The sequence below is a fragment of the Ambystoma mexicanum genome, chromosome 11 (assembly GCF_040938575.1).
Source record: "Ambystoma mexicanum isolate Mex_15411 chromosome 11, UKY_AmexF1_1, whole genome shotgun sequence".
Classification (NCBI taxonomy): domain Eukaryota; kingdom Metazoa; phylum Chordata; class Amphibia; order Caudata; family Ambystomatidae; genus Ambystoma; species Ambystoma mexicanum.
Genome location: NC_090934.1, coordinates 200,675,435 through 200,963,792, shown reverse-complemented (window position 1 = coordinate 200,963,792; position 288,358 = coordinate 200,675,435).

Genomic DNA, 288,358 nt, shown 5'->3' with positions numbered 1-288,358 from the left:
AAATGTATGTCTAGGGGTGTAACCCACCAAATCACAATGGACCAAATAATCTAGGGTCCTATAGTTTGTAGAGCCAATCAGACGTCATAGTTATAGTGACGTCTATCACAAGTGATGTAGAGGGATAGGCTTAGACGGCCACCCGATAAGAGTTATCCAATCCGCATGCTCTATTGTCATATACAGATATAGCCGCTATACTTAAGTTACCTTTCCCAACAAATAGAAATGCATGACGACGTTTGAGTGTTACATGTCAACTGATGACAAGAATTCGCTATAAATGTTGTTGTCTGAATGAAGAATTTGGGAGTTGAAGCGAGACAGGCGATCACACCATTGATGATCAGCAATTGTTTCCCCGTTTTTTGTACTTATCATTAAACAGACTTATCTTTGCAAACTATTGAGTCCTCATTATTGAGTCGTGTTGGAGTAAGTGAATCCTGCACCCCCATTTCTCACATGGTGCAGCTATCTTGTCTTACAAGTACTGGAGGGTGAGCCCTGATCTATGGGTCCGTCAGCGGATTCCCCACCCTCCTGTACACTTGGTAGCGTGAGGATGGTTTCGGCCATTGATTATTAATTACATAATTCTAAGACACCTATAGACCGACGACACGAAGTAACTCTAGGCCTTCGGCAATATCACGAGTCCTTTCCCCATTCCGGCTGAGTAGACTGAGAAGCTTGCCATGGACAATGATAGAGTAACTTCGAAAAAATCTGCAGTGGGTCTGAAGGAACCTGCCTTTCCAAGCATAACCCTTCTCATTCCCACAGGCAGCCAATCGGATGAAAAGACCGCAAGAGGCTGAAGAGGAAGGGGCAGTGATCCTGAAGCTCCAGAGAGGAAACGATGTGAGCGGTTGGTGAAACAATAAACTTGTTACTTTGGCAAAAGTTTTGTAGACATTAGAACAAGTAAGGGAAAGGTAACGGAGGGTGGCGGAAATAAAATAGTCAGAAGTAGAGAAGACTGTATATATATAACGGGTTAATGACTCGAGTATAAGAGATAAAAAAGTGATTAACGGGATAGACATCTGAGATAAAAAAGTGATTACCGGGATAGACACCCGAGATAAAAAGTAGTTACCGGGGGGACACCCGAGAGAAAATGAATGGTTACCGGGGGGACACCCGAGAGAAAAATAAATGGTTACTGGGAGGACACCCGAGAGAAAAAGTAAGGATTCGCCTTGTTCCTGCGCTTTAATACAGTGGTCAGAAGAGAAGTGAACCCAGAGCCCACACAATAGGGGACAATTAGACTATGTTGACGTTTAAAGACGGCATCAAAGGGGTTTGTCTAAACCCCATGGCGGGATATTGATTAGAAGGCAGGTATATGTATGACCAGCTGGTGTCCGTCTAGTCTGTCAAGGGTCTGTCATATGTGTTCTGTTGTATGTCGAATGTAAAAAGAACTGTATCATTGATTGTTTGAAGTGAAATTTGGTTTTACGTGATTCTGTAACTGAGAGGGAATCGCCAGTGAATTGATGTTTTTGAGTAAATTGAGAGTATCAAATTGTGGCGGGAAAAGATTGGATTGGAGCTTGTGTACGTGGTGCTCGCTCATGTTGGTGAACGTGGTGACACTGCATAAGTATTGTTGGTAACACTATTGAGGATGGAGGAGGTTACCCCCTTACACATCTGTGTAAGCAGTTACCCAAGCATGCACCTAAGCTTAAAAAGTACAGCACGAGTGGGTTAAGGGTACTGCCCACAAAATGTTTATGCCATGGCCACAGAATGGTCTTTATCTAAATCCGTCTTACAACATATGACAACTTATCTACATGCCACATACACAGGCAAGAAACTAGAGAAACGTCTTGCTTTTCTAGAACTGTGGAAAGTTGAGAACCATGCAGAACAGGAAGTAACTGTGGACAGCCAAAGGAGGAAGAGCCTCCTGCGGATTGGATATTAAACATAGGCACAGAGGGGGGTGAGATGCCTACTGCGCCACCTGCCCCACCTGAGCCAGTAATCGAGGGAAGTAAGTCAGAGGGACTCTACTCGTTAAGAGAACTAAAGTCAGTCATGGGGTATAGCAACCCCGCATACGAGTCACCTACGTACAGTACTGACGAAATCAAAGAGAAAGAGGAGGAAACTAATCTTACTGCCGCAATCCCGAGGGACAAGGAGAGATGCGATGATGAAAGGAAGGGCCAGGCACAAAGTTGTGCACCTCTCATTAAGGAGAGAGAAGGAAAGAAATGGAAAGGAAGTGAAGACAGAACAGATGAGATAGCATTTGCAAGGGACGAATGGATGGGAGGTCAGATATTGCTGAAGCTTGATGGTAAGGGAAGTGATGATGTAAGGCTGAGAGAGAAGTCTGGTGAGGCACAAAGAAGGGAAAAGGAGAAGGAAAAGGAAATGAGGGACAAGAGAATAAGAAAGAAAGATAGGCTGAGGCGAGAACAACTATATCGCGAAGAGCAAGAGAAACAGCTTGATCGCAAACAGAAGGCAGCCTATGACCAGTACAGACAGAATAAGCAAAGGTTGGAAGAAGAGCAAAGGGTATGTGAGAAGAGAGTGAAGAGAAGAGGAAGAAATTAGAAGGGCAAAGGAACGTAGAAACAAAAGGAATAAGGAAGTAGATAAGGCTAGAGAAGAAGCAAGGAAGCGCAAGGAAACAGATGAGGAAATGGAACGTAAGCACAGACAGAGGGCGCAGGATCAAGAATATTTGGAGCGGGAAGTTAAAAAACCCAATCCTATTGTAGAATGGGAAGACATCGAAGAATTCTTCCCAGCGAATGAGTCAGTACCAGGTACGAGAGGGACAAATATTGAAGATGACTTCGACACCAGAAGAATCGGAGAAACGATCGATAAAGTATACGATGAAATAGGGCTGGAACAGATATCCCATGGGGGAAGGGAAGATGAGCGCTTGGAGATATATGACACTGTGGATGTCACCCAAAGTAGTGGGAGCAGGGGACTGTCCCTAGACAGGCTGGAGATCGGTCAGAACGAAGAAGAAGTTGCAAGGAGTTGCGTAAATTGGGAACAATTAGAATCTGACTCCGGTGGGGAGACGGAGGACGAGGCACACGAAGAGGGGAGACGGCTCCCAAGGGACCAAGGGGTACGATTGTCAGATGCTAGCAAGTCCGCAACTAGGACACCAAAGTCCGCCGCACAGTTCAGCCGACATAAGGGATCACTCCACGGTCAGAAGGGGTGTCAACACTCACCTATGTAGACAGATTGAGGACATTGCCAGGTAGACAGTGATGCGGGAATGCTACCCCAGTGATAGATAGGAGAGCTAGGGGGAAAGAGAAGGAAGACTGTGCATTTCGATTCCCGCTGCTAGAAAAGGGGGGAGCAAGACCACAATATATTCCATGGCCACACGTGGACCGAGAGAACCTGAAAAATAAGCTTCCAATGCTGACTTCGGGAGCCGGGAAATGGATACACAAGTTAGAGAAAATGACAGGGGGTGTCACCTTAGCTATAGTGGACATTAAGGGGCTCCTGATCGCCATACTTGGTGAACGGACAGATGATGTATGGAAGTGAGCGGGGTGCCCTAGAGTAACCATAACTAACACTTCCCATGACGGAGCACCATTTAATAATTGTAGAGAGCAGTATGGAAAGCGCTACGAGTGCTGTACCCAGACACTTCCAATATGGGAACTATAATGACTCAGACAATGAAAGAGTCAGAGTTTCCGTTGATTGATATCCAGAATTTTCAAGACGCGTGGGTGCTCGAAACGCATGAATCTTGGACGAAATCTATCCCTGTATTCTACCATATATTGTGCCAAGGGTTGCCAGAACCGGTGCAGAAACAGCTCAAGAAATTGGTAGGAATAGAAGCCAAGCCATGGGCCGAGATACAGTTGACAATCGCACACTACTGTAGATTGTTGCAAGAAAAGAACCGAAAAAAGGAGGCAACTCGTAAAGGTGAGGAAGCGAAGCTAGTGCAAAAGAAACTCTTAAAGTATGCTCTCGAGGGAGCCATGCTGACAAACCCAGCTGAGCCAAGCACGCAACAACTGTTACGCTCACCAGGTTCCCACAGGGGAGTAGATCGAACCCGGACAGCTGCGGCCTCCACCAGCGTGAAGCGTAGGGCAAAGATGACCGTCCGGACGGACCCCCTCAGTCTTGTAAGCTTGACTCGTAGAAATATTCTCCTGTAGATGGAGAAAGGTATTTAGCCCCGTGGGTGTGAATGCAGCCACCCTCCCTGCTTCTGTACTCCCCACTTGCCACCTCCGATATTCCCGGTCAGTGTCCTCACCTTATGTTTTTGATTGGAGAGCTCTCCATCCTGCGTGGCATGCAGGGGCGCGTAGATACCAGTTACTTCACTGGTTTTAGGTGTTGGGGTTCTGGACGATTATTGAGTCTGGCGTTTTCCAAGTTTTTAAAGAGTTCAAAATGTCCAAAGTTCACTCTTGCACTCCCCTGTTGATTTGCGGCGGCAAATTCTGTCTGGAGGTTGCTGGCGGCGTTCAGGTAAGAGTCTGTATTACCCAAACTATTCTGTAAAGGTGCGTGAGATTAGCTCACTGTCTTTTCCTTTTTTCCTCGATGCGGTGTATTGAAGAATAAAGCCTCCGGTGACAATCAGGTAAGTGTTGTAATATAAGTGATTGTCTTTTTAGTCTCTTTAGGCTCACCTTGCTTTTTCTTGTCTTTTCCCCAGGTGTTGATAATCACCGAAAAAGTGACGGAGGTAGCGCCGAGTCGGAGATGCTGTGGGCTGGTGAAAATGGAGCGGCGCTGCAGCTGGGATGCGACGCGTGCCGGAAGAATGTCCCTTCAGGCTCGGAGTGATGCAGGATCCGAAATCAGGTGAGGATTCAGATTAAAGTCTGTAATCTAACCTCTTCTTCTATTTTCCTTTCTCTCCTAGGGGCTCCGTGTTCGAGGTGGGTGTGGCAGAAGGCTAGATGCAGGTATGCAGACACAGTGAGCGTTACGCTGCTAAATGCAGAATAACGCGAAGCGTGTGTTGAAGATCGGGTGTGGTTTAAATAGCTTTGAAAGTAGTCCCAGGTAAGAAGTCCCTAGAACCACACCCGAGTGAAAAGTAGTCCTTGTGGAAAAATAGTCCCTCCAGGTCTCACGTTGGCCTGGATGCATGTGCAGCATGGTCTGCCTGAGGTAAGTGATGACTATGAGCCTGGCGCCTTAGGCGCCAGGACTGATTTCTACTATGAGCCTGGCGCCTAAGGGGCATCTGAGGTTTAAACAGATGTCCGGATGCCTGCTTCCGGGGTGGATGGGCTTGGTCCAGCTGCCCGGGGGTAGGCATCATGACAACAAGTGACTAACCCATTGCAGAGTAACCAGGGTAACGTGGGATCTTACCCGAAGGGTTTAGAGGAAGAGGCTGGCAGAGTAATCAGGGAGGTTTTCAGAACAACCAAGGAGGATTTCAAAATGTGCAGATGGGCAGTCCAGCTATGCCAGATGGACAGATGGCCCGAACACCGCCAGTGTGTTGGCTGTGTGGAATGACTGGACACATGGCGCGCATTTGTCGGTGCCAAGGCATGTGGCAAAATGCACAAGGGATGGGAACAGGCATGGTAAATCACCCTGCCATCCCACAACAAGGTGGTGCACAGAGTCACACAGTACAGCAGCAGGCGCCAGGCTTGCAGCAAGGTACTCCACATGGGGTTCAATCCTCGAATATGGGGAATTTGCCACATGGACAGTCTCAACAGGTACCACCGCAAATGTCGCAGGGCACAAACTCTGGAGGGGGAGTCAACCCTGGTAATGGGGGAAGTCCACAAGTAAACAGTGGACCAAACCTATACATACAATAGGACAGCTCACGGGAAACTCTGATGTGCTCTATCCTATTAGTGACACAAGACCCTAACAGGGAACCTAGGGTAAATGTTGTTATAGGGGGGAAAGAATATTCTTTCTTAGTTGACATGGGTGCAACGTGCTCGTGCATATGAGAAGGCACGTTTTCCTTGTCCGGCCAGGCCATAGACACTCAGAGTTTTACAGGAGCTCACAGTAGATTTCCCTTCACGGACAGTCTCTGTGGGGGAATGTGAGATGAATGTGCCCTTGTTATATTCACGCCAGACCCCAGTGGACATTTTGGGTCGAGATCTAATGACAAAGTTGAATATGACTATATCGTTCACAGAGGAGGGCATAGTATGCTCCTCTCCAGGAATGCATTATTCTAACGTGTGTAAAATGGTCAGAACATACTCCGGATGCATAACCATGAGAGCTATGCCATTAGAACCGGAAGTCTTCGCATACAGGGTGCGTGTGCTTATGGCGGGATTGCCAGGCCTCGCCGATAGAACTATGAGAACCCCCGATGAGTTTCTATTCAGACCAAGAATACCAATAAATGAAGAAGAGGGACAAATATTTCCCTTATCAATACATAGTGTAGCAGTACGAGGAAAAGTAGCATTGGTCGAAGGGTACGATGATGAAGGCAGACAATGGTGCGCGATTATCGCCATTGAAGAAGGGTACTGAGTGACCGATGTCAGCGATGATGATCTGTTCGAAAGAACACCCTGACTCAGAAGAGACTAGGGTGGAAGTAAGTCTCATATTTTGGGTCAAAATGATCAAGCGGGAGGTACCTCAGAGAATGATGTTGGCATTGATAATCCAGAGTACTTTGAAAAGGACATGGCCCAAGTGCCTATCTAAGTATGGACTACAGGGCCCTATGATGTAAACTGAAATCAGGAGCAATTCTACCAAAAGCGTGACAATATCCCATGTCCAGAGAAGCGGATGAAGGGATTGCAAAGACAATTTCCGCCATGATGGAGCAGGGCATCCTAGTAACGTCAGAATCACCCTGTAACACAGTGATTTTTCCTGTCAAGAAAACGAAGGGAGGGTCCTGGCGTTTGATCCAAGATTTAAGAGCATTAAACGATATTGTCAAAGCTGAGTTCCCTATAGTCCCTAATCCATCTATGATCTTATGTAACATACCGATCGAGGCAAAATACTTCACGATGATTGATTTGAAAAATGCTTTTTTCTCAATCCCGCTGCACCGTGACTCACAAGATCTGACGTCCTTCACGTTAAGACAAATGCGCCTTAAAAGTATGAGGTTGCCGCAGGGGTAATGTGAGTCCCCATCCATTTTCAACAGAGTCTTGCAAATCCATTTAGGTAACATTACAGTAGACAGTGTTGTTTTAAAGTATGTGGATGACATTCTGATCTGCAGCACCACTGAAGAACAATGCAGGCGCGATTCCATCCAGCTCCTGACTATATTGACTGATAAAGGATATAAGGTTGACAAAGAAAAGTTACAATATTGTCAACAAGAGGTGCTGTACATAGGCCAGCTAATCTCACATGAGGGGAAAAAGGTAACCCCGGAAAGGACTGCAGCTATCATGAACACAGCTAAGCGGCTCACGATAAAACAAATGCAGAGCTTCCTGGGCCTGTGCAACTATGTTAGAGCATGGGTTTTCCATTACAGCTCATATACGATGCCCTTGCTCCAGGCCCTGAAGATGGCCCGAGCGACAGAAGGAAAAATTTAATGTACTGAAGCGATGGAAGAAGGGTTCACAGAACTCAAGAGAGCAATTTGCGCAGCTCCAGTTCTCGGGATTCCTAATTATGCAGAGGAATTCTACCTGTTCTCGACACAAATGGCAATGTTCTGACAGCAGTACTCGCTCAAAAAACCTCAATGGGGTGCAAATCCCTGGCGTATTATAGTGGGAATCTGGACCCAGTAATGAGAGGCCAGTTCCCATGCGAACAATGCTTAGATGCTGCAGCATTCGCCATAGAGAAGGCGACAACCATTGTAATGGGATGGTCCATGACGTTATACGCCAAGCACTCAATATTTTCCATATTAGAGAAAGCAAAAGGTACACTGACATCTCAAAGAGCCTCTGCCTACGAGGTGATCATATCGAATCCATCGATCAAAATAGTTTGATGTAAAACAGTGAATCCAGCTACGTTGATAGTCACTGAAGGCAAGCCAATAAATGATTGTGCAAACTAAGAAGAATTCTATGATGAGATCCCCAGGGTGAAGGAAAATGCCCTGGTGGGAGGTGAGATCGTTTTCATTGAGGGTTCTTTGAGAATCGACCAAGAAGATGGGCAAAGATATACGGGCGTTGCCGTAATAAAACACATGGCAAACGGAGAATTTAAAGTACTCGTTAGTGCACGAATACCATCTCATTATTCAGCACAGGCTGCAGAATTATTGGCATTGATACTCGCCGTTGAGAAGCATGCAGACCAGGAAGTAACGGTGTACAGTGACTCGGCCTATGTGACGTCTACAGTGCACCCAGGACTAGCACGCTGGAAAAGGAGGGGCTATCTCTGAGCAGACGGCACGCCAGTGCAGCATGCAGCCTTATTGGACAGGCTGATCAAGGCACTACAGCTCCCAGTGGGCATTGCGGTCCTGAAATGCGCCACCCATACTCACAGATTTTGTGTCGCGTGGAAATCATGAAGCAGACATGAAAAACAAGCGTATGGCATCCAAGAGTGAAACAATCATGAACGTGGAGGTGGCACATACCCATGAACGAATGATGGTAGTACAAGCCACACCAGAAGCCTATAGCAATATGGGGCAGACTCAGCTAATGGAGCTGCAAGGGAGGCACCTCAGGAGGAGAAGAATTTGTGGAAACATTGAGGGTGTTCTTTAAACCCCTCTGATGGGTTGTGGAGGCAAGACAGCACTGGTAAACCATTAATGCCTGTCACCCTACTAAAAATAACATTGGAGAAATTACACTACCCTATTCATATGTCAAAAGAAAATCTCGCTACAACGCTCGCAGAAGACTGGTTTACACCGAATTTAGTGGAGCATGTTGTATTCTTCATGGTGAACTGCATTATCTGCCAGCAATTCACTGCTGGGCATACATTAAAAGTAATTAGAGTAGTTATCCCCAGCCCAATGGGCCATTCCAGAACTTGCATATCGATTACGTCGACATGATTCAAGTGTGCAATGGGTACAGGTATTTAATTGTGGTGGTGTGTCCATTCTCCAGATGGATAGAAGCAGGTCCATGTACACACCCAGACTCTACCTGTGCTGCTAAATTTCTGGTGAGGGAAGTGTTCCCTAGAGGGGGGGTGTGCGAAGTATTGAGATCAGATGACAGGGCTCACTTTGTCAACACAGTCTTCGAGCAGATCAGCTTGTTGCTTGGTATAAAGCACAAGTTCTCATCGGCATATCATCCGGAGGGGAATGGCATATGTGAGAGGCTCAACGGCTTGTTAAAGGAGAGAATAGCCAAGCTGAAACTCACATTAAAAAAGGAATGGCTGCGCTGTCTACCACTGGCATTGTATGCACTACAGAACCAACCAGGCTCCGACCATCACCTCACGCCGCACAAGATAGTCACGGGAAGAAGGATGAAGACCCCTTTTACCCCCCAAGATAGAGCTAGATGTGATGCTCAGCCAACTAGAGAGGTCTTGGGGACAGAGATGCAGGATTATTTGAATGGCATGACATCCAGCATCTCTCTCATTACAGGCCAACTGCTGCGAAGGCAAAAAGGGCACAACGCAACACAAAACACAGCAGGAGGTGCTGAAACAGAACCAATTGAAAATGTATGTGTGCCTCTCATCTTCCCTGGTGATGCTGTTTTAATTAAGAATTATACAAGCAAAAGGTGGGACGAACCAAGATTTATTGGCCCTTTCATTGTGGAGGACTGCACTCGTTCTGCTGTCAAAGTCCAGGGCAGAAGGGCATGGCTCTTCCTAAATGACATTAAACCATGTATAGGAGAGAGCCCTCCAGCTGCATCTAACCGCAAAGAAATCACAGACAATGGGGAAGAACCTCAGCACGTGCAGACAAGATCCATGGCGAGGAAGAAGGAAGCATGAGCAGAAAATCAAAGCAAAAGAACTCTGGTTTGAAAGTGAGGCTTCAAAACTGGACATTTAAGCTGGAAAAAGAGAGAAAGGTGATAAAGGATAACAAAACGAACACTCTGTGCATCACAAGTTGCAGGGTAAAGAGAAGTGCATCCAAAGTCACAACAATGTTGATAACACAAACTTTCTAATCAAATCACCCAAGCAGTGAGAAGAACTAAGACTCTTACATACTACAGACAAGGCTTTTCTGAGAACGTAACACAGTATCCTGAAACAACCAGAGTCAAGACTTTGTTTACAGAATTTATGGTATCTCCCAGCAGAAATCTCACGTGGGATGTTCTCACTTATTTCCAGTTACTGGTACTATCATATCCATCCCTTGTAGGGAGAGTAACCAGTTTCAAAGACTTTATTCTAGATCCTGCTAACAAGAAAGTAATCTGGCAACTACTGACTGTCATCGCAGAAGCCTTCGCCGAATTACCCGAGCACAGTGAAGAGGACACAAATGCTTCCACCACCGGTAGACATTGATGAACTCACCTTCACGCTGTTTTTTCAAATAATCGAGAAGTGACGGCACTTGTCGGAAGGACCACAGACACACGCACTTTTAACAGAGACCCAAGAATTTAGCAAAATTGAATCAGCTATGGACTAAACTAAATTACCTAGTGGCAATCCATGCAACAGGAAAGTGCAGAGACTGGTCGAGTCAAAAGAAAGGCCTGTGATCTTGAAAACAGAGAAAAAAAGAGAAGGACAGATGTCGTTGTCACCAGAAGACAGCAGATATGCCTACCATGTCTTCTTTCACCTCATTGAGAACTTTCCAGAGCTAGTGGGAAGACCAACTGACATTAACGTAGTCACATTTCTTGGAGAACCAGTAAAGAATACTCAGCTAAACATGCTCTTGCATGCTATTATAGCACAGATCAAGAACACTAATGTCCATCGACTTCTGATGGGATACCAGTGAGACTTTCCACCGTGGGACAGATCATGGAGACAGAGAGACAGTGTTTTATCTTTCCACCGTGGGACAGATCGAGAGGAGCGGAAACAAGATTTTTTCATGTTTACTTTTATTTTTATTTTTACAACATTTTATTTTTGTGTGATTTTTAGCAGTTCCATCTTTTCATTCCTTTGTATTGAACAGGTTCAGCATGTCCTCAGGACCAAAGCAAATTCGAGGAGTGCACTGGGATTTTACTTATTGTAATTATGCATAATGAATGTGACGGGCCAAAGATGCTAGCCTAACCTTTTTCCATAGTCTAGCGAAAGAACTGTACTTCAAACCCAGAGACTACCGTCATCACCCGCAAGAGGGGGGACACTTGAGAAGCACTCGTCACTTTAGTAATTCACATACTCTTGAGCAGCAAAATCGGAGTAAGAAAAAGCATCAAAACGCTAACAATAGACTTATTTTGAAATGAGGGCCCAGAACAGTAACCTGGTTTTACCGCCAACAGAGGGGCGCCCCTGCTTCCCTGGAAGGAAATGCTGCCAGCTATCTTATAGATCTATTATGTGTGTATGCATAGTAATTATCATTGTATTTCTGTCACCGACCATCAGAACTGCAGTCTTTATTGGTGCAAGAAGCACCCCAATTTCAGTGCATCCACCGGACAATGAACGCCTGGGTCGCACGAAAGCACCCAGACCCTATATAGTTATTACAGTTCCAAGAAAACCTGATGGTTAAGTTAACTAACTAAAATTAAATGTAATTAACAGCGATTCATACACACTAGAGGTAACCAATGAAGAGAAAAGCTAGAGACAGGGTCAGCACGGAATGTATGAAAATGTAGCACTGACCACTGAACGCACGCACACATAGGATGCACACGAACCAGGGCAAGTGTCAATGGGCCTCATTACGACCCTGGTGCTAATGGGTTAACGGCGCCGTAAAAAGCTGCGACGCCGTTAACCCATTAGCGCCTGATTACGAGGTCCCTTTGAGGGACCCGACCTTAACGGCTGGTCTAGACCAGCCGTTAAAGTAGGCACCCGCAAAGGTACCTTGGTGCTAAGTACGGTACCGCAATTTGCGGTACCGTACTTAGCGCCTTCCCCAGTCCCATAGAGCCCTATGGGGCAAAATGGGAATGGGGAAGGGCCATGGTTCAATGGGGAATTACCGCCCCGCCAACCTTGGAATGGGGTGGTAATTCCCCATTGAACCATGGCGGACCCGTTACAACACCGGCACCAACCATGGTGCTAATAGCGCCATGGTTTAGCGCTGGTGTTGTAATGAGGGCCAATGGCTACAGAACCTCATACAAGGGCAACAGAGAACTGCCTGCCGAACAACCATTCCCAGAAAATAGTGGAAGTAACCAAGAATCGCCAAGTGAGAAACCAAAGAGAGAGGGCATAGCAAAATCCCTCAAAAGAACAGAAGTAACCACAAAGGAACTCACAGAGAAAACAAAATTGCTGATAGATTATTTGTTCCCGTTCATAGATAGAGCAAAGAAACTGCACGAGGAGCTGAACAATAGAACTACAGAGACTATAACAACAAGCATGCCAGCTCTGGCGATAGGAACAAGCACCAGGCCCACGACACAGCCACTCGTTGGGGAGTTGGAGAGTCAATGGTGGTTAGAGAACATCTACGAAAGATTGCAAAAGAAAAGGAAAAGAAATGCAAAACCTTCTCCTACAACAGCGATGCAAGTAATGAAGCCTGCTCCTCCAACGAGCATGCTTGAAAATCCTCCAGCAAGAAAAAGTCACATAGATGCATTTAGAGACGTAGTTATAGCTAACTACAAAAAGACATTGAGAATCAAGAGAAACCCACATGAAGACAACAATGAACTAAGCGATTACCTAGACAGTACAGCACATCTAGGAAATAACATTTGGTACCAACACATGAAAGAGGTTGGAAGAAGAAAAGCCGAAGGAGAATGCTACGTCTGTGCACTCCTACCGTACAGCATGGGAAAATCCAAGATCTTCGTGGCTGTAGAAATGTATGTCCCGACAGCACACTGTCTGTCACATGTAGCAATGTGCAACATCAGAGCACAATTCATGAGGAGAGATGCCTCACTGATATGGGCAACAGAAACAGCATACCCTGATGAAGATGACTATGTTGAAGACATCAAGACAAGAAACAGAGCTCACACCAGGAATCTCGTGATTAGGTATGCAAAGCCAGAAGCACAAGGAGCAGGAACAAGATGGGAGATAAATCCGAGACTGAACGTCCAAGGAAAACCCCCAAAAGAAGCGCAAATATGGAAGAACAGAGGCCAATTGCAGATCTGGGGAACGGTGCTATCCCCAGACGGATGGGAAGCAGGAGTAGTGATATGCCGAGCATGGATGGTCCTCGGAGCCTGCAAGGAAGCAATAGAAAACTCACAAAAATTGTGCAAACCTCTATGGCCAAAATTGGTGAAATTTCTAACATGGGTCAAAGATAGAGGGGGGCCCCTACATATAGTGCTGCTGGAAAGCCTGAAATTATGCTTTAGAAATAATGGCACGGGAAAGATGGGAGAGAATCAGAACTGCGGATGGATCTTTGAAGCTCCAGGCATGACTGACGGAACCGCAGTAATTATGGATCATTACTGGGCGTGCGGATCCAGAGCATACATAAGATTGCCGAAAAACTGGGGAGGCATATGCACAATAGTGAACGTCCATGTTCCTGCACTAGTGATTCCGAAAAGTGACCTGAACATTGACAGTTTCCCAAAAGCAGATGCTCACGCAAGAAAGAGGAGATCTGTGAAACTGGTATCCCGAATGAAGAGAGAGAACTATTTTTCTGCCAAATCAGAAGAAGCATTTCATGCAATCCCATACAAGTTCTAGCTGTTTAGCCTCACCTCAACAGTATTCACAACAATGCTCTTGCCACACATCCAAATAGGAGTGAATGCTAAATGGTTGCAGATAACCAGATGGGAGTTATTGTAGACCATCAACACTACCATAAAAGGATTCAACGCAATCAAAGAAGAACTGAGAGCAATCTGATTGATGACCCCCCAGAACAGATATGCACTTGATATGATCACAGCAATGGATTGAGGTGTTTGCACAAAAATCGGAGAATCGTGTTGCACGTTTATACCTTCACATGATGAAGAAAACGGAACCTTGACAGAAGCCATAAGTATGCTGGCAGATCTGCAGAATCAGATGATCAAGGAAACTGACCAAGTCGATGATGACAGCTGGTTTGGAACACTGTTTCTATGGGTCCCACAGTGGATGGCAGACATATTCAAAATTCTGGGAGCACTACTTGTAATGATACTACTAGGATTCTGTGTTATCAAGATAATCATAAAACAATACCAGAAAACTACAAAGAGAGCCATTGGAATGCAAATTATGGTCGAACCAGGATGGAAGCCCAGAGACCTGACTGATGAAGAAATAAGAGACTTTGTGGAAGACAGTGAGTTTGCGCCAGAAGGAGCAAAGTTTGCATACCCCAGAAAACAAAGAAGGTATGAAGGGAAATGGATTTACTGCAGCCCAAATGGGCAATGCCAGCTAATGACTTGGAACAAAGACGAACAAGTGAAAGCAACAGGAAGTTTGAAAGGAGTGATAAAAATATGGACTCCAAAGATGCTCACATTCACACCATCATGTACAAACCCAGATGACGAAGAATTGGATATGGAAGAACCAAGAAAGAATAATTTAAAGGAAGAAGAAAAAGTGGTTGATAAACCGACCAGAGGGGGGTGTGTAGAGGAGGTCCCAAGATTGGCCTGCACTCCAACCACCTATGTCGAAATGCCAGAAGCATACTCGCCAAGGTATGTGACGTATGAGGAGAAAATGAACCAACAGAGAGCTGCGCTGGGACCTTGCCCAGTGTACATCAGAAGAGCTACACCTGTGGAAGCGCCCATAACTAGACAGCCATGTGCTGCACGATACCCTCTTAGACAGCCATACCAGCAGCTGAGACGAAATGAGGAGTACCTGCAGACGGTCCACAAAGAGACCCAATGAGCCTTAATGGAAGGCCAGTGGAAATGACACAAGGGCCTGAACAGACTCGCAGATGAATGAAAACGACTACCAAGGATAGCACGCCAGTGCGAACAGCTATGAAGATAGATGTGATGGATACGGGAGAAGAGACAATGTTGAAACGTAAGGAAACGTTGCTATGAGGCAAGATGGAAGTAGCCAACCATTAAACGCATGTAAATAGGCCTGGAACGCAAGAAGCTAAGAAAATGATACTGCTTGCAGTGCTTAGTAGAAGAATAGAGCGGCAAGAGCCAACCACATATCTACCTCAATAAGGCACTCTATACAAGTGCGACTCCATTTTGTAATGCAGAAATATGCCCAGGCGGTCAGAGGCCTAACAGGCCAAAGTTTCATATCCCAGCCAAAGCCAGGAGAAAGACCGGATTCAAAACTCAGTAAGGAGCAGCTCAATGCCAGGGAATTCAAGGTCAACTCCAGGAAGGGAGGAGAGCTGCAAAGCTGGAGAAACGAAACTTCAGAGCATTCCAGCCAGCCAGTGAAGGTCGTGATAAGGAGGCCCTAGGCAGGTGGCGAGGCTATGGAAGAATCAAATGCACGAGTAAGAGGGAACATGAAGCAGATTCATGGTGAACAGACACATGACCAGCCAAGGGCAAAGAGGTACCAACGTCTGATGTCACCCAGAACCCGAGGATTCCATAACTTTTCCTGATAAGAGCTACAGTTTCGAGCACATCCTCAGCCAACTAATTGACACATAGCCCTAAAGGTACTGATTAATGCAAGGGAGGCAGGGTGAATCGTGGGGCACTCCTCATCTGGGTGTCCATTCTGCATGCTTCTAATTAAAGTGGAGATTTATGTCTAGGGGTGTAACCCACCCAATCACAATGGACCAAATAATCTAGGGTCCTATAGTTTGTAGAGCCAATCAGACATCATAGTTATAGTGATGTCTATCACAAGTGATGTAGAGGGATGGGCTTAGACGCCCACCCGATAAGAGTTATCCAATCCGCATGCTCTATTACCATATACAGATACAGCCCCTATACTTAAGTTACCTTTCCCAACCAATAGAAATGCATGACAAACTTTGAGTGTTACACGTCAATTGATGACGAGAATTCGCTATAAATGTTGTTGTCTGAATGAAGAATTTGGGAGTTGAAGCGAGACAGGCGATCACACCATTGATGATCACCAATTGTTTCCTTGTTTTTTGTAATTGTCATTAAACGGTCTTCCCTTTGCCAAACTATTGAGTCCTCATTATTGAGTCATGTTGGAGTAAGTGAATCCTGCACCCCCATTTCTCACATGGTGCAGCTATCTTGTTTTACAAATACTGGAGGCAGAGCCCTGATCTATGGGCCCGTCAGCGGATTCCCCGCCCTCCTGTAAACTCTGATCATGATAGCCAAGATATCAGACGCCATTAAGACACTACCCGATGGCAAGGCACCAGTCTCAGATGGCCTAAACAAAGAGTTTGCAGTACTCCTTGCACCTAAATTAAACGCCGTATGGATGGAAGCACAAGAAAAAGGGGAATTCCCAGAAACCACTATGAAAGCAATCATCACTCTGCTACTTAAACCAGGAAAACCTCAGAGGAATGTGGGTCCTACAGGCCACTATCATTATAAATACGGACGCCAAGATCTTTGACAAGATCCTGGCCTCCCGGTTGACACCACTCATGCCATACATGGTCCATGAAGACCAGGCAGGCTTTGTAACAGGCAGGTCAACGGCGACAAACATCTGGCACTGTCACAAAATTTTAGCAGCGGTCCCGAATGAACTGCAAGGTGTGGCTATAACTCTAGATATGCAGAAGGCTTTCGATACGCTATATTGACCCTTCTAGTTCGGTGTCCTTAAAAACTATGGGTTCGGCGACAAATTTATAATGTGGATCAAGGTTCTCTATACACGTCCTTATGCTAGAATAACTATTAACGGCACCCTATCAGAGGTCTTAGAACTTCTGGGATGCACACGTCAGGGTTGTTCATTGTCCCCGCTATTATTCGCTCTAGTAATAGAGCCATAGAGCCATTGGCGGACCTACTCAGGACTAGATATGGGAGAATGGGAATACAACTAGAAGGAAAGGTCAAGATAGTCACATTGTATGCTGACAACATTTTGATATACTTGAGTGTTCCTCAATGCAATCTTGGTAAGATCCTGGCGGCGGTCAAAACATTTGGAGAATACTCAGGCTTGAAACTGAATAAATCCAAATCGGAAGTCTTCCCCCTAACAGGCGCAATGATCTTCTATGGAGCCCCGTGAATATTAAATTCTTGGGGGTGCAGGTGGCTAGAATGGCACAGTTGTCCCGAACACTGAATTATGCAGCTATGGCCGATGCCCTTTGTGTCAAGATGGAACGTTGTAAGTCCCTAACAGTATCAATGATGGGTAAGATCGCTCTGGTCAAGATGATTGTTCTGCCTAAACTCTTCTACTTGTTCAGTACCGTCCCGGTATGGCCGGGCAGAACACTTTTTTCAAAACTAAAGAGCGCAAGCACCTCGTTGATTTGGAATGGACATTCAAGATTAAACTGGCGGATATTGACGGATCAATATCCACAAGGAGGATTAGCGGTACCAGACTTCGAGGTTTATTATTTAGCAGCTCAAGCGCACTATGCGTCACAATGGGCAGATGACTACCTCAACGCCAAGTCACCCGCGAACACCATCCTCACCCCAAAGTCTACGGAACAGCTCTATAGACTAGCAGAGGCATGCTCCAAACGCTATAACACGATAGACCCAGCACGGGCAAAATAGCTGAAACACAGGGATCAAAATGCACAATTTGCAATCCATTTAATAAAAAACTCCCCTTGGGCATTATTCAAACAGAGTGATTTCTGTTCGCCACAAGCAACGTGTTCTTTTACTTGAACCACACCCTGCACAGCTCCTGCAGCTCCCCTCTGAAAGCAGTTTGGTGGCTGCATTGTGTGTGATAGTTTCAATGTTAATGGGATATTTATTTATTAATGCAATGCTTGTCGGATACCTGTATATTTATTTACAGATATCCGACAAACAATGCATACATAAATAAATAATCCGATTCCATGTATCTGACAAATATTGCATAAATAAATACCGGGTCGTGGTGGAGGACTGCAATTTCCTCTTTTAACCCCTGGCACGGGGTCACTGTAGGAAGTAACCGGTTGGTGACAGTCCTTTTGCTTCACCAACAATATTGTTTGGGGTCAAGTGCATCTTCAGCTTGTGCCCTATTTTTTCTGTTGAATGCATCTTTAAATTGTCTTCCAAAAGCCAACACTTTTGAAAAGCTACACTTTTAAAATAATATAAGTTTTGTGTTAACAGGACCCTGCTCCTCCTCCTCTTCGTAACTAGATCTTTCCTAAGAAGTGCTTTTTTAAATGTCAATTTTTTACCTGTTCCTAATTCTAACCCCCTATAGGTTATATTCTCTCTTTTATGCTGCTTTGTGATTTTTAGATCATGTTTCCACCTGGGCCCTTGGGGCCTTTTACCGGTCTCACTTGTCCATCTCATTTTTGGAGGTCGACCTTTGAACATACTTACCACCTGGAACCCCCGTGAATCGAGAAGGGAGAGATGCACAGCTGGACAACTCCAGAGGGACCAGGGCCCCAAAAGCTCAAAGATTGGTATTACTATCAGTGAATCATACTTCATCGCAAGAGGAGTGGCAGCAGATTGATCCTACATAAAGGTAAATCTGGCCTCATTTCAAGTGGGGGTGAGCGGCACAATGACACTAGGTCTGTGGCAGTGCTATAGTCTTGCTTCAGATTTACCAATTTCATAATACATGTTTCTTAACTTTTAAGCATGAACCCAATCAATCACTCACACACCCAATAGAAACTGCAATAGCAAACACAATAGAAACTGCCCTTCAAAGAATATAGGAATCTACAGAACAAGCATTGGAAAAGCCAATAGGTTTTGTCTGTCATATGTTATGTTATTTGATATTTGTATAGATCTACTACCATTATTATGGCTTTGAAGCACTGTGAGGGATGAAGGCCCTTTGGAAGACCGTACTCTGTACAAATATCAACATTAAAAGAGCATTACATGCATGCAAATAGTAATTAGAATTTGGTGGCCATTCAATTACTAGCAGAGATGACTACTTAAAAACATTATACAAATCAAGCAGCGCATTGTGTTCAGACGCAAAGCTAAGTGCTATGTCTGTGACTATGCGACAGCTCAACCACATTTTTTGTGGGACTCAGGTCTAGTCTACGGTTTGCAGTTCAAGAGGCGGAATGGACATTAGAAATGGCCGATCAACCCCTAGAGCAACTGTCTACAGTTGAGGGCTTTGCAATACTTTATATGCAGAACATATGCACACTGAATAACATGCAGTCACATGCATATTTCATGCACAATTGTCAGATATGTCAAAGATATATTTAATGTATGTTCACTTGCTTGTACTTTGGGGTTATTGCAGAACACATGTTTTATACTGGAAAAGAAACGTGATGGTAATACATAACCACATATAGAGTAAAATTCCACCTCATCCTCCATGACATCACCAATCTCCAAGACACTCGGTGCTCCAGAGAAAAAAACACTTGCCACCATCCCCCCACCTGAGTCCCTGAATATCCATTTCCCTGCCCGGAGGAGTCCTGTGCCCTGACCTTGGGCTAGTGGGATTCTAGGGAAATATTCTGCTCCTGCTGGGACCCTGCAATTCAGAGACGTCATTTGGGGTGGCCAGGGGTCGCAACTGCAACCCCTCGGCCACAGGTGCAACCCCTGGGACTCCCTTGCGAGCACAACTTTAAATGTAAAAAAAAAATAACGGGTGTTCCTGGTGTAGCGGGACCTCCCGCGGTGCGTGGGGCTACCACACCAGGTTTAGTGGGTCCCCGGCCCAGTCCTCACCCACCCGGGTGAAGGCTGGGCTGGGGAGCCACTCATTAGGGGTTGGAGCTGACCTTGACATGTGGCACATGTCACATGCCACATGCCACATTCAACTCCAACCCCTTCTCCATCTGCTTCCTTACAGTTCACATACAGGAACCAGGAAGCTCTCGGAGCTTCCTAGTTGCTGTTTGTGAGCAGCACACGGATGAGCCGGGCGGGCCTGGAAGGACGGACTGAAGCTGCAGAAAAAAGGTAAGAAGGCTTTTTTTTTTATAATATGATGTGTGTTTTGTATGTGTGAAGTGCGTGTCAGATGTATGTATGTGAATGGTGGGTGAATGAGAAGTGATGTGACGTGAGTTTTTGAATGTTATGGGTGTGTGCCTGTGTAGACAATGTAATGAGTGGATGTAAGAGAATGTGTGTGTGGGTGACTGGTGGGTGAATGAGTATGAATGTGATGTGTGTTTTTGAATGTTCTTGGTGGGTGGAAGGGCGTGTGCCTGGGTAGAGAATGCAATGAGTGGATGTAAGAGAATGTGTGTGTGGGTGACTGGTGGGTGAATGAGTATGAATGTGATGGTGTGTTTTTGAATGTTCTGGGTGGGTGGGCGTGTGCCTGTGTAGAAAATGTGATGGGTGGAGGTAAGAAAAGGTGTATAATTGAGTGATTGGTGGATGAATGAGTATAAATGTGATGTTTTTTTAATGTTCTGGGTGGGTGGGTAGGAGTATGCCGGTGTAGATAATGCAATGAGTGGATGTAAGGGAAGGTGTGAGAGACTGGTGGGTGAATGAGAAGTGATGTGTGTTTTTGAATGTTGTACCGATTGGGGCGTTCTCGCCCCCCTTCCTCCCCGCTCTCCTCACCTGACGAGATGATCTCCAGGTCCTCCGGGACAAAGTTCCTCCGGGTGCGGTAATCTCTCTCCTTCTTTAGCGGTAAAGACCTGCCGCGAAGGGAAGCCACAGTGACCGCTAGATGTACATAGCAGTCCTGGGACCCGCTTCCGCAGACAGGCGGTTAAGAAAGGGAAAAAGCCGGAAGGCGTAAAAAACCCTTTCGTCTGGATCAAAGCCTCGTAGAGGATGTAGTGGAGGTTCCGAGGGCAGGTGTGGTCCGGAGAAGAAAACTTCCGACAGCCAGGCGGGCGGAGATTCCGAGAGGGAGGATGATAGAAGTCAATGCAGGAGATTCCACAAAGAGAAAGGGGCGAGGAAAGGTAGGATTATGCTGGAGCAGGATCCCGGCCAGAGAGAGAGAGAGAGAGAAGATACTACTCGGGAACGGTAGGCAGCGAAGGAAAAAAGCTAAGGAAAAAGTACGAGAGAAAGAGTGAGGGAGCCAACCCAGCAGGGCGAGAAAAGAGTAGAGGCAGGGAGCGGCACAGAAAAAAGGCTGAAGAGGAAAAAACGTAGCGTCTTACCCAAAGGAAAGCAAGGCAATCTAAGGGGGTTGCAACGCAACGGCACGCCGGAAGTACACGGCATATATACTTCCGGGTAGCCGTTGGAAGCAACAAATAGACCTGTAAGGGGAGCTAAAGCCGCCTCCTACCATGGCGCAGACGCCAATGCGGAAGTAAGCCCCATCCGACGCGGCGGATGACAGTATGCCCCCCTCCAGTGCAAAGGCAACCAGGTTTACCAGGGTGAAGCCTATGAAAACAACTCACCAAGCAGGGTGCATAGACATGAAAGGCAGGTTCCCAAGAGTCCTCTGACTCGGAGTACCCCTTCCATGAAACCAAATACTCCAAACATCCCCGGTAATACCGTGAATCTCGGATCTGTGAAACCTCATATTCGTCCTGTCTGCGAGTCTGAGTGGGGGATTGATTGGGAATCCTCCTTCGGAGGTCATCAGGGACATAAGGCTTGAGAAGAGAAGAGTGGAAGACCGGGTGAATGCGTTGGAGGTAAGGAGGAAGGTCAAGCCTGTAAGCAACAGAATTGATCTTAGAGCGAATGGTAAAAGGACCCAAGAAACGAGGTGACAGTTTAGAAGGATGAACCCATCTGGGCAGATATTTGGTAGAAAGCCACACTTTATCGCCTCGCCCCCAAATAGGACAGTCCTTGCGGTGCCTGTCTGCTTGGTTCTTGTTTTGTCTTCTACTTTCCTCCAGGCATATTCTAGCAGAACGATGAGTATCGCGAAGAGATTGAAGAATAGCTTCGGCTGTGGGAGAAATGGTAGGCCCAGGAAGAGAAGGAAGAAAAGATCTGGGGTGAAACCCGTAGGTACAAAAGAATGGAGAGTAACCTGTGGCAGAGTGCCTAGAATTGTTGTAAGTGAATTCAGCAGTAGGTAGTAACGAGTCCCAGTTGTCTTGGTATTTGTTGCTGTAGCATCATAGATACGGTTCTAAAGTGGCGTTTAGCCGTTCAGTCTGGCCGTTTGACTGAGGGTGAAACCCCGAGGATAGTGCTCTTTCGATACCTAACCGAAGACAAAGGGCTTTCCAAAATTAGAGATATATTGACTTCCTCTATCCGAGATGATCTTCGCAGGAAGACCGTGGAGTCGAAATATATCCTTGGCAAAGGTCTCAGCCATCTCGGTAGCAGTGGGAAGTCCGGGTAACGGGGAGAAATTAGCCATCTTGGTGAAAGTATCGACTGCAACCATGATACAGGTGCAACCATTGGACACCGGTAAATCAACTATAAAGTCCATCGATATGAGGCTCCATGGAGGATTGGGTATCTCACTTTGGGTGAGTAGTCCTAATGGTTTACCTGAGGGGTATTTGGCAGTGGCACAAATTGGACAGGCTTTGGGATACTCCTTGACATCTTTTCTGAGACCAGTCCAAAAGAATGATCTAGAAACAAGATCAGTAGTGTTCTGTTCTCCTCTGTGTCCTGCAGTTGGCAGATCGTGACACCAACTGATAACCCTACACCGCCATACTCCGGAGGGAATGTACAATCGAGCTCCATGAAAAAACAGACCCTCCTTCTCGGTGTAGGCACCGTCTTGTTGCCGTAATAATCGAGGTCTTTCGATAGCGAGAGCAGTCCTTATTTCTTGAAAAAAGGTTGCAGTAACCCCCAATATCCTGTTTCTTTGAAATATAGGCTCCCGATGGGAAGTCTCTTCTTCTTTAACCGTCATCTTTCTGGACAAAGCATCGGCAACTTTATTGTTAGCACCAGGGAGGTAAGTAATGAGAAAGTTGTATTGAGCAAAGAAGTACGCCCATCGTACTTGTCTTGAGTTAACACACTCCATATTTTGTAGAACTCGTAAATTCTTATGATCAGTGCGTATGAGAAACTGGTGGCGGCACCCAGAAGCAGATGTCCCCAGTCTTCGCATGCCTGTTTGATGGCAAGTAACTCTTTTTCTAACACTGAATAATTAAGTTGACTGGGTGACAGTGTTTTGGAAAGGTAAGCTACAGGATGTTCCAAACCATCATTCTCTTGAAGCAGAACAGCTCCTATGGCTGAGGCAGATGCATCAGTCTCAACTATAAACTGTAGCTCCTGATCAGGATGTCGAAGAATGGGAGCCGAACAAAACATCTGTTTGAGCAAATTGAAGCTGCATTCTGCCTCCGGTGACCAACAAAAGGCTCCTGCACTCTTCTTTAGAAGACTTGTGATGGGTAATACAATCTCTGAGAAATTTTGAATGAATCTCCTGTAATAATTTGCTAATCCCAGAAACCTTTGAACCTCCTTTATCTTTGTGGGTGAGGCCCATTCTATGATTGCTGATACCTTGCCTGGATCCATGGAGATACCATCCTTGGAGAGGATGTAACCCAAATAGGGTACTGAAGACACAGCAAACCTGCATTTTTCAGGTTTGACAAGGAGCTGGTAGTGACATAGACGTTCCAGAGCTTGCTGAACATGGTGGGTGTGGTCCGCTATGTCAGATGAGAACACCAAAATGTCATCAAGGTATACGATAACGGAAACTGAAAGCAGATCCGAAAAAACCCGGTCCATGAACCGCTGAAAAACCGCTGGAGCGTTGACTAGCCCAAAGGCCATGACTCGATACTCGTACAACCCGAATGGGGTACGGAAAGCTGTCTTCCATTCATCGCCCTTGGCGATGCGTAGCAAGTGATAGGCGTTCTGGAGATCGAGCTTGGTGAACACCTGGGCGCCTTGCACCGCTTCGATAATTTCAGTAATCAAAGGCATGGGATAGCGGTCACGTATGGTGACCTTATTGAGGCCACTATAGTCGATGCAGGGCCATAGTTCGTTGGAATCCCTTTTTTTGATGAAAAATAAGGATGCACCTGCCGGGGATCTCGAAGGTCTGATGAGACCGTTATGTATGTTCCTTTCCAAGTAGTCCTTAAGAACCTGCTTCTCTGCTTGCGTTAATGAAAACATGCGCCCAAAGGGAACCAAAGCGTTTGGCTCTAAATCAATAGTGCAGTCTTCTGGCCTATGAGGAGGCAAAGTAGCAGGAATCTTCTTCAGGAACACTTCTTGATAGGGAGCGCAGAACTGCGGCAAGGCATGTATGCCTACAAGATCGCTGGGGATAGTCTCAATACTAAGGTTGTCTTCTTTAGCTGTGGCTGGGAAACAATACAGTCTGCAGAAGGGAGAGCTGAAACTGAGCTGATTGTTCATCCAGTCTATCTGAGGATTATGTCTTCTAAGCCAGGTGACTCCAAGGATGATGGGGAAATGTGCAACTCGGATTATGTCGAACTTGATGGACTCTGAATGTTGGAAAATGGTGATCGTGAGTACTTCAGTAGTATGTGTGATGAGTCCCGACGACAGGGTGGAGCCGTCCACTCCTTACACCTTTTGATTTTGATTGTGGGCCATTCGGTGAAGACCTATCTCCTCTACCCACAAAGTGTCCACAAAGTTTCCTGCTGCTCCACAGTCCAGGAGGGCTAAGGATTCTATGGATCTAACGGGTAGCTTGATGAGCACAGGAATAACCATCAATCTGGAGTCTTCTTTTGTGTTAGGAGCTGTAACTGAGAGTGAAACATAGGGACTGAGTGAGTCACAAGGTGTACTCCGGTACCAAGTCCCTACTGGTACCGAGGATGACCGTTTCCCTGCCGCTTAGTTGGGACTTTCTGACAGTCCTTGATGAGATGCTGCTCCGATCCACAGTATGCGCACAGTCCCTTCTTCCTCCTTCGTCTCCTCTCAGCTGCCGACAATGGACCTCTGGCGGAACCGATTTGCATTGGTTCGTCATTGGAGTGGGAGGAAGAGGGTGTTGACGTAGGTGCAGCCCTGGACTCGGGAACATTGGTAACGATACAGTGTCTGCGACGTTCCATACGCCGCTCTTGTAACCAGTATTCTATTTGTAGAACTGAGGAAAGCAAATCAGGGAAAGTGGGAGGTCTCGCAGATCTGGCAAGCTCGTCTTTAATCTCTTCCCGCAGACCTCTTCTAAATATGGCATATTGGGCCTGCTCTGGCCAGCCAGCGCCTGCAGCCAAAGTCTTGAAGTGTGTTATGTATGATAGAACGTCAGCAGCCTCTTGCCGTACATCCAGTAGATCTTCACAGGCGGTAAACGTTAATTCTGGCCGCTCAAACGTGTCTGAAACCCCGTGAAGTCAAGCAGGATAGGATTAGCATTGGTGACCAGAGGTGTAGCCCATGACAGCGCGTTACCTGTCATATTAGAGATCAAAAACCCCACCTTGGATTGGTCCGTGGCAAACGACCGGGGTCTAAAGGTAAAGTACACAATGCACGCTTCCAAAAACTCCTTAACTTTTTTGGATGAACCATCGAATTTCCCAGAGGGAAGAGGCATAGCCGGTAATTCCGCCGGATGACCCTCTCGTGCAGTAGCCATCTGTTTAAGGATGGCGTTTTCGGCTTTGACAGTCTGTATTTCTTGTGATAGGCCTTGCACAGCCTTCCACAATTCTTGAATCTGTTCTTCTGCAGACATCTTGTATGGGCGTTGCAATCTGTCCCGATTGGGGCGTTCTCGCCCCCTTCCTCCCCGCTCTCCTCACCTGACGAGATGATCTCCAGGTCCTCCGGGACAAAGTTCCTCCGGGTGTGGTAATCTCTCTCCTTCTTTAGCGGTAAAGACCTGCCGCGAAGGGAAGCCACAGTGACCGCTAGATGTACATAGCAGTCCTGGGACCCCGCTTCCGCAGACAGGCGGTTAAGAAAGGGAAAAAGCCGGAAGGCGTAAAAAACCCTTTCGTCTGGATCGAAGCCTCGTAGAGGATGTAGTGGAGGTTCCGAGGGCAGCTGTGGTCCGGAGAAGAAAACTTCCGACAGCCAGGCGGGCGGAGATTCCGAGAGGGAGGATGATAGAAGTCAATGCAGGAGATTCCACAAAGAGAAAGGGGCGAGGAAAGGTAGGATTACGCTGGAGCAGGATCCCGGCCAGAGAGAGAGAGAGAGAAGAGACTACTCGGGAACGGTAGGCAGCGAAGGAACAAGTACGAGAGAAAGAGTGAGGGAGCCAACCCAGCAGGGCGAGAAAAGAGTAGAGGCAGGGAGCGGCACAGAAAAAAGGCCAAAGAGGAAAAAACGTAGCGTCTTACCCAAAGGAAAGCAAGGCAATCTAAGGGGGTTGCAATGCAACAGCACGCCGGAAGTACACGGCATATATACTTCCGGGTAGCCGTTGGAAGCAACAACTAGACCTGTAAGCGGAGCTAAAGCCGCATCCTACCATGGCGCAGACGCCAATGCGGAAGTAAGCCCCATCCGACGCGGCGGATGACAAATGTTCTGGGTGTGTGGGTGTGTGCCTGTGTAGAGAATGCAATAAGTGGATGGGTGTGTGCCTGTGTAGAGAATGCAATGAGTGCATGTAGGAGAATGTGTGTTTGAGTGACTGGTGGGTGAATGAGTATGAATGTGATGGTGTGTTTTTGAAAGTTCTTTGTGTGCCTGTGTAGAGAATGCAATGAGTGCATGTAAGAGAAGATGTGAGTGACTGGTGGGTGAATGAGCATACATGTGGTAGTGTGTGTTTGAATATTCTGGGTGGGGTTTGGTGTGTACCTGTGTGGTGAATCCAGTGCGAGTAAGTGCAAGAGGAGATGTATGGGTGAGTGACTGGTGGGTGAAAGAGGATGTATGTGTGTCTAAGGCTCTGGAAGACTGGGGATCACTGGAGCATTATTACCACATCCTTTATTGACTTTACATGCTTTACTGGTATTGTTGGGCAAAGGTAAGTTCATGTGTGCCATTCCCTGGCTAGACTGGCATTTTGGTGCAGTCAGTCTAGCCATTGCTTACTGTGGCATGACATTTATTATTCGGCATCTTTAAAAAAGCAAGCATGATAAGTAGTGTTACCTCGATAGACTGATGCTTTAGCGTAGCGACCTGTATATTCTTCACTGTATCATGACCTTTTATTAACTGAGCATCTATGATGAATCAAGCAAGATAAGTGTTCTTATAGGTCTAGACTGGCTTCCATTGGAACCAGTTTGGAAAGGTTTTCCTATTTTGACATTTCACTTTTAATGGCCAAACCAACCGGAGTATGTACTTACAGGAGTACTGGCATATATTGGAAGAGCCAGTTTTGTGCCCAGTGCTGTCTTAAAGCGGACATAAGTATGGTTTTATATGGGAATGCTAGCATATGTTGGTGGAGTCAGCATGGAAATGTATAGGAACCGCCAGCAATATTAATGTCAGAAAATCAGGCTGTGAGATCAAAGCCCAGCTGTAATGTTTTGGATGCATTTATTTGATCTCAAAACCATTTTTGGCACAAAATGTTAAGTGTTTACATTTATTGGATAAGCAAGACAGTAATACAGACAGGTTTAGTGTTCTACAATGGGGGGGGTACATCTGGGTACCAACCTCTTGATTATTGAGGTAAGATTCCCATATAGGTGCACATGTGGTTACAACAATTAGACACATCAATCTGAATTGAGTGCTACCCAGGACTACGCTTGGTCCATGGGTGTTTACAAGACAGTATACACGACAATATACATAAACATAGTAAGAGGGTCAAACGGTTGTGTCACAGATTATCGACAAAGTAGTGTTTCGGCCAACAGTGTCATTTTTTGAGCACGGTAATGTGGTGGCCTTCATCAGGATAGACGTGAAGTATAGTTCTGTCCGTGTGTATTATCGTCAACTGTGAGTTTGGCGGTATGGCTGTGCTTAAGAGTCCCTCGTGACATCATGGAGGAGACTGTGGTGTGTTCAATACACTGGAGAGAGTCGACCTGGGGTTCCTGGATCCAAAAAGTTCAACAGGAGCCAAAATGCCTATTAGTGGCACTTCCTGGTATCATGTTTGGTGGTGCTGTGGACAAGGCGCTCTCGCTGCGATCACGGCGTAGATTGGGAACAGCCAGCATACATATGTTTTTTATAATGCATATATAGCAGGGACCGACATGATAATGCATTGGGAAATGCCCTGTGCACTTTTGATGACTTGCATCTATTGTACTTTTTTCATGATTTACCCTACACCCTACAAAACCAATTGTTGGCCTTTTAGCCACATTGTTGGCCTTCTACCCATATTTTCCCAGAAAGTGTGCTGTGTAATGCAGCATTTTAACCCATTATTCAAAACATTTACTCTGGGGAGGGAGAAGAATTCCCCCAGTGCACCCACAACCCATTTTCATTCGTTTGGGCTCCCTCACTGTGCTCAATCGCAATCACTTACTTGTGGCAAATATTTACACCTTCCAAAAAAATAACTCACCAGCCACCACTGGTGGCCGGTATATATGTGGACCAGCAACCACCCCCTTCTCTCTGTTACATTAAAGACTTACAGGGTAATTCATAGAATTTCGCAGAAAAGTGTCGCAAGCGGCTGGCGCAGAGTGTCCGCGTGCGATTGACTGCGCCAGGCACGTGCGCTAAAACCGATTTCCGCGCACAGCGTATTCATGGATTTTAGGCTCCCAAACCAGCCGTGGCGCAGAGTATCGCAGCGACCCTGCAGCAGCGCCAGTAACGCCCCCAAGAACGCCCTCGCGCAAGGAAAAGCCATCAAAATCGCAAAATCATCGCAAAGGGCTGCGCTAACCCTGGACCAGTTTACAGGGCTGCCAAACAAGGAACGCAAAGCGGGTAACGTGCATATCAGGGGTACGCGTGAAGTTATGCACGCAATTAGCCAGGGTACGTGTATTACAGGGGTACGCGGGAAGTTTAACACGCGATTGGCCAGGGTACGTGTATTACAGGGGTATGCGGGAAGTTTAACATGCGATTAGCCAGGGTACGTGTATTACAGGGGTACGCGGGAAGTTTAACACGCGATTAGCCAGGGTACGTGTATTACAGGGGTACGCGGGAAGTTTAACACGCGATTGGCCAGGGTACGTGTATTACAGGGGTATGCGGGAAGTTTTACATGCGATTAGCCAGGGTACGTGTATTACAGGGGTACGCGGGAAGTTGAACACGAGATTGCCCAGGGTACGTGTATTACAGGGGTAGGCGGGAAGTTTCACACGCGATTAGCCAGGGCACGTGTATCACAGGGGTACGCGGGAATTATCACATGCGATTTGGCTGTGTACGTGTATTACAGGGGTACACGGGAAGTTTTACACGCGATTCGGCTAGGTACGTGTATTACAGGGATGCGATTTGGCCAGGTACGTGTATTACAGGGGTGCGCAGGAATTATCACACGCGATTTGGCTGGGTACGTGTATTACAGGGGTGCGTGGGAATCATCACACGCGATTTGGCTGGGTACGTGTATTACAGGGGTGCGTGGGAAGTCACACGCGATTAGGCTGGGTGGGTCCTCACAGGTGTTCCCTGTACACCCTCCACGGCCCCTGCAGGCAACCTACAAAACAGGGGACTACCCTGCACACCTGCTCATGTCCCCCTGCACCCCCACCCCCCAGCAGTGCAGGGGCAGCCTCCACCAGGCCCCCACCCATGCCTCCCACCACCCCCAACCCCCAGCAGTGCAGGGGCAGCCTCCACCAGGCCCCCACCCATGTCTCCCACCACCCCCACCCCCCCGCCACCAGGGGCACCCTCCACCAGGCCCCCACCCATGTCTCCCACCACCCCCACCCCCCCCGCCACCAGGGGCAGCCTCCACCAGGCCCCCACTCATGTCTCCCACCACCCCCAGCCCCCACCATCCAGGGGCACCCTCCACCAGGCCCCCACTCATGTCTCCCACCACCCCCACCATCCCGCCACCAGGGGCAGCCTCCACCAGGCCCCCACCCATGCCTCCCACCACCCCCACCCCCCTGCCACCAGGGGCAGCCTCCACCAGGCCCCCACTCATGTCTCCCACCACCCCCACCCTCCCGCCACCAGGGGCAGCCTCCACCAGGCCCCCACCCATGTCTCCCACCACCCCCACACCCCCGCCACCAGGGGCAGCCTCCACCAGGCCCCCACCCATGCCTCCCACCACCCCCAACCCCCAGCAGTGCAGGGGCAGCCTCCACCAGGCCCCCACCCATGCCTCCCACCACCCCCAACCCCCAGCAGTGCAGGGGCAGCCTCCACCAGGCCCCCACCCATGTCTCCCACCACCCCCACCCTCCCGCCACCAGGGGCAGCCTCCACCAGGCCCCCACCCATGTCTCCCACCACCCCCACCCCCCCTGCCACCAGGGGCAGCCTCCACCAGGCCCCCACCCATGCCTCCCACCACCCCCAACCCCCAGCAGTGCAGGGGCAGCCTCCACCAGGCCCCCACCCATGTCTCCCACCACCCCCACCCTCCCGCCACCAGGGGCAGCCTCCACCAGGCCCCCACCCATGCCTCCCACCACCCCCAACCCCCAGCAGTGCAGGGGCAGCCTCCACCACGCCCCCACCCATGTCTCCCACCACCCCCACCCTCCCCCCACCAGGGGCAGCCTCCACCAGGCCCCCACCCATGCCTCCCACCACCCCCAAACCCCAGCAGTGCAGGGGCAGCCTCCACCAGGCCCCCACCCATGTCTCCCACCACCCCCACCCCCCCGCCACCAGGGGCACCCTCCACCAGGCCCCCACCCATGTCTCCCACCACCCCCACCCCCCCCCCGCCACCAGGGGCAGCCTCCACCAGGCCCCCACCCATGTCTCCCACCACCCCCACCAGTGCAGGGGCACCCTCCACCAGGCCCCCACCCATGTCTCCCAACACCCCCACCCACCAGCACTGTGGGGCACGTGGCCAGCAGGCAGTCAGGCAGCAGCAGGTGGGAGCGTGCTCAGGGCTCTGGGGGGCAGTAATTTGGCCTCCTGGCCAGGAGCGTGGTCTCTCGTGTGTGAACGCGTGGACAGCCTGATAGGGAGTGAAATCCCACACGTCAGCAAAGGCCCTTAGCGCGTAAACCCGTCAACAGCATATGCGCGCCTATAGTCACCTGCACGTGCAGGATATTGTTGCGTGACACGTCCCAGTGTCAAAGCTTGTGATTGGTGAAAATGGATCTACACGCAGAAGTGACAAAGCGTGTGATTGGTGAAAATGGATCTACACGCAGAAGTGACAAAGCGTGTGATTGGTGAAAATGGATCTACACGCAGAAGTGACAAAGCATGTGATTGGTGAAAATGGATCTACACGCAGGAGTGACAAAGCGTGTGATTGGTGAACGTACACGCCGCGTAAGTGACGCTGTACGTGTGGGCCAGTATATAAGGTACATGTAGAACACCATTTCCTTGTACGTGCTTTTCGTGGAGAGCGAGTGGGTGAATTCTGTACTTCTTGTCGTTTCACACGCGATTTACTTCACGGCGTTTCCAGTTCGTATTCCCTGTTACCTCTGACAGCTTTTTCTCTTTTTTCTCTTTTACTGGCTTACCTGGGCCTGTTCCCTCAAACAGTGTCCCCTTCTACTGTTGTCCTGTCTTCTCAGACAGCGTACACATCTTCTTTTGGCGGGGGTTAGCCAGCCAAACGCGCTCATTTTTCACGCTCTTTTACCTGGCAGACGGTGAGTCACGCACGTATCCAACTTCTGTGCTTGCCCCGTGTGTAGCCTACCCCTTCAGAGGTCATTCTAGGCTGCGTGTGACACGCATACGTTCATTCTTGTGTTACTGGGTGCCACAGCGTAGTGCAGGTTTTTCTTTCTGCACACGTGGTCTAGGAGGGGTTGCGTGCACGTCATCTCCCTTTTTTGGGCCTCCTGTGCGTTGCGTGACCCGTCATCTTTCCCCAGGGGTTACAATCAGCCGTGCTAGAGCACTAGGGTACAATTACCATCTGGTACCCAACCCCTTTGACCCCCAATTGCCCAGGACAATTGTCTACAGCCACTCCCATACGCACGTTAATATCAGTGCCATGGCTGGGAGGCGAGGATTCCGTAAGGGTGGCAAAGGTGGAAGAGCCACAAGTGGTGGCTGTGGTGGATCCGGTAGGGGACGTGGTCGTAACTTGCAGGGTGAGCCTGTCCCCCCATGTGTGGAGGACCAGTCAAGGGCACCCATCACCCCCCCCTCCCCCCCTCCCCCCCTCCCGTTGAGGCTGAAGTGGCTGACACCATCCATGCTCAGCCCTTGTTGGACCAGCCCATTGTGGCACCAGACCTGGCTGACTCCATGGCTGACTTCCAGGTCAGCAGGGCTACGACACGTGCGCTGGTGCACGTTGATGCCATCATGCCACGTGGATCTGGGGCAGCAAGGTCATCTGCTGCACCAAGGAGGCAGGGCGGAGAGGCTGCAGGGGCAGCTGCGGCTCCATCCACCCCAGCCCTCACACACCCAGCCAGGACAGTGTCGGTCCTAGTCCATGCTGCTGACATTCCCCCTGACACCATCACACTAGAGCCAATGCCTGCACCAACTCCCATGCTGAGTGTGCAATCCCACACTCCTGATACAGAGTCCACCAGGGCTCCTGCCCCTAGTGTCCAGAGCGGCGCAGGACACTCAGGATCACCACCACCTTCCAAGCGGAAGAGGAAGAGTGCTCGTCCGGCACAGGCTGATGCCCCAGACACGGCTACACAGTCCGGCCCGTCCAGGAAGCCCAGCTTCACGGATGACGAACTGAATGCACTTGTCGAGTATGTGTCCGGACATGACAACGAGATGGTCATTGTTGCAGGATCCAAGACCACACCTGCACAACGCCAGGCACACTGGCAGACCGTTGCGGACATCGTAAGTGCCCTTGGAATCGTGAGGCGCACAGCCAATGATTGCCATAAGCGCTGGAATGACCTAAAGCGCAGGGCAAAGAGTAAGCTGGCCTCAAGTCATGCCGCAACTCTAGTGACTGGAGGTGGGTCTCCAGTAGTAGACATGGAACTCACTCCACATGAGTCAGTCGCTGGGACCTACGTCACGGAGGAACAGATCCAAGGCGTGGGAGATCTGGCTGATTACGAGGCATTGTCCGGTGAGTGCACATGCATGTGTGTGTCATCCATGTGCATGGTGTGTGTGTGAGGGCTTCTGTTCGGGTGCCAGGTGAGAGTGTGTGCGCCTGAGTCGTATGGGTCAGCCATGTGCTTCATGCAATCCTTCCTGCGCAGCTGCATTTGGCCATAGCAGTATCCCTTCTGCCAACAGTAGACATCTAGCACAACTGCACGCCAGTTGCCCTTGAAGTGTCACCTTGACACAACATATTTGCTTCTTTTTCACTGTTCATTCAGTCAGTTTGTTTGCATTCCACCACTTTCACTAGGCATGTCGCTGTCCACTAGTCACATGTCTGACATGGGTATGGTAAAGTGGAGTGACTTTGTTACCTGGATATCATTTGTACACACATGTCCCTGTGCAATTTGACCATTTCAGACTGGCAGCTCCAGGTGAAAAATCTGACCTGTTAGAATTAGAAAAGCTATTACATGCGGGAACTGGACTGAATGAATAGGTGCTGCCCTCCTCTCCATCTTCACTCAATAGCAATGGTACATGCCATCTGTGTGATGGCATGTGTGTTTCACCTGCCAATCACAGGCCAATGTGTGATGCCACTGCCAGGCAGCATGCAGAAAATGTGTTCATCTTCCATCTTGGTGTCATCAGTGTGTGCCATTTGCCTGCACTTCATACGCAGTGAGGGTGCATGCATGGGAGGGTTTTAGTCATGTGGGACATGTGTCAATCAAGTACTGGTTCTCTTGCTTCTCAGCCCTCAATGTGTGCCATGGTGCTAATGCCTGTTTCCATTTCTTTGTTTACATGTCTTTGCAGGGGAAGACGCACCTGATACTGCTGGGGTTGTGGAGATGGTGCAGACCCAGGAGGTGTCCCAGGGCCGACCAACCACCAGTGAGGGACGTGGTGTGGTGGTGGGGGAGAACCCACAAGTGCTGCAGGTCGTGCTCTCAAGGGGTGTCTCTGGCTGCACCTCCCCCGAGCTGTACTCAGGTGTTGATTCGGATGAGACCTACGTGCCGTCGCAGGTGAGTGTTCCAGGGAGGGATTCTGTTCTGTCTCACCCACCTGCACCAGGGTCAGTACCCTCCATGGGGATGTCAGTGTTGGCAGCTACGCCTTCGGTGGTTACGGATGCAGGGTCACACTCCGCGACATCTGATCCTGTTCCTGGGCCAGCAGATCAGAGGGGGAATGCAGTCCTGCAGCCTCATGCAGTGCCGGCACAGCAAGGCGCAGTTCGCCTTGCCCCAGACAGGTGTGGTGCCCGCCGACGTGGTGGCCGTACGCCACCCGGCAATACCGCATGGGAGCAATCCATTTACGGTATGGCTACCCAACAGGCTGCATCATCCGAGATGATGGCTCAGGCCATGGATAGGGTGGCCACTTCCATTGTCCCCCCAGAAAGGCTGATGGAGCGACTAGAGCAGGCAACCGACTCCATCTGCCAGTCACACAGGGAGGACATGTTGGGGTCCAACAGGGACAGGCGGGCGGCACTGGCGACTCTGCAGGAGGCCATCTCCATTGAGTCCCAGGGCCACAGGGAAGCCCTGAGGCAGGAGCTCCTACACCTCAGGACGACTCTTGTTGAGCTTGAGGCTTCAACACACCAAAGGACAGAACAGCAGCTGGAGCGTCTCACCCGTACGCTCTCAGCTGAGATGCAGGCAACGAGGGCGGAGGTCCGGGCATCCCGTGAGTTGTTGCATGGGGACCTCCGCACACTCATCCTCCAGAACCAGACCTACCACACCCGCATGCTTGCAGCCATGGAGGAGCAGACTAAGGCCTTGCGTGGGCTGCCTCCCATAGTGCAACCACCTCCGGATGCAGCTGCACAGGGTGATAATAGCGACAGCAGTGATACTCCCACAATAGGGTAGCCGTCTGGGCCATGAGCCCATGGAGGTGTTTTATCTTCCCAGGATCCACGCAGGTGGGTTCTGGTGTGCATCCTGTCCTCGGACCTCCTGGGTGGCCTCCCCAACCCCCCCGGGCCCATCAATGGCCATTTTTGATTGTTTCTTATTTTTATTTTTATTTTGATTTCTTTTATTCCCAATTTTTTTGGGACGATCTGTTGGCTTCGATCTGTTGGCTTCGATCTGTTGGCTTCGATCTGTTGGCTTCCGTGGTTCCTGTGGGCATACGCTGCATTGTGGCTGGGCACATGCAGGCTTGTAATGTATTTGGTTCAGATGCTTGGGTTTGAGTCACACACACCCCTCCTGCTTCCCGTTTCCATGGGCTTGCAAAGGGTGTGCCCAAGTGACAGTGAATTACACAGTGACGTTGGACTCCCATGAGCTGTGTGGCCAGTCTGTAGTCAATACTGTGTATACATTCATAGTGCATATTGCTGTTGTGTTGTACACTGCATGTTGCATTGATGTGTAACTCTTCTTCTGTGTCTACCTCCCAATTTGCAGGTCCCTTCCTCATGTCCACACAAGGACCTCTAGTCTGGAGATGGGGACCATGTTGGCAGCAGTGCACCTACAACTCTACATGGCGACAACACTGCACAGTTGGTAGTGGTGGGAGTGCAGGCATTTCCAGGTGGTGAGACTACTAATATGTAACATTTGTGATGTAATGTTAATGGTACTACGTGCTCAAGTATGTTGTTGGTCCGGCATTGCTGTGAGCATTTCAGGTGTTGCAGGTTTCTAATAGTGCCACTGTACATAGTGAGACTGATGTCATGTTGTGGGGATTACTTTGTTTACCTGCAATTAGCATGACATGGCACGGTGTGTCGTGTGGCGGTGCTGGGGTTGGGTTGGCTGACATGGCACTGTCCTCTTGTTGCATTTTGCAAGTGGGTATTCATTTTAGCTGCTTCAATGTGTAACTTCACAAAACTGCATTGGTGGTGTCTGTGTGGGTAGGGATGCACACATTGTGACACTTCCAGGTGAACAATCTCAGGCTGACATGGTATTCCCGGTTCATTCTCCAGACATTCAGGATCAGTGTCAGGTTGAGTCATCATTGATTGTCAGATGGAATGTGCCAGGGCAGTGTGCACTCCACAGGGGTGTGATTTCTATGTGAAGTAATTAGCCACTAGCTGTGTACGGGCTGCCTCCCCCCGTGCCATTTACCCTCCCATGCGCAGCGGCTGTGCATGTGGTTGGGGATGTGGGGCCACCACCATGTCCACGGCCAGGCCCCGGCGTGTTGCAACGTTGTGCAGGACACATGCTGCCACTATGATCCTGCACACTACTGGGGGAGCGTATAACAGCTGCCCGCAAGAACGGTCAAGGGAGCGAAAGCGTGACTTTAGCACTCCGAATGTGCGCTCCACTATGCCCCTGGTTGTAATGTGGGCTGTGTTATATCTTACCTGGGGTGGCGTGGTGGGGTTCCGAATTGGCGTCATCATGTGGGGGCTGAGAGGGTAGGCACTGTCCCCTGTGGAGGTGGTGATTGGTATCATTGGTGGGGTTGTGACCTTGCTCAGTATCCAACATGCATGCATGTGCAGTGGCATACATACTCACCAAGCAGCCATGTATCGCCATGCCGCCCAGCATCTATGTCCCGGCATAGGGTGGACATTCGGTAAATGAAGCTGTCGTGGGTGGACCCGGGATAGTTGGCATATACTGAGGTGATGATTCCCTTGGCATTACATACTACCTGCACGTTGATGGAATGCCAGTGCTTGCGGTTCCTATAGATGTGCTCTGATGCCCTGGGGGGACGTAGAGCCACATGGGTGCAGTCGATGGCACCTAGCACTTTGGGGAATCGTGCCTCTCCGTAAAAATCCAGGGCGGCAGCATGCCTTTCTGCAGGTGTTCTGGGCAGGTATATGTGCCTGCGGACTGATGGGCGTGCAGTCATGATGTTCAAGACCTGGTGTAGGCAGCGTGACTGGGTGGCCTGTGACACCCCACCCACTATGGCACTTGTCCGCTGAAATGATCCAGTGGCTAAGAAGTGCAGTACATTGAGGACCTTCTCCAGGGGGCTGAGTGCTTGGGAGCACAGGGTGGGTGATGTGAGGTCATCCTCCCACTCACTCACCAGGTCCAGTATGATGTGTGGTGGAAACCTGTACCTCCCATACACCTGGTCATCAGGCATCCCGAAAAGGCTGGTTCTGGGTGTGAATATTCTGGCCCTGACTATCCTCCTCCTCCTCCTTTGGTAGCCCACTGCCACTGCTGCTAGGAACGGTATGTTCATCCTGGCGTCTGAGCTTGTTATTGTTAAAGTCCGCAATTTTATGCTTTGCGCGTGTTCTAGGCGAGCGTGTGACCCGCGCACCCCTGGAATCCAGTTCCCAGTCCAATAGCGTGTGGAAATTCACACGCACCACGGGATACAGGTTCGCTGACGTACTTGCGTGTGTAAGTGGCTGCGCACCCATTAAATACACGTACATAGGCCAATCGCGCGATGACACTCTGACGTGCAGTATTTCCACGTGTGTTCCGTCATCACGTGCTGAGTGGGGAACGCCCGTGCGGGTCACGTCAGACGCGCTTACGCGCTGAGGGACTCTGGTCCAATAGAATCGCGTATGCGTGCTGACGCGCTTACGCGCTAAGGGCCTTTCCTCGGATTTCACGCTGACGTGCAGGATTTTCACGTGCCAAATCACTCCGTATCAAGCTGGCCACCCGAAAACACACGGAACACCACGCTCCTGCCCAGAAGGCCGAGTTACTGCCCCCCAGTGCCCCGAGCAGCCTCCCACGTGCTATCTGCTGCTGCCTGCCTGCCTGCCTGCCTGCTGCCACCGTGCCCTGCCATTTGGTGCCTGCACATCAGCCATCTGCAGGGGTCCAGTTGCTGTGTCCACCCCTGCTGGAACTGAAGACTCCCAACTGGGATTACATCGCTCAACAGCCCAGCCCCAGGACCCAGTTGCCCACCCACACCTGCCTCTGGGGTTGCCATGTCGGGCACTTCCACATCTGGCACCAGTGGCAACCCCAGGCCAGAGGGGCAGAGGGGCACCAGCTTCACTGCCACCGAAGTTGGTGTCCTGGTGGAGCATGTCCTGGGGCAGTATGATGCCCTCTTTGGATCGTCCCGCGCCAGCAAGGAAGGACGGGAGAGGATCTGGGCCGACTGTGTGGTTGCCATCAACGCGGAGGGGGTGGCAACCCGCAACGTCCAGAAGATCAAGAAGCGCTGGGAGGACTTGAGGTCCAGGACCCTTGTGAAGGCCCGGCGCCTCGTGGAGGGGGGCCGGGGCCGCATGAGTTCCATCCAGAAGAGGGTCCTGGAACGCGTACGCCCAGCGCTCCACGCCCAGGTCCTTGAGAGGGAGGCCCGTCCGGAGTTGAGCGGTATGTGTCCAAGCATTACTGTGTGAGACAGGGCATGTTGCGGTGTGCTGGTTCTATGATACTTGCCTGTATGTGTGCCATGGGCCATGTATGCATGTATGTGTGCAGGGACATCATGGTAATGCATGTGCGACCAGTGATGTGTGACCCACATGGTTGTTGCATGTGTTGAAATGCGGCATGGGGAGCCCTATGCAGATTTTGGACATGAGAGCATGCCAGTCTCTGTACCTGGACATGGATGGGGGTGAAGGATGGGTGCTGATGCCAGGTACATATATGGTAGCCATGTCTGTGTGCCTGACCTGCGTGTCTGTGACTTGTGCATGCCATGGATGCATGACACATGTGTGTGACAATGCACAGATTCAGTGACGCACCCAACTTACCCTTGTTTCGCCTGTGTTCGGTGTGTTTGGGGCCAGATGGATGTGACTGAGGTGAAGTGTGTGCATGTGATATGCATGAGCCATGATGCATGTGAGTTACATATCATTGAATGTTTCTAGAGTCCATTGGACATGCATGGAAATGTCCATGGCATGCACCGTGCCTGTTACTGTGTGTGTTTTGCCTGGACTGACCCATGTGTTGTGGAGGGACATGATGGAAGTGTACTTTGACAGTGGTGCTCATCTGCTATTGCTTCCTGTCTAGGGGACCATTGTACAGTAGCCTGATGCTTGTGTCCTTTGTCTCCCTCTACGCAGCGGCTAGTGCAGAAGAGGGCAGAGACGGCGCTGTGGAGCAAGGCGGCGGGGATGCCCCCACGGCTGCAGCGGAAGGGGTGGGTGAGCCCCCACAGGGGCCTGCTACGGCGGGAGACGGTGAGGAGCCATCCAGGTTGGTGGTTTGCACAGAGGAGGAGGAGGCCGACACTGGTGCACACATGGGGCCTGGTGGGAGCATCCCTGCTGGTGCAAGTGGTGCAGTCCAGGGCCAGGGGCAGGAGGCAGCACAGGTCACCGTGGAGGGGCCTGTGCATGTCACTGTCCCTGACCCTGTGAGTGCACCACCATGCACCAGCAGGGATGCCCCGTCCCAGGCCCGTCCGCAGGTAGAGGGGATGTCCATGTCACCTGACTCCCCTCCACCTGCGGACGTGGTAACCCCTGGCTGCGTGGAGAAGGTCCTGATTGGGGTCGCGATGCGCACGGCTGTGATTCGTGATGACGTGCGTGCTTCCCGGGAGGAGCACGCACGTCATCACGAAGTGCACCGTGCCGACGTGGCCCAATTGGGATCGGCCATGTTCAGGGGTTTCCTGCATGTGTTGGCCAATCTGACGGCCCTCTCCTCCTCTGTGCAGGCTATCCACCGGTCGTTCTCCTTGCCGTCTTCCGGCCCAGATGCCACCAGGGCCCCCTGTGGACCTGCCCCGACCAATGCAGCCAGCTCGGTGGGGATCCCATCCCTGCCACAGTTGGGAGTCAGAGGTCCAGCAGGGGTGGACAACACAGCAAGTGGACCCCAGCAGATGGAAGATGTGACGGCATCATCGGGCAGGGCACGTGCACGACGGCGTCGGTGGTTTCCATCAGCCTGGATGCCGTCGTGCTGGCAGAGGCAGTGGCGTCGGAGGCAGCAGCGGGCTCGACGTGGGAGGCATCATGGCTCGGGGCCATCAAGATCAGAGGGGCAGGCATCGGCCGGAGGGCAGGGCAACCCTGGGATGGTGGTGTGTTCCGTGTGGGAGGAGTTTGGCCAGCGGATAGGTGCGGAGCGGCAGCGGGCGGAAGAGGAGCGGCTCGCCATGGTCAGGGCGGAGTTCTCCATGCGTCGGGCATTGAGGCGGGCTGAGTGCCTCGAGGAAGCTCGCAGGGAGTTTGAGGTGGACATGGGGTTGTCCCTGCGAGACCTCGGGGCCAGGACAGAGTCCCGCCTCCAGGACATCGACATGGAGTTCGATGATGCCCTGGCCAGCAACATCACCAAGTGAGCCGCAGGACTTGCCCGCTGCCTTTGTATATATTTATTTAGTTAGTTAGTGCTAGGTTTCCTTTATTTATTTTTATTATTTTGGACCGCTCGGACAATGGCCACTTTTTTGTACATATATTTTTCATTAGTTAGTGGTAGGTTTCATTTTTGGTGTTGGGCTCATGGACCCTGGAACATTCCTGTATATAGTTTGTTTTTTTGGGAGATACATTTTTTTAATTTCTTATTGTTTTCACCATGACGTAATGGTTTTTCATTAATTTCCTATGACATGATATTGCTTTGGACAAATTCTTTTTAATTTTTTATTCCTTTGTTTTTTTGTTTATCACTTTTGTTCTCGGACATGGACCATTTATTTACTTAGCCACATCGTTGTATTTTTGAAAAGTTCACTTATTTTTGGTATTTAATACATTTTTTATATTTTCTTACACTTGTGTTATTTTCTCATTGGTTTGTTACATGTCATGATATGGGCTTTGACATTCACTTGCACCCATTGTGTATGTGTGTGTGACGGACATGTGTTCTTTTGCATACTTGGCATTGGGGTTGTGTCATGTGATTGCATTCACTATGTGGGTGGATGCAATCCTTGCCTGGGTGTTTGTGCTGGGTATGCTGGCCATTACTGCCATGATTGTGTATCGTCAGGACCTGGGGCCAGGGGCACATGTGTGGGGGCCTGCTGGCAGGTTCACCACAGTGCTGGGGGGTGGGGGTGGTGGGAGACATGGGTGGGGGCCTGGTGGAGGCTGCCCCTGCAGTGCTGGAGGGTGGGGGTGGTGGGAGACATGAGTGGGGGCCTGGTGGAGGGTGCCCCTGGTGACTGGGGGGGTGGGGGTGGTGGGTGACATGAGTGGGGGCCTGGTGGAGGGTGCCCCTGGTGACTGGGGGGGTGGGGGTGGTGGGTGACATGAGTGGGGGCCTGGTGGAGGGTGCCCCTGATGGCGGGGGGGTGGGGGTGGTGGGTGACATGAGTGGGGGCCTGGTGGAGGGTGCCCCTGGATGGTGGGGGGTGGGGGTGGTGGGAGACATGGTTGGGGGCCTGGTGGAGGGTGCCCCTGGTGACTGGGGGGGTGGGGGTGGTGGGTGACATGAGTGGGGGCCTGGTGGAGGGTGCCCCTGATGGCGGGGGTTGGGGGTGGTGGGTGACATGAGTGGGGGCCTGGTGGAGGGTGCCCCTGGATGGTGGGGGGTGGGGGTGGTGGGAGACATGGTTGGGGGCCTGGTGGAGGGTGCCCCTGGTGGCGGGGGGTGGGGGTGGTGGGAGGCATGGGTGGGGGCCTGGTGGAGGCTGCCCCTGCACTGCTGGGGGGTGGGGGTGGTGGGAGACATGAGTGGGGGCCTGGTGGAGGGTGCCCCTGGTGGCGGGGGGGTGGGGGTGGTGGGTGACATGAGTGGGGGTCTGGTGGAGGGTGCCCCTGGATGGTGGGGGGTGGGGGTGGTGGGAAACATGGTTGGGGGCCTGGTGGAGGGTGCCCCTGGATGGTGGGGGGTGGGGGTGGTGGGAGACATGGTTGGGGGCCTGGTGGAGGGTGCCCCTGGTGACTGGGGGGGTGGGGGTGGTGGGAGACATGAGTGGGGGCCTGGTGGAGGGTACCCCTGGTGACTGGGGGGGTGGGGGTGGTGAGAGACATGAGCAGGTGTGCAGGGTAGTCCCCTGTTTTGTGGGCTGCCTGCAGGGGCCGTCGAGGGTGACAGGACCCAACCAGCCTAATCGCGTGTGTAACTTCGCACGCACCCCTGTAATACACGTACCAAGCCAAATCGCGTGTGATAATTCCCGCGCACCCCTGAAATACACGCGCACAGGCTATTCGCGTGTGGAAATTCCCGCGCACCCCTGAAATACACGTACCCTGCTGTAATCGCGTGTGGGACTTCCCGCGCACCCCTGTAATACACGCGCCCAGCCTATTCGCGTGTGGAAATTCCCGCGCACCCCTGAAATACACGCGCCCAGGCTATTCGCGTGTGGAACTTCCCGCGCACCCCTGAAATACACGCGCCCAGCCTATTCGCGTGTGGAACTTCACGCGCACCCCTGAAATACACGCGGCCAGGCTATTCGCGTGTGGAACTTTCCGTGCACCCCTGAAATACACGTACCCTGCTGTAATCGCGTGTGGGACTTCCCGCGCACCCCTGAAATACACGCGGCCAGGCTATTCGCGTGTGGAACTTCGCGCGCACCCCTGAAATACACGCGGCCAGGCTATTCGCGTGTGGAACTTCCCGCGCACCCCTGAAATACACGTACCCTGCTGTAATCGCGTGTGGGACTTCCCGCGCACCCCTGAAATACACGCGGCCAGGCTGTTCGCGTGTGGAACTTCCCGCGCACCCCTGAAATACACGCGGCCAGGCTATTCGCGTGTGGAACTTCCCGCGCACCCCTGAAATACACGTACCCTGCTGTAATCGCGTGTGGGACTTCCCGCGCACCCCTGAAATACACGCGTCCAGGCTATTCGCGTGTGGAACTTCCCGCGCACCCCTGAAATACACGCGGCCAGGCTATTCGCGTGTGGAACTTCCCGTGCACCCCTGAAATACACGTACCCTGCTGTAATCGCGTGCGGGACTTCCCGCGCACCCCTGAAATACACGCGGCCAGGCTATTCGCGTGTGGAACTTCCCGCGCACCCCTGAAATACACGTACCCTGCTGTAATCGCGTGTGGGACTTCCCGCGCACCCCTGAAATACACGCAGCCAGGCTATTCGCGTGTGGAAATTCCTGCGCACCCCTGAAATGCACGTACCCTGCTGTAATCGCGTGTGGACCTTCCCGCGCACCCCTGAAATCCACATATACGGCCAAATCGCGTGTGAGACTTCCCGCGCACACGTATTTTTTTTCAGCGTGTCCGTGTTTGTGGGTACCCCTTTGCACGTCATTTGTCCTGGAGGGCCACAGTATAGGACATTCATCATGGCAGTATATGGGTGCTATTTGTTGGCGCACCTTTTGGCGCACATTTCTTACAGCCGCTGAGACGCTACCGCCTGCTTTCTTGTGGCGGTCGTGTTTGTGCCTGTGCGCTGGTTTGAGCGTGCGCTTTTTTGACCTATTCTATTCCATGAATACGTGTTGTAGGCGAGCGTGTGGGCGTTCTGCGCACTTTTACCCTGTGCTTCCCCCGTGACGCCCACATTTTGGCCAGTTGTTCCCCATTCCGAGTGTTACGCCCCGTGTTCCGCCTACTTTTGTTGCGTGCGCCGCGCTATGTGCGATTTTCGCTGTGGACTGTGCGATTTTCGCTGTGACCTGGCGCATGCCGTTAGATGGCCTGTGCGCCAACGTGCGCCGCGCACTTTCTTATCGCACGTCCGATGGTTTTCTCGCGCACGGCCTTCCATGAATCGATGTGCGCTGCTTTTCGTGCGATTTTCGCTATTCCACTGCGATTTTCGCTATTCCACTGCGAATCGCACGTTTTTGGCCACTTGCGCCGCGCTAATTATTCCATGAATCGGCCTGCAAAGCTTTGATTGAAAAACATATTTACTTCTTTCGCTTGCAGTAGTGCATGCCCCTACAGCGGCATAAACATCATGGACATTGCGCACACGTGTTGGTCTGGACCTGCCCGTGGTGTGGCATGTCCTGTGCTTTGTTAAGGTGCTTGGGTGGTTGGTTGGGGGCCCACAGCATGGTTCACAGGGGAGTTGCCAAATTTTGTGCTATGCCATTGGCACCACTGGGTCTGACAAAGGGGTAGTGTGCAGTGCATGCCTTAAAGTCTGCCAGTGAGTCCCCGGGTGAGAAGCAATTTGCGGTTGTTATCAATTTTAAATAACTGTGTGGTGCTATGAAGGTATGTGTGCAGCAATGATATTACATTATTTGGTGTTTTTTTTAAAGTCCTCTGGCACCCAGTATTACGCTTAGATAATACAAAACTATGGGGGGTCTTGGGTACATTGAAAGAACCTTTCCCAGGTATTATACTCCAGCAAAGATAACATTATCAGGTGCACTCCTCTCTGTGCACGCAGACCAGACTATTAGGTTTCTTCTATCGTAGTGGTAGCTAAATCATATATACCTTTATAACCAGGGAATTTTGTTGATACTAAATCCTGGTCAATGATTTAATTTTCAGGCCTTGCTCGTGCAGTATTTTTCTCCTGGTTAAACAGCACTGCACGCCTTCCTGGTCAGTGCTTTTGTGGCTTGTTTAACAAAGCAACGGCACAGATAGCATGTACTTCAGTGTCCATTCGCCTATGGATGTTTCATACACTAGCTGTAGCCTACGTTACAGATTTCGGTTACCATGTTCGAAATACTGCATTATGTATGTTTTGCATATAGACCCCACATCGAATCTGGAAAATGGCATTCCCCAAATGTGTAATCATGGACAAATCATGCCTCCCTCTGTGCCTCGGTTCTTATATCTGGCTGAACTGAGAGCACTTGGAAACACAGATGCTAGATGCACCTACAAAATCTGAAGGTCATTTGCCATCACTTCCTGTGATGTCACTTGGGAGGGCGGGGTAAAATTACATTCCTTCCTCTGATGCCATCGGGGGTTCAAGGGTCATGTGATGTCACTTCTGCTACCCCAGGCATTTTGGTGAAATGACGCCCCTGCAGCAATTCCTTTTTCACCACCACAAGCTAACGCTACACCACAAGCACAATGACAATACAAAATCCACATGCACAATTGGGAGTCACATCCGCTGCACATTGCAACGCACGCCCCCACACATTAGGTGGACCCTCAGGTATACTCAGTCGACAAATCACAGTTTCATATGAAGTATGTATAAATGGCAATATGTCAGTGGAAATGACAAGGTAATACACTATCCTGAAATATAATTCTGAAACATATCGTATGAAAACCATCTCTAACCTACAAATCAAAGTCTTACATATAAATGAAGATATATGGGTGAAGAGCTCATCAGTGTAAAGCATAGCGTATAAGATACTAACCTCAATGTTTGTGTTGTATAGGACCTGCCAGTGCTATTTTTCATCAGTCTTCTGGAACTTTAAGCCTACATTTTGCATGTAAATGAGTTCCTGTTGCAGTTAAAGTAAGACAAATACATGCTCTTGCATCTGTTCCTTGCACTTAAGAACAAGTACTAACAAATACTATCATTACACTTTTGTGTAGGTAATAGGTGGCAGTGCTTGGGAAACGTCTGTTCCTTATATCTCAAATAAAGCCTCAGATGCCCCATTCAACCACTCAAGGACATTCATTTACAGGTACACCTCATATGGGGATACAGACCTTCCTGATAAATCCCTGTATCTAATAGGATAGGAAAAGAGAAGAACTATCTTTGTATCTACAATGAGCAATTACAAAACTACTAAAAATAACCTGGGATCCTGTCCCATAGCTAAACGCGAAGTTGAACAGTTCACGTGGGAGTATTCTACAGTTGGTAAATTACCATAGTTTATTCACCCTGTGTGAAGTATGTTCAACCTGGGCAGGAGTTATTCCTCTTAAAAAAGAGTGAGTAATACGACCCTAGAATTTCTTTTGTTCATTCTTTCTTGTAATTTTACTTTTTTTGTGGTCTTACAATAAAAATATAAGCATCATTGTATTTCTACAATAAGTAAAAAACATAACCAACACGTGTCATCTAGACACTATGCATTCACGAGTGTTGTTTGTACTCTGTATCTCAAAGGTAACTCAGAGATATCAGCAAAATTTCTGGTCGACCGGTTTCAATGACGTTTTTATTAGAGTCATCTTCTTCAGAACCAATTTCTTTTCCGCAATGCAGCCATCAGATGCGGTGGGGCATCCAACCCAACCTGGGGAATGAAATCAAAAATGACCAGTTTTTAGCCGAATTTTGTGCTGAAAACTGATTTCAAAAATGCGCTTTATGCTGATGTTGATATAGATGTTCAAAGACATTTGTATGTTTTTGCCCTCCTCCAACATTTGGGCTCACATCAGAAGGATAGACTCCCTCCATAATCTCCTTTCAAAATAACAAAGATGAACTCATTATTATTCTTGCCCAAAGGTACCCAATTTCTACTGTTAAGCCCATCCACTAAACAGAAAAAAGAACAAAATGAAAAAAACAGTACAAAATGAAAAAAGAAAAAAGAAAAAAATCAGGTATGTGCCACTGGATACCACCCTGGCATGGATCCCTTAAAAAAAAAGAAAAAAAAATCTTCTTTAACTATGTCCTCACTTCGTTGATTGAGCTTTGCCTTGTCTCAGGTGCTCTTTGGAAATCCGAGCGATGCACCCAATATCTAACCCCTTCATACGGACGGCGAGAGGAGTACAGAATACCACCTAATTTGGACCTTCAAACCTGGGGCTGATCAGTTCAGCAGCTAATAATGGTCCAGTTGTAATATGGCCAATGCTATGTATAAAATCATGGTTTCTCTTTCTACAGGGGTGGCCACTATTCCCCCCCCCCCCTTTACTGCACGTCACTACTACCCCTGTGTGCCTCTGTCTCGTCCCCTGGTCAATTATTTATGACCCATCAACATATATTATGTCTCTATCCGTCAATGCATGAGCCGTTCATCAGAGTGAGAACATAAATTAAACTCCTGTATATAATCCGGAGTTGCTAAAACATGGGGTGTGCAAATAGCTTCTTTAAGTCCTCAAATTGACTAGTCATTTCTTCAGTCTATTCTAATTTGCTTTTAAGTCCTATGTCCTTCCCTGAGACTTTGTAACAGTGGCCTTGTGTAAACTGCGTAGTCTAGGATCCATGCCCTACAATAATTACAGAAGCCCAAAAAACTGCTACATTTCCTTCACAGTACTGGGTCTAGGGGTTGCACGTACTGCCGCCACCCTATCTGGTAATATTTTCTTTCCGTTTGCAAAAAGATTTTTTTCCTGCTCGCAAAAATGAGTTGTCCCAAGTATAGTACCTCTTGTTTGCAGTATTGTAACTTTTCATCTGCCTTGTACCCTTTGTGAGCCAGCAATTGCAATAATGCAACAGAATCCCTCCTGCACCGTTGTTCTTTTTCCCTACATACCAACCGATCATCCACGCACTGGATGATTTTGCTAGGCACCTGACTTCAATGTAATCTGTACTGGTGTCACATCTATCAGTCACTCAACTTCATATAGATTAACAGTCCATAATTGTGCTGGCACATATAGCATGCCCTCCTCAAAAAATAAAGACTGGGTTGTTAGGCAGAATTATATGCAGTACCCTTTGGGAACACTACACACAATTAAGACTACAAGTGACAGTACAATTTCACCTTTGGAACAAGCCTGTACTACACAGTTATAGTGGTAGCAGTAGCTTGACCCACAAACATAACATTTCCCAAATGTTTTGATGAATGGCGGCTTGTTCTGACCTCCATCTGGTTTGGGTCCAGATGGTACACTAGCCTGATTTGGTTTCCCTTGTGGTTTACCCTTATGTTGTTGTTTGTGGCCCTCTTTTGGAGTGGAGGTATTAGAATTCTCTTCGTTGTCTTTCTTTGGCTTTTTCCCCTCATCCTTTTTCTGTGTAGCCCCAGAATCCTTGTGAGTAGCCCTGTTGGCAACCCACAAGTCAGCAGCCTTAGCTAACTTCTTTGGATCTATCTCTTTAGAATCAGCCAAGCGCAGACTGAGCTCAGGAGATCAGACATCAAAAATAGACTCCAACATTACAAGATTTCTCATTCCTTCATAAGTGTTTACTCTGTAACCCTTAATACAACCATCTAAGTTTTTCAAACACTCATATACCCAGGTAGCCCAAGGTGTACCATCATGCTTTTTGAGTGTCCCTAACCTCTTTAGGTACTGGGAAGGGGTCTTCCCAAATCTAGCAATTAAAGCTAGCTTCACACACTCATAATCCATCCTATCTACCTCCCCCAACTCCATCACAACATCAGATACAACAGTGGGTAGCCTAGAGAAGAGCCAGGAAAGCAATTGATTCCCTGTGAGACCTTGAATACCATTGTTATATTCAAACATTGCCAACCAATCTAAAATATCAAGCTGAACCTCATACATACCCACAATTTCTTTAAGCATACAGGGTCTGTTAGGACTGGAAGACCTAGAAGACTATGGGAGAGAAGCATTTTCAAGAGACAATCTTTTCATTTCAAGTTCATGATTCAACTCCATTTGTCTGAGGTTAAGTTCTTGGTGTTTTTGTTCAGTTTGAGCATTTAAACTTTTGAATTCCAGATCAAGCCTCATTTACTCTAGAGCAATGAATTCAGGACTGAGTGTAGGACCTGTGGGGGTCCCAGTGGATAAGGGCTGAGGTTGTTGAGCATGCAAGGGGCCAGGGAGGCCTACATTAATGGACACATCTTCCGCTTCCAACTCATCATTAATAGACATAGTATCTTCCTCAATACGTTCCACATTTGCTAGAGTCAGGTATTTCATACCCACTCCCTAGACTTTGGTTCGTTAACAATTTTTAAACAAATTCAAACTTTTTGCCTTTGGCAGAGAGTTTCCTTTCTTTACACATGTTTCTTAAACAATCAACAGTGTAATTCAGGAGGGTCTGCTGACTGTGGCTTTCCATATCAGACATGATTAATGTTGCTATTTAGTGATGTTAGCCTTGTGGTTAACTGATCCAAGGTAATAGCAGCACTCTAAGTGTAATTACTATACTTGATCCTCCCCGCTGTACACCAGTGTTAGGCAGAATTATATGCAGTACCCTTCGGGAACACTACACACAATTAAGACTGCAAGTGACAGTACATTTTCACCTTTGGTACAAGCCTGTACCTCACAGTTATAGTGGTAGCAGTAGCAGAGCAGCCAGACTTATCTCAAGAGTAAGTGAGCAGTACCAATAGTTACACAAAGGACAGCAATTACTATGATTCAGGCAAACACTGACTCAAGGTTTCTAAGTAAAAGAATATATATTTATTTACTGAACAGTTGTATAACATTTCACTATTCTAAGCAAGTAAAAATCAACAATCATAAATACACCACACCACTTCCCTTAAATTCCAGAGAAGTTAAGCTCACAAAATGAAGTGGGAGCAAAATGGCACTCCAGCAATTTAAAAGGGAGGGAAAGACAAAGTTATTAGAAATTAGGCAAAACCAACAGGTAAGTACTCAGAGCAATTGAACAAGAGAGACTAAAGTGAGGAGATCAGCTAGAAAAGGCTTAGGGCCAAAGTCAATGGGTCAAAAGTCTTTTGCTCAAGATCACACAGTACAAGGTAGTTTGCGGTAAAGTTCGTGGCACAGATTCCGGATGAGGTTGGTTGGTAGAAAAGTTAGTTCAAAGAGAATAGACGGACAAGCCCTCGGTTTGGAGAAAGATTTCAAAAACGTTCACTGCGGTTGAACGAAACGGACAACCGGATTTGCACAGTATCTTAAAACGGAGAGGGAGCTGTAGCTGAGGTGGGCGTTCCTGGTGGTTCCTGCAGGCTCACGGATCCTGAAGCGACTGTTGGACTGACACGAAGTAGGAAGACTGGAGGGTCCTGTGCCATCCAGGGAAGAAACCACCAGCAGAGCAAAACAACGAATGAAAGGTGCGCTCCTTAAAACCCAAGCAGGGCCCGACCTTCCTGGCTATCCTGCCCACTGTAGCTCTGTACAGCAAATTCGACCAGAGGAGGGGTCCTGGCTTGTAGTTTGGGAGAACTGGTTGGTCCCACCAGCTCAAGGGATGAAGTTTCCTGGAGGATCTTCTCTGTCGTCAGATTCTGGCGATTCAGACCTGTAGCAGGGCTTCACTGGGTGGTTCAGTTGTGGTAGGGGTCCACTTCTACCAGTACCTTGTTGGTTCCTTCGTTCCAGTGGCGACTCTGCTCTTCCAGTCCCAGAGACCTGCTTTTTATGCAGTTTTCCCCCATTCATACAGCCTGGCTGTCAATCACACAGCAGGGTGGCTGGCCTGTCAAGGAGAGTCCCCTTAGTCAATCAGACAAGAGTGTGACTTGGGTTATTAAGGGAACCCATGGCAGAGGTCCGAGGATCCCTCCCTCACATCCTGCCTACCTAGACTATCGGGAGCCTTAAGGAGGGCTTCTGTGCAGAAGCCCGCAAAAAGAAAGCGAACAAAGGAGTCATCCCCGGTTTGGCGCATAGAGAAAAACACAAGAAAGACTTTACCAAAAAGAAATGGCGAATAAACCAAGCAGGAACCAAAATAATATGTATTTGGTCAAGCGGGTTTATGTTTGAGGCTAATATAATAGCCTAAAACATTACCACGTTTATATAAGATAATCGCGATTGCAAAGTTAGGGTAGATACCACTGCCACCACCCAAGTCTTAATGTAAAGGGAGCGAAACAAGGCTCCAAGAGGCAAAGCCAAAAAGGGATAAGAGGTATCCCTTTCCAATACTCCACGTAAGATGGGGTGTGCTGGGTCTGTGGTTGAAAGTGACTATATAAAGTTAATGGCAACTTTACCTGTTTCTGGGGGACAGTAGTCAGCCCCAGAAAAATGGAGTCAGTGGGAAGTCTCAACGAAAACCCTGTGTCACTGCACTGAAGGTGCTGTGTAACTGTAACGCTCACCTGGTATCCACAGGGATGTCACTCAGCCGGTTCTAGGCTCTTACGACCTCGAACCCTTCCCTGGAGGCTTTTCGACTGGCGACTGGGCCTGAAACACAGGATTGGTAGAGTTTAACTCCCTATTGTCTCTGTGTGCTTGAACCCCTTCCTCCCCGGGGTCCAACCCTTCCCTTTGATCCAGAGCTCACCTCGTTTTCTTGGATGGTGTGCTCTCCATCCTGCTTTCAGCGCAGGGGCGCGTTGATTAATGCAGGCTTGTTGGTGCCTAGTTACTTCACTGGCAAGAGTCCGACTGGTAAGTATAATGAGTCTTTGAACAGTTCTCTAACTTCGTTCCTTTCCTTCTTAGAGGATGGCCAGCGTCCGGGCATGGCGGCATGCTGCTGAGATGAGTGGCGCTGAAGGTGAGTGAGAGCGCGATGCGCGATGCACCCTTTTTGTATTTGTATTGAACTGAGTTCTTTTTCTGTGTCTTTTAGGTGCCGTGACGTTGTCAGCGTGGATGCCGGTTATGAAGAACAAATGCGGTGAGTAAGGGCGGTATGCAGCGCCTCTAGATGTTTCCACGCTAACCTGGAGTGTCTTTTCCCCCTGGCAGATGGATGAGAAGTTCCGGAGACACAATTCCCCCAGCGCGGCTGGGATTCAGGTAAGCGTTTGAAGCTCGTTCTGTATTTAAATAAAAATAAGCGAAGAGCTGTAAAATGCTTACTAATGCCTTTTCTTTGTTCTTTTCCTCTTCATTAGGAAGCGGCGTGCCGGGATGGGAATGACACCACCGAAGATGCCCGCAGAACAGAAGGAGCGTTGAATGATGGGCAGAAGGGCTGCAGGGTAAAGCTGTTCCTAATGGTGTTCTTGTTCTTGCAGGAGCTGAGCGCAGACGAAAGATGCAGGCCCACTGGAGACCGATCCGAACACAGTGAGTGGTGAGATGCAGAAAATGCAAAGCATGCTTCTTAGCCTGGGTGTGGCTTAAATAGTCTCTGGGTATCCCAGGTGCCTCTGGGCTGAACCACACCCAAAAGACTAGACCGCACATCCAGTTCTGGGAACCGAAATATGTGGGGGCATCCATCTTGTCCCCATCAATGCATTACAAGTCCAATCCCCGATGCTATCCTATGGGAGTGAGTGAGTCTGGCACCACAAGCGCCAAGTCTGACTCCAAGTGAGTCTTTGGAGGGATGGAGAGGCCCTTGAGGGCCATGTAGGTGATTGTGGCCTGGCTCCAGCCTGACATCTTGGAGGGCTGGGGACAAGAGGGGCAGGAATCATGGCAGTAACACATACAAAAAGTGGTGCACATGGAGTAGGTGAGGCTCCAGTGCCCAAGATCACACAGAAAGTAGAAATACACATATCAAAACACATGTAAGAGTGGGAAAAAAGGCTCACACTCTTACTAGGTGAAATAAATAAATCCTAGACATCCAGCAAAGCTGCTGAGGGACTCATTAGGTAAGGGAAATCAACCATTTATGAGAATTCTCCCTAACATGGGTCACCATTGCCATCAGGGGTACTGTACCTTCCTATACTGCACCATGATATCACAGGCTATGCAGATCTCCCCATTTTGCTTACTGTCCTCAAATAACTCCTCATCAGTCATTTCCTTTAATTATACTGTCGGATCTACACAATACTGTAGCCACACGCATCCAATCTGTTCTGTTCCAATCAGGACTACTCTTTTGTCTGACATTACTAGTCCTTGTAAATCTAATGACAATATTGTCCCTTCCAACATCTCGGGTGGCACCATGGGTGAGAAACTAAAATCTGTGGGCACTCGCCAACATTTTGTCACGATTTGAAGCACTGCTTTTGATAATACCTTGATACCATAGAAACATATCTGGGACCACAGGAACCCAAAGGAATACTGACTCCCTTGCCATTACTTGCCAATGCTCGAGCTACACACATCGCTGGAGTGGAACACACTACCCCTTGATCTGTGAATGATATAATTGTATTTAGTTTACTGAGCAGATTCCTACCCAACAAGTTCACTGGGGAACGCTCTGAATATAACAAGGGGGCTCGTATTACCTTCCCTCCCACTTTTATATCCAGCTCCTCAGTGTATGGAACCGTAGAAATAACCCCAGATAATCCTGCATGTCAAGAGTTTTATCTGATAATGGAAAGTTCCCCTCCATAATGCATGATTTAGTTGCACCTGACTCTATCAAAAATATAAGTTGCCCGTTTCCTATTTCCTCCTCTATCAAGGGTTCCTCTTCGGGGTGTGTAGTTATCAATAGGATTGGACATGCGAGTGCCCTGTGGGCTGTCCTAATCATAATATGTATTTGTCCTGGAGAATGAGAAAGGCTGCCCTCGCCATTGTATCCTGATCCCCCTGCCATTCTGTGTTCCCTCTCCCTGCTGTAGTTGTCGCCCATGTTGCCCTTGCCAGTTAGCCCCATAAGGGAACTGATTTTGACCCCCTCGCCCAAATTGCTGTTGTCCCATTCCTTTAGGCCCTTGGAATCCCTGCCCTGGAGGTGATGACATATAATTAAATCCCATCCCAGATCTGTTCCTGCATTCCCTTGCAAAATGCCCCCATCTCCCGCAATACCAGCACTGTGATGTTCCCAATCCTCCTCCCTGGGCACTATCCCCCAAACCCTCCTGCTTTTGCTCCCATAGTACTGCAATTGTGGCATTCACAGCTTATTGAGAGTCTCCTGTCCTTTCCCCCTGAGCCGGTGCTGTCAATGGTGCTTGGACGCCAACCTTATTTAGTTTCTTTTCTACTAATTTTACCTCGTCCATTTGCCGCTTCTGGGCTGTCTCCCTGTCCCGATCCTTGATTCTCTTACAATGGTGGACTATTATATTTAGTATCTCTGCCCACCCTTTGGCTTTCATTCCCACAATTTTATCTAGTGCCTTCTGGACCTCTTTTGGTAATCCCCTCTTTACGATAAAATAGAAAAATGGTATGAATGGTACCGAATGGTACTGAATGGTCCCATTGCCCTCAAGTCTCAACTCTCCACAATTCCTGTAACTTAAGAATAAACCTAACTGGGTCCTCATCATCAACCATTGTGCACTGCATTAAAGAATGTAAGTCAGGGGCATCTGGGAACATCCTTTGTAGGGCATCCCATACCCTTGTCTCATTAAAAGCTGCTCCATCATGCTCATTATCTGCAAGACTTACCCTAGAGTAACCAGCCCTACCCCATATGTCCCCAGCCTGGCCACCCCCTATAGCGACCAGTAAACTCTTAAAATCTCCTAGTGCTAAGGCTACACCTGCTGTTTGCTTTTCAAATTCATAGATCCATTTACTAGCTCTGGCTAGAAGCTAAGGGGAGAGCTTTAATCAAATAATGTTTGTCCATTTGAGGCCATGGCACATACTGCGTTATCCCTACTCCTTTATGTTTAAGAGGCATCTTCATATCTAGTTTGTTTTCTACTGCTTTTTTCTTCTGATCTTGTACTACCACCATTAAATCTGGTCTATTTCTTGGTCTGCTCCTCCTCACTGCCTCCTATGGCAGGAGCGGGTTTCTCGCACTTCCTCTCCTTGATCTCCTTCTTGCCCTGCCTCTTCATTATTTCTGCCACCTTGATCTTCCCAGTCATTTTCCCTTGCTTGTTCTACTTCTTGTCCCAGGACCGTCTATACCCTCCCCCCATCATCATTTTCAACACAAACATTTCTTATTGCCCCAGGGTTGAATCTAACCAAAACACCTCCTGACTTCAATCCCCTATTTTCTGCACCGGTGCCCTTATTTCTAGTGATGGGTTATATGGAGGTGCAAAAAGTTCTTGAGTCTCCCCCAAACCCTCTAGTTGCTAATCTTGATAATCCTGTCGACACTCTCTCTACCACTGGAGGCTTATAGACTAGGGTTTGTATACCCTACTGCATGTTTAGGCATTACAGGGTTTATCCCCTTACATTGGATCTCTTTTTCACCTTCCTGATTTTCCATATCCTCAGATAATTGCCAGAGATCTAGAATCTCTTTTTGTTTGTTGGGATTTGTTTACATTGCTGCTAAAAAGATGGAAATATTTTCTAGCATGTATCCTTTATGGGACCCCTGCTCTGGCCAGGAGCAGGACACCCCCGTCCTTTGTTTCTGATATCCATTGTTTATTTATTCTGTCACAATCCAGTGGCATAAGCCTATACATGTGTTTTATTGGAGTTTCTTGCTCCATAATGTCGCAGCGTCTCTAATGCTTCACTTACACCTTACTGCTATGCTGCACACACAGCAAATTTTTAGTCAAAATACAGATCAATGCACTTTCCCCCCACCCCCTTTCTACTTTTTCCACTTTGATTTTACACACACACACACACACACACACACACCGACTCATCCACCTTCTTTCCTTTTTTACCACAAAAGACAGCAAGAGAAAATATACAAAAATAATTGATTAAAATCAAGGCCCATTCCTTATACCGATTCACTACTGTTTTTCCTTATATCCTTTGTAATACCACTTTCCCAAAATGTTTTAATATGCTGAGGATCCTATTGCTTTTATCATCATAAAAGAATAATGTGTGGTACTACCTTCTCATCCTATTATGGCTGAGGATCCCTTACTTCCCGGTCCTTATAAAGTGGGGCTCCCTTTCCTCTCAGTCTTTATACGCTGAGGTTCCCTTTCATCTCAGTCTTTTATACGCTGAGGCTCCCTTTCCTCTCAGTCTTTATACTCTGAGGTTCCCTTTCATCTAAGTCTTTTATACGCTGAGGCTAATTCTTTACATTATAAAAAGTAAAAAAACAGAAATATGTGACAATTTCAGTACACAACCCACCACTTATCCAATCTACTCCTTAACACATCACCTGAAATCCTATCCAATCTATTCCTTATCACCAAAAATCGTATTCCATAATACATCACCAAAAGTCCTATTCCCTAATACATCACCACAAGTCCTATTCCATAGTACATCACCAAAAAGTCTGATTCCATTGACCTTGTACATCATTCACATCACCATACTATCATTCACATCACAATACTATCATTCATTCATACATACATACATGTTCCCATGTTGTTATCACTTGCAAGAGTATACTCACATGCGCATTGTTCACCTGAGTTTTCCTCAATTACGAAGTGCCCATGCTGACCTGTCTTTCTGGAGCCACGATCAGCTTCAGTGAGAGGAGAGGATTTCTTTTAAAATGGCTTCGACTAAAACAATCAGGAAACACATGTTTTTTGATTTTGGGGACGGTCACTATAGATGGACGTGGTTGACAGGCCTGGGTCTTTGCAAAGTACGGGGGCAAGAAACTAAGGTCACGTTGGGTCATCACCAGTGAAAGGTAGCCCATTTTACAGGGATACCCCTAATAATGCTCACACCAGAGTAAATGCACCCATCTAGGGAATTAAGGCCAAGAGTCATATATTGCAAGGATAACAAGTTTAATCTCTACAGAAATGAGGATGGGTAAATAACTCTGCTCCCTGAACAGTGTATTCTGTCCCTAACCGTTCCATTCTCCTCCAGACTGGTGCCAGGCAGGGGTCCTTCTGCCCTAGAAGGGATGCTGCAGTCTTCCATCATGGCCGGATTTCCATTTAGGATATACTACTTAACATACTGATAGCCTATGCAAGAATACATTGTACCTTCTGTTTATCATATTTTGCTACATTATGAACATTTATATATAAACACATGTTCCCGTCATGCTCTCCATACTTCACTCATTATATTCATATTTTAATCTGGTCCAGTAATTCCCCTTAAAACCTTATTTTCTCATAATTATGCATTGTGTGCATGAGCCTTAGCCTGCCTGGGCTCTTTGACAGACAGCAAACAGCTGCTGAGTTACATGCTGGCCTGCCAGAGCTAGCGAACACCACAGCAATGCCTGGAGTCTATGTCTAGCACAGGCTGCAATCCTTTTGGCACAGAGCCTACTTCTTTTGTGTGTTGACAAACACTAAATAGAATTAACATGTTTACAAATGTATTCAGCCAATAGTTATTTTCACCTTATATTTAAATAACAATCCCTGTCCATGTCTGTGTGTGTGATTATATTTGCATGAAAAAAAGCTCTTTCAGTGGTCTAGGGCTTAGAAACAGTCAACAGAATTCTTACTTAATTGTAAAGCTCTGAAGAGGCGGGTGGGGGGGTGGGGCAGGAGGGACCCAGATCGTTCCCAACAGGAGAAATGGCATGTGAGGAGCGACACACAGCTTACATGTGTTGTTTGGTTATTTGCCCACGCATTGATTGTCCATGGTCATACTAATCCCTCACCATTCCTGCCCCTCCCCACCCAAAACACCTTCTCATGGGAACTTTTAAAGCTCGCTTTAATCTAGCCTGCCATAAAACTTTGCACTCCAAATGTCTGCCATTGCTTTCTCAAAGTAGTCTTCCGAGAGTTAATGACTTAATTAGGACTGTAAACTCGCTATTGGAGTAATAAATATGTCTTAACCAGGTCTCTCTTCAGCAACTCGATTTAAAAGCACTATGCGTGTCTTTCTCTGAAATCCTGTTTGAAGCAAGCATTGGCAAAGCCAACATTATTGGCTTGTGTATAAGTATTAGGCATTTGCCAGGCACTACTACTAGATGTCAATGTACCCACACCATTTTATGCCTGCTACCATCAATGGCCAGTTAATATCATTGCGGCTGTTCCTGTAACGTGCCTTTCCCATGCCTACACAGAAGCCCAACCTGTTGACATTGCAAATGCTGTTTGATGTTGTGTTTGCCTTCATCAGTGGAGGTAATTTTGTTTTTAAATGATGTTGTTTGCGGTACTATTATACAATGTAACTGTGTGCAATTTCTTGACATTGGAAGAATGCAGGCCTATGGCAGCCTTGTCGGAGACTGAACACATATCTCTGGGGTGAGTAATTAACTGGCTGTGCTAGTTTACTGAGGTAATAGTTGTTTTGTAATAATGCTCTTAATTCTGTACTCTGGCCTCTAAGCATGGGACCAGGCACAGGAATCAAACTCGTGCTGCTCCAAGCTGTTTCAAAGACAAGCACATTGCCCCTGAACAATTCTCCAGAACCAGGAGAGTAAGCAAAAGTACCACGAGTACAGAGTGGCGGCTCGTGCATTAAAGTAGATTACTCCATACCTGATCAAAGCTATGAAAGCTGACATTATTACCTTGATTAAAGGGTTGGTGCTAAGCCCTTTGATTAAGTCAATAACATAACCAGCATGCCCACAATCAGTCAGAAAAAAACTTTATTTTGGCGCAACCATCCAATAAAAATGTGATATAAAAACAAATAACCTTAAAGTTGGATATTCATATTTCATTGTGACAAATATGCATACATGCCATAATACATATAATATAAAAATACCTATACAAGGTGGGTTGTCAGTACTTTTTCCCTAATATAAAGTGTTTAGTGCAACATGTGCAACCTCTTAACATAGTAACAACTATAATAACAGCAAAATGTGCAACCCTTAACATAGTAACAGCCATAATAACAGTAAAATGTGCAACCCCTTCACATAGTAACAGCCATAATAACAGCAAAATGTGCAACCCCTTCACATAGTAACAGCCATAATAGCAGCACATGTGCAACCCCTTAACATAGTAACAGCCATACTAACAGCCATAATAACAGCACATGTGCAACCCCTTAACATAGTAACAGCCAGCTTAAAACACAAAGGTGCAGGCCTACATTCATGCAAGTGAGCTTACCCCAAACTGGGCATTTTTACTCTCTTCTAAATGATTGTATATATGTTTTGTTAAGTTGATGTATACACCATGCACTGCTGCCATTTCCGTGATATCTGGGCACTCTATTTGGAACACAATAATAAAAAGTGCATCATTGTTTACAAATTGGAAGGAAAAATGGACTAACACATTCAGAAAGACTTTTGCCTCCCAATGGACATAAAAAAAGAAGTTCTACCCAAGCAATTTCATTGCATTATGGTAATCAACATCAGTGGCAATATGGTCTCCAAGGGCTTAACAATAGGAAGATAAGGGCAATTAATGTTTTGTTAGAGAGAGATGCAGAGAAATGTAAAAAGAAAATGTATAGCTTTTTTAGAAGTGCAGGCCATGGCATGATTTTCTTGTGCTACATCGCCACTGCCTTTGAAAGTAGGCCCTGGGAATGCATATTTAGTGCATTGCAACATAATATGTGTCAAACCCAATAGTAAAGAATCCACACATGTGTGTGTGTCTGTGTGTTGCAACAGTAAAATGATTGCTTACGTTCAGGCTTAAGTACTAGTTCTTAATTTGTAAAGCAGTCAACACGGGCTTATGCATGTAACACAGAGAATCTTCCCCATGAATGGTGAAACATGGTAAGGAAAGGTATGATTGTCTTGAATCTGTGAAATGTGAGAGCATAGGGAGAAGAGATGAAAATAGACAGCGACTGCTTTGTAGCAACTCAGTTTGGAGATCTACTATCTGCTGCAGATCAAAGCGTGCAAGAATGCCTCTATGCGGAATCCGGGCAGGAGTCTCTCTGTTCAGAATACTAGTAGAAGTATCTCTTGCAAATAAAGATGAACAAAGTAGCTGCTATTAAGTTGGGGGTGAGTAGTACTCATGTTGTGGGCACTGCATTAGTTTAATGTCTAGATGATTGATGAAGATGGTTGCCCTGTCTCAAGCTTCTCAGATACTCATGTTGTGGGCACTGCATCACTTTAATGTCTAGATGATGAAGAGGATTGTCCTGTCTCAAGCTTCTCAGAAACTCATGTTGTGGGCACCGCATCAGTTTAATGTCTACATGATGATTGTCCTGTCTAAAGCTTCTCAGATACTCATGTTGTGGGCACCACATCAGTTTAATGTCTACATTACGATTGTCCTGTCTCAAGCTTCTCGGATACTCATGTTGTGGGCACAGCATCAGTTTAATGATAGATGATGAGGGGGAAGGATTGTCCTGTCTCAAGCTTCTCAGGTACTCATGTTGTGGGCATCGCATCACTTTAATGTCTAGATGATGAAGAGAATTGTCCTGTCTGAAGCTTCTCAGATATTCATGTTGTGGGCACTGCATCAGTTTAATGTCTACATGATGATTGTCCTGTCTCAAGCTTCTCAGATACTCATGTTGTGGGCACCGCATCAGTTTAATGTCTAGATGATGAAGAGGATTGTCCTGTCTCAAGCTTTTCAGATACTCATGTTGTGTGCACCGCATCAGTTTAAAGTCTAGATGATGAAGAGGATTGTCCTGTCTCAAGCTTCTCAGATACTCATGTTGTGGGCACCGGATCAGTTTAATGTCTACATGATGATTGTCCTGTCTCAAGCTTCTCTGATACTCATGTTGTGGGCACCACATTAGTTTAATGTCTACATGATGATTGTCCTGTCTCTAGCTTCTCAGATACTAATGTTGTGGGCACTGCATCAGTTTAATGTCTAGATGATGAAGAGGAAGGATTGTCCTGTCACAAGCTTCTCAGATACTCATGTTGCAGGCACCACACCAGTTTAATGTCTACATGATGATTGTCCTGTCTCAAGCTACTCTGATACTCATGTTGTGGGCACAGCATCAGCTTAATGTCTAGATGATGAAGATGATTGTCCTCTCTCAAACTTCTCAGATACTCATGTTGTGAGCGGCGCATCAGTTTAATGTCTAGATGATGAAGAGGATTGTCCTGTCTCAAGTTTCTCAGATACTCATGTTGTGGGCACTGCATCAGTTTAATGTCTACATGATGATTGTCCTTTCTCAAGTGTCTCAGATACTCATATTGTGGGCACCGCATCACTTTAATGTCTACATGATGATTGTCCTGTCTCAAGCTTCTCAGCTACTTCATTTTGTGGGCACCACATCAGTTTAATGCCTAGATGATGAAGATGATTGTCCTGTCTCAAGCTTCTCAGATACTCATGTTTTGGGCAGCGCATCAGTTTAATGTCTAGATGATGAAGATGATTGTCCTGTCTCAAGCTTCTCAGACACTAAAAATGGTCAAGAGACCTTGTTCAAAATTATGGAGCAGTTCTACATAAAAGGTCGGGTACAGTTCAGCGCACATTCCACTTTGTAGAAATGTGGCTATAATTAGGATTCTATTTGTTAGGAACCAACTGAGGAGGGTCTATAATGGTTGAGCATCCAATATTCCCCCATGTGAGCATGCTGAAGGACTGGCACTATTCTAAATGACTTTGTAAGGTCTATCCTGCTGGCAATCAATGAAAGTGTCAACACAGATGCAAAAACGGTTTACTCTAGAACAATGATTCATTTTCAAAACCCAGGCCTATGTTTTTTTCTGAATGTGACGCATGTTCCCTTCAAAGATACATTTGTGTCAGCACTAATAGTCATTACAGATTCAGAAATCCATCTAACATTACCCACAGCAACATTTACATCTATGTAGATATTACTTACCTCTGTTCCTCACCAGAGACTTCTAACACGTCCTGCTTCCAGCCGTCTGTACCAAAGAAGGCAATTACAGGGATGGTGCCAGGCTCAGAGACAGGTCTCATGGTGCCAGAAGCTCAAACCAAGTGTTTCCGGGGTGAGCCGCTTAAAGACAGACGTGCTGGCTGAAAGCGGCATCCATAGCTCGTACCGGAAGGTTTTGTATGCAAATTCAGCGATCCAACACTGAAGCCCTTCCTTCATCCCCTTCAGTCATCATGAATAAGAAAACATCAGAGATTTATAATCTCATTCCCTTCCTGTATGTTGATACTGCCCTTTTTTATCAAGTCAGTACTTTCGTCATTCCTAGAGAACTTGTGTTTCCTCCTGCCATGTGTGTCTATCGTCACACCCTATGAACCCTCCAAGATAACATCCTTAGGTACAAGGCCTGGTCTTCACAACTATCGAGTAAGTGCCCTTTGGTAAATAGAATTTCAGGGCTTCAACAGAAGAGAGGGTTGTTCTCTCTTATAAATAGATATTACAACCTGTTCCTTATCTTTTCAGATGAAGGGACGATCCAACCGATCGCCATACCAGTTGTACCTCATGATTTCTCTTACGCTGTGGATTTGCCATCCTGCTTCTTGGCTGCAACATCTTGCCATAACTTCTGTGACCTCGTGGAGCTTCATTGATTGTCTCTACAGCCGGCCTTCCACAACATGGCCACCATGCACAAGGCTGTGTGCTGACGCACATCATCTGCTATTATTTGACTACTTGCCTGATTGGTCAGGTTGAGCTACATCTCACTTCCTGGCCCCGGAGCAGGCAGGCGACACCCGCCACCTCAAAGGGCCACCTTTAAGGGCTGAGGCTTTCCCTGTCTGGGCCTGTCTGGGACTGGAAGGTGCCCGCACCCTGTTCACCTCTCTGACACATGACCATAATCCCGCCTCAATGCCTGTATGTACGCTGAACTGGTAAGACCCTCTCTCTCACCCTCCTCGTCCACCCTCCCCGACTCCATTTATCTGAGTGTGTCACAGGGCGCATTTCGACTTCTCCTTCTGAATCCCTGTCTAAGTGCCCCCCCTGGGTGCACCCTCACATGCCCTCCATCTCACAGTCTGCTACTTCTCAACTTTCTGCCTCATTCATTTCTCGTCCTTGCCACAGTGCATATCCTCCCCCTCTGAGGTCCCAAATGCCATTGCATGGATAACATATCATATGTGTCACCACCATCTGTCTTACCTAGCGCTCCCCATCAATGACGATCTTTCATACTGGCCCGCTCATCGCAACAGACAATGCCGCTCACCGCATCGCTGTACATACTGGCTGCAATTGACCATGTTTTGCCTTTTTTCTATGTCTGCACTGCTAGACTTTCTAACGGAACTGTATTCTGGGTTCCTCTGTCTCACTTTGCATTCACCCTTCACTTTCCCTATCTCAGTCTGCACCCTCCATTGAGACCAGAAAATGTGAATCTGTATGTCTCTGCAACTGCTGCCTCTTGGAAACTGGGCTTCTCCCTCTCTTTTGGGAAAGTCATATCTCTATATTTGTGCAAATGCTGATTCTGTTCAATTTGGCTGTACTGCCCCACTCTGCATTAGCCTCTTACCTGCCTAGTCTCAGGCTGCAATCCGTCACTGAGGCCATCAAAATGTAATCTATATGCTTCCTGATAAATGCTTGCTGTGCTTAATTGTTAGGCTTATTTGCCTCCTTTTGAAAGTCGAATCTACATGTTTTGAAACTTCTGGCTGTCCTTAATAGTTAGGCCTTCTACCCTTAATGTTTGATTTCAATTCTATGTGTTTTGAAACTAACTACTGGCTGATCTTAAAAGTTAGGCCTTCTACCCTTAATGTTGAATGTCAAATCTGTGTGCTCTGTGTATTCGGCTGATTCGTGCAATAGCTAGTCTTTTTCCAATTATTGGAAGTTAAATGTGTGTTTTATGAAACTACTGGATGTGCCTCCATATGTGCCTTCTCCCTCTCTTGGAGAGTCATATCTGCGTGTGCTTGTAATTGTAGCTTTATCTTGGTTCTTTTTACCTCTGTCCCCTTATTTCGCTGTCTGCTGTGGTGCTTTCTGATGATTGCTGTAACCTAGACCTTTTCCCTCCTGAATACTTGATTTATTGCTCATTTGATTGCTTCTGTGCCTGTCTGCTGCTAGGCCGCCTGGTGAGTTCCTCGTGCACTGTGAAGTCTCTCTCTATCTGTCTCTCTCTCCCCCGCCCCCATGGTACTTTACATGTCCCCTATCTACACTAACTGCTATTCTGTCACCTATCCCATCTCTCTCTCTAAGCCTGGAAAGAAAATATTTAAGAAAGCATTCCTTGTCTCCAACCCAGGCCTGCCCATCGCTGACACCTATGTCACTGCTTCCTCCAGGCAGACTATCACTGACGTCCTCTTTGTCGTCTCCTCTCTGGACCAATGGAGTCCCCATATGGTCTCAATCCTCTCTCCTTTCTCTTCTTCCCGCTTTAATGGTGGAACCAGATGGGAAGTACTCTTGGCACACTTCTCATCCTCTAGGTGTATCATTAATGTATATCTGAAGGCACTGTCATGGCCCAGGGCTCTCAGCCTAATCGCCTCCTACTTGATTGGCTTACACCGTCTCTCATCAACTTCCTTCCTTCTCCTGCCATTCCTCATTCTGCCACCGCCATGGCCCCTTCGCCTCCACTGACGGTGGTACCTAATCCCTGCACCCATCGTCAGAAAACCTTCAAAGGGGGGGCAACCAGCTTCACTTAGCTACTCTAAATGCTTGTTCTGCCATTAAACACTCTTCTGAAATCTGTCTCTTTTTTGAAGACTTTGCCCTTGACGTTTTTTGGCATCACTGAGATATAGTTCAATGCCAGCTCTGTCATTGCTCTTGACACTCTTCTCCCTGGGGGCTACAAGATCGATCCTCTCCAAGTCCAGACCCAACCGGTCTGGAGGCAGAGTGGCACTGATCTTCACTGAATTGCTCCCTGCTACTATCATACCCACTCAACCCTACTCTTCCTTTGATTGCCTCGTCTGCAGGCTAGATGTTTCTCTGGCCCTCTTGTTTACTCTTGCCACAGTCTACAAGCCCCCTGGCCTGGTCTCCCTCTTCTTTTCTGAATGGGTCAATATCATCTCTTGTAATAAAAAGGTCCCTCGAGACACAACGAGGGGCAAACTAGGGAACACTTTTTCCAATACAATTGTTAGATATCAATATACCTATACCATACGTTATGGTTTTTTTTATCAAAGGTTTATATATTTTCAAACAATAGATATAAGAATGAATATATTATTCCAATTTTCAATATTATAGGTAGTCAGACCCACGCCCTTCATCAGGTAAAGATATCGGGACTTTTCTAAAAATAAACAGATAAAAATAATTCCGTTTAGATAAGTCCACCAATGATTTGTATTACGTTTTCCTATTTTTACTTAGTCAAAGATAAATTAGTTCTTTATACTCACGGGCACTAACCTTGGAATTAGTGGAGAGCCGGGTATGAAGGCTCTTCTCATTTGTCAGAGAAATTCTTATGCCAATTCTTTGGGTAAAACACTACATTACTGTATTGTTTGTTGATAAACAATTAGGTCTCCAGTGGGACATGTCGCGGGTCCTACTGAAAGACCAATGTACTTTAGTACTTATGAGGTGCTTGATCAGTTAGGTCAAATTAACTCACCTAACTGGTTTTCTGCTGTATTTTATATGAGCTGCTAGTTCTATTGGACCAGTCGGGTTGCAGAATACATTGTATCTGTTATGCACGATAGGTCAGTCACACACCCACACAACACCCTGCATGACACTCCGATACAAAATACTGTCAGGCCCCCCGGTTCACAGCCCAACCCTCCTCACGTCCCATCACCTAGGGTGCAGGGGAGATGCCATCACCGATGGTTACGGATCACACGCAGAGGACGGTGTGGTTTGTTTCCCCGTCTCCAATGGCAACTGCCATGGAGATTGCGATCGGGCTGGAACAGCCGATCGCGATCGCTTCCTGGTTTCACATCAACTTCCCGATCACGTGCACGGAGCCCCACTCACGTGATCGGGAGGCGGCTCGCATAAAAACCGGGAGCTTTGAATCACTCGCCGCTTCACAGCTGTTCTCTAACACTGTTCGGCGTTCTTGACTCTCGTTTTTGACCTCATCGGATTTCGACCTCAGGCTTACTCTCACGGATTTGATTAACTCTTGCTCCTTGGATACGATTGCACGGATACTGGTACTTTGGACCCTTTTTGCGCTTAACGGACTGCTTTTGGATTGCGCACTTGCTACAACCTGGATTTCGACCCTTGGAAGGTTACGACCTTCCTTCTGTTCAGTCTTGGAAATCATTACGGGTTACTGGTGGTCAGCTCGTACCTACCTCCAGGTACTTGACTGTTTGAATCATCGGCGCTCCCTTGCACCAATTCCTCAGGCTCCCTTCCATCGAACATAGGTAAGAAAGTATTCTTTATTCACTCTTCACTAAAGCACTGTCTTTGCCTGTATTAACCCCTACTTCCTTCCAACAGCCTCTGGAGTCCTCGGCGCCACCTGATTCTACAACCAACAACCACCTGTGGCCTCAAAGCTCGCACAGGGAGTGTTTATCTTTCTCTCCCTGTGGGTGATTTGTGGACAGAGGCTCAATACTCTTCACTACGCGGCAAGTCTCGACAGACTGTGAAGCCGTTGCGTTGTGTTGAGTATGGAGCCTGTAGCCGAGGACCCCGTGGCTGCATTGGTACAGGCACTCACAGTTTTGAGGGCAGACATGACAGCCGCCAACGCGGCTATACATCAGAGGTTAGATTTAATCCAAAGTGTACAACACCCGTTACCCGCTGATGTAGAGTTCGGGGAAACCGCTGCCCAACCCCCAGTTGTCCAACCTATTGCTCCCCCTGTAGCGCCACAAATTCCTGTACTCATGCCTACACCTTTTCCCTTGGCCGCTCCAGAAAGATTCCACGGAGACCCCAGAAAGTTCCGCACTTTTGTGAATCAATGCAAGCTACATTTTCTTTGTAGACCTCAGGCCTTTCCCGACTCCACCACAAAGGCAGCTTTCACCTTGTCCCATTTGGCCGGCACTGCGGCAGCATGGGCCAATCCCCTACTGGAAAACAATAGCCCTATCCTATATGTTTTCGAGTTATTGGTCACAGAAATGTCTCATGTATTCGACACACGTCATAAAGCCCAATCCCGGGATCTTGAATTGTTGGATCTAACTCAAGGAAAGGGGTCACTCATAGAGTACATTGCCCGATTTAACCAACTGGCTGCTGAAACATCTTGGCCTGAACCCAAAAGGGCAGTTGTGTTTTACCGGGGGCTTAATAGTACCATGAAGGATGCTATGTCCGTCGTTCCTTCTTTGCCCACATCTCACACTGACTTAGTGGATCTCGCCCTACAGATCGATGCAAGGCGTTCCGAACGGAAGTTCGAAACAGGGTTCCCTACTCCTAGTTTATCCTCCCCCTCCTCTAATACCGGGGGTGAACCTATGCAAATAGGCGGTATTCGTAGCCCGATCACACAACTAGAAAGGGACGGCAGAAGAACCGACCATGCCTGCTTCTACTGTGGCTTGAGTGGGCATTTTATAAAGTCCTGTCCCAGACGCCCCAAGTTAAAAAATCTGGTTTTTCGGAATGCTCGACCCTAGATCCGGGGGCCGGATCGAGCAGTCCTTCAACTCCCTCGGACAAGTTCCCCACATTTGGCAGGATCAGGCCGGTGATGGTAAAGGCTACGTTAAAACCCACACCCGACATCATTCATGTTGTTTCAATCTATATCGACTCTGGTGCCACTGGCAATTATGTCGATATAAACCTGGCCGGGTCATTGAATCTGCCCCTGATTACCAAACAACGTCCGGAACCAGTACAGGCGGTGGATGGCACAGCACTGATTTCTGGCCCAATTCAACAACAAACTGCCCCGATCACCCTAACTATACAGAAAATACATCAGGAAGTCTTATCCTTTGATTTAATTACGATGCCCCAATTCGGGATTATACTAGGGCTCCCATGGTTACATCAACACAACCCTTTAATCGACTGGAAGTCTGGGCAGGTTCACTTTGAATCGGAAATCTGCCAGAATTTTTGCCTCACCGCACCTGACGACACCGAATCTCCTTCACGTGCCTTGGGGGCCGTCGCACAACTTACTCTACACGAGGAAGCGTCCACGTCCTTGGAGTCTCACATGGTGGGGGTGGTGGCGACAAGTATCCCTATGGAATATAAGGACTTTCATGAGGTCTTTGACAGGGGTTCTTCGGAGGTATTACCACCACATCGTTCTTACGATTGCCCTATTGATTTCATCCCTGACTCCAGCATTCCCTCAGGACGTATTTACTCCCTGTCCCCCTCAGAGGAACAGGCATTGAAAGAATACATTCAAGCGGCTCTAAAGGTTGGCCATATACGTCCTTCCACCTCTCCGGCAGCTAGCCCTATTTTTTTTGTCCCCAAAAAGGAGGGCGACTTACGTCCTTGTGTGGACTACCGACGCTTGAATGCTATCACCATAAAGAACCGGTATCCGATTCCCCTGATTACACCATTATTGGACAGGTTGAGTCACGCCAACATCTTCACGAAACTCGATCTCCGCGGAGCTTATAATTTAATCAGAATTCGCCCCGGAGACGAGTGGAAAACGGCTTTTTGCACTCGTTACGGACTGTTTGAGTACGTAGTCATGCCCTTCGGGCTTTGTAACGCCCCTGCTATGTTTCAGCGTTTCATGAATGAGATTTTTCATGATTTGTTAGACATCTCTGTAGCGGTATATCTCGATGACATCCTAATATTTTCACAGGACCTGAAAGAACATGTACTACATGTCCGCGAGGTATTGTCTCGGCTTCGCCGTTTTTCACTCTATGCAAAGCCAGAAAAATGTCAGTTCCATACTGGAAGTGTGGAATTCTTGGGATTCCACATTACCCCTGGGGGTCTAGCAATGAACCAATCCAAGGTTCGTGCAGTTTTGGACTGGCCAAAGCCCTGTAACGTTAAAGCATTACAATCGTTCCTTGGGTTTTCAAATTTTTACAGGCGCTTTATCCAGGATTTCTCGTCTCTTGTATCACCTCTTACTGCCTTGACCAGCCCCAAGTTACCTTTTATCTGGTTAGAACAACACCAAAAGGCTTTTGATGCACTAAAAGCTGCATTTACTACCGCTCCTGTACTGAAGCATCCCGACCCGGAACTCCCCTTCATTGTAGAGGCTGATGCATCCTCCTTTGCTCTTGGAGCGGTGTTATCCCAACATTGTCCTTGTTCGGGTCGGCTACACCCGGTGGCGTTTCATTCTCGAAAGTTTACTCCTACAGAAACGCACTATACGGTCACGGAGAAGGAATTGTTGGCCATCAAGGATGCCTTTCAGGTCTGGCGGCATCACCTGCTGGGAGCAAGACATGCAGTCACGGTGTACACAGACCATCGTAACATCCAAGATTTAGCCTCACTCAAGTGCGTCAATAGTCGGCAGGTGCGGTGGCATTTATTCTTTGCAGCCTTTGACTTCCAGACACCGGTCGGGTCTGTCCCACGGGAAGGCGGACGCTTTGTCTCGTTCTCCTGGTGGGTTATCCTTGCCTGTTTTCCCTAAAAAACTGCTAGATCAGCATGTCATTTGCCTCTGTACTCCTCCTTTACCGCTTCTAGAGTCCATTCGCGCATGGGTTTCGTTACATCCCGAACAGACCTCTGAGTGGGATCCGGTGTTACATGATGGGCTGCCATTCATACAAAACAAATTATGGTTACCGACGGCCGACACTCGTAATCTTGCACTAGAATGGTCCCACGATAGTGCCATTAATGGTCATCCCGGGCAGAAGCGCACGCTGGACCTCCTCAGGCGATGGTGTTGGTGGCCCTCCATGAAGCGCGATGTTGAGGGGTATGTCAACACGTGCGCCGTGTGTGCCCAATGCAAACATCGCCGGGGACGTCCGGTGGGACTCTTACTTCCCTTGCCTATACCTCCTAGGCCCTGGCACACAGTGTCGATGGATTTTGTGACAGATCTACCTCGAACCAAGGGCTTCGACACCATTTGGGTAGTGGTCGATTCTTTCTCTAAAATGGCCCGTTTTGTTCCCTGGTCTGGCGTCCCATCAGCACCGGCTCTGGCCGACCTTTTCTTTAGATCAATCTTCTGTCTTTTCGGGTTACCCACTATCATAATCTCAGACACGGGACCCCAGTTCACTTCTCGGTTCTGGCGGGCGCTCACAGGCCTCTTGGGCATTGATTCCCGTTTTTCCTCGTCATATCACCCGGAGACAGACGGCCAGACGGAGAGGGTGAACCAGGCCATGAGCAATATTTACGTTGCCTCATTCTACAGCACCAACAGTCCTGGCTGAGTGTACTACATCTCGCTGAGTTCTCGTATAATAATGCTCTGCATTCTTCTACTGGCTTTTCTCCCTTTTTTGTCTTATATGGACAACACCCCCGCACCTTACCTGTTCCTGACCTTGCACTTTCCGTTAACCCTGCTGCTGTTTCCTGTGCACGTGACCTATCGGCCGTTCATGCCCGGACTCTCGCTCACCTTCGTGAGTCCCAAGTCTCTGCTAAATCTGCGGCTGACCGGCGGAGGGCCGTGGCACCTTCCTATGTTGTGGGGGACAGGGTGTGGCTTTCCTCTCGTCACCTCCGGCTGCCCGGTTGTCGCAAATTGCTACCCCGTTTTGTGGGTCCATACAGGATATCTGCTGTGATCAACCCTGTGGCTTATCGCCTTTCAGTTCCCGCCTCCTGGCGCCTTCACCCTGTATTCCATACATCTCTGCTAAAGCCTTGTCCTGCCCCTACTCGCCTTAGGTCCACGCCTAGCCCTGTGTCTGTTGGTAGCTCTGTGGAATATGAGGTGTCGGGTATACTGGGTTCTCGCACAGGGAGTGTTTATCTTTCTCTCCCTGTGGGTGATTTGTGGACAGAGGCTCAATACTCTCCACTACGCGGCAAGTCTCGACAGTATCCTTAATGGCTGTAAATAGACGTATGCTGTTACATTTGCAGTAAATGTAGACAGTGTTGCTGCATCCCGTTACGGATGTGATAGATGTCTATTTGTTAGTACCTTAAAGAATGGAACACTCGTCATGTTCCTACATCTCTTTTCTGAGTTGCTGAGGAAACGCTGCAGCGTCGTCCTCAGTGGCATTCAAGAGTTCGAGGTCAACAATGGATGTTCCCTCAGCTGTTGCGTCCTCCTTGTAGAAATATATACGGTTCTATCAGTTACGGAAGCTTGCGTGAGCCAATCTTGACGCAATTAATTGCATTATCTATACCTTAATAGATTGTTATATCTGAATTTACCTATGTAGCATCTCTTCCCCTCAACCCTCTATCTCCACTGCCAAGCAATTGCCATCTCAACCCTTTATGAGGCACGGTGTCTGTTTATGCCCCAAAATTGAAGCCAAAGGCTATTTGTTTTTGGGGTTTTAAATATTGTGAACCTAGCTAGTAACATTGGATTTCTGCACATGTTATACTGGGAAGCATATGATGTAAGGTTGGGGGCGAGCCCGCAGGCAACTGAGCGCTAGTTGCATGAGGTACAATTGATAAACATGAGGGTAGCAGGTATCAATGAAATCTCAAGTTGCAATGTCAGAGTGTTGTGGTGGGATAAAGGAGTCAAGGAAGTGTCATAGCAGGTGGAGGAATAGCCAGGTGAAAATCCACATCTTAAATTGTTTCCTGGAGGATTTCTAAGAAGGTTCTGTTCTGAGAGCAAGTGGTAGGGAGTTCCAGAGGAGGGGGCAGTGACAGGGAAGCTTTATCCACTGGTTCTTGCTCTTTTGAATCAGGGAGTGACCAGCTTGTGTCTGTTGCAGGAGTGTGGGGTCTGATATGTTTAGTCTGAGCCAGTCTTTGTGAGAGGTAGGAAGGTGCACTTTTGATGGGTGGGGGCCAGGGTCTTGAATTTAATACAGTCTCAAATTGGAAGCCAGTGGACGTTTTTCCAGCAGGCAGTGATGTGATCATATTTTGATAGGTTAAGTGCAACCCTGAGGGCATTTTTCTGGATAACTTGAAATTTGTCCAGGTTTCGGTCAGTGGTGCCAGCGAGAAGAATGTTGCAATAATCCAGTTCCGTGCCAATGATGGCTCGTGCAATAGCATGGCGTTTGTCAGGTTTACTCCCTGGCAATGGTGGTGAAGTGAGATTTGGTGGAGGTATTTGGCTTGCAACATCATACTGCTTTGCTGGCTCACTTCGTAGCACAAATACATGCAAGGTCCGGGGTGAACCACGAGTTCTTGTGGGTGGTAGATTCAAGCTTGCGCAGTTTGAGGGGAGTAAGTGTGTCAACTTCTTAGGTTATTAAATCATTATAGGAGTTGACAAGGATGGTGGGATCCATGATGGTGGTGGCTGGGCAGGTGCTATTGGATAGTAGACAGAAGAAAGCAGTCTTTGGTGATGTTACGTGTGCATCATGACAAGGTGGGAGGGAGTGGAGAGGTGGTGTGCTGGTGTGAGGTGGGGATGGAGAATAAGATAATGTGGTGGTGCATAGGTGACAGCTAGGCACTAGATGAACCAGGAAGGGGTTAACTGAAGTCACACTGCAAGAAAATTGTGTGAGGTGTGAGTGTGTGCGCGGGTGGCTGACAAGATTACTGCATCCCATAAATGTGAGATGTTCGATTATACCCTGTATTAATAGAGTGCATTACTTCATCTCACCCTTGAATAGCTTCTGGCAAGGGTGCATTCTGGTGCCATTTCTGTTTAATGTTTACATTCACGATATCAGTTCATCTTTGACATGCACCTCCCTCATTTGGGACTAATCCCTATACTTTATATGGCGTAAGCTTATGATTTAAGTATTTGCGATCAGACTCCTTCAGCTCTCCTTGGATGCCTTAAGCAGGCACTTATTTGAACTAGATCTTAATGTGAATGTGGATAAAACTAAAATCATGATACTGAAGGCTAGGCACCCACCTGGGGGGAAAGGGAACATTTCTCACTGGTGTCTGGAGAATTGCAGATTTGAGATTGTGCACCAGTTTAGATACCTTGGGTTGACGTTCTATGATAAAGCGAATAAGAATGAAACATGTAAAGCTTTACATACTTCCGCTGACGTGGTGGCAACTACAGGCGATCTTCCCAGTTCTCCATTGCCCTCCTTGCGGCTTTATCAGCTGAACATAGTGATCTTTGGTGCTGAAATCATGTCGGGTGGGGCTGACTGGGACAAAAGGAGGCATTAATATTGAGGAAAGCTTCAGCTTTACTTCGGGGAGTAACAATAGGCCTAATCTGGCATGAGCTCGGGATAGTCTCAATCAAGGCCCGAATCCATTGGAAGTTTCTCCAATTAAATTCTAAACCACTAAGCCATCCATCAGTTGGTCTTTTTTTGAAGCTTTATGAACACATGGGGGCCTCCTCTTGGAAAGTGCTGGGATCCTGGGTAATACATTGCAATAATTAACTTGTTGTAGTAGATTCCAATAAAGGGGAGTTGTTATCCCATCGGGATAACGTTAAAAGAAAATTATATGAAGACGATTGGATCCTTAATGGGGAGCAAATTATGAACTATCACCATTTTTATCATTTTAGATTAGAAACGCAAGCTTTTAATGTGTTCTAGGCTATTTATTAAAGCATCCCTCACGTTGCTAGATTATTTTTTTTAAGATTTAACTTCAACCTTTTTTTTTACCAATGAAGGTAGAAGAAACTTTAACACATCTACCAGTTGGTTGTGTACCCCTGATGACTTTGCGTTTGTACATATTTAGAAGAGTTGTTCACCATGCAACTACGTTAATGACCGTCCAATTTTGGCATCGTATTTTAAATGCACAGCAAATTTCACTACGTATATTTATTTATTTATTTGCATTTATAAAGCACACACAAACAGCTTAGAGGCATAGTGGTGCTGTTGCAAAGAATTGAATTAGTTACATTAGCACATACATGTAGGTAGTTATGCAGGAAGTGTTACATGGAGGGTGATAACGTATTGCTGTTTTAACTTTTATTATTCGGGTTCTAAATTGTTAATTGTAACTGCTGCATTTGTGTGATGTATATGGCGTGCGAAAGGTGTATCTGAAACCATAACACAATAAATAAATATATGCATGAGTACCTCACTTCAACCTGCACTAACACTGAGGAGTACTACATTGCACCCTGCATTAACTGTGAGTGGGTATGTCCTCTCAACCCCGGAGTAGCAGTGAGGAGTAGCTCATTCCATCCTGCATTAACAGTGAGAGGTACTTTCTCTCAACTCTGCAGTAGTAATGAGGAGTACCACATTCTACTCTACATTAACAGTGTGTGGGTACTTCTTTAAAATCGCAGTAGCAGTGAGGAGTACCTCACTTCACCCTGCATTAACAGTTATGGGTACTTACTCTCATCTTTGCATTAGGAGTTCCAAGTACCTGTTTCCACCCTGCATTCATGGTGATAGGTACTTCCTCTCAACTCTGCAGTAGGAGTGAGGGATACTGCATTCTACTCAACATTAATGGTGTGGGGTGCTTCGCTAAAAGTCCAGTAGCAGTGCAGAGTATCGCACTTCAGCCAGCATGAAAAGTGATGAGTACTGCATACCACCCTGCATTAACAGTGAAGAGTACTGCACACCACCATGCATTAACAGTTATGGGTACTTACTCTCATCTTTGCATTGGGAGTTCCAAGTACCTGTTTCCACCCTGCATTCATGGTGAGAGGTACTTCCTCTCAACTCTGCAGTAGGAGTGAGGGATACTACATTCTACTCTACATTAATGGTGTGGGGTGCTTCTCTAAAAGTCCAGTAGCAGTGCAGAGTATCGCACTTCAGCCAGCATGAAAAGTGATGAGTACTGCATACCACCCCGCATTAACAGTGAAGAGTACTGCATACCACCTGCATTAACAGTTATGGGTACTTACTCTCATCTTTGCAGTAGGAGTTCCAAGTACCTGTTTCCACCCTGCATTCATGGTGAGAGGTACTTCCTCTTAACTCTGCAGTAGGAGTGAGGGATACCGCATTCTACTCTACATTAATGGTGTGGGGTGCTTCTCTAAAAGTCTAGTAGCAGTGAGGAGTACCGCACTTCACCCTGCATTAACAGTAATGAGTACTGCATACCACCCGGCATTAACAGTGATGGGTACTTTCTCTCAACTCTGCAGTAGGAGTTTGGAGTACCTCTTTCCACCCTGCATTAACAGTGACGGATGCATCCTCTCAACCCTGGAGTAGCAGTGAGGAGTACCACATTACACCCTGTGTTAACAGTGAGTTATAAGTCATCCCGCACTGCAATATTTGTGAGGGGTTCTTCAACACACACTTCAGCAATGGGGCTGCTTCAACTCACAGTTGGATAACAGCCAGGGCTCAAATCAAGGGTACATGCGGGTGGACAGAGCCCCCCACTTTTTTCAGGGGTCCCCTCACTTTCTTTGGAGGGCACCTTTGCTAATTTCTAGTGATGCCACATTCAACTGGTATGTTAATGAGTCCCACCGCTTTATGTTTAGGACTTGACACCTGATAACAGGAGGGGGCTTCAACTCAAACTACAATAACGCTGAGGGAGTACAGTTTACTCTTACTAACAGTGCGAGTATCAATGTGGTATGATGTCTCATTTGTCCCAGGCACGGCTCATGACACATGGCAGGCAGCATTTCAGATGGATTTCTATGTAATCCGCCTGCTTTTATCTGGTGTTGAAAGCCGGCAAACTCCATAGGAATCCACAGCATTTGTGCCGGCATGAAAATACATCCAGGCGCAAAGGCTGTACTATTAGAATGGCGGAGACGAAGGGTGCGGCGGACACGTAAGTTATGTTCTGCCGCATCCTCTCTGCCATACAAATGAATGAGAATGAGCCATGATGGGAATCTAGTGCATAGAAGCCTTTCGCAAGGATATTACATTATTAGATTCCCATTATGGTCTCATTGAAAATTAGCTCCATTATGTTGGCCACCATAATGTTTGTTTGTTTGTTTGTTTGTTTATTTGATATAGCGCAGAACCAAACCCGAAGGGGTAGCTGGGCGCAAACAGTACAAGATTACTTAAGAACTTAGTTACAGGAGAAATACAATTTATGCAGTTCGCAGTTAAATCAAGAAAAGTGCAGTTTATACAGTTCACGATAGATCAAAGGTAAGTATAGAAGGAAAGCAGAAGGAAAAGAAGAAAAAATGCGGAACTACGGTTCAGTCTAGTTGATCGGATGTCATTCAGCTGGTTGCAGACGTCTAGTGTCTATGTGGGAGGGGAAGGTCAAGCTAAGTGTCATTGGCATGGATCCAAGTGAGGACTTTTCGCCTGAAACTAGAGTAAGGTTGGTCCATTCTGAGATCCAAAGGGAGTTTGTTCCAAGTTTGCGCAGCTATGATTGGGAAACTAGAGCCGCCGGCTGTACTCTTTTTGTATCTAGGCATCACTAAGGTGAAGGCGTTGGTCAGTCTAGTGGGACGGTTTGAGGTTCTCCTGTGGATTCTATTGGCCAGATAAGGGGGGGCAATGTTGTTAAGACATTTGGAGGTGAGGGAGAGTATTTTGAGGGTGATCCTGTCTTTGATTTTTAGCCAATGGATATTTTTCCTAAAGGTGGAGATGTGGGCTCTGTTAGGAATATTTAAAGCTACTCTGATAGCGTTATTTTGGAGAGTTTGTAGTTTGTCAAGGATATACTTGTTAGAGCCTGCATAGAGGGCATTGCAGTAATCCAGCTATGGATATGATGAGAGCATTGGCTAATGTGATGCAGCAAGTCTCAGTTAGAAAAGGTCTACATGCTCGGATCAATTTGCAAGTATATGCCGTGGAGGATGCTAGAGAGTTCGTTTGTTTTTTGAAGGTGAGCGTTGAGTCAAGATAAACCCCGAGGGTTTTGACTTCAGGCATCACTTTGATGACGTTATTGTCGATGTTAAATGAGGCATAGTTAGGGTCAAGTTTTTTGATAGCCAACGCTGAGCCAATGATCAGTAGCTCAGTCTTGTCGTCGTACAGGCAGAGGCCATGGGATGCCATCCAAGCCTGAATGAGGAGATATATCTTATTTACTAAGTCCGTGTCTTCCAAGAAGTTACCCGAAAGGGGGATTAGAATCTGAGTGTCATCTGCGTAATTAGTGTAGACAACACCCAGTCTGTCCAGCTTATCAAACAGGGGCTTAGTAAAGATATTATACATCGTCGGAGAAACACATGATCCTTGGGGGACACCGCATGAAACTTGTATGGGATCAGCGGCTGCTGAGGGGGAGAAGACTCTCATTGTCCGGTTTGCAAGGAAGGATTGTACCCAGGTTATGGCATCACTTGAGAAATGAGCGGCTGAGCTTAGGTGATTGCATAAGACTGCATGATCTACCAAGTCGAAGGCCGCAGATAGGTCAAGGAGGAGTAGCATCGCTGTTTTACCATTGTCCTTCAACTCGTCAATTTGGGTCTTGAGGTCAATCAAGGCTGTTTCAGTGCCATGAAGGGGACGGAAGCCAGATTGCTGTGATCCTAGTAAATTGTTAGTTTCTAAGTAGTCCTGGATTTGCAGGTATGCTACTCTGTCTATAATTTTAAGTAAGAAAGGGACAGTAGTGATGGGTCTGTAGTTAGTTGGTATAGCAGGGTCAAGTGTTTGTTTTTTTAGCAAGGGAAGCACCCAGGATTGTTTGAGGTTGTTAGGTACTAGATTAGACTTAAAGGATGCATTAATGAGTTTCGAAATGAAGGGTGCTAGGTCTCGAGCTGCATCTTTTATAATTTGGGCCTGACAGTTGTCACCTTTACAGTTGGAGGGTTTTAGAGATAGTATGATTTTTTCTGTCTCCAATATGGATATTTTTCTGAAGCTAAATGGGTGAGGGGTGTTAGATTGGTTTGGGAGGAGCTGAGGTTGCAATATGGGTTCTGTAGGCAGGAGCAAGGAAGCTTTTTTGTTAGCAATTTTAGATTGGAGCAGGCTGATTTTACCCGCCAGGGCATTTTGTATATTAGTGCACCAGGGCTTGTTTTTAGGAATGTTGTCAGGTGGGGTTATGGGTGTTTCCATTTCACGGAGGATGGAAAATAGCTCCTTAGTGTCTGATTTGGCTTTGGAGATTCTGTCATTGAAGGTGTTTCTTTTAGTGCTTATGATTTCCTTTTAATACTGTTTGGCGAGGGTGGCTAATTTGGTTTTATTCTCCTCAGTGGGTGAGTGTTGCCAGATAGACTGCAACTTTCTTTTTTGGATTCTAAGGTCTTTCAGGTATGGCGTGAACCAGTTGTTAAGGTGACCGAGTTGTTTGCTTTTGCGCAGCTTGGTAGGGGCAATCGAGTCAAGTGCCTTGATCATAGAGCTGTTATAAGCTTCTACAAGCAACGTAGGGTCTGTGATGTTGTCTAAGTTATTGAGAGTAGGGAGAAGGTGGGGTAGGAGTTGTTCTGATGTGATGTCTTTTTTACTTCTGGTGGGAAGTGGCGGGGCCATGAGTATAGGTTTGGGCCGGATAAGGTCTAGTGAGGCATTGAATACAATTAAGTGGTGGTCAGTCCAGGATTGTGGTATTATGTTGGTAATACTGATGTTACAGTTCCGATCAGCAACCCAGTCTAGGGTTCTACCTTTGGCATGAGTAGGAGAGGAGACTTTTTGAGATAGGGCGTAGTCATTCAGGAGTGAGGCGACAGATAGGGCATGTTTGTCGTTGCTGTCATTAAAGCCCAGGTTAAAGTCTCCCAGTAATAGTATTTGAGCATGGTCTTTAGTATTGTTGGTTATGATACTGGTTATGTCGTCTTCAAAGGTTCCCAATGGTCCAGGAGGTCTGTAGATAACATGCAAGGTGAGAGTCCGGTTGCAAGAGAGGTGCAATTTGGCAGTAAGGAGTTCACAAGATGAGAATATCAGGGTAGTAGCTAGTTTGATAGGTAAGGTAGCTTTATGAATGATGGCTAGGCCGCCACCTTTAGTGTTAGGTCTATCGACTCTTAGTAGTTGGTAGCCGTCTGGTATAGCTAGCATGATGGCAGGGCCAGCCGCGTCATGGAGCCATGTTTCGGTTATGACTAATAGGTCTAAGTTTTCATTAGTTAGGGTGTCCGAGATCTCAGTAGCATGGGCGACCATGGATCTTGCATTAATGAGAGATCCAATTATTGATAAGGTACTAGTTGGTAGAGTCGAGGGGGGTTGTTTATTTTTAGTGGGGGCAACTCTTTGCGACGGTGGCTGGTTAGTAGATATAGGAACAGGGCAAGGGGTGGTAGGTTTGGGGTATTGCGAACGTTTGTTTGCTAGATCGATATATCCTCTGTGATTGTGGTAGGAAGATGGTTCATGAAGACAGGACAGTCTTGCCCTCAGTCTCATATTTCTGTCTTTAGCAGGGTGTGAGTCCGCGGTTGCAAATGCCATGGTGGTAAGGAGGCTCAGGGCAATGTGTAGAGATTGGTAATGGGTGATTTTCATTCTGGTAGTGGACAGGGATGAGAGGGTGGGCAAGTCCAGGTTCAAACTAAGGGCGTGGACTAGGTTGCAAGCAAGGGCGTGTAGCTGGTGGTTCGGTAATCTGCCCTTTCAATGCATTACTGAGAATATAAAATACAAGAGACTCACAGAGCGGATGCTTCTCTCTAGATGGTAGAAGCTGTTAGTTCTGAGCTGGAGTTTTGCCAGAACCCCGTTATACCAGACTGACTTGTGAGAATGGGCCTGCTGAGGCGTGCAGCTCAAGACATAGGGTCTGGAAGGGTTGAGGTCCGCGGTCAAACTTAGACCTGGGTGAAGAGTTGTCCCAAATGTTAGTTACTCACATCTGAATAAAACAGTTTTCAGATACGGGCCTCATATATAGGGACTGTGTCAGGACCTTTCAGATTTTTCAGTTGAAATGAGCCCGAGGCACTGGGGGGCCCGGAGCCTCATGTTCGCAGTCTGAATGCACATTTGAGGCTGCCTTTTGCCGGCACCCTCGGGCCGTCGCCTCCTTCTTATCATATAATTGCCTTTTTGCTCTGGTTTCCCGACATCAGCACCCTGCTGTCTAAGAGTGATTAATAGCTTTTCAGCAAACATTTCATGTTTTAGCTCCCTGCTAGCTGCTTCCCATGATAATCTACAACTATTCTTTTGACTTAATTATTATATAGTGCTCTGAGACCTATGGAGTGTAGAACTGTATTAGAAATTAATTAAAATTATTATTATTATTATGAGCACCTCACTGGTGTCCTGGAATGTTTTCCCAGTTGTAAGGTGGGAGGGGGGCCTCCAAACCCCATGTTGAAATCTGTCCCCACTAGCACTGACAAATCTTCAGCCAGCCCTGTTTGTCTGGTGAGGCCACAGCTTCTGCTAATGGGAGGTAGATGAATATGTAATCCACAGCTTCTGCCCCTCTCCCACACCAATTCTGCAATGGTGAGAGAGGTTACTCATTGAGACAACCGTTCCGCCCTTATCCCCTGCAGGTGCAGCAGGAATTGGAGAAAATGAAGGATGGCTGTGCAAAATGTAAACAAGGAGTGCCTCACAAATGGACAAAATACACTAAAATACTAACGTGGGTAGAGGATCAAGCAGGCCCACTACACACAGTACCCTTGAAGAATGCCACCCAATGCTTAAGAAATACGGGCACAGTAAAAATAGGAGAACACATTTTTGATGTGCCAGGAATGGAAGTAGGTACAGCAGTATTAATGGACAATTATTGGGCTTATGGTTCCGGAGTGCACATGCAGCCCTCACCAGCTTGAGAAGGATTGTGCTCCCTAGTGGTAAAAGTGCACTGTCCCTAGTAGTGCTGCAGAGTGAGATGCAGATTGGTGATGTGCCCCAGATGAACGCACACCTTAGAAGAGGTCCCTCACCCTTAAATGCACAAAGAGATATAACTATTTCTGGGGGAGAGCCTAAGAATGTGTGTGTTTGAGGCCTTAACCAGAGGAGGAAGTGTTGGGAAGCAGATGAATATGTCCTCCATAACTTCTGCCTCTTCCCCGCAACAATACCACAAGGGTGAGAGACGTTACTCACTGAGACAACCATTCCACCCTTATCCCCTGCAGATACAACAGGACTTGGGGACAATGTGAGGTGGAGATGGGAAAAATATTCAAATGTCCCAGAAACATCACATGCATTTGAAATGAAGCAAACATACACTCCACCTGAAGAACACGCACAATAGGTAATATATGCATTTAGACATGAAGATATTAACATAGCATCCACAGACATGAAGAACACTAACATGACGGCTGTATAAGGTGAATGCCACATGAATGACAAATGAATTTAGCTTGCTAACACAGAAACAAGAGTGTAAATGGGCAGCCATCTTCTTAGAAATGGAAGACACAGCCTGGTTTTGAATGAGCAAAGGCCTCATGACCTCTGGAACACTCAAAAGGCTGAATCTGGTGCCAAGGTTAGAGTGAAATAAGAGAGGGTTAGAATGGGGGTCATTACAAAGTTGGCAGTAACGGGTTAACGGCGCCGTAAAGGTGCCGGTTCCGTTAACCCCTTACCACCGCATTACGAGGTCCTTTAGCAGGTCCCGCTAAGGCCGGCTGGTTTTACCAGGCGCCCTTAGTGGGAGCCGCTAAAGGACCAGCATGGTACCAACGGGCCCGTTTTTAACGGGCCCGTTGTTACCATGGTCCCCATTCACATTGAGCCCTATGGGGGCTCAAATGGGAATGGGGATGGGTTCCCTGAAGGGGGAAATACCGGGTCCTCCAAGGTTGGAATGGCCCGGTAATTCCCCATTCAGGGAACCCGGACACGGTATGCGGTAAGGGGTTAGCCATGGCACTAGTAGTGCCATGGCTACCTCCAACCTCGTAATGACACTCAATGTCATAACAGAAGCACGAGATAGCAATTCCCAAGACGCAAGCACTATATGCCCAGATTAATTAAGGTTTTATAAGATGTGATGAATCTGCCACTGTTGTCACTGACTCTTGACGGAAGCTTCACCATTATGGCCCGGGAAAGGCAGATGCTACCTGACTCTGACCCTGGGGTTGGCTATCTGAATGAGGACCACATGGGTGCAGACCAACTCCAGGGAGGGAGGGAATCCATAGTGGTGAAATAACTTGAAAACCTCCTCATACACCTCTATAACAAACCTGTATAGCCTATTGCAGCATAGAGGAAGACATCCCAGGTTTATTCAGTCAAATAACCTGTTTGCCTTCCGCTCCCCATGTAAGTACTGAGATGAGCGGGAGTAATGAAGATGACCAGAGTTGTGAAGCCAACGCTAGACTCTAGTCTTTGGAAACGTTCAACTTCTGCCTGGAAGTTAAAAACCGACACAGCTGATGGCAATGGGAAGCATGGCAGAGTAGAAGACTGTCAGTTATCCTTGAGAGCGCTGAAGAGGGTGTGAAAAAGCAGAAGAGTGTGAATTGCATCCAGGAAGTGAGGACAGACAGTGCAAGGAGGCAGCTGCCTGCCAACCTTTTGGCCAACGGACTGTACGAGAAACCACAGAGAAGCCATGAACACCGCCAGAGATGCCTGGTAAGCCCAGGGACACCAAATGAGTTAGCGGGCAGATGAGAGTAGATTTTGGGTCACGTTGAAAACGCAAGAGGAACTCATTGAAATTAACGAATGAGCAGATGTATATGAGAATATTATGAAAAGAGGGTTGGTGACCAATATCCAGAATGAGATGATAACATGTATATGAATCTTGGTGAAACCAAAACGAAAGTACACATCTTTACAAAAGGAACTGATGCAAATAATGACAAGGTTGAAAAGGGGTTGGAGAACCAACCTTTAAAAAGAAGAGACGTGAATGTTGGAAAGGATTCAGTGTCCCAACTGGGGAAAGCTTTTGTGAACTGGATAAAAGAAAGAGTAAATAAAGAGGGAGAAAGCCCTAACAAGCTAATGCACCAAATAAATATGGAGTCTGAAACTCATACTCAAGAGAAACATATAAGGAGCAAAGTGATACCCTGGCAGAAAAGTAAACCAGGGCCGAGAAACACAGTGATGTCCTGGCAAAAGAGTGAATCAGGAAGTAAAGTGGTATCCTGGCAGGAGAGTAAACCAGGAGTAAGGAGTAAGGTGACGTCCTGGCAGGGAATGAACCACGAGTAAGAAGTGGAGTGACATCCCGGCCCAAGATTAAACCAGGAGTGAAAAGAGAAGCAATATCCTGACTATAGAGTAGGCCAGGAGAGAGAAGTGAAACTTTTTGAGGAGAAGAGAAATTGCGTTGTATACTGGTAAGGGAACAAAGCAGGAGAGAAGAGGCATGAAAGCGAGCTGAAGTGGCAACCACAACAGGGAAGATCTAAACTCCTTTCAGGGACTGAATGGAAAGTCTCAAATATTCTAATAAGAACAAATGTCAAAAAGTGAGGGACTGAAAAGAAAAGGAAATTGCATATATATAAAAGGGCATACAAGGAAAGACATACCCAGAAGTAAAGCCTAATTGAGACCAAGTATAAATAAACCAAAAGAACTGGAAGAGAATATTCATTTGCCCGATGTTAAAGTGTTGAGTGCTGAGAGGGAATGTTATAATGGAGATGAAGTATCTTTTCATAAGCCTATGGAATTGCAAAGAAATAATGAGTTTCAAGGGACCAATCATTTTCCCATGAACATTGAACAAACAATCTGTGAAAATCACAATACGCCGTGGATTCCTAGGGAAGGGAGGATCCCTTTTCTCTATCAAAACCTTTCTATCATTTTTTCTGTTATGCACCTTGAAACCTTATTTTGAGAACATTTGAATCAAGCTACAAGTATGTAGCTTACCAGAACCTCCCTGTACACATTGTATTAAGTTCAGAGTGAAAGGGCCAGATGAGAATTTTTGGACACAGGACAGAGGACCTCTTTTGCTAAATAAACTGACACAGAGGTTCATTCGTTTTGTTGAGGCAGGGAAAACTCTCCTAGAATTAGTATCAGAAAGGATTTCCCCAATCCTTCTTATTCTTAAAGTATCAAAATTGTATTCAAACTTAATTCTGTGTCTGATTCTTACTCTTGATCCCTTACAAAGAGTACAACCAGTCTCTGTTAGCCAGGTGCAGTAAAAATGTTAGCCAAAAGACTCCATGAAGAATAACTCAAGAGTGTCCCTGGTGGCCATATCAAAAATGACGCACACCTTAATATTACCTAAAACCTCAAAAAATAGGAGGTCATTCAATTGTATACACATTCCTTTAGCATGAGACCCATAACTGGAGAACACTGACTGTCCATTAGAAGCCAACATAGAGAACACACCTGCAGTACTCCCTAAATGCACACGTAGTCGTGAGGTGCCACACAAGGCCAAGTACAAAGGGATTTCCCCGTCTCATAGCCTGAGAATGAGGGATGCTAACTTTTTATTTGAAGAAAGAACAGTCCATGAGCCTCTCTCCCCCTACTCTGCGCCTGGCTCATATCTTGACGGCCTGTCAAGTGTCCAAGGTTGGTTAGCAGAGAGCCAACCTATCAAAATCCTTAGTGTTGTGCCACCCATTATTAGTATGCCAACCAACCACTTGTTGTAGAGATGATGTATTTTTTACCCTTATCAATTTAAGGGTGGTTCCAGGTGGAGCCATCAGATACTTGTAACCCAATGCAATGTTTAACCCCTATGTAATTTATATGTTGCCAAACACATTAACCTACCCCTGTTCTCCATAGGTTTTGTAAACTGAGATTATGTCATGAAAATCATTGATGACAAATTTGTAGTATTTAAGTCATTGGGCTTCATTACAAATTAGCCGGTCTGGATTTAACGGTGCCAGTAAAACCGTACCGGCACTGTTTCCGGACCGGCTAACTACGAGTTCTACAGGCGGGTGGTGTTATTCCCACCAGGTCTGACCTGGCGAGAGTAACACCACACGCCTGCCAAGGGAAGTGGAAACACTGGCACCTTTAATTACGGAACCAGTGTTTCCATGGTCCCCATCCCCATGGAGTCTCATAGGACTCCATGGGAATGGGGAATAATGATATTCCACCTCTGGAATTATCCGTCCACCGGGGCTGTCAAATGACCCGGTAAATCTGGCAAGCTCGGAGGCAGTAATTCATTCCGAGTCCTGCGGCAGCCTGCCGGTTTTTACGCTGGACTCAGAATGAGGCCCATTGTTTTTTATGAACATGTTTAGAACACAAAGGATTTGAATGCTTGGATGCTGTCCCATCTTTGTTTCCTCCAATCACTGATCAATCCACTCAACTCTACTTCTCTACCTCCAGAGCGCCCCCTCCTTGGCTCGCTTAACCCATTTCAGAAATCTCAGTTACACCCACACCCTACATGTAACATTATAGGTGTGTCCCCTCCGTACAGTGCTCAGTTAGTCCTCAGGTAGGTTTTCACAAAAGAAAGGATAGCAGCTTTAATCCTCATTTATTTGACTATAATCATCTTTTTTTAATGTATGTGTGTCTTCATTTATGTGTTATCTTAATTGTCTTGTGGGTCATACATTTGTATACATCTGTTTTTGTATACATCTTTTTTCTAAAATTCTGTATTGGTTGTTCATCCATCTTTTATACATATCTGTGAGCATTCAATTGTTATTTGTTAAATAAATGTTTTCCCTTCTTTAAATGCTTTCATTTTTTTGCTATGTTGAATGATTTCTTAGAATAAAGTATATTATCTCACGTAAAAAGTTATTCTGCATATGTAGTGCATAGACCCCTCGCCAGGCTTGGTGAGATCTCTTCTGCTCTGGATCTGGTCTCATCTTTTCCTGAGAAATTGCTCTCCGCAGGCTGAATGCCTTCACTTCTATTTCTCTGAATCTGGGCTCTTCCAGTGTCTGGGATATAGACGATTAGACTTTTGGTGTTATTTTCTAATTCTCTGGGTTTTGTCTCGGCTTTGTCTGAGATATAGCTCTCAATGGGCTCTAAGCATCCTCTTCTAGATATGCTCTCTGCTTTTTATGAAATACAGCCCTCGGTAGTCCCATTGCTTTTTCCTTTCCTTCTCTGGTTCTAGGTTCTTCCAGCATTTGTGATATATCCCTCAGAATGCTTTTGGTGTCCACCTCTGCTTCTCTGGATTTGTTTGGGATATAGCCCACAACAGGCTCTTAGTGTTCTCCTCTCCTACTCTGGATCTGGTCTCTGCTTTATATGAGATTCAGCCCACAGCAGGCTCTTAGTTTTCTCCTCTCCTTCTATGGATCTGGTCTCTGCTTTATCCGGGATTCAGCCCACAGCAGAACCTTAGTGTTCTCCTCTCCGTCTCTGCATCTGCTCTCAGATCTGTCTGGGATATAGCCTTCAGAATGCTTTCAGTGTCCTCTCCTTCTCTGGACCTGGTCTCAGCTTTATCTGAGATTGAGCCATCAGCAGGCTCTTAGGGTTCTCCTCTACTCTTCTGGTCTCAGATTTGTCTGGGATGTAGGCCTCAGCTGGCTGATTGTCTTCTCCTTCTCTGGAACTGGGGTCTGCCAGCATCTGCGATTAAGCCCTCAGCAGGCTCTTAGTGTTCTCCTTTCCTTCTGTGAATCAGGTCTTAGCTTTGTTTGAAGTATAGCCCTCAGCAGACTCTTGGTGTCCCTCCTCCCTTCTCTCGATCTGATCTCAACTTTGTCCTTTTTATAGCCCTCATCTAGCTCTTAGTGTTCGCTTTGCCTTCTCTGAATCTGGTCTTAGCGTTCTCTGAGATAAAGCTCTGAGCAGGTTCATGGTGTCTTCCATCTCTAAATCTGGTCTCAGATTTGTCTGAGAAACATCAATCGGCAGGCCCATTTCCTTCTCTTCTATTACTCTCGTTCTAGGCTCTTTCAGCATTTGAGATAAAGCTTCAGCAGGTTTCTGATGGTCTCTTCTCCTTCTCTGGATCAGATCTCAGCTTTTTATTGGATGATTGGGGTTAGGCAAGCTCTAGAGTGCTTGACTTGAATACTGGTTCAAACCTTTGAATGAAATGTTTAAATTTCCTCAAGCCATTCAAGCCTCCATAGTGATGGATGGCGAGTTGCACCAGGTTGAGCCGGTAAATGTCCTTTTCGTCTCAAATTGATTCGAGATATTGAAGCCATATGTCAGAACGGCTCAAACTCAGTTAAACAATTTTCAAATGCATGTGTGTTTTAAGAAAGGATGTGGTAGATGCTCAATACCTTATTTTGGCGCAAGTGATGAGATGTGCCAGCGCATCACTTATACCCAACAAATTACACACTATTTTCTAAAAGGGTGCCTGAAAGTGCGCATCACAGATACACACTCAGAGGACTTTTGTTACCCCTTTTGCATATTTGCACAAATAAGTGGGGATTTCTCTGCCTTTAAAAGTGCATCCTGAATTCCCAAACAGAATGCTCTCTGAAATGCACAGAAAATAGTCACATTCCCCTGTGCCTTTTGGAACTAGGCACACTAGGTTGTAAAATGCATTACATGGTCATTGCTAGACCTCTCGTGGCTCTAACTGAGTATGTCATGTTTTACTGTCTTTCTGTGGACAAATAACACCTGTTACTTATGGACATGGAGGAGAAGGAGGAGGTGAATCTCAGAGCTACAGAAATCTGAGAAAAAGACGCGGCTACACTCCCACCTGTGTACATGGTCTTGCAAAGAGATCTGAAATCTTAAAATATCCGTATGTGGCAGCCGCAGCACGAACTCCACCACCACCTTCACAGCCAGAAGAGCGTGGGAAGACATGGCTTCCTTATCAGGCGAGACAGTCCAAGGTGTGAAAGCTTTTCATACTGCAGGAGATACATTGGCAGCAACTAGCAGCCTGCACTCTGTGCAATTAGAGTATGTGCTGGGGAAAGTCTGAGTCAAGCTGAGAAGCATATCTTTGCAGTGCCATATGACTCCATTCACAGACCTCTACTGCAAACCTTTCACTGCCCGTAGACAGTCACCGTAATATCATCAGTTCATAATGTTGGCACATACAATGCTGTTGCTATTGTGCCATAGGTCTGGTGAATGCAGTGGTGGCGATGACTGAAATAGTTATTAATGCCACTAGCATTTGTGCTATTACAGGACTATTCTTGCAACCAGAATAATAGCCAGAGTGCTACATTTCAACAGGGCAGACAGTACACTTGTATTTTTTCAGTTCTCCTTGTGAAACAAGTACTGCAAACCTGAATATGTTTTGGACACTTCAGTGCCTCCCACATAAGTGCAGGACAGACAGAAGCACATGACTTGAGTATCAAGTGCATTTATTTTCTGTGGTGCTTGTTCATGTTTTGCAGCATTACTTGCTTTCTTGTATTTTCCCAAACTTGGAATCATATATTTATTTATTCGTATTTGTTTAAAGCGCACCGCAGCCCCCGTGGGTATTGTGGCACTGTTACATATATGCATATCTGGTTACAAAAGAAGGCTTAGTAGTTACATTGGTATTTGCATTACAGTTCATCTTGGAGTTACAAAGTACAGGCAGGCGGTATATGTTTGCAATACGGTTCATCTTGGGGTCCCAACAAGCATGGTGGGTAGCAGCTAGTGGGTTAGCAGGGCGCTGTGGTGTAGAGAGGGTTATATAAATAGTGTGGTTTTGAGGGATTTGTGAAAGGCGAGTAAGGAAGGTTCCGCTCATAGTGCGTTGAGGAGGGCATTCCAAAGTTTCGGTGCTATGTGGGGGAAGACAATGCTGCTGGCTTTGGCTATTTTTTGGAGGGTACGCAGAGTTGGTTGGCAAGGTGGCTTTTTGTGGGGCGGGCAGAGGTGTGTTTGGAAATCGTTTCTGATAGGTATGATGGGACTGAGAGATTGACGCATTTATGTGTGAGGGTGAGGATTTTGAAATTGATCCTTTATTTGACTGGGAGCCAATGGGCTTTGCGTCTGGCCTGAGATATGTGGTATTTTCTGGGAATGTGAAGAGCTGCGCCGAGTGTGTTGTTTTGCGTTATTTGTAGTCTGTTGATGTTTTTTGTTGAGGTTCCTGCCAGAAGGGCATTGCAGTAATAGTCTGGCTCCTATTGTGGCTCTGGCTATGGATAAGCAATTTTGGGTGGTTAGGAAGGGTTTTATAGCAGTTATGAGTTTAGTTGTGTGGGCTGAGGTGGAAGATATGGCGCTGACCTGTCTAGTCATTGAGAGTGTAGAGTCTAAGTAGACACCAAGGGTCTTTACAGATGTAGAGACTGGTATTTTAGTGTGGTACATGGTGAAGTGGGTGTATTTAGTGCTGAGTTCAGAGAGGATTTCGTTGGGGCCCATGATGATGATGATCTAAGTTTTATCCCTGTTTAGGCAGAGACCGTTGATTGCCATCCATGTTTGGATGGTGGCATATATCTGGAGGAGGGCTTCTAGATCATGTTCATAGGCTCCTGTGAGGGGGAAGAGGACTTGGGTCTCGTCGGCATAGTTTGTGTATGCTATGCCAAGCGCATCTAACAGGTCAAAGAGGGGTTTGGTGAACAGGTTGTAGAGGGTAGGTGCAGTACATGAGCCCTGGGGGACTCCACAATTAATGGTGGTGGGGGCTGCTGTCACGACCCTTGAACCAAAACCCAATTGGCATGCCCACATGCCAGGCAGGGTCAGGACTCGGGGTTCCAATTGGGCCTCAGGAGCCTTGCACTACCTTCCAGGACTCTCTTGTAGTCAGTGCTGGCGCCTTTGGCGCCAGGCTCATGTTCAGAATGGGAAACATCCTTGAAGGGACTACTTTTCTTTGGGGCCTGCAGCCAACATGGAGGCACCCACACAGTCTAGTTCCTAGAACCAGACTGTGTGGTACAGTGTTTTCGGGTGTGGTAGCCGGGGACTACTTTTCTAGAGGGCTATTTAAACCACACCCAAGTTACAGAACACGCTTCACGTTATTCTGCAGCAAAGCAGCGTGATGCTCACCGTGTCCAGTGTCCCGATACCGGTGATCCTTGAAACAACGGACCTGCAGAGGAGACAAAGAACATCATTTTCAGACTCTACTTACCTGCGAACTCCATTCCGCCTCTGCCCGACGCTTGTCCATGCTTCTGCTGCTCGCGGTCATCCATACAGCCATCAGCATCTTCGAGACACCGGAAATGCACCAGAATGAAGCAACCTGGAGGGAGAGAGAGAAATACAACGTTAAAACAAGTTACTTACAGCTCAAGCCTCAGTCACCACGAGAACCTCACCTGGTTGGGCATCTCTAGGCCGGCATCATTCCGGAACACCTCGCACACCAGAAAAAACCATTGCGACCTGAAAAGGTAGAAAGAGTACAGGTTAGCAAGTAAAAGACAAAATAGCGCCGTACTTAGCGCGTTTTCAACCAAATCGTAGTACGCTCTTGCGTCCTCCGTTCCGGTAGGAGCTCGATCCAAGCTACGCACTTGCTGAACCTCCGCTCACCTAAGGGGGGTCAAGAAAAGAGATTAACCACAAGAAAGGAAGGCAAGGACATATAAAGACTGCTACAATAAGACCTACCTTTACCGACACTTGAATGGGCTCGCACCAGTGAAGTAACTCGGTCGCTCAAGCCCGCAGAAGACTACGCACCCCTGCAAAGAAGGCAGGACGGTGAGCACGCCAGACATCACAACAGGGTGAGGAGAGGGCCATCGGGTCGAACCCAGGGCAGGTGGGAGGAGACTGTACCTGATCTTAAATCCAGTCCTCCTTTGCTTTCAGGCCCGACTTCCATCGAAGGCACCACCCGGGATCGGGAAGGGGTCCAGGGCGAATCCAGAAACCAGGGCTGAGTGGCATCCCCGTGGATATCAGTTGAGCGTAACAGCTGCATGGGCCTGGTCAGAGTAGACCTTCATGGCCCTTCCTTATGAGAAGGAGGTAATCCAGGAGGTGGTTTTGTCAGAGAAGTGGCCAGCGTTGGATAGGTGGGAGGTGAGGATGTCGTGGTCAACAAGATCAAACGCAGTGGAGAGATCAAGGAGGACCAGGAGGGCAGGTTTGCCAGTATCCATAATTTTGGTGATTTGGTTCTTAAGATCTAAGAGGGCGGTTTCTGTGCCATGTCCTTTGCAGAAGCCTGATTGTCTTCTGCCTAGGATGGCATTGGATTCCAGAAATTGCTGGATTTGGGTGTGGGCGGCTTTATCCAAGATTGTGAGGAGGAATGGAACGGTAGTGATGGGGCGTTAGTTGTTGGAGCAGGCTTTTTTTTATAAGTGGGTGAACCCAGGCTTCTTTTAGGCTTTGTGGTACAATTCCAGTGAAGAAGGAGGCATTAATGAATGCTGTGATGTTGGGGGTGAGTGAGTCTGTGCATTCTTTGATGATGGTAGGGGGACAGATGGCCCATTTACAGGTGGAAGGTTTGATGTGTTTGGGAATGTTAGTCACTTCTGTCTTGGTGATGTCTCTGAAGACGAAGAGGGTTATTTGAGAGAGTGGATTAGATAGGGGGTGAATGAGGAGTGTCGAGATTGGGAAGGGCTTTACGCTGTGCTATTATTTTTTCCTGGACCGTTTTGACTTTGTTGATGAGGGCATCCTGAATGCGGGAACACCAGGCTATGTCTTTGGCGATTTCATCCAGGGTAGTAGCAGGGGAGGTGAGATCTTTGAAGATAGTGTAGATTTACCTGGATTTGGAATGAGCTTTGGAGATTCTTTGGTTGAATGATTCTGATTTTGCTAGGAATATGGCTTTGTTACGCGTGGATGAGGTCTCTTTGAATTCATTTAGGGAGGATTGGTTGGGCGATGATTGCCATTTGGCTTGTGCTTCACGCTTTTTGGTGCATAGGGCAGAAAGTTCTTCTGTAAACCAGGAGTTAGAGTGCATTGATTTTTTTTTTAAAATCTTCTAGAGGTGCTATGGATTCAATGGCTTGGGTGAGCACGCAGGCATATGTGTTGGCCAGAGAGATGGGGTCATTGTTAAATGGGGGTTTGAGTTCAGGGGTATCAAGAAGCAGAGCTAGGTTGGTTTTGGTTAGTTTTTTAGAGCTCCTGACATTGGCGGGTGGGGCATACGAAAGTATCTTGCGTTTAGGAGTGGTAGGAATTGCAATTGGATGAGGTGGTGGTCTGTCCATGGGAGGGCTGAGATGTTGGTGAAAGATGCACAGTTGTGGTCCGCGATCCAATCGATGGATCGGCCTTTGCAGTGAGTAGGTGCAGTGATTTTGTGTTCGAACGCAGTGTGGGTGAGTTCTTTGGCTAGGGAGGCGGCTGCTTTGTCTTTAGGGTCATGCAGGCCTAAGTTAAGGCCACCAAGTAGGATCGTTTTGGTAGAACTTTTTAAGTTATTGCCTACGATTTGGAGTATGTGTTTTTGAAAGTCTTGAAGTGGGCCAGGAGGTCTGTAGGTGATTACGATGTTTATGGTGCAGTTAGGTGAGATGGAGAGTTTAGCAATGAGGAGGTCGGCATTGTTTTCCCACTGTTGGTTGCAAAGTCTAATCGATAGAGTATCTTTGAATATGAGGGCTACCCCTCCACCTTTGGATGTTTTTTGGTCTTGTCTCAAGATAGTGTATCCTTGGGAAAGGGCAAGGGAGATGGGGAGGGGCCTGATGCGTCATGAAGTCAGGTTTCAGAGATGGCTAGTAAGTCGAGTTTAAGGGCAGTAATGAGGCCGTAGATCTCCAATGCGTGTGCTGGAAGGGTCACGGCGTTGATAAGCACACCTTTCAGTTCTGTGTGGGTGGATGTTTGGCGTGAGTGCTGAGGTTAGGGCTTGCGGGTATGGTCATTGAGCGAATGTGTGGATGTGAAGGGGATGGGGTTGGGCATGGAGCAGTGGGTGTGGGTTTTGGGCAGCTTGTGTTGTGATGGATGAATGCGTATAGTTGGGGTGCGAGAGCTAAATCTGGTATTTCTGAAGACGATAGTGGCCGGAGTGCTACGGCGAGTGGTGTGTAGCTTGGTACGGGATCTGAGTCTGCAGAGCCTAGGGTAGAGGAGGTTGTGGTCATAGAGCTTGATGGTGTGGGGGCTGGGCTGGGTGTTCTGTAAAGGGCATGAGGTGGCATGATTGAGGTCTAGTGGTGGTACGAGATCAGTGTGCATGATTGACATGCTGCAGATGAACCAGTGGACAAGTGTGATGAGAGAGATGGCCAGGTGGGTGAAGTGAGGTGAGGTGCGCTGGGGTGGTGGTGTTGATAGGCGGGACATGGGAGGATACATTTGTAGGAGTAGTGTATATAGTGCTGACATAGGTCTCTCTGCGCTGGTTCTATGCACTTTGATCGGAATGGGGCCAAGCTGGATAATTGGCAGAGCTTCGGAAGTATAATGATGTGTTGTGTATTATCACCTCACATTCTTTTCAATATCTGATATCGTTAGCTACTATTCTACCCAGACGAGGCAATATTACCATTGAATTCACACGTGGATGGATGCATTTTCCATAAATCTCGACCATGTCAATGACTGAATAATGCAAGGGGCCCATTTCTAGCTTGTGGCGTATGGCATGCTGGGGATGAACATTGCAAACATGCAAGACCTAGTTGAATAGAATTAACTGCATTGATGCCTGAGGAGGATTTCAGGACACTGTTGAAAATCCACGAATTGCAACCATTTGCTATCACAGGCAATCAAATGGTTGTTCATTTGATTCCAGTGTACATTCACTAAATTAACTCCAATTACCCTTGTTAGCTTCTTTTGCAACTGTTTTCACCAGTAGTTTGATCCCACATACAGTAACACAATTAAGCAGCTTATGCCACTCTTTGTGCCCCTTTTGCACATTTGGAGAGCCACTCATGAAATATAAGGGGTGTAGTCCCTCTGTCTCTTAACAAAGTCACCGGATTTCTCCTATCCTCTTGACCAACAGCCAGCCAGTCACCTACAAGAGAGTCGGGTGGTACTGGAGCATGTGCCTCTCTATGACATGCTCCACTACGGTAGAGTTCAGCTCCCCACCGAGTGATGGTCATCGGACAATACAAACAGGACATGCCCCATTGACACATTTGGTTCTTACTTGGCTGCCCAAATAGTGGTGCATCCATAAGGCTACCAACATCAACAACAAGAGGTTGCAGAGGTAGTACTGCTGGGTGAACAAAGCACTGCTGGAGGATGGTGCTACTGGTGGAGTATGAACAGAGAACAGATGTGCATTGACAGGCTGAGAGGGCAGGGATGCTGACATATGCCTCTGTTGATCTCTTCCAATGAATTAACTGGGGCCTCCAAGACCACCATAGGCTCTAGCACTGCACCAGTTTCTTCTACCACCTCTCCGAAAAGTACTCCATACCGTGACCCCAATGAAGGCCCTACATTGACCTCCACTGACTTCCTCTTCCATTGAAGGGGTAACACCTCCACTTTCAGTACTGCCCCCTTCACTTCCTCTAATTCCTCCTCCTGTGGCAGTGGTAAAGCCTCAATTATCTGCCTTTTCTACTATCCTCTTCTTGAGACATCGCTTAATAGCTCGCCCACCTCAGGCAGCACTTGCTCTGAGACCTACCCGTCCTCTGTATCTCCAAATATGAGTCCTTGCCCTGCTTCAATATTTCAATCCCTGTTAGGACGGACTAACGCTAGACCAAGCCAACATAACAAAAGACAGACTGGGCACACACATAGATTCCCGCCAGGTTCTCTGACACACAAAAGAAGGTGACTAAACCACAGGAAGGAATCTCTGGTGCCCACGAAAATGCAAAGATTATGTGTTTATTAAACAAGTGGGAGGACATAATGGAACTTTTATTCTTTTCTATTTATGGGGGAGGGAAAAATGTTTGGGGGAAACAAACAGAATAAGTCAAATAAGACCAGGTAGGAGAAATACAAAGCCAAATGAGGAAGGGAATCCAAAAGGGATACTTTTTTGTGGTTTTTTTGTGCATTTTATTAGAAGTATTGCAATGGAGGAGATGGACGAAAACGTATTTTAGAATTGTTGTATGGGAAAGTAAGGCTATAAAGGAAAGACAACAAAGGGAGTCTTATAATAACACAAAATGACAATAGAGATCAAAATGCGGTAAATCCTAGTACACAGGGAAAAAACAACAATGGTGTGTCCAGAATGTATTTATTCCTTATGTTATTTATATACAGGAAGAAACAATGCTCTTTTGTTCACAAAGGTATGTACAATTCGACTGAACATTCTGACTAGGTTGTGGAAGGGAGCGAATGGAAAATAGGTTCTATTTACTCCTCTCAACAAATGTCCTCTAAAACACAAGCTGTGGCCCTGCCCTGTACCCTCTCGTGCTATTACAACCAAACCCCCACAGAGGAAGTGAGGGAGAGCAGCTCCTTTTAATGCCTCTGGACCTGCATCCTTTAGAGAAAGTGTCACTTGTGCATGAACCCGTGGGTGGTCTCGGGCAGTGTTTGGGCTTCCAGCAAGTGCCACATGGTCTTTCCCCTTTCTGTAATGGCTTGCCAGGTGACAGAAGAACAATGGTCTGGAGGATTGCCCAGCGCAAATGCCAGAGGTTTAAGATTCATTCTAAACCTTCCAGGCATCATCCCTTTGTTTTTGCAGATTTCATGTATGATATGATACAAGTCATTTATAACGCGCCTGTACTCAAGTGTTTCTAGGCGAGATCATATAGATCAGGAGATGTGGCCCCTTATCTTTTTTTCCAAGTGCTCAAGACCAGACATAGGGCTTCTTAATGTAAGGCCTGTATGTGCTGCTCACTGATTTTCCCTGCTGTCTTGGCCACTGATTAGTGCTGCTGAACTCACAGATTGGTACAGAAGGCACAAAAACGAATCATTTTCAAAACGGAAATTGACTATAGCAAACGCAGTTGTAGACCCTGCTGCCTGCTCCTCTGGTCCCCACCGCAGAACCTATCCATGTCACCCTGAGCATAATGGTGACATTTCTGTAGGATACATTCAATGACAATATCGGTATCCAAATACCTAGGCCGGTCCCCTCCTTGGGGATGCACCTGCAACTGCTGTGCTCATTCTACTTCAAGAATGTATGTTTTCTCTCTGACCAGTGTTAGGAAAGACTGGGGTGGTTCTACCAAAGCTGCATCTGAGAAAACGACTGTCGCCCAGAGGAAGAGAGTGACAAATCCATAGAGTGAGCATAGAGTGAAAGAGAAATATCAGAGAGAGTGAGAGAGGGTGCTAGATCGTCAAATGATGTTCTAGCTATAGCTAGTACGATATATATGTCTGCAGTCCAATGCCCACAACACCATATGCTCCAACCTGATGCAGTACAAACTATTTGCAACTGGTTGACTATACCACTGGGATTCCAGTCCTTCCATCTATCTAGGAGTACAGTGACCTGTAACTGTTGCATTCGTTTGCTTTGCATAAGTATGCTTGTGTTGCACACTTGACACACCTACTTAGGCTGCTCATCAGAAATGTGTTTGGGTGTCACACATACCTTGATTAAGCTTCAAATGCTTGTAAACATCTCATAAAGAATTTCAATGACTGCAGAACTGGTGAGAGGGCCTGAGATGAATGGGTGCAGGCAGTGCTCTTGGGGAGACAAGCCTCATTTCTCTCTGACAGGGACTCTAAGGGTGGCCTGGCTGTCAGTCTCCTGTGCTGCTGCTTGTTAGCCGGCCTTGCAAAGACACAGCACCAAAGGCTCCAGAGGGTGTTCTTTCTGGCTGGCAGATTTGATCAGGAAGTGATGGCTTTGAACCTTGATGCTTAAGCTGAATTTCTCTACATTTTCTGGTGGAGTAGTGTAAGGAACTCCTGGTGAAAACAGTAAAGACAGACACAATTGATCACAATTCAAGGTTGTTTATTCAAACAATATGCAGGTTGCAAAATCACCTAATCTAAACCTAAATCTAAGATGGGAGCAAGCTTCAACCATCAAATGAATAATAAGGCAGTCCTTGTGGTGTCTGGTCAAAGTAAAAGGGCCTAGACTAAAAAAAAACTATTGCCAGCCCTTACAACTAATATAGAAAGAGTGTGGGAAAGAGTTTTCAATAAAGAAAGAAGGGTTCTCAAATAATATGTCAGGATGGGCTTGAGCGAGGGGTCTCCTTTCCCCACGTTTTTAGCACAGGATAGCGTGGCAGTACACTGTGCAGCACATGCTAGAGCTTTCCCAGCACGAGCCGAAAGTTCCTTTGCAAGTATTAGGTTCTTCCTTGGGCAAGTGTCCTCTCTATAAAGTCTCTTGCCTCTTGGGACCTGATGGGTTCCAAAAATAACAAAACAAAAGTTCCTTTCAAATGTTCGGTGGATGATGCCTTCACCCCTGGGTCCTCCTCTTCCGGGCGCAAATCCAACAACTTGTTTCTAACAGTATCTGGACCTTTGAGGTTTACGTATCTTGTAGTTCTGAGGGTCTGATAAAACAAATGGTGTCCTTTCTCGATTACACTCAGAGTGGTACTTTGTCACCCTGGTTTCCCTCTCTGAGCTTAGACCCATCTTGGATGTCAGCCTCCCTCTGCCGGGTTCACTCTGGCTTGGATTCCAAAAGATAGCTCTGTAAACAATCAACTCTGTTACATTCACGATTGTTAATGTCCTTTTAACCAGTTCATGGTGAGCTTCCCTTTCTTGGGTTGTCAACACTACTGTTCATTGAGGCATCAGACTCTGTCCCTTTTATACACAAATTTGGGGCGTGGCTCTTCACCCCTGGGTCCCCCTCTTCCAGGCGCAAAGCCCTCTCAAATCTCATCCTACCTCTGCCTGGTTCACTATGGCTTTTCACACAATTTTAAGGTGATGGTTCTTCACCCCTGGAGTCGCCTCTTCCGGGTTCAGACCCCTCTCGATGGCATCCCTCTGCAGGTTCACTCTTGCCAATCTTCTCTCTCAACATGCAGGATTCGTTCCTTTAGCTTTCAATTACTTGCCGGTCAAAGACTATCGACTGTACAGCGGATGTTACTCAACCTCTGTAGGACCACTTTGACATTCTTCTTGTGGTGCTCGCACAGACTTCTGGTTCTTGTAGTTTCAATGCAAAACAAAGGGGGATCAGCCAGAGTCTTTCACACAAGCACCCACATGGCGCCGGAACACTCTACAGCTGATCTTGTAGGTTTTATTTGCGTCTTGTAGTTTCACCACTGGGTCTCCCTCTGTCGGCTGGGAACCTTCTTAAAGTTCTTCAAGGTTCTCCCTGTGCCGGGGTTGCACCCTGCTTCCCAAAAGTCAAAATTGTAACAAAAAGGTTTTGAGACTAATAGTCCCAGAATGCAATGGACTGATTTTGCTCCCACTTCATTGCTGATCGAAATGGCACTTCTTTTCATTGGGAGCTGTAGGTCTCTCCCCTGCCTTGCCCCTCAGAAACCTGTGTTCATCTTCCTGGCCAGGGGAGGAGTCTAACTGTTGCAACTGCCAGGCAAACCCAGCTGCCCCTGGTCTTGCCTTCTGGAGGGACAGTTTCCTCCTCCACATTGCAATCTCCTCTCCGGTAGCAGGGCCAGTGTTTGGGCGGTTTCCTCCTTCTCCTTCTCCTTCTTCTCCATCTCCTTCTCCTTGCCCATTGATTCCTATAGGTAATCCTCCTGGCTCCCATCTGCCTTTACCTCGTCCCTGTCCTTGTGGATTTCAATAGGGGAATGGGATTATGGGATTTGTAGTGTTGTGAAGAGGTGCAATTCTTATTGGATTTTAGAGGTAATTTGGAGTTCCCCTGTTGTTTTCTCTGTCTTTTCCATAAGGGAACGTGCTGGGGGGATGGGACTTTGGTGACAACATCCCATAAATACTGCAGAGATATCGGGTAGGGGTGCATTGGAAAAAATTGGATACTGCATCTCGCCCAAGGACACTTCTCTCGCAGTCTCCATTGACCCCCTGCCCAGGTGATCCTTCCCCACTCCTCCACCCCCAGGGTTGGGATCCAAGAAGGATGGTCCTCCCCTGGCCAGCCGAACAAAGGATCCCTGGGAATAACCTGGGAGAAACACCTTAGGTTTCTCACAGTAGTCACAGTTTGGCTGATATTCTTATTCTGTGTAACTCTGTCACTGTTGAGGGCCGTGAGATAGTGGGTCTCAAATAAAGAATTCGCCTTAAAAACCCACCATGGTTCCATCCTTTAAAATGGAGGGTGTGGGGTGTGTGTAATAAACATAACCTATATACAATCAATCAATGTGTATTTCAGAACAGCAGTTTCATAAAAACATAGTGAACATTCACAAAACGTTAGCAAAAACAGATGCTTAAAAAAAGACTGTTCCATTAAGATTCATTAAAACTCATTGTGGTTGACATTCTAGATCATACTGAAACATAGACTGCAGGTTTTTCAAACGACTAGATACTCACTTATAAAAACACATCCATGATTCATAGAAAAAATGATACTTAAGAAACAAGCCATTCTACTAACATTCTTTGAAGCATGGATCCCACACCATATTAAAAGATAATTGGCATACATGGATTGCTCCATAAAGTGCAAGTGACTAGGTGTTCAAGTATCCAAAACCGCCCCACTTGGTCTGAGGGTATATGTCAGGACAGGCAGTTGAACTTGTCGTGTAGAGGACGAATTCTTCCTGCCAATGTACCCCTCAGGTGTACACACAAACATACTGAGTAATGTATTAACCGGAAGAGGTGTCGGACACTCCCGGGACACCACTGACTGAAAAACAAAGGTGCAGTATCAGAAACAGATCGTGTACACCACAAGTGGCTTATAAATGGAATACTCTGTGGGCTAACCTGAATGTGGATTTTGGGCACTTCCGGAACACCTCTGGTGGTGTGTGGTGGCACGGATAACAGGGGCGTCCCTTTTGGTAGCAACCCGAAGATGGAGTTCCCCTTAAATGACCAGGAGTTGGATTAGCCCTATGTTATGTTATGTTATGTTGTGGGATTTGTAATGCGCACCTGGTACCCGAAGGCTGATGGGCGCAGACTGACAAACACAAAACAAAACTACACATGCAGCAGAACTATTAGCTGTCAATTATTACAACTAGCAGAGCTCTAGACGAAAAGCAATGTTTTTAGCTTATTTTTAAAGAGTTCTGTTGAAACCAACGTTCTTATTGAAGTTGGGAGGGCATTCCAGGCGGTAGGTGCCGCTACTTCAAATTACCCCTGCCTTCTTTTGTTGGTCTTATGCCGAGGTACATTGAGTATATTTGAGTTATCTGATCTAAGTGACCTTCCCTCGTCTTTCACGATTATGGCTTCCTTCAAATATGATGGCATTTGACCTACAATGCATTTTTGAGTGATGAGAAGAAGCCTAAACCGAATTCTTTCTCCAACCGGTAACCAGTGAAGGCTCCTTCTGGCCTCAGAGACATAATCTCTTTTACTTAGGCTCTTCACTACTCTCACTGCCCCATTTTCGATTACCTGAAGACGATGGATCTCAGTCTGGGGGATACCCACCAAAAGACTGCATCCATAGTCTAATTTTGAGCCAATAATGGCTCTAGCCAGTGTTTCTGAATTTTTTTCAGAAATGAACGGGCAAAGATGGCGGAAAAGTTTAAGGAAATAGGAGGCTGACAAAACAAGGCTATTCACCTGCGCCTTCATGTTTAGATGTCTATCCAGACATACGCCCAGAGTCTTAACCTTGGACAAGTTTTAATAACACAAAGGTTGACGTTCTTATATTCCGCTCCTAATTTATTCAATTTGCTTGGAGAGCCTACGAGAAGTTCAGTTGTAGCACTGTTCAGGGCCAGACCATTAGACACCATCCAATTTTGAATTTTTGAACAAATTACATTAATGAAAGCTTCACCTTTTTGTTATATTCCTGAGATAGGTAGGATGCATTGCGTGTCATCCGCGTAGTTGGCAAACACGACCCCTTCCAGCATCTGGAAGAAGGGGATCATGAAGATGTTATAGAAACACTGAGAATCGCATGCTCCCTGTGGGACTCCATACAATAGTAGCATGGGATCAGCTTCTGCCAATTCGCTGGCAACTCTAATTTGCCTATCCTTTAGAAAGGATGATATCCATTGAATGGCCTCTTCAGAAAAAGACACATTTTCTCTTAACCTGATGGACAAGATCAAATGGTCCACCAGGTGAAAGGCCGCGGAAAGTTCTAAAATCATCAATAAGGCAATCTGACCTTTATCCATACCAAGAATGAGATGGAATTTGAGGGCAAGAAGCGCTGTTTCCGTGCCATGATTGGCACGGAACCGTGATTGATAGTTATGCAGAATGTTATTCTGTTCTAGAAATAAAGAAATCTGATTATACGCCACCCGATCTAGTATTATAAGGAGAAAAGCGGTATTGGTAATAGGCCTGTAATTCGAAGAGGTAAGCGGGCATAGGTTGGACTTTTTTAATAGAGGTGTGATCCATGCATTTTTCAGATTAGCAGGCACTACCTTGGACTCTAATGATGCATTAACAAATTTTGGAAGAGCTGGTATTAAGGTGGGTAGGCATTCCTTAATTATGATGGCATAACATGGATCACCTTTACAACTTGTGCTCTTAAATTGACTAATGGTTTTTGCCAATGCCTCTTCAGATATGGGCAAGAATCTGAATGAGGGTTGGTCTTTATCTTTAACTGGGGGATGTGTGATCTTCTCCTGCTGATCTGATATGTTCAGGGAACATTTTTTGATCTCTATGGTTTCTTTGATTTTGTCTAATTTGTTAGACATAGCTGATTGAATTTCTGTGCACCAAGCCTTGTTTTTAATAATCGGGGCTGGTGTGGGTCCTGGCGTGTGTGTTTGTTCTTTTAATATTTTAAACAGCTCCTTGCAGTCTGATTTGGCATTGGTGATCCTCTCGTTCAATGCCTCCTTTTTAGCTGTTATAACCTCTTTTTTAAAGTTAGCAGCACTACTTTTATACACTTTTAGGTTACTGGAGGATTTATCATTTCTCCATGCATGATAGAGTTTGTTTTTCATGGCTTTTAGTTCTGATAGCTCCTTAGAGAACCAGTTATTATTATGATCAGTTCTCTTCATTTTATTTTTAATAGGAGCAAGCTTGTCGGTCACTGTTTTAAGTGAGTTTGTAAACATATCCGACATAGCGTCTAGATCCCCTATTTTGCCTATGTCGGTATTCAAGGATTGAGCCCAGGGATGTAACGCCTCTTTGTTCAGATTTTTTCTGATTCCTACTGGTAATGGATGATTTAGGATGAGAAAGTTTGGTCCTAAAGGATTCCACTTTAGATTGGAAACCAATACTAAAGTGGCCTGACCACGGACAGGGTTGTACATCTACATTGGTTACAGGAACATTAAGAGTGGATATCCAATCCAATGTGTGACCCTTAATGTGTGTAGCAGTTCTAACATGATGGACAAAGCCTAAGGCGTCAAGGGTATTCTCCATTGTCTTTGCTGTTGTGTCCGAGTCGCTACCCAGCCAAAGGTTGAAATATCCTAACAAAACCAATTTGGTATTAAGTTTCAGAAAGGAGAGTAGTAGACTGTTTAGAGAGGTGGGAAAACTGGGGTCCGCTGTAGGGGCTCTATAAAGTAGAAGAACATTCAGAGTAGTTTCTGCGCTGATGGCAATTTTAATAAGTAGTATTTCTGAACCTGGAATGGAATCAATTTTGGTTTCCCACGTTTTCAAAGAACATTTGATAATAAACGCTATCGCCCCCCCGACCCCTATTCTGAGTTCTATCTTGTCTGATCATATAGTAACCTTCAGGAATGGCAAGTGACAATGTAGGGTCTGCAGCTTCATGGCTCCACGTTTCCGTCAGGGCACAAATATCAAGATCATATTCTTCTATGATCGAAGCCACCTCTGTGGCATGTTTTAGAAGTGACCTAGTATTAAGTAGCAGGTATTTAAGAGAGCATAGCGGGGTACTGGAGTTAGGACTGATCTCATAATTATCTGTTGTTTTTGTTGAGCCTATATTGATTTGGTTGTCTTTGGTAGAGATAGGCATCCTACTCACAGCTAAAGGGGCGTTAGGTGTCTCCATGCTCATATGAGTGTTCCCTTGCGTAATACGTGCTGGATCCTCTCTGATGTCTATGTTAGGTGCATCCGGCGAGGCAACTGGCAGAATGGTGGGAAATATTTGAGGTGTCTTAACAACCTCTGTCTGTAAGGTTGCCATGGCCTGAGACCCTGAGACTTACAAGAATCAGAGGCAGGCATAGATGTAGTACTCTGATGGTGACCTTGGGGTATGTTGAATTGAATAAGGTTGTCTGGCGTCCTAACATATTCACTAGAAGGTTTCTCTGAGACCAAAGGACGAAAAGGGGCAGTGCTAAGCACTTCCGTTTGAGTGGTTTGTGTGATCATTTGTGATTGTGTATTAAGATATCCCCGTGAGTCTATCTTTTCTCTTGCATCCCTAATAGCTTCCAACGCTTCATTAATCCCCATATTGGGTACTCACAGTGTACTGCAAAGAGGGTAGCCCTTCTCCCTACTCCCGTAGTGAACCGGAGCAAACCGGCTTCTAAGCGCCGGCGCTGACGCACATGAAGTGGTCTCAAATAGTACAAAGAACTACAAAAACTCTGGGGATTGTAGTTTCTTAATATCAAACACTCCTGCAACGGGCGAAGCATGCAATTCAGCTCACTAGCACCGCTGATTCTAATACGACTTTACCAATGTGGTCAAACAATTCGAATTTAGCCAAGATTCTGCACTAAAAGTATATTAAACAATTCTGCAGTTAAGATAAGTTAAAACTAAGTATAAAGAACTAAAAGCTAGCGAACAGCAATAAGTCATAACTTCCACTTTCACTATTAAAATAAATCTGACTTTTCAACTAGCGAGTTTAAAAAACAATCAATATATGTCTATAACCAGACAGTGCAGTTAACAACATACTTAAAATGAAATACGGAAAAGAACAACTGAGACTGTTGGAGTTCTTACCATAGGAGGCTATCTGAAGTAACAGGAGAAGAAAATTAAGCAGGTGTTGAACGAAGAGTCTTTGTCCAAGTAATGCTCCCCTGAACCGACGGCACGAGGATGCCTAAGTAGTACAAAAAACAGTGCTCCTACAGAAGTCTATAGTCTGAGCACTTATCAGAGAAAACGGTAATCCAAATCATGATAGACGTGGAAAGTGGGAAATCCTGGGACAGAAAACGGTGTCGGCAACTTGCGGGCGTTGAAGTACAATTCAAGAGACAAAGCAATCCAGGAAGCAATCCGTGTCGGCGTGAATCTGGCAGACATGGTACAAAACGTGAGGCAAAGCCAGTTGGTGACAACAGTTCTGACCCGAATTACCAGATGTTCAAAAACAGAACCAGGGACAAGGCAAGAGCAATCCGGTTAGCAAGCAAAGGTCCAAAAAACCTAGAGGTCGTAGAAATAAAGCACTAGATACATGAATGAGCCACTGATGAAGCAAAATTCAGAAGCACCGGAGCAAAGTAGAGGCAGTGCTTGAATGGAGAAATCACCTGACCCGAGAAATGCACAAGCCAGGGGTACCAGGGTCTCCATGATAACCCCCAACAAGCATGAAAAGACCTGCCGCGACCGCCACGCATGGGAAATCTGCCTTAGCAAAATCGGGAGTGCAGATGGCTCTTGCGATTAGATCTTAGCAGAAACTGGGAAGAAACATTTGTGGGCAATACAGTTTGTCTATGAATGCCACTGTATCATAACAGGTGGGTGGATTTCAATGGTTTCCTGACATCAATATATACAGCAGCCACACACAAGAATGAAAACACAAATGAGCATTATTATGTAAAGACGTATTTTGTGGCATTGTGATAACAAGATATTCAATGGACTTAGTAATAACACATACAAGATAACAATGAATGGATGTAACTGGACAATACTATACCATTTGTTCATCATTTTCTTTTTCTTAAGAAACAAGTAATAAATAAGATTGGAGATTTGTAAATCAAGTCAATCACATTAAATAAAACATTACTCCTAATCAACGCCTCCCTCAGTTACATCAATAAGCAGCAGCTGGTCTTAGGTGCATCAGCCCATAGTGGGTAGAGCAAAGCTGGGCAACATGGAGTACATTGAGTTTCTCTTAGCACAGGGATCAGGGTTCTTTCCCTGATAATGTTGTACACTGGGCAAAAGAACATTAAACACAAGAGATCTATTTCTGGAACTTGGCATAGCGGGCATTGTTTTCCCCCAATGTAGTCTGAGCACCGTGAGGTGATTGCTCTCAAAAAGAGGCAATTGAATCTTGCTCGGGTAATTATAGTTCTTTCTTTCAGGTCATTTGCCCATACCAGATATTTTTTGATAAAACCCGGTGTAAATTTAACATGTTTGTGGTTAGATGATTCTAATAAGTCCATTGATTCCCGTCTTGCCTTAATAAGTGATATCACTTGCGCTTTTAATTGCCTTACTATGTGCACATTCAGCACAGTTGGTGCAGTTAAGTATTGGTGTGCATTTATTTTCACAAAGAATGCTTTTACATACCGCAGCCATGGGATCTTAAATGCTCCATTTTTAGCTAGTAGTTCTTTATAGAAAAAAAAACATAATTTATTCAGTGTTAGCCTTTAACATTCTTCAAGAACAAATTGTTCTGCCCTGGCTTTTGGTTGCTACAGATTCCTAACCAGTGTATATCATCCTCTAAAAATGATGTGCCCAACACCATATGAACATCATAATTTGGTGCAGACTGGCAAAAAATACATTTAAACAAAAAAAGTATATTCTCTACCACTTGCAAATCATTTATGTTCTCATACCCCGTAGAGGGGCCCCATATTTGGCCACTAATCCCACTTTACTGAGATGCACTGTTTAAATTAAATCTAGAGGGTAGGTCTTACCCCCCCCCCCCCACTAGAGCTGCTTAAATCAATTAATTTGCTTAACAATGAGCAATTTCCTGGTCAATGTTGTTGAAACACTTTTCCCCAAGCAATCAAATTCCTTAACCAGCAGAATTAGGCTTGTATTGCTTCACATTGATGGCATCTTGGTTTGGGGTTTTTACGCGTGGCACACCATGACTGGCAGTTTGCCTGTATATCCCTGAAGATGTAAGTTATTCATAGAAATGTGCATGCCGTGATTAACCCTTCTAGCCCCTTTGATGTTCCACGATATCATAGTTATTAGTTACACTTTATTAATTGGCCTAATCAATCAAAATCGGAACTTCACATTCCTCAGGCGTAGGTTTAGTAAATGATGATGTGGACTGTGAAGCCAATTGGATCGTACGGGATGTATTAGTTTCTACCATTAACCAGTCTATTTCCTCAAGTGAGGTCAGACAGACAAAACGGTTCCTGTTTGGTAAGGTTGCTCCTCGTGGGGAAGGGCTGTGAGCCAGATTTGTTGAGAGTTTGATGTTTCCTGAGGGGCTCATTTTTTACACTTGAGCTGAGATTGACCTTGCTTTATGGAACTTGCTTCCTTTTGAATCAACCTACCAGACTGATGTACATATTTTCCATACGTTTCCCTCTGCAGTAAATATATGTCAGGAGGGTAAAAGCATGATAATGGTAGGATCCTGAGCCGAGATTGTAATGCCTTAACCCCTAGGTTAGAATTAATAATGTATTGCGTAGATTGTTGGTTGGCAAAAGTGAAAACTATACAGTGTCCTTAAAACACGTTGTGGTTGTTCCCACCCAGGCAATCCTTCTGGCCATCTTTATATAGTGTGCATGTATAGATTGGTGGCTGTAGGTTGGAATTTATCTAGTGGACCGTCTTGTTTATCAAAGAGCTGGTAGCTTCCATCTAGTCGGCTCATAAAACAAGGTACATATGTGATGACCGTGACCTAGGATAGCGCGGCCGGGGAAGATTCAGGGGCAGCAGATTGGATGGCATAGAGACAATCAGAATAATGCAATGGCTGGTCTGCGAAGTTCGATCCCCATGCACTCGCGTTTCAGGTGAAACTCTGCATTTGTCTCAACCGGTCGTTTGGAATGCTCCTGCCCAGAGGTTAGGATTTAAAGTTACTCATAAAATCCATGATTGATTGCATTTTTCCCATAAGGGACAAAACAGCTAAAGGTGTTCTTTTCATAAATGTGGTGATCATTTCTTGGAGTGTAGGGTCATTGCACACATTAATATCACATTGATATCAGTTTGCTCCTTGTGTACACATATGTTATCGAGAATGTTTTGAAGAAATAAACAGTTTTAGAAAAATGTGAGGAAAAGAATGTCGAGCCTGTTTTAGTCCTGCAGCAAAAAAGCAGAAATGCAAACAGTCATGCAGAATTTGACCGTTATAAATTGAAATGCCTGCACCTGAAAGGCAGATTTCATTATTACTAGCAGAACAATCTTTTTGCTAACCATTTTTATAAAGTAGGCTGTGTTGCCTTGTGAGCCAGCAGACAAGCAAAATTCCTTCAGGTTTTGGGGATAGCCTTATTGAATATGTTTGAGAACCACATCCATGTGTTTAATTTCAATTACGATTATTTGTATATGAAGGGCTGTCGCAAGACATGGACAGTCTGTGAGGAAGCCTATGGCCCGTGCCCACTCTCGAGGGTCAGAAAAAAAAGTTTGTTGTGCTTTTTTCTGGACATCTGGGGAAGATCCTGAAAACTTCAGGAATCGTGAATTCTTCCCTGAAAAAGATGTAGTGATCAGAGGAAGCCTGCAACAGACAGGTTACCTCATGCTGACTCCCTAGAACATTGTACCGGGCCTTGCAAATACTTAACATTCTTTGTTATGACCAACGTCACTTCAATGGGCTGCCTCTTTGCCTCTGGCAACACCCTAATCATTGTTCATGTTGGATAATAAACACTGATGGGGCCTTTGCTTCTGGAGACCCACATAAAGCTCCAGTTAGATGTTCAACTCTGTGCCTTTTTTCGAGACAAGCCGAGTCAGACAGTACATCTTCAACTGCCTCTATTATTCTATTATTTTAATGATGTGTGCTTATTTGACACAAACTTAAAAGGGGTTTGCTCTTTTGCGGAACTTCAATGTTTCTTGGCATGATCAATAACAATCAGTAGGATGCTTGAGTTAAACTGACTTCAAGTAAGATGATCATTTCACACATTGGGCCTCATTACGGTTCCAGTGGTAACCGTGCCAATGGTACTGGCGGGTTGCCACCGGACCCGTAAATATTTACCGGAACCTGACTTCCCAGTGCCACTGGGAGAGTACAAACCTGGCGGTCCAGAAAGTCTGGCTCTGGTAAATTGTAAGTCCCCATTCCCATAGGACTCTATGGGACTCTGTGGGAGTGGGGACCAAGGAAGCACCGGTTCTGTTTCTAATGGTGCCGGTGCTTCTGTGACCGGTCTGCCTACCGTGGCCGCTGTGCCCGTCAGGGTCAGACCCGTCGGGCACGGTTGCTCCGGCATGCAGACCTGTAATATGCCAGTCTAGAAACAAGGGTGCCAGTAAACTTACTGGCAGCCTTGTTTCCAGACCAGCAGGGTCAGAATAAGACCCATTATCTTTTTTTCTTTTTAAGTTTCAAAAGATTTTTATTGTAAGCAGTCAACATGCAAGACAATCAATAGTCATTAATAATAAACAAAAGCAACTGTCCACTATTATACATCAAGTATCAATAGGATTGTTAAGAAAATGAACATGACTTATATTTATGCCATAATGAACAATGGTCAAGCCTGCGGATTTGTAAATAAGTTCACTTAAAAGGACATAGTCCAATCAACAATGTAGGAACAGGAACCCCCAGTCAACACTACAGATCACCTCATACAGACCACAGCAAAAACTTAGGGGTTCTGTTCCTACATAGTTGATTGGACTATGTCCTTTTAAGTGAACTTATTTACAAATCCGCTGGCTTGACCATTGTTCATTACTGCTAGTTGCTTCCCCTTCTCGCCAGCGAAGTAGGGGACACCCATCTACTGTATTGTTGTATTTATGCCAAACATGTATCAATGGATGAGTCTAGATAGCTTCAAAAAGGTTTTAAGATTGAGAGGGAAGTGGGTGACAAACCAATGACGAACAAAACATATAAATAACATGACAAACAGGACATAACCCAAACATAGGGTTAGGAGGGGACGGGGATGAGGGACACATAGTAATAGCATCAATGATAGTCTACATTAGAACGAAAATCAAGAAAAGGTTGCCATTTCAATGTATGTTTGCAAAGTAAAGCAGGGGAGGAAGTAATACAGTTTTCCATCCTATGAATATTACAAATATTATTCCACCAGAAATTAAAATGAATGCTCTGTACTTTTTTCCAATTGGTGGTAATAGTTTGGAGTGCTACCATGAGACACAAATCAAAGAGCAATCTAGAATGAATATTGGTTATTGCTGATTGTAAAAGGGAGCTTCCGAAAATAAGAAAATCAAAACAAAAATCTTTTTGGCTTTTAAAAATTAGCTTAATTGTTCGACATACCGAAATCCAAAAGGGCTTACCATGGTTACATTCTATGAACATGTGTTTAAAAGAACCAGGGGCTTGGGAGCAGCTCCAGCAAAGGTCGTTAGGTAGAAGGCTGCATTTGAAAAGGGATATAGGGGTGGCAAAAGATCTATGGTGGAAGAAAAACAGGGTTTGGATTAGGCTGGCTGATGAGGTAATTTTCAAGCTGCATTTCCATTGTAGAGGCCAGTCAAATTGATGGTTTGGCAGTAAACAATCCTCTTCCCAGTCATTTTGTAGTACACTAGCTATTGAAGTAGACCTCATGGATTTATAGAAGAAGGAAGCAGTATTTTTAGGCTTCAGTATGGGAAACTGTCTTAGCATATCAGGCATTCTGGCGTTATGGTAAGTAGTTCATAAATTGCAAACAGAGCAGCAATAATGACCAAATATCGTTTCATGGCAGAGTCAGGCAACTGGTATTTTGTAGCAAAATCTCTAAAAGCAATGGAAGCATTTTGTGAAAAAAATTGGTTACAATATTTAATGTTTCTAGATAGTGATGGCTTCCACAAAATTAATTTGCCTTTTACCTTAATGAGGGAGTTAAGCCAGATAAGAACAGAGGGAGGGAGTTAAGCCAGATAAGAACAGAGGTAAAAGTAGACATTTTGGTCAGAGATGGAAACATATATAATTTGAGATAGAATGCAGATTGGCGAATACAGGAATATTTTATCAATTTATTCTTGTTCTTAATGAGATAAATATCTGATAAGGGAATTGGGGAAACCATAGCTCTTTCCAGAAGTACCCAATTAGGTAAGTATTCTAGTTCATCTTGTACAAACCACATCTGTACTTGCTTAATAACAAAGGCCATGTGATATTTTCTAAAATACGGAAAGTTGACACCACCCATAGAACAAGATTTTTTTTAATTTACTAAGTGAAATTCTGTGTCTTCCTTTGACCCATAGAAATCCAATTAGGCAGGAATCTAGGGATATAAAAAAGAAAAGGTGAAAGGGAATAGGTAACATAAATAGAAGATCTAGAATGGCGGGGGAGATCATCAATTTAATGGATTCCAACTGACCCCACCAGGAGAGATATAGAGGTGACCATGAAGTTACAAGTTCCTTAACTCTGGTAAGTATGCTATCAATATTGTTTTTTTGTATATCACCAACAGAGGTGGAAATATTGATGACAAGATATTTGAGGCCTTGAGGGCACCATTTCATTCCTAAGGATAGCATGTGAAGTGGTGTACAATACGTGTTAAGGGTAAGGATCTCAGATTCATCAATATTAAGTTTATAACCAGATGCTTTAGCAAAGATAGAAATCACCTGTAATAGATGTGGGCCACTTTGCTCTGGGTGTTTCAGAAATAGAAGAATATCACCCGCATAAACTGCAGTTTTAATACAAAGGTGCTTATATCGGACTCCTAATACATTATCATTTTGTCTTATAGTCTTTAAGAAGGGTTCAAGGGCCAGAATAAAGAGAATTGGGGAGAGATGGCAAACTTGACGTGTTCCTCTAGAGAGACAATAAAAGCAGATAGTTGACCATTAACAAAAATTGCAGATTTTGGCATTGAGTAAAGAATGCTGGGCCAAAACCATGCCATTTAAGGGTTCTAAATACAAAATCCCACTCAACTCTGTCAAAAGCCTTTTCGGCATCTAGGGCGACTGCAGTATGGTGATCTTTGGATTATTGTATTACATCTATAATGTTTAGGAAGAGTCTAATATTGGAGGAGGACACTCTGCCCTTGACATATACAACCTGATCTTGTTTGAGGAGATTGGGAAGAAAAGGGAGAAGTCTGTTGGCTAGTATTTTTGCACAAATCTTACAGTCAGTGTTAATCAGGGAAATTGGCCAATACCTTTGAGGGAGTTCAGGGTCTTTATAGGGGTTGGGAAAGACAATAATCATAGCTTCATGGAAAGAACCTTGTGCTTTTCCTTCTGATAGGAAGTGAGAATAAAGATCGCTAAATTTAGGAACTAATAGATTAGAAAAATGGGAGTAGAAATATGTAGGAAAGCCATCAGGACCTGGAGCTTTGCCTTTTTTAAGATTATTGATGGCGTGAAAAATTTCAGCAGGGGTAATTGGAACATTAAGAGATTCAAGCTCAATCGGGGATAAGAGTTCCTGGGTAGGTTGTGCAGAAAATTGTCAATGGAGGGATTATTAGGAGGGGCTTCAGAGGCATATAGCTTAGAGTAGAAAAGATTCAGAGAATATCCGTATCTGAATGCTCTCTATTTCCTAGATGATCTTGCAGGGTTACAAATCTAGATCTTTCTTTTTTGAATTTAAGGTAGGAAGCTAAAGATTTGCCTGTTTTATTGGAAAGTTGATAGATTTTTTAATTATATTTGAGCATATTTGCAAAGGAGTATTGAGTTACAATTTTATTATATTGAAATCTTAACTTTAGAATTTATTTAAGAATTAAGCGGGAGCCAGTACTGGTAAATCGAATCTCTTGCGGTTTTCAATTGTTTAAGAATAGATTCAGACTCCTGCTTACGTTTTTTCTTTTTATTGGCAGCAAAAGATATAATATGACCTCTAAGAACAGCCTTATAATAATCCCAGTTGTCTGAAGTGGAAGTGTCTTGATTTATGTTCACGGTAAAATAATTACTATGCTGCTGGGTAATAAAGGGTGCGAATAAGACATCATTCAGCAGACTAGTGTAAAGTTGCCATCTATTTGAGGGCTAAGAGTTACAGGGAGATTTTATTTGGATATGAATGGGAGCATGATCAGATATCGTAATAGACTCTATTTGGGCTTTTAGGAGAAGGCTAGCCATGGAGTTGGGAATGAAAATGTAATCTAATCTTGAAAAGAATTTATGGGGTACGGAATAAAATGTAAAATCAGAATCAGTGGGGTGAAGTAGACGCCCTGTATCACTAAGGCCCAGTTCTGATATAAAATCAATGAATTGTTTATGAGATGTAGTATCAGTGAAACGAATGGTAGACTTCCTATCTACAAAGGGGTCTATGACTTGATTACAGTCACCACAATCAATCGAATTATAAGGATTTATCTGGAGCATGTGAATTCTAAGAGAACTCCAAAAGTTAGGATCAGGAGATGTTGGGCCATAAATGTTGAGAATGGAATATTCTATAGAGTTTATTAGTAGTTTGAGCAGAACCCATCATCCCTTATCATCAGATTCATTAAATAGTATGTTACATTTGAGAGATTTGTTGATTAAGGTTATGACGCTGTAGAATACCTGACCAACTCAATGCCATTTAAGTTTGGCTGCTTCCTCATTGGAAAGATGTGACTCTTGGATGCAGGCAATTGAAGGTTTCAATCTATTCAGATAACATAGGATTTTTTGTCTCTTAATTGAATTATGTAATCCTTTAATCTTCCAAGAAACTATATTTAGAGGCATGAGTGTGGAGAAATGTATATATAAATCATTGGGTATATATAAGAAGAGACAATGTAAAAGTTGCAGCTATTAAAATACCAATAGAATAAAAATGTATAGTAAATTGATATGAAATGTAACAATGTATCCAGTACAACAAATTATGGCACAAAGGGAGAGAAACATGAGGAGGGGGGTACAAACAAAGGGAAAAGTATAGTCTTTAGCAACAATGAAACATATTTAAAAGTCGAGTAAAAAAGGTGGCTATAAAAAGACAGCCACACCAGACCATGCTGTAGTAAAAGCAAAAAGTGTGGTGGGGGCAGGGGAGCCAAAGAGAAAAAAAAAATAAGAAATAGGCCCACCTAAACCTCACTCCGGTGGAGATAGCAGAAAGTGGATTACATAGTTTTCATGTGGTAGGAGGTAGTGCATCCATGTCGTTTCTTTTCTGAGATTGGATACATCTACGTAGATCCGTTGAATTCTGAAAAGATGAAGTTTGCCCATTTAGTGTAACTTCAAGAGAGGCAGGGTGTATGATGCCATATCTAGCATTTAATTGCCTTGAAGCTGGTCTGAAGGCAAGGAGCGCCTTTCTTCTTGCTGCTGTTCCTTTGGCAACATCTTGTGTTATTAAGATTCTTTTTTCCTTCCCATGTCAAGTTTTTGATTTGCTTAACTTTTTCTATAATAAGAGCTACATGAGTGAAATCAAGGAGAGCAAGTATCATGGGCCTGGATAGGTTATTGGAGCTCTGTGAGGATCTAAGAGGTCCGATTTGGTGTGCTCTTTGGATATTTAGTTGTACTGAGGCCGAGAGGCTAAGGACTCTAGGTTGAAACATATATAGAAAGGCAGTGGGTGTCACAAGTGTAGGCGGAGAGCACATGGCAGAGGCTATCTCTCCCTGTATGCAAGTAGATTAAGGGAGATTACGGAGGCAATGCTAGCATATAAAAGTTTAAAGGTACATACCAAGCTGTTAGTTGAAACAGGAACAGCAGGAGCAGGCTGTAAACAAAGAGACAGAGAAAAGGCAAAGACAAGCAAGTACACTGGGCAACTTGGATTGATCAGATATAAGGGTGTACTGGAATATGATAAGGGGTCTCCAGCGATTAAGGAAAGCACTTGGGATAGGTACCAGCAGATTACTCTTAACAACAGTCATACAGCAAGGTCATGACTTAGGCATGCCGAGGAAACTGTTGTACTCAATGCAAGGGTAAAACTGAAAGACCATATACTGAGGCAGGTACGACTTCAACGAACTAGATGAAGGCAACAGAAGTCTTCCCTTATCTGATCTGAACGGAGACCAACCCAGGGTCACACTGTAAAATGAATTCAAGTGGAGACACCACAGTGGACCAAGATGTATACAAGTAGAAAGCAGTGTTGAAAGAAATAAGCAGGTACAGGACAGGATAGGATATCAGAAGTTGGAACGGGCAGGAAGCAAGGCAAGGAGCCCAGAGGAACAGGGCAGAAGGCTGCGGAGTGCAGCAAAGCTGTCAGACGGGAGCCCAGAGGAACAGGGTGGAAGGTAGCGGAGTGCGGCAGAGCCGTAAGGCGGGAGCCCAGAGGAGCACGGCGGAAGGCAACAGAGTGCAGCAGTGCCGTCAGGTGAGAGCCCACAGGAGCAGGGCAGAAGGTACAGGTGGGAGCCCAAAAGGAGCAGGGCATAAGGCAGCAGATTCTCGCAGAGCCGCCAGGTGGGAGCCCATAGGAGCAGGGCGGAAGACAGCGGAGTGCGGCAGAGCCGTCAGGTGGGAGCCCAGAGGAGCAGGGCAGAAGGCTGAAGAGTGTGGCAGAGCCGCCAGGTGGGAGCCCAGAGGATCATGGCAGAAGCAGCAGAATGTGACAGAGCCGCCAGGTGGGCGCCCAGAGGAGCAGGGCAGAAGGCAGCGGAGTGTGGCAGAGCCACCAAGTGGGAGACCAGAGGAGCTGGGTGGAAGGCAGCGGAGTGTGGCAGAGCCACCAGGTGGGAGCCCAGAGGAGCAGAGCAGAAGGCTGCAGCAGACTGGAGAGGGAGCCGAAAGCATCAACAGCAACAGGAATCCAAGGCCAAAAGAGGGTTTCCAGGAAAGGTCAAAAACTGGTAACAGGAGCACCAGCACGAACTCCCAGTGGAAGCAACTGACTGACTGACAACTGCTTCTGTTCAAAGTGAGCTTATAAAGGCCATCCCAGCCAGCAGGCCAGCAGGGTGGAGCTGATTGCAGACTCTGGCAGCTGTGTTCAATTAAGCCCAGCCCCGGCCTCAGTAGCCTGCAGCAGTAGCAGCAGTGGTTTCTAATCAAGTGCTCTGCAGCTCTCTGCAGCCTAGTCTGCAGTAACTTGGAACAGGTGAATGCAATCAGGCCATCTGCAGCTCTTAGTAGCTTGCTGCAAACAAATGTATTTAGTATGCCTCTTCCAGCCCTCTGCCTTTTGGACAGCATAACTGTCCCAGAATGCATCTGCTGGTTTAATCCAAAAGCTGGAATGGAATATGCAATTAGATTAGTCCAAAACTGCAGCGGTAAAACAAGGAAATAAAGGAAGAGGCGCATGTAGCGGTGCTGGGTGGCAGGCGAGCAGGATCGAGACAGTATGCCCCCCTCACAGGACCCCTCCTGGTGCCCCAAAAGAAGGCATAGTCCATTTTGTCTCTCAAACAGTAGAAAGAGTAAGGGGTGAAACCTAAAGCCGAAATCAATGCGCAGGTAAAGGTTTAATACTCCTTCAATGTAGTACTTTGATCAGAAAATGTAAAGAGATGATTGTTCTTCACAACCCTAGCAAATGACTCGCAAGGTACATCAGTACGTAAGGTGGGTGTGCAGGAAAACAGGATTGTAGACTCAGGGGTCGATTCATGGAATTAATGTGCGCCGAAAATTCCCGCGCAGAGGTGCCAAAAAGTGCGAATCGCAGGAAAAGTGCGAAAATCGCAGTGCAAGTGCGAAAATCGCAGGAAAACCAGCGCACAGCGATTCATGGAAGTCCATGAGCGAGAAAAACATTGGATGTGCGCTAAAAATGTGCGCCGCGCACGCCGGCGCACAGGTCATCCAACAGTGTGCGCCACGGCCACTGCGAAATCGCACATAGCGCGGCGCACATCACAAAAGTAGGCGGAACACGGGGCGTAACACTCGGAATGGGGAACAACGCGTGAAAATATGGGCGTCACGGGGGAAGTACAGGAGGCAAGTGCGCGGAACGCCCACACGCTCGCCTACAACCCGTATTCATGGAATCGAATAGGGCAAACCAGCGCACGGTCAAAGACGCGCACAGGGCCAAACAATTACGCCACAAGAAAGCAGGCGGTAGCGCCCCTACGACAGAAAAAAATGTGCGCCAAAATGTGCACTAACAAAAAGCACCCATATACAGCCATGATGAATGGGCCATAGAGTGGCCCTCTAGGACAAATGAGGTGCAAAGGGGCACCGACAAACACGGACACCCGCTGTGTGAAAAATAGCGTGTGCACGTGTTCCTGGGTGCGCGGGAAGTTCCACACGCGATTAGCCTGGGTACGTGTACTTCGGGGTGCACAGGAAGATTAGCCTGGGTACGTGTACTATGGGGTGCGCGGGAAGTTCCACATGCGATTGGCCTGGGTAGGTGGGGGTGCGTGGGAAGTTCCACACACGATTGGCCTGGGTACGTGTACTACGGGGTGCGCGGGAAGTTCCACACGCGATTGGCCTGGCTAGGTGGGAGTGCGCGGGATGTTCCACACGCGATTGGCCTGGGTACGTGTACTTCGGGGTGCACGGGAAGTTCCACACGCGATTGGCCTGGGTACCTGTATTCCGATGAGCGTGGAAGATTCACACGCGATTTCTGCAGGGTACGTGTATTTCGGTGGTGCCGGGGAATGCTACACGTGATTTGGCCATGTGGGTCCCCCCAGGTGTTCCCTCTACACCCTCCACGGCCCCTGCAGGCAGCCCACACCACAGGGTACTACCCTGCACCCCTGCTCATGTCCCACAGGCAACCCATCCACCATGGCCATGCCCACCAGCCAACCCACATGTCCCCTTGCACTACTGATCACCAACACATGTCTCCCACCACCCCCACCCCCCAGCCACCAGGGGCAGCCTCCACCAGGTGCCCACTTATGTCCCCTATTACCCCCACCCCACAGCAGTGCAGGGGCAGCCTCAACCAGGCCCCCACTCATGTCTCCCACCACCCCCACCCCCCAGCAGTGCAGGGGCAGCCCCCACCAGGCCCCCACTCATGTCCCCTATTACCCCCACCCCCCAGCCACCAGGGGCAGCCTCCACCAGGCCCCCACTCATGTCTCCCACCGCCCCCACCCCCCAGCAGTGCAGGGGCAGCCTCCACCAGGCCCCCACTCATGTCTACCACCACCCCCACCCCTCAGCCACCAGGGGCAGCCTCCACCAGGCCCCCACTCATGTCTCCCACCACCCCCACCCCCCAGCAGTGCAGGGGCAGCCTCCACCAGGCCCCCACTCATGTCTACCACCACCCCCACCCCCCAGCCACCAGGGGCAGCCTCCACCAGGCCCCCACTCATGTCTCCCATCACCCCCACCCCCCAGCAGTGCAGGGGCAGCCTCCACCAGGCCCCCACTCATGTCTACCACCACCTCCACCCCCCAGCCACCAGGGGCAGCCTCCACCAGGCCCCCACTCACGTCTACCACCACCCCAACCCCCCAGCCACCAGGGGCAGCCTCCACCAGGCCCCCACTAATGTCTCCCACCACCCCCAACCCCAGCAGTGCAGGGGCAGCCTCCACCTGGCCCCCACTCATGTCTACCACCACCCCCACCCCCCAGCCACCAGGGGCAGCCTCCACCAGGCCCCCACTCATGTCCCCTATTACCCCCACCCCCCAGCAGTGCCGGGGCAGCCTCCACCAGGCCCCCACTCATGTCTCCCACCACCCCCATCCCACAGCCACCAGGGGCAGCCTCCACCAGGCCCCCACTAATGTCTCCCACCACCCCCACCCCCCCAGAAGTGCAGGGGCAGCCTCCACCAGCCCCCCACTCATGTCTGCCACCACCCCCACCCCCAGCCACCAGGGGCAGCCTCCACCAGGCCCCCACTCATGTCTCCCACCACCCCCACCCCTCAGCAGTGCAGGGGCAGCCTCCACCAGGCCCCCACTCATGTCCCCTATTACCCCCACCCCCCAGCAGTGCAGGGGCAGCCTCCACCAGGCACCCACTCATGTCTACCACCACCCCCACCGCCAAGCCACCAGGGGCAGCCTCCACCAGGCCCCCACTCATGTCCCCTATTACCCCCACCCCTCAGCAGTGCAGGGGCAGCCTCCACCAGGCCCCCACTCATGTCTACCACCACCCTGACCCCCCAGCCACCAGGGGCAGCATCCACCAGGCCCCCACTCATGTCTCCCACCACCCCCACCCCCCAGCAGTGCAGGGGCAGCCTCCACCAGGCCCCCACTCATGTCCCCCTGCACCCCCACCCCCCAGCAGTGCAGGGGCAGCCTCCACTAGGCCCCCACTCATGTCTCCCACCACCTTCTACCCCCCAGAAGTCAGGGGCACCCTCCACCAGGCCCCCACTCATGTCCAACTCATGTCTTCCACCACTCTCACCCCGTAGCCACCAGGGGCAGCCTCCACCAGGCCCCCACTCATGTCTCCCACCACCCCCACCCCCCAGCAGTGCAGGGGCACCCTCCACCAGGCCCCCACTCATGTCTCCCACCACCCCCACCCCCCAGCAGTGCAGGGGCAGCCTCCACCAGGCCCCCACCCATGTCTACCACTCCCCCCACCCCCCAGCCACCAGGGGCAGCCTCCACCAGGCCACCACTCATGAGTCCCACCACCCCACCCCCCAGCAGTGCAGGGGCAGCCTCCACCAGGCCCCCACTCATGTCTACCACCACCCCCACCCCCAGCAGTGCAGGGGCAGCATCCACCAGGCCCCCACTCATGTCTCCCACCACCCCCACCCCCCAGCCACCAGGGGCAGCCTCCACCAGGCCCCCACTCATGTCCCCTTTTACCCCCACCCCCCAGCAGTGCAGGGGCAGCCTCCACCAGGCCCCCACTCATGTCTACCACCACCCCCACCCCCCAGCCACCAGGGGCAGCATCCACCAGGCCCCACTCATGTCTCCCACCAACCCCACCCCCCAGCAGTGCAGGGGCAGCCTCCACCAGGCCCCCACTCATGTCCCCCTGCACCCCCACCCCCCAGCAGTGCAGGGGCAGCCTCCACCAGGCCCCCACTCATGTCTCCCACCACCCCCTACCCCCCAGCAGTCAGGGGCACCCTCCACCAGGCCCCCACTCATGTCCAACTCATGTCTCCCACCACCCTCACCCCCCAGCCACCAGGGGCAGCCTCCACCAGGCCCCCACTCATGTCTCCCACCACCCCCACCCCCCAGCAGTGCAGGGGCACCCTCCACCAGGCCCCCACTCATGTCTCCCACCACCCCACCCCCCAGCAGTGCAGGGGTAGCCTCCACCAGGCCCCCACCCATGTCTACCACCACCCTCACCCCCCAGCCAGCAGGGGCAGCCTCCACCAGGCCCCCACTCATGTCTCCCACCACCCCACCCCCCAGCAGTGCAGGGGCAGCCTCCACCAGGCCCCCACTCATGTCTACCACCACCCCCACCCCCAGCCACCAGGGGCAGCATCCACCAGGCCCCCACTCATGTCTTCCACCAACCCCACCCCCCAGCAGTGCAGGGGCAGTCTCCACCAGGTCCCCACTCATGTTCCCCTGCACCCCAACCCCCCAGCAGTGCAGGGGCAGCCTCCACCAGGCCCCCACTGATGTCTACCACCACCCCCACCCCCCAGCCACCAGGGGCAGCATCCACCAGGCCCCCACTCATGTCCCCCTGCACCCCACCCCCCAACAGTGCAGGGGCACCCTCCACCAGCCCCCCACTCATGTCTCCCACCACCCCCTACCCCCCAGCAGTCAGAGGCACCCTCCACCAGGCCCCCACTCATGTCCAACTCATGTCTCCCACCACCCCCACCCCCCGGCCACCAGGGGCAGACTCCACCAGGACCCCACTCATGTCTCCCACCACCCCCACCCCCCAGCAGTGCAGGGGCACCCTCCACCAGGCCCCCACTCATGTCTACCACCACCCCCACCCCCAGCCACCAGGGGCAGCCTCCACCAGGCCCCCACTCATGTCCCCTATTACCCCCACCCCCCAGCAATGCAGGGGCAGCCTCCACCAGGCCCCCACTCATGTCTACCACCACCCCCACCCCCAGCCACCAGGGGCAGCATCCACCAGGCCCCCACTCATGTCTCCCACCACCCCCACCCCCCAGCAGTGCAGGGGCAGCCTCCACCAGGCCCCCACCCATGTCTACCACTCCCCCCACCCCCCAGCCACCAGGGAAGCCTCCACCAGGCCCCCACTCATGTGTCCCACCACCCCACCCCCCAGCCACCAGGGGCAGCATCCACCAGGCCCCCACTCATGTCTCCCACCACCCCCACCCCCCAGCAGTGCAGGGGCAGCCTCCACCAGGACCCCACTCATGTCCCCCTGCACACCCACCCCCCAGCAGTGCAGGGGCAGCCTCCACCAGGCCCCCACTCATGTCTCCCACCACCCCCTACCCCCCAGCAGTCAGGGGCACTATCCACCAGGCACCCACTCATGTCCAACTCATGTCTCCCACCACCCTCACCCCCCAGCCACCAGGGGCAGACTCCACCAGGACCCCACTCATGTCTCCCACCACCCCCACCCCCCAGCAGTGCAGGGGCACCCTCCACCAGGCCCCCACTCATGTCTCCCACCACCCCCACCCCCCAGCAGTGCAGGGGCAGCCTCCACCAGGCCCCCACCCATGTCTACCACCACCCCCACCCCCCAGCCACCAGGGGCAGCCTCCACCAGGCCCCCACTCATGTGTCCCACCACCCCACCCCCAGCAGTGCAGTGGCAGCCTCCACCAGGCCCCCACTCATGTCTACCACCACCCCCACCCCCCAGCCACCAGGGGCAGCATCCACCAGGCCCCCACTCATGTCTTCCACCACCCCCTACCCCCCAGCAGTCAGGGGCACCCTCCACCAGGCCCCCACTCATGTCCAACTCATGTCTCCCACCACCCTCACCCCCCAGCCACCAGGGGCAGCCTCCACCAGGCCCCCACTCATGTCTCCCACCACCCCCACCCCCCAGCAGTGCAGGGGCACCCTCCACCAGGCCCCCACTCATGTCTCCCACCACTCCCACCCCCCAGCAGTGCAGGGGCAGCCTCCACCAGGCCCCCACCCATGCCTACCCCCACCCCACCCCCCAGCCACCAGGGGCAGCCTCCACCAGGCCCCCACTCATGTCTCCCACCACCCCACCCCCCAGCAGTGCAGGGGCACCCTCCACCAGGCCCCCACTCATGTCTACCACCACCCCCACCCCCCGGCCACCAGGGGCAGCATCCACCAGGCCCCCACTCATGTCTCCCACCACCCCCACCCCCCAGCAGTGCAGGGGCAGCCTCCACCAGGCCCCCACTCATGTCCCCCTGAACCCCCACCCCCCAGCAGTGCAGGGGCATCCTCCACCAGGCCCCCACTCATGTCTACCACCACCCCACCCCCCAGCCACCAGGGTCAGCATCCACCAGGCCCCCATTCATGTCTAACACCACCCCCACCCCCCAGCAGTGCAGGGGCAGCCTCCACCAGGCCCCCACTCATGTCCCCCTGCACCCCCACCCCCCAGCAGTGCAGGGGCAGCCTCCACCAGGCCCCCACTCATGTCTCCCACCACCCCTACCCCCCAGCAGTCAGGGGCACCCTCCACCAGGCCCCCACTCATGTCCAACCCATGTCTCCCACCACCCTCACCCCCCAGCCACCAGGGGCAGCCTCCACCAGGCCCCCACTCATGTCTAACACCCCCCACCCCCCAGCAGTGCAGGGGCAGCCTCCACCAGGCCCCCACTCATGTCTACCACCACCCCCACCCCCCAGCCACCAGGGGCAGCCTCCACCAGGCCCCCGCTCATGTCTACCACCAACCCCACCCACCAGCCACCAGGGGCAGCCTCCACCAGGCCCCCACTCATGTCCCCTATTACCCCCACCCCCCAGCAGTGCAGGGACAGCATCCACCAGGCCCCACTCATGTCTCCCACCACCCCCACCCCCAGCAGTGCAGGGTCAGCCTCCACCAGGCCCCCACTCATGTCCCCCTGCACCCCCACCCCCCAGCAGTGCAGGGGCAGCCTCCACCAGGCCCCCACTCATGTCTCCCACCACCCCCTACACCCCGCAGTCAGGGGCACCCTCCACCAGGCCCCCACTCATGTCCAAATCATGTCTCCCACCACCCTCACCCCCCAGCCACCAGGGGCAGCCTCCACCAGGCCCCCACTCATGTCTCCCACCACCCCCACCCCCCAGCAGTGCAGGGGCAGCCTCCACCGGGCCCCCACCCATGTCTACCACTCCCCCCACCCCCCAGCCACCAGGGGCAGCCTCCACCAGGCCCCCACTCATGTGTCCCACCACCCCACCCCCCAGCAGTGCAGGGGCAGCCTCCACCAGGCCCCCACTCATGTCTACCACCACCCCCACCCCCCAGCCACCAGGGGCAGCATCCACCAGGCCCCCACTCATGTCTCCCACCACCCCCACCCCCCAGCAGTGCAGGGGCAGTCTCCACCAGGCCCGCACTCATGTCCCCCTGCACCCCAACCCACCAGAAGTGCAGGGGCAGCCTCCACCAGGCCCCCACTCATGACTACCACCCCCCCCACCCCCCAGCCACCAGTGGCAGCATCCACCAGGCCCCCACTCATGTCTCCCACCACCCCCAACCCCCAGCAGTGCAGGGGCAGCCTCCACCAGGCCCCCACTCATGTCCCCCTGCACACCCACCCCCCAGCAGTGCAGGGGCAGCCTCCACCAGGCCCCCACTCATGTCTCCCACCACCCCCTACCCCCCAGCAGTCAGGGGCACCCTCCACCAGGCACCCACTCATGTCCAACTCATGTCTCCCACCACCCTCACCCCCCAGCCACCAGGGGCAGACTCCACCAGGACCCCACTCATGTCTCCCACCACCCCCACCCCCCAGCAGTGCAGGGGCACCCTCCACCAGGCCCCCACTCATGTCTCCCACCACCCCCACCCCCCAGCAGTGCAGGGGCAGCCTCCACCAGGCCCCCACCCATGTCTACCACCACCCCCACCCCCCAGCCACCAGGGGCAGCCTCCACCAGGCCCCCACTCATGTGTCCCACCACCCCACCCCCCAGCAGTGCAGGGGCAGCCTCCACCAGGCCCCCATTCATGTCTACCACCACCCCCACCCCCCAGCCACCAGGGGCAGCATCCACCAGGCCCCCACTCATGTTTTCCACCACCCCCTACCCCCCAGCAGTCAGGGGCACCCTCCACCAGGCCCCCACTCATGTCCAACTCATGTCTCCCAATACCCTCACCCCCCAGCCACCAGGGGCAGCCTCCACCAGGCCCCACTCATGTCTCCCACCACCCCCCCCCCCCAGCAGTGCAGGGGCACCCTCCACCAGGCCCCCACTCATGTCACCCACCACTCCCACCCCCCAGCAGTGCAGGGGCAGCCTCCACCAGGCCCCCACCCATGCCTACCAACACCCCACCCCACAGCCACCAGGGGCAGCCTCCACCAGGCCCCCACTCATGTCTCCCACCACCCCACCCCCAGCCACCAGGGGCAGCATCCACCAGGCCCCCACTCATGTCTCCCACCACCCCCACCCCCCAGCAGTGCAGGGGCAGCCTCCACCAGGCCCCCACTCATGTCCCCCTGAACCCCCACCCCCCAGCAGTGCAGGGGCATCCTCCACCAGGCCCCCACTCATGTCTACCACCACCCCCACCCCCCAGCCACCAGGGTCAGCATCCACCAGGCCCCCATTCATGTCTCCCACCACCCCCACCCCCCAGCAGTGCAGGGGCAGCCTCCACCAGGCCCCCACTCATGTCCCCCTGCACCCCCACCCCCCAGCAGTGCAGGGGCAGCCTCCACCAGGCCCCCACTCATGTCTCCCACCACCCCTACCCCCCAGCAGTCAGGGGCACCCTCCACCAGGCCCCCACTCATGTCCAACCCATGTCTCCCACCACCCTCACCCCCCAGCCACCAGGGGCAGCCTCCACCAGGCCCCCACTCATGTCTAACACCCCCCCACCCCCCAGCAGTGCAGGGGCAGCCTCCACCAGGCCCCCACTCATGTCTACCACCACCCCCACCCCCCAGCCACCAGGGGCAGCCTCCACCAGGCCCCCGCTCATGTCTACCACCACCCCCACCCCCCAGCCACCAGGGGCAGCCTCCACCAGGCCCCCACTCATGTCCCCTATTACCCCCACCCCCAGCAGTGCAGGGGCAGCCTCCACCAGGCCCCCACTCATGTCTACCACCACCCCCACCCCCAACCACCAGGGGCAGCATCCACCAGGCCCCCACTCATGTCTCCCACCACCCCCACCCCCCAGCAGTGCAGGGGTAGCCTCCACCAGGCCCCCACTCATGTCTCCCACCACCCCCTAAACTCCGCAGTCAGGGGCACCCTCCACCAGGCCCCCACTCATGTCCAAATCATGTCTCCCACCACCCTCACCCCCCAGCCACCAGGGGCAGCCTCCACCAGGCCCCCACTCATGTCTCCCACCACCCCCACCCCCCAGCAGTGCAGGGGCACCCTCCACCAGGCCCCCACTCATGTCTCCCACCACCCCCACCCCAGCATTGCAGGGGCAGCCTCCACCAGGCCCCCACCCATGTCTACCACCACCACCACCCCCCAGCCACCAGGGGCAGCCTCCACCAGGCCCCCACTCATGTCTCCCACCACCCCACCCCCCAGCAGTGCAGGGGGAGCCTCCACTAGGCCCCCACTCATGTCTACCACCACCCCCACCCCCCAGCCACCAGGGGCAGCATCCACCAGGCCCCCACTCATGTCTCCCACCACCCCACCACCCAGCAGTGCAGGGGCAGTCTCCACCAGGCCCCCACTCATGTCCCCCTGCACCCCCACCCCCTAGCAGTGCAGGTGCAGCCTCCACCAGGCCCCCACTCATGTCTCCCACCACTCCTACCCCCCAGCAGTCAGGGGCACCCTCCACCAGGCCCCCACTCATGTCCAACCCATGTCTCCCACCACCCTCACCCCCCAGCCACCAGGGGCAGCCTCCACCAGGGCCCCACTCATGTCTCCCACCACCCCCACCTCCCAGCAGTGCAGGGGCAGCCTCCACCAGGCCCCCACTCATGTCTACCACCACCCCCACCCCCCAGCCACCAGGGGCAGCCTCCACCAGGCCCCCGCTCATGTCTACCACCACCCCCACCCCCCAGCCACCAGGGGCAGCCTCCACCAGGCCCCCACTCATGTCCCCTATTTCCCCCACCCCCCAGCAGTGCAGGGGCAGCCTCCACCAGGCCCCCACTCATGTCTACCACCACCCCCACCCCCAGCCACCAGGGGCAGCATCCACCAGGCCCCCACTCATGTCTCCCACCACCCCCACCCCCCAGCAGTGCAGGGTCAGCCTCCACCAGGCCCCCACTCATGTCCCCCTGCACCCCCACCCCCCAGCAGTGCAGGGGCAGCCTCCACCAGGCCCCCACTCATGTCTCCCACCACCCCCTACCCCCCGCAGTCAGGGGCACCCTCCACCAGGCCCCTACTCATGTACAAATCATGTCTCCCACCACCCTCACCCCCCAGCCACCAGGGGCAGCCTCCACCAGGCCCCCACTCATGTCTCCCACCACCCCCACCCCCCAGCAGTGCAGGGGCACCCTCCACCAGGCCCCCACCCATATCTACCACCACCCCCACCCCCCAGCCACCAGGGGCAGCCTCCACCAGGCCCCCACTCATGTCTCCCACCACCCCACCCCCCAGAAGTGCAGGGGCAGCCTCCACCAGGCCCCCACTCATGTCTACCACCACCCCCACCCCCCAGCCACCAGGGGCAGCATCCACCAGGCCCCCACTCATGTCTCCCACCACCCCCACCAACCAGCAGTGCAGGGGCAGTCTCCACCAGGCCCCCACTCATGTCCCCCTGCACCCCACCCCCCAGCAGTGCAGGGGCAGCCTCCACCAGGCCCCCACTCATGTCTCCCACCACCCCCTACCCCCCAGCAGTCAGAGGCACCCTCCACCAGGCCCCCACTCATGTCCAACTCATGTCTCCCACCACCCCCACCCCCCGGCCACCAGGGGCAGCCTCCACCAGGCCCCCACTCATGTCTCCCACCACCCCCACCCCCCCAGCAGTTCAGGGGCAGCCTCCACCAGGCCCCCACTCATGTCCCCTATTACCCCCAGCCCCCAGCAGTGCAGGGGCAGCCTCCACCAGGCCCCCACTCATGTCTACCACCACCCCCACCCCCAGCCACCAGGGGCAGCCTCCACCAGGCCCCCACTCATGTCCCCTATTACCCCCACCCCCAGCAGTGCAGGGGCAGCCTCCACCAGGCCCCCACTCATGTCTACCACCACCCACACCCCCAGCCACCAGGGGCAGCATCCACCAGGCCCCCACTCATGTCTCCCACCACCCCCACCCCCCAGCAGTGCAGGGGCACCCTCCACCAGGCCCCCACTCATGTCTCCCACCACCCCCACCCCCCAGCAGTGCAGGGGCAGCCTCCACCAGGCCCCCACCCATGTCTACCACCCCCCCCACCCCCCAGCCACCAGGGGCAGCCTCCACCAGGCCCCCACTCATGTGTCCCACCACCCCACCCCCCAGCAGTGCAGGGGCACCCTCCACCAGGCCCCCACTCATGTCTCCCACCACTCCCACCCCCCAGCAGTGCAGGGGCAGCCTCCACCAGGCCCCCACCCATGCCTACCCACACCCCACCCCCCAGCCACCAGGGGCAGCCTCCACCAGGCCCCCACTCATGTCTCCCACCCCCCCCACCCCCCAGCAGTGCAGGGGCAGCCTCCACCAGGCCCCCACTCATGTCTACCACCACCCCCACCCCCCAGCCACCAGGGGCAGCATCCACCAGGCCCCCACTCATGTCTCCCACCACCCCCACCCCCCAGCAGTGCAGGGGCAGCCTCCACCAGGCCCCCACTCATGTCCCCCTGAACCCCCACCCCCCAGCAGTGCAGGGGCATCCTCCACCAGGCCCCCACCCATGTCTACCACCACCCCCACCCCCCAGCCACCAGGGTCAGCATCCACCAGGCCCCCATTCATGTCTCCCACCACCCCCACCCCCCAGCAGTGCAGGGGCAGCCTCCACCAGGCCCCCACTCATGTCCCCCTGCACCCCCACCCCCCAGCAGTGCAGGGGCAGCCTCCACCAGGCCCCCACTCATGTCTCCCACCACCCCTACCCCCCAGCAGTCAGGGGCACCCTCCACCAGGCCCCCACTCATGTCCAACCCATGTCTCCCACCACCCACACCCCCCAGCCACCAGGGGCAGCCTCCACCAGGCCCCCACTCATGTCTAACACCCCCCCACCCCCCAGCAGTGCAGGGGCAGCCTCCACCAGGCCCCCACTCATGTCTACCACCACCCCCACCCCCCAGCCACCAGGGGCAGCCTCCACCAGGCCCCTGCTCATGTCTACCACCACCCCTACCCTCCAGCCACCAGGGGCAGCCTCCACCAGGCCCCCACTCATGTCAACTATTACCCCCACCCCCCAGCAGTGCAGGGGCAGCCTCCACCAGGCCACCACTCATGTCTACCACCACCCCCACCCCCAGCCACCAGGGGCAGCATCCACCAGGCCCCCACTCATGTCTCCCACCACCCCCACCCCCCAGCAGTGCAGGGGCAGCCTCCACCAGGCCCCCACTCATGTCCCCTATTACCCCCAGCCCCCAGCAGTGCAGGGGCAGCCTCCACCAGGCCCCCACTCATGTCTACCACCACCCCCACCCCCAGCCACCAGGGGCAGCCTCCACCAGGACCCCACTCATGTCCCCTATTACCCCCACCCCCAGCAGTGCAGGGGCAGCCTCCACCAGGCCCCCACTCATGTCTACCACCACCCCCACCCCCAGCCACCAGGGGCAGCATCCACCAGGCCCCCACTCATGTCTCCCACCACCCCCACCCCCCAGCAGTGCAGGGGCACCCTCCACCAGGCCCCCACTCATGTCTCCCACCACCCCCACCCCCCAGCAGTGCAGGGGCAGCCTCCACCAGGCCCCCACCCATGTCTACCACCACCCCCACCCCCCAGCCACCAGGGGCAGCCTCCACCAGGCCCCCACTCATGTGTCCCACCACCCCACCCCCCAGCAGTGCAGGGGCAGCCTCCACCAGGCCCCCACTCATGTCTACCACCACCCCCACCCCCCAGCCACCAGGGGCAGCATCCACCAGGCCCCCACTCATGTCTTCCACCACCCCCTACCCCCCAGCAGTCAGGGGCACCCTCCACCAGGCCCCCACTCATGTCCAACTCATGTCTCCCACCACCCTCACCCCCCAGCCACCAGGGGCAGCCTCCACCAGGCCCCCACTCATGTCTCCCACCACCCCCACCCCCCAGCAGTGCAGGGGCACCCTCCACCAGGCCCCCACTCATGTCTCCCACCCCCCAGCAGTGCAGGGGCAGCCTCCACCAGGCCCCCACCCATGCCTACCCACACCCCACCCCCCAGCCACCAGGGGCAGCCTCCACCAGGCCCCCACTCTTGTCTCCCACCACCCCACCCCCCAGCAGTGCAGGGGCAGCCTCCACCAGGCCCCCACTCATGTCTACCACCACCCCCACCCCCCAGCCACCAGGGGCAGCATCCACCAGGCCCCCACTCATGTCTCCCACCACCCCCACCCCCCAGCAGTGCAGGGGCAGCCTCCACCAGGCCCCCACTCATGTCCCCCTGAACCCCCACCCCCCAGCAGTGCAGGGGCATCCTCCACCAGGCCCCCACTCATGTCTACCACCACCCCCACCCCCCAGCCACCAGGGTCAGCATCCACCAGGCCCCCATTCATGTCTCCCACCACCCCCACCCCCCAGCAGTGCAGGGGCAGCCTCCACCAGGCCCCCACTCATGTCCCCCTGCACCCCCACCCCCCAGCAGTGCAGGGGCAGCCTCCACCAGGCCCCCACTCATGTCTCCCACCACCCCTACCCCCCAGCAGTCAGGGGCACCCTCCACCAGGCCCCCACTCATGTCCAACCCATGTCTCCCACCACCCACACCCCCCAGCCACCAGGGGCAGCCTCCACCAGGCCCCCACTCATGTCTAACACCCCCCCACCCCCCAGCAGTGCAGGGGCAGCCTCCACCAGGCCCCCACTCATGTCTACCACCACCCCCACCCCCCAGCCACCAGGGGCAGCCTCCACCAGGCCCCCGCTCATGTCTACCACCACCCCTACCCCCCAGCCACCAGGGACAGCCTCCACCAGGCCCCCACTCATGTCAACTATTACCCCCACCCCCCAGCAGTGCAGGGGCAGCCTCCACCAGGCCACCACTCATGTCTACCACCACCCCCACCCCCAGCCACCAGGGGCAGCATCCACCAGGCCCCCACTCATGTCTCCCACCACCCCCACCCCCCAGCAGTGCAGGGGCAGCCTCCACCAGGCCCCCACTCATGTCTCCCACCACCCCCTACACCCCGCAGTCAGGGGCACCCTCCACCAGGCCCCCACTCATGTCCAAATCATGTCTCCCACCACCCTCACCCCCCAGCCACCAGGGGCAGCCTCCACCAGGCCCCCACTCATGTCTCCCACCACCCCCACCCCCCAGCAGTGCAGGGGCACCCTCCACCAGGCCCCCACTCATGTCTCCCACCACCCCCACCCCAGCAGTGCAGGGGCAGCCTCCACCAGGCCCCCACCCATGTCTACCACCACCACCACCCCCCAGCCACCAGGGGCAGCCTCCACCAGGCCCCCACTCATGTCTCCCACCACCCCACCCCCCAGCAGTGCAGGGGGAGCCTCCACCAGGCCCCCACTCATGTCTACCACCACCCCCACCCCCCAGCCACCAGGGGCAGCATCCACCAGGCCCCCACTCATGTCTCCCACCACCCCACCACCCAGCAGTGCAGGGGCAGTCTCCACCAGGCCCCCACTCATGTCCCCCTGCACCCCCACCCCCCAGCTGTGCAGGTGCAGCCTCCACCAGGCCCCCACTCATGTCTCCCACCACCCCTACCCCCCAGCAGTCAGGGGCACCCTCCACCAGGCCCCCACTCATGTCCAACCCATGTCTCCCACCACCCTCACCCCCCAGCCACCAGGGGCAGCCTCCACCAGGGCCCCACTCATGTCTCCCACCACCCCCACCCCCCAGCAGTGCAGGGGCAGCCTCCACCAGGCCCCCACTCATGTCTCCCACCACCCCTACCCCCCAGCAGTCAGGGGCACCCTCCACCAGGTCCCCACTCATGTCCAACCCATGTCTCCCACCACCCACACCCCCCAGCCACCAGGGGCAGCCTCCACCAGGCCCCCACTCATGTCTACCACCACCCCCACCCCCCAGCCACCAGGGGCAGCCTCCACCAGGCCCCCGCTCATGTCTACCACCACCCCTACCCCCCAGCCACCAGGGGCAGCCTCCACCAGGCCCCCACTCATGTCAACTATTACCCCCACCCCCCAGCAGTGCAGGGGCAGCCTCCACCAGGCCACCACTCATGTCTACCACCACCCCCGCCCCCAGCCACCAGGGGCAGCATCCACCAGGCCCCCACTCATGTCTCCCACCACCCCCACCCCCCAGCAGTGCAGGGGCAGCCTCCACCAGGCCCCCACTCATGTCTCCCACCACCCCCTACACCCCGCAGTCAGGGGCACCCTCCACCAGGCCCCCACTCATGTCCAAATCATGTCTCCCACCACCCTCACCCCCCAGCCACCAGGGGCAGCCTCCACCAGGCCCCCACTCATGTCTCCCACCACCCCCACCCCCCAGCAGTGCAGGGGCACCCTCCACCAGGCCCCCACTCATGTCTCCCACCACCCCCACCCCAGCAGTGCAGGGGCAGCCTCCACCAGGCCCCCACCCATGTCTACCACCACCACCACCCCCCAGCCACCAGGGGCAGCCTCCACCAGGCCCCCACTCATGTCTCCCACCACCCCACCCCCCAGCAGTGCAGGGGGAGCCTCCACCAGGCCCCCACTCATGTCTACCACCACCCCCACCCCCCAGCCACCAGGGGCAGCATCCACCAGGCCCCCACTCATGTCTCCCACCACCCCACCACCCAGCAGTGCAGGGGCAGTCTCCACCAGGCCCCCACTCATGTCCCCCTGCACCCCCACCCCCCAGCAGTGCAGGTGCAGCCTCCACCAGGCCCCCACTCATGTCTCCCACCACCCCTACCCCCCAGCAGTCAGGGGCACCCTCCACCAGGCCCCCACTCATGTCCAACCCACGTCTCCGACCACCCTCACCCCCCAGCCACCAGGGGCAGCCTCCACCAGGGCCCCACTCATGTCTCCCACCACCCCCACCTCCCAGCAGTGCAGGGGCAGCCTCCACCAGGCCCCCACTCATGTCTCCCACCACCCTCACCCCCCTGCCACCAGGGGCAGCCTCCACCAGGCCCCCACTCATGTCTCCCACCACCCCACCCCCCAGCAGTGCAGGGGCACCCTCCACCAGGCCCCCACTCATGTCTACCACCACCCCCACCCCCCAGCCACCAGGGGCAGCATCCACCAGGCCCCCACTCATGTCCCCCTGAACCCCCACCCCCCAGCAGTGCAGGGGCATCCTCCACCAGGCCCCCACTCATGTCTACCACCACCCCCACCCCCCAGCCACCAGGGTCAGCATCCACCAGGCCCCCATTCATGTCTCCCACCACCCCCACCCCCCAGCAGTGCAGGGGCAGCCTCCACCAGGCCCCCACTCATGTCCCCCTGCACCCCCACCCCCCAGCAGTGCAGGGGCAGCCTCCACCAGGCCCCCACTCATGTCTCCCACCACCCCTACCCCCCAGCAGTCAGGGGCACCCTCCACCAGGCCCCCACTCATGTCCAACCCATGTCTCCCACCACCCTCACCCCCCAGCCACCAGGGGCAGCCTCCACCAGGCCCCCACTCATGTCTAACACCCCCCTACCCCCCAGCAGTGCAGGGGCAGCCTCCACCAGGCCCCCACTCATGTCTAACACCACCCCCACCCCCCAGCCACCAGGGGCAGCCTCCACCAGGCCCCCGCTCATGTCTACCACCACCCCCACCCCCCAGCCACCAGGGGCAGCCTCCACCAGGCCCCCACTCATGTCCCCTATTACCCCCAGCCCCCAGCAGTGCAGGGGCAGCCTCCACCAGGCCCCCACTCATGTCTACCACCACCCCCACCCCCAGCCACCAGGGGCAGCATCCACCAGGCCCCCACTCATGTCTCCCACCACCCCCTACACCCCGCAGTCAGGGGCACCCTCCACCAGGCCCCCACTCATGTCCAAATCATGTCTCCCACCACCCTCACCCCCCAGCCACCAGGGGCAGCCTCCACCAGGCCCCCACTCATGTCTCCCACCACCCCCACCCCCCAGCAGTGCAGGGGCACCCTCCACCAGGCCCCCACTCATGTCTCCCACCACCCCACCCCAGCAGTGCAGGGGCAGCCTCCACCAGGCCCCCACCCATGTCTACCACCACCACCACCCCCCAGCCACCAGGGGCAGCCTCCACCAGGCCCCCACTCATGTCTCCCACCACCCCACCCCCCAGGAGTGCAGGGGGAGCCTCCACCAGGCCCCCACTCATGTCTACCACCACCCCCACCCCCCAGCCACCAGGGGCAGCATCCACCGGGCCCCCACTCATGTCTCCCACCACCCCACCACCCAGCAGTGCAGGGGCAGTCTCCACCAGGCCCCCACTCATGTCCCCCTGCACCCCCACCCCCCAGCAGTGCAGGGGCAGCCTCCACCAGGCCCCCACTCATGTCTCCCACCACCCCCTACACCCCGCAGTCAGGGGCACCCTCCACCAGGCCCCCACTCATGTCCAAATCATGTCTCCCACCACCCTCACCCCCCAGCCACCAGGGGCAGCCTCCACCAGGCCCCCACTCATGTCTCCCACCACCCCCACCCCCCAGCAGTGCAGGGGCACCCTCCACCAGGCCCCCACTCATGTCTCCCACCACCCCACCCCAGCAGTGCAGGGGCAGCCTCCACCAGGCCCCCACCCATGTCTACCACCACCACCACCCCCCAGCCACCAGGGGCAGCCTCCACCAGGCCCCCACTCATGTCTCCCACCACCCCACCCCCCAGGAGTGCAGGGGGAGCCTCCACCAGGCCCCCACTCATGTCTACCACCACCCCCACCCCCCAGCCACCAGGGGCAGCATCCACCGGGCCCCCACTCATGTCTCCCACCACCCCACCACCCAGCAGTGCAGGGGCAGTCTCCACCAGGCCCCCACTCATGTCCCCCTGCACCCCCACCCCCCAGCAGTGCAGGTGCAGCCTCCACCAGGCCCCCACTCATGTCTCCCACCACCCCTACCCCCCAGCAGTCAGGGGCACCCTCCACCAGGCCCCCACTCATGTCCAACCCATGTCTCCCACCACCCTCACCCCCCAGCCACCAGGGGCAGCCTCCACCAGGGCCCCACTCATGTCTCCCACCACCCCCACCTCCCAGCAGTGCAGGGGCAGCCTCCACCAGGCCCCCACTCATGTCTACCACCACCCCCACCCCCCAGCCACCAGGGGCAGCCTCCACCAGGGCCCCGCTCATGTCTACCACCACCCCAACCCCCCAGCCACCAGGGGCAGCCTCCACCAGGCCCCCACTCATGTCCCCTATTTCCCCCACCCCCCAGCAGTGCAGGGGCAGCCTCCACCAGGCCCCCACTCATGTCTACCACCACCCCCACCCCCAGCCACCAGGGGCAGCATCCACCAGGCCCCCACTCATGTCTCCCACCACCCTCACCCCCCAGCAGTGCAGGGTCAGCCTCCACCAGGCCCCCACTCATGTCCCCCTCCACCCCCACCCCCCAGCAGTGCAGTTGCAGCCTCCACCAGGCCCCCACTCATGTCTCCCACCACCCCCTACCCCCCGCAGTCAGGGGCACCCTCCACCAGGCCCCTACTCATGTACAAATCATGTCTCCCACCACCCTCACCCCCCAGCCACCAGGGGCAGCCTCCACCAGGCCCCCACTCATGTCTCCCACCACCCCCACCCCCCAGCAGTGCAGGGGCACCCTCCACCAGGCCCCCACCCATGTCTACCACCACCCCCAGCCACCAGGGGCAGCCTCCACCAGGCCCCCACTCATGTCTCCCATCACCCCACCCGCCAGCAGTGAAGGGGCAGCCTCCACCAGGCCCCCACTCATGTCTACCACCACCCCCACCCCCCAGCCACCAGGGGCAGCATCCACCAGGCCCCCACTCATGTCTCCCACCACCCCCACCACCCAGCAGTGCAGGGGCAGTCTCCACCAGGCCCCCACTCATGTCCCCCTGCACCCCAACCCCCCAGCAGTGCAGGGGCAGCCTCCACCAGGCCCCCACTCATGTCTCCCACCACCCCCTACCCCCCAGCGGTCAGAGGCACCCTCCACCAGGCCCCCACTCATGTCCAACTCATGTCTACCACCACCCCCACCCCCCGGCCACCAGGGGCAGCCTCCACCAGGCCCCCACTCATGTCTCCCACCACCCCCACCCCCCCAGCAGTGCAGGGGCAGCCTCCACCAGGCCCCCACTCATGTCCCCTATTACCCCCAGCCCCCATCAGTGCAGGGGCAGCCTCCACCAGGCCCCCACTCATGTCTACCACCACCCCCACCCCCAGCCACCAGGGGCAGCCTCCACCAGGCCCCCACTCATGTCCCCTATTACCCCCACCCCCAGCAGTGCAGGGGCAGCCTCCACCAGGCCCCCACTCATGTCTACCACCACCCCCACCCCCAGCCACCAGGGGCAGCATCCACCAGGCCCCCACCCATGTCTCCCACCACCCCCACCCCCCAGCAGTGCAGGCGCAGCCTCCACCAGGCCCCCACTCATGTCCCCCTGCACCCCAACCCCCCAGCAGTGCAGGGGCAGCCTCCACCAGGCCCCCACTCATGTCTTCCACCACCCCCTACCCCCAGCAGTCAGGGGCACCCTCCACCAGGCCCCCACTCATGTCCAACTCATGTCTCCCACCACCCTCACCCCCCAGCCACCAGGGGCAGCCTCCACCAGGCCCCCACTCATGTCTATCACCACCCCCACCCCCCAACAGTGCAGGGGCACCCTCCACCAGGCCCCCACTCATGTCTCCCACCACTCCCACCCCCCAGCAGTGCAGGGGCAGCCTCCACCAGGCCCCCACCCATGTCTACCACCACCCGACCCCCCAGCCACCAGGGGCAGCCTCCACCAGGCCCCCACTCATGTCTCCTACCACCCCCACCCCCCAGCAGTGCAGGGGCAGCCTCCACCAGGCCCCCACTCATGTCTACCACCACCCCCACCCCCCAGCCACCAGGGGCAGCATCCACCAGGACCCCACTCATGTCTCCCACCACCCCCACCGCCCAGCAGTGCAGGGGCACCCTCCACCAGGCCCCCACTCATGTCCCCCTGCACCCCCACCCCCCAGCAGTGCAGGGGCAGCCTCCACCAGGCCCCCACTCATGTCTACCCCCACCCCCACCCCCCAGCCACCAGGGGCAGCATCCACCAGGCCCCCACTCATGTCTCCCACCACCCCCTCCCTCCAGCAGTGCAGGGGCAGCCTCCACCAGGCCCCCACTCATGTCCCCCTGCACCCCCACCCCCCACCAGTGCAGGGGCAGCCTCCACCAGGCCCCCACTCATGTCTCCCACCACCCCCTACCCCCCAGCAGTCAGGGGCACCCTCCACCAGGCCCCCACTCATGTCCAACCCATGTCTCCCACCACCCTCACCCCCCAGCCACCAGGGGCAGCCTCCACCAGGCCCCCACTCATGTCTCCCACCACCCCCACCCCCCAGCCGTGCAGGGGCAGCCTCCACCAGGCCCCCACTCATGTCTACCACCACCCCCACCCCCCAGCCACCAGGGGCAGCCTCCACCAGGCCCCCGCTCATGTCTACCACCACCCCCACCCCCAGCCACCAGGGGCAGCCTCCACCAGGCCCCCACTCATGTCCCCTATTACCCCCACCCCCCAGCAGTGCAGGGGCAGCCTCCACCAGGCCCCCACTCATGTCTACCACAACCCCCACCCCCAGCCACCAGGGGCAGCATCCACCAGGCCCCCACTCATGTCTCCCACCACCCCCACCCCCCAGCAGTGCAGGGGCAGCCTCCACCAGGCCCCCACTCATGTCCCCCTGCACCCCCACTCCCCAGCAGTGCAGAGGCAGCCTCCACCAGGCCCCCACTCATGTCTCCCACCACCCCTACCCCCCAGCAGTCAGGGGCACCCTCCACCAGGCCCCCACTCATGTCCAACTCATGTCTCCCACCACCCCCACCCCCCAGCAGTGCAGGGGCAGCCTCCACCAGGCCCCCACTCATGTCCCCCTGCACCCCCACTCCCCAGCAGTGCAGAGGCAGCCTCCACCAGGCCCCCACTCATGTCTCCCACCACCCCCACCCCCCAGCAGTGCAGGGGCACCCTCCACCAGGCCCCCACTCATGTCTCCCACCACCCCCACCCCCCAGCAGTGCAGGGGCAGCCTCCACCAGGCCCCCACTCATGTCTACCACCACCCCCACCCCCAGCCACCAGGGGCAGCATCCACCAGGCCCCCACTCATGTCTCCCATCACCCCCACCCCCCAGCAGTGCAGGGGCAGTCTCCACCAGGCCCCCACTCATGTCCCCCTGCACCCCAACCCCCCAGCAGTGCAGGGGCAGCCTCCACCAGGCCCCCACTCATGTCTACCACCACCCCACCCCCCAGCCACCTGGGCAGCATCCACCAGGACCCCACTCATGTCTCCCACCACCCCCACCCCCCAGCAGTGCAGGGGCAGCCTCCACCAGGCACCCACTCATGTCCACCTGCACCCCCACCCCCCAGCAGTGCAGGGGCAGCCTCCACCAGGCCCCCACTCATGTCTCCCACCACCCCCTACCTCCCAGCAGTCAGTGGCACCCTCCAACAGGCCCCCACTCATGTCCAACTCATGTCTCCCACCACCCCCACCCCCCCAGCCACCAGGGGCAGCCTCCACCAGGCCCCCACTCATGTCTCCCACCACCCCCACCCCCCAGCAGTGCAGGGGCAGCCTCCACCAAGACCCCACTCATGTCCCCTATTACCCCCACCCCCAGCAGTGCAGGGGCAGCCTCCACCAGGCCCCCACTCATGTCTACCACCACCCCCACCCCCAGCCACCAGGGGCAGCATCCACCAGGCCCCCACTCATGTCTCCCACCACCCCCACCCCTCAGCAGTGCAGGCGCAGCCTCCACCAGGCCCCCACTCATGTCCCCCTGCACCCCCACCCCCCAGCAGTGCAGGGGCAGCCTCCACCAGGCCCCCACTCATGTCTCCCACCACCCCCTACCCCCCAGCAGTCAGGGGCACCCTCCACCAGGCCCCCACTCATGTCCAACTCATGTCTCCCACCACCCTCACCCCCCAGCCACCGGGGTCAGCCTCCACCAGGCCCCCACTCATGTCTCCCACCACCCCCACCCCCCACCAGTGCAGGGGCACCCTCCACCAGGCCCCCACTCATGTCTCCTACCACCCCCACCCCCCAGCAGTGCAGGGGAGGCCTCCACCAGGCCCCCACCCATGTCCATCACCACCCCCACCCCCCAGCCACCAGGGGCAGCCTCCGCCAGGCTCCCACTCATGTCTCCCACACCCCCACCCCCCAGCAGTGCAGGGGCAGCCTCCACCAGACCCCCGCTCATGTCTACCACCACCCCTACCCCCCAGCCACCAGGGGCAGCATCCACCAGGCCCCCACTCATGTCTCCCACCACCTCCACCTCCCAGCAGTGCAGGGGCAGCCTCCACCAGGCCCCCACTCATGCCCCCTATTACCCCCACCCCCCAGCAGTGCAGGGGCAGCCTCCACCAGGCCCCCACTCATGTCTACCACAACCCCCACCCCCAGCCACCAGGGGCAGCATCCACCAGGCCCCCACTCATGTCTCCCACCACCCCCACCCCCCAGCAGTGCAGGGGCAGCCTCCACCAGGCCCCCACTCATGTCCCCCTGCACCCCCACCCCCCAGCAGTGCAGATGCAGCCTCCACCAGGCCCCCACTCATGTCTCCCACCACCCCCTACCCCCCAGCAGTCAGGGGCACCCTCCACCAGGCCCCCACTCATGTCCAACTCATGTCTCCCACCACCCTCACCCCCAGCCACCAGGGGCAGCCTCCACCAGGCCCCACTCATGTCTCCCACCACCCCCACCCCTCAGCAGTGCAGGGGCACGCTCCACCAGGCCCCCACTCATGTCTCCCACCACCCCACCCCCCAGCAGTGCAGGGGCAGCCTCCACCAGGCCCCCACCCATGTCTACCACCACCCCCACCCCCCAGCCACCAGTGGCAGCATCCAACAGGCCCCCACTCATGTCTCCCACCACCCCCACCCCCCAGCAGTTCAGGGGCAGTCTCCACCAGGCCCACACTCATGTCCCCCTGCACCCCAACCCCCCAGCAGTGCAGGGGCAGCCGCCACCAAGCCCCCACTCATGTCTACCACCACCCCCTACCCTCAGCAGTCAGTGGCACCCTCCACCAGGCCCCCACTCATGTCAAACTCATGTCTCCCACCACCCCCACCCCCCAGCCACCAGGGGCAGCCTCTACCAGGCCCCCACTCATGTCTCCCACCACCCCCACCCCCCAGCAGTGCAGGGGCAGCCTCCACCAGGCCCCCACTCATGTCCCCTATTACCCCCACCCCTCAGCAGTGCAGGGGCACGCTCCACCAGGCCCCCACTCATGTCTCCCACCACCCCAACCCCCCAGCAGTGCAGGGGCAGCATCCACCAGGCCCCCACTCATGTCTCCCACCACCCCCACCCCCCAGCAGTGCAGGGGCAGCCTCCACCAGGCCCCCACTCATGTCCCCCTGCACCCCCACCCCCCAGCAGTGCAGGGGCAGCCTCCACCAGGCCCCCACTCATGTCTCCCACCACCCCCTACCCTCAGCAGTCAGTGGCACCCTCCACCAGGCCCCCACTCATGTCAAACTCATGTCTCCCACCACCCCCACCCCCCAGCCACCAGGGGCAGCCTCTACCAGGCACCCACTCATGTCTCCCACCACCCCCACCCCCCAGCAGTGCAGGGGCAGCCTCCACCAGACCCCCACTCATGTCCCCTATTACCCCCACCCCCCAGCAGTGCAGGGGCAGCCTCCACCAGGCCCCCACTCATGTCTACCACCACCCCCACCACCCAGCCACCAGGGGCAGCCTCCACCAGGCCCCCACTCATGTCCCCTATTACCCCCACCCCCCAGCAGTGCAGGGGCAGCCTCCAGCAGGCCCCCACTCATGTCTACCACCACCCCCACCCCCAGCCACCAGGGGCAGCATCCTCCAGGCCCCCACTCATGTCTCCCACCACCCCCACCCCTCAGCAGTGCAGGCGCAGCCTCCAACAGGCCCCCACTCATGTCCCCCTGCACCCACACCCCCCAGCAGTGCAGGGGCAGCCTCCACCAGGCCCCCACTCATGTCTCCCACCACCCCCTACCCCCCAGCAGTCAGGGGCACCCTCCACCAGGCCCCCACTCATGTCCAACTCATGTCTCCCACCACCCTCACCCCCCAGCCACCAGGGGCAGCCTCCACCAGGCCCCCACTCATGTCTCCCACCACCCCACCCCCCACCAGTGCAGGGGCACCCTCCACCAGGCCCCCACTCATGTCTCCTACCACCCCCACCCCCCAGCAGTGCAGGGGAGGCCTCCACCAGGCCCCCACCCATGTCTACCACCACCCCACCCCCCAGCCACCAGGGGCAGCCTCCACCAGGCCCCCACTCATGTCTCCCACCACCCCCACCCCCCAGCAGTGCGGGGGCAGCCTCCACCAGGCCCCCACTCATGTCTACCACCACCCCCACCCCCCAGCCACCAGGGGCAGCATCCACCAGGCCCCCACTCATGTCTCCCACAACCCCCACCCCCCAGCAGTGCAGGGGCAGCCTCCACCAGGCCCCCACTCATGTCTCCCTGCACCCCCACCCCCCAGCAGTGCAGGGGCAGCCTCCACCAGGCCCCCACTCATGTCTCCCACCACCCCCTACCCCCAGCAGTCAGTGGCACCCTCCACCAGGCCCCCACTCATGTCTCCCACCACCCCCACCCCCCAGCCACCAGGGGCAGCCTCCACCAGGGCCCCACTCATGTCTCCCACCACCCCCACCTCCCAGCAGTGCAGGGGCAGCCTCCACCAGGCCCCCACTCATGTCTACCACCACCCCCACCCCCCAGCCACCAGGGTCAGCCTCCACCAGGCCCCCGCTCATGTCTACCACCACCCCCACCCCCCAGCCACCAGGGGCAGCCTCCACCAGGCCCCCACTCATGTCCCCTATTTCCCCCACCCCCCAGCAGTGCAGGGGCAGCCTCCACCAGGCCCCCACTCATGTCTACCACCACCCCCACCCCCAGCCACCAGGGGCAGCATCCACCAGGCCCCCACTCATGTCTCCCACCACCCCCACCCCCCAGCAGTGCAGGGTCAGCCTCCACCAGGCCCCCACTCATGTCCCCCTGCACCCCCACCCCCCAGCAGTGCAGGGGCAGCCTCCACCAGGCCCCCACTCATGTCTCCCACCACCCCCTACCCCCCGCAGTCAGGGGCACCCTCCACCAGGCCCCTACTCATGTACAAATCATGTCTCCCACCACCCTCACCCCCCAGCCACCAGGGGCAGCCTCCACCAGGCCCCCACTCATGTCTCCCACCACCCCCACCCCCCAGCAGTGCAGGGGCACCCTCCACCAGGCCCCCACCCATATCTACCACCACCCCCACCCCCCAGCCACCAGGGGCAGCCTCCACCAGGCCCCCACTCATGTCTCCCACCACCCCACCCCCCAGAAGTGCAGGGGCAGCCTCCACCAGGCCCCCACTCATGTCTACCACCACCCCCACCCCCCAGCCACCAGGGGCAGCATCCACCAGGCCCCCACTCATGTCTCCCACCACCCCCACCAACCAGCAGTGCAGGGGCAGTCTCCACCAGGCCCCCACTCATGTCCCCCTGCACCCCACCCCCCAGCAGTGCAGGGGCAGCCTCCACCAGGCCCCCACTCATGTCTCCCACCACCCCCTACCCCCCAGCAGTCAGAGGCACCCTCCACCAGGCCCCCACTCATGTCCAACTCATGTCTCCCACCACCCCCACCCCCCGGCCACCAGGGGCAGCCTCCACCAGGCCCCCACTCATGTCTCCCACCACCCCCACCCCCCCAGCAGTTCAGGGGCAGCCTCCACCAGGCCCCCACTCATGTCCCCTATTACCCCCAGCCCCCAGCAGTGCAGGGGCAGCCTCCACCAGGCCCCCACTCATGTCTACCACCACCCCCACCCCCAGCCACCAGGGGCAGCCTCCACCAGGCCCCCACTCATGTCCCCTATTACCCCCACCCCCAGCAGTGCAGGGGCAGCCTCCACCAGGCCCCCACTCATGTCTACCACCACCCACACCCCCAGCCACCAGGGGCAGCATCCACCAGGCCCCCACTCATGTCTCCCACCACCCCCACCCCCCAGCAGTGCAGGGGCACCCTCCACCAGGCCCCCACTCATGTCTCCCACCACCCCCACCCCCCAGCAGTGCAGGGGCAGCCTCCACCAGGCCCCCACCCATGTCTACCACCCCCCCCACCCCCCAGCCACCAGGGGCAGCCTCCACCAGGCCCCCACTCATGTGTCCCACCACCCCACCCCCCAGCAGTGCAGGGGCACCCTCCACCAGGCCCCCACTCATGTCTCCCACCACTCCCACCCCCCAGCAGTGCAGGGGCAGCCTCCACCAGGCCCCCACCCATGCCTACCCACACCCCACCCCCCAGCCACCAGGGGCAGCCTCCACCAGGCCCCCACTCATGTCTCCCACCCCCCCACCCCCCAGCAGTGCAGGGGCAGCCTCCACCAGGCCCCCACTCATGTCTACCACCACCCCCACCCCCCAGCCACCAGGGGCAGCATCCACCAGGCCCCCACTCATGTCTCCCACCACCCCCACCCCCCAGCAGTGCAGGGGCAGCCTCCACCAGGCCCCCACTCATGTCCCCCTGAACCCCCACCCCCCAGCAGTGCAGGGGCATCCTCCACCAGGCCCCCACCCATGTCTACCACCACCCCCACCCCCCAGCCACCAGGGTCAGCATCCACCAGGCCCCCATTCATGTCTCCCACCACCCCCACCCCCCAGCAGTGCAGGGGCAGCCTCCACCAGGCCCCCACTCATGTCCCCCTGCACCCCCACCCCCCAGCAGTGCAGGGGCAGCCTCCACCAGGCCCCCACTCATGTCTCCCACCACCCCTACCCCCCAGCAGTCAGGGGCACCCTCCACCAGGCCCCCACTCATGTCCAACCCATGTCTCCCACCACCCACACCCCCCAGCCACCAGGGGCAGCCTCCACCAGGCCCCCACTCATGTCTAACACCCCCCCACCCCCCAGCAGTGCAGGGGCAGCCTCCACCAGGCCCCCACTCATGTCTACCACCACCCCCACCCCCCAGCCACCAGGGGCAGCCTCCACCAGGCCCCTGCTCATGTCTACCACCACCCCTACCCTCCAGCCACCAGGGGCAGCCTCCACCAGGCCCCCACTCATGTCAACTATTACCCCCACCCCCCAGCAGTGCAGGGGCAGCCTCCACCAGGCCACCACTCATGTCTACCACCACCCCCACCCCCAGCCACCAGGGGCAGCATCCACCAGGCCCCCACTCATGTCTCCCACCACCCCCACCCCCCAGCAGTGCAGGGGCAGCCTCCACCAGGCCCCCACTCATGTCCCCTATTACCCCCAGCCCCCAGCAGTGCAGGGGCAGCCTCCACCAGGCCCCCACTCATGTCTACCACCACCCCCACCCCCAGCCACCAGGGGCAGCCTCCACCAGGACCCCACTCATGTCCCCTATTACCCCCACCCCCAGCAGTGCAGGGGCAGCCTCCACCAGGCCCCCACTCATGTCTACCACCACCCCCACCCCCAGCCACCAGGGGCAGCATCCACCAGGCCCCCACTCATGTCTCCCACCACCCCCACCCCCCAGCAGTGCAGGGGCACCCTCCACCAGGCCCCCACTCATGTCTCCCACCACCCCCACCCCCCAGCAGTGCAGGGGCAGCCTCCACCAGGCCCCCACCCATGTCTACCACCACCCCCACCCCCACCCCCCAGCCACCAGGGGCAGCCTCCACCAGGCCCCCACTCATGTGTCCCATAACCCCACCCCCCAGCAGTGCAGGGGCAGCCTCCACCAGGCCCCCACTCATGTCTACCACCACCCCCACCCCCCAGCCACCAGGGGCAGCATCCACCAGGCCCCCACTCATGTCTTCCACCACCCCCTACCCCCCAGCAGTCAGGGGCACCCTCCACCAGGCCCCCACTCATGTCCAACTCATGTCTCCCACCACCCTCACCCCCCAGCCACCAGGGGCAGCCTCCACCAGGCCCCCACTCATGTCTCCCACCACCCCCACCCCCCAGCAGTGCAGGGGCACCCTCCACCAGGCCCCCACTCATGTCTCCCACCCCCCAGCAGTGCAGGGGCAGCCTCCACCAGGCCCCCACCCATGCCTACCCACACCCCACCCCCCAGCCACCAGGGGCAGCCTCCACCAGGCCCCCACTCATGTCTCCCACCACCCCACCCCCCAGCAGTGCAGGGGCAGCCTCCACCAGGCCCCCACTCATGTCTACCACCACCCCCACCCCCCAGCCACCAGGGGCAGCATCCACCAGGCCCCCACTCATGTCTCCCACCACCCCCACCCCCCAGCAGTGCAGGGGCAGCCTCCACCAGGCCCCCACTCATGTCCCCCTGAACCCCCACCCCCCAGCAGTGCAGGGGCATCCTCCACCAGGCCCCCACTCATGTCTACCACCACCCCCACCCCCCAGCCACCAGGGTCAGCATCCACCAGGCCCCCATTCATGTCTCCCACCACCCCCACCCCCCAGCAGTGCAGGGGCAGCCTCCACCAGGCCCCCACTCATGTCCCCCTGCACCCCCACCCCCCAGCAGTGCAGGGGCAGCCTCCACCAGGCCCCCACTCATGTCTCCCACCACCCCTACCCCCCAGCAGTCAGGGGCACCCTCCACCAGGCCCCCACTCATGTCCAACCCATGTCTCCCACCACCCACACCCCCCAGCCACCAGGGGCAGCCTCCACCAGGCCCCCACTCATGTCTAACACCCCCCCACCCCCCAGCAGTGCAGGGGCAGCCTCCACCAGGCCCCCACTCATGTCTACCACCACCCCCACCCCCCAGCCACCAGGGGCAGCCTCCACCAGGCCCCCGCTCATGTCTACCACCACCCCTACCCCCCAGCCACCAGGGACAGCCTCCACCAGGCCCCCACTCATGTCAACTATTACCCCCACCCCCCAGCAGTGCAGGGGCAGCCTCCACCAGGCCACCACTCATGTCTACCACCACCCCCACCCCCAGCCACCAGGGGCAGCATCCACCAGGCCCCCACTCATGTCTCCCACCACCCCCACCCCCCAGCAGTGCAGGGGCAGCCTCCACCAGGCCCCCACTCATGTCTCCCACCACCCCCTACACCCCGCAGTCAGGGGCACCCTCCACCAGGCCCCCACTCATGTCCAAATCATGTCTCCCACCACCCTCACCCCCCAGCCACCAGGGGCAGCCTCCACCAGGCCCCCACTCATGTCTCCCACCACCCCCACCCCCCAGCAGTGCAGGGGCACCCTCCACCAGGCCCCCACTCATGTCTCCCACCACCCCCACCCCAGCAGTGCAGGGGCAGCCTCCACCAGGCCCCCACCCATGTCTACCACCACCACCACCCCCCAGCCACCAGGGGCAGCCTCCACCAGGCCCCCACTCATGTCTCCCACCACCCCACCCCCCAGCAGTGCAGGGGGAGCCTCCACCAGGCCCCCACTCATGTCTACCACCACCCCCACCCCCCAGCCACCAGGGGCAGCATCCACCAGGCCCCCACTCATGTCTCCCACCACCCCACCACCCAGCAGTGCAGGGGCAGTCTCCACCAGGCCCCCACTCATGTCCCCCTGCACCCCCACCCCCCAGCAGTGCAGGTGCAGCCTCCACCAGGCCCCCACTCATGTCTCCCACCACCCCTACCCCCCAGCAGTCAGGGGCACCCTCCACCAGGCCCCACTCATGTCCAACCCATGTCTCCCACCACCCTCACCCCCCAGCCACCAGGGGCAGCCTCCACCAGGGCCCCACTCATGTCTCCCACCACCCCCACCCCCAGCAGTGCAGGGGCAGCCTCCACCAGGCCCCCACTCATGTCTCCCACCACCCCTACCCCCCAGCAGTCAGGGGCACCCTCCACCAGGTCCCCACTCATGTCCAACCCATGTCTCCCACCACCCACACCCCCCAGCCACCAGGGGCAGCCTCCACCAGGCCCCCACTCATGTCTAACACCCCCCCACCCCCCAGCAGTGCAGGGGCAGCCTCCACCAGGCCCACACTCATGTCTACCACCACCCCCACCCCCCAGCCACCAGGGGCAGCCTCCACCAGGCCCCCGCTCATGTCTACCACCACCCCTACCCCCCAGCCACCAGGGGCAGCCTCCACCAGGCCCCCACTCATGTCAACTATTACCCCCACCCCCCAGCAGTGCAGGGGCAGCCTCCACCAGGCCACCACTCATGTCTACCACCACCCCCCCCCCAGCCACCAGGGCAGCATCCACCAGGCCCCCACTCATGTCTCCCACCACCCCCACCCCCCAGCAGTGCAGGGGCAGCCTCCACCAGGCCCCCACTCATGTCTCCCACCACCCCCTACACCCCGCAGTCAGGGGCACCCTCCACCAGGCCCCCACTCATGTCCAAATCATGTCTCCCACCACCCTCACCCCCCAGCCACCAGGGGCAGCCTCCACCAGGCCCCCACTCATGTCTCCCACCACCCCCACCCCCCAGCAGTGCAGGGCACCCTCCACCAGGCCCCCACTCATGTCTCCCACCACCCCCACCCCAGCAGTGCAGGGGCAGCCTCCACCAGGCCCCCACCCATGTCTACCACCACCACCACCCCCCAGCCACCAGGGGCAGCCTCCACCAGGCCCCCACTCCATGTCTCCCCACCACCCACCCCCCAGCAGTGCAGGGGGAGCCTCCACCAGGCCCCCACTCATGTCTACCACCACCCCCACCCCCCAGCCACCAGGGGCAGCATCCACCAGGCCCCCACTCATGTCTCCCACCACCCCACCACCCAGCAGTGCAGGGGCAGTCTCCACCAGGCCCCCACTCATGTCCCCCTGCACCCCCACCCCCCAGCAGTGCAGGTGCAGCCTCCACCAGGCCCCCACTCATGTCTCCCACCACCCCTACCCCCCAGCAGTCAGGGGCACCCTCCACCAGGCCCCCACTCATGTCCAACCCACGTCTCCGACCACCCTCACCCCCCAGCCACCAGGGGCAGCCTCCACCAGGGCCCCACTCATGTCTCCCACCACCCCCACCTCCCAGCAGTGCAGGGGCAGCCTCCACCAGGCCCCCACTCATGTCTCCCACCACCCTCACCCCCCTGCCACCAGGGGCAGCCTCCACCAGGCCCCCACTCATGTCTCCCACCACCCCACCCCCCAGCAGTGCAGGGGCACCCTCCACCAGGCCCCCACTCATGTCTACCACCACCCCCACCCCCCAGCCACCAGGGGCAGCATCCACCAGGCCCCCACTCATGTCCCCCTGAACCCCCACCCCCCAGCAGTGCAGGGGCATCCTCCACCAGGCCCCCACTCATGTCTACCACCACCCCCCACCCCCCAGCCACCAGGGTCAGCATCCACCAGGCCCTCATTCATGTCTCCCACCACCCCCACCCCCCAGCAGTGCAGGGGCAGCCTCCACCAGGCCCCCACTCATGTCCCCCTGCACCCCCACCCCCCAGCAGTGCAGGGGCAGCCTCCACCAGGCCCCCACTCATGTCTCCCACCACCCCTACCCCCCAGCAGTCAGGGGCACCCTCCACCAGGCCCCCACTCATGTCCAACCCATGTCTCCCACCACCCTCACCCCCCAGCCACCAGGGGCAGCCTCCACCAGGCCCCCACTCATGTCTAACACCCCCCTACCCCCCAGCAGTGCAGGGGCAGCCTCCACCAGGCCCCCACTCATGTCTAACACCACCCCCACCCCCCAGCCACCAGGGGCAGCCTCCACCAGGCCCCCGCTCATGTCTACCACCACCCCCACCCCCCAGCCACCAGGGGCAGCCTCCACCAGGCCCCCACTCATGTCCCCTATTACCCCCAGCCCCCAGCAGTGCAGGGGCAGCCTCCACCAGGCCCCCACTCATGTCTACCACCACCCCCACCCCCAGCCACCAGGGGCAGCATCCACCAGGCCCCCACTCATGTCTCCCACCACCCCCTACACCCCGCAGTCAGGGGCACCCTCCACCAGGCCCCCACTCATGTCCAAATCATGTCTCCCACCACCCTCACCCCCCAGCCACCAGGGGCAGCCTCCACCAGGCCCCCACTCATGTCTCCCACCACCCCCACCCCCCAGCAGTGCAGGGGCACCCTCCACCAGGCCCCCACTCATGTCTCCCACCACCCCACCCCAGCAGTGCAGGGGCAGCCTCCACCAGGCCCCCACCCATGTCTACCACCACCACCACCCCCCAGCCACCAGGGGCAGCCTCCACCAGGCCCCCACTCATGTCTCCCACCACCCCACCCCCCAGGAGTGCAGGGGGAGCCTCCACCAGGCCCCCACTCATGTCTACCACCACCCCCACCCCCCAGCCACCAGGGGCAGCATCCACCGGGCCCCCACTCATGTCTCCCACCACCCCACCACCCAGCAGTGCAGGGGCAGTCTCCACCAGGCCCCCACTCATGTCCCCCTGCACCCCCACCCCCCAGCAGTGCAGGGGCAGCCTCCACCAGGCCCCCACTCATGTCTCCCACCACCCCCTACACCCCGCAGTCAGGGGCACCCTCCACCAGGCCCCCACTCATGTCCAAATCATGTCTCCCACCACCCTCACCCCCCAGCCACCAGGGGCAGCCTCCACCAGGCCCCCACTCATGTCTCCCACCACCCCCACCCCCCAGCAGTGCAGGGGCACCCTCCACCAGGCCCCCACTCATGTCTCCCACCACCCCACCCCAGCAGTGCAGGGGCAGCCTCCACCAGGCCCCCACCCATGTCTACCACCACCACCACCCCCCAGCCACCAGGGGCAGCCTCCACCAGGCCCCCACTCATGTCTCCCACCACCCCACCCCCCAGGAGTGCAGGGGGAGCCTCCACCAGGCCCCCACTCATGTCTACCACCACCCCCACCCCCCAGCCACCAGGGGCAGCATCCACCGGGCCCCCACTCATGTCTCCCACCACCCCACCACCCAGCAGTGCAGGGGCAGTCTCCACCAGGCCCCCACTCATGTCCCCCTGCACCCCCACCCCCCAGCAGTGCAGGTGCAGCCTCCACCAGGCCCCCACTCATGTCTCCCACCACCCCTACCCCCCAGCAGTCAGGGGCACCCTCCACCAGGCCCCCACTCATGTCCAACCCATGTCTCCCACCACCCTCACCCCCCAGCCACCAGGGGCAGCCTCCACCAGGGCCCCACTCATGTCTCCCACCACCCCCACCTCCCAGCAGTGCAGGGGCAGCCTCCACCAGGCCCCCACTCATGTCTACCACCACCCCCACCCCCCAGCCACCAGGGGCAGCCTCCACCAGGGCCCCGCTCATGTCTACCACCACCCCAACCCCCCAGCCACCAGGGGCAGCCTCCACCAGGCCCCCACTCATGTCCCCTATTTCCCCCACCCCCCAGCAGTGCAGGGGCAGCCTCCACCAGGCCCCCACTCATGTCTACCACCACCCCCACCCCCAGCCACCAGGGGCAGCATCCACCAGGCCCCCACTCATGTCTCCCACCACCCCCACCCCCCAGCAGTGCAGGGTCAGCCTCCACCAGGCCCCCACTCATGTCCCCCTGCACCCCCACCCCCCAGCAGTGCAGTTGCAGCCTCCACCAGGCCCCCACTCATGTCTCCCACCACCCCCTACCCCCCGCAGTCAGGGGCACCCTCCACCAGGCCCCTACTCATGTACAAATCATGTCTCCCACCACCCTCACCCCCCAGCCACCAGGGGCAGCCTCCACCAGGCCCCCACTCATGTCTCCCACCACCCCCACCCCCCAGCAGTGCAGGGGCACCCTCCACCAGGCCCCCACCCATGTCTACCACCACCCCCAGCCACCAGGGGCAGCCTCCACCAGGCCCCCACTCATGTCTCCCATCACCCCACCCGCCAGCAGTGAAGGGGCAGCCTCCACCAGGCCCCCACTCATGTCTACCACCACCCCCACCCCCCAGCCACCAGGGGCAGCATCCACCAGGCCCCCACTCATGTCTCCCACCACCCCCACCACCCAGCAGTGCAGGGGCAGTCTCCACCAGGCCCCCACTCATGTCCCCCTGCACCCCAACCCCCCAGCAGTGCAGGGGCAGCCTCCACCAGGCCCCCACTCATGTCTCCCACCACCCCCTACCCCCCAGCGGTCAGAGGCACCCTCCACCAGGCCCCCACTCATGTCCAACTCATGTCTACCACCACCCCCACCCCCCGGCCACCAGGGGCAGCCTCCACCAGGCCCCCACTCATGTCTCCCACCACCCCCACCCCCCCAGCAGTGCAGGGGCAGCCTCCACCAGGCCCCCACTCATGTCCCCTATTACCCCCAGCCCCCATCAGTGCAGGGGCAGCCTCCACCAGGCCCCCACTCATGTCTACCACCACCCCCACCCCCAGCCACCAGGGGCAGCCTCCACCAGGCCCCCACTCATGTCCCCTATTACCCCCACCCCCAGCAGTGCAGGGGCAGCCTCCACCAGGCCCCCACTCATGTCTACCACCACCCCCACCCCCAGCCACCAGGGGCAGCATCCACCAGGCCCCCACCCATGTCTCCCACCACCCCCACCCCCCAGCAGTGCAGGCGCAGCCTCCACCAGGCCCCCACTCATGTCCCCCTGCACCCCAACCCCCCAGCAGTGCAGGGGCAGCCTCCACCAGGCCCCCACTCATGTCTTCCACCACCCCCTACCCCCAGCAGTCAGGGGCACCCTCCACCAGGCCCCCACTCATGTCCAACTCATGTCTCCCACCACCCTCACCCCCCAGCCACCAGGGGCAGCCTCCACCAGGCCCCCACTCATGTCTATCACCACCCCCACCCCCCAGCAGTGCAGGGGCACCCTCCACCAGGCCCCCACTCATGTCTCCCACCACTCCCACCCCCCAGCAGTGCAGGGGCAGCCTCCACCAGGCCCCCACCCATGTCTACCACCACCCGACCCCCCAGCCACCAGGGGCAGCCTCCACCAGGCCCCCACTCATGTCTCCTACCACCCCCACCCCCCAGCAGTGCAGGGGCAGCCTCCACCAGGCCCCCACTCATGTCTACCACCACCCCCACCCCCCAGCCACCAGGGGCAGCATCCACCAGGACCCCACTCATGTCTCCCACCACCCCCACCGCCCAGCAGTGCAGGGGCACCCTCCACCAGGCCCCCACTCATGTCCCCCTGCACCCCCACCCCCCAGCAGTGCAGGGGCAGCCTCCACCAGGCCCCCACTCATGTCTACCCCCACCCCCACCCCCCAGCCACCAGGGGCAGCATCCACCAGGCCCCCACTCATGTCTCCCACCACCCCCTCCCTCCAGCAGTGCAGGGGCAGCCTCCACCAGGCCCCCACTCATGTCCCCCTGCACCCCCACCCCCCACCAGTGCAGGGGCAGCCTCCACCAGGCCCCCACTCATGTCTCCCACCACCCCCTACCCCCCAGCAGTCAGGGGCACCCTCCACCAGGCCCCCACTCATGTCCAACCCATGTCTCCCACCACCCTCACCCCCCAGCCACCAGGGGCAGCCTCCACCAGGCCCCCACTCATGTCTCCCACCACCCCCACCCCCCAGCCGTGCAGGGGCAGCCTCCACCAGGCCCCCACTCATGTCTACCACCACCCCCACCCCCCAGCCACCAGGGGCAGCCTCCACCAGGCCCCCGCTCATGTCTACCACCACCCCCACCCCCAGCCACCAGGGGCAGCCTCCACCAGGCCCCCACTCATGTCCCCTATTACCCCCACCCCCAGCAGTGCAGGGGCAGCCTCCACCAGGCCCCCACTCATGTCTACCACAACCCCCACCCCCAGCCACCAGGGGCAGCATCCACCAGGCCCCCACTCATGTCTCCCACCACCCCCACCCCCCAGCAGTGCAGGGGCAGCCTCCACCAGGCCCCCACTCATGTCCCCCTGCACCCCCACTCCCCAGCAGTGCAGAGGCAGCCTCCACCAGGCCCCCACTCATGTCTCCCACCACCCCTACCCCCCAGCAGTCAGGGGCACCCTCCACCAGGCCCCCACTCATGTCCAACTCATGTCTCCCACCACCATCACCCCCAGCCACCAGGGGCAGCCTCCACCAGGCCCCCACTCATGTCTCCCACCACCCCCACCCCCCAGCAGTGCAGGGGCACCCTCCACCAGGCCCCCACTCATGTCTCCCACCACCCCCACCCCCCAGCAGTGCAGGGGCAGCCTCCACCAGGCCCCCACTCATGTCTACCACCACCCCCACCCCCAGCCACCAGGGGCAGCATCCACCAGGCCCCCACTCATGTCTCCCATCACCCCCACCCCCCAGCAGTGCAGGGGCAGTCTCCACCAGGCCCCCACTCATGTCCCCCTGCATCCCAACCCCCCAGCAGTGCAGGGGCAGCCTCCACCAGGCCCCCACTCATGTCTACCACCACCCCACCCCCCAGCCACCTGGGCAGCATCCACCAGGACCCCACTCATGTCTCCCACCACCCCCACCCCCCAGCAGTGCAGGGGCAGCCTCCACCAGGCACCCACTCATGTCCCCCTGCACCCCCACCCCCCAGCAGTGCAGGGGCAGCCTCCACCAGGCCCCCACTCATGTCTCCCACCACCCCCTACCTCCCAGCAGTCAGTGGCACCCTCCAACAGGCCCCCACTCATGTCCAACTCATGTCTCCCACCACCCCCACCCCCCCAGCCACCAGGGGCAGCCTCCACCAGGCCCCCACTCATGTCTCCCACCACCCCCACCCCCAGCAGTGCAGGGGCAGCCTCCACCAAGACCCCACTCATGTCCCCTATTACCCCCACCCCCAGCAGTGCAGGGGCAGCCTCCACCAGGCCCCCACTCATGTCTACCACCACCCCCACCCCCAGCCACCAGGGGCAGCATCCACCAGGCCCCCACTCATGTCTCCCACCACCCCCACCCCTCAGCAGTGCAGGCGCAGCCTCCACCAGGCCCCCACTCATGTCCCCCTGCACCCCCACCCCCCAGCAGTGCAGGGGCAGCCTCCACCAGGCCCCCACTCATGTCTCCCACCACCCCCTACCCCCCAGCAGTCAGGGGCACCCTCCACCAGGCCCCCACTCATGTCCAACTCATGTCTCCCACCAGCCTCACCCCCCAGCCACCGGGGTCAGCCTCCACCAGGCCCCCACTCATGTCTCCCACCACCCCCACCCCCCACCAGTGCAGGGGCACCCTCCACCAGGCCCCCACTCATGTCTCCTACCACCCCCACCCCCCAGCAGTGCAGGGGAGGCCTCCACCAGGCCCCCACCCATGTCCATCACCACCCCCACCCCCCAGCCACCAGGGGCAGCCTCCGCCAGGCTCCCACTCATGTCTCCCACACCCCCACCCCCCAGCAGTGCAGGGGCAGCCTCCACCAGACCCCCGCTCATGTCTACCACCACCCCTACCCCCCAGCCACCAGGGGCAGCATCCACCAGGCCCCCACTCATGTCTCCCACCACCTCCACCTCCCAGCAGTGCAGGGGCAGCCTCCACCAGGCCCCCACTCATGCCCCCTATTACCCCCACCCCCCAGCAGTGCAGGGGCAGCCTCCACCAGGCCCCCACTCATGTCTACCACAACCCCCACCCCCAGCCACCAGGGGCAGCATCCACCAGGCCCCCACTCATGTCTCCCACCACCCCCACCCCCCAGCAGTGCAGAGGCAGCCTCCACCAGGCCCCCACTCATGTCTCCCACCACCCCCTACCCCCCAGCAGTCAGGGGCACCCTCCACCAGGCCCCCACTCATGTCCAACTCATGTCTCCCACCACCCTCACCCCCAGCCACCAGGGGCAGCCTCCACCAGGCCCCACTCATGTCTCCCACCACCCCCACCCCTCAGCAGTGCAGGGGCACGCTCCACCAGGCCCCCACTCATGTCTCCCACCACCCCACCCCCCAGCAGTGCAGGGGCAGCCTCCACCAGGCCCCCACCCATGTCTACCACCACCCCCACCCCCCAGCCACCAGTGGCAGCATCCAACAGGCCCCCACTCATGTCTCCCACCACCCCCACCCCCCAGCAGTTCAGGGGCAGTCTCCACCAGGCCCACACTCATGTCCCCCTGCACCCCAACCCCCCAGCAGTGCAGGGGCAGCCGCCACCAAGCCCCCACTCATGTCTACCACCACCCCCTACCCTCAGCAGTCAGTGGCACCCTCCACCAGGCCCCCACTCATGTCAAACTCATGTCTCCCACCACCCCCACCCCCCAGCCACCAGGGGCAGCCTCTACCAGGCCCCCACTCATGTCTCCCACCACCCCCACCCCCCAGCAGTGCAGGGGCAGCCTCCACCAGGCCCCCACTCATGTCCCCTATTACCCCCACCCCTCAGCAGTGCAGGGGCACGCTCCACCAGGCCCCCACTCATGTCTCCCACCACCCCAACCCCCCAGCAGTGCAGGGGCAGCATCCACCAGGCCCCCACTCATGTCTCCCACCACCCCCACCCCCCAGCAGTGCAGGGGCAGCCTCCACCAGGCCCCCACTCATGTCCCCCTGCACCCCCACCCCCCAGCAGTGCAGGGGCAGCCTCCACCAGGCCCCCACTCATGTCTCCCACCACCCCCTACCCTCAGCAGTCAGTGGCACCCTCCACCAGGCCCCCACTCATGTCAAACTCATGTCTCCCACCACCCCCACCCCCCAGCCACCAGGGGCAGCCTCTACCAGGCCCCCACTCATGTCTCCCACCACCCCCACCCCCCAGCAGTGCAGGGGCAGCCTCCACCAGACCCCCACTCATGTCCCCTATTACCCCCACCCCCCAGCAGTGCAGGGGCAGCCTCCACCAGGCCCCCACTCATGTCTACCACCACCCCCACCCCCCAGCCACCAGGGGCAGCCTCCACCAGGCCCCCACTCATGTCCCCTATTACCCCCACCCCCCAGCAGTGCAGGGGCAGCCTCCAGCAGGCCCCCACTCATGTCTACCACCACCCCCACCCCCAGCCACCAGGGGCAGCATCCTCCAGGCCCCCACTCATGTCTCCCACCACCCCCACCCCTCAGCAGTGCAGGCGCAGCCTCCAACAGGCCCCCACTCATGTCCCCCTGCACCCACACCCCCCAGCAGTGCAGGGGCAGCCTCCACCAGGCCCCCACTCATGTCTCCCACCACCCCCTACCCCCCAGCAGTCAGGGGCACCCTCCACCAGGCCCCCACTCATGTCCAACTCATGTCTCCCACCACCCTCACCCCCCAGCCACCAGGGGCAGCCTCCACCAGGCCCCCACTCATGTCTCCCACATCCCCACCCCCCACCAGTGCAGGGGCACCCTCCACCAGGCCCCCACTCATGTCTCCTACCACCCCCACCCCCCAGCAGTGCAGGGGAGGCCTCCACCAGGCCCCCACCCATGTCTACCACCACCCCCACCCCCCAGCCACCAGGGGCAGCCTCCACCAGGCCCCCACTCATGTCTCCCACCACCCCCACCCCCCAGCAGTGCGGGGGCAGCCTCCACCAGGCCCCCACTCATGTCTACCACCACCCCCACCCCCCAGCCACCAGGGGCAGCATCCACCAGGCCCCCACTCATGTCTCCCACAACCCCCACCCCCCAGCAGTGCAGGGGCAGCCTCCACCAGGCCCCCACTCATGTCTCCCTGCACCCCCACCCCCCAGCAGTGCAGGGGCAGCCTCCACCAGGCCCCCACTCATGTCTCCCACCACCCCCTACCCCCAGCAGTCAGTGGCACCCTCCACCAGGCCCCCACTCATGTCTCCCACCACCCCCACCCCCCAGCCACCAGGGGCAGCCTCTACCAGGCCCCCACTCATGTCTCCCACCACCCCCACCCCCCAGCAGTGCAGTGGCAGCCTCCACCAGGCCCCCACTCATGTCCCCTATTAACCCCACCCCCCAGCAGTGCAGGGGCAGCCGCCACCAGGCCCCCACTCATGTCTACCACCACCCCCACCCCCCAGCCACCAGGGGCAGCCTCGACCAGGCCCCCACTCATGTCCCCTATTACCCCCACCCCCCAGCAGTGCAGGGGCAGCCTCCACCAGGCCCCCACTCATGTCTACCACCACCCCCACCCCCAGCAGTGCAGGGGCAGCCTCCACCAGGCCCCCACTCATGTCTCCCACCACCCCTACCCCCAGCAGTCAGTGGCACCCTCCACCAGGCCCCCACTCATGTCCAACTCATGTCTCCCACCACCCCCACCCCCCAGCCACCAGGGGCAGCCTCTACCAGGCCCCCACTCATGTCTCCCACCACCCCCACCCCCCAGCAGTGCAGGGGCAGCCTCCACCAGGCCCCCACTCATGTCCCCTATTACTCCCACCCCCCAGCAGTGCAGGGGCAGCCTCCACCAGGCCCCCACTCATGTCTACCACCACCCCCACCCCCCAGCCACCAGGGGCAGCCTCCACCAGGCCCCCACTCATGTCCCCTATTACCCCCACCCCCCAGCAGTGCAGGGGCAGCCTCCACCAGGCCCCCACTCATTTCTACCACCACCCCCACCCCCAGCCACCAGGGGCAGCATCCACCATGCCCCCACTCATGTCTCCCACCACCCCCACCCCTCAGCAGTGCAGGCGCAGCCTCCAACAGGCCCCCACTCATGTCCCCCTGCACCCCCACCCCCCAGCAGTGCAGGGGCAGCCTCCACCAGGCCCCCACTCATGTCTCCCACCACCCCCTACCCCCCAGCAGTCAGGGGCACCCTCCACCAGGCCCCCACTCATGTCCAACTCATGTCTCCCACCACCCTCACCCCCCAGCCACCAGGTGCAGCCTCCACCAGGCCCCCACTCATGTCTCCCACCACCCCCACCCCCCACCAGTGCAGGGGCACCCTCCACCAGGCCCCCACTCATGTCTCCTACCACCCCCACCCCCAGCAGTGCAGGGGAGGCCTCCACCAGGCCCCCACCCATGTCTACCACCACCCCCACCCCCCAGCCACCAGGGGCAGCCTCTACCAGGCCCCCACTCATGTCTCCCACCACCCCCACCCCCAGCAGTGCGGGGGCAGCCTCCACCAGGCCCCCACTCATGTCTACCACCACCCCCACCCCCCAGCCACCAGGGGCAGCATCCACCAGGCCCCCACTCATGTCTCCCACAACCCCCACCCCCCAGCAGTGCAGGGGCAGCCTCCACCAGGCCCCCACTCATGTCTCCCTGCACCCCCACCCCCCAGCAGTGCAGGGGCAGCCTCCACCAGGCCCCCACTCATGTCTCCCACCACCCCCTACCCCCAGCAGTCAGTGGCACCCTCCACCAGGCCCCCACTGATGTCTCCCACCACCCCCACCCCCCAGCCACCAGGGGCAGCCTCTACCAGGCCCCCACTCATGTCTCCCACCACCCCCACCCCCCAGCAGTGCAGGGGCAGCCTCCACCAGGCCCCCACTCATGTCCCCTATTAACCCCACCCCCCAGCAGTGCAGGGGCAGCCGCCACCAGGCCCCCACTCATGTCTACCACCACCCCCACCCCCCAGCCACCAGGGGCAGCCTCGACCAGGCCCCCACTCATGTCCCCTATTACCCCCACCCCCCAGCAGTGCAGGGGCAGCCTCCACCAGGCCCCCACTCATGTCTACCACCACCCCCACCCCCAGCAGTGCAGGGGCAGCCTCCACCAGGCCCCCACTCATGTCTCCCACCACCCCTACCCCCAGCAGTCAGTGGCACCCTCCACCAGGCCCCCACTCATGTCCAACTCATGTCTCCCACCACCCCCACCCCCCAGCCACCAGGGGCAGCCTCTACCAGGCCCCCACTCATGTCTCCCACCACCCCCACCCCCCAGCAGTGCAGGGGCAGCCTCCACCAGGCCCCCACTCATGTCCCCTATTACTCCCACCCCCCAGCAGTGCAGGGGCAGCCTCCACCAGGCCCCCACTCATGTCTACCACCACCCCCACCCCCCAGCCACCAGGGGCAGCCTCCACCAGGCCCCCACTCATGTCCCCTATTACCCCCACCCCCCAGCAGTGCAGGGGCAGCCTCCACCAGGCCCCCACTCATTTCTACCACCACCCCCACCCCCAGCCACCAGGGGCAGCATCCACCAGGCCCCCACTCATGTCTCCCACCACCCCCACCCCTCAGCAGTGCAGGCGCAGCCTCCAACAGGCCCCCACTCATGTCCCCCTGCACCCCCACCCCCCAGCAGTGCAGGGGCAGCCTCCACCAGGCCCCCACTCATGTCTCCCACCACCCCCTACCCCCCAGCAGTCAGGGGCACCCTCCACCAGGCCCCCACTCATGTCCAACTCATGTCTCCCACCACCCTCACCCCCCAGCCACCAGGTGCAGCCTCCACCAGGCCCCCACTCATGTCTCCCACCACCCCCACCCCCCACCAGTGCAGGGGCACCCTCCACCAGGCCCCCACTCATGTCTCCTACCACCCCCACCCCCAGCAGTGCAGGGGAGGCCTCCACCAGGCCCCCACCCATGTCTACCACCACCCCCACCCCCCAGCCACCAGGGGCAGCCTCTACCAGGCCCCCACTCATGTCTCCCACCACCCCCACCCCCCAGCAGTGCGGGGGCAGCCTTCACCAGGCCCCCACTCATGTCTACCACCACCCCCACCCCCAGCCACCAGGGGCAGCATCCACCAGGCCCCCACTCATGTCTCCCACCACCCCCACCCCCCAGCAGTGCAGAGGCAGCCTCCACCAGGCCCCCACTCATGTCCCCCTGCACCCCCACCCCCCAGTAGTGCAGGGGCAGCCTCCACCAGGCCCCCACTCATGTCTCCCACCACCCCCTACCCCCCAGCAGTCAGGGGCACCCTCCACCAGGCCCCCACTCATGTCCAACTCATGTCTCCCACCACCCTCACCCCCCAGCCACCAGGGGCAGCCTCCACCAGGCCCCCACTCATGTCTCCCACCACCCCCACCCCCCAGCAGTGCAGGGGCACCCTCCACCAGGCCCCCACTCATGTCTCCCACCACCCCCATCCCACAGCCACCAGGGGCAACCTCCACCAGTCCCCCACTCATGTCTCCCACCACCCACACCCCCCAGCTGTGCAGGGGAAGCCTCCACCAGGCCCCCACTCATGTCCCCCTGCACCGCAACCCCCCAGCAGTGCAGGGGCAGCCTCCACCAGGCCCCCACTCATGTCTACCACCACCCCCACACCCCAGCCACCAGGGGCAGCATCCACCAGGCCCCCACTCATGTCTCCCACCACCCCCACCCCCCAGCAGTGCAGGGGCCGCCTCCACCAGGCCCCCACTCATGTCCCCCTGCACCCCACCCCCCGGCAGTGCAGGGGCAACCTCCACCAGGCCCCCACTCATGTCCCCCTGCACCCCCACCCCCAGCAGTGCAGGGGCAGCCTCCACCAGGCCCCCACTCATGTCTCCCACCACCCCCTACCCTCAGCAGTCAGTGGCACCCTCACCAGGGCCCCACTCATGTCCAACTCATGTCTCCCACCACCCCCACCCCCAGCCACCAGGGCAGCCTCTACCAGGCCCCCACTCATGTCTCCCACCCCCCCACCCTCCAGCAGTGCAGGGGCACCCTCCACTAGGCCCCCACTCATGTCTCCCACCACCCCCACACCCCAGCCACCAGGGGCAGCATCCACCAGGCCCCCACTCATGTCTCCCACCACCCCCACCCCCCAGCAGTGCAGGGGCAGCATCCACCAGGCCCCCACTCATGTCTCCCACCACCCCCACCCCTCAGCAGTGCAGGCGCAGCCTCCAACAGCCCCCACTCATGTCCCCCTGCACCCCCAGCAGTGCATGGGCAGCCTCCACCAGGCCCCCACTCATGTCTCCCACCACCCCCTACCCCCCAGCAGTCAGGGGCACCCTCCACCAGGCCCCCACTCATGCCCAACCCATGTCTCCCACCACCCTCACCCCCCAGCCACCAGGGGCAGCCTCCACCAGGCCCCAACTCATGTCTCCCACCACCCCCACCCCCCAGCAATGCAGGGGCAGCCTCCACCAGGCCCCCACTCATGTCTCCCACCACCCCCACACCCCAGCCACCAGGGGCAGCATCCACCAGGCCCCCACTCATGTCTCCCACCACCCCCACCCCCAGCAGTGCAGGGGCAGCCTCCACCAGGCCCCCACTCATGTCCCCCTGCACCCCCACCCCCCAGCAGTGCAGGGGCAGCCTCCACCAGGCCCCCACTCATGTCTCCCACCACCCCCTACCCTCAGCAGTCAGTGGCACCCTCCACCAGGCCCCCACTCATGTCCAACTCATGTCTCCCACCACCCCCACCCCCCAGCCACCAGGGGCAGCCTCTACCAGGCCCCCACTCATGTCTCCCACCACCCCACCCCCCAGCAGTGCAGGGGCAGCCTCCACCAGGCCCCCAATCATGTCCCCTATTACCCCCACCCCCCAGCAGTGCAGGGGCAGCCTCCACCAGGCCCCCACTCATGTCTACCACCACCCCCACCCCCCAGCCACCAGGGGCAGCCTCCACCAGGCCCCCACTCATGTCCCCTATTACCCCCACCCCCCAGCAGTGCAGGGGCAGCCTCCACCAGGCCCCCACTCATGTCTACCACCACCCCACCCCCAGCCACCAGGGGCAGCATCCACCAGGCCCCCACTCATGTCTCCCACCACCCCCACCCCTCAGCAGTGCAGGCGCAGCCTCCAACAGGGCCCCACTCATGTCCCCCTGCACCCCCAGCAGTGCAGGGGCAGCCTCCACCAGGCCCCCACTCATGTCTCCCACCACCCCCTACCCCCCAGCAGTCAGGGGAACCCTCCACCAGGCCCCCAATCATGTCCAACTCATGTCTCCCACCACCCTCACCCCCCAGCCACCAGGGGCAGCCTCCACCAGGCCCCCACTCATGTCTCCCACCACCCCCACCCCCCACCAGTGCAGGGGCACCCTCCACCAGGCCCCCACTCATGTCTCCTACCACCCCCACCCCCCAGCAGTGCAGGGGAGGCCTCCACCAGGCCCTCACCCATGTCTACCACCACCCCCACCCCCCAGCCACCAGGGGCAGCCTCCACCAGGCCCCCACTCATGTCTCCCACCACCCCCACACCCCAGCAGTGCGGGGGCAGCCTCCACCAGGCCCCCACTCATGTCTACCACCACCCCCACCCCCCAGCCACCAGGGGCAGCATCCACCAGGCCCCCACTCATGTCTCCCACAACCCCCACCCCCCAGCAGTGCAGGGGCAGCCTCCACCAGGCCCCCACTCATGTCCCCCTGCACCCCCACCCCCCAGCAGTGCAGGGGCAGCCTCCACCAGGCCCCCACTCATGTCTCCCACCACCCCCTACCCCCAGCAGTCAGTGGAACCCTCCACCAGGCCCCCACTCATGTCCAACTCATGTCTCCCACCACCCCCACCCCCCAGCCACCAGGGGCAGCCTCTACCAGGCCCCCACTCATGTCTCCCACCACCCCCACCCCCCAGCAGTGCAGGGGCAGCCTCCACCAGGCCCCCACTCATGTCCCCTATTAACCCCTCCCCCCAGCAGTGCAGGGGCAGCCGCCACCAGGCCCCCACTCATGTCTACCACCACCCCCACCCCCCAGCCACCAGGGGCAGCCTCGACCAGGCCCCCACTCATGTCCCCTATTACCCCCACCCCACAGCAGTGCAGGGGCAGCCTCCACCAGGCCCCCACTCATGTCTACCACCACCCCCACCCCCAGCAGTGCAGGGGCAGCCTCCACCAGGCCCCCACTCATGTCTCCCACCACCCCCTACCCCCAGCAGTCAGTGGAACCCTCCACCAGGCCCCCACTCATGTCCAACTCATGTCTCCCACCACCCCCACCCCCCAGCCACCAGGGGCAGCCTCTACCAGGCCCCCACTCATGTCTCCCACCACCCCCACCCCCCAGCAGTGCAGGGGCAGCCTCCACCAGGCCCCCACTCATGTCCCCTATTACTCCCACCCCCCAGCAGTGCAGGGGCAGCCTCCACCAGGCCCCCACTCATGTCTACCACCACCCCCACCCCCCAGCCACCAGGGGCAGCCTCCACCAGGCCCCCACTCATGTCCCCTATTACCCCCACCCCCCAGCAGTGCAGGGGCAGCCTCCACCAGGCCCCCACTCATTTCTACCACCACCCCCACCCCCAGCCACCAGGGGCAGCATCCACCAGGCCCCCACTCATGTCTCCCACCACCCCCACCCCTCAGCAGTGCAGGCGCAGCCTCCAACAGGCCCCCACTCATGTCCCCCTGCACCCCCACCCCCCAGCAGTGCAGGGGCAGCCTCCACCAGGCCCCCACTCATGTCTCCCACCACCCCCTACCCCCCAGCAGTCAGGGGCACCCTCCACCAGGCCCCCACTCATGTCCAACTCATGTCTCCCACCACCCTCACCCCCCAGCCACCAGGGGCAGCCTCCACCAGGCCCCCACTCATGTCTCCCACCACCCCCACCCCCCACCAGTGCAGGGGCACCCTCCACCAGGCCCCCACTCATGTCCAACTCATGTCTCCCACCACCCTCACCCCCCAGCCACCAGGGGCAGCCACCACCAGGCCCCTACTCATGTCTCCCACCACCCCCACCCCCCAGCAGTGCAGGGGCACCCTCCACCAGGCCCCCACTCATGTCTCCCACCACTCCCCCCCCCAGCAGTGCAGGGACAGCCTCCACCAGGACCCCACCCATGTCTACCACCACCCCCACCCCCCAGCCACCAGGGGCAGCCTCCACCAGGCCCCCACTCATGTCTCCCACCATCCCCACCCCCCAGCAGTGCAGGGGCAGCCTCCACCAGGGCCCCACTCATGTCTACCATCACCCCCACCCCCCAGCCACCAGGGGCAGCATCCACCAGGCCCCCACTCATGTCTCCCACCACCCCCACCCCCCACCAGTGCAGGGGCACCCTCCACCAGGCCCCCACTCATGTCTCCTACCACCCCCACCCCCAGCAGTGCAGGGGAGGCCTCCACCAGGCCCCCACCCATGTCTACCACCACCCCCACCCCCCAGCCACCAGGGGCAGCCTCTACCAGGCCCCCACTCATGTCTCCCACCACCCCCACCCCCCAGCAGTGCGGGGGCAGCCTCCACCAGGCCCCCACTCATGTCTACCACCACCCCCACCCCCCAGCCACCAGGGGCAGCATCCACCAGGCCCCCACTCATGTCTCCCACAACCCCCACCCCCCAGCAGTGCAGGGGCAGCCTCCACCAGGCCCCCACTCATGTCTCCCTGCACCCCTACCCCCCAGCAGTGCAGGGGCAGCCTCCACCAGGCCCCCACTCATGTCTCCCACCACCCCCTACCCCCAGCAGTCAGTGGCACCCTCCACCAGGCCCCCACTCATGTCTCCCACCACCCCCACCCCCCAGCCACCAGGGGCAGCCTCTACCAGGCCCCCACTCATGTCTCCCACCACCCCCACCCCCCAGCAGTGCAGGGGCAGCCTCCACCAGGCCCCCACTCATGTCCCCTATTAACCCCAGCCCCCAGCAGTGCAGGGGCAGCCGCCACCAGGCCCCCACTCATGTCTACCACCACCCCCACCCCCCAGCCACCAGGGGCAGCCTCGACCAGGCCCCCACTCATGTCCCCTATTACCCCCACCCCCCAGCAGTGCAGGGGCAGCCTCCACCAGGCCCCCACTCATGTCTACCACCACCCCCACCCCCAGCAGTGCAGGGGCAGCCTCCACCAGGCCCCCACTCATGTCTCCCACCACCCCTACCCCCAGCAGTCAGTGGCACCCTCCACCAGGCCCCCACTCATGTCCAACTCATGTCTCCCACCACCCCACCCCCCAGCCACCAGGGGCAGCCTCTACCAGGCCCCCACTCATGTCTCCCACCACCCCCACCCCCCAGCAGTGCAGGGGCAGCCTCCACCAGGCCCCCACTCATGTCCCCTATTACTCCCACCCCCCAGCAGTGCAGGGGCAGCCTCCACCAGGCCCCCACTCATGTCTACCACCACCCCCACCCCCCAGCCACCAGGGGCAGCCTCCACCAGGCCCCCACTCATGTCCCCTATTACCCCCACCCCCCAGCAGTGCAGGGGCAGCCTCCACCAGGCCCCCACTCATTTCTACCACCACCCCCACCCCCAGCCACCAGGGGCAGCATCCACCAGGCCCCCACTCATGTCTCCCACCACCCCCACCCCTCAGCAGTGCAGGCGCAGCCTCCAACAGGCCCCCACTCATGTCCCCCTGCACCCCCACCCCCCAGCAGTGCAGGGGCAGCCTCCACCAGGCCCCCACTCATGTCTCCCACCACCCCCTACCCCCCAGCAGTCAGGGGCACCCTCCACCAGGCCCCCACTCATGTCCAACTCATGTCTCCCACCACGCTCACCCCCCAGCCACCAGGTGCAGCCTCCACCAGGCCCCCACTCATGTCTCCCACCACCCCCACCCCCCACCAGTGCAGGGGCACCCTCCACCAGGCCCCCACTCATGTCTCCTACCACCCCCACCCCCAGCAGTGCAGGGGAGGCCTCCACCAGGCCCCCACCCATGTCTACCACCACCCCCACCCCCCAGCCACCAGGGGCAGCCTCTACCAGGCCCCCACTCATGTCTCCCACCACCCCCACCCCCCAGCAGTGCGGGGGCAGCCTTCACCAGGCCCCCACTCATGTCTACCACCACCCCCACCCCCAGCCACCAGGGGCAGCATCCACCAGGCCCCCACTCATGTCTCCCACCACCCCCACCCCCCAGCAGTGCAGAGGCAGCCTCCACCAGGCCCCCACTCATGTCCCCCTGCACCCCCACCCCCCAGTAGTGCAGGGGCAGCCTCCACCAGGCCCCCACTCATGTCTCCCACCACCCCCTACCCCCCAGCAGTCAGGGGCACCCTCCACCAGGCCCCCACTCATGTCCAACTCATGTCTCCCACCACCCTCACCCCCCAGCCACCAGGGGCAGCCTCCACCAGGCCCCCACTCATGTCTCCCACCACCCCCACCCCCCAGCAGTGCAGGGGCACCCTCCACCAGGCCCCCACTCATGTCTCCCACCACCCCCATCCCACAGCCACCAGGGGCAACCTCCACCAGTCCCCCACTCATGTCTCCCACCACCCACAACCCCCAGCTGTGCAGGGGAAGCCTCCACCAGGCCCCCACTCATGTCCCCCTGCACCGCAACCCCCCAGCAGTGCAGGGGCAGCCTCCACCAGGCCCCCACTCATGTCTACCACCACCCCCACACCCCAGCCACCAGGGGCAGCATCCACCAGGCCCCCACTCATGTCTCCCACCACCCCCACCCCCCAGCAGTGCAGGGGCCGCCTCCACCAGGCCCCCACTCATGTCCCCCTGCACCCCCACCCCCCGGCAGTGCAGGGGCAACCTCCACCAGGCCCCCACTCATGTCCCCCTGCACCCCCACCCCCCAGCAGTGCAGGGGCAGCCTCCACCAGGCCCCCACTCATGTCTCCCACCACCCCCTACCCTCAGCAGTCAGTGGCACCCTCCACCAGGGCCCCACTCATGTCCAACTCATGTCTCCCACCACCCCCACCCCCCAGCCACCAGGGGCAGCCTCTACCAGGCCCCCACTCATGTCTCCCACCCCCCCACCCTCCAGCAGTGCAGGGGCACCCTCCACCAGGCCCCCACTCATGTCTCCCACCACCCCCACACCCCAGCCACCAGGGGCAGCATCCACCAGGCCCCCACTCATGTCTCCCACCACCCCCACCCCCCAGCAGTGCAGGGGCAGCATCCACCAGGCCCCCACTCATGTCTCCCACCACCCCCACCCCTCAGCAGTGCAGGCGCAGCCTCCAACAGGCCCCCACTCATGTCCCCCTGCACCCCCAGCAGTGCATGGGCAGCCTCCACCAGGCCCCCACTCATGTCTCCCACCACCCCCTACCCCCCAGCAGTCAGGGGCACCCTCCACCAGGCCCCCACTCATGCCCAACCCATGTCTCCCACCACCCTCACCCCCCAGCCACCAGGGGCAGCCTCCACCAGGCCCCCACTCATGTCTCCCACCACCCCCACCCCCCAGCAATGCAGGGGCAGCCTCCACCAGGCCCCCACTCATGTCTCCCACCACCCCCACACCCCAGCCACCAGGGGCAGCATCCACCAGGCCCCCACTCATGTCTCCCACCACCCCCACCCCCCAGCAGTGCAGGGGCAGCCTCCACCAGGCCCCCACTCATGTCCCCCTGCACCCCCACCCCCCAGCAGTGCAGGGGCAGCCTCCACCAGGCCCCCACTCATGTCTCCCACCACCCCCTACCCTCAGCAGTCAGTGGCACCCTCCACCAGGCCCCCACTCATGTCCAACTCATGTCTCCCACCACCCCCACCCCCCAGCCACCAGGGGCAGCCTCTACCAGGCCCCCACTCATGTCTCCCACCACCCCCACCCCCCAGCAGTGCAGGGGCAGCCTCCACCAGGCCCCCAATCATGTCCCCTATTACCCCCACCCCCCAGCAGTGCAGGGGCAGCCTCCACCAGGCCCCCACTCATGTCTACCACCACCCCCACCCCCCAGCCACCAGGGGCAGCCTCCACCAGGCCCCCACTCATGTCCCCTATTACCCCCACCCCCCAGCAGTGCAGGGGCAGCCTCCACCAGGCCCCCACTCATGTCTACCACCACCCCCACCCCCAGCCACCAGGGGCAGCATCCACCAGGCCCCCACTCATGTCTCCCACCACCCCCACCCCTCAGCAGTGCAGGCGCAGCCTCCAACAGGCCCCCACTCATGTCCCCCTGCACCCCCAGCAGTGCAGGGGCAGCCTCCACCAGGCCCCCACTCATGTCTCCCACCACCCCCTACCCCCCAGCAGTCAGGGGAACCCTCCACCAGGCCCCCAATCATGTCCAACTCATGTCTCCCACCACCCTCACCCCCCAGCCACCAGGGGCAGCCTCCACCAGGCCCCCACTCATGTCTCCCACCACCCCCACCCCCCACCAGTGCAGGGGCACCCTCCACCAGGCCCCCACTCATGTCTCCTACCACCCCCACCCCCCAGCAGTGCAGGGGAGGCCTCCACCAGGCCCTCACCCATGTCTACCACCACCCCCACCCCCCAGCCACCAGGGGCAGCCTCCACCAGGCCCCCACTCATGTCTCCCACCACCCCCACACCCCAGCAGTGCGGGGGCAGCCTCCACCAGGCCCCCACTCATGTCTACCACCACCCCCACCCCCCAGCCACCAGGGGCAGCATCCACCAGGCCCCCACTCATGTCTCCCACAACCCCCACCCCCCAGCAGTGCAGGGGCAGCCTCCACCAGGCCCCCACTCATGTCCCCCTGCACCCCCACCCCCCAGCAGTGCAGGGGCAGCCTCCACCAGGCCCCCACTCATGTCTCCCACCACCCCCTACCCCCAGCAGTCAGTGGAACCCTCCACCAGGCCCCCACTCATGTCCAACTCATGTCTCCCACCACCCCCACCCCCCAGCCACCAGGGGCAGCCTCTACCAGGCCCCCACTCATGTCTCCCACCACCCCCACCCCCCAGCAGTGCAGGGGCAGCCTCCACCAGGCCCCCACTCATGTCCCCTATTAACCCCTCCCCCCAGCAGTGCAGGGGCAGCCGCCACCAGGCCCCCACTCATGTCTACCACCACCCCCACCCCCCAGCCACCAGGGGCAGCCTCGACCAGGCCCCCACTCATGTCCCCTATTACCCCCACCCCACAGCAGTGCAGGGGCAGCCTCCACCAGGCCCCCACTCATGTCTACCACCACCCCCACCCCCAGCAGTGCAGGGGCAGCCTCCACCAGGCCCCCACTCATGTCTCCCACCACCCCCTACCCCCAGCAGTCAGTGGCACCCTCCACCAGGCCCCCACTCATGTCCAACTCATGTCTCCCACCACCCCCACCCCCCAGCCACCAGGGGCAGCCTCTACCAGGCCCCCACTCATGTCTCCCACCACCCCCACCCCCCAGCAGTGCAGGGGCAGCCTCCACCAGGCCCCCACTCATGTCCCCTATTACTCCCACCCCCCAGCAGTGCAGGGGCAGCCTCCACCAGGCCCCCACTCATGTCTACCACCACCCCCACCCCCCAGCCACCAGGGGCAGCCTCCACCAGGCCCCCACTCATGTCCCCTATTACCCCCACCCCCCAGCAGTGCAGGGGCAGCCTCCACCAGGCCCCCACTCATTTCTACCACCACCCCCACCCCCAGCCACCAGGGGCAGCATCCACCAGGCCCCCACTCATGTCTCCCACCACCCCCACCCCTCAGCAGTGCAGGCGCAGCCTCCAACAGGCCCCCACTCATGTCCCCCTGCACCCCCACCCCCCAGCAGTGCAGGGGCAGCCTCCACCAGGCCCCCACTCATGTCTCCCACCACCCCCTACCCCCCAGCAGTCAGGGGCACCCTCCACCAGGCCCCCACTTATGTCCAACTCATGTCTCCCACCACCCTCACCCCCCAGCCACCAGGGGCAGCCTCCACCAGGCCCCCACTCATGTCTCCCACCACCCCCACCCCCCACCAGTGCAGGGGCACCCTCCACCAGGCCCCCACTCATGTCCAACTCATGTCTCCCACCACCCTCACCCCCCAGCCACCAGGGGCAGCCACCACCAGGCCCCTACTCATGTCTCCCACCACCCCCACCCCCCAGCAGTGCAGGGGCACCCTCCACCAGGCCCCCACTCATGTCTCCCACCACTCCCCCCCCCAGCAGTGCAGGGACAGCCTCCACCAGGACCCCACCCATGTCTACCACCACCCCCACCCCCCAGCCACCAGGGGCAGCCTCCACCAGGCCCCCACTCATGTCTCCCACCATCCCCACCCCCCAGCAGTGCAGGGGCAGCCTCCACCAGGGCCCCACTCATGTCTACCATCACCCCCACCCCCCAGCCACCAGGGGCAGCATCCACCAGGTCCCCACTCATGTCTCCCACCACCCCCACCCCCCAGCAGTGCAGGGGCAGCCTCCACCAGGCCCCCACTCATGTCCCCCTGCTCCCCCACCCCCCAGCAGTGCAGGGGCATCCTCCACCAGGCCCCCACTCATGTCTACCACCACCCCCACCCCCCAGCCACCAGGGTCAGCATCCACCAGGCCCCCACTCATGTCTCCCACCACCCCCACCCCCCAGCAGTGCAGGGGCAGCCTCCACCAGGCCCCAACTCATGTCCCCCTGCACCCCCACCCCCCAGCAGTGCAGGGGCAGCCTCCACCAGGCCCCCACTCATGTCTCCCACCACCCCCTACCCCCCAGCAGTCAGGGGCACCCTCCACCAGGCCCCCACTCATGTCCAACCCATGTCTCCCACCACCCTCACCCCCCAGCCACCAGGGGCAGCCTCCACCAGGCCCCCACTCATGTCTCCCACCACCCCCACCCCCCAGCAATGCAGGGGCAGCCTCCACCAGGCCCCCAGTCATGTCTACCACCACCCCCATCCCCTAGCCACCAGGGGCAGCCTCCACCAGGCCCCCGCTCATGTCTACCACCACCTCCACCCCCCAGCCACCAGGGGCAGCCTCCACCAGGCCCCCACTCATGTCCCCTATTACCCCCACCCCCCAGCAGTGCAGGGGCAGCCTCCACCAGGCCCCCACTCATGTCTACCACCACCCCCACCCCCAGCCACCAGGGGCAGCATCCACCAGGCCCCCACTCATGTCTCCCACCACCCCCACCCCCCAGCAGTGCAGGGGCAGCCTCCACCAGGCCCCCACTCATGTCCCCCTGCACCCCCACCACCCAGCAGTGCAGGGGCAGCCTCCACCAGGCCCCCACTCATGTCCAAATCATGTCTCCCACCACCCTCACCCCCCAGCCACCAGGGGCAGCCTCCACCAGGCCCCCACTCATGTCTCCCACCACCCCCACCCCCCAGCAGTGCAGGGGCACCCTCCAACAGGCCCCCACTCATGTCTCCCACCACCCCCACCCCGAGCAGTGCAGGGGCAGCCTCCACCAGGCCCCCACCCATGTCTACCACCACCCCCACCCCCCAGCCACCAGGGGCAGCCTCCACCAGGCCCCCACTCATGCCTCCCACCACCCCACCCCCCAGCAGTGCAGGGGCAGCCTCCACCAGGCCCCCACTCATGTCTACCACCACCCCCACCCCCCAGCCACCAGTGGCAGCATCCACCAGGCCCCCACTCATGTCTCCCACCACCCCCACCACCCAGCAGTACAGGGGCAGTCTCCACCAGGCCCCCACTCATGTCCCCCTGCACCCCAACCCCCCAGCAGTGCAGGGGCAGCCTCCACCAGGCCCCCACTCATGTCTCCCACCACCCCCTACCCCCCAGCAGTCAGAGGCACCCTCCACCAGGCCCCCACTCATGTCCAACTCATGCCTCCCACCACCCCCACACCCGGCCACCAGGGGCAGCCTCCACCAGGCCCCCACTCAAGTCTCCCACCACCCCCACCCCCCAGCAGTGCAGGGGCAGCCTCCACTCATGTCCCCTATTACCCCCACCCCCCAGCAGTGCAGGGGCAGCCTCCACCAGGCCCCCACTCATTTCTACCACCACCCCCACCCCCCAGCCACCAGGGGCAGCGTCCACCAGGCCCCCACTTATGTCCCCTATTACCCCCACCCCCAGCAGTGCAGGGGCAGCCTCCACCAGGCCCCCACTCATGTCTACCACCACCCCCACCCCCAGCCACCAGCGGCAGCATCCACCAGGCCTCCACTCATGTCTCCCACCACCCCCACCCCCCAGCAGTGCAGGCGCAGCCTCCACCAGGCCCCCACTCATGTCCCCCTGCACCCCCACCCCCCAGCAGTGCAGGGGCAGCCTCCACCAGGCCCCCACTCATGTCTTCCACCACCCCCTACCCCCAGCAGTCAGGGGCACCCTCCACCAGGCCCCCACTCATGTCCAACTCATGTCTCCCACCACCCTCACCCCCCAGCCACCAGGGGCAGCCTCCACCAGGCCCCCACTCATGTCTCCCACCAGCCCCACCCCCCAGCAGTGCAGGGGCACCCTCCACCAGGCCCCCACTCATGTCTCCCACCACTCCCACCCCCCAGCAGTGCAGGAGCAGCCTCCACCAGGCCCCCGCCCATGTCTACCACCACCCCCACCCCCCAGCCACCAGGGGCAGCCTCCACCAGGCCCCCACTCATGTCTCCCACCACCCCCACCCCCCAGCAGTGCAGGGGCATCCTCCACCAGGCCCCACCAATGTCCCTCTGCACCCCCACCCCCCCAGCAGTGCAGGGGCAGCCTCCACCAGGCCCCTACTCATGTCTACCACCACCCCCACCCCCCAGCCACCAGGGGCAGCATCCACCAGGCCCCCACTCATGTCCCCCTGCACCCCACCCCCCAGCAGTGCAGGAGCAGCCTCCACCAGGCCCCCGCCCATGTCTACCACCACCCCCACCCCCCAGCCACCAGGGGCAGCCTCCACCAGGCCCCCACTCATGTCTCCCGCCACCCCCACCCCCCAGCAGTGCAGGGGCATCCTCCACCAGGCCCCACCCATGTCCCTCTGCACCCCCACCCCCCCAGCAGTGCAGGGGCAGCCTCCACCAGGCCCCTACTCATGTCTACCACCACCCCCACCCCCCAGCCACCAGGGGCAGCATCCACCAGGCCCCCACTCATGTCCCCCTGCACCCCACCCCCCAGCAGTGCAGGGTCAGCCTCCACCAGGCCCCCACTCATGTCTCCCACCACCCCCTACCCCCCAGCAGTCAGGGGCCCCCTCCACCAGGCCCCCACTCATGTCCAACACATGTCTCCCACCACCCTCACCCCCCAGCCACCAGGGGCAGCCTCCACCAGGCCCCCACTCATGTCTCCCACCACCCCCACCCCCCAGCAGTGCAGGGGCAGCCTCCACCAGGCCCCCACTCATGTCTACCACCACCCCCACCCCCCAGCCACCGGGGGCAGCCTCCAACAGGCCCCCGCTCATGTCTACCACCACCCCCACCCCCCAGCCACCAGGGGCAGCCTCCACCAGGCCCCCACTCATGTCCCCTATTACCCCCACTCCCCCAGCAGTGCAGGAGCAGCCTCCACCAGGCCCCACTCATGTCTACCACCACCCCCACCCCCAGCCACCAGGGGCAGCATCCACCAGGCCCCCACTCATGTCTCCCACCACCCCCACCCCCCAGCAGTGCAGGGGCAGCCTCCACCAGGCCCCCACTCATGTCCCCCTGCACCCCCACCCCCCAGCAGTGCAGGGGCAGCCTCCACCAGGCCCCCACTCATGTCCAACTCATGTCTCCCACCACCCTCACCCCCCAGCCACCAGTGGCAGCCTCCACCAGGCCCCCACTCATGTCTCCCACCACCCCCACCCCCCAGCAGTGCAGGGGCACCCTCCACCAGGCCCCCACTCATGTCTCCCACCACCCCCACCCCCAGCAGTGCAGGGGCAGCCTCCACCAGGCCCCCACCTATGTCTACCACCACCCCCACCCCCCAGCCACCAGGGGCAGCCTCCACCAGGCCCCCACTCATGTCTCCCACCTCCCCACCCCCCAGCAGTGCAGGGGCAGCCTCCACCAGGCCCCCACTCATGTCTACCAAAACCCCCACCCCCCAGCCACCAGGGGCAGCATCCACCAGGCCCCCACTCATGTCTCCCACCACCCCCACCCCCGAGCAGTGCAGGGGCAGTCTCCACCAGGCCCCCACTCATGTCCCCCTGCACCCCAACCCCCCAGCAGTGCAGGGACAGCCTCCACCAGGCCCCCACTCATGTCTACCACCACCCCACCCCCCAGCCACCAGGGGCAGCATCCACCAGGCCCCCACTCATGTCTCCCACCACCCCCACCCCCCAGCAGTGCAGGGGCAGCCTCCACCAGGCCCCCACTCATGTCCCCCTGCACCCCCACCCCCCAGCAGTGCAGGGGCAGCCTCCACCAGGCCCCCACTCATGTCTCCCACCACCCCCTACCCCCCAGCAGTCAATGGCACCCTCCACCAGGCCCCCACTCATGTCCAACTCATGTCTCCCACCACCCCCACCCCCCAGCCACCAGGGGCAGCCTCCACCAGGCCCCCACTCATGTCCCCTATTACCCCCACCCCCCAGCAGTGCAGGGGCAGCCTCCACCAGGCCCCCACTCATGTCTACCACCGCCCCCACACCCCAGCCACCAGGGGCAGCCTCCACCAGGCCCCCACTCATGTCCCCTATTACCCCCACCCCCCAGCAGTGCAGGGGCAGCCTCCACCAGGCCCGCACTCATGTCTACCACCACCCCCACCCCCAGCCACCAGGGGCAGCATCCACCAGGCCCCCACTCATGTCTCCCACCACCCCCACCCCCCCAGCAGTGCAGGCGCAGCCTCCACCAGGCCCCCACTCATGTCCCCCTGCACCACCACCCCCCAGCAGTGCAGGGGCAGCCTCCACCAGGCCCCCACTCATGTCTCCCACCACCCCCTACCCCCCAGCAGTCAGGAGCACCCTCCACCAGGCCCCCACTCATGTCCAATTCATTTCTCCCACCACCCTCACCCCCCAGCCACCAGGGGCAGCCTCCACCAGGCTCCCACTCATGTCTCCCACCACCCCCACCCCCCAGCAGTGCAGGGGAAGCCTCCACCAGGCCCCCACCCATGTCTACCACCACCCCCACCCCCCAGCCACCAGGGGCAGCCTCCACCAGGCCCCCACTCATGTCTCCCACCACCCCCACCCCCCAGCACTGCAGGGGCAGCCTCCACCAGGCCCCCACTCATGTCTACCACCACCCCCACCCCCCAGCCACCAGGGGCAGCATCCACCAGGCCCCCACTCATGTCTCCCACCACCTCCACCCCCCAGCAGTGCAGGGGCAGCCTCCACCAGGCCCCCACTCATGTCCCCCTGCACCCCCACCCCGCAGCAGTGCAGGGGCAGCCTCCACCAGGCCCCCACTCATGTCTACCACCACCCCCACCCCCAGCCACCAGGGGCAGCATCCACCAGGCCCCCACTCATGTCTCCCACCACCCCCACCCCCCAGCAGTGCAGGGGCAGCCTCCACCAGGCCCCCACTCATGTCCCCCTGCACCCCCACCCCCAGCAGTGCAGGGGCAGCCTCCACCAGGCCCACACTCATGTCTCCCACCACCCCCTACCCCCCAGCAGTCAGGGGCACCCTCCACCAGGCCCCCACTCATGTCCAACCCATGTCTCCCACCACCCTCACCCCCCAGCAGTGCAGGGGCAGCCTCCACCAGGCCCCCACTCATGTCTACCACCACCCCCACCCCCCAGCCATCAGGGGCAGCCTCCACGAGGCCCCCACTCATGTCCCCTATTACCCCCACCCCCCAGCAGTGCAGGGGCAGCCTACACCAGGCCCCCACTCATGTCTCCCACCACCCCCATCCCACAGCCACCAGGGGCAACCTCCACCAGTCCCCCACTCATGTCTCCCACCAACCCCACCCCCCAGCTGTGCAGGGGAAGCCTCCACCAGGCCCCCACTCATGTCTCCCACCACCCACTACCCCCCAGCAGTCAGGGGCACCCTCCACCAGGCCCCCACTCATGTCCAACTCATGTCTCCCTCCACCCTCAACCCCCAGCCACCAGGGGCAGCCTCCACCAGGCCCCCACTCATGTCTCCCACCACCCCCACCCCCCAGCAATGCAGGGGCAGCCTCCACCAGGCCCCCACTCATGTCTATGACCACCCCCATCCCCCAGCCACCAGGGGCAGCCTCCACCAGGCCCCCACTCATGTCCCCTATTACCCCCACCCCCCAGCAGTGCAGGGGCAGCCTCCACCAGGCCCCCACTCATGTCTCCCACCACCCCAATCCCACAGCCACCAGGGGCAGCCTCCACCAGGCCCCCACTCATGTCTCCCACCATCCCCACCCCCCAGCAGTGCAGGGGCAGCCTCCACCAGCCCCCCACTCATGTCTCCCACCACCCCCTCCCCCCAGCCAACAGGGGCAGCCTCCACCAGGCCCCCACTCATGTCTCCCACCACCCCACCCCCCAGCAGTGCAGGGGCAGCCTCCACCAGGCCCCCACCCATGTCTACCACCACCCCCACCCCCCAGCCACCAGGGGCAGCCTCCACCAGGCCCCCATTCATGTCTACCACCACCCCCACCCCCCAGCAGTGCAGGGGCAGCCTCCACCAGGCCCCCACTCATGTCTCCCACCAAACCCACCCCCCAGCTGTGCGATTACTCTGGGTACGTGTACTTCGGGGTGTGCGGGAAGTTCCACACGCGATTGGCTTGGGTATGTGTACCTCGGGGTGCGCAGGAAGTTCCACATGCGATTAGCCTGGGTACGTGTACTTCGGGGTGAGCGTGAACTTCCACACGCGATTTGCCTGGGTACGTGTACTTCAGGGTGCGCGTGAACTTCCACACGCGATTGGGCCTGTGAGAGTGGGGTACATGTATTCCAGGGGTGGGCGGGAATATTTACCCGCGACTGTACCTGTGAGAGCGTGCTACATGTATTCCTGGGGTGGGCGGGAAGATTCACACGTTCGCCTACGACGTGCCGAAAAATGGTCCAATCCTGAGACACGTACGCCAGCATGAAGCAGGCGTACGTCGACCCGCGCAGTATAAAAGTGCGCGCAAACAACAAACAAGCTCATACGCCAGGATGAATATACCATTTCTAGCAGCAGTGGCCGTGGGTTACCAAAGGAGGAGGAGGAGGATAGTGAGGGCCCGAATTTTCACTCCCAGAACCAGCCTTTTTGGGATGCCTGATGATCAGGTGTATGGGAGGTGCAGGTTTCCCCCACACATAATACTGGACCTGGTCAGTGAGTGGGAGGATGACCTCACATCACCCACCCTGTGCTCCCAAGCACTCAGCCCCCTGGAGAAGGTCCTCAATGTACTGCACTTCTTGGCCACAGGATCATTTCAGCGGACAAGTTCCATAGTGGGTGGGGTGTCACAGGCCACGCAGTCACGCTGCCTACACTAGGTCTTGAACATCATCACTGCACGCCCATCAGTCCGTAGGCACATATACCTGCCCAGGACACATGCAGGAAGGCAGGCTGCCACCCTCGATTTCTACGGTGTGGCACAATTCCCAAAAGTGCTAGGTGCCATTGACTGCACCCATGTGGCACTACGTCCCCCCAGGGCATCTGAGAACATCTATAGGAAGCACAATCACTGGCATTCCATCAACGTGCAGGTAGTATGTAATGCTAAGGGAATCATCACCTCAGTATATGCCAACTATCCAGGGTCCACCCACGACAGCTTCATTTACCGAATGTCTACCCTAAGCCGGGACCTAGAAGCTGGGCGGCATGGCGATACATGGCTGCTTGGTGAGTATGAATGCCACTGCACATGCATGCATGTCAGATGCAGAGTTATGTCACTACCCCACTAATGATACCCATCACCTCCTCACCAGGGGGCAGTGCCTACCCTCTGAGCACCCACATGATGACGCCAATTCGGAACCCCATCATGCCTCCAGAGGTAAGATACAACACAGCCCATATTGCAACCCGGGGCATAGTGGAGCGCACATTCGGAGTGCTCAAGTCACGCTTTCGCTCCCTTGACCGTTCTGGCGGGCAGCTGTTATATGCGCCTCCAGTAGTGTGCAGGATCATAGTGGCAGCATGTGTCCTGCACAATGTTGCAACACGCCGGGGCCTGGCCGTGGCCATGGTGGTGCCCCCACATCCCCAACCACATGCACGCCCGCTGCGCATGGGAGGGGAGAGGGCACGGGGTAAGGCAGCCCGTACGCAGCTGGTGGCTAATTACTTCACATAGAAATAACACCCCAGTGGAGGGCACACAGGCCTGGCACATACCATCTGATAAGCAATGATGACTCGACCTGACAATTAAGACGAACAAAGGGACTGTCAACAGTCAGAACCATAGCAGCCTGAAATTGTTCGTTTGTAAGTGTAACAATGTGTGCATCCCTACCTACACAAACACCACCAATGCAGTGTCATAAAAAGACACTTCCATGCTGCAGAAATGAATACCCACTTCCAAAATACTACATGAAAACAGTGCCATGTCACCCACCCCCTCTCCGGCACGGCCACACAACACACCATGGCATGTCATGCAATGTGAGAGGAAAGAAATGAATCCCCACAACATGCCCCAAGTGTCAGCAGCTACAGTGTCCCTAATGGAAACATGTCCACACATGAAATGCTCACAGTAATGCAGGACCTACAACCCACATTACCAAATACTTACCAAGAATACCAATCACCTACACAACCTCCAACCTACCTTAAACATGACATTACAGACTTAAAAATTAGCTAGCCTCACCACCTGATGATGACAGCCCTCCGAACACTTCCAAGTATACAGTGTTAGCGCCACGCAAGAGTGTAGGTGCACTGCTTACAACATGGACTCCAGTTCCAAGGTGGACCGCATTGTGAAGACATGAGGAATGGACCTGCAAATATGGAGGATGAGATGGATGCAGAGGCACATATCAATACACCACGCAGTGTACAATACAACAACAATATGCACTATGAATGTATATACAGTATTGACTACAGACTGCCCACACAGCTCATGGGAGTCCAATGTCACCATGTACGTCAATGCCACTTGGGCACACCCTTTGCAAGCCCATGGAAACGGAAAGCAGGAGGGGTGTGTGTGACAAAAACCCAAGCATCTGAACCAAATCCATGACAAGCCTGCATGTGCCCAGCCACAATGCAGTGTATGCCCACGGAAGCCACACAAGGCAACACACTGTCCCAAAAAAAAAAAAGAAAAAGGCCATTAATGGGCCCGGGGGGTTGGGGAGGCCACCCAGGAGGTCCGAGGACAGGGTGCACACCAAAACCCACCTGTGTGGATATTGCAAAAAAAAACACCTCCATGGAGTCATGGCCTACACGGCTACCCTATTATGGGAGTATCACTGCTGTCGCTATCCTCACCCTCTGCAGCTGCATCCGGAGGTGGTGGCACTATGGAAGGCAGCCCACGCAAAGCCCTAGTCTGTTCCTCCATGGCTGCAAGCATGCGGGTGTGGTAGGTCTCGTTCTGGAGGATAAGTGTGCGGAGGTCCCCATGCAGCAACTCACGGGATGCCCGGACCTCCGCCCTAGTTGCCTGCATCTCAGCAGAGAGCGTACGGGTGAGACGCTCCAGCTGCTGTTCTGTCCTTCAGTTTGTTGAAGCCTCAAGCTCAACAAGAGTCGTCCTGAGGTGAAGGAGTTCCAGCCTCAGGGCTTCCCTGTGGCCCTGTGACTCTATGGAGATGGCTTCCTGCAGAGTCGCCAGTGCCGCCCGCCTGTCCCTGTCGGACGCCAACATGTGTCATGATCACTGCTTCCAAGGAGTCAGGACCAGCCCAACGTCCTTGGAAGCAGGCCCCTAACCTTAATCCTAGGCACCAGCCGGTCCCCACTGGGACCTTTTGGACCTTGTCCTGGCGCCGGTGGCGCCAGGCTCATCAATGCCATCGGTCCCGGCACTGGAAGCGCCGGGCTCATAATCTATATGAAGATGCTTGGGTGGACTTACCTGCAGCAGACCATGCTGCTTACTTACCAGCTGCATAGGAATCCTCAGTAAGCCGGAACTACTTTCTTACCTGGGTGGGGCAAGCTCCACTCCCTGGATACAACACTGGAACTCTTCTGGAACAGGAACTCTTTTCTTACCTAGGCGGGGCCGTGGAGGAAGACGCCTCAGCACTCCAAGGCTATTTAAACCACACCCGATTGATGAAACGTGCTTTGCGTTATTCTGCATCTGCAGCAGAACGCTCACCGAGTCTGTTCCAGCTTTTCTTCTATCCGGGCCCGAACCTGCAAGAACAATACTTACCATTCCTGCATCCAGTCTTCAGCCGAACCTGCAAGAACAATACTTACCATTCCTGCATCCAGTCTTCAGCAGAACCTGCAAGAACAATACTTACCATCCCCGCATCCAGTCTTCAGCAGCACCTGCAAAATAAGAAACTACAGGTTAGCACGGCAACCTTCATACGAAGCGCATTACTCACCTGATCCATCGGCAGCGACCATTTCATCACGCTGCATCTCCGCCTGTGAAAACAAAGGCATAGTTATTTCTTACCGGCACTCTGGGTCTCCAACGCTGCAATCCGGACCTGAAAGACAAAAGGAGAGACATTAGACATGTATTTACTTACGCCCATCGCGCTCGCCATAATAGGATGCCTGCAAATACTCCAGCGTTTTCCAGCATCTCTTCAGCACGAACCCGCAGCTGCAAGAGAAAAGAAACAGTTAGAGCGCTTGCATTTACTCACGCATTTCCAAGCGCTTCATTCTCATTCCAAGGCTCTGGCTCCAGCTTCGTCTCCCTTCACACCATCTTCTGTCTCCAGAGCCCTGCAAAACAAATAGGAGAAAGCATTATACCAAACCCTGATCTACATAAAAGTGCCCTCGCACCTAAAGACTTCAAGGACAAAAGGTGTCCGGAAACTCACCGCTCGTGCAGTTAACGGCGACAGCGATCCTCTGATGTTAAGAGGCCTACGTTTTACCCAGTGAAGGAACTGGCAACGGCACCCTGCACCAGACGCAGATGGAGAGCCCAGCATTCACCTATCTAAGGTGAGCACGTTGACCTGGGGGATTCTACGGGGAAGCTGGGAATAGAGAGAGAGAGAGGGGGAGAGACACTCAACTGCCCAGATCATTAACCCCCATATTCTCTCACCTGCTGAAATCTCACCCTTCGAGTTCAACACACAGTGCGAAGAGGCTCAGCCCCAGAAGCCAACCGAGTCCTGCACATCACCTTTCGAGTAGCAGACACCTTCCTGCCTAGACCAGCGCCTCCGTGGGAATCAGGTGAGCGTTACAGAACGCGAAGCCCACCGCAAAACTCCTACCCAGGCGCAATGGAAACCTCGGACACTGATCATTTGGCCCAATTGCTTGGGGAATTAAGAGCAGAAGTACATGCAGCTCGTCAGGAAACAAACTCACTAAGAAGAGAGCTGATAATATCCAAGGAGCGAACAGAGGATCTCGCTAGGCAATTGCTACAAACGCAGGCAGGACAGACACCTTTGCCCGCTCCAGGAGGAAGTTGTCCTTCAGCATCCTCAAATCCTGTGCAAATCAATCTACCTGGTAAAGTGCCCTTGGCTCCGCCCGAACGCTTTTCCGGTGACCCAAAGAAGTTTGCAGTGTTTATTAACCAGTGCCGCCTACACTTTTTATGTCGACCAGTTGCCTTCCCAACAGATCAGACCAAGGTGGCTTTCGTACTTTCTTATCTCAGTGGCAGTGCCGCAGATTGGTCGATCCCTTTAGTCACTCAGGATGATCCGGTTCTTCATGATTTCCAGGCCTTCCAGTCCAGCATGGAGAAACTGTTCGCAAGACATGCACAAGGGCAGGCCTTGGACAATGAACTCCTTTCATTACGGCAGGATAATCAAGAACTCTTGACTTATATTGCTTCTTTCAACAGACTTATAGTGGAAACCCAATGGCCTGAGGATAAAAGAATAACACTTTTCTACAGAGGCCTGCGTGGAGAGCTCAAGGATGTGTTAGCTCAAGTTGTGAATCCTCCACAAGAATGCTCAGACTATATTGACTTAGTTGTTCAATTAGACCACAGATTACAGAACAGGAAGGCTGATCGTTCCAAATTTGACACCCGAGTGTTTTCTAAACCACAGACCTCTACTAGGGGAGCTGACACCGTGGAACCCATGCAAATAGGGGGCATGAAAGGACCTTTAACCCAAAAGGAGTGGGAAAGAAGAAGACAGCTGCAATTATGCCTCTATTGTGGAAACTCGGGGCACTTTCTTCGAGACTGTCCAGTGAAACCAGCTAAGAAGGCTGTAGGAGCCGCAGATACCAGTGCCACAAGTTCTGAACAGGGAAACGACCTAGCTCGACAAGTGTAGAGGTCCTCTTGCCGAGCGTTAAAATCTGTCCCGTGACCTCGCATTTCGTGGTGCCTTTGGTCCTCATTAGCCCTGAACGTCCGGATCGTTTGCATGCAATTGAAGCTTACATCGACAGCGGAGCAATCGGTAATTATGTGGATCGTGAAATGGCATCAAGGATGAATCTACCTCTTGTCCCTAAGGCAGTAAAAGACATCATTACTACAGTGGATGGCACGGAGATAGCCTCCGGACCAGTAACGCCCGCCACCCAAGAAGTGACGTTAGTGAGCCAAGATGGACACCGGGAGAAAATCGTGTTCGATGTGATCAAGGCCCCTCAGTTCCAGATCATTCTGGGAATTCCTTGGTTAGAGAAGCACAATCCTCGGATCGATTGGCGAGCAAAGACGGTTCAGTTTCCAGAATGTTTGACCACTTGTTATTCTCAGCCTGATGTCTCATTGGCGGCAATCTGTTCTGAGGTTCCCAAATTACCTCCCGAATACCAAGAATTCCAAGACGTCTTTCGGAAGGACCAAGCTAACACCCTGCCTCCTCATAGGTCTTACGACTGTCAAATAGATCTGATACCCGGAACAACTCCTCCTTGCAGTAGGATTTATGCCCTCACCGAGCCAGAGAATCTTCACCTCAGACAATATCTGGACCAATACCTAGCTAACGGGTTTATTCGTCCTTCAAAATCTCCAGCTTCCTCGGCTTTGTTCTTCGTTCCGAAAAAGTAAGGAGACCTTAGGACTTGTATAGATTACCGCGCCCTGAATCAGATCATCGTTAAAAACAGATACCCGTTACCTTTGATCCCTGAACTCCTGGACCAAGTCAAAGACGCATGTATATATACAAAGTTGGATCTCAGAGGAGCCTACCATTTGGTACGAATAAAGGAGGGCGACGAATGGAAGACGGCCTTCCGCACCAAGTATGGGCTATTTGAGTATCAAGTTATGCCCTTTGGACTTTGTAACGCTCCGGCCGCCTTCCAGTATTTTATGAACGATGTCCTTAGAGAACTCATCGATGTGTGTGTTGTTGTCTACATTGATGACATCCTCGTCTATTCATCATCTGAAGAGGAACATCAGAAACATGTTAAAGAAGTCCTCGAGAGATTACGTCAACATAACCTTTTTGCTAAGCTTGAAAAATGCGTTTTCAACTTAACTGAAGTTGAGTTCCTGGGATTCATATTGTCACCTAACGGAGTCCATATGGATTCGAAAAAAGTCGATGCGATCATCAAGTAGCCTTCACCAACCTCTGTAAAAGCAGTTCAAAGCATGTTATGTTTCGCTAACTTTTTTTTTTTTTTTTTTTTTTTTTTTTATGTCCTTACACTTTATTATAGGACATCACTTATGACGTGAGGCACCACAAGCAGGAGCACACACGCCAGGATCCATTCCAACCTACCGTTCCCCAGCACCTGGTATTCGAGAGGAGGTGAGTCGGTTCCACACAACTGAAGAACACAGTTGTTCATTTACCATGAAAAGGTTTTTCAATCAACAGAGATGACAATATAGTTTTTTTAATCTTTTTACTCTTCTAGAATTGAGGCTCTTTAGCCATCCCCCACCCCCCACTTTTTGTGTTATAAAGAGGAAATGCGGAATCAGCGATTGCTCTCCGTCCTGAAGAAGGTTTACCTAAATCACCAGATAAGGGGGCCCCCACCCTTACTGAGAGAACTCAACCGAAACATATGTCGACAACAGTTTTCTAAACCCCTGAATGTAAACAGAGGGTCACATTGTAAAATAACAAAGTGCTAAATTGACATTTGTTTGATTCCTTTTCTGTGATTTCAATGATCTATCACCAGTTTGTCCCAACATATTTGAACATGATAAATGTGTGCGAAAGTTGCGAATGAATGAATGAATGTTACATGGAGGGATGTGGTTTTTTGGTATATTGAGTTGAATTCGTCAAAAATGTCTTTACATTTTTGTGACTGTATTTATACAAATAAATATGATGCTATTATGATTTAAACAATATTTAGCGGTCATCTCTGGTCTAGTCGGCCCACCCTTCTTCTATTTTGTTCCAATTGCCTGGTGGGCCGTAGACGATAATCAGGCTTCTCTTATTTTTGCATATTTTGCTGGAAACCTGATCAGATACTCCAGTGAGACTGTTTAGGACATTTATCCAAATGCAATCATTTGTCTTATATTTTTTAAAGAGGTTTGTAGTTAGGACGCACTTCTCCCACTTTAAAACTCTACTTGTGCTCAAAGTTATGTCTAGACTTGAAACTGTTTTACGTGTGTATAAAGTGTCCCTTTTGGGCACACATTCTGCTTTTAGTATTCAGTGTTTTAACTCATTTTTTGTAGAACTTATATGCACAAACATTTAACAAAGAATATATACTTTTACATTATATACTGCTTTGGCAATATTTTATTCAGTGTGGCTCTGTGTATGATCTGTACGTTACAACAGTACCCTCATCTGAAGCCAAAATGAGCGGTCATGTTTTACCATTACAAGTTTTGAATAACTTGCCGTAACCCACTGCACAAAAACTGAAGGTTGTCTTCTAGAACCGGTCACCCGAGTGCTTCTGAAAAACCTAACCACAATAGCACACACGAGGAATTGCCACAAGCTTCATTAGTGGCCACTATGTTAGTCCCTGTTGGAGATTCCTTGTAGACTTCCTCACCAACCAGAATGAAGACAGAATAGCCTCTATTGCAATACGTGTCGACGATAATGTCTCAGTCCAAAGGTGTGAAGATTACCTCCTTTATAGTGGGCTGCCGGTTGACTCAGGGTGCCATTCGCATGTGACCTGGGATTTAAGGAAACTTTGGAGAGGTTATTTCTTCACTTTTAAAAGTTGTCCAAGTGGAGGGTCACTACGGGTGGCAAGTTAAATGTTCCCCTATGTCTACTTCCAATGGTGGGGGGGTTCCCGGTGAGTAGGAAGAGATTGACATCGTTGTTCTGACTGTCCCTCCTACATTCTCAAGGAACCAGTTAATTTTGATGCTTGTGGGCCATGCAAACAGTTACCATGAGGCACTGCAGATGAGGAATGTCACAGCTAAAGCAGTGGTAAAGTCTTCCCCCTGGATTTTTACCAGAGTAGAATTCCATAAAGAAGTTGTTTTTTTTTTTTTAAACATGTTTTTATTATTTTGTAAGTGATACAAAAGGTAAACAGTCCCTCAACTCCCCATCCCCCCTCCCCCGCCCTCCCTCTTCCGGAAGCATAGTCATTGAACCAAAGATCTCGCAGCTAGTCACTAGGTGAAAAAGTCAGAGATTTTTATAGAGTGCGGGCACCACTGTGCCATGTAGTCTGACTGGAGATATTCTAGCACTCCACCCCATTCTTTTGTGAAGGAGCCATGTGTTCCATGGAGATTGTGTGTGATTTTTTCCATGGTCATTTGGGACCAGACCTTGTGTAGCCAGGTGAACAGCATCGGTGAGTCTCTATTTTTCCATCCCTGTGCGATGGTTGCCCAGGCCGCGATGAGTAGGCTCATGAAGCATTTTCGCTGCGCCTTGGTGAGTGTGTTGACTTTGTGGTCCGTGAATCCACAGAGCCAGGTTTTCTCTGTATACCGGTCCACTTCTGGGAAGATCTTCTTCAGTTCGGCTATTACTCCTGTCCAGAAGAGTTTAACCTTGGGGCAGTCCCACCAAATGTGTCTCCACGAGCCTGCATCTGTACAGCCTCTCCAGCAGCGGTTGGGTGTAAGTGGGAACATACTATTTAGTCTCTCCGGGGTGTAGTGCCATTGTGTGACGACCTTAATCCACATTTCTTTGGTTTGAACTGCTCTTGTCAGTTTGTGGATATCTGACCACAGCGACTGCCACTGCTGTGCGGTGATGGCTGTCCCCAGCGTTTTTTCCCATCTTTTCATGTATGCCCACTTGATGTCTTCTCCCTGGGTATTCATGAACCTGTAGAGGTTGGAGACTAGTTTTCTGTCTCCTGAGTTTGTGAGGAGAAACTTTTCAAAGGCGGTAAGTTCTCTTGTCGCCGCATGGGTGATCTCAGGCGTGATCAGCCAGTGTCTAAGCTGCTCCTATTTGTACCTGTCCGCATTAGTGAGGTTCCAAGTTGATTTGCAGTTGGCAAAGGATCTCAGCTCCCCGTCCACGAACATCTCCCCTATTTTTCTGCATCCAGCTTCCTCCCAGTTCCCATATGCCCCTTGCTCAGTCCCCGGGGGGAACTGCCGGTTTCTACAGATTGGGGTGAACGGGGCCGTAGTCGTGGTAATATTCTCTCTCCGTGTCTGCTCATCCCAGGCATTCAGCGTGGTCTTCATGATCTCACTAATGCGAAGATTCGGGTGCCTGTGCTGTTTAGGTGTCCATAATAAGTCTTCTAGTGGGGTTCTGGCGACCGCCCGGTCCTGTGTCACCCATATCGTTCGTTGATTATCTCCTAGCCATTCTCTCAGAATCCTGAGCTGGGCCGCTTGGTAGTAGTTCTTAAAGTGTGGGAGTGCTAGGCCACCTTCCCTGATGTTGGATGTGAGGATTGTTCTGGATACTCTTGGGGGTTTCCTGTTCCAGATGAAGGATGAGACCGACTTGGCTAGGGCTCTGAAAAAGGAGTCTGGGACCCCAACCGGTAGGGACTGGAAGTGGTACAGTGCTTTAGGGAGAATGTTCATTTTTATCGACTGTATTCTCCCCCACCAGGAAATATTTAGGGGATTCCACCTCTCTAGATCTCTTTGAATCTTGGCTAGGAGTGGGGGGTAGTTCTTGGTGTACAACGTCTCTACCTTGTGAGTCAGTGTTATCCCCAAGTATTTTATGCCCTCTTCCGCGACCTTTATGTCCATGTGGTCTGCCTCTCTACCCAGTGTTACGCTGCACCCTGCCAATATAAGCATTTCTGATTTTTTTTTATTTATTCTTAAGCCAGAAATGCTCCCAAATAGCTCCAGCAGGTGGAGCGCCGCTAGGGCTGAGTGGGTGGGGTCCTCCAGTGCCAAAAGCATGTCATCCGCATAGGCTATAACCTTGTGTTGTTTCCCCGCCATCTCAATCCCTCTGATTTGATCTGTTTCCCTAATTTTAATGAGTAGGGGTTCTAGGTACAGCGCATACAAGAGTGGCGAAAGTGGGCAGCCCTGTTTCGTTCCCCTGGATATTTCCACCCTCTCTGTAATTTCTCCGTTTACCGCTATCCTGGCTGATGGGGAGGAGTAATTGGCTTTGATCATGTTAATATATTGATTCCCAAATCCCATGTGCGCCAGAGTTTTAAAGAGCATTGACCATTCTACACGGTCGAACGCCTTTTCTGCATCTAGAGAAAGTAGTACTGCTGGGGTGCGGGAGAATTTTATTTTCTCTATAAGGTGGACTAGTCTTCTGGTGTTGTCATGTGTCTGTCTTCCCGGGATGAAGCCCGATTGATCTAGGTTGATTAAGGAGGGAAGCAGTGGGGAGAGCCTAGCCGCTAGGATTTTGGTGTAGATTTTTGCATCTAGGTTAATTAGGGCTATGGGTCTGTATGAGCCCGGGAGGGAGGGATCCTTCCCTTGTTTATAGAAGACCAGAATTTTTGCCTCGTTCATAGATGGAGTGACATTCCCACTATCTTTGAAGGTGTTTAGAAGTCTAGTGAGGAATGGGGCGAGGATGTCTACGTATTTTTTATAGAATGTGGCTGTGAAACCATCCGGGCCGGGTGCTTTGTTTAGCGGGAGGCTCATTATCGCCTTCTTCACTTCGGTTTCGGTTATCTGGGCCTCTAGGTCTGCTCTGGTTTCTTCTGAGATTTTCTGAAAGGGGATCGATGCCAGGAAACTGTTTTGGTCAGCTTCCTTTGGGTTCTCTGTGGAGTACAGGTTCTGATAGAATTCCCTGAATGTGTTCCCTATGTCCTCGGAGCTCGTTAGCGTTTCCCCGTTTGCATTTTTGACTTTCTTGATGGTCGTTGCGTTCCGCTTCGACGAGAGCAGTCGGGCGAGAAGTCGGTCTGCCTTGTTGGCTTTGATGTAGTATTTCTGTTTGAGGTATAGGAGAGATCTCTGGGCTTGTTTGCTTCGGAGCTGTTCGAGTTGACCCTCTGTGTGTTTGAGTGTCCGTTTTAGGTCTCTAGTGGGGCTTGACATTAATTCTTCCCGGACATCCGACAGCTTCTTTTCCAGTTCTGATTCCCACTGCCGAATTTGTTTATCCCTGGTCGCTTTGAGGGCTATTAGATGGCCTCTGATTACTGCTTTGGACGCCTCCCATACTGTGCTCAAGGGGACCTCCCCCGTGTCGTTATGCTCAAAGAATTCTTCCATTTTTTCCCTTATGGATTCTCCCATCACTGGGTCGGATAGTATTTCTTGTGGGAGTGTCCATCTCCATAATCTCCTTTCGTTCCCCGGGGTCGACAGTTCCAGCCAGATAGGTGCATGATCCGACAGTGAAATGGGGCCCAGCTCCATATCCTGTATTTTTCCCAGGATCCCCACTGACACCCAGAAGTAGTCTATTCTAGACATTGTGTTGTGAACGTGTGAAAAGTAGGTGAATCCCTTGGTTTGGCCTTTATGTTCCCTCCAAGCGTCCCACAGGGCCATGCCTTCCATCTGTTTCCTCAGACGCTGAGAGGGAGCGCTCTGGTGGAGGGGTCCGCTCGCACTTCGGTCTGATTGGGGGTGCCAGGCCATATTTAGATCTCCACCTATTATCATTTCCCCCTTCGCGAACCCCTCCAGCCTCCCCATTGTGTCCCTCAGAAAGCCATCCTGGCCCGAGTTTGGAGCGTAAATGGATGCCAGTGTCATAAGGGCGTTGTGTAGTTTGATGTTGGCAAAGACATACCTCCCGTCCTTATCTGAGGTTTTGTCGATCACCTTTACTTCTATATTTCCTTTCACTGCGATCAGCACTCCCGCCTTTTTTTCGGCTGCGTTGGATTGTGCAATTATCTCGTATCCTCTCAGGCGGATTTTCCCCCTATCTTGAGCTTTAATGTGGGTCTCCTGGAACATTAGCACATCCGCCTTTTCTCTTCTTAACATGATCTCTACTTTTTTCCGCTTCACCGGGGAGTTCAGGCCCCTTACATTTAATGTTACAAGTCGAATCTTCCCCATTTCAAATAGTCTGATTGTACCAGTGTAGAGCTCGAGATGCGTTTCCCCTTCTCGCTTCCGGAAGATCTGCCCTCCCCTCCCCAACAATAAACAATTCCCCCAACCATAAACTTTGTTGCAACTTTACACCCGAGGAGGGCACGGGTACCTAAGGTAGCTCTGGCGTTCCGCCTGTCGCTCCCTGCCCTCTGTAGGCTCGAGGTTAACTTATTGGGGAGTCCTAAACCCCTCATTGTTCCTTGATCTTTATGTGGGTTGTTCCAGCTCTGAGCCGGGCCAACTAAGACTGTCGTTTGCGACTTCCATCATTGGGGGCCGTTCCCTGTGCTGTCTTCCGTTATTGGGCCCCGGGTCTTTGTGGTTTCATCTTTGCATCCTCTAGTTTGTTACGGTAGTCCCATCTCTACCCCCTCCACGACGTTTTCTTTTCTGACGGACCCGTTCCCATCCCCCCGGCCTGTTGTGTGGTTCCCCCATTTTCCCGTCTTTTCTGGCTGAGGATTCCCTCGGCTGGATGTCCAGAATGGATAGCCCCTCTTCCATGGTAGTCACCCTCCTTTGTTTCCCTTCCCAGTCGAACAGCAGACCGAAAGGGAATGTCCATTTATATTTTATCTCCCTTGTGACCAGTTCCCTCGTGAGAGGGGCCATCTCTCTTCTTTTTAGGAGTGTAACGGCTGATAGGTCCTGGAACAGCTGAATGTCTGCCCCATTCATCCTGATTTGATCCAGCTGCCTTGCTCTTCGTAGAATAAGCTCTTTTTGTGGATAGGAGGACAAAGCCGCCAAGACGTCTCTGGGTCTCTCTCCCGGTGCCCCCGTGCGTCTCGGGCCTACTCGATGTATGCGATCGATCCCCACAGTCTCCGGGTCCTGAGCTTCGATGATATCCCCGAAAACCTCCTGAACAGCTTTCTTTAGGTCCCCGTCCAGGACCGATTCTGGCATATTTTTGATGCGTATATTCGATCTGCGGGACCTATTCTCGAGGTCTTCGCACTGAATTTCTAGGTTATGTGTCAGGCGCACCAGGTGTTCTTGTGTTTCGGCGCGCTGAAGGGCCTCCTCTTCTGCGTTTTGCACAATCTTCTCTAGGGTGTCCGTCCTTTCCTCCAGGTTGGCCATGTCATGTTGAACTCCTTGAATTGCCTGTTGCATATCCTGTTTAATAGCTGCAAACTGGTCTTGGACCGTTGACATTAATTTATCTTGTAGTTCTTTAAACCAGGAGTGCATATCGTCTTTTGTCGGAGGTTGGGCGCCGGGGGCCATGTCCCTCGTCTCGGACGAGTTCGCGGCCTGTTGAGAAGAGTCCTCCTGTATCCTGCTCCTGGTCGACACTGGGGTGTCCCCTGCCCACATTTGTATCAGGTTGGAGTCTTGTTTGGGGGGCTGCTGTGTCTGTAGGGATCCCCCCCCTCTCCCCTTCGCTTTAGACATGTCTTCTTTCAAATGATCTTGTCTTGGAGTCCCTCCGGACGGACCCGTCCCCTCTCCTATTTCTCTGGCCGGGGGGAAGCCTCTTGTTAGGTGTGCCTTGGCGCGTCCTGCTGATTTCGTGTCCCTTCTTTGGTTGTTTGTCGTTGTTTGTCGTTGTAGGGGGTAACTACTCGGGGGGAAGGGGGCGTACAATCCACCCCTGTATGGCACCTGTTGTAGAGACCCCACGTGTGCTGCAAAGTTGGGGCTCCGGTTAGTGCGGCCCTCGGAGATTGCGCCGCACTCTGTTACCCTGGGTGGATCTATCTACGGTGCTCTGGTTTGTGGCGACCTCCACTTATCTCTCAGCTGTGGGGTGGGGGGGGGATGATCCCTCCCCGCTTCGGCCTGGTGGGCCTTCGTGCGGTTTCGCCGCCGGCCCTCCAGATTCACGTGGCTCCAGGGGGGCGTGGGGTGCACCCGGGGGGGGCCTCACCTTGTGGTCCACCGGACTGGGGACCGCCGCTGGATTCCGGCGTCCCGCTCTTCCCGCGGGGTCCGCTGTTGCCGAGGGTCACCGAGCCCGTGTTCCTCGGGGCTGCCGGAAGTTTGCCCGACCCCCGGGCGCCGCAATGCTGGGGCTCCGTTCCGAGGGGGGCTCCCCGCTCCTCGCTCCCCCCGCCGATGGCCTCCTCCTCACGTCCTCTGAGGGGCCTGTGGTGGTGGTTCGTGGAGCGCGGGCCGCTCCTTGTCCCGATGGGGGAGGGGGGAGCGCCGTTCCTCGGCGCTGGAGGGGGCCGATGTGACCGCCTCCTGGTGCCCGTGACAGGGGCCGTACCCGGGGCTATTTGTGGGGTACAGCCGCCCTCCGGCTCGCAGCTTCTACGGTTCTAATGTGTGGCCCGGCGGGAGCGAGACTCACTCGCGTCTTCTCGCTCCGGCGGCCATCTTGGAATCATGTTTCGCTAACTTTTACCGTAGATTCATTCCTCAATTCTCTCGAATTGTCCAACCCATCACCGCTCTGTTAAAGAAGAACAAACGTTTTGAGTGGTCTACCGAGGCAGAACAAGCCTTTCAGGACTTAAAAGTTAAATTCATTTCTGCACCAGTTCTAAAACATCCTCGTCCAGAACTCCCCTACATCGTGGAAACTGATGCTTCTAGTCTAGCTATGGGGGCAGTTTTATCACAAAGAGATCCGGTCACACACCAATTACATCCTGTAGCCTTTTGGTCTCGCAAATTCTCGGCTCCCGAGATCAACTATTCAATTACAGACAAGGAACTTTTAGCTATCAGATCGGCCTTTAAAGCCTGGCAGCATTATCTTTTGGGAGCCAGACACACAGTCACCGTAATGACAGATCACCGCAACTTACAATATCTAAAGACGGCCAAGGCTCAGTCTTCCAGGCAACTTCGCTGGGCTCTGTTTTTGGCTGAGTTTGACTTTATAATTACTTATCGACCAGGCAGTAAAAACGGAAAAGCAGATGCCCTCTCCCGGATGGGAATAGATGAACACTTGACCAATCCAGAACCAATACCCATAATCCCGGAACAAAGGATTTTGGGCTTGGTCAGCGCTCAATCCTTTGAAGACATCAAGACTACAGTCAAATCAATCCTAACTCCGGCCGAATTACAGGACTGGCAATTAAAGGGAAAAGAATTCTCTGTGGATCAAGACCTTCCATATTTCCGAGGACGATTGTACTTGCCCAGTGAGAAAATACAAGAACAAGTGATCTCCTGTTATCACGACTCACTAATGGAGGGTCACCCTGGCATTACCAAAACCCTGGAAAAGGTCAAAAGACATTTCTGGTAGCCATCATGGAAGAAGGATATTAGAGACTTCGTAATCTCCTGCGGTGTATGTGCCCAAAATAAAAGCCAGAAGGAGAAACCAGCCGTCCTCTTACATCCACTAGACATCCCTCCCTGTCCATGGCATACCCTGTCCATGGATTTCATCACGGACTTACCTCCATGCTCAGGGTATAATACCATTTTAGTAGTCGTGGATCTATTCTCCAAGATGGCTCACTTCATTCCCCTGAAAGGCCTACCTACAGCTTCAATATTGGCCCGAGAATTCTTAGAAAACATCGTTCGGCTACACGGTTTTCCCTCGGTTTTGGTCTCCGATAGGGGAAGTCAATTAATCTCCCACTTTTGGCGAAGTTGCTGTCGTTTAGCCCAAATTGATGTGAGACTTTCAACCAGTCACCATCCCCAAACTGACGGACAAACCGAGAGGACAAATCAAACTCTAGAGCAATATCTACGTTGCATGCTCCAACAAACTGAAAACCCTTGGAAGGACATTCTTTGGATCGCAGAGTACGCTTATAACAATTCGACTCATTCGGGAACCGGGAAGACTCCCTTCTTCCTATTATATGGACACCATCCTAGGACCTCGAACCTGGATCCTCCCCAAGAATTCGAAGCACCTGCTGTGGATCACTTGCACTCTGAGATCACTCGTGCTTTTAAGGAAGCCACTGCCCATCTGCAAAGAGCTAAAGCTCAATTCAAGAAAGGAGCAGATCAACACCGTAAAGAGGCCCCTCACTACGCAGTAGGAGATCAGGTCTGGTTATCCACTAAGCACCTGCCTCTAAAAGGACCCCGCACCTTCATTCCGAGATACCTTGGACCCTATCTCATCTCTGCTATAATTAATCCGGTAGCTGTCAAATTGGAATTACCTTCGCATATGAAAATACATCCAGTATTCCATGTCTCCTTACTAAAACCAGTACAACCAGAAACCCGATTGACCGAACTCCCAGAACCTGTTTTAGTAGATGGAGAACTCGAATTCGAAGTAAAGAACATCCTAGATTCCAAAATCTCCAAATCTAAATTATATTATCTGGTTGATTGGAAAGGATACGGCCCCCAGAAAAGGTCTTGGGAACCCTCAGAATATGTCCATGCACCTCGTCTGGTCAAGAAATTCCATCTGAATCACCCCGACAAACCAAAACCCCCGGAGAAGACACGCTTGGGATGGGCCTTGAGGGGGGTACTGTCATGATCACTGCTTCCAAGGAGTCAGGACCAGCCCAACGTCCTTGGAAGCAGGCCCCTAACCTTAATCCTAGGCACCAGCCGGTCCCCACTTGGACCTTTTGGACCTTGTCCTGGCGCCGGTGGCGCCAGGCTCATCAATGCCATTGGTCCCGGCACTGGAAGCGCCGGGCTCATAATCTATATGAAGATGCTTGGGTGGACTTACCTGCAGCAGACCATGCTGCTTACTTACCAGCTGCATAGGAATCCTCAGTAAGCCGGAACTACTTTCTTACCTGGGTGGGGCAAGCTCCACTCCCTGGATACAACACTGGAACTCTTCTGGAACAGGAACTCTTTTCTTACCTAGGTGGGGCCGTGGAGGAAGACACCTCAGCACTCCAAGGCTATTTAAACCACACCCGATTGATGAAACGTGCTTCGCGTTATTCTGCATCTGCAGCAGAACGCTCACCGAGTCTGTTCCAGTTTTTCTTCTATCCGGCCCCGAACCTGCAAGAACAATACTTACCATTCCTGCATCCAGTCTTCAGCAGAACCTGCAAGAACAATACTTACCATCCCCGCATCCAATCTTCAGCAGCACCTGCAAAATAAGAAACTACAGGTTAGCACGGCAACCTTCATACGAAGCGCATTACTCACCTGATCCATCAGCAGCGACCATTTCATCACGCTGCATCTCCGCCTGTGAAAACAAAGGCATAGTTATTTCTTACCAGCACTCTGGGTATCCAACACTGCAATCAAGACCTGAAAGACAAAAGGAGAGACATTAGACAGGTATTTACTTACGCCCATCGCGCTCGCCATAATAGGACGCCTGCAAATACTCTGGCGTTTTCCAGCATCTCTTCAGCACAAACCCGCAGCTGCAAGAGAAAAGAAACAGTTAGAGCGCTTGCATTTACTCACGCATTTCCAAGTGCTTCATTCTCATTCCAAGGCTCTGGCTCCAGCTTCGGCTCCCTTCACACCATCTTCTGTCTCCAGAGCCCTGCAAAACAAATAGGAGAAAGCATTATACCAAATCCTGATCTACATAAAAGTGCCCTCGCACCTAAAGACTTTAAGGACAAAAGGTGTCCGGAAACTCACCGCTCGTGCAGTTAACGGCGGCAGCGATCCTCTGATGTTAAGAGGCCTACGTTTTACCCAGTGAAGGAACTGGCAACGGCACCCTGCACCAGACGCAGATGGAGAGCCCAGCATTCACCTATCTAAGGTGAGCATGTTGACCTGGGGGATTCTACGGGGAAGCTGGGAATAGAGAGAGAGAGAGAGGGAGAGACACTCAACTGCCCAGATCATTAACCCCCATATTCTCTCACCTGCAGAAATCTCACCCTTCGAGTTCGACACACAGTGCGAAGAGGCTCAGCCCCAGAAGCCAACCGAGTCCTGCACATCACCTTTCGAGTCGCAGACACCTTCCTGCCTAGACCAGCGCCTCCGTGGGAATCAGGTGAGTGTTACACATGTCCTCCCTGTGTGACTGGCAGATGGAGTCGGTTGCCTGCTGTAGTCGCTCCATCAGCCTTTTGGGGGGACAATGGAAGTGGCCACCCTATCCATGGCCTGAGCCATCATCTCTGATGATGCTGCCTGTTGGGTTGCCATACCGTAAATGGATTTCTCCCATGCGGTATTGCCAGGTGGCGTACGGCCACCACGTCGGCGGGCACCACACCTGTCTGGGGCAAGGCAAACTGCGCCTTGCTGTGCCGGCACTGCCTGAGGCTGCAGGACTGCATTCCCCCTCTGATCTGCTGGCCCAGGAACAGGATCAGATGTCGCGGAGTGTGACCCTGCATCCGTAACCACCAAAGGCGTACCTGCCAACATTGACATCCCCATTGAGGGTTCTAACCCTGGTGCAGGTGGGTCGGACAGAACACAATCCCTCCCAGGAACACTCACCTGCGACGGCACGTAGGTCTCATCATCCGAATCAACACCTGAGTACAGCTCGGGGGAGGTGCAGCCAGAGACACCCCTTGAGAGCACGACCTGCAGCAGTTGTGGGTTCTCACCCACCACCACACACGTCCCTCACTGGTGGTCGGTCGGCCCTCAGACCCCTCCTGGGTCTGCACCATCTCCACAACCCCAGCAGTATCAGGTGCGTCTTCCCCTGCAAAGACATAAAAGAAAACAAATGGAAACAGGCATTAGCACTATGGCACACAATGAGGGCTGAGAGGCTACAGAAACAGTAATTGATTGACACATGTCCCACATGACTAAAACACTCCCATGCATGCACCGTCACTGCGTGTGATGGGGAGGCAGATGGCACACATTGATGACACCAAGATGGAAAATGAACACATTTGCTGCATGCTGCCTAGCAGTGGCATCACACATTGGCCAGTGATTGGCAGGTCAAATACACATGCCATCACACAGATGGCATGTACCCTAGCCATGAAGTGAAGAGGGAGAGGAGGTCACCAATTGTTCATTCAGTCCAGTTTGTTCATATGATTGATTATTTTCATTGCAATGGTTCAAATGTTTAACCTGCAGCTGCCAGTCAAAAATGGTCCTATAGCACAGGGACATGTCCAAACTAATCATGTCCACGAAACTGAGCCAGTCCACTGTACCATAGCCATGTCAGACATGTGACAATAGGACTGAGAAATCCCGAGTAAAAGTGGTGGTATGCAAACAATCTGCCTGAATAAACAGAGGTAAATAAGCAACAGTGTTGTGGCAAGATGACACTCCAAGGGCAACTGGCGTGGTGTTGGGCTGGATGTCTAATGTTGGCCGAAGGGATGCTGCTATACCCAAATGCTGTTGCCAAGAATGTATAGGAAGAGGCACATGGGTGAGCCGAACCACTCAGGCACACACACCCTCCCCTGGCACCCAAACAGAAGCCTTCCCACACACACCATGCACATGGATGACACACACATGCATGTGCACTCACCGGACAATGCCTCGTAATCTGCCACTTCTCCCACGCCTTGGATCTGTTCCTCCGTGACGTAGGTCCCAGCAACCTGCTCATGTGGAGTGAGTTCTATGTCGTCTGCTGGAGACCCACCTCCAGTCACTAGAGTTGCGGCATGACTTGAGGTCAGCTTATTCTTTGCCCTGCGCTTCAGGTAATTCCAGCGCTTGTAGCATTCATTAGCTGTGCGCCTCACGATTCCAAGGGCACTTATGATGTACGCAATGGTCTGCCAGTGTGCCTGACGTTGTGCAGGTGTGGTCTTGGATCCTGCAACAATCACCATTTTGCGGTCATGTGCGGACACATACTCTACAAGTGCATTCAGTTCGGCCTCATTGAAGCTGGGCTTCCTTGACGGGCCGGACTGTGTAGCCGTGTCTGGGGCATCAGCCTCTACTGGACGAGCACTCTTCCTCTTCCGCTTGGAAGGTGGTGGGGATATGGAGTGTCCTGCGCCGCTCTGGACACTAGGGGCAGGAGCGTGGGATTGCACACTCAGCATGGGAGTTGGTGCAGGCATTATCTCAAGTGTGATGGTGTCAGGGGGAATGTCAGCATGATGGACTTGGACCGACACTGTCCTGGATGGGTGTGTGAGAGGTGGGGTGGATGGAGCCGCAGCTGCCCCTGCAGCCTCCCCAGGATGCCTACGCAGGGCAGCAGATGACCTAGCTGCCCCTGATCCACGTGGCCTGATGACACCAACGTTCACCAGCGCACGTGGCCTAGACCTGCTGACCTGGAAGTCAGCCATGGAGTCACCCTGTGCCAGGTCTAGTTCCACAGTGGGCTGGTCCAACAAGGGCTGAGCATGGATGGTGTCAGCCACGGTAACCTCAACCAGGGGCGGGGGGCATGGGTGTCCCTGACTGCTCCTCCACACATGGGGGGCTAGGGGCACCCTGCAAGTCACGGCCACGTCCCCTACCGGATCCACCACGGCCACTACTTGGGGCTCGGCCACCTTTGCCACCCTTACGGCTTGTTCGCCTCCCAGCCATGGCACTGATGTTATTGTGCATATGGGAGTCGATGTGAACTATTGTCCTGGGCAATTGGGGGTCAAAGGGGTTGGGTACCAGATGGTAATCGTACCCTAGTGCTCTAACAAGGCTGTATGTCACCCCTGGGGAAAGATGACGGGTCACGCAACGCACAGGCACCCCAAAAAAGCGAAGTAAGGTGCACGCAACCCCTCCTAGACCACGCACGTGGAAAAATAAACCTGCACTATGCTGTGGCACCCAGGAACACAAGAATGAACGTATGCGTGTCACACGCAGCCTAGAATGACATTTGAAGGGGTACGCGACACACGGGGCAAGCACAGATGTTAAATACGTGCGCGACTCACCGTCCGCCAGGAACAAAAGCGTGAAAAATATGCACGTTTGCACTTTGGCAACACCCCCGCCAAAAGAAGAATTGTACGCTGTCTGAGGAGACAGGACAACAGTAGTAGGGAACTCTGTTTGAGGAAACAGGCCCAGGAAAAAGAGGAAAAGAGAAAAAGCTGTCAGAGGTAACAGGGAGTACGAACTGGAAACGCCGTGAAGTAAATCGCGTGTGAACCGACAAGAAGTACAGATTTCACCCACTCGCTCTCCACGAAAAGCACGTACAAGGAAATGGCGTTCTACACGTACCTTTTATACACACGTCACAGACGCGCATACGCAATGAGGCCATTTCCACCAATTACGCGCTTTGACACTCGGACGTGTATCTCTTCATTTTTACATGCGCCATTCTCTACGGCCATGCGCGTGATATCACAGCTGCGCATGGTGGCCTTTGGGCCAATGAAATCGCATATGCGAGCACACGTGTTAAAACTGCACGTCCGAGTGTCATTGCGTGTAATCGGAGGGAAGTGAGCGTACACGCGATTGGCCTGGGTACGTGTATTTCTGGGGTGCGCAGGACGTTCCACACGCGATTGGTGGAAATCCACGTGTGCTCTGTCATCACGTGTAATGAGGGAAACACCTGTGCGCCTCACGTCACAGACGCGCTCACGCGCTAATGGCCTTTGGTCCAATGAAATCGCATATGCGTGCTGACGTGCATACGCGCTAAGGGCCTTTCCTCGATTTACACGCAGACGTGCACGATTTTCACGTGCCAAATCACTCCGTATAAAGCTGGCCACGCGTAAGCACACGGAAGACCACGCTCCTGCCCAAAAGGCCGAATTACTGCCCCCTAGAGCCCCGAGCAGCCTCCCACGAGCCATCTGCTGCTGCCTGCCTGCCTGCCTGCTGCCACCGTGCCCTGCCATTTGGTGCCTGCACATCAGCCATCTGCAGGGGTCCATTTGCTGTGTCCACCCCTGCTGGAACAGAAGACTCCCGACTGGGATACCATCGCTCCACAGCCCAGCCCCAGGACCCAGTTGCCCACCCACTACTGCCTCTGGAGTTGCCATGTCGGGCACTGCACCATCTGGCACCACTGGTAACACCCGGCCAGAGAGGCAGAGGGGCACCAGCTTCACTGCCACCGAAGTTGGTGTCCTGGTGGAGCAAGTCTTGGGGCAGTATGATGCCCTCTTCGGAAGTAAGCGCGCCAACAAGGAAGGACGGACTCGGATCTGGACGGACATCGTGACTGCCATCAACACGGAGGGGGTGGCAGTCCGCGACTACCAACATGTCAAGAAGCGCTGGGATGACTGCAGGTCCAGGACCCTCTTGAAGGCCCGGCGCCTCGTGGAGGGGGGTTGGGGCCGCATGAGTACCATCCAGATGAGGGTCCTGGAACGCGTAGGCCCAGCGCTCCACGCCCAGATCCTTGAGAGGCAGACCTGTCTGGAGTTGAGCGGTAAGTTGCCAAGCATTGCTGTGTGAGACAGGGCATGTCGCAGTGTGCTGGTTGTCTGATACTTGCCTGTATGTGTGACATAGGCCATGTATGCATGTGTGTGTGCAGGGACGTCATGCATGTGAGACCAGTAATGTGTGAACCACATGGTTGGTGCATGTGTTCAAATGCAACATGGGTTGCCCTATGCGGAATGGCAACATGAAAGCATGCCAGTCTCTGTTCCTGGACATGGGTGAGGGATGGGTGCTAATGCCATGTACATGTATGCTGTCCATATCTGTGTGTCTGACCTGCATGTCTGTGACTTGTGAATGCCAGGGATGCATGACACATGTCTGTTGCAATGTTCAGGTTCACTGATGCAGCCTAGTCATCCTTGTATCCACTGTGTCTGTGGTGTACGAGGCCAGATGGATGAAACTAGGGTGAAGTGTGTGCATGTGATAGGCATGGCACATGATGCATGTGAGTTCCAAAACAACAGTGTATGTTTCAAGAATCACTTGGACATGTATGCTAATGTCCATAGCATGCGCCATGCCTGTTACCGCATGTGTTTTACCTGCACTGAGCCATGTGTTGTGGAGGGACATGATGGAAGTGATCTTTGACAGTGCCACTCATCTGCTATTGCTTCCTGTCTAGGGGACCATTGTACAGAACCTTGATGCTTGTGTTCTATGTCTCCCTCTACACAGCGCCACGTGAAGAAGAGGGCGGAGACGGCTCTGTGGAGCAAAGCGGCGGGGATGCCCCCACGGCTGCAGCGGAAGGGGTGGGTGAGCCCCCACAGGGGCTTGCAACGGCGGTAGACGGGATGGAGCCATCCAGGTTGGTGGTTTCCACAGAGGAGGAGGAGGCCGCTACTGAGGCGCACATGGGGCCTGGTGGGGACATCCCTGCTGGTGCAAGTGTTGCAGTCCAGGGGCAGGGGCAGGAGGCAGCACAGGTCGCCGTGGAGGGGCCTGTGCATGTCACTGGCCCTGACACCGGACTGCACCACCATGCACCAGCAGGGATGCCCCATCCCAGGCCCGTCCGCAGGTAGGGGGGATGTCCATGTCATCTGACTCCCCTCCACCTGCGTACGAGGGGGCCCCTGGCCGTATGGAGAAGGTCCTGATTGGTGTCGCATTGCGCACAGGTGCAATTCGTGATGAGGTGCGTGCTTCCCGGGAGGAGCATGCACGTCATCACAGAGAGCACCATGCCGACGTGGCCCAGTTGGGAACGGCCATGGTCGGGGGTTTCCTACATGTGTCGGCCAATCTGGCGACCCTCTCCTCCTCTGTGGAGACTATGCACCAGTCGTTCTCCCTGCCGTCTTCCGGCCCAGATGCCACCAGGGCCCCCTGTGGACCTGCCCCGAACAATGCAGCCGGCTCGGTGGGGATCCCATCCCTGCCACAGTCAGGAGTCGGAGGTCCAGCAGGGGTGGACACACCAGCAACTGGACCCCAGCAGATGGAGGATGTGACGGCATCATCGGGCAGGGCACGTGCACGACGGCGTCTGTGGATACCATCAGCCTGGATGCCGTCGTTCTGGCACAGGCAGTTGCGTCGGAGGCAGCGGCAGGCTCGATGTGGGAGGCATCATGGCTCGGGGCCATCAACATCAGGGGTGCAGGCATCGGCCGGAGGGCAGGAGAACCCTGGAATGGGAGTGGCTTCTGTGTGGGAGTGGTTGGGCCAGCAGATAGGTGCGGAGCGGCAGCGGGCAGAGGAGGAACGGCTCACAATGGTCAGGGCGGAGAACTCCATGCGGATGGCGCTGAGGCGGGCTAAGTGCCTCGAGGGTCTTCGCAGGGAGTCGGAGCTGGACACTGCTTTATCCCTGCGAGACCTCGGGGCCAGGGAACATGCCCGCCTCCAATCCATTGAACAGGAGTTTGATGATGCCCTGGCCCAATACAACATCCAGTGAGCCATTGGACTAGCCCGCTGCCCATGTAAATAGTTATGCAGTTAGTGTTAGGTTTCCTTTGTTTTTGCATTTTCTTTGGACCTTTTGGACAATGGGCCACATTTTTGTATATAGTTATTTTTTATTAGGTAGTGTTGTTAGATAGGTTTCATTTTTTTTGTTGGGATCATGGACCCTGGCTTGTTCACCTGTACATAGTTCACTGTTGGATTTTCTTTTCTTTTTACAATTTACCCATGGAGCAATGGCTTTCAATTATATTTTCCCATTGGATTTTCTTTTCTGGACTGTGACTTTGGACACCATTCCTTTGGATTCTGATTTTTGGTTTTGCATTTTTTCATGGACATGCTTCTTTTTACTTTTTTTACATTCCCATTTCTGTTAGTTTATTTTTGATTCAATTCATGTTTTCTTTAATACATATTTTTTGATCAAACTTCAATGTGTAGTATCATCTCATTGGTTTCATGCATATCATGATATGGGTTTTGAGATTCACTGACACCCATTGGGTGTATGTGAGGGACATGTGTTCGTTTCCAAACTTGCAATTGCAGTTCTATCATGTTATTGCCATTTCTGATTGGGTGGATGCAATACTCGGGTGGGTGTTTTGCATTTGGAGGCTGACCATAGGGACCGGGGATCGAGATTGTGATGACATGTTGGCTGGGGAACATGAGTTGGACATGAGTGGGGGCCTGCTGGCAGGTGCCCCACAGTGATGGGGGGTGGGGGTGCAGGGGAACATGTGTTGGACATGAGTGGGGGCCTGCTGGCAGGTGCCCCACAGTGCTGGGGGGTGGGGGTGCAGGGGAACATGAGTTGGACATGAGTGGGGGCCTGCTGGCAGGTGCCCCACGGTGCTGGGGGCTGGGGGTGCAGGGGAACATGAGTTGGACATGAGTGGGGGCATGCTGGCAGGTGCCCCACAGTGCTGGGAGACATGAGTGGGGGCCTGGTGGAGGCTGCCCCTGGTGGCTGGGGGGTGGGGGTGGTGGTAGAAATGGGTGGGGGTCTGGTGGAGGCTGCCCCTGCACTACAGGGGGGTGGGGGTGCAGGGGGACATGAGTGGGGGCCTGGTGGAGGCTGCCCCTGCACTGCTGGGGGCTGGGGGTGGTGGGAGACATGAGTGGGGGCCTGGTGGAGGCTGCCCCTGCACTGCTGGGGGATGGGGGTGGTGGGAGACATGAGTGGGAGCCTGGTGGAGGCTGCCCTTGGTGGCTGGGGGGTGGGGTGGTGGTAGACATGGGTGGGGGCCTGGTGGAGGCTGCCCCTGCACTGCTGGGGGGTGGGCGTGGTGGGAGACATGAGTGGGGGCCTGGTGGAGGCTGCCCCTGCACTGCTGGGGGCTGGGGGTGGTGGGAGACATGAGTGGGGGCCTGGTGGAGGCTGCCCCTGGTTGCTGGGGGTGGGGGTGGTGGTAGACATGGGTGGGGGCCTGGTGGAGGCTGCCCCTGCACTGCTGGGGGGTGGGGGTGGTGGGAGACATGCATTGTTGATCAGTAGTGCAAGGTGACATGTGGGTTGGCTGGGGGGCATGCCCATGGTGGATGGGCTGCCTGCGGGACATGAGCAGGGGTGCAGGGTAGTCCCCCGTGGTGTTGGCTGCCTGCAGGGGCCGTGGAGGTTGTAGAGCGAACACCTGGGAGGACCCACAGGGCCAATTCACGTGTAGTACTCCCTAGAACCCCTGAAATACACGTACCCTGCTGAAATCGCGTGTGGAACTTCCCGCGCACCCCTGTAATACACGTACCCTGCTGGAATCACGTGTGATACTTCCCGCGCACCCCTGAAATACACGTACCCTGCTGGAATCGCGTGTGATACTTCCCGCGCACCCCTGAAATACACGTACCCTGCTGATTTTGCGGGTGATACTTCCTGCGCACCCCTGATGCACACGTACACAGGACAATCGCGTGTGGAACTTCCCGCGAACCACTGAAATACACGTTCCCCGCTTGGCGTTTGCTGTTTGCCAGCCCTGTGAACTAGTCCAGGGTTAGCGCAGCCCTTTGCGATTATTTGGGGATTTTGAAGGCTTTTCCTTGCGCGAGGGTGTTCTTGGGGGCGTAACTGGCGCTGCTGCAGGGTCGCTGCGCCACGCTGCGCCACGGCTGGTTTTGGATGCGAAAATCCATGAATACGCTATGCGCGGAAATCAATTTTAGCGCACGCGGCTGGCGCAGACATTCGCACGGGCACGCTGTGCGCCAGTCGCATGGGCCACTTTTGTGCGAATTTCTATGAATTACCCTGTCAATCTCTTTAGAGGATACAGTAATAGAGGCTGGCACAGACACAGGAATTGCTGGTTTCAGGTTGTTCTTTGGATGCAGCGGTTGTAAATGTGACTCAGAAAGCAAAGAAAATGTTTTACCGTCAGATGGCTGTGGCATAACTGAACTATCTTGGTGACTTTCAGAAAGGGTAAGTTTATTCTTTGTCACAGAAAGCTGGTTTTCTGATGGCATTACTATTCGAATAGGTAGACTTTGGCATTGAGCCGTGGATACCACACTCATGTAATTGGTTACTGGCTCAGAGTGTTCAAGTACTTGGGAAGGAGATACTGCTGAGTGCAAGGCTAGCGGAGGCTTGATCAAAATCCTTTCACTGATAGGGAGTGCAGGTATCTCGTTCCACTGGTTTAAATGTTCAAGCAGCATAACACTAACAATGGTACTGATCATAAGGTCTTGAAACACTAAATCCATTACTGAATCTTCTTTTTCACTGAAGGAGATGCTTTTGCCTTCAAGGTAATCCTCATTCATTTCTTGTGGTTTCATTTTAGTTATGAGCATTTGGATTACTTCGGGTGTTGAAGTGGACACCGGGATAAGAATGGATGCACAGGCATGAGCAAGCGTTGAAACACAGTCTTTGAAACAGAGGTTTGTTGGACTGGCAATCTTTTCGGATACTGCAGTAATTGTGGGGTTGTAAACACTAGAAAAGTCAATTGCATTGCAGTCTGTGTGCAAGGCAGTGCTGGATACTGGCGTTGGAACCAGGGAAGGAGTTTGGGTCGAGGACAGCATTGGAGTTAGACTATGGTTAGGCTCCTGGGAAAAGTCTTGTACCGAGTCTGCAGAAGTGTCAGAAGAGATAGCAGAGGTAGCCTCAGCAGGAGACAGAAGAGGCCTTTCAAAGGAGTCACCCAGTGAGGTACAGGAGGACAGGTCTTCACCAAATAGATCGTAGTTTGGGAAAACCTGGCTGGCATCTTGAACAGAAGGAGAAGAGCCCTCCAAGTTAACCTGCAACTGGTAGGCATATTCCTGCTTCAATCTTTCTATTTGCTCCAAGGTTCTTTCTTTTAACTTACGCAACTCATTAGGAACCCAAATGTCATCAATAATTAGAGAGAGAATGTCTGGTTCAGGGTGCCATGGGTTATCTGAAGATGAAATGTATCCCTCTCTTACGTTTAGCTCGTACATTATGGCATAGTCATCATTTAAATCCATAGATTGCCTCTTTAGAGCAAATAGCTGTTTCTGGATATTTTCCAAATCAAAGACGTACTCGGGGGACTTAGCTGGTCTTTCTTTAACATATTGGTAGAAGGCTGTTCTACCAATATGTTTATTGGTTGAAGGCTCAGGATCTGCTGTTATCTTAGCATAAGACTCTGAGGTTTCAGAGTAGATCTGTGGAACAGAACCAAGTCTAGACTCATGAGTGGCATTGTTGTGGCTACAGGCTTGTTTGTCTGGATAATGTATAGCACCATCGTAAAGCGCCTTGGAATCTTGCTTCATGATGTCAACCCGAACACACCGCATAGTGACAGGGCAATACTCTACAGGTTCACTGGAATAGTACACAGTAGGAAGACCTTTCACAGAGGTATACATTGAAGCCTCCCAACCAGCCCTTGGCTTGGAGGGGTATGCCAAGGACTGAGTCAAATACCTATTTTCTTCCTGTAACTGTTCTGCGGTCATCAAGTCGGGATTAACAGAAAACACAGAGTCCCATCCCGGAGTACTTGGTTTGGCAGAAAAATGTGAAACAAATTTGGCATGGAGATACCCATTCTCTCTGAGGACGGTAGCTTCATTATGGGTAAAAGTCTCAAGTAACTGGGTGCTGGCAGTTTGCTTGAAGGATGTAGGGGTTCGCCAAGGGTTTTTGTTTTTCTTCAGAGCCACCTTGGATCGAACATGCATTGGCCCAAGAATCAAAATTTTCTTTTTTGTCAGTCAATCTGTCACAAGTCTAGGGCGGAGGGCACAGGGCAGAGGCTCTCTCTCCCTGTATGCAAGTAGATTAAGGGAGATTCCAGAGACAATGCTAGCATATAACAGATTAAAGGTACATACCAAGCTGTTAGTTGGAACAGGTATTCACAGGAACTATAGGAGCAGGCTGTAAAAAAGGAGACAGAGTAAAGGCAAAGACAAGCAAGTACACTGGGCAACTTGGATTGATCAGAAATAAGGGTGTACTGGAATATGATAAGGGGTCTCCAGGGATTAAGGAAAGCCCTTGGGATAGGTAACAGCAGATTACTCTTAACAACAGTCATACAGCAACGTTATGACTTAGGCGTGCCGAGGAAACTGTTGTACTCAGTGCAAGGGTAAAACTGAAAGACCATATACTGAGGCAGGTACAACTTCAACGAATTAGATGAAGGCAACAGAAGTCTTCCCTTACCTGATCTGAACGGAGACCAAGCCAGGGTCACACGGAAAACGGATTCAAGTGGAGACACCACAGTGGACCATGATGTATACAAGTAGAATGCAGTGTTGAAAGAAATAACCAGGTACAGGACAGGATAGGATATCAGAAGTTGGAACAGGCAGGGAGCAAGGCAAGGAGCCCAGAGGAACAGGGTGGAAGGTAGCGGAGTGCGGCAGAGCCAGCAGGCGGGAGCCCAGAGGAGCACGGCGGAAGGCAACGGAGTGCAGCAGCGCCGTCAGGTGAGAGCCCACAGGAGCAGGGCAGAAGGTACAGGTGGGAGCCCAAAAGGAGCAGGGCGTAAGGCAGCAGAGCGTGGCAGAGCCGCCAGGTGGGAGCTCAGAAGAGCAGGGCGGAAGACAGCGGAGTGCGGCAGAGCCGTCAGGTGGGAGCCCAGAGGAGCAGGCAGAAGGCAGCAGCGTGTGGCAGAGCCACCAGGTGGGAATCCAGAGGAGCAGGGCAGAACGCAGCAGAATGCGGCAGAGCCGCCAGGAGGGAGCCCAGAGGAGCAGGGCAGAAGGCAGCGGAGTGTGGCAGAGCCGCCAAGTGGGAGACTAGAGGAGCATGGCAGAAGGCAGCGGAGTGTGGCAGAGCCACCAGGTGGGAGCCCAGAGGAGCAGAGCAGAAGGTTGCAGCAGACTGGAGAGGGAGCTGCAAGCATCAACAGCAACAGGAATCAAAGGCCAATAGAGGATTTCCAGGAAAGGTCAAAAACTGGTAACAGGAGCACAAACTCCTAGTGGAAGCAGTTGAATGACAACTGCTTCTTTTCAAAGTGAGCTTATAAAGGCCCTCCCAGCCAGCAGGCCAGCAGGGTGGAGCTGATTGCAGACTCTGGAAGCTGTGTTCAATTAAGCCCAGCCCGGCCTCAGTAGCCTGCAGCAGTGGTTTCTAATCAAGTGCTCTTCAGCTCTCTGCAGCCTAGTCTGCAGTAGCTTGGAACAGGTGAATGCAATCAGGCCCTCTGCAGCTCTTAGTAGCTTGCTGCAAACAAATCTATTTAGTATGCCTCCTCCAGCCCTCTGCCTTTTGAACAGCATAACTGTCCCAGAATGCATCTGCTGGTTTAATCCAAAAGCCGGAATGGAACATGCAATTAGATTAGTCCAAAACTGCAGCGGTAAAACAAGGAAATAAAGGAAGAGGCGCATGTAGCGGTGTTGATTGGCAGGCGAGCAGGATCGTGACAGTGGGTTTGTCTTTTTCAATCCCTTCAGGAAGGCCAATAATGCAAAGATTATTTCTTCTGTTCGATTTTCAAGATTTTCGGTCTGTTGCTGTAGAGCTAATACTGTGGTTTCCAGTGTGGTAACTTTATTAGAAATATCTTCTGCTTTTCCAACCCGCCTCTCAACCTCATTCCTTCTGGCTTCAAAAATAGACAGCTTGTTGTCTAGTTGCTGTAGTTTAGTATTTGTATCTTGCATGAAAGCAAGGCTTAAGAGCTCTAATTTATGATAACATAGTTTGCATAACCGGGTCGGTTGAGTTCTCTATTGGTGGAGGAAATTCACTCTTTTGTCTTTTAAGGGTAGTAGATGGTGGGGTTAGCACTTCTTTAGAATGTGCTTTCTTTGTTGCCATGGTAAATTATTATAAAATCTACCTTCTCCTTACTCTCCCCACATCTCTCTTATTTTTCTTATCTTTCTGCTGTTTTCAAACGTTTTTCTTTTCCCAGTTCTTGTTTTCTCTTTCTCTTTCTTTTACATGCCCACTCTTCCTGCACTGTGCCTTTCCCTTCTTTTCTCTCTTTCCTTCTCCCTTTCTTCTTTGCTTTGTCTTTTCTTGGCTCTCCTTTTCTTTCACTTAGATTTGTTACACATACCACACAACTGCCCCATAATGAGGCAGAGGAGACAGGGCAGACAAAAAATTCTATTTAATTTTTGGCAGGAAGGAAGAATAGTAATATGTCTTTTCTCTTTACATTCTTTTCTTTTCCCCTTTTTCCTTATTTATTTCTCTCCCCTTCCTTTTTTTTTTAAAGTAAAGAGGTTCAGCAGGAAATGTGCAAAAAGTCAATACTTAAATAGGCCTAATTTATAATATTCTTTTTTTTCTTTCCATTTACCAGTATTGTAGCAGAAAAAGGGCTCCCGTGAAATGCAGCGGGTCGCATCCGTCCCCGCACGGCACAGCTTACTGGAAAAGCTGGCTGCGCAAAGTGCGGGATGACGCGGCTTTAGGGCCCAGTCTTCCAGAAGATGTCTTGATGCAAGGTGGTCGTCGGAGGATTTCCAAGCTTCTCCGAGGTTGGGACCCGAAAGCGGAGGACAAAACCAAGGTAACTGGCCCAAGTAAAGGTAAGTAAATTCGTTTTTAGATATAAAGGTGCTCCAACGGAGTGGAGCGTAAAGGCTAGGGTGCCATCCTTCCCGGCACCAAGCCACGCCCTCGAGGCCCATTATCTTTTGATGTGTGTCTTTAATTTAAGTCAGGAAAGTGTATTTAAAGCAATATTGGCATTATTTAAGATCACATTAATGTGCACTCTGCTTCTTTTTGTCTTCCCTTCAAGCTGGCAAAATAAAGCTAAAATCACACTTTTTTTGCATTGGCGTATTTCTTCAAGGATGCATGTATTTTGAAGCTGGTTTATTAAAGGGCGTACCAAATAGTAGATTTAAGCATTTGGCTGAATACCAAATAGTTGGACAAGTATTCAGCTGGAGGCGGATAAGGAGCCAAATAGTTGATTTTTAATTAATAAAGTTGTATAGATAATAAAAACACCTTGTTAATTAAAAACACACTTTAAAATATGTATATCCATTCTTAATTGTATTTGTGCTTTTTTGGTCTACAGAAGATGTATGTTTAAACTCTGAAAGGACACATTATAAGAAAATAAACTGTTCAATAACAGCACAGTTTGTATTTTTGGCATTAATAGTTATTGCTTGTTTGGTAGGACGTGAGTAACTAAGAGTAGCCCAAATGTATTGTATGCAATCACAGTGAGGGGAGACTCTGATGTATCTACTTTTACTTTCAAATGTTGTTTTTGGGGCTTCCCATCTTTTGCTTTTGCTTCAGGGCACTGAAACACAAAAGGAGTCATCACAACTCCAATTACTTAAACATTTGCATATTTGAATAGGCTCTTCTAATAACAAAGAAACAACAAAGTAATTTCCCAGTCAAGCTCTAGTTACAAAGGCTGAGCCTTTTCTTTGCAGTCACAGCCAGTGCCAACAGAAGGTTGCAGGGACATTTGCACCTCAATGTGAAATTCAAACCGTGCAGATCGCCAGCCCCAGGCTCCAGGAACTGCTGGAGGCGCAGATCACTGCTCCATGCCCAACAGAGGGGTCGCAGGCACACAGAGGAGGCTGGTTGCGTGGGACAAGTCTCATTAACCATATTTTCATGTCCCGTCTGTTTCATTTTCAAACAGACGTTGCAACCTGCAACTGTTTGCAGCCCGTGCATTTACATTGATGAGTAACAGCCGGATGGCCCCGATATTGCTGGTTGGAGCACTTGTTCATGGATTTGCATCCAGTTGTGTACATGGCGAGGAGGGGAAAGTGGGTAACCGGACTCGGGACTAGAAGGACCCACCAGGGTTTATAATGTGACATCCCTGCTTTTGTTCGACCCTAATTACTTTGTTTATTCTGTTAATTGGATACGTCACAGTGCACACAATGCTTTGTATGCTTACCATTTGCTGTATTTACTTTTTATTTCTTTTATCATGAACTGTTTTTTTGTTATACAATCAGATGTTATTTCGGTGTATTATGATGTACTTACTTGTTGTGGGGTCACCCGTGCATCGGGGAACCGTCATGCACGCATGCACACACACACACGCACACAGCAAAGGAGGACACGGGACGCGCTGGTGGTCTGTACGCATCCCAGCGCGAACTGCCGCACGGGCGCGGTTTATTTCGACTGCGCATGCGTGGCCGGGAACGAGGCCCACGCATGCGCGATAGTGGCGCTGGGACGTCACATCCCTTCTTTTTTTTAACAACAGAACAAAACAAACCTTTGGTGTATGGAACCCTTATAGTGAAACAGAACAGTAACATGACCATGATAACCGGTGACCACAAGTGTAAGTCACCCCTCGCTCAGTCCCCTGAGTCCAGGACATAGTCTTTAAGATGAGCTGGAGGTCTCCGGCTCCCACGCACAGGATATCTTGATGTGACCGTAGGCAAAGGGCGGTCCGCCTCTGGTGCGGGTCCAGGATCCGATGAGGGGACGCCCTCCTGGGCCTCAGATGTTCCTTCCTGGCCCGAAGGGTCATTCAAGACCTGAGGTTCCGCCGGGACATCCACTTTCTTGAAAAAGGATCGATTGCGGGTAACAGTACCCCGTTCACTGGCTGCGGTCACCATCGTGCCCTTCACATGAGTCACTTTCCATGGGCGTGGTTCAAACGGTAAGGACAACTTTCCTTCCGGATGTCTATTCTTGACTAGTACGGAGTCCCCAACTCTCACTTCCTTTTCTTGTAATCCTCTGCGTTCACTCTCCTTCCGGTTGCGCACCGCTCGTTCTTCACGAACTTTATCATTGTCTATGACCCCCAGCCTCCTGTCCTCCGTTTCTGGTAATATCCCCCTCGGGCACCGCCCGAAGAGCGCCTCAGCTGGGGCAACCCCTGTGGATTGATGGGGAGTTGAGCGATACACTCGAAGAAACTCCACAACTCTTTTGACAAGATCCTCACCTCTGCTGGCCGAGATCCGCATTACCTTGTTGAGCGTTCTCATCATCCTTTCGGCTTCGCCATTGGCTCGCGGCCATAGCGGGGAGACTCTTCTGTGTTGTATCCCCCTCTCTCGTAGATACTGCGCAAACTGGCTGCCAGTAAACGGTGGCCCATTGTCTGAGCAGATGGTATCTGGGAATCCATGCGCCGCAAACATTTTGTCCAACGCCGCCGTGGTGAACTCAGTCGCCGTTGACTCAACCACCTCTACCTCCGGGTACCGCGACCACTGATCGACGGCCACCAAAAAGTACATGCCCCGACCTGTCGAACCAAAGTCCACATGGACCGTACCCCACGGCTTCTCACTACGTTCCATCGAGCTAATGGGTGGAGATTTGTCACCCGGTGTCGACGCCTGGCAGACCAGACATCTCTTCACAAAGCTTTCAACTCTCGCCTCCAGATCGGGAAACCAGACTTTTGGCCTTAACCTAGCCTTCGTCTTGACGACACCCTGATGTCCAATGTGTGCCAGCTCCAGCATACGCAGCCTTAGCTCCCTCGGGATGACGATCTGCTGGCCCCTGAGAAGCAGTCCATCGTCGGAAATCGACAACTCATCTCTCACCCTCCAGAGGGCTTGTAAGTCCTTCTGTGCTTCCTCCTGGCGCCTTGAGTTGTTCCGCAGCACTTCTCTCCAGTCCCCGCTTCTCACTGCTGCCTTGATGATGCAGAAGAATTCATCATTGGAGGACTCCGTTGCTACGGTGAGCCTCAATAGCGCCATGGGAAGTGCACCTTCTACCACTTGACATAGCAGACTCTTACAGTCCACTTCCCCGTTTTCTACTTCTGCGTTCTCTTTGTTAGGGTGACGCGACAAATAGTCTGCGGGGTTGTTGGTCCCCGGCCTATATACAAGCTTTACCCCATATTCCTTTAAGGCCAGCATCCACCTCTCGATTCGGGGCGGCGGCTTCAATGATGCGCCCGCCAGTATCGGCAGCAAAGGCTTGTGGTCGGTGACCACCACAACCGGCTTGCCCAAAATGTACAGGCGGAAGTGCCGATAGCCCCATAGGATGGCCAGTGCTTCCCTTTCTATCTGTGAGTATCTCATCTCTGTACTAGAAAGTGCTTTGCTGGCATAGGCAATGGGTCTCATCTCGCCGCGCTCATCCGGTTGCAGCAACACCGCACCTACACCAACGGGGCTGGCATCTACTACCACTTCTGACTCCACGGCCGGGTTGAAGTACGCCATGGTGTCTGCATCTGACAAAGCATTCTTGAGGGCCTGAAATGCCTCTTGTTCTCGGGACTCCCATTTCCACACCGCGTCGTTTCTTGTCAGAGCCCTGAGAGGCTCCGCCATCGAAGCTAGTCCCCTGATAAAACGCCCACAATAGGTCACCATCCCCAAGAAGCTCCTTACCTCCGTGGGGGATTGTGGTGCTGCTGCCTCCTTTATGTCTCTGACCTTTGCCGGGTCTGGTGACACTCCTGCAGCCTGAAAGATGAAGCTGAAAAACCCTATCCGGTCTTTGAAAAATTCGCATTTTTGGCGATGTAAAGTGAGACCCAGTTCTTTCAACCTCCTTAGAGTACCTTCCAACCTTCTCAGGTGTTCCGCCTCAGAGTCTGCGAACACTAAGATGTCGTCACTCATGTTTATAACGCCTTGAAGGCCGGCTAGTGCCCCCCTAATAGTGTTCTGAAAAACTTCAGCCGCCGACGAGATGCCGAAGCTCAGGCGCTTAAATTGGTAGAGGCCTTCGTGGGTTGTGAAGGTTGTTATAAATTTGGAGTCCGGGTGGAGTTCCAATTGGTGATAGCCGGCCCGTAGATCCAGCTTTGAGAACACACGTGCCCCTTGAAGTTCCCCCACAATGTCGTCCAGTGTTGGCGTTAAATGTCTCTCCCTCTTAATCGCGGCATTGGGGAGGTGCATATCAACGCAGATCCTTACCGCTCCTGGCTGCTTTGGTTTGGGAGCGACCACTATAGGTGAAACCCAGGGTGTGGGTCCCTCCACCCTTTCAATAATATCCATGCTGATGAGCGACCTCAGCTCTTCCTCGACCTTCTCCCTGAGATGAAACGGGATCCTCCTATGCTTGAGGGCAACTGGTCTGATGGTGTCGTCAATGTGTAGCCTTATCGGGGGCGCCTTCAACTTCCCGACCCCTTCAAAGATGCCTGCATACTTGTCGAGCAGGCTCTCAATGTCCACTTGATACACCTCTAATGCAAAATGCACCAAGTCGAGGGCTTCTGACGCGGCACAGCTGAGCAACGAATGGGGACTCACGTCTGTGACAAAAAATTGCGCCCTAATGATTCGGTCTCCCTTGGCGACTGGCGTGATAAACACCCCCTTTATGGGCAGTGGGGCATCCCCTCCAAAGGTGAATATCTTTGCTGCCGAACTGTCTAGTGGGGGAGGACCTGGCAACTTCTGATAATGGTCCTTGGCCAACACACATACTGAGGCGCCTGTATCAATCAAGACCTGTGTCGGCACACCTTGAATGTCCACCATGCATTTGGGCTGTCTCTTCTTTCTAGCCCCAGAGGCCAGGTTTGAGATGAAGAACACCTCTTCCTCGTCCCCCTCTTCCTCTTCGGCCAGCTGCAGCCGCTGCATTTCTTGTTCAAGTGCCGCAATGCTCCTTTGCCTTCTGGGTCCACTACCACTACTCCTTGCTGGGCCTCTCGGCACAGAAATGGGAGCTGGAGCACGACACATCCGGGCGTAGTGCCCCGGCTTGCCGCACCGGCCGCACAACCTCGACACGGCTGGGCATTCTTCTGTGTGGGGTAGGTCGTACCCACAAGATGGACACATTGACCCCGACTCGGGAGGATGACGAGTCTCTTGTCTTCTTTGCCCCCACTTGTCCTTTATTCCGGGTCGTTTACTTACGGCAAATGCATCTTCGGACGTGCCTGGATGCCTTGCAGCGTCCATTTTGGCGCCTCTCAAATCCGCCAGCTCATGTATTCTGCCACTGTCCAGGATTTGCAGCAGAGTCCACCCCGGTTCCCTTAGCACTTGCCTTCTTAACTTTCCGGAGTTACAGCCCTGGATGACTTGGTTCCGTATCATTAACTCATCATTGTCCCACCGACACGTGGTGGCCCTCAACCTCAACCTGGCGCAGAACTGATCAAGGGATTCTCCTTCTCTCTGCTTCTCTCCACAAAACAGAAACCTCTCGTAGTCAACATTTGATAGAGGTATGAAATGGTTCTCCAGCGCAGTCTTGACAGTGCTGTACGTCACCACCTGTAGGTTGCATGATTCGAAAATACGTAAGACGTCTAGCCCCGCAGAGTATAGCAGCGTGGCCCTCTTCGCATTATCATCGGTGATGCCGGTTGCTGTAAAGTACATCTCGAGTTTCTTAATCCAAAGCAACCACCTAGGCCCCAATTTGGATGGGGGACCAGACACATCAAACTCTTGCATTGGTAGCAGAGACCCTTGTTGTGGCATCATTGTACCTGTCGCAGTTCCTGCCTCCCCATCGCTGTCTGCCATGATTTCAGGTCGCACAGGCACCTCCTGGTGTCACAGAGGCCGCAAACCTTACTTGGGGGCTCTCTTGTGTTGTTGAAGCTGCTGCCAGATGGTTGCCCACTGTGTCTTGTCTTGGGTTCCTTTCCTGGAAGTGTCAGTTGTCCGGAGAAAAAAAGAGTCGTCCCCGGGTTATGGGGAACAACCAAGGTTCCGAAAATTGATTGTAGTATCTGTGCAGCGGCGCACAAGCACCTTTTCAGGCCGCTACTGCTGCACAAGCATCACGGGATCATTCGCGTCGGGTCCGTGTCTCGCTAGGACACGTAGCACTGCCGATTCTACGCTTGCCGTGCATTCGTGCAAACATTGCCGTGGCGATATTTCCCCTCGTCGCCAGTTGTTTTGGGGTCCCCCGTGCCTCGGGGAACCGTCATGCACGCATGCACACACACATACGCACACAGCAAAGGAGGACACGGGACGCGCTGGTGGTCTGTACGCGTCCCGGCGCGAACTGCCGCACGGGCGCGGTTTATTTCAACTGCGCATGCGTGGCCAGGAACGAGGCCCACGCATGCGCGATAGTGGCGCTGGGACGTCACATTACTGTTGATCATAACATTGGAATATGTATTTCAATATTCTTTTTTCTGCATTTTTTACAGGTAACTATGTCCGAAATCCGAAATTAATACTAGGATTATCTGTACTATGGCACTTGGTCCATCCATTCCCTGGATATAGTAGGACACAACACTCATGTTTACACTATTGCTGAGCAGGTTGGATAGGAGATCTCGGCATCTCTAATTGATATCTAGAAACACAACCATTTTTGTTGGCAGCATGTGTTACTCTGTGTGGTGCTGTGAGTCTTGCCATTGTTTGAACCCACTTGCGTTTATGGTCTCGCATAGCGCACAATGCACAGCGTTCTCAGTCGTGGGAGGGAGTTTGCAGCATGTTCTCTTGTGATGGGGGCGGGGGTTCGTAGTCAGTAGAATTAGGCAATGTGGAGCAGGAGCTTCCAGCGGGAAGTGAGCGTCGATCATCTCTGCAGAGGCTGCTTTTTTTTTTTCCGTTATTTGATTAGTAGTCGGGGTTCCTCTCTAGGGAATGTGGAGGGGCAGTTGGGCTACAGACCCCGCGCAGAACAGTGTGCACTTTAATTTCTGCTCCCGTTCATTGCTCTTCCCGTGTTGATAGTTGCAGGGTGGGATGTGAGCAGCGGCTGCCCATTTATTCGTCTTTCCTCCTGCTTTTTTAGAAGACTTTTCTTTGGGGAAGAACGTGTGGGATTGTCGTTGCCTTGGCGATTTAAACCATACTGTTGAGTCTGGTACTTGCCATTTTGAGGTAGTGGCTTCAAGTCGGAGGGATGGAGCGTCGGGATTCCCTGTTGCCTCGGATCTGGTGTGGGTGTTCTACTTGGTTTATTGGGTTGGACAGGGCTTCCAGTTTGTGTATCTTTGCTAGGGGTGTTACTTCGGTTCGAGTAGGGATTTGAGTAAGTATTTACTCAACGCTGAAGTTCGGTACACCCCTAGTTTATTATGTCTTTTGCCACCCTTTTAAGAACATTTCCATTAGCTCAGCCAATCGGTGCTAAAGATTCTGTTCAAGTTCTGGGCACTAAGGCCGGGTAGGCTCTTGGAATTCCTTCATCCAGAGCTTGAATCTCTCGCTTGTGTGCGAAAGCATCAGGCTTCAGAAAAAATGCTATAATGATGACGCCGCACCTGCGAAGCATCCCTTCAAGCAAGAGATGGCCGTGGGCCGGCGCCACCATTATGGAGAAAACGTGAGGCCGCTGGAAGCAGAGGCCTTGTTTTCTAAATCCTGAAGCTCCCGCATATTCGCAGGAGTTTCAGTCTTCAGGAAAGAGCCTCAGCATCCATCAGCCTCACATTTTCAGCCTTAATGGTGACGCTGCCCCTCCCCAGCTGGCGAGGGCCAGTGCCACAATTAAGGCTGAATCGGTGCAGTGCTGTCCCCTGCCAGGCAATCCTTTAGAAAATAAAGGCAGAGAACAGCACCCTCTCCCCTGGGGGAGAGGGTGCTGATCTCTACAAAAGTCTGCCTGGCAGGGGTGCCAATAGCCTATTGAGCTGGGGCTCATCAAGGGGGTGTGGCCAAATGGGCCAGAAGGCGAACCCCGCCCTTAGGCCATGCCCCCTTGATGAGCCCTGGCTCATTTTGTAGTGCCACTTAAGGCACTGCCTCAATCCTACTTGGCAGAGTAATGGCGAGTGTTCACTGTTCTGTCGTTCCACACCTGGTCTCTCCTGATGATTTCCCTCACTGGGACATCATTTCTCCGACCCTTCCTCCACTTTTGCGATCCCATCTTTAGGGGCCAAAGCAACGCCCCTTGCTTCTCCCATGGATGGTGAAAACGCTATGCCCCACAGCCCTCTCATCCAACTGACCTCTACTTTAGGGCCCACCATCTCTTCCCAGCTGACTACCCTTCATGCCTCGCTTTCCTAGGCCCACCGGTATCCTGCACACATCTCACAGTGCCCTCCATCTTCACTCCTCTTCTGATGCTGGTGCACACCTGTACTGATTCCCTTTGCGCTCTGGTGTCGAAAGCAACATTGGGCCCGACTCATAGAAAAAGCACATAGACCCTGCAAAGTACTCTGCACATAACACGACTTTGCACGTACCTGCATGCAAAAGCATGTTATGCGCATTCTGCGTATTCATGGCATTTCAACCACGAAACAACCCTGGGATCAAGTAGTGGCTGGAACGCCCACAACATGCCCCCATGCAAAGCAGATCCAGCCACATATAGCAACCTTTGCGCAGTCCACATCCACGCCATCATGCACCCCTTCAATACTCCGGACCGTCCCCCTGAAATCAAGGAGGCACCCCAGTGACACTGTGTATGGAACCTGTATCTCCTAACTGCAACCCGAGAAAATGTGCTACATGTCACATAGCACAAGTCGACCCACAGTAAATCTGAATGCGAATCCCTGTAAATGAAGGTTGCACCCCGCTAATCTGTCTGCATACGCACACCCCTAACTTCAACCAGCACCTCAACTATGTGCTGTCACCCCTAAATTGCTATGTGAACCCTACCTCTGCACGTTGGATCCTATGCACACAGTACTCTGCACCTCCTATCATGTGGCGGTGAGTCCACAAGGTTTGCGTGTAACTATTCCCGATGTGTAGTTGCGTGTTGGGTTCCATGAATTTGATTTGGTTTGCGCTTGACTGGGTTTGTGATTACATTGCATGGCCTGTCCTCAACACACCCACGTTCTTCCTCATTTTGCCTGGAAAATGGGGAATATGCATGTGCTGCCCCTTATTTATTTCTCTGCATAGGCCCGTCCCACTATTTGCACGGAGTTTGTTTGTTTATTGATTTATATAGCGCACCGAACCCAGGGTATCAGGGCGCATTACAGAAAGGTTACAACTTAGCATAAACAAGGTTACAGGCAATGCATATAATATGTACAGAAGAAGCAAAACTAATACAGTATGAAGCAGAATGGCACCTTTGCTAGTTATGAACGTAGTTAGGCGCAAAAGAATATTGCAGCGCCCTTGACAGTAGGTGATAAGCTATCCTAGGCACATCATTGGTCCTTTTCAGACAACCAGCTTTGGTATTTCTCCTAAAGTTAGGGAAGGAATGGTTCGATCTTAGAGAGGGTGGGAGTGTGTTCCAAAGCTCAGTGGCCATAACAGGGATGCTGCTCACCCCTGCTTTTTTTAGATTGTACCTGGGAACTACCAGGCAAGAAGTGGGGCGTGATGAGGATTTTATTACCGTTTTCTGTTTTAGGTATAGTGGGGCAGCATGATTAAGGAATTTGTGGGTTAGAGACATTGGGCCTCATTATGAGTTAACCGGTCCGGATTTAACGGTGCTGGTAAAACTGTACTGGCACCGTTTACTGGACCTTCTCATTCCGACCGGCGATCCCGGAAACACCATCACTGCAAAGCGACCCCCATGCACATTACAAGTAGCACAGACAAGGAAACACTGCCACGACAATAGCGTAAACACTGTGACCATCGTGCCGACACTGCCGGCACCACGGATATGTCGTTAAACAGTAGCAGGTGAGCTGAATCAGGCCACGGTGTGCAAAATGAGGCCAGCTGCACATCCTAGGCCACTGGGAGCCTACAAAAGGGCCACACCCACAACTAGGCCACCTTCCAACACAACCATGTTGTCAGCCGCTGCAGCAGCATTTGGGCTAGGGAACCTACAAGCAGCAGTGCACATTGAGGCAGCACCGGGGCAGAGGAGGTGGAGGAGGAGGCGCAGGAGGCAAATCATAAACCTGGTGCCCATCCCAAACATAAATGTGCAGCAGGCACCACCCCGCAGGCAGCCAGCAATACCCTGCATCATGGGCTCACCCTGGAACCTGACCCCAGGTCAAATCCACATATCATACCGGCATATCCATCGTCACCCTGATTGAAGAGGACATCAGCAGCCGCATTGGCATCCAGACTGCAATCCCCCCTGCTGAAGGTAGTTTCAGTGCTGCATTTCCTCTGCACCAGAACCTACCAGCACACTGTTGGGGAGCTGCACAGGCTATCACAACCCTGTTTTTCAAGAATACTGGTCCAGGTACTGGATGCGCTGCTGCGCCATGCGTCAGAGTACATTTCCCTACTTCTTACTCCTGTCAATGTCATTGCCACCAAAGTGGCCTTCCATGCCATTGCAGGCATGCACAATTGCATAGGCGCATTAGACTGCACGCACGTGACATGCAATCGAGGTGGTGTACCGCAATCGGAAGCAATTCCACACTCACTGAACGTCCAGATGGTCTCCGATGCCAGAAAAGTGATCACCCATTACTGTGCACGTGTCCCGGGGTCCACACACGACTCGATTGTCTTGCGGAATTCTACATTGCCACGCTACATTGAACGCTATGCGGGATAAAGCACATGGCTATTGGGTGAGTACAACTGCCAATCCATGACCCCTGTGTATTTTGGGAAGGGGGATAGTGAAGGCCCACAGTGTCCCAGGCATTTGGGTGAGTACACCTGCCAATGCATGACCACTGCTCAATGGAATAGACAAGCACCAGAATCCACACAGCTCACTGCATCAAATTCATGCCACAGCGCGCAAGTACATGCCCTGCCTACCTCCATGCACACCCTAGCCATGGGGTTGCACTACATGCAATATCAACATGAGGATGTGAGTGCCTCCCCCGCCCAATGTACCTGTGCTGCTCCCATGCACACGATGGGTGCTTCTCGTGCAGTGTGCATTTTTCACATCTTTGCAATGACCTGTGTCTGTCTGATGCAGATCTGTCTATTCCATTGAGCAGTGGTCATCTGATTCAGACAGTAATACCACAAACACTAACGTGTGCCCTTACTTACACTCCCATGCAGGTGATGACAGATATGCACTCACGCCATGGCTGATAACGCCCATACGAAGGCCACGGAACAGGCATGAGGAGGCCTACAACAGGGCACACATACGCACAGGTGGCCTGATAGAGCATACCTTTGGACTACTGAAGGCCAGGTTCCGCTGCCTGAACCGATCAGGTGGCTCATTGCAGTACAGCCCGCTGAAGACAGGGAAAATAGTACTTGCATGTGCGATGCTGCACAATCTGTGCATACACAGGAACATTCCACTGCCCCCGGACATCGAGGCTGATGATGAGGATGAGAAGGAGGATGAGGATGATGATGATGATGATGATGGTGATGGGATGGGTGCACTACCAGGCCGGGGTGCCATTGATGGACAACATGCACGTGCAGCACTCATACACAATTATTTATTATACACTTCATATGCACATTCAGCACTTCATGTGGTGACACTACATTAAATGGTTTGTATAAACATGAAATTAAGATTGTCCACTCGTTATTTGCATTTTAACAATAGTGTGTTTTTGAACCAACAGGTGAAACAGGAATTGGCTATAAATCAAGAACACACGTGCCCCCCCACATCCCCAACGTACCCACCCACCAACCAGGCCCCAACTGACTAACCAAACTAAGGACCAACCCCACCTCCCCAACGTACCCACCCACCAACCAGGCCCCAACTGACTAACCAAACTAAGGACCACCCCCACCTCCCCAACGTACACACCCACCAACCAGGCCTCAACTGACTAACCCCACTAAGGACCACATTCACCTCCCCAATGTACCCACCACCAACCAGGCCCCAACTGACTAACCCCACTAAGGACCACCCCCACCTCCCCAACGTGCCCACCCATCAACCCAACCCCATCACAACTGGTTGGATGACAGTTCAGCAATGCACATCCTATTTCCGTCCATGCTTGTGCCTGTAGATGTCCTTTACGGAGGGTCCTGATAGCTGTGAGACCTCCTACGTGGGCTACTGGCCACCGAATTGGAGGATGTGCTGCTGGCAGATGGCACTGTAGGGTTCGTAGGTGGAACATGACCCAGGAAAGCCTGTTGGGCAACAAGCATTGTCTCTGCAATATTCAACATGATATCCTTCCCCTCCCTGACCTGCCGTGATAGCACTATGTTCGTCGTTGCAAACCGCCAAATTGCATGAGAGAGGCGCTGCACAGAGGTGGCAGTGCTCTCCCGCTGGAGTCAGGCCTCCTCACATTGTAGTCGGACCTCCTCACATTGCAGCTTCGCCTCCTGGAGCTATTGCTCCACAAGCTGTGTCAGGATTGCCTGGTGCTCCTCAATGCGCAGTAGGTGGGCGCTGAGTTCCATGATGCAAGGTGTGGGGGAGCGCAATGGACTGTGGAATCCCATGGGGCTGAATACGCGCACCTGTTTGGGAATGATGTTGTCCCCATCATTCCCATTGTCGGGTGCGTGAGCGCCCTGTTCTCCCGGCACACTGTCGACACTGGCTCCGTCATTGTCACTTGTTGTTTGCTGACCACTGATGGGTTCGATCGAAGTGGCTGCATGTGTGTCTTCTGTTGCCACATGCTGCACTTCGGGTGCAGTGGGGATGGAGGTGTCCATAGGCACCGTCAGCGTGGCAGATGGTTGTGTGCCAGAGGTGGTGGCAGTGCCGTCCTGCGATGTCCTTGTCCGACGGCCATGTGCAGTCCCCCTTGGCGTTGGCTGTTGTGCCGAGTCACTGTCGGTTGATCTGCCTGTGGGGGAATGTAGGGCATGCTGTTACTCGTGTGACAGGATGTAAATCGGGCAGTCATATGCAACATACTCCTCCACTTGCATGTACACACATTTGATGGGTGATGCACTCAGGTGTGTTGATCACGGCTTGCACACAGTTGCATGCCGTCTGCCTGTCCTGGTGGTGTTGTCACATGGGCGTGTTGAGTGTGGTGTGGTCATTGGTGGTTGTGTTGTGTGCCTCTAGGGCCTCCCGGGGAGGGAGGGGGATGGGTCATTGGTGGATGTGTTGTGTGCCTCTAGGCCCTGCCGGGGGGGTGTTGTGGGTCATTGGTGGATGTGTTGTGTGCCTCTAGGCCCTGCCGGGTGGGGGGGTGGGTTGTGGGTCATTGGTGGATGTGTTGTGTGCCTCGAGGCCATGCCGGGTGGGGGGATGGGCTGTGGGTCATTGGTGGATGTGTTGTGTGCCTCTAGGCCCTACCAGGGGGGGTTGTGGGTCATTGGCGGATGTGTTGTGTGCCTCTAGGCCCTGCCGGGGGGTGGTTGTGGGTCATTGGTGGATGTGTTGTGTGCCTCTAGGCCCTGCTGGGGGGATCGGGAGAATTCCATCATTCGCATTCATGACTTTGCACTCTGTGTACTTACCAGCCTCGCCAGGTGTGCTGGCTTGGTCCGACCTCTGCTCCGCCAACTCCCTCGATCCCCTCTAGGTGCATGATACTGCTGCACCTCTCCTTCCCGGTCTGGAGCTTCAGGGGTGAAGGTGGTCCCCCTCCTGTGCCGGTGCTGTGCTGCTGGTGTGGACATGCAGCTGCAGATCATCCCAGCACTTGTGGCAGTCTACAACGATGCGCCCTGTGATGCCGACTGCTGTGCACTTCTGTGCAGCAGCTGCCCATATTTCCTTGTGCCTCTGCTGTGTGCTGCGCCTTTGATCAGCACTAACAGCAGTGCCGCATTATCCACGATGTGCTCAACGAGCACTGTAAATTCAGCCTCGCTGAAGCGGGGTTTGCGCTGACATGTGGCTGGTGTCCAAAATATCATCCTGGTGGTTGTCTGTAGCAATCACAGTAGATGTAGCCCCAGTGGTTGCTGAGGATTGCAGTGGATTGATAAGTAATGGCTGCCGCTCTCGTTCCGGGTTTTCGCGATCACTGTGTTTCTGGAACCGGTATTTCCGTATCCGGGACGGAGTTGGCGGATACTGATGTGCTGCTGCCATGTTGCATGGTGCATCCGTCTCCATGGGTGTTTGCGTTACGGCAGTGACATCATTTCCGCAATGGTCTGGTGCACGCGACCGACCAACCGTAATCGCACTTTACTACAGCATGCTTGCGATCGTGGAAACAGTGTCACCGCCTTCATGGTAAAACCGGATTCCGGACAGGCTACCTTGTAATGAGGGCCAATGTTTTGAGCTGAATTTTGTCCTTGATGGAAAGCCATTTATTCTGTCTCCTTGACTCCGAGATGTGATCTCTCATTCATATACTCAAAGCAGTCCTAAGTGCATTATTCTGAAGAATTTGGAGTTTATTGACAATGTGCTTACTTGCACCTAAGTCGAGTGCGTTGCAATAATCCAATTTTGATAGGATGAGGCCATGGAATTGACTTGTTTACGTAGGTTGGGCGCTGAATCTAAGTAGAAGCCTAGCGTTTTGACCCCTTTTACCACTTTAATGTTATTCCCGTCAATAGAAAGAGGCATAATTGTTACTGAGTTTGTTAAAGTTAGCTGAGGATCCTAGTATCGGGAGCTCAGTTTTATCATCATTCTGGCAGAAGCCATGGGAGGCCATACAAGCCTGGATGATTAGATACATTTTATTCTCTAGGGCCACGTCAGTATCATAGTTTCCAGTGAGAGGTATGAGGATCTGGGTGTCATCTGCATAATTAGTGTAGGTGACACCCAGATGATCAAGATCGTCAAACAGGGGCTTTGTGAAAATGTTATATATGGGGTTGTTCGCTATGCAAGCCATGGCTACCCTTATCTATGTATTTCAGAATGAACCTACATTTCCCATAATAATAGGGATATACCACGTCCCTATTGACGTCGATACGCTATTGCATAGATGTCCCCTATGCATTTCTCGCTCACGTGATCACGCTACGTGATGACGTCACGACGCGGCATGAATCACGGTTTCACCGGTGAATATTATGCTGTTGTGCTACGTAGAGCAATTATAAGGAAACAAAACTCTCAAGCTTTTTCGAATTGCTTACCAAGGCAATAAAGTAAGTGGGGATGACTGAAGATGAGATATAGACAATTTACGGGCCCAAAAAGTTAGTAGGGGTCTAATTGGTGTTTTTGTACGGCTTTGCTTTTCAGAGCTTGATTTAAAAAAGGAATTGGAGGCCACTGACTGTGACGGTAACAAGGACTTCCCTGTGAAGTTTTGTATATTGACATCCTTAGGATTTGGAACTGGGTGTATGGGCTCTGTTTTACAGGGTGATAATTATTATCCCATGGACAGAGATGTTGGAACTCAGAGAGAGACAAAACAAGTTAATTGGAGAATTCTAGTTTGGTAAGCACTATCACCTTATGCTTTCAAGAGACTTAAAAAATACATATGGGTTGATAGATATGCCCCATGGTATTAATATGCAATTATTGTACACTAGATTAGAGAAGATAAGAGGAACAGGAAGAATTCCTATAAGAAATTGGGAATCTGCAGCAAGAACCAGTAAAGGTCCAAGAGTTATTACTAAGCAAGAGAGGTATGTAATAATTAACATACTGTTATACCCTTAGAGGGATGAGGGTTTGGATGTATGGAAACAGAAATTAATATCTGACTATTAAAGGAATGGTTCAGTCAAAAAATGTTATTGTGTTATTGTACCATGTGTTTTTAAGCCTAAGTCGCTCGATTTTAGAAAAATTTCCTATGGATCTTACCCGGGTTTTCGTCCATTAAACGCACGCGAAAACAGGCATCAGGGTGCTGCCATTTTGTGATAATCCTATCATTTGCCCCATCGCCCTGGCTGACCTGCTTTTGCGGCACTAAATCATATACCCCGCCCCTGAGCCTGTCATCAGCAGACCCATACCGCCCATTTCACAACGCCAAAGCACGTCTCGTGTCAACATTCGCTGCACTTCAGCTAATGACGTGTCGCCATGGAAACAGACCGTTACATAACACACAGCAGCAGATTTTCGATTCCATTCCTCTCTCTGTGTTACTTTGAGTATTCTGTGACTCGTTTCTGTGCTCTGGTCAGCTACCTTCGTTGCTTGTAGCCCGTGTGAACAGATACCAGTACCACCGCTATAAATTATTTTAGTTTGTTTAACACACAATGGCTACAATTATGCCCTACATGTACAAGCCCGAGTATACCGAGGAGGAACTACTGGAAAGGGAAACACGCAAAAACGATGGATTTTCGGACGGCAGTTGGGAGGACGATTCAACAGCTGAAGAGCCTGGACCTAGTCGCATGGACGGTGTTTCCACCTGATGCACATGCAATCGGTGCGAGCTAATGCCAACCGAGGACGAGAACTGCTGCTGCTGTGAAAACTCGGGATGCGTGGCCTACATTTTGGAAGGTGATCCACAGCCGCAATGCATCACCGAGCTGCCAGACTTCAGGGTAGCCTGCCTCACACGGTCCATGTTGAGGATAATGATGGTGCTTATGCACGAACTTCGCACAACTGTTCGTCCTCGTAATCCGAGTAACGAGTAAGTATACTCTGCTTGTCATGCCACTTCTATTTCATGGTCTTCTACTATATCCAAAATTACATATACATATCATTGTAACGCATGAAAGTCGTTCAATAGTGTGCAGTGTCCAGATAGCATTTGTCCGAGCAGAATGCCATTAGTTACAAGAATTGTCATTGACAACAAACGTTTATTAAACTTATCTTGGTCATTGAAAAACAGTTTGTTTCATTCCTTTTCACAGGTGGTACAGGCTGGTGGCCTATCGTTCCTTTACATGGTGGCTCCACGGGAGGCTTGGACACCGCGTTGGAAGAGTGATACCCGCCTGTGCCGTTCGTGCCATAAGAGAAACTTTCCCAAGTGACAGCGGTCAGTACATGGGATTTTCTCTCGCTGTGCTGCAACCTGACCTGTCTAATCTTTAAAGTGTTGTATTTTTGTGTCATGAAAATAAGATACAAAATAAAACACCACATATATTTTAACAACGGTTGTTTCGATTTTTTAAATGAATCAAGTGTGTCTCCATTCAAGGATGGACGTCAGACATCTGTGCTCCGAATGGGTGAAGGTCAGGTCGCTGTGAAGCGGGGCGGTCACTATCTAAGCTAACATAATATATTCTCAATAATGCATGCACTAAATAACACTTGTTCAAAGTCTTTCAGTAGGTTATGTCTCTATAAATGTGACACATATATCTATACTATCAATTAACATTGGATTATACAGGCCTTAGGTTAAGGGTCTTGACCACTATAATACACTGTTTGAAGTGTGGGTCTGTGCTCACAAGAATCTCCAGTATGTGGCATTTGTTATTGATAGGCAACGATATACTGCAGTAGGGGTCTAATGTTAGTTGGGGATCTGCTAGGTGGGCATCATGGCGTGGTCAGTGGTCTGGCACATGAAGAGAATACCTTGCAAGGACACAGGGTCAGAATGGCAGTAAGTTTCCACTGGCGAGGGTGTGTGGGCAAGGACACGTTTGTGGAGATGAACGAGCTATGTGCTTAGTTCAGGCTGGTTCACATCCAGGACAGTGATCTCAAAGGAAGTGATGTGTTACATTTATTAGCTGTTGCAAATACCTCTGGAGTTTTCCAGTCAGAGTGGGAACGAGGGTGGGGGCCATGTGCTCTGCGCAGTGAGACCTGGTCACCAAGATGGAGTGTAAATGGGGTACAAAAATGGATGCCCCGTGTCCTGCTCAGTGGTCCCATCTACGCGAATGTCAACCAAAGTTAACATCACATAAGGGCAAGGGGCGAACCCACTGCTGGAGGCACTTGGTCCGAGTTTCTACTGAGAAGTAAAGGATGAGAGGGGCCTGATGGCTCCTCGCTCCCACACACTTGCCTGCACGCCCACCGGCCCATCCATCCCACCCCCCTCTATCAAAGGCGGTTCGCACCCGGGGATGAGCACTGGCATGGGGGGCTGTCACGGGCGCAAACAACATGTACACTTCAAAAGGTATCCCACGCCCAGGGGCCATCGCTTACATGGCCTCCTCAGACCCTGTGCCTCCAGGCAGGCCTCCCCTGAGGCAGGCCGACCCCCTGCAATCCACATAAGTGTGTCTCCATTCAGCAGTCTTCCTGTGCCTTATCTGCACGCCCCAGGCCCATCCATCCCACCCCACTCTATCAAAGACGGTTCGCACCCGGGGATGAGCGCTGGCATGGGGGGCTGTCACGGGTGCCAACGGCCAAGGTGCCAAACAGCATGTACACTTCAAAAGGTATATCACGCCCAGGGGCCATCGCTCACATGGCCTCCTCAGACCCCGTGTCTCCAGGCAGGCCTCCCCTGAGGCAGGCCACCCCCTGCAATCCACATAAGTGTGTCTCCATTCAGCAGTCTTCCTGTGCCTTATCTGCACGCCCCAAGCCCATCCATCCCACCCCCCTCTATCAAAGGCGGTTCGCACCCGGGGATGAGCGCTGGCATGGGGGGCTGTCACGGGCGCAAACGGCCAAGGTGCCAAACAGCATGTACACTTCAAAAAGTATCCCACGCCCAGGGACCATCGCTCACATGGCCTCCTCAGACCCTGTGTCTCCAGGCAGACCTCCCCTGAGGCAGGCCGCCCCCCTGCAATCCACATAAGTGTGTCTCCATTCAGCAGTCTTCCTGTGCCTTATCTGCACGCCCCAGGCCCATCCATCCCACCCCCCTCTATCAAAGGCGGTTCGCACCCGGGGATGAGCGCTGGCATGGGGGGCTGTCACGGGTGCAAACGGCCAAGGAGCCAAACAGCATGTACACTTCAAAAGGTGTCCCACGCCCAGCGGCCATCGCTCACATGGCCTCCTCAGACCCCGTGTCTCCAAGCAGGCCTCCCCTGAGGCAGGCCGCCCTCCTGCAAACCACATAATACCACGACATACACACGTCATTCATTCACAAACACACCCCTGTTTCTAATACTTTATAAACCACTTGATATGTCTCATGAGAACATTTTTGTGCTTTGCAAGTCAACTCCTGAACCTTCTACCTGAGAAGCACTGAGATCTATGCTAATCTGCTCGTTGTCGTGCTATCTGAGACCTCTTTGAGCAAATTCGTCAGTGTGCTACCTGTGGCCATCTACCTGTTCTCCTGCAACATACTGCTCGGCCTGCTGAATCCAACTGTTTGTTGGGAAAGGTAAGGCCATGTATCCTAGTCATATTTCAGTCATTTTTAAATTTCTATCTATTTGCGATTAGAGTACCCAATAGTGCTATGGTCATTGGTCTCATTGCTATTGACTTGAGTTTCAATTGTTATGCTATCAATAGATCTATTTATTTTCATCTGTGTCAATTGTCATCGAATTGCATCCTTCGGGGGTCCAGTCTATAATGTAAGCGTGTTTCCTACTCGTGCAAGACAGAACATCCAAGGGACGAGTCACATGTTCAGAGTTTAGTCACATCATTTACACATTTCTATAACTTATGCAAATACTAAGCCGCACATGATGAACTGGTATAGTTCCGGCGAGTAAAACAAACCTTGCATTGAACATTGTATGGTTCATTTACTTTTGTCGGGGAATGTACTGTTATTTGTAAACAGCTTTTAGTGACACTAGCTTGAGTCAGAATAAACCGTATATATTAAGCTGGCTCAGCTGTGACAAATTCACGGTTCATATTAATAATGGACTAGAAATTGTAATGTTATATTTTAGTATGATTGTTTTTATATTGATGAAATACCTTTTATAATTGAGTGATTTGATGATTTGTTTGAGTATGAATGTAGTATGGTTGATGTGTGGTTTGTTGTAATTTTAGATGGAAATGTTGTACCTTATCAGTCCAATTATGAATCTGATGGATTGATTAATGAATTTATTGATATTCATACAGATGAATGTTTTTATAATTATGAGATTAGTTTTCTAGAATGATTTTTTTCTATATATGTTAATAAAAAACATTGAATTGTAATTACGTGTCCACTGGGTTGAATTCAATTTGTTTCACCTCAGTACATGATTTTTGGAAGACACATTCTCTCACAGATGTCTCTTGAGGTGTGAAGCTATTGTGAGTATGTAGACCGGTAGACTGCACTAGGACTCACCACATAAACACAACAGTACTCTGACCTTTAATGTGAAGTATTTTGTGTTGTATCCAGGCCAGGTCACATTATTTAGATATTCCCGGTGTCCCTTGTTACTCCTGTGTTTTGGGGTCATTTACTTTTGTATCACATTTTTATTCATTAAGATTGTTTAATAATGTCAATATTTACTTTTCAGAATTTTCAACAATGCCTGCATGTTCGATTAGCGGTTGCCCTTCGAAGACCAATGCTAAATCTGAAGGCACTACAATGCATGTATTCCCGAAAACTGTTGATCGAATAAGAGAATGGGTCAGGCATTGCGGATATCCACTGGATGAGCTTGAAAGTAGAGTCCAAGAAGTCTTAGAGGACAAGAGGGGTGATCGATACCGCATCTGCAGTCTGCACTTTTCCTCGAACATGTAGGCCACATCTTGGTTAACAAAGAAGAATAAACGGCGAGCAACACGAAAATTGCTCGCTAACGCTATTCCCACTCTATTCGTCCACATTCCACCACTGGTGAGTCAAGTGTCCGTTTTTAGCTTTAGGCCTTGCGGTAGTGTGTAGGTAGCCGAATGGATTAATTGATATTTTAGGTGTTGTTTCCAATTTGTAATACTTTCGACATTGATATGAGTGTATAGCTTTTTGAATAATGACATTTATCAATATATTCTTTTTAGATTCCATAATCCACAAACAAAATCTATATATGGTCACAGGTAATTGTGCTATATTGCGCATTTTCAATAGCATTACTCTCAAGTATTCTGTCTCCTTACATGGCAATTTTAAATATTGGCATTTCATTATCAAACAATAATTTACCTTTACAACTTCTTGGCTATCCCTTGAATCTGAAGCAAGAACATTCTACTTCCGTGACGTGTTCGCAGTTATCAACCACTTCTAGCGCGTATCAGGTAATCTTACTTGGCTATTCCGTCACAGACTTGTTTTATGCATGTCAAGTAATAGTTTTTATGTATCGTGTGATTATTTTACAGAATGTTTGGTTAGTGCTTTCAAATTAATATACACCTTAGTTATCATCCACTGGTGTTTGTTTTCAGTTATAATTAGTGTTATCCATAGTAATGCAAGTACTGTCTTTCAGAGAGATGCTGAAGCGTCCACCACATTGACAACAGCCCTAGATGTTCTTCAGCAGCGCGAGGTATGGATACTGACAGCTCCATCGACCGTGATCATCAGGACTGGAACACTTGTCGTTTGATTGTTCTACATCATGTTTCATTCGTGGTCAGCCATTGATATGTACCTGTCGACCCCAAGTGTGTGTTGTGTTTTCAATATTGTAATCCTTACTAATGCAAATACTATGATTCAGGCAGTTGTTGAAGCGTCAACCCACGCACTTGATGCGGAGCCTGACATTCAAGTAATTCCAGGGGAAGTGGAAGCGGGACCATGCATATACGAATCGGCGCAATAGCTTTCGGAAGTGCGCACCACATTTACAACATCCATAGATATTCTTCAGCAGCATGAAGTATGGATACTGACAGCTCCATCGAGCGTGATAATATAACGTGATTCCATTTGCTATACTTTCTTCCCTATTAACGCAAGTACTGTGTTTCAGGGAGACGACGGAGCTTCCACTACAATCACAAGATCCCATTTAGATGATGCAGATGTAAAGAAATTGGAGAAATAAGTCGATTAAATCTGATCATATTAAAATATTCCTTGATTCTTTTAGACAATGCATCATTTGTGGTTATCTCTTTATATGTACCTGTGCTGTCGACCCCAAGTGTGTGTTATGTTTACAATATTGAAAACCATACTAACGCAATTACTGTGTTTCAGGGACTTGCTGCTGCCTCCTCTCCAATACAATCAGCCATGGCACTCCATGCAGAGCCAGAGGTATGGATACTGACAGTTCCATGGAACTAGGTCATCAGAGCTTGAATACTTGTCGTTTGATTGTTCTACACAATGTTTAATTCGTGTTGAGCTATTGAGATGTACCTGTGTGTTCATCCACACGTGTTTTAGAAATGAAAGTACTATGTTTCAGGGAGTCGATGGAGCCTCATTCCATGCTATGCGGATACAGAAAATATAGTCGTTGCAGCGCAAGAGGAAGGGAAGAGATGCGGAAACGAATCGGAGCTACAGCATGCAGATGTTGAAGGTCGAGTCAAGAAAGTTGCAAAGAAAAGAAACAAACATAAGGTTAGTTACAAACAGTTCATAACTTTAGAATTTCTTTGTGCTGGGGACTATTTTATGTGTTTTCCAGTCAATTGTACTATACTTTATCTTGTGTTTAAACTGAACATCCCTTTTCCAATCTGTCCTGTAGTTACCCGTGGGTCTACGAACTATACATACACAGGCAGTGAAGCGAATGAGAGATGTTGCTTGCCAGACCATTTACACTATGGAGGAACTATTAATTCAGACGTGGCGTGTTGAGACTAGAGATGCTCATGTCCAATGGCCAGAACATGAAATGAATGTGTCCGGAGAATCCAGTAAAGATGTAATGGACCATTGCTACAGTGCGACTGCACCACCACAAGAAGATGATACTGAATGTATTGAGGATAGCTCGGAAGTAGTCGCAGATCAATTCACACAATCTACACCCACCAAAAAATTGCCACCAAAAAAGCTGTCGACATTGTTGTGTTCTCCCATCAATGTTGAAGTAACAGATGTTGAAATGACAGAGAATGAACCAGCAGCAGCATTCACTGACGCATCAGAACTTGATAGCAGCGATATTTCTTTCAGTTGTGGTGAAATGTCCTCAACGATGCAGTCCGAAACAAGTGTGACACCGGATGACAGTCTAATGAAAGAGGGCAAATACATAGTATTCGACAGTTGTTTGATGGATATTATAAGTATGCTGAAATGTGGGCATTCCGTCAGAGGGAAAGTATGTCGGAGGCCATTGATTCATGTGACTCGTCAAAAACAAGGCAGTAACGTCAAAATACATGCCGCCTGTAGATTGAATCATACATTCCCATGGTCTGCACAAGCGATGCTGGGCCAAATGCCAGCAGGCAATCTACTGTGTGCAGCTGCATCACTTTTTAGTGGCTCCAGATTTAGAAAGTTAGAGTCTTTCTTTAAGTTTGTGGAACTCCATTCCATTTCTAAAACGCAGTACTACAAATTCCAACATGATTATCTATTTCCGGCCATTAGCGGTGCTTGGAAAATTGAACAATTGTCTCTAGCAAGTACATTCGAAGGCAAACGATTCAGGCTAGCCGGCGATGGACAGTGCGACAGCCCTGGATTTTCTGGCAAGTACTGCACCTACCATTTTCAGGACATGGATAGTCAGAAAATTGTGAGTTCGGTGGTCGTGCAGGTAACACAATGTACATCCTCAGTGGCCATGGAGAAACTAGGATTTATAAAATCAGTGGAATATCTACAATCGAGGGGAATGCACATTGACCTCATAGCCACGGACAGACACGTTTCAATTGCCAAGACAATGAGAGCAGCTCCCACATATTAAACATCAATTTGACATATGGCATCTTGCTAAATCAATCAATAAGAAAATCTCGGCTGAAGGGAAAAAAAGGTTTGGAAAGTATTTCAGAGTGGTCAGTCTATCAGCAACCATCTTTGGTGGAGCTCCAAAACTTGTGAAGGGTCAGTGGAAATACTACTTGAAAAATGGCAGTCACTGATGCACCACTGTACCAACGTTCACTGCTGGTCAGAAAACCTACATTTCCACCAATGTGAACATGGCCCTTTGTCCCCAGAGGAGGCAAGGAAGAAGAAGTGGTTGATTCCATCTTCACCGATACACAAAGCCATTGAGAAGATTGTTTTCGATAAAACTCTATCAAGAGATTTGAGGGGACTGACAGAATTCTGTCACACATGTGGTTTGGAGGTGTTCCACAATATGTGCCCAAAGTACAGGCCAAAGCGCTTGCATTTCAGCATACAGGGCATGAGACATAGGACTCTACTTGCGGTCTTGGCCCATAACGAGAATCTCTGCCGTGAACAGTGTAGGACTACGGGTAATGTAAGTATGCCTTGCTACACTAAGGTGTTTTCAAAAAGAAGTAAGCATGGGTGATCAAACCAGTCTATGAGGAAATGGAGTTCGACTTTGTAAAAAGCCTTATTGTTGCTGTACTCGAGAAGCACAGATATGGAATTTTGAACGTTTCTGTGCAGAGCACTGATGCATTGCCACCAAACATTGCCACTGTGCCATGTCCACCCAAAGCAGAGCTGGTTGTGAAGTACAGATCCCGGTTTAAATAATTGTAATATGATTGTCTTTTTGTAAATAAATGTTATTGTACAGTATGCTAACCCTAACCCAACCCTTCACCATCCTGGGTGGCGAACAATCTGGTTGTCATCTTTGACTTCTCTCTCTATTCACCTCATATCGCTGACCTTGTCAATATGTGTATGTATATATTTTTGTTGCTGTAACTAAGTTTCGCAATCTCATGTAAATGCTGCGCGCTGTTAACCGAGGGAAGGCTTGCGTATTGCAAATAATAAAACAAACAAACAATAAATCTCACTTTCAACTCAACTCCTCGGGTACGTTATACTTTCCCTGACCTTCCCCCAAAAAGTCAATGTCTCCATAGTTATGGTTCTCTAGGGCTGCAAAGCTCACGGACAACGAGGACAAAATTGGGGGCCTCAGAACGCGCCAAGCGAGCCGTTGCAGATGGGAGAGAAGCCAGTTCGCATTTGCACATTGAGGCCTAGTACATAGATGGATTCGAAAATTCAAGTTCTCAAAGATGGCTTTACAAGGGATGTTTCAAAGTAAGAATGTATGCTCATTTAGAGTGAAGGACAGCGGCTTTGATTTTCAGCTGGCGGCCTGTAGAGGCCCACAACTCGCACTGGCAGTATAAGTTTCTATTGTTTTTTGACCTTGAGAGACATGGACCATGCCAAAAGGACTTCATTTGAAGGAGGGGTGCAATAACGTAAGAGACGATAAGGCAGAACGTTCTGAAACTAGACCGAGTTTCATGTTAGTTCAGTATACGAAAAATCGTTGTCAAGAGCACAGTGGAATTTACGGACTGCATTACGCAGAGACACAATGGAAATTGCAAATATAATGTAAGTAACTCTTTAGACGCTTTTATACCGGAATGAAGAATTCATGAATGGATGAATGAATGAATGAATGAATGAATAGCAAGTAAAACGTTTGTGGGATCGTCTTTGTACTGGGCACATGGGCATGCAGGTCCACATTCCACACGCATGTAGACAAACAGTTGTTTCTCATTGTGTGTTAACCTTGATTTATTTCGTTAGTTTTCGCATTGATTTTAGAGCCGAACATGCAAGCAAATAGTTTCAGATCGGCTGTAATAAATAAAAATGAATAATATTAATAAAGATCGGCTGGCGAGACTAATTATAATTTTTATGTTTTCAAAACAGGTATATCCTACCCTACTGCTACTTCCACCAGTTTCAGACCCAGGCAGATGGTTTTTTCAACCGCCAGCTGCAGCTTATCGTAAACAACTGCACCACTTTGACGATCTTATGGGACGATCGCCAAGGGCCCATATGCCCTTATGCGGTACTAGCGGCTAGAAGCAACATATCAACCTTTACGCTGGCCTAGTGCCTAGTTGTTGGAACAGCCTTACGGTTCACCGTGCGACCAAAGTGCTTCTTTTAACGAAAACCAACACCCTGTGTACGATAAAGGAACAGCGCGTGACTCACGATAAAACGGAAGAGGATTTGCGGATAGAGAGAAAAGAAAAAAAATCACATTCCGATTTAATATGCCAATTGCTGAATATTCTATAAACATTTAATGTTAAATACATGTACTTTACCAAATGAATCGTGTTGCTGTTTGATTTGAAAGTACAGTTTCATATTCCGAATTGTGGCACGCTGTGTTGTGAGATGATCTGTGTTGGTTTTCGTGTTCTGTGTGAAGTCACGTAGAAGACTACTGGGCGCGTTTGCCTACGTGGCACAGTAACGTCAAGGAGAGAGGCGGGGAATATGAATGTTTTGATAATGTCAGGCTCAGGGGCGGGGGATATGATTTAGTGCCGCAAAAGCAGGTCAGCCAGGGCGATGGGGCAAGTGATAGGATTATCACAAAATGGCAGCGCCCTGATGCCTGTTTTCGCGTGCGTTTAATGGACGAAAACTCGGGTAAGGTCCATAGGAAATGTTTCTAAAATTGAGCGACTTAGGCTTAAAAACACATGGCTGACCCGTAGGGACAATAAACATTTTTGACCGAACCATTCCTTTAAGTACTAATAGGGTGTCCTTTTGATTAACAGGGTACTCTCCCCAAATAAAGAAGATTTTTAATTCCGGCACAAGACACACTCCCCTGAAGAATGTCCTACATTGATGTATATCAAGGAAAGAAACTTGTACAAGTCGGGTTTTTTTAGATATACCAATAAGAAACAAGCTGAAATTAGTGAGGCATTGGAATCAAAGTGTTATTATGTTACACATTTTTGATCCTTTAAGAACTATTGCATTGTGACTCACTTACGGTGTCTCTACTTGTGTTGTTTTAGCATATTGTATGTGTTTTATGTACTATGATCATTTTTATGATTGTTTTATGAAATTTGTCTATTTATGACTAATAAAATTTGTGATAATTATCAAGATATTCCACTCTATGTGGGAAGAGTGAAAGGTGACACCAAATAGAACATAGGACTTCTTTTTGTATATAGAAAATACATTGTCAGTGACACACAAGAGCCTTGGGGGACTCTGCATGTTATTGGGATATTTTCAGCTGCCACCGAACGGGAGAAGACTCTCATGGTCCTATTGTTTAGAAATGATTGGATCCATGCTATTGTGTCCTCTGAGAAGTGGGCTGCTGAGGCAAGGTGATTATACAGCACCTTGCGGTCCACCAAATCGAAAGCGGCAGACAGATCCAATAGTAATAGCCATGCAGTTTTCCCCTTGTCTTTAAGTTTATCAATCTGGGTTTTTAGTTCAATCAACGCTGTTTCAGTGCCATGTTGAGGCCTAAGGCCAGATTGTCGAATCCCTAAAAGGTGATTGGTCTCTTGGTATTCCTGGATCTGAAGGTATGCTACCTTATCTAGTATCTTTAGTAGGAACGGGACAGTTGTTATTGGCCTGTAATTAGTAGGGATAGTGGGTTCCAGGGATTGTTTTTTTAGGAGAGGTCGGACCCATAACTCCTTTAGGTTGCTAGGGACCGTGCCAGATGAGAAGGAGACATTGATTAATTTTGAGATAAAAGGCGCCACGTCTCTGGCGGCATCTTTGATTATCTGAGCAGTGCAGCTATCTCCTTGGCACCTTCAGGGTTTGAGAGAAGCAATAATGTTTTCTACCTCGCAAATAGAAACTTTGGAGAATTTGAAGCATTGAGGAGGTTTGGCGGAATTCACTTCAGTTCTATGGGAAGTAGCTATGTTGGGTAGTTTCAATCTTTTGTCAGCTATTTTTTTTGGAGAGTGGCAAACTTGTGGTCTCGTGCAGAAGGGATGTGACCTAGCAGTTCGGGCTGGACTGCTCCTTTTGGGGTGGGGCCAAGCCTGTTTTGCATATGGTCTTTCCCCTGCTGTAATAGCTTGGCAGGCGAAGAACGATGTTCTGGAGGGTTGCCCCGAGCAATGCCAGTGGTTAAGATTCAATCTAAACCTTCCAGCCATCACCTCTTTGTTTTTGCTTTGTCACCCCGAGTGGGACGGGTATGCCCAGACGTGGGTCCTGTGCCTGCTGGGTCTAGAGACCCAAGCTACTCCTCACTGATGAGCCCCATCAAGGGCGAAACATGTTTGGGGATGCTTGTGGTCTCGTGCAGAACGGATGTGACCTAGCAGTTCGGGCTGCAATGCTCCTTTTGGGGTGGGGCCAAGCCTGATTTGCATATGGTCTTTCCCCTGCTGTAATGGCTTGGCAGGCAAAGAACGATGGTCTGGAGGGTTGCCCCGAGCAATGCCAGTGGTTAAGATTCAGTCTAAACCTTCCAGCCATCACCTCTTTGTTTAAACTTGTTGGTTAGAGCATTCTGGATGCTAGTACACCAAAGTTTATCCTTCAAACAGGTGTCTGTCGGGGGGATGGGGCCTCCATTTCTCTGAGGATAACAAAGAATTCCTTGGTACTGGAACTAGCTTTGTTAATCCTATTGTTGTATGTCTCACGTTTGGCAAGTAATATCTCTTTTTTTTATTTAGCTGAAATATTCAGCAGGTGAGTTTTATTCTCCACAGTGGGGAGGTGTTGCCAGAGGGCTTCCAATTTTTAGTTGAGGTGTGAACCATGAATTCAGGTGAGCTCTAAGTTTGCCTTTGCCTAGTTTAAATGGGGCAATGATGTCTAGAGCTTTAGTCATCATGGAATTATAGACATCTACTAGTGTGTCTGGATCAAGGGTGTCCGTCAAGGAATTGAGAATAGGGATTACGTGTGGTAAGATTGTGTCCACAGTAATATTGCATTTGTTCCTAGTGAGGAGTGGAGGTGTGTTAGGTTAGCCTTAGTTGTGGGGATATTGGCTGAGAGAGTGAAGGACAGTAGGTGGTGATCTGTCCAGGATTTGGGGTACAATAGACGTGATTGCAGTTTTGCAGTTAAGATCCACTACCCAATCTAAAGTTCTGCCTTTATCATGAGTAGACTGAGTAACTCTTTCAGTGAGGCCAAATTTGGTAAGGGCATTGGATACTGCTAGTGCTTGCTGGTCATTAGGGTCGTTGAAGCCTAGGTTAAAATCTCCTGACAGTAGTATTTGTGAGGCCTTGGTGTTATCAGATATTATTGTCATAATTGTGCATACTGATTAGAGCGCAACGTCACTTTTCAGTACACAAAATATTCAGTGAATCAGGCCTTTAGTGTTTCTTCTGTTTACTTAGTGCATGATGACGTTGCACCGTGCCCTTGAGCAATGGTTCCACCTCCCAATTTATTTGAGCGCTCAACCCACTTATTCTACCGCGGGTGCTAAATGTCATAGCACCATCGGACTTCAGGCGGCTCCAGGGGTTTGTCGTCCTTAATTGCCCTCCTTTCCCTAAGGACCAATACGTGAGCCTTTCTTCATGATCTATGACATTGCCCTCAGACGCTATGGTTACATAAAAGAGAGCATTCCAAAAAGCCAAACATTCACATATTTCAACCAACTGGACCAGAGAAGTTATGCGGTAAAGTTCGTAAGTTGGGGACTCGTCTCATGTTTGACTTCACCACTGAACTAAAGTGTGTGATTCTCGGCAGATCATTGTATCTGAATGTGATTTATCTCCACGACTTCTAATGTGAACTTCTTAAGTCCTGTTTTCACCGAAAAGGGATCATTTTACAAGTAAACAGAACAAATTGGTGCCATTTTTTAATATTAACAAAAAACAAATATATAGTTACCAAATGGCAATACATTGGCAATACATTTAATATGTTGATACTAAGCTGCAGTCACTGCTTTTTCTCAGATTGCTCCATACTTCGATATGACTGCATGTCTCTCCTTATAAATACAAATATTTAACAATAAACAAATGAGGGCAATCTTTGTTGTATCAGCATAGGTGTCCCTAAGGGGCACCAAACGGGGGCAATAGCTTTCCCTAATTTCTGCTTTGCCGCTCTAATTGATGGTCAGCCTCCTGCCTCCCCTCCGCCCCCACACTGGCACAGGACACAGGAGTATTAAAGATGCTACTTCAGCCAGCAGTCAGTTACAGACCTCTTTGTTTGCCCAGCCTGTTCTTTCTTCTGGCGTGAAGCAGACACCACGGGAGTAGATGGGCCATGACTATCAGTGGGGTGGAGGCCACCTACGTTAAAAGCAGGCTTCCTACGTGCTGGCCCATTCCTATTTGCTAAATGCTCTGCTTACAAATTATTATGCAACATACATTTCATCGTGACAGATGCTTCTTAAACTTAAATTCCCCAGTTTTTTATGAACTGTGTTATTTTTTGTTGGACTATCCGCACAAATATCCTTTACTTTGTATGCTCCTTCTTTTGAAATTCATTGTAGTCTACATCTAAAGGTGTTATTTGCTTGTGAAACAAATCAAAAGCAAATGCTTCTATATTACGGACAGTTGTTCTAAGGAAATAGAGCTGTGGGTACATGGGAGCCAACTTTTTATTTTAACTAGGAGGCAGACATATCCCCAACTCTCAGCCTAAGTATGAGTAAGCAGCATTTAACAGCACCTAACCTTCATGAGGAACTGTAAAAAGCCATAAGATGTACAGCCAGCTTTAAACATATAGAAACCCTGCAACAGTCACTCAACCTGCTGAGCTACCTTGGTAGCTTCATACCTTACAATGTGTCACTCTACCTTCAAAGAATTCGTCATCGGATATGGATGCCTGATTGGGTTCAAAATCACTACATTACCAACAGTGCAGCGTATGCAGTATCTTTAAAGGCAACAGTTTTATCTCCAGCCACATTGACACTGCACACAGTCCCATTTAGAATTTACAGCCATAAACTAACTGAGAACGGTAAATATCTCTATGGGGAGAAGTGGGGTTCATGTCCCCATTGCTAAAGAACTAAGGGGCCAGTTGCCCCCTTTGCCACCTTGGCACCTTTGGGTGTTATCTCATCCGTTAAACAGAATGCCTTTGACTACCTTTCACTTGGAACAGAGAAAGGAGTGATAACTCTTCTACTAAACAGAATGTTTTTGACTACATATAATTTGAAGCTGAACCTGGAGTGATATCTTTTCAGTTAGCAACACACAGGGCCTCATTACGATCTCGGCGGCAGCCATGCCGCTATTGGCGGCATGGCTGCCGCCGTAATCACGTCCGGGTTCCCAGAATGAGGAATTACCGGGCCATTTCGAGTTCAGAGGCCCCGGTAATTCCTCCTTCTAGGAACCCGGGCCCAGACCTTCCCCATTCCCATTTCAGCCCCCATAGGGCTGAATGGGAATGGGAGAGGGAGCAAACAACGGGGCGATCATGAGCGGCCCGTTGTTTGCTGCCTCCTCCCCTCGCGGGACCCGGTCTGCACGTCTGGTGAAACCAGACGTGCAGACCGGGTTCCGCGAGGGGACCTCGTAATCAGGCAGTACGGGGTTGATGGCGCCGGCACCTTTACCGGTGCCGTTAACCCCGTACCGCCTGGGTTATAATGAGGCCCACAGTCTATCTCTTCGTGAATACTATTAGATGAACTGTGGGTGTTGTTTTCTCCTTAAATGTCTGTCTCTTGCTTGCATGCACATCATACATAACAACTTAGTGCAGTGACTATCACACTTATAACCAAGTGGGAAGATTAAAGGCATCTCAAATTAGAGCATGTCTGGTGTGGGATGGTAAACAGAGTCTCATCATTACATAGCTCTATTTTCTTTTTTATTATTTTCTTTTATATTGGTTTGTTACAAACCTTTAAAAAGAAAAAAGAAAAACAAGAAAAGAAAAGGAACAAACAAAACGTCACGACTAGTAGACAGGTTTAAGATATAGAGAAACTCCGGCCAGAAAAACGCAAAAGAAAACGCAAAAAAGGGAAGGAACATGGCATGGTCTTGAAATTTAGCAAACGCAAAATATAAATTTAGCAGTTCTAACTAATGTTTGCAGTGCCCAAAGTATATTTGAACACTGTCACTATCATGGTTCTTGGTTTGCTTCTGCAGTTATCAATTTTTGTTCCAATGATTCCAAGCGATTCTAAGAAACACGTTAGCTCAATTGTTAATCTGCGGTCCGAGTCTTGAAAAGAATGTCTCCACCATTCATCAACGGTCAATGATGGTTTTGCCAATATAAACCTTCCCAAATGGTTTGTGCTTTCTTGCCTCGAATTGGGGCATAGTAATGTTAGATGTTTCAAGGTTTCAATATATTCTCCAGAGTCTGCATGACAAGGATCTTATACCTGCTGCTTCCCGTATACTCAAGTTTTCCTGAGTGGGAAATTGATTTAGGCAATATTTCATGAAGATCGCTCTACGCATTTTCTCTGGAAATTTTTGTAGACATGGCTGAATCTCATTCAGTTTTCTCTCTTTGATAGGTAGCAAATTCATGATTCTGTGTTTTTACTCGAGTCACCAGTGTCTATCCAGTCTTGGTTCCAAAGCATTAGTTTAACCTTGTTTAGGTTTTCTTGTAGCAGGCTCATATCCGCTCCTATGTCAGTTGAGAGTTTTTCGCAGCGTTGTGCCCACAATGATAACACAGAATCGCATGGCCCCTTAGCCGGATCTTTTAGGATGTTATGTTGTGGTTTCTTTGCAGTTGCTTTGCGATATTCATCTAGCGTGTTCCACGCAATTCTTCCATTAATGGATAGAAGACTGAGTTCATGTCTTATGCAGTCAGTAGGCACGCCTAATGGTAATCGCAGCACTTTGGGCCAGAACAAATGTTCCAATGAGGCCCATACTTTTGCAGGGCATCCAAAAGCGCAATCGGCTCTGTGGATTAAAGCCAGAATGACTTTCATTTTATAAAAGGTCAAGACAGGTATTAATGAATGTTTTCCATATTCCATGTTCACAATACAGACTTGCGCTGTCAATTGCTTTCATTTGCTCTTTACTTGTTCAACCCATGGAGCATCATTGATACTGGAACTCAGCAACATGCCCAAGTACATTGACTGTTTTGTTAACTCAATCTTCCCTTCACCCAGTTTCCAAATAAACTTTTTTTTCCCTGATAAGCTCTTTGTTCTTCTGCAGGTCCTGTAGAATTAATATTTCTGATTTTTGCGTGTTCACATTTAGACCATTTTGTTGGGTATATTGGTCTAGGATGCATAGTTTACGTTGTAGACCTATTGGAGGGAGGTCCATGAGGACTAGATCATCCGCATACAGCACCAAGTTGACTTCTTCTCCATTTATTTTTGGAGGGAAAATGTTTGCATTTTCATATGCGTCGCCCAGATCTGAGATGAATAGATTAAAAATAATCGAGGCAAGCGGGCAACCTTGTTTTACTCCTCGATAGGTTTTTATTCGATTTGGTAAGGTGCCCCTTTATCCATCCTTATTTTTATCTCGGTATCAGTGTGCAAAGCTTTTATTGCCAGTAATAAACTAATTGGGCACTTCCAATCAAACATTTTCTTCCAAAGCAGTTCTCTATCAATACTGTCAAATGCCTGTGACAGGTCAACAAATGCAAGATAGATCTTTCTGTTCCTCTTTATTGCATCCATTTTTAGTATGTTCAGCAAAAAAAGATTCTGGCCACAGCCTACTCCTTTGACGAAGCCTGATTGTCGGCAGTCCAGATGGTATGAATCTTGGATTCACTTGAGGAGTTATTTCTGTAGTTGGGTGGCAAAGATTTTTCCCAGGACATTCAAAAGGGCAATTGGCCTGTAGTTTTTCGGTTCGGCTCTATTGCCCTTTTTGAAGATTGGAATAACAATCGCTGTTTTACAGCTTGTGGGAATTATTCCTTTGTTAGCGATAGAGGAGAACAATATTACTAGAAAGTTGGCCCACTATTCAGGGTTTTGTTTGATAACAAAGTTAGTTAGACCATCAGGTCCAGGAGCCCTTGAAGATGAGCTTCGTTGGATACTCAGTAAAATGTCCTCTCTTCCAAAATGTAAATCCCATTTTGCAAGTTGTGGTAGAGGAGGGTCAGTGGAGGTACTTTTTTTCCATACACTGTGTGATAGTGTTTCATCCACTCACTTTCACTCACCATGTTGGCTTGCACTGCATCTTGACGACACTCGATGTTATTTATCAAGTTCCAGAAATCACAAGAGTTCTTGTTAATGAGGCTGGCCAGCATTGATTCACTGTCATGCTGGTACATGATAGCTTTATGGGAAATTTGCCAATTTTTGTATCTTTGTTTGCTGATTTTATTTGCTTGCTTTTGTTGATCAACATTAAGATTTTTATGTTGCCTTAGTTCTTTTCGAAGTTGTTGTTTTCTTTCACAGACTTGTTCATCAAAATGATGTTTAGGTTGGAACAATGGTTTTTTGGCTCCATTGTCCTTCAACATGTACTGTTTCAAAAGGCAAGTGTATTCAACTTTCTTGTGTGTTACATCAGTTATGTACGTATCATATGTTTCTGTAAAGATTTTAACATCCTGAGGTTTTATTCTTAGCTGAAATCTATTAGGTTCTACTATGACTTGATTATTCCATTGCTGAGGCTTTGTGATATTTGATGTCTGCAAGGAAAGTTTAAGTTGACTGTGGTCACTGTTGGAGTTGGCTGTGATTTGGAGTGACACGGCTCGTTGTTGTAAGTTATTTGATATGAAGAAGTAATCTATAGTTGACGATTGCTTCATACATCTCCAAGTTTTCTTAGGAGGGATGTCGCCTGTGATGTTCCCGTTGACGATGGTTACATTTCTTTCTTCAAGATCAGTTCACCAATTTTTGGCCAGTTTTTGGAGTGGATTCTGGGGACCGCAACCATTTTTGCTCTCATTCAAACAATGTAGATTGAGATCACTACAACAAATAATGTTCGGTTTTTGGTGGACGCTATTTATTTCATCAATCAAGTTACACACTATTTTTATAAATTGAAATCTTCCAGCGTTTTTGTGATGCCAGTAAAGATCTATAATGTGGATTTGATTGATGATGTTGTTTGTTTCATTTTCGGCAGCAGCCACTGTATGCTGTATGAACGGTGAGTGGTTTGTTGTTTTTACCAATTTCCATCCTGAGTTTTTTTTTTATCATAGTCAGGAGGCCAGCAGACGGACGTCCCTTTGTTCTTGTTATAGCTGGATTTATTGCCAGCTCATAATCGTCGGATATTGAGCAAGAAGCCATCCATGTTTCCTGAAAACAAATTACGGTTGAATCGTCACTCCAGCTTTTTGTTTGATTAAACAAGTGTACGAATCCTCTAGTGTTCCAAGATAAGATGTTTATGGTAGGTCCGAATGGTCCTTGTTGGCATTAGCTTGCATTGCCACCCAATACACCAGCCAGCCAATTCCAATTTGTGTTCTTGCTTAGATCCTCTGTAGCCAGCGCTGCACTATTTTCATTTCCCATGGTGTTGACATTTCCATTTATCATGATTTTGATTTGTTCGCCGTGTGTGAAGCGTATTTGACTTTTGACACTGTACAATCGCACTCGATACCTGGGCAGCCTCAGACAGCTTGACGTTTTTAGTTTGATTTCTGCCTGCTTCTCCACGTTCTCTTAATGACTCTTCTGAGGTAGCGGCTGATACTGGTGTTATGATTTCTTCATGAATGTCAAACCCTAAGGACAGCAGAAACTGGATCGCATTCAAAAGAAGATCACATATCAGTCTAGAGTCTTTGTGCAAACAAACTTTGTCATTCTGTTGATCATTGACAAACTCAACTGTTTGGATGTCATTTGATTCTATGGAGCGAAGACCAGGCACATGATGCAATAGGCATAGAACATTGTTTCTATTTAGCGTTAGGCCATCCTTTGTGTCTAAAATTCTTTCCAGAATCAAGACATGTTTTCCAGACTTTTTAGGTTTTTCATCTCGTGGGCTGTTTTTTTGATTTGCACCTCTTCGTGTTCCATCATTTCTAGCAACTGTTAAGTTGGGGATGAAATCTCTAGGGGTGGCCTGTCAAGAAGGATGGAGGACAAGACGGTATCTTAGGCCCATTCTTTTCCACGACATCCTTCATATTTACTTCGTCAATTAAGGTGTTTGAGAAGTTTCTCTCATATGACGTTTTTACCAATCCACTTGGTATTCCTTGTCGTTTTCTTTTCTCATCCATGGTCTTAAATTTTCCCTCTGGTTGGAATCTGTTTTGAGCTTTAAGGTCATCCAAGGGCAAAATCAATTGACAAATTCTTCCACAATTTGTCAAAACTTCAAGTGGTTTTGCCGTTTGGTTATCTCCAGACGGTGCTGCAGTGGGATTGGCAAAGGTTTTCAGCCATTTGCTTGTCTTTTTCTTCATAGCAAGACTCTTCTTCATATGTGGCTAGATTAAGGAGCTCGCTCTGTGAAGATTCCTCGTTTTCAACCTCAATAGGTTGTTCTTTGGAGGATGCCTTGTCATTTGATCTTGGTTTTATGGCATCTTTCTTTTGGTTTTCAATGCTCTGTTCTGTGTTTACAAAGACATTTACTGCCTTTAAATTTCTAAGAAATTTTCTTGAGCCAAAGTTGTTTTGTTTCCTTTTACATTTTTGATTTTTAGTGGATGGTTTGCATTGGATGAAATCGGCTTTTGAAAGATTTCAATATTTTTATCCTTACTTATGTTTTGCTCGGGAAATGTTTCCGGACTAGATCCATGACAGCCATCCCCTTTTTTTGAGGTTGAAGGGAACGTGTCGATCACGATTGTTTCCTCGGAGGCACCTAAAATCCTTTCCTTTTCACATTGGTCAGTGGAATTCGATTTAGGCTGTAGGCCCTGTGAAGGGACTTCTCCTATCCAATGATGCCATCAGCGTTAGATGAGGTAGATGGAAACGGCTCTGTGGGAAGTGAAGCACTCGGGCCCTCTGCTGATTTCTTCTTTTCCTGAAGGATGATGGCGCTTTGTATCAAAGATGAGGTCTGTGAGCGATGGTCATTAATCAGAGAAATGGCTCGAAGGCCAATATGAGGTGGTTGATAGGCCAATGTAAAATTAGGATTTTCCAGATTGATCGAAGCAGGAACTTGCTTAACCTCTGGACGTACTTGCATCATTTCCTTGTCAGTTTGGCTCTGGGTTGCTGTTTTGGGCTTTCAATATGTCTTTCAGGCTGTTGACCCAGACCATCCTCAAATGACATTTTCTTTGTTACCATTCTCAATGGCAAATGCGAGGTAGAGAGAGCAGCTAAATCAAATTCGTCTCTTCTTAATTTTTGATTTATTTCAGCAATCCCAAAGCTTCTCTTGTCACCTCAGCCAATACTCTTATCCTCAGAGGTGACACACTTTTGGTCGACTAAGTCCTTGAGTGACTGATCTATTCTTTGAATGTTTGCCCATATTTTGGTGGTTGCCAAAACTCTTTTGGGGTCGACAGAAGGCATTTTAGAGTTCAGCAGGGCAGATAAGGTTCAAAGATCTTTTATGTTGTCGTTGATTTTTTCATACATCTTGAGCATAGGATCCATCGCAATTGTCAATGAGGACATGACAAAGGGTCTTAGGTCATTTAAAGCTTCCTTAATTATCTTCTGTACATGGGCATCACTCATGATTTGATTTGAAGAGCCTCTGTGAAGTATCCATTTTGGTTTTGAGTCATTTCGTCGTTTTTCTGGCCGGTTCAAAATGGAATCATCTTTGGAAGATGAGTCTGACCTCTCATCTTGACTCAACTTGACAGGTGACATAGAGGGAGATCTCACGCCCTGTTCATTATGCGTTGATTTTGGTGGAGGAGTTTTATAATATGACCTGGGTCTGTTTTGTGAGCATTCGAAGGGAGGAGACATGCTTGAGGTGACACGTCTCCTTTTTCTGGAGCCCATTGGGCAGTAGATCATCGAAGTAGATTCTTTAGCTGTAAGAAAAAATGGTTGCTGTAGGCTCCCAGACTCCTTGTTGCGCTCCTCTCTGTCCATTTTCAGATCCTTGGCATAGGGTGATTTAGAAGGTGGTTTTGGGATTAATGACCCATTCAAAATAGAAAGAGGACAAATGGCAGTCCATTAGACAGCAGCTCCAGGAAAAGCAGGAAACAGAGTAACAGAGACTTACGAGACTCTGCACCGACTCATAGCTCTATGGTACTTATAAAAAAAGGCTTCATAGTCTGAAATGAACACTACAATTACAAAAAAATAAATAATGACATGTCATGAAAGCAATGATTTCAATTTCTGAGTCCTTACTGATCACAACTCAAGAGCTTGATACCTAGATAATGTTATACGTTGCTTAATGAAGCAGCAGTGGGTTAGTGCACATAGCCATTTGTCCACGTGGTTGCTATGTTTACAGGAGGATAAAAAAGGCTGTAAAAGGGTGTCTCAGTGACATTTAGTTATGTGGCCACTCTAGTCGCCTCCCTGAGCCCAGTATTCCCTGTTAGTTAGCCTCACCCAGAGTTTGAAAGATGTTGCTATACTTGGGAGCCAGAATAGGGTTTGCAGTGCAGTGGTAGTGTGGGCAAACTATTTCAAACCAAGGATCTCTGGCTGCATTATTTCAGACTAATTAAGTGTTCATCTCTGATGTCAAAGAGACATATTCCAGATTGTGGAGGGGAGTAAATGGAACATAGTTTCTATTCACTCCCCTCAACAAATGTCCTCTAAAACACAAGCGTGGCCCTGCCCTGTACCCTCGCCTGCTCTTCGGCATTTATCCTGACTCTTGGAAGACTCTAAAAAAGCTATTTTTTTCAATCAACACCATTCGGTGAGCAGGGGGGGCAGTAGCTCTGGAGCAACATGTTTGTCTTGGAAGCAAGACATTGCAGCGCAACACAGGTTTGAATCCCGAGCCCATGCTTAGAAACCAATCTCTGGTATTAAGTGCATTTTAAAATTAACAATTTTAATTATAAGTTAAGGGACCTCAGTACGTTCATTAAATCCTCACTAAGTCCATGAAACAACATCTTAACATCATGTATCTTTGAACCCGCTTGCAAAGAAGATTGTATTTTACGTTTCAGCTAGATGAGTGTATGGTACGTTAAGCCTTTCTATTCCTTTTCATCCTACATTACTTCTGATAAGAAAAGTGATGTACTTTGTATTCAACCATTCAAACATGCCTAGAGACCCCAGCTGCTCCTCGCTAATGATGCCCAATGAGGCTGAAACATGTCTGGGGATAAGTGTGGTCTCTTACAGAAGGGATTTGACCTAGCAGTTCGGGCTGGAATGGCCCTTTTGGGATGGGATGAAGCCTAATTTGCATTTGGTATTTCCCCTTTTGTAATGGCTTGGCAGCTGAAGAACGATGGTCTGGAGTGTTGCCCAGAACAAATGCCAGAGGTTTAAGATTCATTCTAAACCTTCCAGCCATCACAGATTTCATGTAGATCAGGACATTTGGCTCGGGACCAGACAGGGGGATTCTTAATTTCTCTCCAATCCAAGCTCCGTGCATGGAGATCCAACACTCTTTGATGATATGGTATCTTGCTGTCCCCCCTTATCTATGCCCCCACATGTGGGCTGCATGCACATTTATCCCAGAACCACGCCAGCCCAGACTCTAGATTTCTGTCACACTACAATGATTGTCATTCTTTTATAGAGGCCATTTCTCTAAAGGTGTGCTGTTTGGCAAATACATCTAATGTTTCTTCTGTTGGATCTTGCATTCATTATGTCAGAAAACTGAATCTGTGGCTTTCTGGAAGATTGTTCCTATCTCTTAGATGTGCACTAATGCAAGACCTCTATGTGCTGATCACTGATTTTCCGTCTGCACTGCCCCTATTGGGGTGGGCATATGATGTTTCTGTAATGGCTTGACAGGTGAAGAACAATGGTCTGGAGGGTTTCCAGAGCAAGGCCAGAGGTTTAAGATTCATTCTAAACCTTGCAGCCATCACCCGTTTCTTTTTGCAGATTTCTTGTATAATATGATATGATAAGTCATTTATAATGCACCTGTACACAAGTGTTTCTAGGTGAGATCATGTAGATCAGGAGATTTGGCCCCTTTTCTTTTTTTTCTAAATGCTTGAGACCAGACAAAGGGATGCTTAATGAAAGGCTTGTATGTGCTGCTCACTAATTTTCCCAGCTGTCTTGGCCACTGCTTGGTGCTGCAAACTCACACATTGGTTACAGAAGGCATAAAAACGAATAATTTAGAAAAGAAAATAGACTATAGAAAATGCAGTTGTAGACCCTGATGCCTGCTCCTCTGGTCCCCATTGCAGAATCTATCCATGTCACCCTGAGAGTAATGGTGACATTTCTGCAGGATACATTCAATGACAATATCTGTCTCCAAATACTTATGCTGGTCCCCTCCTTTGGGATGCCCCTGCAACTGCTGAGCTCATTCTACTACAACATTATTATGTTTTTACTCTCTGGGCATTGTTAGAAAACACTGGGATGGTTCTACCAAAGCTTGCATCCGAGAAAACGACTTTCGTCCAGAGAGTGAGAGTGACAAAACAATAGAGTGAGCAGAGAGAGAAAGAGAAACAGAGAGAGAGAGAGAGAGAAAGAGAGAGAGAGAGAGAGAGAGAGAGAGAGAGGGGGTAGGGTGCTAGATCGTCATATGATGTACTAGTTATAGCAAGTAGGATATATATGTAAACTGACTTCCCATGTCACACAGTATCTTTTGATGTGTGTCTTTAAGTCATGAAAGTATATTTAAAGCAGTATTGGTATTACTTAGACTCACATTAATTTGCACTGTGCTACTTTTTGTCTTCCCTTCAACCTAGCAAAAAAAAAATAATCTTTTTGCGTTGGCATATTTCTTTAAGGATGCATGCATTTGTGAAGTTGGTTTATTATAGGGGTGTACCGTATAGTAGATTTAAGTAGATTTATGTATTGTTATAAAGTAATGTAGCCAAGGAGAACACTTTGTAAATTAAAAACACACTTTAAAATATGTATTTCCATTCTTAATTGCATTTCTTTGTTGTCTACAGAAGATGTTTGTTTCAACACTGAAAGGAATCCATTATTAGAAAATAAACTGTTCAATAACAGCACAGTTTGTATTTTTGAGCAATAATAGTTATTGGTTGTTCAGCAGGGCCCAAGTATTTGTAGTGTTTATTTATGGTATGCAATCACAGTGAGGGGAGACTGGGAGGTGTCTACATGTACTTTCAAATTTTGCTTTTGGGCCTGCCCATCTTTTGCTTTTGCTTCAGGGCACTGAAACACAAAAGGAGTAATCACAACTCCAAATACTTAAACATTTACATATTTGAATAGGCCCCCCTAATAACAAAGAAACAACTTAAAGTAATTTCCCAGTCAAGCTCTAATTACAAAGGCTGTGCCTTCTCTTTGCAGTCAAAGCCAGTGTCAACAGAGGGTGCAAGGACATTTACACCTCAATGTGAAATGCAAACCCTGCTGAGAGCCAGCTCCGGGGCTCCAGGAACTACCGGAGACGCGGGTCACTGCTCCCTGTCCAACAGAGTGACCATTGTGAAGCGGACCTGTTTCTTACACGCTGCTAACTTGTGGCAGCTTACATCCAAGCAGCATAGCACTGCGAGCGATGGACGCTCTTGCTATGCCGGGACTTGGTTCCTGGAGGGGGCTGGTCCTGTCAGGAGCACGTGACTGCTCACGTGACTCGGCTCGAGCTTTTCTCTGGACTACAGCCGCCCGAGCGGCGCATCCAGTGACCATTGTGAAGCGGACCTGTTTAATTGTGCTCTTACACGCTGCTAACTTGTGGCAGCTTACATCCAAGCAGCATAGCACTGCGAGCGAGGGACGCGCTTGCTGTGCCGGGACTTGGTTCCTGGAGGGGGCTGGTCCTGTCAGGAGCACGTGACTGCTCACGTGACTCGGCTCAAGCTTTTCTCCGGACTACAGCTGCCCGAGCGGCGCATCCAGTGACCATTGTGAAGCGGACCTGTTTAATTGTGCTCTTACACGCTGCTAACTTGTGGCAGCTTACATCCAAGCAGCATAGCACTGCGAGCGAGGGACGCTCTTGCTGTGCCGGGACTTGGTTCCTGGAGGGGGCTGGTCCTGTCAGGAGCATGTGACTGCTCACGTGACTCGGCTCAAGCTTTTCTCCGGACGACAGCCGCCCGAGCGGCGCATCCAGTGACCATTGTGAAGCGGACCTGTTTAATTGTGCTCTTACACGCTGCTAACTTGTGGCAGCTTACATCCAAGCAGCATAGCACTGCGAGCGAGGGACGCTCTTGCTGTGCCGGGACTTGGTTCCTGGAGGGGGCTGGTCCTGTCAGGAGAATGTGACTGCTCACGTGACTCGGCTCGAACTTTTCTCCGGACTACAGCCACCCTTGCAGCGTAAAGCCCTCTGGAGTTAAGCCCTACGGCTGTTGTGTGGCTGTTTGGTGGCGTGTCTGGCTGGGAGACTGCGGAGGCTATCCTCTTTGATCCCTGCCCTGTGCACGCTGCCATACGAACATCTATCTCTAACTACGGGTCAGGACTGAAGGCCATCAGGTTGCAACTGTGATGGTGGCTTTGTTTCTACCATTTTATACGTCATTCATTCACTCGTGAATAATTATCTGAAAACATAATTTTAATTGTATGCAAGTCGATAAGGTTTATGCTGTGATATGACTAACACCTGATAATTTTAGACCATTCTTGAATGAACCTCTACTCATATTTAAGATCTATTAACAGTAATACCAGCGTACTGCTATTGACTTACCCCCTTTTCTCCTATACTGAAAGATCAGACAAAATAGCGTTCTAATCATACGAACCGTTACACATTTTCCATTTTATTTTTTATTTTTCATTTCTTGAGCATGGCTGCAGGCTTGCGGAGTAAACGAAATGAGGGTATGGGACTTACATCATTTAATATTGACTCTCTTGTTTGCCATGGAAGTACAGCTTACACCGACCCACCTATTTTAGAACATATGATTAGTGCACATAGCACTGAACAGAGCATATGTCCCAACCTATCTTCTCATGGGGCTATGATTCATGCTAGTGAGCGGTGCTCTTTAACATTATTATGTTCTATTTCCTCTCAGATGGCAAACTACTCTAACTATGATTTGGAGATAAATGGGATTGAACATGAAGAATGTGACCTTAGGTCTCCACTAGTTGACTCTGATACCAAGAATTTGCATGCTCGGATGATAAAAAATATGGTTGATCTCGACCATCAGGTAACTTGTGCTATCAATACACTGGCCCTCATTACGACCATGGCGGAAAGTGACTGACCGGACCGCCACAGCGTAAATAGCGTTTCCGCCATTGCACGATGGAGCAAAGTGCGGCCCATTCCGACCCATCGGGCACGAGCACCACGGCATGGCGGAAGTGCAAAGTCCGCGATGGCGGAAATGACCCCAAAACGGCCCACACCGCCGCCGTACGGCGCCCTAGGTGCAATACCGCCACCCATCTTAGCGGACACCGCAGTGAGCGCCAACCGGAAAGTACGGTGACCGTAAATATACGGAAACGGAAGTAAAAACATGGGCCCGGAACGGGAAACAACACGCCGTACACCTATAAAACCACAAAATCCACACAACCACTAAAAACACTACCCTGAGACACATCCCAACCCGTCATCCACCCTAGCGAAACCAAGAAAAATGGGAAAAGTAGCGAAGAAAGCGTGCGACCGCAAGCGGCAGGTCCACTTCTCCCGTGAGGAACTCACCGTGCTTACAGAGACCCTCCAGGAGAATGCCGCCGCCGTCTTCTCCACGCAAATGACCAGGACGGCACTTGCGAACAAGAAGGCCATATGGGCCCTGGTGGCACAGCGGGTAAGTGCGGTGGGGACCGCACCCCGCAACCCACAGCAATGCAGAAAGCGATGGGACGAGCTGCGGATACGCGTCCGTAGCATACTTTCTGCCAACCGCAACATTGCCACAGCCACCGGGGGAGGATCGGAATCACCCATCAAGTTGATCCCCTGGGAAGAAATCTGTGCCTCCACCATTGGAATGGAGAGCATAGAGGGAGTCGGAGGGATGGAGAAAGGAGTGCAGACATCCGGAGAATCCGGTAGGTGGCCCAAATAAAACCATGCCAAATCCACAATGTCCAATCATGTGAATCACATGTGTCCACATAGCGCAACAGCAACACATGGCCAGGAGAACGTCCACACACATTGGCCTGATAGCGCACTTTAAAACTCACAATAAATACATAAATAATTAAAAAACCCCAAAACACCCACTACACGTGCAGCAGGCACACCCTAACTGCAGGCTGCCAAACAACTGCACCCTCACTCCACACACAAATGAAAGCACCTCCAAGGCCCCGACCCAAATCACCCTCAGGTACCACCCCAATGCATGTGATACATTGCCATTCCAATTCCCACAGACCCATTAATAACGCTCGCCCTCCTTTACACCACCACAGGGTCCGATCCAAACGACGAGCTTCAGGACACCCCTACCAGCACACCTGCAAAGAGGGCCAAGACCAACGGCCAAAGACCCTCCACCTCAGCTGCACGCATCAAGACACGGCAGCAGCACAAATCAGGTGGCAGCACAGAGGAGGGAACATCAACAGGCACCCCAGCAGCCAGCATGCCCCCAACAGCAGCACCACAGGTCCCCCCAATGGATGCCACAGAAGGCACTGCCTCTGGTGGCAGCAGCACCATAGGTGACACCCCATTAATGGCAGCATGCTCCGACACAGAAGACGGGGATGTCGAAGTCAGATCCATCCATGACCTGTCCCAATCCCCCTGTCTGTTCCATCCCGTACACCATGAGGATACCACGCAGGGGCACCCACAAGACGACGACTGGCCATCCCCCACAAGCCCTGTGGCAGGGCAACATGAGGCGAACAGCCACTCTGTGACACCACCGCAAATGGCCATGGCCCAGCAGAGGCAACAGTCCCTCGACCAGTTAATCGTGCAACAGCAGCAACTGGCCACGCTCCTCAAGGACCATGCCGATGAATGTGGGGGCACTAAGGCAGACATAGAAACATCAACTGAGACACTTAGGGCAGAAATGGAGAGAAGTACAGAGACACTAAGGGCACAAATGGAGAGTAGCACCGAGTGCCTGAGAGTACAAATGGAGAGTAGCACCGAGAGCCTGAGAGTCCAAATGGAGAGTAGCACCGAGAGCCTGAGAGTCCAAATGGAGAGAAGCACCGAGAGCCTGAGGGGGGAACTGCATGCGACGTCCAAAGACGTATGTGCCGAGCTTGCCGCAGTGCGCCGTGTGCTGACTGAGCTCTCACAAACCCTTAGGGACATGCATGGACGTGAGCAGGCAGAGACATCATCCGTTGCAAGTTCCGTCCAGGGCAGCCCCCAACGTAGATCTGGGAGGAACCTGCGCTCCACAGGCAGGGGTGCCCCTGATACCCGCAGAGGGGGCTTGCAATAGCGACTGCCCACTGACAATGAGCATCTTTGGACACTGGTGTTTGGGGGGAGGTAGGAGGGTGGAGGGGGTGTGTTGGGCTCACTTGGGTGGCGGGTCGATAGGGTGTTCAACATGATATCACATATGCCATAAACAATGCACGATCAACCAATGAGATGTGTGGACAATGATCTTTGTGTACTAGGCCGTCATAGGCGTACAGTCCATATTGTGCATGTACCAGACACACACAGTGCCACGAGTCCCGTGTCCATGTATCAGCCACCAGGCGTGAGTGCTAGAAGCATGCATCAATGAGATGCTGACGAATGTCACGGCCCTCCTGTGCCTCGCGGACTCCTTGAGGTGCTGCCACATCCCCACCCTCATCATGACCATCTTCAGGTGCTTGCAGTTCTGCGTCAGGGGGCATGGGCACATTTCTACGTACGCACATGTTGTGTAGCATGACACATGCCATCACCATCTTTGCAACCTTCTCATGGCGGTACAGGAGTGCCCCGCCAGACCTGCTGAGGCACCGGAAACGAGTCTTCAGTAGGCCGAATGCCTGTTCAATGACTACACGGGTACGTGAGTGGGCATGGTTGTAGTCCTCCTCATGCTGGTCCCGTGGGTTCCGGGCTGGTGTGAGGAGCCATCTCTTCAGTGGATATCCGGCATCACCTGTATGTGGACGATAAACGAATTATGTGGAATGCCATTGCTACGTACGCACCCCCCCCCCTTCCTGCCAGGTCATTGCCGCATCACATACCCCACATCATCATGCATGAAATGAGACTCACCGAGTAGCCAGGATCTGTACCCTGCGTGTCGCTCCGCTCCATGTAGCGTGGTATTGTTGAGTTCCTCAAGACCATAGAATCATGGGTTGATCCAGGGAATCGGGCACAACAATGTGTAATGATCCTGTTGGAGTCACACACCATTTGTACATTCAGAGAATGAAATTGTTTTCGGTTGCGGTACTGGGCCTCCATGGCATGTGGGACGACCAATTCCACATGGGTGCAGTCGATGGCACCAAGGCAACCCGGTATGCCGGCAAGTGCATGGAATCCCACTTTTGTGTTGGTAATTTCCTGCTCCGAGCGTGGTAGAGAGATGTAGTCGTCTGCGTGCTGCAGGAGGGCATCGAGCACTTGCAATAGTGTCCGTGAGAACAGTGGCTGAGAAATGCCATGCAACTGTCCGACTGTGTGCTGGTAGGTGCCTGTGGCCAGGAAGTGGAGTACAGACACCACCTTCAGTAGGGGTGGGATGGCGGTTGGGCTATCTATCATGCTGACAAGGTCAGCCTGTGTCATGTCCACAATGGCGGCTATGGTGTCCCGGTCCAAACGGTAGAGGGTGTGGATCTGCTCATCAGTGAGGTTGAACGGATGTGCTCGGAGGCGTGGGATTGCGAGCTGCCTGCGTGGTGGTAGTGGCTGTGCTGGCGGCCCTTGCTGGCCCTGCCTTGCCCTCCTCCTCCTCCTGCGTCTCCTCCGTGCGGTCGGTTGTAGTTGGTGTTCGTCTTCTTCTTGGAGTTGGAGTACTTGCAGTGCTATCAGGTCCCCCAGGGCCAACATCGCGAGTCCTGCCGGTAGCATTTCGGAGTGGGTGTGGTTGTGGGAGGAGACTGGGTGTGCAATTTATGTGTTTTCAGGCTGTATGGCCTCCACCTGTGGTGATTCATTCCACCTGTGCAAGCTGCTCTCCCCTTTGGCCGAGCACGTCCCGCACACAACGCTGCAATTCGAGGAATGGCATCTTGCTATTGCAATCATGTATTTGTACACGATGGCCGTGTAACATTGGTTGATATGTTCATTCGGCTATGGTCCCATTGTTTCACATACAATCTTTGCAGTCGCGAACAGACTTGTGAAGGGTCAGTGGAACGTAGTACTCGAGTAACGGTGGACCCTCATGCATCACTGTACCGAGTTGCAACGACGGGTGGGGCGTCCCATTTGTGAGTGAAGGCAGTTGCCATTTTCACACACAGCCGCACTAGATGGATTAATTTGTGATTTCAAGCGGCCACAGATGCCTTTTCGACGTGATGCTGCAAATGAGGAATTCGAAGGGCGGCGCTTTCGGTTATCAGCTAGCGGCGAGGAGATGCCCACAGGTCTGACTGCAAATATAACGTTCTATTGTTCAATGTCCTTGGGACAGGGGCCATGGCGAGGATGCAATGATTGATATGAATAGTTTGGGATGCGCAATAGCGAAGTGGACGGTGAGGCCGGACGTTCCCAAATACATGTTACTTCACAACACTGGAATTACGGGCTGGGGCACAGTGGATTTTGCAGGCTGCATAACGCACAGACTCAATGGAATTCTCACATGTTATGTGAGTATGGAAACAGGCGTTATCATTACGGGATGAGGGAATGATGAATGGATGCATGGGCAGATGATTTGATACAGTGTTTGCCATGTACAGGGCTTCTTGGAATCTGTCCGCCTCCCCTGCGCTATGTGATGCAGGGCTGCCATAGTGGGACCATCGTCTATCTGGCCTTGTTGAGCCCTCCCTGTCTCGACGCGCCCTCAGACACTTGTGTCCATGCACGTTACCAATCCCATCTGATGGATTCTGTTTTCACAGACGCATGCACAGGTACACTCGTTTGGGATGGTGTTTACACCTCGATATAGATAGTTATGAGTCGCAAGTGGTTTTGGGGTGGTGATGATCCTTTGGAGTGGGCTAGCATGCATATGGCTGTGGATTTAGTGTGATCATTGAAGTGAGTTGTTCGAATGTAGTTCTGATGGCCATTCTGTTCTTTTTCTTTTCTTTTGGTTGACAGGTATCTCCTCCCCTTTTGCCACTGCCATCTGTATGCCACTCCTGCAGATGGCTTTTACTCCCGACACCTGCTGCTTCGTGTTAATCAGTGGAGCAGCATTACGATCTTATGGGACGATCGCCAATGGGCCACATGCCCTTACGCAGTACTAGTGGCTCGGAGCAACATTTCGGCCTTTCAGCTGGACTAGTGCCTCCCCATTGGGACGGCCCTGCGGTTCTGTGCGCTTCCATGTTGCCTTTTCGTACGAGAATGTGGCTCTGTGTACCATGAAGGAACAGGGCGTCACACAAGAAGTAGCTGGTCATTTCTTGCGGATGCAGCCCACAATGGTGAAATGTGTTTTGGAGTTCATGGCCTAATGGCTGTATGGGCTTGGTGAATTTGTTGTGCATTAAATTTCTATTCTGATATGGGCCGTGTAGCGTTCTTCTTTGCAAGTGATGTGGCATATTCCTATTTGGGGAGCGATGTATTGTGAGGAGATCTGCATTGGGTTCCAGCTTCGGAGTATAGTTGCGTGGTACTGTGCTGGGCGCGTTTGCCTACGAAGCCCAGTGAGGTCAGGGATGAGGGCTGCCAATATGACTGTTTGAATGATGTCATGCTCAGGGGCGGGGGATTAGGTTTTGTGTAACAGATGCCGGTCAGCCAGGTGGACTGGTGGAATGATGTGATTTTCGGAATATTGCTGGTCACAGGTGCCTGTGTTTGCATGCGTTTCTTGGTGGGGGACTGTGGTCATGTCCATTGGAATGGCTTCTGTATTCGTGCCATCTGTGCCCTGCAGCTCCCATTGGCCCCTCTTGAGATTCTTTTGTTCGTTGGCATGCATGGGTGACTTGTACATTTCACTGGTTGCATTGTGACTTCATTGCACCTACGGGGAGTTGTACTATGTGGCCAGGGAGCGGTGTACAGGCACTCAGTGGGGCCGTTTACGGTTGATTCGCGATGCCGTACTTCTCACCATGGCGGAATGGTACTTTCCGCCGTGCTTGATGGTGTTAGGTACATGTCCGCTAGGGTCGGAATTCGCGTACCCTTGCGCCATGGTGGTAATTACGGTTTGGCATGGCGCGCGCGCGCGTATTTGGTGCAGTTAGCGTTGGCGTTCACTACGGTGTCTCTAATGGCATCGTACTTTGCGGTGACGGGTCATAGTCGCACCGAGCGCTATTCGATGGCGGTATTGCATTTCCGCCATCGTTTTTCGATTTCCGCCAGGGTCGTAATGAGGGCCACTGACTCCATTTGTAAATAGCTCAAAGAAAAAAACAGTAAAGGAGCGTCCTCAGTTAACGAATGATTGGAGCTTAGGTGAGGAAATTGATAGAAACACCATATTACAACCCTTATATGCGTCACCATCTCCGTATGTAGCTGATCTCTCTGACTCCGCAGAGGTTTCCATTAGGCCCTTTCAAATTGACCCTATAGATGATCCTATCGAGGTAGGCGATGATGTGTCGCGATCACCATGTCCTCTTCCTGTAATTACCAAAAGACTGGATTTATTAGATAAAGGCCATGAATTGACACATTTAGAACTAAAAGAAATAAAATCTACCCTCCAATACCTCGGAGCCAAAATGGAAAAAATTGAAGGCTTTATCATTGCCGTAGACATTGTTAGAACTATGAATAATAAAACAATTCCATTTTCTCAAAATTAAAGCGTAAAAGCTATACAAACTGAAGATGTTACTTGTAATTCTACAGCAGCATCCGTGGCTAACAGTCAAGCTTTAGTTTCTTGTAATTGCTCAGTGGAAATAAAAGAACTCAAAGTGCTTATTGAAACTCTGATTTCTACCATCATCCCTCAAACAAATAATCCACTGCCCTCTGATGAGTGTCCAGATAGTCCCTCAACTTTGGTGAAGGCGCTTGAGGAGCAACAGTTGACAGGACTAGAATCTCAGAACTCTGAAAAAGAGTTCTTTTTCATGTCACGTCGTGCCAAAAGGATGCACAATAGAGCAATCAAAAGACGCGCAAAGAGGAAAAGCAAATTAAAAGCTATTAAATCACATGCAGAGGGTGGGAAAATTAGGAACATCGATTTGAAATCGACATCTGGACAAGATCCAGATATCAAAAACCCTGACGAAGACTATATTGATCTTCACCTACTCTGTAAAGAAAGTCAACAGGCGCTGATACTCTCACTGAGTTCGTCTACAAAACCAATAACTAAAAAAACACGAAATGAATGCAGTACAAGTAAAACAGGGACGCCCTCTGAAAACATATCAAGTAATTGCCCCCCTGTCAAAACACTTTCGGAAAAACCACATGCATCCCGTGAAAGTCGGGAAGCAGATTCAGATTCTAAGAGCGCCATTGCACCTAATCTATTGAACTCAAAATCAACTTTGCCTAGCTTTTTCCCGTCCGTAGGAAGAATATGCACTACTAGGAAAGAACCTATTATTAACCGATCTCTGGAAAGAGGTGAACTACAAGTCCAAACTATTTTTCACCCGGAAGGAAAAAAATCTTATAGTGATGTGTGCGCTGAGCAGCATGTCCACTTAGGAAATCCGCTAGGAAAAAACATAAGCGGCGGTTTTAAGACCTCAAACATGATCAATGGGAGGGGAAAAGTTTTAATTATGGGCCCCAATTCTAAGATACCTCCAACACAATCTATGATGACACTCTACGATGTTAATAACCCATTTCACGCTTTCAATATTACGGGAGATGAAACCCTAAATCCTCCGCAAAGGAAAGATAACAAGATATCTTACGTTTCTAATATCATGGATGATGAAACCTCAAATCCTACGCAAAGGAATAAGATTATTGAGAAACAGGGGATAAAAATACGTTTAGCCCCACTCGCATCTCTGCTCATGGTCCAGCATTGAGTAGAGCCTTCTCTATTAAAAAGCAACCCGATCTTACATATGATGGCTTACCTCTATCGAATGTTGCAGAATGGATATCTGAGGAAGGCCTAACTGGTAGGAAGCTCTTTTTAAATACGACAGCGGATGCATTAACTCAAGCTCCGCAATGCAGAGAAATAAATATTCTTCCTAAATCCCAAGATGCGATTTTTGAAATATTTCGTAAGGTCCCTCATATGAACGATCAAAATGTTTCAAACCAAAACAAGGTACCACCAATTGAAGTAGAATATAAAGTAAAAGAGCCGTCTCTTCCCCACTCCAGCAGGGTGGAGGGCCATATTAAAAATAGTGTGGAGGTTAAAGATAAGCAACATTTAATTGGATTAGAAGGAAGTTTGATGGCTACTGCGGGGAAGCGGATCAATCGATCATTTATATTATCCTTATTTTCCTGCATTCCCACAACTCAGAATGGTCAAATCAGAGGACATGCTTAGAGTGTCCATAGCCCAAACAGATAATTGTAGAGCAGTATGCTATCTGAACTCAGAAATAATATTAAAATTTCTTCTGTCTCATTTCGAAGAGATAAATAACCAAGGATTCAAAATATTTGCTTTCGAATGAGAACCTCTAGCTAATGATTTCTTAGCATATTTCCCTCCCCTTGCTAATGTTGAAATAGGATCAAACAATGCTTCTCAACAAATCAATTTGAAAACTGAAGACGATTTGCATGCGTTGCTATCCCATGTTGCTATAACAAAAAATATGCCATGGCTGGAATCCATGATCATTGCGTATCTAGGATCTAAGCCTTCAGATCTCTATTCATAGCAAGAGGATTTGGGCATAATTAAGGTGCTTTCTTGGAACCCTTGTGGCTACACGAACCTTATGAATTGGATCGCATCTCTAGCACTTTCAGAGCTACCCACAATTTTGATTTTACAGGAGACAATGAAATTAAGTAAATTTACTATTCCTGGCTTTACTACCTACTGTAGGCCCGCAAAAAGGCCGCTCCTGGGAAGGCCCAGTGGAGGCCTTGCAATAGCCATAAATAATTAGATCAAATTTCGATCCGAAAGTATATGGGAATCACCAAATCTTTTAGGAGTACTAGTCCAAAATAGCTTGACTAAAAAGTTGCCTTCTATATTGTTTATCAGCTTATATTGGAATCCAGCGAGCTCTACGCTAGAAGAAATGTTAGATGAATTGGAAGCATGTCTAGAACATCTAAAAATGAAATTTGAATTCTCAGAAATCATGATTGGAGGGGATTTCAATTGTGACTGCAGAGAACTGACTGATTATGGCCCCCTTAAACCATCACATCTATCACGAGATAGAGGTGCACATTTCAGAGAATTGTTGGAGAACTGGGACTTGGATATAGTAACACACAAAAACCCTAATACTCCAGCAACATGGTCTTGAGGCACAAAATCATCATCAATTGATTTTATTTTTGCCTCTCGTTTAGTGTCCGGGCTTATTTCATCTTCTCAATGCAGTTTTGTACAGATAAGCGACCATGCACAAATTGTCTGTCATCTGAATTGGGAATACAGATACCTAGCCAGCAGTCCAGGATTGGACTTTTTTCAGACTGACCGCCCACAAATCTCCATTAGATGGAGTAAAGGACTATGCCAACAATTTGTTAATCATGTATCCTCACAGATAAAATTGTCTCCATCCTCTAAAAATGAACTGATTACACTAAATCCCAATTACTATGCCAAATTAATTGAAAACACACTCTTGACTTTCAGTAAAATGTATACGAAAACCTCTCACTTGCATCCCTATGATGCGAAATGTAAGAATCTTAAGAGAGTAAAACATAAGGCAATTCGTCAACTGAAAACAGCTGGATATGAAGGAGAACAGTATTGCTATATGAGGTCACTAATTTTGAAGGAATTCAAAAGGAATGTAAAACATATACATATACTAAAGTATTACAAGGATAATTGTGACCTCATACAAGCGATAATTCATCATGACACAAGAAATATATGGCAGATGATAACCAAAGATGATAAGAAAACTCCCTTAACTCCAGCCTGCTGCATATCAGACAATATATGGTGTGAATACATAAATCTAAAATATCGCATCCCAACTAAATTTGAATTCATTCCAAATACACAGCTGTGTTATAGTAGGATCACCCGACTTAAATGGACACAAGATGATCTTATATGGGCCATATCAAAGATATCATATTCTAGATCAGCAGGACCAGACGGCATTCCACCATGCCTTTTTAAGGCTGACCCACAGTTTTGGGTGGAAATTGTAAAAATCAAATTTGAGAATATCATTGACTCGGGTAGGATCCCCTCATCTTGGAACACCGCGAACATCATTCCCATCTTTAAAAAGGGTGATCCTGCTCTCCCACAGAATTACAGACCAATCGCATTAATTGACACCGATGCAAAACTGTTCGCATTTCTTCTCTTATATGAACTAGAAGCATTTATTGAAGAAAAAGCCCTTCTTTCAAAATATCAGATAGGCTTTAGAAAGGGCATGAGCACTTCATTAAATGCTATGGTTATGGCACATCTGATTGCAGCTACTAAAGCAAAAAAAAAAAAGTATATACAACCCATATATGTGGACATGGTAGATATGACATCAGCTCTTGACAATGTAGTGCGAAATTTGCTATGGAACAAACTGAAGCTGATGGGAATACCACTGCACTTACTCTAATGGTTTATTCAGCTCCATTCTAATACCTCATATAAGATAAAAATCGCGGAAGATGGCCGAACAACATAGCATATTACAATGGCAATAGGCCTTAAGCAAGGATGTGACTTGGCGGCCACTTTTTTTAATTTGTACATTGCTGACCTGGAAAAACTATGGGAGGCAAATAATCTGTTCTCTGTAAAAATTGGAACTCTCCAGCTAAAGTGGATGGCCTTCGCAGATGATATTATATTATTTGATCCCACACCAGCTGGGTTACAAGCAAAGCTATTGCTTTTTCAAGAATTCGCAATCGCTCATAACCTCAGTCCCAATCCTGCGAAAACAGTTATCCTTAGATTCGGAGGCAAACAAAATATCAAAAGATATCAATGGGAGCTTATGCAAATCAAAATTCAATGCTCATTGAGCGCTACTTATTTGGGCTACAACATATCCACACAAAATTCAATAAAATATTGGACTGACCTTATTAAAAATAAGTCACGACCTTTATTATCTCAACTAAAATTGATCTACAGAAAACATAGTAAATTCTCATTGATACCTTTGATTGAGTTTTTAACTTTAAAAATCGAAGCTGTTATTTTGTATGCCACCGATATGTGCCTTATCAATATTTCTGACATCTTGGATACACGTCAAGGCACATTGTTGAAATCTGCCATGCATTTGCCAATGTCGACTCCCAATTCGGTATTAAGACATGAATTAGGGCTGATTGCGCTATCATCACGTTGGAAATGGCGCCAATTATCAGGTTACGCTAAGATTTGCTTCCCGCAGAAAAATTCCATGTACATGGAATTTAACGCATTGTTGAATACCTCTTCTTCCCTGTCCTTCAAAACTTATCAATCAAATATGCAAAGAATATTGAATGATTTGAGTATAACAGCTGACGATATATACTTTCGTCCTGCCTTCGCAAAAAAAAGCTGTTTGAAAAGGACTGGAGATGTACGATTGAAAACATACAAGCATATAAAATATACAAAGAATATGGCGCATATCTTAAACCACGATTTCCTAGATATGACCATGTTGTTACATTTCCATGCAATCACACGAGACAGGCTTATATATGGTTCAGATTGAATCTATTTCATACAAGAGAAAGGAGAGCTAATTAGTCCAGTTACGCAGGCTCAAACACAATGAATTGCAGAATTCCTTCTTGTAATGAATCAATTGAATCAATGAAACATCTTATTCTGGAATGTCCACACTTCAAAATGGTGAGGATTTAGCGACTCTACAAGTTTGTAAATGTGGACTTTGAAGACTGTTTGCAACTATTGTGGGCACGCATGATGCAGGCCATGTATAAACCTCTGATATATGAATTGGTAAGCTTCTGCAATCACATTGAAAAGGAGCTGTTACAGTTTAAGTAGACATGTCATGTACGTCTCAATAATTTGTAATCTCAACGTTTTATGTAGAAATTTTAACAATTGTTGATGTCTCCCTTTTTTTTAATGATGTTTTGTAAAGGTTCTGCAAAGGTATTATATTTTTGTAAATGAACCAAATACAAATAAACATATAAATAAATAACAAAGGGGTCGCAGGCACACAGAGGAGACTGGTTGCGTGGGACAAGTCTCATTACACATATTTTCATGTCCCATCGGTTTTATCTTTCAAACAGACGTTGCAACCTTTTTTTTACTATTTGATGCTCCTCTTTTTTTCTAGAGCGGCTGGCGTTCTTGTTCAGGCTTCTTACAAAAACAGGGGGTTCCACAAGTGTAACAATTTGAGCAGTGACCCTAAATAAGAAAGAATAGGAATGACAAATAATTTGTCTTTCTAAAATTCTATAAAATCAATGCTAGACTCATTAAATGTTTATTTCAGGTACACTTCAGGGGGTGAGTCACTGATTTAGTCTCTTCTTAAGCACAATGCAGACAAAATCCTCCAAAAAGCATTTAGAGTAGAATAAGCATCCATTTTGTACTATGTATTTTACTTTTCGCAAGTTGAAGTTATAGCATGCTTTTTTCTGCTGATACATATGATGATCCATTCTTGTATGAAATGTATATCACATTACAGTGATATTGTAAACATATTTTTCATAGTGTACTTAGAAACAATGCTACGTGATGCCACTTCCTGTTTTGTCAAGTGGTAAACGGTCGTGTTCCATCGCTTCTCTTGATGTCACTTAAGGGCGGGGTCAAATGACATCACTTCATGTGATGTCATCAGAGGTCACGGGTCATGTAAAGTCACTTCCGCTACCTCTGCCATTTTGGTGAAATGACGTCCCTGATTAACAGACGGGTGTCCCCGATTTTGCAGGTTGGAGCACTTGTTCATGGATTTGCATCCAGACGTGCACATGGCAGGGAGGCGAAAGCGGATAACCGGACTCGGGACTAGAAGGACCAATGGGGGGTACCTAATGTGACTGCTAATAATCCATGCTTTTCGTCAATCCTAATTACTTTATTTATTCTGTTAATTGAATATGTCCCAGCGCACACAATGCCTTTTATGCTTACCATTTGTCGTATTTACTTTTTATTTCTTTTATCATTAACTTTTTTTTGTTATTCATTGGTATATTATTTTGGTGTATCATGATGTACCTACTGTTGAAATACATATTCCAATGTTATGATCAACATTCTTTTTCCTGGACTTTTTGCAGATAACTTGATATCCGAAACCCTAAATTAATACTAGGATTATATGTACGATCGAATTTGGTCCAACCATTGCCTGGATATAGAAGGACACAGCACTAATATTTAAACTATTGTTGAGCGGGTTGGATAGGAGATCTTGGCATCTCTAGTTGGTATGCAAGGAACACCATCTGAAGTGCACCTGAGCAGCTAGCACTCCATGTGTGCATTTTCCATAGTTCTAGGCTAGTGGTAAGTGCAGCCTGCTTAATCCATTTTTGAACGTTCATCTTGGATTTTACATCAGTGGCGCATCTGCACATCGTCTCCCGGCCTGCCTGCCTCACACAACCCTCTTCCTGCAGCTCACTGCAACCCCAAGGCCCATCACGCCGACAGCTCTGGTGATTGGCCCTGAGCCCTCAGCGAGGAACACAATCTGAGGTGTACCTGAGCAGCTAGGGCTCTTTGTGTGCATTTTCCATCGTGCTGGGCTAGTGGTAAGTGCAGCCTGCTTAATCAATTTTTAAAATATTATTTGGTATTTTACATTGGCGGTGCCTCTGCGGACCGTCTCCCGGTCTGCCTGCATTACGTAACCCTCTTCCTTCTGGTAACCGTATCCCCGCCTCCCATCCCGCCCACAGCTAAGGTTATTGGGTCTTTGAGCCCTTTTAGGATCATCCCCCAGGGCAGCCCACTGCCCGTGCAGGCCCAGTGGCTAAGGACCCAGAGGCAAAGGACGGCTCCAGAAGAGGCAGTTGCAGACTGTGTTGGCCCGTGTTAGCCTGTGACGCCTGCAGCCGTTAACCAGCAGCAACTGATGAGGCAAGTGTTGGTTCTGGGTGGGATTCACAGCCACCACTGAACCACATATTGTGTTAGGCAGCCATACCTCGCATTTGGCATAGTGGGTTTGGGAACCATAGCCTGCATATGGGACAGCTGTCCACTGTCTAGTGTTTTACCCCCATGTTTAGACCCTTTCACACCCTATCCAGGTGTCCCAAATCTAGGTGTTAGTGAATCTACTGTTGTACCGCCTTGTTAGGCGCTTTCTCCCTCTATCCAGGTGTCCCACATCTTGGTGCCGTTATTGCACTTACTGGTTATTGCATTTACTGGTTATTGCATTTACTGTTATACCCTCATATTAGGCATTTTCTCCCTCTATCCAGGTGTCCAAATCTAGGTGTTATTATTGCATTTACTTGTTATTGCATTTAATGTTGTACCCCTGTGTTGGGCACTTTCTCCCTATATCCAGGTGTCCAAAATCTAGGTGCTGTTATTGCATTTACTGGTTGTTTCATTTACTGGTTGTTGCATTTAGTGGTTATTGCATTTACTGGTTATTGCATCTACTGTTGTGCCCCCGTGTTAGGCACTTTCTACCTCTATCCAGGTGTCCCAAATCTGGTTGTTAGAGAATCTACTGCTGTATCCCCGTACTATGCGTTTTTCTCCCTCTATCCAGGTATCCCCTGGTGTTAGGTGCTTTATCCCTCTATAGAGGCATCCCAAATAAGGGTGTTAGTGGATCTACTGTTGTACCCTGTAAGGAAGGCATGGCATCAGACAGTAATACAGACACAAGTGATCACACTTCAAGGGTGTTTATTGAACTTCAATTGGGTTTCAAAAACGGCTATCTAATTCTAAATCTAAAGTTGGGAGCAAGCTATGATCCTCAAATAATCATAACGTAGTCCTAGTAGAGTCTGTCAAAATAAAAGGGCCTATACTATATATAAACCTATTGCCAATCCTTACTTCCAAATACAAATAGTGTGGGAAACAATGTTATGCAAAAGAAAAGTGTTCAATACATTATATCTCAGGATATTCAAGCGGTTGTCTTCCCATCCCCAGGTTTTCAGCACGGAACAAGGCGGCACACTCGAGCTTAGCACATTCTCTGGCTTCTTTAGCATGAGGATGCAGTTCAAAACATCAACATCAGGGCCTTCTATGCCGAAGTCTCTTTGCCATTCAAAGTCTCTTATTTGAGAGGGCCTGATGCAACATGACAAACATTAAAGTTCTTTTCTTCATAGGATTTCACATATAACTTTTCAGGTGATTTTCTGTTCACCCTGGGTCCACCTCCACCGGGCACAGAACCACTTTAACACAAAACCTTCAATTGGTCTCCCTCCGCTGAGCTCGGACCAAATTTATCTACTTTTACAAACTTTCTTTACTTCATCAAAATCGAAGAATTTTGATTGTGCGTAGGATTTAGCTCGGCCCATCGCAGCACCACTTCGATTCACAATTACTTGTTCTCTTCTTGATATAACCTTTTTCTCACTTTTACTTTTACCACTTCTCAGATGGATACCTTACAGAGATCTTCGATTGAGCACCCATGCAATGCCGGACCACTATGTCAAAGGTATTGTATCTTGCTTTTAAAGTTCAATCACTCATCAGCAGTTCAACTTTACTTGCGTCTCTTATCAATGTTAGTTCCAGCGCTCGCCATACAACGTTACTGCTTGGCCGGTCTTGTATCGGTCTCCCCAACTCACCGACTTTGTTGATTTCATTGATTTCATTGACACTGCTTTAATCTTGAGCCAAGGACGGTACCACAGTGGCTGCTGCTTCTCCCTGCCTTGATTATTGACACAGGAGAGTCCCGGGTATCTCCGACACACAATGCAGGATTCTTTAGCATGGTTTCCTGGCCTTACGCTTTCTATTCTTGAGGTTTCTGGAAAGTAATGGTTCCTTGTCGAAAAGGTCAAGGGAATTTCCCTCCTTGCCTTTTGTTTTGCTGTCTTTCTTCTCTCGTTCAGCTGCCATCTCGAAACTGCTGTTTCCTCGTGTGCTTTGCCTTGCTCAGAGTGTGCTCTCGTGCTCTGCCTTTTGTCCGTGATTGGAAGCTTAGTGGAAGTCAGGTGTGTGTGATGGTCAGTAATTGCCTGAACTCGCCTCACCATTGTATTGGGACACGTCAGGTATACTGCTTGGGTGTTGGTCTGTTTTTTCCCATAGCGGGCAGTCTGCATGAAAGTGTTTGTGTTGTAAAGGGTGGGCGGGGATAGAGTTCCTAAATACCCTACCTGGTTGGGTGGATAAAGGTGTTATAGGGAAGGGTATACCATGTCTCATTATCCAGTGTCCCACTCCCACTCCCGAAGATCTCTCACCCAGGTGATGCTCCCGCACTGGTCTACCCCTAGGAACTGGATCTAAAACCGATGGCCGTTTCCTGGCCATCTGGATGATAGATCCCCGGGGACTAGTGGGTGAGAAACCTTCTGGTTTCTTGCAACCCACATACTAGTCATGTTCTCCCTCTATCCAGGTGTCCCCCTCATGTTAGGCCCTTTCCCCCTCTATCCAGGTGTTCCCCCATGTTTAGGTGCTTTCTCACCCTATCCAGCACGACCCCGTTAGACAGTTTCTCCATCTATCCAGGTGTCCCAAATCTAGGTGTAAGTGAATCTACTGTTGTACCTCAGTGTTTTGGTGCTTTCTCCCGCTATCCACCCCTCCCCCCGATGTTAGGCACTTTCTCCCTCTATCCAGATAACCTCATGTGTTAGGCGTTTTCTCCCTCTATTCAGATGTCCCCCCCATGTTAGGGACTCTATCCCTCTATCCAGGTGTCCCAAATCTAGGTTTTAATGAATCTACTTTTGTACCCCTGTGTTAGGGACTTTCTCCCTCTATTCAGGTGTCCCAAATGTTGGTGTTAGTCAATCTACTGTTGTACCCCATGTTAGGCTCTTTCTCCCACTATCCATGTGTCCCAAATCTTGGTGTTAGTGAATTTACTGGTGTACCCCCGAGTTAGGTGTTTTCTCCCTCTATCCAGGTGTCCTCCCATGTTAAGCGCTTTCACCCTCTATCCAGGTGTCCATCCGTGTTAGGTGCTTTCTCCCTCTATCCAGGTGTCCCCCCATGTTAAGGGCTTTCACCCTCTATCCAGTTGTCCGCCCGTGTTAGGCGCTTTCTCCCTCTATCCAGGCATCCCAAATCTAGGTGTTTTTGAATCTACTGTTGTATCCCTGTATTAGACACTTTTTCCCCCTGTGTTTGGCACGCTCTCCCTCTATTCTAGGTGTACCAAATGTAGGTGTTAGATGAATCTATGGTCGTACCCCAGTACTACGCGCTTCTCCCTCTAGCCTAGTGACCTACATCTAGGTGTTCTTATTGCATTTACTGTTATTGCATTTACTTGTTGCATTTGCTGTTGTGCCCCGTGTTGGGCGCTTTCTCCCTCTGTCCAGGTGGCCCAAATCCTGGTGTTCATGCTCTTACTGTTGTTGTCCCCATCTTGGGTGCTTCTCCCTATATCTAGGTGTCCCCTTTCTAGGTGTTGCTGTGTTTACTGTCTGTGGCCAATAGTTAAATGCTCTCCCTCTCTATTTGAGATGCCCCAATTTGAGGTGTTATTGCATTCATTGACATGCGCCAGTCTGAGGCTCTCTCTCCCATTATTAAAGCATCTCACATGTGTGAGTGTTAAGGTATCTCACATCTAGCCATTTACTATTGCCTGCATAGTCTCTAGTTTGAGCATTTCTCCCACTGTTTAGTTGTCTCACACCTAGCTAACAACGCACTACGGCGGCTGTCCCAAATCCGGGTGCTTTCCATCCGTCCAGGTGCATCACATCTGACAGCTGACTGCCTTCTGCTGTGAGATCAGCTCAGGGTGCCGCTCCTACAGTTCAGATATCCCTGATCTAGTTTCTAAAGTCTGCAGTGTCTTAGGCTTAAGTGTTTCAGCCAAGGTTCATTCTGACCTAAGAACCCACTACCTGCAACTATTCACTCTGACCAGTACATCTCTCACTTGCTGCACTGCTCCATCACACAACCATGACTGGCAAACTCAACCTTACTGAGTCACCATGGCTCCCGAGACCTCCTATCTGCCCCCACAACACTGATCCTTCTGCACCACACTCACCCAGAGTACCACTCTCGCACACAGCCACTCACTATACGCATCCCAATCTACAAACTATAGACACCCTCTGACAAATCTAAAAGCACCTCATCCGGCCCATAACCTTCGTACTAGCTCTTTAATTTACGAACCACCCCTGCATGCCACATCACTTCTCCATCTCCGACCCCTGCACTTAAATGCTCTTACACTCGGACCTCCCATGCCCTTCACCCTCTCACCACACTCCCTCCAACTCTCAAATCAGAGAAAGTCTCTGGTGCACCAAACATCGTCCCTTCCCTACCGTTGCTCCTATGCACTTCAGCCCAACCTCCCCTTACACCCTCTCTCTCCCCCAGACAACCATTGAGAAAGACCTATTCCCATTCCTACACACTGTGCAACTCTCAACTTTCAAGCCAGATGAGCACTCTGGGGTTCCAAGAAACATGACCCCCCACCACTAATGCAGCATCATCGCCTCCTCGAGGGAACTCCCCCCCAGACTAGCCCCCCCACCCTCATCACCCTCCGCACCAGCCAAACCCCCTAGCACCACTGCACTGCACACCACAGCATTCATCTGTATTTGAGGAGCTCAGCGTCACACCAATAACCTCAACCCTCCACTGATACTCAATACCCTCCCTGCCTTCCACCTCAGTCCCGTGCCAACTCACCACCAGCCCCATTCCCATGAAAATCTGATGTCTCCTAGACAGCACCAACCCACTCACACCACCCTGCACCCCGAACTCCACACAGTTGGGCAATCCTTCCTCTTCACCTGCGAAACCCCTCCCTGACCCCTCACATCCCCCTCCCGCCCCTCCTCGGCACCCCCTCACCTTCCATCTCCAGTACTCCCCTTTTAAATCATTTCCCTTCTCTCAGCATGGCACGTCTTGCTCTTTCTAGAATCATTGCTTCATCCCCTTTCCCCCCTGACCCACGTGCCCTCTCTCACACACCCTGTGCAGTCAAACGCACAAAACTCAGAAACAGAGACCAGCCCTCACCCTTGACTCTTCATGTCTCACCACTCCTGCATTGGTCCAACCTCCCAACCATCCCCAGCCCAGCTGTCAGGACTTCTCTGCTAGCCACTCCTCAACTTTCCCTCTTTGAACACGACCGCTCGCCCAGTACACCTAAACCCCTAGCTCCCTCCGGACATGAACCTCACTCAACAACTTGCCTGCCCCCACACAACACACAAGCAGCACTCACCACCACCTTCCTACCCCCAATCTCCCCACCCCCAATCTCCCCACTTTATCTCACGCAAACCAGCCACCACCCGCTCACTCTTCCCGCTCCCCATCCACCCCACCCACTCACCGTCCCCTTAAAGAGCATTCCAGACCCGTACCACCACTACCACCCCTCAGTTCTTTTCAGTCACCCCAACGGTTCTGACCCTACCGTCCATACCACACACTCCAGCGACCAACACCTCACCACTTGCCACTCAGTCCTACCGAGCCCTTCCGGCCACAAGTGTCAGGAGAACCGCCACATCCCATGAGGTCACCTGCCTTCTTTTCAATGCCCGTTCCATAGCCAAAAACCGGTACAGCATCTTTGACCTCCTATCCTCTGACAATCCCGGTCTCATCTTCATCACTGAAACATGTTCTCTGATGATTTCGAACCAGTCGCGCACAGGTCTTTCCCCCCTGACTAGTCGCTGATCTCCCACAACAGACCTTCCAGAGGTGGCGGAGCAGCGATCCTCTACAAACATAATTTCTCAATCTCACTCACTGAAACCCAGCCATTCACAGCTAACTGTGAATCCCTTCTAGTCAGACTCTCCCTGCTGCCCATTCTCTCTCACAGCTTCCTACTCATCTACAGGCCACCTGGATAGGACAGACATTTTGCCAACCATCTCTGTGATTTAATATCTACACCTCTGGTCAACCACCCAGCACTCACACTACTGGGGGACTTTAATGTCTGGTTTGATATGCCCAACAACTCCATGACCCAACCCATGGTCGACAGTTTAGAGGCACTCAACATTTCCCGGCATACCACAGGTCCCACACACACTGGAGGCCACACCCTTGATGCAATCAATTTTCAACTCATCCAACCGCGTCTATGTATCCAATCCCAAACCCCTCATCTGGATAGACAACGCAGTCATCCCGTTCTCTGTCCACACACCGCCCCCACCACCCAAGGCCCAGCCTGCCCCCACACATGATCACAAGTGTTGGAACAAGGTCAAGGTACTACCTGCCCTGGCTGAAGCCCTGCTACGCTCTCTCCCAGCACCCCCAACCTCAGATAGACCCTTCCCTATCAAATCCTTTGACTCCTGGCTTAAAGAATCACTACTTCCTCACACCTCCTTCCATCCCGCTGCAGGCCACATAGGACCATCCCCCAAATGGTTCATGCCCCACCTGAAGACTTTCAAAAACCAAATTCACTCCCCCGAGCACAAATGGCGAGCATCCAAAACCCTTCACAGCAGGTCTCTGTTCGCCCTCCATCACCGTAACTACAAATCTGAGATCAGACAGGCCAAAAAAGCCTACTACAGTAAAAGAATCCTGAACTTCGGCAGCATCAGCAAAGAGCTCCACAGGATCATCTCCGAATTCATGAAGCCAAACGTTCTGCGACTCCCTCTCCCAACACTTCCACAACACAGCACAGGACAGGTGGGCCACCCTTAATACCAAACTTTCTATTCTCACGCTCTGCCCAACACCCGCTCCTGTGATCCCACTGTTCCGATCCCTATAATGCCATTCTTCAACTCCTTCAACCCCATCTCGAGCGAGGAGTTCCTCAAACTACTGTCCAGCAGTGGACCCTCTGGGTCCCGCCTTGACACTTGTCCCGCCTCTCTCCTGAAAGAAATCTTCTCCTTCAGGAGAACAAGCAAGGTCCATTATCAATTACTCCCTGGCCTCTGGCATCTTCCCTGAACATTTCAAAGTTGCACATGTCAAACCCCTTCTGAAAAAAGCATCTCTTGACCCCCCTCCAGCCACTGAACTACAGGCCCATCTCCAACACCCGACTCTTGCCGAAACTCATTGACCTCTCTGCATACTGTCAGTTCAAATGTTTAGCGTAATCCAACAACCTACTTGACCCCGCTCAATCAGGCTTCCGGTCGCGCCACAGAACAGAAACCAGTCTGATCTTGATATGGGATGAGCTCAAAGTCTCGGCAGACTCTGAGGGTTGTGCAGCACTGGTTCTCCTTGATATCTCAGCAGCTTTTGATACCATTGACCATTCAATACTCATTGAGCGATTCCACTTCCTTGGAATCCAAGACTCAGCACTCAACTGGATTGCCTCTTTCCTCAATGACAGCAAACAAATCACTTTCCTCTCCCCTTTTCACTCACCAGCTCATCACGTGAACACAGGAGTTCCCCAAGGCGCTTGCCTCTGAGCTCTCCGTTTCAACCTCTACTCGACCCCGCTGCCAGGGATCATCCGCACGCACAACCTCACTTGCTATAACTATGCTGCTGATACCTAAATTATCCTGAGAATCCCCAAAACAAGCTTCGATCTTCGACCCGACCTAGCAGCTTGCCTCAGAGGTATAGACATATGGATGACAAGAAACCACCTCCTTCTGATGGTGTGCTGCAACACAGCTCTACTCCCACAACCACTCACATGGCCCCCCTCCCTCGACACTTCCCCACGACTACCTCCAACATAGTCAAAAACTTTGGCTGCACTATGGACTAACCCTGTCCCACCAGATCAATAATCTATCAAAATCCTGCACTACCACCTCAGACCCCTGAGACGCATCTTCCCTCACCTACTCTAAAAGACCGGCTGCTATTATTTCCATTGTCATGTCTTGATTGGACTATGTGAACTCCATCCATTTGGGTGCAATGGCCTACCAATTTAACAAACTCCAAAGAGCCCAAAACGCTGCCGCCAGTCTCCTTCTTGCACTAGGATGAAGGGATCACATCTCACCTGCTCTCTGCACCCTTCACTGGCTCCCTATGGGATGAAGGGCCCCTTTCAAAATCCTATGCATCACCCACTGAGCATTGCACAAGGCCGGCCCGGCATACCTACAAGAAAAGATATGCCCTACCTCCCAACAGGAACCCTAAGGTCCTGCATGTCCCTCCTGCTAGTGATTCCAGCCTCCAATTCAGCCAGGATTGGAGGGTCTGCCTACTCCACCTTGGCACCAACACTGTGGAGCTCACTGCCTCCCCACTTTTGACACAACCAGGACTACATTGTCTTTCGTAAAGCATTGTAAACCTGGCTTTTTGCCTAAAACATTGAAAGGGACTGCCTAGGGCCACCGAACCTTACACCGATGGCCAGAATTTCGGCTAGTAGGGCATTACCTCAAAACTTAATAACAGCTGAGCCATAGAAGCCAGCAAATAAGACATCATCATGGAAATAGGAACTACCGGGACACGGAAGCCAGCTTTAGTGACCAGAAGGCTCTAGGATATGCAACTGCTGACTCTCCATCCGCTGGCTCCGCAACAAAGGCCTAGAAACCTCTTGTGCCAACAAATTGGCCATACCCCCAACCTCTCCATACCCTTACCCATGACTACAAACCTAAGACACAACATCACTATAATCGTATGCTTTTACCAGGCAAGATCACTGCCACCTAACCAGACATGCCCCACGCTCTAAGACCGGAAGATGCCTGTCTGTATGTATCAACCTGGAATCCATAGCTCAGCCGCACCCATAACTGAGTGTAATCACAATCTCCCCTCATGGAAGTACAGCACTATCCCTCCAGTAGTGGCGGACCACTGTCAAACGTCCAAATCCAAAGACTCCGCACCGCCACAATCCCAGAGCGCAATTTCCCCTCTGACAGCAAAATTCGACTGGGCCTGCTCTTGCCAAAGTTTACACATCGGAAAATCAATATGCAAACCACTATTGCAGGCCTCCCCTGTCAACCATGTCAATCTCTAGCTATCAGGAACCAACCCACTGAACCGCTAGTGCAGAGCCCCATAGCTCTATATTTCAAACATTATGATCAGGCCTTACCATGTCACCTACCAGGTACACAAGGTGGTATATGCTCATGTCAGGCTAAGAATAAGGCTATGCATGGCCCCGCCGGAAGCGCTATAGCAACTATGCTCTACAGCCTCTGCCCAATATGTCCTCTATAACCCCTGCCTCGATGGGAGTACATTTATGCGATATAACTTCACACCTCTAACATGTCAGGAATTACCCTGCCACTCGCCATAAACCATGACCAGTGACTCGGAAAATGGACCCTCTGAGACCTAGAACAGCTTCAGATTCAAGGACCCTCCAACCAGGGCAAACATATCATACTCTGCACCTACCTGAGAGTCTGCTTCAGAGATCCACTACGGCAAACCACCAAGATGGACACGGCCACCTCATCGGGCACCGAAAGTAATCAGGAAAAGAGGGATCCTAACAATATGCCCAGACACTCACCACTCCTACCAATATGCTCACTCTCCACTTTACACCAACAAACATTAGATCAACTTTGACCTAGCTGCGCACATACCTACACTACTCCTTGAACACCTCTACATCCTATGAAAATGTAGTTATACCCCACAATAAAATCGGCCTAGCTGCAAACATAAATGTCTTACACAGGCCCACGGCTGCAATAATGCAGACTCGGAGACCAACTACCTTGCTGCTCACATTCCACTGATCTCTCACAACCACCACACTGCACCTACCATTAGAATGTGGCCGCCACTGCGCAAACCACAATGGCTGCACACATACTGATTGCACCAAGCTCTATATACTACCCTACTCTCTCCACTGACCTGGACTACGGTCCCCAAGATCGTTCAACCCACAAGCGCTTTGAGATCATACCAATGCTATATAAGGTGCTATACAAATGCACAATAACATAACAACCCCTGTTTCTGGAGTAGCTGGCTTTCTTTTTCAGGCCTCTTAAAAAAAAAAAAGAAAGAAAAACAGGTGGTTCCACAAGTATAACACTAAGAACAGTGACCCTAAATAAGAAACAATAGGAATAACCATTAATTTATCTTTCTAGAATTCTATACAATAATTGTTAGACTCATTAAAGGTTTATTTCAGACACACTTCAGGGGGTGAGTCACTGATTTAGTCTGTTCTTAAACACCATAAATTCACAATGCAGACAAAAACTTCCAAAAAGCATTTAGAGTAGAATAAGCATCCATTTCAGCCTGTGCATTTTGCTTTTCACAAGTTGTAGTTATAGCATATTATTTTCTGCTGTTGTCTGTTACGATCATCACAAGACATGCCATCTCGGTGCCCTCGGCTGCTTGACAAAATCCTAAAACATTGTGTATAGTATAGAAATATTTGACAATAGCACGTAAAGTGGCCCTTGATTTAATTGTGCCACAATGAATGCTTTGTTGTATTTTGTCTATCTTTCCTATCTCCGTGGCATGCAGTTCAGGATGTTTGTTTGCATGTAAGAGGTAACGAGTGGCCAGAGTACTGGATGCTGTGTGAGTGTGCTGCTTTCCCTGCGCTACTCTACAATTTTTAATACACAGTTATGAACCCTCCCAATGGTATGTATTTTGCCAGCCTTTGAAGCCTGAAAAGTAGATCCACAGAGGCTTGACATGTGGCCAACTTTGCACCAGACCTGCACATGAACTGGCCTGCTGTTAAATCTCAATTACTAGTTTCATGGTATCCACTACAGAGTGTAAATTGCTTTCTGACTTTGAAAACATTCAGACATGTAATTGCTAATTGTACTATAGCCGCTAAAATAGCTATAGCTAGTAAGATAGCTAAATTGGTTGAGCACTCGCTGCAGTGTGTGTGTGTGATCTGCAGATTGCAGGTTTGAATCTCTGGAAGCCCAACTCAGCTTTTCATCCTTCTGAGGTTGATAAATGAGTACCAGCACATGTTGCGTGATACTGTATGTATATTTGTTCTATATGAAGTGCTTAAGCGTACATGCAATATAATAACTCCACATTATCATTTGGCCTTGGATGTCTGCATGCATTCACAGTAATTTGGTAATATGGGCCAATACACACTGATATTAACGATACATATGGTAATCCATTTTTATATGAAATGTATATCACATTACAGTGATGTCGTAACCATAATTTCCATAGTGTAATTGGGAACAATGCTATGTAATGCCACGTCCTGTTTTGTCAAGGGGTGAAAGGTTGCATTCCATCACTTCATGTGATATCACTTCGGGGTCGGGTCAAATTACATCACTTACTGTGATGTCATCAGAGGTCAAAGGTTGTGTGATGTCACTTCCACTAAAACAATCTTGCGAACCAGATCCTGAAAGTTCACCTCAGAATTATTTTCCATCCAGCTATGACCAGAGGGCAACCAGAGGGACACAGATGTGGACAATACTGCCAATGCAGTAAATCCTGACCCAAAGGTAGTAAGACGGACCAGCATCCACACTCAGCTGATTATTGGACAAACAACCCCTTAAGAGCTACTGCAAGACCAGATCCCAGCAGCACCAATGTTGTTGCTTCAACAGTACATTAAAGGCAAGCACATTGAAGCCTTATTTTGCAACTTTGGGTAGATTGCAACTGCTGCTTAATGGGTTTGAAATTATTGGCTGCACTACATTGCATCATTGCTGACTGGGGAGCTCCAGGCAGCGGAGGAGGTCCTGAACATTGATAGTGAGGCCACCGTTGATAACCTCCACCTAGCGATCCTGGAAAGATGAGGACGTGATGGTGAAAATGTAGGCAATGCCTCTGTGAGGTACGACAAAGACTGGATCAGAAGCCATAACAGCTTAGTTACCACATCAGAAATGTATTGCACAAGTGGCTAGGCCAAAAGATTGTCACAGATGCTAAAGCAAAGTCAATTCTAGAATACTATAGGAACTATTTGGTACTCTCCTTGCAGAGGTCAGCTCAGTAGCACCATCAGTCCATCCAGAACCTAGAGATGTCTATTTAAATGGCCACAGGAGTATATCAAGCCCAGCTATTGTGGAGTAAAAAGACAGCCCCAGAGCGACAGAGATGGAGAGGTCATGCTAAGCCCCATTGTGAGAGTGAAGCTGGCTAAGTGTGGAGTTAAATTGAAATATAAAAGACAGTACAAAACAGTGATTTCAATGCGAGGCCTAGTGAAAGAGTGAGAATGGGCCACCCTCCATTTCGTTAGAATGTAAAGGCACTCTTATGAAGAAAAGTGCACCTCAGAATTGTAATATTATTAACATTGTCCAATGGATTCGAAAAAGACCCGTCTGCTGCGGATGCTGAACTCATGTAAAGGCACATGTGACAGATTTAAGGCTGCCGAAGTGCACATGGAAGGAAATTAATACATTTGAAATATAGTGGATTTGGAAGCTAAAAAGGAGGAATGATGCCTTACATTTAAGAAATAGTCGAATGACAAATTGCATTCATGAGGAATAAAGAGACTTAATTTCAGCACGTAAAATGACACATTTATAGGGAAGGGCCTATGTCATTTTTGCATAAATGAAATTGACCATCTTGAGGAGACTTAAAAAATAAAATGGATGATATTTTGTCACTAAGAGCAGAACGTAGTTTGTCCTATTCTTGTTGTGAATATTTTGAAAAAGGAGAAAAGTGTGATAGATGGCTAGCACACAGGCTGAAAAAGAGAGTATCTGAATCTGCTATTGCCTCTATTATTGACATGGAAAGTAGGATTACATTTGACCCTGAAAAAATAAACTCAGTTTTTTGGGACTTGAAATTATATAGCACTGAGGCTGGCATCACAGGAAGGGGGAAGGATTTTTTGGGAAAATTTACGCTTCCTAAGATCCAAGATGTTGAACGTAAGATTCTGGATACTGAACTGAAGATCGATGAGGTTAAAAATGCAATTTCAGAACTGAATGTTTGTAAATCCCCTGGTCCGGATGGGCTTCCCTGTGAATTTTATAGAATTCTTCCGAATTTGGCCCTGAAACTTTTTAAAGATATGTTTATTGCTAGTAAATTGGGTGGGGCATTGCCTAGAAGTACATGTCATGCTTCTATCTCAGTTTTTCTGAATAAAGAAAAGGACAACAATCATGCGGCAAATTACCGTCCCATCAGTCTTATCAACACTGATAACAAAATTTTTGCTAAGGTTTTGGCCTTAAGATTGGCGAGGTTTCTTCCTAAATTAATTGATGAGGAACAATCTGCCTTTATGAAAAATAGACGAATGTCTAGTGATAGTCAGAAATTGTTACTTACCATGGAAAAAGCTAATGAGGTTGATTGTGATGCTGCTGTCCTTTCCTTTGATGCTGAAAAAGCGTTTGACAGGGTTAGCTGGCACTATTTATTTTCAACTCTAAGGGAGATGAATCTTGGTGATGAGTTCATTTCTTGATTGCGCTTTTGCATACCAATCCAATGGCAGATGTTAAGATGAATGGGGTCAAATCAGAACCCTTTGGTTTGGAACGGGGCCCTCATCAGGGATGTCCGTTTTTGCTGCTTCTTTTTATTTTATCAATCGAACCATTGGCTATTTGTCTCAAAGACAAACCAGGTTTACATTGTGTAGGCTGCTCGGGAGTTATGCAGAAGGACTGGTTATATGCGGATGATCTCTTGTTGGTGCTTCAGAATTTGGATGAATCTCTCCCCTGCCTGATGCAGATTTTGACTGGCTAGCATGATTCCTCATGTTACAAGATTAATTGGTTAAAGTCAGAGTTATTGCCTCTTTCCCATCGATGTGATAAAACTCTAGTCAAGGAATTGGGATTTAAATGGTGTGATATGCGGTTGCGCTATCTGGGCGTTTGGCTGACATCTCCGGTTTCAAATATGGTTGATGAGAGCATGTGTAAGATCATTAAAGATTGTAAAATGGATCTTGATAGATGGTGTCTTCTTAATCTCTCACTGTGGGGTAAGGTAAATGCCCTTAAAATGAATTTGGCTCCCAAAATTTATTTCATAGCCAAAATGCTTCCTGTGCAAATTAATAACAGTTACTGGAAAGATTTAGACCGTCTCATTCAAGAATTGTTATGGGATAAGAAACCGCTGAGACTCAGTATTAGGAAATTGCAACTTCCAGTTCATCAGGGTGGATTGGGGGGTTCTGAATTTTAGAGCTTATCACTTGACCTTTTCTTCTCATTCATTCATTCCTTTTTTGAGTGGGGGGTCGGACCGCTGGGCGGTGGCGGAATCGAATGCCTTTGGTCCAGAAGCTTTGTTAACTACTAATGCAAACGATCCTGCTAGTAGATCATTAGTGACGAAATTTTACGCACAGCTTGGAGTGCGTTGTTGGTGTTTTTGGGCATAGATGCTTTTAAATGCCAGCGGGCCTCAATTTGGCTGAATCCTAAGATTTGAGACAATACCAAAACCATTTTTTGGCCTGATGGTATCTTGCTGGCATTAAACAGATTTCCGATCTCGGTACGGATGGTCGATGGTTGACTGCGAATGAGATGAGAGAGAGATGGGACTTTGGTAACTTATCAGATTCTGCTTATAGGAGTCTGAAGAAGTCTGTGGGTGATGTTGATTGGTCAAACACTATGGGTCTGAACATCTTTCTTGCTAATTCTAATGGAAAGAGGGTGGTCTGGCTAGTAGAATTCATAAATTGATTGTGTCGAATTATCAGGGTAATGACAACCTGCGGGAGGTTTGGAGTGAGAGGATTGGCTTTGAGATTAGTCCTGAATGCTGGCAAAATATATGCAGAAATGTTTTCTTGTGTTCACTGAACTTAGATGAAAAGTCTCGGCAATTTAAATTTCTTAATCGAGTATTTTGGTGCCCGGAAACCTTACACAAAAGAGGGCTAACTGACAGTGATGAGTGCTGGGGAAGAAATGCACAGTCTTTCAAGAATGGAAAAAATGATTTATAAATTGAAATGCAAATTGACCTTGTATGATAAGATCTGGAATAAATTTAACAACTTCTTTTAATGTCGTATTTATTTTTTCTCTGCTTTGATGTTTCATTATATTTCTACGGTTTTCGATTTGTTATATGTAATTGCTATGATCAGTTTGTTTTATTCTTGCTTATGTATATAATTGTAAATAAATAAATAACATTTTTAAAAAAATTAACACTGGTTTCTTATGTAACTATGGCCTATTTATGTGAAGAATACCAAGAGTGAACTTATTTCTGTTTATGCAGTATATAAAGAAAGATTATATTGTGAACAACAGGCCCTGGTGCAGTATTGAAAGTTACATGTAAATGGTGGTTAAATGTAATATGCCAGCCTTTCAGAATTGTGAACTGCAACTTATTTTTTGTCTGAGCTGAAACTTCGACCCCAAGACATTTGGGGATGGGTTTATCAAGGAAACAGACTTGGAGCTTCAGTTAAAAATACAAGAAATGTTGCAAGATAGATTGGAACTACGGTGATACAGATAAAATGACCAACAGAAATTACCTTTAAGGTCAAGTCTCCCATTATGGGTGTGCTAGCTCTGAGGAAAGACCCTTTGGAGCTCAGGAGAAGAGGGTAGAATAAACATTGGCCCGAGCACATGGCTGGTCGCATGTTTAAGGAGAAATAGAAACCTAAGAATTTTTGGGGTCGATAAGAGTGAAACTGGTACCACCTATAATGCATTGCAATTGATTAAACATTAAATACATTTTCACAAATAAAAAGTGCATTGTGTGTCCCATCAAGCTCATACTGGGTTCATTTTTAAGGGGATAAAAAGCTGGTTGAGACCAGGCAAAAACTATATTTTTGTGATGTAAATAACCTAACTTATGATCAAAATTATGATTCTGGCATTTTCATAAATCTGAGGAAATGGAAATATTGATGGAGTGATAGACGGTGAAATTAATGTTAGATGTATGTAGTGTCCGAGTTGTAACTATTATGGTGCAGCCACAAAGCTCGAAAACAGTGGCTCTGTCCAGGAAGGTTGTGCTGAAATCAAATTAGTATTTTCACCAAAAAATGTAGATTCCAAAAATATATAGATTCCTGTAGTTATCTGAAAAAATTGCATAGCTGCCATGTTGTTAGATTGTCAGAGCCCAAAAAAGTAAAACCCACCTGTTATTTTTGGATGACAAATCATTCTCCTCTCTCAGCCTACATCATGCACACCTCCCAACTGCTGGTCCTATCAGCAGCCAGTGGGTGTCTTGGTGGGAGGTGAAGAGAGAGTGCTAGCCAATCCTTACTATGGGAATTATGATAATGTATGAGTGTCAACAGCCCTATAAGAGGACAATTTTGCATCAGGACAGGGCTTTTTCTACTTTATTCCTGGAGATAGTCTACTGCCGGACTCTTGCAAGGAACAACTAGCAGAGAGGCCGCAATCCTTGCATTGGAGACATTGACAGTGACAGGGAAATCTAGAAGCTAGCTGGGACTCCCAATCAGACAGAGGGAGCCTGGGTGCAGGAGAAAATCCTTGACTGAAGCCCTTGCCCAGATCTGTGCTATCCTCAGAGGAGCCCTGCTGTTTTTCCCTGACCAAGGCCTCCTATGTAAGTAGACTAATCCTAAAGTCATCAATTGTGTGGGGAGCTACCTGACATCATCCCTTTCCATTGGGGGATGGGGGGGTGAAACTAGGAAGGCACTTGTATTAAATTCAATCAAAATCAATTCCACTATAGAAAATCACCCTTTACATTTAAATTGAATTGTGTTGGGAACAGCCCGCCTTAATTCGGTATGACGTCCTTTCATCACAGGATGAGATTTTGCAGGGGTTTTCTCTGTGGATATTTTAATGAAAAAAACAACATTAAAGGGGATGGGTGTTTGGGGGCAACCCCTCCCAAAAAAAAAAAATAACAAACTCAATACATTTTTTCCTTAAAAGATCCACAGAGAAAAACCCAGTGAAATGCCATCCTGCTATGAAATGACATAGAACCCTTAATTCTTCCCATTAAATTGTGGGCAGGGGAAGCTGTGTAGATTCTTAGCGCATTTAATTAAAGTTAAGTCAATAAAGTCCCATATAGAAAATCACGGGATGAGTGTTTGTTAACTTTCTAAACTATCTAAGTTCATGCCTGGTGTGTTATTGCTGGTATAGACAATAAGGTAATTGGCTGACTCTAGCTTTCTGAAACCCCTATCTTCTGTACCGAAGGGGGGCGTCCATAATCCCAAAATAAGTAACCCCAAAACGCTGCTATTCAAGTGAAGGTAGCGGGGGCAAAACGAAATTCCCTGTGTATTCCCTTGCATCACAAATCAGCATTACATCTCAATTCTATATGTGTTGCAAAACGAAATTCCCAATTTATTCCCTTGCATTCCAAACCAGAATTACCAAGCATTACATCTCAATTGTATATGTGTTGCAAACACAAAATTCTCCAACCTTGCTTTTGAAATAAATGTGGAAAAAACGATTTCCCCATTTGAGTTCCTTTTCCCAACCTTGCCTCTCAAATAAAATCCTGAAAAACGATTTCCCAATTTGAATTCCTTTTTCAAACCTTGCTTTTCAAATAAAAGCCGAAATGATTTTCCCTTTGTATTGTGAATGTTTTCTACTGGTTAATGTGCAATTAAATCTGATGTAAATTGTGATTGCATATTTCAAAATTCTACCTGTGTTGTTTTAATAACAGAAAGTAATTTGGAGTTGTGATATTGTGTAGTGCCACAGCATTGGTGGTTTATGTTGGTTGCTAATCTTCTTTGTCAAACCTTAAATAAATATATATACATATATATATTCTCACTATACACCAGACTCGTTCCTAGCTCCTTGGGGGCATAGAGGGTATTTGGTGGGGTGGTGCGAGACGGGTTGGAGGCCTCACTAAAGATGAATATGTATAAGCGCTTTGGGTATGCACCACCTTGCTTGGGTGGGAAAGGAACTCCCTGAGTTGAGTGAGCACCTGGTTAATCGCGACAAAGCTCAGTGTTTGACTGGGATTTGGATGAGAGTCTTCACTTGAACTGTGCAGTAGCAGCAGACTATTCATTTGGGTGTGATTGCAATGCAGTGGATGGAAAGTTGTGTTGCATTGTAAAGGTGCCAAGTCAGACCTGTACCCCGGGTTCCAGGGTGGTGTATAGATAAAACAGTGTTGTTTTTGAGTTTTCATTGTTAGTGGAAATTATGCAGTAAAAGGGTTAAGATTTTTGCCATTGCATAGAGAGTATATCATGTGCGGAACACATTTCAGAATGAGCACCGTAGAAATAAATATGGCCAGGAAGCACCTCCTATCCAAATTGTTTATTAAAAGTGAATGGGTAGAACAAGAACATGAAATGTGGCAAGCTAGAATGATGCAGGAGGTTACCTCTCCAAATGTTGACAAGTGGCAGGATAAGGGGCTGTTACATCAGGCCCTGACAGACATTTACATGACACAAACCAGCAAAGATGAGCACATTAAAATGGCTCAGTTTACAGCATACATGTACTTCCACATGCTGATCATGGAAGAAACACACTAGGATAGTGTGGCCTATGTGCAAAACCAGGCTGAGATTTTGAATCAAGCCTAGAGAGAGTTGAAACAATTAGAAGCAAAAGTGCAACAGAGTCAAAATTTGACATTTTATGTAACAGCTAAAAGATGAGTTAGCGGCACAACAGCAAGCAAATGCAGGGCAAGAGGCTCAATTTTCTGCACTGCAAGGGGAGTATAAAGAATGTGTTGAAAATCTGACCACAAGTCAACACAATTTAAATGAGCAGGTTGTTCACAATATAGCCTGCTTAGAGGACATTTTCACATTTCAAGCACAGGTTACATAACTGAAAGCTAAAAACAGCCAGTTAATTATTAAGGGGGTTGATTCTCAGGGTGAATTCAATCAGATGCACCAACATCTGAACACCTTGAAAAGGCAGAGAGAGCAGTTGAGGAAAGAAATTAACAAATTAAGTCAAGAAAATAGTACCCTGTTTCAGGAAGTGCATCAGTTAAGGATGGACGTGGAGAAAATGAGTTATGTTCTCAGAAACTGACTGATATGAGGCGAGAAAATGCAAAGTTTATGGAACTTGTGAGTCAAGCAGAGGTTGACATAGAGCAGGGAACACAGGTCAAAATTGCAAAAGGGGAGCAGATTAGTCTACTGAAAAAGAAACAATCTGAATACAAGACTCACGGAAGAAAATTAGTCCCATTTCTGAAGAGAACAAGTGTAGCATCCCGGGTATGGTGTTCTGTTTGGCATAGGTAGAGAGGTATTCGGGCCATTTGTTTGTCTTCAACCAAGATGGCGCCTGCTGCGCTGTTTGCAGGTATAGCATTTTGAAAGCTAGCTTCCTGGTTTCCTCTCATTCCAGGGCCAGCACAGGTCTCATTCAAACTTCTCCAGCGTCCCGGCTCGTCGCTACTATTTCTCTGGATGCTTCATAAGTTCGCCTTCTTTGTATCCTAAAAATTCTATCCTTAAATTAAGACTGCTGTACTTTATATCCACTTCCTTCCTTCTTCATCTTAGAGCCTCAGCAGAATCTCAGAGATCACCCTGCATATTGCACATGACACAGACCTTGCAAACCTTTCGGTATGAACCCCAGTGTAGGAAGCTGACATTAACTTTTCATTCCTTGTCTCCCCTATTCTTACCTTTATGCTGTTCTTCCTTATTAGGGTGATACTGCCAGGTTCAGTTCCGGGACCCGAACACTGCATGAAGATTAGAGCAAGAAGTCAGGAAGATACTCCGGCAGCCTGCCCGTTGACATCCACATTGATGACATCACGAAAGGCTGATCCAAAGCCCTACAGCTTCCGATACCAGGGTTTTCCTCCCCATAGGGATTTGCTGAGGCCGCTACATCCCCTTCTTCTTTCCTTTACAAGGAAGAAGTTTTCAGGGGTTTTGGGCAATTCTTCATTATTCACCAATCTGTACCTGATCAGGTTAGTTGCTTATTGTATATATCTGCATATATTAGGCTCAAAGGGGTTCATCAGTAGTTTCCTACACAGTATTCATAACAACAAGGGACTAAGAGTCCGATTGATGGCACAAAGTAAAGTGCTGGAAGCCACTCAAACATTGGTGTCAGAATTGAAAACTCAGGCCTCTGCATATCACCAAGAGATAGGGACTGAGAAAAACCAATGTGAGAGGTTGGAAATTGAAATAGCCAAATACAAACAGGCTTTGAGGCACCCTCACCAGTCAGGGTATGGAAAAGTACCCTCTGATTACAGAGTGATGATCACCTTAACAGGGACCTCAAGCGAACTTACCGCCTCATTTGTACAAAGTGCAGCTGACTTCACACCTACCGCTTCTCAAGAACAGGAAACATGAGGCAGCTGAACTCGCCCAGCCACGGTCAAATTGAGCCAGAAAGCCAGTCCATATCAGGTATTGATGAATACTCATCTCTACCAAGCAGAAGGGAAGGTGGCCAGACCGGTGGCATCTGGGAGTACTTCCCCATGCGAAAAAGGGACTACAAGGGAAATGATGAAATGAGAGTCCACAGCAACACAGGGAAGAAGAGACCAGACCCCATCATTCTGGGAGGGAGTCCCAGTCTCATAGCGGTAGGGAGCGCCTCGAGGACATGGAATGGACCACCAATAGCTGCAGCTATGAGTCAGAGAGTGAGTGGACTCAGGTGCAGAGGAAAAGAAAGTCTGCCAAACAGAAAAGAGGTCTTGTGAAAGACCCAATTCGGCAGATAAAGACCATAAAGAGCTTTATGACTCCCTACCATAAGAACGGCAAATATTCAGTATGGGAGCATCTGGAGCTGTATGACCAAATGATGACTCAATTTAGTATTAAAAGTGATAATAATTCCATGGAGTTTGTCAGAAGTACATTTTCTTCTGAATACTCCAGCTTCTTTGCAGATCTGGAGGACCAAGAACACCAAAAATTGTCCACCTACAAGGCATCCATATTGAAACACTTCTACATTCACAGGAACTCTTAGGAGGCCCGCAAGGGGGCATACAACCTGCAGTGCTGGGAAGACCAAGCGCCTAGAGAGTTTGTGCAAGAGCTGAAGCAAGCCTTTGTACCAACCTCTAGGCGGGTGAACAACAATAGCCGGGAGTTCATCAACACATACTTCTCTGCTCTCCCGAAATACATTATGACCCAACTAGAAAGGGATTTCCATGAGCGTAGGACCCTGGATTGAGTGTTAGAACAGGTCACACAAATGTATGAGGTCCAAAACAAAAAGCCCTCTGAAAACAAAAAAAGCCATAAAAACCCCAAACCATCAAAGAAATCTGCAGCTGCAAAGGTAGGAGAGGTGAAACATACTCCCACATTGGACTTGGAGATGGGGGGCCTACAAATACTCCTCCCACCAACAAGCAAAATGAGAGGCAGAGGAGACCCTCAGATCCAACCCAATTGGGTGGTAGCCAGGCAGGGTACCAGACCAACACTCCATTTGACACTACCACCAATATCAGTTCAAGATACAAGGTTAACATACTGTGGGATGTTTTTACCCATGCATCCGAGCCCTACCTCAAAAACTGTGCAGTACTGGCATTGAAAACATCATGATGGCCACAGCTTCCCAGAAAATGCCCAGGGAAATGCATGAAGAATAGGCTGCCACCCATTTTTGCCGATGTTATGGGCACAGAAGGGCACTGCCTAAAACCACCATTGGACTACCCACACAGTAGCCTGAAACCATTGGGAATGGCAATGCTGATTGCCAAAAGCAACCTAGAACTGTGGAGAATTCATTTTCTTAAATCCCAAAAATAGTTGCATTACCAGTACTCACCACTATCAGAAAGCCGGCGTTTTAAAACCACCAGACCTTTGTGTAAAACTGAATAAATGAAACCAAAGCAGGCCAAAGAAAGACTTACTGAGAGGTGGATACAATGTAAAGTTATATTCTGAAGTGACTTGAATGTTCATAACAAGACTGGCTGAGCTCTGCAGGTCTGCAGCAGCCTAACTGAAACTGGATTTAAAACTACCAAAAATCGAAAATGTTTAAATTAACTGAGTGACCTACTTTTGAGTGTCACATAGTTTGTCACTGTTGAAATGTCATAGTTTTGAACTTAGAATCAGCATTCTAGCTGCATATGTAAAAATTGTCTTGACTTAAACTGGGGAACAAAAAGTGACATTTTATCTGAAACCTGGCTTAATGAAACTGAATTCTGCCCACCAGCTACCCCCGACAGGAGTTGAGACTTGCACAACAGCTGTGTTCCCAGGCCTAGCTGCCTTTTGCTGTTCCCACCAAAAGGGATATGACACTTCTCTGATTGAATTACCTGGGCTCTGCAGGAAATTGAACAAAGCCCTGTCCTGACTCAGGCAAATGTTTTATTATGGGGGTCGTAAAAGTGGCTTCCTCCTGGAAGGAAAGGGGAGGAGCACTGCCTGTGAGAGCAAGCTGGCTTGGCAGAACTGGAAAAACCAGAAATTCAACCTTGTGCTGGGGGAAACCACACCCCTTTGGGGCCAGAACATAAATCTAAAAAGATGGATCATTCATAGAGCGGACTTGTGAAAATTTTATAAGTGATATCATTATTCTTGTGATTTTTCTGTGCACATTTTAAGACGTGTTAGGACCCGGTGGTATGTTCAGGGGGGGTTTTAGCGGAAAAGAGGATATTACTCTAAATGTATGTATGTTAAAAATCTGACACTCCACCACCTAATGCCCACATGCTTTGCGAACATTTGTGTAAATGCGGGGACAAATCCAATATTGGTAACCCGAGCAAAAAGTGAAATATGTTGCCATTTTTGAACCCAAGCTCCTAGAAACGACAGAATTGGAACAGGGGCTACCATCAGTAAATGCATGATGTGTGTATGCAATGCCAAACAACTGTCTATCGGGGAAGTATGTATTTCGATCTGATATAGATTATGGGTAAAGTTGACAGGGGTGGGTTCTCTGTATCATAAACAGACCTCATCATGATGACACTTCATTTCATTCCCCCAATCAAGGGCAAGAGGAGGAAATGGCCAATGACAAGTGGAGAGGGGTAGGGCCTAGAAAGCTAGCCTCTCCACCCACTTTCAAAACACATAAAAGCAGACAGTCAGGACGATAGGGACATTAAGTTCCATTTGCTGCGGAGCATGCTGCCGGACCATACAACATCCAGAGATCCAGACTTCAAATCCATCAATCTCCAGAACCTGTAGCAGTACTTAGATAGCAGAGCAGGATCCAGAATCCAGAGAGGCTAGACCAGCAGAGCAGAGCTGACCCAGACCGCTGTTCGCAGAACCAGAGAGCTGAACCGGAGTCCAGTCCAAAACCTGACCAGATCCGAGGCGAGGCCTATTTTAAAATATATTGTGAGTACCTAGCAGAACTGTGCAGAACCAATCTCTTAGTTAAAATAATCTAATCCAACCTATTTTAATCTAAGTAGAACTGCCTCCTAGTTGTCACTTGTCATTTGCAAAGCTGTCACCTGTCATTTTCTAGCTGCAAGCTGTAACCTGTCGCTTTGAACTTTTAAAATTTCAAATCCAAAAAACTACCTTTATTTAATTGTCCGTATCTCTGGAACCGTTTGGGCTAGGAACTTGGTTCCACTTTCCTACTCCTTGTACTTTCTCCGTAATCACGATTCTCGCACTCGCGAATTTTACCGCGATTTGCAATTTGGTTAAAAATCCAGCCACGTGTGAAAACAGCAGCTTCATTGCTTTCCTTTGCCAAAAATTCGTTTAACCTGCTAGTTACTCCTAGATCCTTGCTAAAGTGAGCCTGAACTCATCCCAAGTATATTTCACTCACCCTGAACCTCCTAAAGGGAATTAAAACAATTTTCAGCATATTTCTCACTGCATTGTCACCATATTCAAAGCATTTTGCCTGTGTTTCAAAACTCCTATCTGTTGTATAAGCTGCTGGGGGGGAATTGAACTGAATTCTATTTGATTGCATTCCTAAGAACTGTGTCATCTGCATCTCCTTACAGTGCATAAAAGGGGGGGTGAATTGTCCAAGAAAGTGATTACATTGTCTTTTGCTGAAATCCTATCAAGTTAATTTCTGTACTGCATTTCATTCCACATTGCATCCATTTGAAACCATAAAAGTATTGTTGCTATCGTATCCATCCTATAACCACTCATCATTGATTATAAAGAAGTGTGCTAGTGCCGGACTATCCATTATTGATTACTGCTCAGATTAAGTGTGATATTCAATTATTAATTTATTAGAAAGTATGATATATATATATATATTGTTTAAATTATCAAATAAACCGTTTAAACTTGCAAAACAGAACTACTTCGTGGCTCAGTGGGGTCAGGGGGATTCCAAGAGAGGGGTGTTATATAGGGGTAGTCATCCAGAACGCATGAACTGGACGTAAAGATATATCAATAAGGGTTTCCATTCAGTATCCCAGACTAGGCATTGACTTAGCTGTAGTGTTTAATTGAATCCTCTAACAATACCCATCCTGGGTTATGTATGCACTCCCCTGGCACAAGGGCAGGGTGTCCAATCAGGTATGTACTACCCCAGGAAACATCCCTCAAAACTTCCCTCTGAACGTCCCTCAGGAGGGAAGAAATAACCCACCCCCATTGGTAGATTATCAGAGAAACTCTTAATACCCGAGCTATCCTGGGAGAAGGGACAGCTACCCTTTCCTGAAGCAGGAAAGGTATGACTCAAGACCTCCCTATTAACCAGAAAACATGTCACAACTGGAGCAACAAGTCTCAACAACTAGCTCAAGACCTGGGTTGCATGTTGAGGGCTCAGCAGAACCCCCCACTGGAAACTGCTGCCCAGAATATCTCGACACTCAGGTCTGGTGCCCCTGAGCAATGACAGGAAGAAACCTCCAACAACCAACAGGTTCCAGTGGATGGGGCCCGTGTAGAAGGACCATGCAAAACCCTAGAGGAAGCTTCCTTTCCTACCAGAACAAAACCCTTGGAAACCTCTGAGCCTGAACATAAATCTTCTACTGCCGAAAAGCTAGAACCTAAAGAACACAGGGTAAGTAGGAGAAATTGAAAAGTCAAAGACAACCCACTTTGTGGAGGAAGTCTGTATCATCCCATTTGAAGGAGAAGAATCCCTGGAGGATTCAGGGAAGAGAATCTTCTCTTTCAGAGATGAAGGGATCTCTCCCAAGGAAGAATGGGTCCCAAAAGACCCTGATTTCGACAGGGTAAGTAGGAAACTGGTGCTGAGCAAGAAGCTCTAAAACCCACACAATGTAACCCAAATTACCCCAAAAGCACT